The sequence below is a fragment of the Silurus meridionalis genome, chromosome 1, assembly GCF_014805685.1.
Source record: "Silurus meridionalis isolate SWU-2019-XX chromosome 1, ASM1480568v1, whole genome shotgun sequence".
NCBI lineage: Eukaryota > Metazoa > Chordata > Actinopteri > Siluriformes > Siluridae > Silurus > Silurus meridionalis.
In genome coordinates, this window is record NC_060884.1 from 10,525,829 (window position 1) to 10,814,186 (window position 288,358).

Below are 288,358 nucleotides of genomic sequence, written 5' to 3' on the forward strand. Positions count from 1 at the left end.
GAGTTAACAAGCTATGTTATTAATACATGCAAAAATGTTAAAATTATAATATGATGTGTAAATGTAATGCTGCTGTTGTTCTCAGGTCAACCTCTGTCAATTATTTATGCTAAATTGCCTAATATCACATAAAAGGCTAATTAAAGGCATATACGATATCACAGAATTGCTTGTCTCAGCACTATTAAAATTTTCTCAAAAGGTAAATTGCTGTATTAATTATATATGAGGTGGTATAAAAAGGTTTTGATTTATCTATGTTTGCACATTATCATCTTTAAAATAGTCCCCTACATAACAATACAGCGCTCCCAGGGCTTCTGGTTCTACTGGAATATGTCTGGGAAGTCTTCATTTTGAAGCGTGTCAAGCACCTTCTACCAATTCGCAATAGCTCTCCACAATGGTGTCAAAATAGCAACCTTTGGGCTGGATCTTCATCTTTAGGAGGAGGGCAAAGTCCACAGGAGCCAAATCTGGCAAGTAGGGTGGGTGCAGAAGGAAGAGGCCTACCTCTTCCTGAAATACCTAAATTAGCACTTTCCAAGTTTGTAGAATTCGAGTTATATTTATATTGAGTTTGTATTCTTGCGTACCAGTGTAGATTTATTCACTACTAGAGATTTAAAGCACGTTTGTACGTCGCTCTGGATAAGGGCGTCTGCTAAATGCCGCAAATGTAAATGTAAATGTAAGAGTGCTCAGAAAAGCAGACATGGTAATTCGAGTGGTTAGAATAGCACCAGTTGCACAGCTACCAATGTACATAGAATGATGTCTTTTGCCATACTGACTTATAAAGTTTGGTGCTCCCTGTGACTGTGCCTGCAGCCTTGTGCTTATATTTTTCAAGTATTTTTTCAAGTCACTTTTAAAGTCTTTCTACTTTTCTACTTTTCCAAAAGGACTATGTGCCGTAAAAGAGGTAGCGTAAACATGAATTTATTTATTTATGATTGAAAAAGAATACCAATTTCTGACGAAATAATGATAAAATTACTGGCTAAATAGCCTTTAATTAGATTTTGTTCATATTGTTTTTATTTGTTTGATTCTTTGTTAAAGATGTTTTTTGCCCATTTATATTTTAACATTTGAATGTTTTTTTTTTTTATATATTTTCAGCCTGTCCAAAAAGATTATGAACAAGTTCATACATTTATTTAATACAAATAAAGTATACCTTTTCTTATCCTAAGGAAAATGGATTTAAAAAAGGTCCACTTCTGGTGCAGTTACTCTTTAAATAGGAGGAGGTGATAAATGAAAGATTCAGCTTTAGCATGTTAAAAAAAAACCTCAAGACATTGTAATCACTTTAAATGAAGTCTTTCCTTGGACAAGATGTTTAGCAGAGCACCACAAAAAAGCTAGTACAATGCCTTGAAAGAGTTACAGAAATATTATGAATATAGTAATGTGGTTATAATTTGTTTAGCTTTTAGATTATATGACACTGGCTTCTTTAATTTATTACTATAAAATAAGCACAATACCTCTGATTAACGTTTTGGACATAATCCAACACCTGGGGAGTCAGTATTTTAAGGTAAGTTAATAACAGCATTTGCTTCGTTAGATTTAGACAGAGGCATTTGTTGAGAGACCGTTGAAAATGTTTGGTTGGGATCCAGACTGCTGGTCACACCGAAGATTCACTAGAAAATTGATTACCATACAGCTTCAATATTTGACCTCTGTTAAAAAAAAAATAAAAAAAAAAAAAAAAAAATATATATATATATATATATATATATATATATATATATATATATATATATATATATATATATGGGTGCAAGTGAATATCAACATTTGACTATATATGTATGTCTGTCATTATTATAATTGTATTGCAGACTTCTATTTAAATGTGAGCAGACTTAAAAATTCAAACATTACAGTATTTTTTGGCTATTTTGTTTACATATTTTAATTTTGAGAATTTTTTTAAAAACATTTTTTAAGTGTAACTTGTTTAAACGTATCTATTTAGCATGACACAAATAAATGTAATATATTCCTCATACTTTAATTTCTGTTGCACATCAAAATCATTCTTATGGTTTTGCAGCTGCTTTCAATGTCAGCACAGGCAGTTGCTTAATGGCTTGGGTATTGTATTGCAGATATCCCACCTAATATACCCCTCCAACACATCTCACAGCTCAAGTTACGGTAAGTTTATTCTGAAGGAAAACACATTAATGGTAATACAAGCTATGATCCTGGAACAATCTCACACTCTAGTGCATTTCTTTAGTCTCCTCACTCCTAGGTTGCTTGTTAGACTGCAGAAGGTATTTTCTTTGAAGGCTGATATTTTTCTGTTTAAAGAGCTTTTGGATTTGCATTTGGAATTTGATGCCATGTTCCCACAGTGCCTTTTTAGCTTCTTAATATTTCCTCTGTTTCTACAGCATGTCAGGGGTATAGTCATGATCAAAGAAAATCCCGTTGCCTTTCTATTCAATCACCTTCCTTTCCCAGGCTGTTTTCATAGCCAACTCTTTTGTCTTGAAGTTGAGAAACTTGGTAATTATCAAGTGTGGTTTGGCTGCAGTTGATGGATAAGGCACGAGTGCTTGTGGGCCCGTTTAATCTGGAGGTCCACTGCTGCATCTAGGGTCGATTTGAAAAAATCTTCCAGGAAAGAAATCATGTCCGAAGGTTTACGATATAAAACCTGATGTTTGACCATCTCGCTCGACCCTCCTGGTCATTTAGCCTGGCTTCAATTTGTTCAGTTAGCCAATGCATCTTTTCCAGCAATTCTTCTGTGTTTTCAATTCGGTTCTCCGCTTTATCTATTCTATTTTCAGCTTCTTCTATTCTTTTATTAGATTTGTTCAGTTCTTCTTTAATATCCTGAAGTAGTTTGTGACTGTCTTGTCGAAAGTCCCTAATCTTGTTGATCGTGTTTTCCGTCGCTGCTCGCGCTAATCTGTTCAAGAACGTTTGAGTTGTTTTTCGTCTTTCCTCTTCATCTTTTTTCTTGGTCTTCCCCTTTTCTCTATAGTTGCCCCTTCCATAACTCTGTCAACACTTAAAAGTTGTTAATATCTAGATCTGGGGCACTGATGCAAGTTGTCGGAGCTAATAGACTATGCGGCCATTCTCGAAAAGATGTAGACCAGAAGTCTTAGGTGTTAATTTAATTAGTCCATAATGTATCCATGTATCCTAAAAATAAATGTCCAGGCGTTCAGGCAGAAAAGCAGCCCCAAAACATGAAACACCACAATGTTTAACTGTATGCAAGAGGGTTTTTTTTCCATATGTCTACCTCTCTGTGTGTGCCAAATGCATTTATGATGTTTACTGCCAAAAAGCTAGATTTTGATTTAACATGACCATAGAACCTTAACCTGTTTTAAGTTGTGATGATGTAGGTAACATCTTATTGTAGTTCTGGAGACATTTTTTCTGACTCAAAGACATTATTAACTTCTGCAATTCTCCAGCTGTGATCCTTGAATATTTTTTGCCCACTTAAACCATCCTCTTCACAGTGTATAAAGGTGATATAGACACATGTTTGAGTCATAACATTTCCAGTTGACTGGAACTTTTTAATATTGCCCTGATGGTGGAAATTGGTATTTTCATCGCTTTTGCTACTTTCATCGCTTTCTCCTACAGCTGCTTTTTATTTTGTTAAAACAAAAATATCATTTTGTTGCATACCCCAGCTATATAAAATGGTGTAACAAATTGTCCTGAATGACTAACGGAATTCATCCTATGTGGTATCTCATTTTTATACCCCTGTGAAACGTCATAGTTGTACAAATTAATTTTCCTATTTACAACAAATTATTATTATTATTATTATTACTGCTCTAGAAAATCAGCATCTCCATAAAGCTGGTCAGCAGAGGGAAGCATGAAGTGCTCTAAAACGTCCTGGTAGACAGCTGTGCTGAAGTTGGACTTGATAAAACACAGTGGACCACTACCAGCAGATGACATGACTCCCCTAACCCCCACTGATTGTGCAAACTTTACACTGGCAACTTGGATTCGGTGCCTCTCCTCTCTTTTTCAACACTCTGGACCTTGATTTCCAAATGAAATGCAAAATGTTCTTTCCTTTCATCTGAAAAGATGACTTTGGCCCACTGAGCAACAGTCCAGTCCTTTTTGTACTTTGCCCAGGTAAGATAACCGATTACCTTGTGTCTTACCCTCCATGTGCAGGGTAAGATTGTCTTCTGGACAACTGTCAAGTCAGCAGTCTTCCCCCATGATTGTGTAGCATAAACCAGTCTGACACCATATAAAGGCTCAGGAAACCTTTGCAGGTGTTTGGATTTAATGAGCTGATTAGAGTGTGACACCACAAGTCTCCAATATTGAACTTTTTCACAATATTCTAATTTTCTGAGATACAGAATTTTGGGTTTTCATTAGCTGTTACGCATAATCATCAAAATTAAAAGAAATAAACACTTGAAATATATCAATATGTGTGTGATGAATCTATATAATATACGAGTTTTACTTTTTGTATTAATAACTAAAATAAATACATTTTTAATGATATTCTAATTTATTGGTATGCACCTGTATGATGCACTTTAAAGATTTGTGCAAGATAAGAGACTGGATAACATTCCTTCAAGACAGTCTCCTAAATACAGTACATGGATGCTAGTAAATCTCTTTCAACTAAATTATTGATTGTGCATTTCAAAAACCCTTTAAGTGCCCTTAAAAAAATTGCAATGCATTATGGGAACTTTGGCAATTTGGCCTTCAGCTATTTAGACAGATTAATTGTTTTCAAACTTTTGGAGAATTTAAAAATGAATTATTTTTTTTTATTAAAAAAATAAACTTTGCCTAAGCACCCTTTGTAGTAAAAGCAAAATAACATGCATGGGAACATATCAAAATACTATATAAATGCTGAAGTAATACTGTAGATATTGTCATCATATAATGTTCATTACCTTTTTTCCCCCTACCTGCATGTGAAAATCAGACTGCATGAACACAATACAGATCTATCCACTTAACAGCTTGGGACCAGATATCATGTCTTCCAAACCTGGAAATAAAATTCAATAATAATAATATGTTGATAATCTTGAGACAGATTTCCATTTTTAGCATTACTAGCTCTGCATTTAGATAGTCACTCAACTTCTAGGGAAATTTGATCTCTACAGTATCTAGGGAGTTGACAGCACACATTCTTCTCCAGTGCCAGTGGCTTCCCCCTGTGCTAAGTAGTTTTAATCTACCATACAATATTTAGCACACATTGTAATTTTTTCCTTATCAAATTGTTTCCCTGTTCACCAAATGCCATGGTGAATACTGATCCTGATCCTGATACTGATATCAGGTTTAACATGTTGCAAGTAACAGAGTACCATGTGCCTCTACATTAATGTGCATTTCTTTTAATCTTCTTTGGTTAGACTGAACCTATAGTTCAGGTTAAACCAAGTGGATAGAATTTCCGGGAAGCAGAGAATAAGCTCTTGATTTACACTTACATTTGAAAGAAGCTATGCAGTGCAACAATGTCAATTCGGTCCGAGTCCCTCAATCTATACTGCTATTGTAAAACATTGTGACCTTTTGTTGATGATGGAAAACTGAGCAAACTGTCCATAAACAGTCAACATTACTCTGAAACCGCTGTTCCAGGTACATACACCATTTTACTGTTATATTTTTTGCATCTTCTTTTATTTGCCCTGATCTGATTAGTGCATAGATGCTATATGAGCTGCATATGGAAGTTCTCCAGGCTGATTTCAATTCTAGCCTCTGCATTGTCTGGGGTGGGATCCAGCACTGACTGTCAGTTATCATAGGCTTATGGTAAGCGCGAAGCTATTTATCTGTCACTTAAGCCACTGAATACCAGTACAATGTACATTGAGAGACTCTCTGATAGTTTGTTGTGTCGACATTTGTGGCTGGCACAGTCTGCTCTGTCTGATGTGAGCAAATCAGGCATGTGGAACCTACCTTGTGTGTTAGAGTCATTATTTGAACCTGCTGCTCTGATAGCTCAAATAGGATAGTGCAGGTTTTAGAATGTCGAATCCAGCATGGTAAATGAGTTCAGATAAAGTTAACAGATTGTTCTCCATTAGGACACTGAACCCTAGTTCCCCATGACCTGCAGAAAAACTTGCTGCCCTTCAGCCTCTTGCTTGCACTACAGGTATTTTCAAGATATGTGGAGTTGGCATTGTCTTTTCTGATGGCCACTGGCGCACGGCCATATTAAATAAAAATATGCATTCTATGCTCATACTAAGGAGCAGGACATCTGGCACAAACACCCTCCTCTTTTACAGTGCGCCTATCAGAATCATAGTGAACTTACAAAAAATGTGATCAATTAAGAAGTGGGTTGACCATCTATGCCCCAAACGCCATCAGCTAAAATACTGTTCTTTTACCTTTTCTGAAAGAATCCCAAGCAATGGCTCATTGTTAATGCAAGTGATACTGGCGTTTTCCTAACAGGTATCTCTTAAAAAGTGGTGCAGCACTGAAGAGAAATAATGTTTATGGATGCCTAACTAGGGTCAGAACACATCAATTAGCTGGTAGAGGTCAGTCCATTTAAGCTATAAATGGGTTGCGTTTGAAAGGGCATCCAGCGTAAAACGTGCCAAATCAAATATGAGAATCACAAATCAGAAATTCATACTGGATCGGTCGAGGCCCGAGTTACCAACGACTGCCACAGGTATCGGTAACCAACAGGGTACCGGTGGAAATTGGGCTACTGTTGACCGAAGGAGGAGAAGGAGAGAAGGAAGACATCAACAGAGACAGCAGGAAAAGGAGAAGTGTAGGAGAGCGGAGGTTAGGGTTGGTACTTTAAATGTTGGTACTATGACTGGTAAAGGGAGAGAGGTTTTGTTATGATGGAGAGAAGAAAGGTAGATACATTATGTGTTCAGGAGACCAAGTGGAAAGGGAGTAAGGCGAGGAACATTGGAGGTGGGTTTAAACTGTTCTTTCATGGTGTGGATGGAAAGAGAAATTGTGTAGGGGTGATTTTAAAGGAAGAGTAAAGTAAGTGTAGTGGAGGTAAAGAGAGATTCTGATAGGGGGATGAACGTGAAACTGGAAGTTGAAGGGCTGATGATAAATGTTATCAGAGCCTATGCAGTGTTAGAATGTGTACCTAGGAATAAACGATTGGTGCTTAAGGCAGACTTTTTTAGGGGAGACTAAGTTGATGGCAGGGGATATTGTAGCTAGACTGAATCGGATGGTGGTCTGTAGGATGGTTTTGAAGGTAAAGAAGAAAAGGAGGAGGGTAAGGGCTGAAAGAAAAATCAGATGGTGAAAACCGGAGGAGGACGACTGTAGTGTGAGGTTCAGGGAAGAAGTCAGACAGGGGCTTGGTGGTGGTGAAGAGGTGCTGGATGATTGGGCAACTACTGCAGAAGCGATAAGAGAGACAGCTAGAAAGGTACTTGGTGTGACATCTGGAAATTGAAAGGAAGAAAAGGAGACATGGTGGAAGGAGGAAGTGCAGGAAAGCATAAGGAGACAGAGGTTGGAAAAACAAATTGGGATCGACAAGAGAAATTAGAAAATAGGCAGTTGTACAAGGAGATGCGGCAGCAGGTAAAGAGGGTTGTGCAAAAACCAAGGAAAAGGCATATAAGGAGCTGTATGAGAGGTTAGACACTAAGGAAGGAGAAAAGGATTTATACTGATTGGCCAGGCAGAGGGACTGAGATGGGAAGGATGTGCTGCAAGTTAGAGTAATATAGGATGGGGATAGAAATGTGTTCACTAGTGAGAAGCGTGTGTTGAGAAGATGGAAGGAAGAATTTTGAGCAGCTGATGAATGAGGACAATTAGACAGAAAGAGAGAGAGAGAATGTTGGATGGTGTGGAGTTAGTGAAGCAGGAAGTGGATAGGATTAGTAAGGAGGAAGTGAGAGCAGCAATTAAAAAGATATAGAGTGGAAAGTCGGTTGGACTGGAATAAAGGAGTGTGCTAGTACCGATCTTTAAGAATAAGGGAGATGTGCAGACCTGCAGTAACTAAAGGGGAATTTAGTTGATCAGTCACACCATAAAGTTATGGGAAAGAGTAGCAGAAGCCAGGCTGAGAGAAGAGGTGACCATCTGTGAGCAACAGAATGGTTCCATGCCGAGGAAGAGCACCACAGACGCCTTATTTGCTTTGAGAATGTTGATGGAGAAGTATAGAGAAGGTCAGAGAAGGTCTAGAGAAGTATAGAGAAGGTCAGTTGCACTGTGTGTTTGTGGATTTAGAGAAAGCGTACGACAGGGTGCTGAGAGAGGAGTTGTGGTATGAGGAAGTCAGGTGTGTCAGAGACGTATGTGAGGGTAATGCAGGGCATGTATGAGGACAGTGTGACAGCAGAGAATTGTGCAGTAGGAACGACAGACTGGTTCAAGGTGGAGATTAGACTGCATCAAGGATTGGGCTGAGCCCTTTCCTGTTTGCAGTGGTGATGGACAGGTTGATGGACGAGGTCAGACAGGAGTCTCCCTGGACTATGATGTTTGCAGATGATATTGTGATTTGTGGTGAGAGTAGGGAGCAGGTTGAGAGGAGCCCGGAGAACTGGAGGTGAGAAGGGGAATGAAAGTCAGTAGGAGTAATACAGAAATTTGAAATGAGTTTATTAGAGGGACTCTGCATGTAGGACGTTTTGGAGACAAAGTGAGGGAGGTAAGATTGAGATGGTTTGGACATGTGCAGAGGACATGGGGTATATCGGTAGGAGAATGTTGAGGATGGAGCCAGAAAGGAGGAAAAGAGTAAGGTCAAGGAGGAGGTTTATAGATGTGGTGAGGGAAGACATGCAGGTAGTTGTTTTAAAAGAGGCAGCTGTAGAGGACAGGGGGTATTGAAATGGATGATCTGCTCTGGCAACCCCTAATGGGAGAAGCTGAAAGAAGCAGAGAAGCATACTAATTCTTAATTTCATTAGGTATTTCTTTATCATGCATATTTAAAGCAAAATTTTAGAAGCAAGTCACTTATTAAAATTTATTTTTTCATGGATGTCTTTTTTTTTTTTCTCCTTTGTTTAGTTTCCTGTGTGCAATTTGCTAACACTGCCCACTAAAATGTTAACCAAAGATGCACCATGTCACAATTTTGTAGTAGCTAATGCAAGAGTGATAGTGTTCATCATACTAAATTAGGGTAATTTTAGAAAACAGTATTTTCGGGGCTTCGTTCATACAAAAGGATCAAATAAGATAAACCATTATAATTATAATGAATCCAGTTTATTATTCACACATAAAACAAACTAACATCCAAATTTTTAAACACTTGCAAATAGATTTTTCATAATTTAAGGCACAGACAAAATCATTGTTCAGGACCAGTGTAAGGACAGGTGTACTGATATGAGGTGTACTGACATTGGTTCTGTATTCACATTGTGCATTAAACAAAGAAAAGAAGCAGCTGGCATTAATATTCTATAGGGCTGATAACAAAACTCTCAGTCATGTAAGTACAAAGTGTAACAAGATCCAAAAAGAAGAACTACAAAGAAGAAGGCTTTTAAGCTAATCATCCAAAACCAAAAATGGGGAGGTTTTTCTGTGGGTAAATAAACAGTATACATGTCTTCCACAGTAGCTATGGATTGCTATACAAATATACCCTGAGTCGATTAAACCTGAACCTAATTTGCAGGGACAAATGTACAAATGTGCTACAAAAATACCAGGCTTGCAAAACTTTTAAAGTTAAAAATAATCTATTTTATAAAATTGGTTATTCTAGTCACCTTACCTTACTTCAATAGTGCCCGATATGATGACATTAACCATTAGAGATGTTAAAAATGTCAGTATGCAGCATTTGTGTTGTAAATTAAATTAAATCACATCAATCATTATATCAAATCTCATATTCTAACAGAGCTGACCAAAACAGGGGGGTGCCATACATTTTCCTCATGTCCTTGCAGAGAGTACATAGAGTGCAACATAAAGTATATGTTGAGTAAAGTTGTGGTCATTTGATAAAGAATATTGATGCTTAAACTACACAATGATCAAGTTTAAACTGAGCATTATGGTTTTAATGATATCTGGTTATCAAAAAGATTTCCCACTGAATTGATTATAGTAGTATCTGGTTGGGTGAGACCGATTTCATCACTTGGCAGGGGACTCTGATAGCATTCTGTTTGCCTGTGTTACAACTAGCTCATGTGGAAATATAAAATCTTTGTACAGTAGCATAAAGTGTTACTTTGTGAACACAACCCGGTTCAATGCCTAAGTGACCAAACACTGTTATATGCTGCTGCTCGAAGAATATGTCCAACAGGAATGTGAACATTGAGGTGTGGATAGTACAGCAGTTCAATACTCAATTGTAAAATATAGGTTTTCTTCTAGGTCACTTGAATAATTTTTTTTTTTTTATGCAGGCATGTTTTAATTTTAATGCATCTATTACTACTGAAGACAGTTAGATTTTTATGACTTTAACCTCGCATAATCATTCTTGGAGGTACCTATATTAAGCAAACATCATTTGCTAGTACAGCAGATGTGAAAGAGCTGGTGTTTAAAAAAAAAAAAAACTTCAAGTTAAATCTATACAATCTGCATATCAGCTAGAAGGCAAATGTTTGCCTGCTTTCGAAGATCCTATAAATATAAGAATATCCAATCTAATTTTGAGCTTTAGTTTTATGACTACTTACAGCTATTTGAATAAAACTATAATAATAAAAAAAACATACAACATACATGCCAAAGTAACAGGTCTTTAAAAAAAAAAAAAAAAAAGTGCAGTAAGTCAAACAGTGTATGACAAAATGTTGTTCCCTGCTTTTTGAGCCCATAGCAACAAAAAAAATCTAGTACCAACAGTGGTGTAGATACAGCAACAGATTTCAAAATAATAAAACAACAAATACAAAGAGAGATTTGTAAGTTAAACAAACAAACCAAAAAATAAAAGGGGGGGAGAAAGAACAAAACAAACAACAACAAAAAAAAAAAAAAAAAAAACACGTAGCTGGGACTGGCACAGGTACCTTTATAGGTAACTGACAGCATTGAACATTGCTGGGGAATCCTTAAGAGTTTCTTCAGCTGGATCAAAAGGACTGCTGACGTCGCTTTTTGGCCTCAATGGCATCAAGAATGGGCTGGCGTTTGGCCTGGTAGCGCTGGTGGATCTCTTCAATCTCCTGCTCCATTTGAGGGTCCAGGGAGGCCAGGCGTCTTCTTAGCTCCTCTACACTTAAGGACCGTATCTGGAAAGTGGGAACAGGAAGATTGCAATTTCAAATCAAATTCCATAAAACAGTTTAGATGATTAACAGTGTCCACTTTAGCACAATTCCTGGTCTGTTATGAATTAGTGTTCATCTCTAACAATGCAGATCTGGACTAATGTTTAGTGGATTAAACTTGAACATTTCTAAAAAGAAATTTTTTATTTGTTTATTTTTTTTGCTGATAATCCTTTATAACAGACAGTACTCTATTTTGGCAGGAATATGGAAACAATGTTGGGCTTACTAATTTTATAACAGATTTGTAATGAGGGTACACCTGCATGCAGATGATTTTTCTATTTTAAGGTCGGCATATAATTAAATGTTCAATGCGCTACAGTATTGATGCAAATCCAGTAATTTCAGAAAAAATTAAATTATATCCTACTTATGCGCCAGAGTGTATGCAAATTTAATAAAAACCTCTGCTCGAAATCAAGTTACTGCTGTTAAATGCAGATTACACTGTCAAGTTTATGTAGTTTATGTATTTTTAATTAAGCACACAAATTTATTAAAGCTTGTGGAACCACTGTAGAATTTTCCTTTAAGGCTGTGCACACACACACATGTCTAAGTTACCAATCTCAAGCTGCAAATTTTGTATACACAAGAGTGTGTGGTAGATCACTAGATTATTTCTGAAAAAAAAGAAAAGGAAAAAAAAAAAAAAAAAAAAATTCTGCTTTTCTTATGAGGCATCAGCAAGAACAAAAGTCACACACTATTATTTCGCTTAACTTCCTTAATTTCTCATGGCATTATTTCAAAACCCTTATGCATATCTAGGATACTAGTTAGTAGATACTATGAACTGATTATTTGCATGCAGAAATTTTGTATGGATGGGAGAGTTGTCCATGATATAGTCTTCTCCAACACATCTCAGACTTTAAATGGGGCTTAGGTCAGAAGACTGAGGTGGCTAATTCATGTGTGAAAAGTATCCTTTATGCTCACTGAACCATTCTCCAGTCTGAGCCTGATGAATCTTGGCATTGTCATCCTGAAACATACCTTACTATATACTTCGATTAACCACTTTTGGCAAGTACCAACTACTGCAGGAACAACAAGACAAACTTCAAGAACTGACTTTTCCCTTGCTGCCTAATATGTCCCACCCCTTAGAAGCTGATGATTTACCTCAAAGTTATTCAATTCACTGGTTAGTGTTTTTCTATGTTAGCAAGTGAAGTCAGTTTTCAAAGGTGATGTGTCCAAAGCACACCCTGACCTACAAAGGTCTTGGGGTGAGCATTAGGTGGCATAAAGATGATCTACACTGGATGTGTGTAGGTTTATAAAGACACAAGCCAAATTAACTGACTTCTGCATCTAACAGAACCTCTTTCAATTACATGCGCTTTGCCTTTCTGGAGCTTTGTGGGCGTCTAAATGCAAATACGCTGTGTTGTGCCTGATAATTATGAGTAAATGTCCTTCATCAAAAGGTACAAGTGAATACAAAGAAAATCTGCATTTCTGTTGAACATTTTCTAAAATATCTATAAATCAGCTCCATTATAAGTAAAGCAAACCATTACCTCATATTTAACAAAAATAAAAATGCTCAATGTATTATTTTTAAAGTAATATTTGTTCTATATTGTATAGTTACTGCAAAAAAAATTTCAGAACAAAGGTATTCTGGAAAAACTCTGTATATTTTGTTCTGCATTCCTTATTCCTTGTTGATAATCATATATGTAAAAAGCATATAACCCATATTGCACAGACATGTCTTAAAATGTGTTATCGTCACATATGGAACATACTGTTGAAAATGTAATTCATTTTTAGCAAAGTATTTAATCCATTTTTCAACTAATTAAAATTATAACTAATAAAATGAAAAACAAGACAAAACCATGGCTTTTTTGGCAAAAAAAAAAAAGGTAAGAAGTTGAGCACAAAGACAAAAGCACAAAGACATTCCTTCCGACTCCCAGATGACTTCTTTAGTGCCCTTTATGAGCATCCTGTAACTATATATTGCAAAATCAATAAGATAAAAATAACAAGACCATCTCCATTCTAAGAAAAGTCTCATCTCAGTGGCTGAGACTGAAGGACTGTCATAGTAAATGGACTAAAGGGGCAAATGGAGCTGTTGAGCTTTTTGTTCTAATTGGGAAAGGAGTTAAGTTAAAGAAGTCAAAGTCAACAGACTTCCCAAAACTCTACACTGGGAGCTTTGTTTTTATTTGTTGTGTCACAGAGCATATGGAAACAGTGTGCAGGATAGATAAATTTGTTCTACAATGCATTAAGGGAGTGGTATTAAAAGTAAGCCACTGACAGCCCTATAAACAAATTTCTTTGCTGACTGCTAATATTGTTAGCATAGATAAACTTCTAAAAATGTTTTAAAATTCCAGAGAACTCACTTTGCTTATCTCCCCCACCCCGAAAAGGAATTCAACCTTTGGATTTTTGAGAGAAGTATAAATAGCAAAGAACAAGGATCAATGTAGTAGTACCAAATGTAGTAAACTATATTGATCCTCGTTCTTTGCTAGTGGTTAAAAAAAAAAAAAAAAAAAAAAAGATTGAATACATAAATAATGGGGGGGGAAAAAATGCAGGTACAGTGGAACCCAGTTATGTCGCTGGCCTAGGGGACGCCAAAAAGCGTTGAGATAACGATGATCGAGATAAACGAAAACCAATATGGCGGCAATATATTAACGTACTTGAAATTTCTTTATGTACATGTACGTTATTAAATGAGAATGTGCATGCATGTGTTTTTGGAGATTTTTTTTACACAACAGCGTTGCCGCGATTTGATTGATTGGTCATGTGGATCGAGATAACCTGAAATGCGGATAAGGAGGCGGAAGCCAAAGTCAACACAAACAAAGTTTATTGAGAATACTCAGGAGATAATCCATCAATACTTGTAGCAAAGCAGTAATATCCAGTGGTGCGCTCCGGGAGCCTGACATAACGGACGTTTAACCCAACCCCCTTTGTGCTCGAGATATTAGGGTTCGGCGACATTATTAAAAAAAAAAAAAAAAAAAAAAAATTAACCGATTAAAAAATGCTAAGACAAAGCGAGAATTTGCCGGTTCCACTTCAAAAACGGCAACTTAATAGGGTTGGCGAGTTAACCAAGGTCGAGATAAGTGGGTTCGACTGTATTGATATTTGTGTTTACATTGTTCGGTCAAATAACAACAATCTGCCTGAGTATATGTACAGTTGCCTTTATCAGTTTACTTCCTTTTTAAATGCCTTATGATTTGCTTGACTTGAGCAGGTGAATTATATTTCCACCCTGATAAATATACTAGTGCTGTTTTCAAACTCCTGATTCAGACAGTCTGATTTTCTGTGACACTACAGACTAGAGGCAGTCGAATCAGTAACATGACTCTCATACTCTATACCTAATGACTGCTGATAGAAATCAAGTTATATTCCGACACAGAGAACAGGGTTTTTCCCCCCCAGGACTGGGACAGCAAACATGCACATTTCAAAATGTACAAGCAAATGTCCATGAAAAAAACAATCAAACAGCGGAGGCGGTTGGGGAGGATTCTTATGTGGATCAAAATAATGCAGTGCACAGCAAAAGTGCACAGTATTAGAAAAAGCTCCAGCTTAGTAAGGATAAAATTACATTGACTACTTAATTACTTTTTATTTTAATTCAATTACATGACATATGTCACTGTTTCTGACTGTAAATAAGTGAACAGTACTTACCACCTCCATGTCACCTTCTGTGGGCAGTTTGTGACAGTTGTTGTCACTGTTTTTGTTGTCCTCCTTCTCTTTTTGTTCAAAATACTGCAGAAATGATGGCTTCGCTGGCTGCATTGTTTCGTGATGATCTAGAATAAAAAAAATAAAGGGGAAAAAAAACAAGACAAAAGAATAGTGTTTTAATTTGTGTTAAGGATAAAATGACTAGAGATAATAATGAATCTAATACTAATGTTTGTGCAAAAAAAAAAAAAAATGTACACAAAGCATGCATGCTATTTAATTATATTAAAAAATGTAGGGAACAAGTCAAACTATTCCTCAGCCAACCAAGTGAAGATCCTTACCTTATCATTTATTTATGCTGTTCAATTATTCAGTTATTACCTTATTGTCTTACCTCTGATCTTCTGCAGAGGCATACAGAATATGCATGCATAACCAGAAGTGACTCCCTGTAAACATGAATTATCTGCCAAGTGCAACGCAGACGTGACAATTCATTCATTTCCTTTATGCAGAGATTATAATTTCTCTGACCTTTACTATGCATCTAATATGCCTGCATAATTTGTGGGATAAATAAAAGTGAGTCGGTCACAGTAGTTAAAAAACAAAATTTAATGCTAAAAATAAAATGAATACATTTCCAAGTTAAAAAATTTTTTTTCTTCTTCCCCAAGTTGATGCTTAATGCATCATTATTCTGCATGGCCAAAAATAAAAAATAAGAAGGATTGGACATACAGTAGAAGTTGTTTAAAAGCATCAATTAGCATACTAATAGCATTGCTTAGCATACATAATTAATATGCATACCTCAATTAAGTTTTGTTTTCCATGGGCATGAGAAGAGCATGGTGAAATTATGGCCCATCACCATATTCCTAGTTATCATTCTGAGTAAATGCATCTCATTTATTTAAAAAATAAAAAATAAAAACCACTGTGCTTTCCTGATTGCCTCCTTTGGTTTATTCATAAGGTTAAGTTTTAATTACGACACAACTTGAAATATTATAAAGCATGACATTATTTCAAATCAACTGGAATCATTTACAGCTAGTTCACAAGATTTCTTTGGAAATACAAGCATCATAGTATAAGGTAAATGATTGCCTTTCATCAACAAAATCTAATTAAATACTACAACCTTTAAATGGCATGGACAAATGTATTAGAATGTCTAACGTATAACTGGCACAATTTTTTTTAAGCATTCCCTAAACAATAGGGGTCAAACAATTAGACAATTTGGATTGATGCCTCGATTTAATATGTAAAATGTAACAAGGCAGCCTAATACATTAGATATTAATTATAATTATCAGCAAATCTAATCTGTTTGTGTGTAAAAAATGTTTTTTTAAACCAATCGTGTACATAAGCAGGGTGCAATATTACCTACGTGCAATATATTTGAAAGCTTAACTACTTTAGTGGTGGTCTCTTTTCTTTTACTTCTGTATTTATACACTGTGATGTATATACTAGTAATATGTCCCTAGGTTTTGTATGTTTGCACATTTCTTTTCTTTGCTGTTGTAAAACAGAAATTTCCCCTCTGGAGGACGAATAAAAGTATATCTTATGGTCATTTGACTCTGTCATCTTCAATCACAAAATACCAGGAGGCCAACCCTAGGTTCTTAAAGTTGGTCACATATTGATCTAAGGCCAGTTTATCCATTTGCATCAGGTACTGCCAAACATTTAATGGTTGTCCTAAGAATTACAAACTAATATGCTATGTGGAAGCCTTAGGTTTAAAACCATTACTAAACCATGTGCCAAATCAGCTAGCAATTTCCTCTACCAAAACAAGAAATCTTACAAAAACTATAAAAACTTTTTTATAGTGATGTTATCAATGAAGTGATTTTGATTAGCCCTAAATAAAGATCAGCTATTTCTGTGGGATTTTCTGGACCTTCTTCGTTTCACCCGAGTGCTGAAGCCATGGTCCACAAGAGCTTAAAAACCACGTATGGGATTACATTGTCGAAATGTACCAAATAGGACAGGGGTAGAAAATAATTTCAAAAACACCATCAAGGTCATCAGTAACTAGTGGAGAAAATGAGGCACCACAGTAACTAAGAATTGAGTGTTCCTCCAAAACCAACAAAAGGGATAAGATGAAATCTGTTCAGGAAAGGCTGCCCAAAAAAAACCTACATTAAAGACATTCTAACATTAAGAGCTGCAGGAACATGTATTGTTCAAGTCTTGGTTATGAAACAGTATGGCTAGACAGGCACACTCTCATAGGGAAAAAAATGTAAACCCACTTATATATTAACAAAAACAAACTTACAATCACTTCAAACAAGATAGCAAAAAGTGTCATTGTCTTATAAGATCAAAGCAGAACTTTTAGGGAACATATATTTGGTGCAATAACAAGACAGCTTTTAACCAAAAGGACACCATAGCACTCAGAAACATGTCTTATTTAGACAGCTAAAGACAAAACATAACCCAAAGCACAAATACAAGATTTAATGCAAATTCAGAATAGTGTATAGGAACAAAATAAGTAGAAATCAATAATTTATTAATTCAAAAAGAATTAAAAAACACAGCCTTCAAACACTGTGCTTTTAGATTACAACTCCTAACCGTTTGAGCGTCACACATTTGAGAGACTGGTACACGTTTAAATAAGTTGATGTGAAATATAATGCTGCAGAAAGTCCTAAGTGGTTATTCGCTGGTTGCCACTTTCAACCTCAGAACAGCAAAATGGGGAGAAAAAATAAAATAATGGATGCCCCATGCTGTTTAGGTTTTTTTTTTTTTTGGGAGAAAGAAGCTAGCCAGGTAACAAAGAAATACAGATTCTCACAAAAGTAGGTACACCCCTCACATTTCAGCAATCATTTTAGTATATCTTCTGAAGGGGCAATACTAAAGAAATGAAGCTTGGCTATATTTTAAAGTAGTCAATGTGCAGTCAATGAATCTGACTTTGCCAATTTGGAAAATATGTTGATACTAACTGATATTATAAATGGCTGTATTGTGAAAAGCTTGAATTCAGTTATTGAACTCAATTGCACCATAATTGTGTTCTCATTGTACTCTTAGTTTACTTGAACTAAAAACCTTTAAAAATAAAACTGCATAAGTTAAGAAATGTATAGATTAATGTTCACCATTTATTAATTTAAAAATTTATCATAAATTAGAAGAAGCATGGTGACAGTTTGATATAAAGCAGCATTTACATTTGACCCACATCTCTCAATCAAGTTTGATTTTGGCCCTTCATAGGAATATGTCTGGGCACCTCTGATTTAACAGATTTACTGTTTGTACCTTTTGCTATCATGGTGCTGCTTTTTTTTTTTTTGCACAGCCACAAAAAAAGTCATTTACAATTGCATTATATAAGAACAAAATAAAATAATTGAAACCGGAATAGAAAATATTAATTGAAGAAATACTAGTTCAGAAGACTACCCCCTAGTTGTCATGTAGGAATTTCATGGCTTTTTCTGGCTGGAAGCTGGTAATTACTAGAAGTTGAAAACTTCAGTTGTACTCAGCATTTGCTGAAACATTTTCTAGCACTGTTCCATAAGACAATAAGAGCCCACAGGGGAAAGAAATTATTGATGGCGTGGCATTTCATGCTGTGAAAGACATGGTGCCTATTTACTATTTTGAGAAAGCAGGATTCATTATGTTGAGAAAATATAATTAAAGCATTGTATTAACCCCCTCGCAGACAAAAAGGAAAACATTTTTTTGGATGCAATAGCCCAGTCCAAAGATTTAAACATAATTAGCAAACATTAACCACAACTGGAATTGCACTATATTGTTAACCGGCATCTTCAGCATTCTTCTATTGATCGTGTTACAGAAACAGTGATTTCATTCCTAATACAAACCTGGAAAACAAAGATAAAGTGCTTAAAGAAAAGTAATCTGCTGTAGATTAGATCAGAATTAGATCTGAATGCGTTATTTTCGATATAAAGGCTGATCTAGATTATGCATTCTTCCATGTGAGAGGTAAGGCTCTTGGTACAGATCTATACTAATCCAATATTTTTCCATTAGGAGGAAAGGGGGATTGGAGGTTTACTTCCATGGGCTGATTGATTGGGATCATTTTGCAGATGGTGAGGTGTCTGTATTGAAACTGGAGAAAGCAAGCCGTAAGAGCAGGATACGGCCCACTGGGATTTAAGTGCAGGCAGCACAGAATATGGCACTAAATGCCATAACACTGATAAGTATTAAATGATCTGATTTGTGAAATCTGAAATAGAAAATGTGCATATTGTAATAAAATTTGACTGTGTCTTTTGCCGTGTCCTTCTCCAACACACACAAACATGTCCCAAAATAGTCAGCATGAATTGATAACCATACTATGGCTCAATATAAAAACCTGCTAGAAGTGGAAGTTTTGGAAGTGGAACCTCTAGTGGACATACACAACACATACAGTCCTGTAAATACAAGCTGCAGATATTTGAACAAAATCGCTTACACTGCATTGTGTCTGCACGCACACACACACACACACACACACACATCTAAAAATATTTAGCTGAAAACATTATTTAAATGGTTATAGCACAGCAGTTATGGCATAATTATTTCTTTACCATGATCACAGTGGTGGTGGAGTATGAGGGAGAGCTGTACTTGTTCACTCACGTTTCATTGTGCTTGAATCCTCTTCCTCGTCCTCCGAGTTTATGACCATGGTGCCAAGCTGAGAATCCAAGGTGCTGTCATTGTGCTCAATCATTGTTCCTAATGAACTTCCGAGCGACCCAGCGGCACGTACAGTCCCGAGATCTGATGTACTGGCCCTCACCATTGTACCCTGATCAACTTCATCTTCATCCTAAATGCCCAAAGGGAAAAAAAACAAGAGTAAACTGCAAACAAATGATAGGAGGTTTCTAAACTTTATTTTTTCACATACAGTACACTACATTTTTATAATACTTCTTTTTAATCAACATTGTTATAATCAGTTAATATAATAGCAGCTATAAGTTCTGTTAGCAGACATTTGGGACTGGCAAAATCTTGAAAGAACAAAGCAGGCACAAAGATATTCTGAAGAAAAGAAAAAAAAAAATCTTACCGAGTTTTCTTCATCCTCTGCATCCTGTTCTCTTTGCTGCATCTCCTGTTTCTTGAGTTTGAGCTCCATAGACTCTGTGATTAGTGCCTTCAGCACACTGTTGGACTTAGCATTCTTTATGAATGGGTGCTACAAAAAAGTAAATAAATAAATAAATTTTTTTCTCTTTTAAATATGAAAAGTTTTGATGAACCTGCCCAAAGTAATGCTTTGAGCTGTTGCATATACAGCTGAATCTCAATGTTATGGTTATACACAAACATTTCTAGGTAGCTTGCTGGATGGGCTGCTGTGAAAAGGGAAGGCAAGTTAACTAGTTAGTATCAAAACAGTGAACACACCCAGCACTAGAGTTACTGGCATCTTGGTAAATGTGAGGAAATTGAATTATGAATAGAAGAGGTCTGCGGTTAATTAACTCAGTCTCTTTTTGGGTGGAGCGGAATAATTTACCTGATTAACAGATGATAAGACACCCATACACTTCCCTTGAAAATTTGCAAAACCAAGTTCTGGGAAACAGTCAAAGTCACAAGGATATATATATAGAGCGCAACTACCCCTGTCTGTTTCTGCAGCAAAACATTATTTTTAAACCTAAGAACAGTTTGAATTCAAAATACAGGCAGTTTATTTGTAAACAAGACTAATCTGATGACTTTTATGAGAAGTTTGTAAGGCACAAAAGGTGGCACTTTGCCAAGGCGTATTGACAAGTGCAAGTATATTTTGTCTCATTAAAATTGCATTTTAAATTATTAATCTGTTCCGAGAAATCAACACGCCCTGTTTCCAATTTGGCTGTGACATAAAGCAGGTGAGGGTCAAGGAGATGAAAGAGACAGACAGATATAGAAACAGCAATGGTCAAGAGAGAGAGAGAGAGAGAGAGAGAGAGAGAGAGAGAGAGAGAGATAGAAGGGGGGGTGGGGGGGGTTGCTGGAGGATACAGGAACAAACTAAACTTCTCCTTTCCTATAAATGCTTCAACATTAATTAGCCCATTAGTGTGGGTGCTAACCAGCAAACTACTCCAAAACTGTATAATTAAAAAATAAAGAAATAATTGACAATCTGAGCTACAATAACAGCACGGCATAAAGTGCATGTGACAAGTTTAAAGTATTAACATACTCTGATTTTCCATGCACATTCTAACTCCTGCATATGACCATGAGCAACCATCATAAACAAAAGACAGCAGTGATCTCCCCTAGCTTACCTGTAATAACTGTGTGGCTGTTGCTCTATCTTCAGGATTTTTTACCAGGCATTGCGACACAAAATCTCTAAATGGTTCTGACCACTGGTCAGGGTTCCGAAAAGTTGGTGGAGGATTTGTTGGTATCATGAAAATTGCCTGGTTCAACAAGAACAGATACACAACAATGAGACATGAATAAATTCAGCATTTAAAATTAGACAGTGTAACTCTGAAGGTCTTGCAACATAGCTAGTTATCAAAATAGCCATATTTGTATGTTGGCTATTTACTACTAAACCACTGTAAGTAAACCTGTAAGTGCTGTTGATTTAAATGACTAATAAACTACTATATAAAAAACTAAATACTACAACCAAATACTCTGACCAATTCTTTTATTCTGTAAACTGATTAAATCAGGTGGTAATCTTTTAAAGTGGAGGATTTACCCTCATAGGGTGTATATCTGCATATGGTGGCTTTCCTTCAGCCATCTCTATAGCGGTGATGCCCAGAGACCAAATATCTGCTACACAGTTATAGCCAATTTCCTGAATAACCTCTGGAGCCATCCAAAATGGTGTTCCAATCACTGTGTTACGTTTCGCCATTGTGTCCTAGCAAGAGACAAAATGCAGAAGGTAAACAAAATTTTATTTATTTTCTAGCAGTTATAAGAGTGTACTACAACCTCATGTACAATATGTTTCCTCACTAAATCTTATGCAAAATTGTTGCTCTCTCATCATTTGAGACATGCAACATGCATGAAAATAAAAAAACTATTTTAAATGCCCTCACAGTTAGCTGCCCTGCAACACCGAAATCAGCAAGTTTGGCCTGTCCTTCCGAGTTCAGCAGGATGTTTCCGGCTTTGATGTCTCTGTGGATCTTCCTCATGAAGTGCAGGTATTCCAGTCCCTTAAGAGTAGACTGTACAATGGCAGCTATTTCATCTTCTCCTAACTGTTACACACAAACATGGAAAATTATTAAAAATTATATTTCAGGCATTGCATTAAGACACTCATTTGTCCAGACTACCGTAATTTAAACGGCGCTATAAAGCGCACCGTTATATAAGCCGCACCCACTGAATTTTACAAATATTTTTATTTTTAACATAAATAAGCCGCACCTGTGCCGCACATGTGTATAAGCCCTGTGTCTACACTGAAACTAATTAACTTTACACAGGCTTTACCGAAAGAGTGTGTCTGTTAAACGGTGTAACGGGTGAAATATGTTGTGGCTCCTTTAAGAGCAGAGCGGCATTTTGGGAATAGCACGTCACTGCAATCTTCCGGTATTACTGCGTGTGCGACTGAGGATTATGTGCTCATTATTTTCTGATGCTCATTTCTGTTTCTTTGACTAACCCATAATGCTGTTGCCAAGAAAAATAAAAAAGCACGAGTTTTGGAAACCTCTCTGTGCTTATAAGATTTCATTTGCAACTGGAGTTAGCAAGCTCTCCCTTCACCCTGACTCAACACGCTACAACGGCTTGTATCCAAACAGTGGCCGACCAAGTAAGTCATTGTTCACTGTCTTCCTCCTTCCTTTCACAACTACTGTATTTCTCTCTGGAGTTTATCTTTTGGCATCGTCGTGCGTTTAAAAATCAACACTGGTGGAAGTTTTTCTCCCGATGCCGTGCAGCTCAGAACACAGGTGAGGTGCGTTTTTTCGTTTCCGTTCGGAAATTTCATTTGTCTAATGTTATGGGGTTCAGTTTTTTGGCTTGAAGTTTGTGAAATCGGGAAAAACCCAGGAAAAACCCATAAATTAGCCGCTTCGTTGTTTAAGCCGTGGGGTTCAAAGCGTGGGAAAAAAGTAGCGGCTTATAGTCCGAAAAATACGGTATCTATAAGGGTGGACTAATTAGGAGCACTTTTTAGGAGTTATTTAGTGAAAAGTAATCAATGTCTTTTTGTGTCTCCTAAACAAATTACACTGTATTGCCAAAAGTATTGGGTCACCTGGTCATAAGTATGGTATGTGATTTGTGAGCATCGCATTCCACATTTAGTCCCAATTTACTCTTATAATTTGCTCCACTCTTCTGGGATGATGTTTCACTAGATTTTGTAGTGTGCTTTTGGATAGCCACAAGGGTATTATGAAAGGCAGGCACTGATGTTGGTGAGGAGGGTTGAGGTTCAGTCTATGTTCCAATTCATCCCAAAGATGTTCATTATGGTTAAGATCAGAGCTCTATAGTCAAGTCAAGAGGCTTTTATTGTCATTTGCACTATACACGTTTGTACACAGTTGTACACGGTTGTACACGGTTGTACACGGTTCACAGTAAAAACGAGACAACGTTCCTCCGGAACCCTGGTGCTACACTAAACAACATGGAGCTACAACACAACACAAAGCTACATAAAGTGCATCGAGTGCAACCTAGTGCAAACAGTGCAGACAAAAAAAAAAAAAAACAGTGCAGACAGACAACACAACACAAGACAAGACAAGACAAGACAAGACAAAAAAGTAAAAAAAAAAAACTAAATATAGCGCCGACCAGTAAACCTAAAAACTATACCCAGGAGTGAGTATACCAGAACAATGTAGTGCAAAAACAGCAGAAACAGCAGCAGTCAAACAGGACACTATAGCAGGCCACTCAAGATCTTCCCCTTCAAAGCATGTAAACCAGATCTTCTAAGGGAGCTTACTTTGTGCACAGGGGCATTGCCATGCTGGAACAGGTTTGAGTTTCCAGGTTCAAGTAAATGCGACATTTTATTATAGCGCATCTAACGACATCCTATACAAATTAAGAGCCTCCAGCCTTGTGGTTACAGTTTGGAAAAGAACCACATATAGCAGGAAAGGTCAGGGAGCCAATACTTTTGGCAATATAGTGTATGTTGACTATTTGTATTTTTTCCTTTTTTCTTCCAAGAAAAGCAATGAGCAACAAATAAGTACAGTTGTTTCCATTTCATTAGACTCACAAGATTGTCAAGGAAATTTCACTCACGGTTTTGTTCCGTAGTCTGATAATGTCAGACACAGAGCCGGCCCCACAGTACTCCATGACAATCCACAGATCGCTGTTCTTAAAGTAACTGCCATAATATTTCACCACATGTGGACTGGAGCAAAAGACAACAAAATCATTAAAACAAAAACAATAAAATCCTAACTCTCCATTTTTTTTTTTTAAAAGATATGTTCTACTTCACTGTTCTACATATTTTAGCATACTTTAACAAATGTTTTCATTACTTCCATCCTTCATTCACAGCCTAGAGAGGCAGAATTGTCTGGATTTTCTCCTTTTAAGAGAAATTCTTGAAGCATACGCTTAAAAAAAAAACAAAAAAAAATCTATATCGCTAGAGTTGGCAGTGCCTTGATTTTGTGCATGACAAAACAAAATCTGAGTTTTACTAATGCACTAGAAATCGTATTTTTGCTCACTAAAAATTTTATTTCCGGTACAGAGTGAGTAGCCAAAGTGACACTGTGCTAATTCTAGTTTATTTTATATACCCCTGGCATTGTTGTGTATATATTCTATTTTAATAACAATACTTAATGAACAGGGAAAACTTTTTTTTGCAAAATAAAAACACAGTGAGACTACACAACAGTTCGAGGCGGAGAAACCACTGTACCAAAAACGTTGGGGAAGGAATACGTGTATGTATGGATAGGTGGACAGACAGACAGGCAGATTTACTGGAGATATAGGAGTAAAAAAATGTGTCTGTGTGAGCAAACCTGTTGCACTGCTGCATAATGGAGATCTCTTTGATGATTTCCTGGAGGTCTGACTCCACAGGAACCTGTTTAATTGCCACAATCTCCCCAGTCTCTTTGTAATGTGCCTTGAATACGCTGCCATAAGACCTGCAAAATGTTTGCATCAATATGTTTAGATCTTGTCTGTCAGAAACTGTGCAAGAGATAAAAAATAAAAAGCTGGAACAACCACTGTGAGTAAAACAATACTCATTTCATATTGTCTAGACAATCAAGCTGAGTTTCCATTATTTCACTTATCACTCTGTGTGGTACAAAGAGTTTAGAATTTTCATCATAGATGATTTACAAGTAATTTTTTACCAATTTCATACCCATGAAGTACGAGTACATGTTTTTAATAGATACAAGCACAAATGACTACTTATATTGTAATTACCATTATGCAAATTAGGTGCATCATTGAAAATAATTTTTTTTTAGCTCCGTCAGGTGTTAGTAAGGAACTTCATGTGCTGACTTATGTTTAGATGCTATGGCATTCAAAATCTGAGACTTCACACTAGATTTTGTAGTGTGATTATGAAGATGTGCTCATTCAGCCACAAGAGCATTAGTGGAGTCAGGCACTGATATTGGCTGAAGAGGACTGGGGTTCAAACAGTGTTCCTGTTCATCCCAAAGGTTTTATCTGTGGTTGAGGTCGTCTTCATCAAGCTTGCTTTGTGCACAGACGATTGGTAACTGGAACAGACTTAAGCCTCTTTAGTTCCAAAATAAAAATAAATATACAGGCTACAGCATACACCGACGGTCTATTCAATGTTGCACTTCCAACTTTGTGGCCCCAGGCCCACATATTAATGTGACATACTTTTAAACAAAGTAAAAAAGGGTGTACAATGGACTTGTTCACGTCCCCCTAGGCAGACAGTTATTCAGCAATTTTACATCAAGTGCATAAGTGTCTACAGGAAAAGCACCCAGAAGTTGATCTTTCACCACAACAAAACACCGGCCATTATAATGTCAACCTATGAGATATATACCAAATTGTTTCTGGTAAAAAATAAATAAATAAATAAAAAAAAAAATATATATATATATATATATATATATATATATATATATATATATATATATATATATATATTTTTTTTTTATTATTTTTTTTTACCAGAAACAATTTGGTTATCGCTTCACATCCACTGTTTTGACCACACCTTGTTAATTTTGACTTCTATTTGTTATATATAACGTACAAGTAGACCGGGAAAAGTGTAAATAAGTCGATTAATCGTAAGAAGAGTTAGACGTGTGTCTCGGGCCCCAAAATGCATGCCTGGTAGGCGTTGTTCTTCTTCCTCCTCTGTTTGTGGGGTTGTCCAATCTGAATAGCTCACACTAATTTTGAAAGTTTTCTTAAACACATTTGGATTTTCTTTTTCTTTTTTTGTGTGTGTGTGTGTGTGTGTGGTCGTGTTCGTATCTCCGAAGATTCACAGGCTGGACGTTCGTAGGTCGGGGGCCAACTGTATTCCATGTGCACATTTATCAAGGAATCCAAGAAAAGAAAATGCAGGCGACTCTACACATGACAAAACACAAACCCGATTCCAAAAAAGTCGGGACAATGTACAAATTGTGATTAAAAAAGGAATGCAATAATTTACAAATCTCAAACTTATATTTTATTCACAATAGAATATAGATAAAATATCAAAATTTTGAAAGTGAGACATTTTGAAATGTCATGCCAAATATTGGCTCATTTTGGATTTCATGAGAGCTACACATTCCAAGGAAGTTGGGACAGGTAGCAATAAGAGGCTGGAAAAGTTAAATGTACATATAAGGAACAGCTGGAGGACCCATTTGCAACTTATTAGCTCAATTGGCAACATGATTGGGTATAAAAACAGCCTCTCAGAGTTGCAGTGTCTCTCAGAAGTTAAGATGGGCAGAGGATCACCATCATATTTGACCTCTATAGGTCAAACAGTTGAACAACTAGAAACCTGTATTAGACAAGAATGGGACAACATTCCTATTCCTAAATTTGAGCAACTCGTCTCCTCAGTCCCCAGACGTTTGCAGACTGTTATAAAAAGAAGAGGGGATGCCACACAATGGTAAACATGGCCTTGTCCCAACTTTTTTGAGATGTGTTGATGCCATGAAATTTAAAATCAACTTATTTTTCCCCTTAAAATGATACATTTTCTCAGTTTAAACATTGTATATGTGATCTTTGTTGTATTCTGAATAAAATATCATTCTGAATAACACCACATCATTGCATTCTGTTTTTATTCACAACTGTACAGTGTCCCAACTTTTTTGGAACCTGATTTCTATGACTAAAGCAATTTTTTTTTTTTTGGTCCCCCACATGTATACAGCCTGTCAGATCACTTCATGCTAGAAAGTTACATTTATTACAAGTATAATCCTCTGCCATCGAACCCACAGTCACAAAAGTAAAAGCAACAATTTTGTCACTTTTCCAGAAAACTTTTTTAACTTGTAACGAAAATGTTGAAATGACTGCAGGGAAAAAAAAAGTGTTATGTACCCTACATGTAGACTGTGAACCAACATTTCATAACGGAAATTTCCAGGTCTGAAAAATTACTTTTACACTCACCCTTCTCCAAGTTTTTCCAATATATCAAACACTTCTTCGGGCTGCTTGGTCAGGCTGTCCTCGCTAAGCTTCTTCAGCTGCCTAAAGACATTGAGAAATGCAATAAATTTAAAGGTCATATTATGTCAGAGAAAGGATATGTATTAGGCAGGATTAGTCAGGACACTGTTAGGTTTCTGTGGGTAGTATCTTGACCCTGTATTTGACTGCTGTGGAGCATGGTAGTGAGAAATGGGAGGGGTGTGAGCCCCCTGCTGGCATTTAAACCTTTCCACAGTAACACTGGCACAAAGATCAAACATTTTTGTCAGTTAAGTTATTTGGCAGTTAAGCATTTTAATTAGACATTGGAAACTTATATTCTTTAGAATATAAATTTTCTTGAGATTGTATTACAGCAGTGTTCCACCAATGTAACTTTTACATTTCTAAATTATATTACAAATTTATTTGATTATGGACAAATGCATAATTAATATTAGATACAAAAATTTATTTGTATTTATTTGGGATGCCACTGAACATTTTCAGAGTAAAAATTACAAATGTTTTGATCAATCAACAATAAACAGGTGCACACAAATAGCAAATATGGGACTTTTCAATGAGACGTTTCAATGCTGTACCATTTTAGATCAATAATTACGTCAACCCAAGGGGTTTTTTTTTTTTGGTTTTTGGTTTTTATAAATACAGTGGCTGTCAAAAGCCTGCTTAATTTTCCCATGGCAGCCACAGTTTCAAACTAATCACGTGATGCACGGCAAGTCAATTACACAATACCACACAAATGCCACATACACATTAAGAAACTGTTTCAGTGGTGCAGTTAACTGAAATGTTCTAATGAACATTTTATATTGTAAAGAAAAAAATAATAATCCTAAATCGTACAATGTTAATCAAATATCGACTCACTTCCCCTCTAGAAACTCCAGCCAAACGTTGATACCATGTTATAAAATAATATGAAAAAATCTTTTTAAAGAGAATTCTAATGTATATTTGGATAAATTTGTGTGAAGGGTAATCAGAGAGACTAATTAATGATTTGTTGTACTGCATAGCAGAAGCAAAGCAATAAACAAAAAGTTTGCAAATATTTCAGCACCTTCTGTCAAATTAGCAAGAGAGAATACAACAAACAAACGTGCATTTTTTTAAATATATTTCCAATGCAGCAACTGCAACAAGTGCCAAATTAACATCTTGACAAGTGTTCTGAGATTCTCCCTACTTTATGCACACTAGATATGACATAGCGAAGGGTCAAATCGGAACTACAGCCTTGAATCTGTCCTCTGACCAATTGCATTGTACAATTTTATTTATTTTTTTTTTACCTCTCACAACGTTAGTTCCTACCTACAATGGGCTACTTGCACAAACACTTCCTCACTATAACCACAACAGCTCCTCTACTTCTGGTTCAGTCACTGTAGCAGCACTATATTCCAAATGGTGTTTGCAAGAGCTCCTGTATATAAACATCAATGGCGTTCATAAAATATGTAAGAATACCTGCAAAGATCCTTTTAGCAATTGGGCAAATTCCAAAAGTGCATGTTGCTTTCACACTGTACTGCTGAAAGCAAACAGTGCTACTGGAATTGCAAGAAACCAAGCTATTTCAAAATAGAAATACGCCAGAGATTTAGTGCTTGTTGCCAGTACGCACGACTCGTAACAATTAACAAAATAATTACTAAAACCTAAAGCCCTGTATTATAAACATTCATATTAATCTATCTATATATATATCTATATATCTATATATATATATATATATATATATATATATATATATATATATCTATATATATATATATATATATATATATATATATATATATATATATCTATATATATATATATATATATAAAAACCCAGTTATATGTTTTTCATTTTAGACCTCTAATTTATTGTGTATTAAGACATTAAGAGGAAAAATAAAGCTGGAATTAAGTAGCTGAGATCATTTGAATCTGTGGAAAGTTTGTAGTTAGCACACACAAGCTTAGTGACATATATAGCTGTATGACGCTCAGGATACATGAGTCAAGAAAGCACTGATCACCACCAACTGTCCACACCGTTTATAGGCTTATTATTATATTAGGCTTATTGACTGATCTCCATTCACAACTACTTACTATCAACTGCTGATTCTCTTATAAAAAGGTACAATATTTTGTACCTGCATTAATAGTTTAGTTTGTGCTGCAATGACCAAAGGCAACGTTTATTATAAAAAAAAGACAATTATAATTTTCTATTTTAATAAAGGTTTTATTTTATTATATACTAAGCAAAAATGTCCTTTATCTACCCCAATTTAAAAATTTATATTCAAGTAATCCTGGCATAGCATATTTGTGTGTGCACTTGAACAAATTTTCTCTGAAAAGTAGCGTAGCATTTTTCCTACTTTTCCCCCCTGGCTGTTCCAACTTTGTTTAACCCTACTGAAGCTATAAACAGCTCGGTCCTCACTTTCCAATATATTACATATATTGACAAGAAATATCATTGCAACAATAAACAAAAGAATGATTACGAATGATGAGAATGATCCGACTACAATATGTGTTCTGATTAACAGGCAACCCTGCATTTTCCCCATATTTCGGTTGCAATGACAGCAGCAAGTCAATAATCATCAGTGTGACAAGTGAGTAGAGAGATTTGTTTGAGAGATTTTGTAGAGAGAGATTTGTTTCATCTTCATACACACAATCTGTAAATTAAAGACCTCACCATACAGTCATAAATATTTACTAATATATTATAATGATGTAAATAATATTTACCTTTCAGGAAGTTTAAGAGGTTTAAAAATCAACCACTAAATGCAGTAGAAAAACCTAACACAACTAATAGAATGGTATATAAGTATATACATACGTATATAGGAATGTGATTTAAGACGATTTGTGTAGACAGCTGTGAAAACTGTCACACGATCCAACCATTACAAATTAAGAAAAAAATAAATAAAAAAGATCTGAAAGTAAATACATTAACAAAATGCAAACATACATTACACAAAATTACACACCTACATAAAGGTCTCTGCCTGCGCAAATATTTTTCACACATTTTTCCTGTAACGTTTACTCTGTCTCTCTATTACATAATTAATGCTTATGTACTTTGTCTGTGTGCGTTTGTGGTACATCCAAATATAACCAAATTGGTCTCTCAGCTATTTGAGAAATCCTAACCAAGCAGCTGGCAAATAGTAGAGATGAGGAGAACAATATAATCCCTATGCCATCTAATAGTGTTGCGCTGCACCTGCAAAAAAGTTTATATGAAACGACAAAGCCGAAACAAGAGCATCAATAAAGAAAGAATATCTTTCATTTGCTTCGATCGTTTTGTTATTCTAATATCGCACATTCTACACATAATCTGAAACATTTGCTCATTAGACTGGACTGATTTATTGAGCAATAATTGTTATCTATTTATCCTTGCAAAGTTGCTTAGGGACAATAGGTGCGTTTACATGGAGTATTGTAATCGGTTTCCAAATGAAAATGCACCATACAAACACCTCAAACAGAATAAAAATGCGCAAACCAAATGAAATTGTAATCAGTTTGAGAAGGGTGGGATAAACCTTTCTATAAACCGAACAAAATAAAAAATAAAAAATTCTGCCATGTAAACGTGTTAAACCGATTTACTGCAGTAATTAAGATCCATTACTTGAGGGACAAAACGAGCTTCCTCAAATCTCAGTGCGATTTCGGATGCCTCCTCTTCGCCCATCATCCGTATCAGATCCGGCATTGGCCCATTCATCGTTCACTTGCAGAAGATATACACTGACCTTTTTACTGCGCTCTGGTGAACACCGAATTAATTTGCAGCATGGTATTCCACACAGCTTCAGAGTTTGTATAAAACAACCACGACACGCATAATTAGGTGAATTGGATTTCTGACAGTCTCTTCTTCTGGAGCCATAAAGTCCAAACGTGTGAACGACCAGTGACTCATGCAAAAGTTCAGTTTCCATTCCGGGTCACAAAATTCCAGCAATACAACTCGCTCCCACCAGTCCTTAATAGGGACCTACAACCACACGCTTCTGCATTTTGGAGGAGGGAGGGGTAGTATGGAGATGCTCCTTAGAGATGCACAGCCACCAAAAAGCTTGTTATTTTCCTCATACCTTCCAGCAGTATTATGCCTTAATTAAAAGCAACACTTTCATCAAAATAGCGTGCACGAGAAATAATGAAACTATGTTAATGAATAAAAGGCAGCAAACAGGACAAAGGCTCATGTGCACATGTCACAAAGTCATTACGATTAAACACCATATCGGATTAGATAACGTCTCATGTAAACAGTCCATCAAATCTTTCGGTCAGAATGAATTTAATTGGAATGACAAAAAAGCGTACAGGTCAACGTGGCTAAAGTCCGTTGTTTAATGCATATAACAAATAAAACTAATTTGAACTTTAGCACTCTTTGATTTTACAAAGTATTGACACCCTACTCTCCTCCCTGAAGAGGTTCAAAGACAGGGTTGGTAGAAGGAACTTCCCCTAGATGTCCGACCAGCTGAGTCACTGGCTGCTTCAAAGCGGGGGTGAAGACCTCTCATTCTGAAACACTTAAACAAGTGCTTATTCTTCTTTTATTCTTCAGTTTTTATGAATAACAAGAAAAATATATATTTATATACAAATTGTGCTATAATTACTTCTAACAGAGTTTTAGGCTGATAGTATCCTAAATCTACATCCTAGTGAACCGGTATTGATGTATTCATTAATAGAGTCTTCAAAGGACGTTTGTACGTCGCTCTGGATAAAGGCCTCTGCTTAATACCCTAAATGTAAAATCATCCTTTTCCCTTTATTACATAACACACCATTCGAATACACTTAAGCTTTGATTATGTGGAGAGGTCCACCTGAAGATAGAAGGGTTCAACTTATAAGCACCAGCATATAAATTCATATTTTAGAACCCATTTATCAGCTGCTTTATAAGCTGCTTTGGGACAATGTCCATTATTAAAACGCTAATCCAAAAAAAGAAAAAGAAAAAAAAAAGAACTAAAAAAAGAACTAAAAGTTGCTGCTACTATGGAAACGATACGAGCGAATGAATATCAAACCTGTGATTAGGACTGCAGCCGGGACTACTGTCAGAGCCGCTCACACAATTCATGCAGTGCTGTCACACTGAGTACGTTATTAATATACGTTCGTATTTCATTTTCTAATTATATTTACGTCTTATATTTAATTCAGAAAACTCTCCGCTAGCTAACTAGCACATCAAGGTACCGATTTGTTAGCTAGCAAGCCAAAGTTCCTTCTTTATATTTTGTTCATTTAAAATATATCATCTGGAAATAAAAATAATAATAATCCCCATATTAATTCGCCATATATTCATGGAGTGTATTATCATGACCAGAGCAGCATGTTAGCTGTAATTTGTATCGCTTTAAATGAAGGATAGCACTTAGCTTGCTACCAAGCTAACGCTTGTATGCTTTACTGACTTTGTCGGCATGTTAGATTGTACCTTTATTAGAAGATTACACATGTATCATTATTACCTGCGAGGGTTGTTCCTTAGCTGTACCTGCTCTCTTCTTTCCGTCATGACTGCTGGGGGAAAGCCTATCTAAAGCCCGACATTTGAATTTCACTTTATGCTAGCTGGCTAACTTGCAGGTGGGCAAAGCTAATTAAAGCTGCACCTAAACAATGCAGTTTTCCAGTCTTCGCGCACTTTTTCCAGTTGAATACCTTTGGTAAAATTGCTTATTAACCCGTAAAGTGTGTATAATTAATATCTAACTAGCACTAATTAGCACCGTCCTGTTTTCTACTACAGGTATCCACCCGTGTTTGAGTTCCGCAGTGAGAAAGACCGGGTTGCCAGATGTTTCCTATTCAAATCCTTACTGAGGGATTTCAGTTTCGTTAGTACTAGATTTTTATAACAAGTTCCACAGCGCGGTTGAATGCTCGAATCTGATTGGTCAGAAGCAGCACAAATAGTTCCGTTTTTAATATAAAGTATGATAAGTAACTAATAATCGCGTGGGTAACACTGAATTCTTAAATTTATTTTGTTTAATGTTTATTTATACATTGTAGTATCTCAAGTAATACATAATTAATCAAAATGATCGAAATTGGCTGTCATTGTAATCTAAAAACATCTGACAACCAATCAGAATCAAGTATCAGTAACAGCATTATGGTATATAATAAAATTATCACACGTTCTCGTGTATTTTTTCAATAGTAACCACTCATACAAAGGGACATAAACAGACTATGCATAATCTATGTGTAAAAGACTAATATGTTGTTTAACAAATTCAAACATGAAATCATGAATGTGGACACTGATGTGTTTTGTTAAATAATTTCAACTTTATAGAAGGAGACTCGGGTGTGAGCTGTGTTTAGGATTTAAAAGTTTAGACTCGACTGGGCTTTTATTTTTTATTTTTTGTGGGTTTGTTGGGGGGGGGCAGAGAGAGAGAGAGAGAGAGAGAGAGAGAGAAATCAGAACCATTCCTCAAGTTCCTTACTTCGGCTTAAGTAAGTAAATGTAAGTAAAATTTTTAAGTTTCTGCGGTATAAGGAATTAACTCACTCCAGAACATGCAGTAATATAAAAACAATGCTTATATAATAACATTATTTTGCAGCAGCACATTTTGGTGTGTTTTTCCTTATTTAAGACATTAAGAATCACTTAACACATTTTATTCCTTTGCATTACCTGCATTGTGAATTTTTCTTTTGATTCATGAGGAAAAATCGTTTATTTTTGTGTAAGTGGTCCCAGCGTTGACAACTTTTTTAGTCATTTGCATATTAAACTATTAATCCTGACCGTTGGCATAATACAAATTACTTTTTATGGTACAAGTAAAAGGAAGATATTCAATTAGTATATGTTAAAATAGTGTAAGAGTTTCAACAGAAAGGAAATAAAGACATTAGAAATATTCAATTTCTATAATGGAATTCAATAAATATAATAGAATATTGAATAGAATATAATTAAATCGAAAAAATAGATTCAAATGTATTTTGTAAATAACATTTCTTATAGGATGAAGGCATCTTTGTTGAGAGCAACACAAACTAAACCTGTATGATCCCGATCCCGCTCCGCTGCCTACAACACGGGGCTCGCCACCGGGGACATGGATGAATACAAGGCTGCATCTTACAGTGTTCGCAGAGCGGTGAAGGATGCAAAGCGGCGCTACGGGAGTAAACTAGAGTCACAGTTCCAACAAGGTGGCTCTAGAAGCCTGTGGCAGGGACTAAGGACAATAACGGACTATAAAACACCATCTTCCAGAATGGTGAATGCGGACGCTTCTCTGGCAGATGAGCTAAACACCTTCTACGCTCGTTTGAGGCTGCAGCTAACCATGCTAGCGGCGCTAGCGGCACAACCAGCGTGCACGCCGAGAGAGCCGGAGAGGCAAACACATTCACCATCTCGGAGCATGACGTGAGGAGGGCATTCAAGAGAGTGAATACCAGGAAGGCAGCAGGACCAGATGGAATCACAGGTCGGGTTCTGAAAGCCTGCGCTGACCAGCTAGCACCGGTGTTCACTGAGATATTCAACCTCTCTCTGGAACAGGCTGTTGTCCCCTCATGCTTCAAACAGTCCACTATTGTCCCTGTCCCAAAGAAACCCCAGCCTGCCTGCCTCAATGACTACCGCCCTGTAGCTCTGACCTCAGTAGTGATGAAGTGCTTTGAGAGACTGGTCAGAGACTTCATCACTGCATCACTACCAGACACACTGGACCCATTACAGTTTGCGTACCGTCAGAACCGTTCGACTGAGGACGCAATTGCACATCTTCTCCACACTACAAACAGCCACCTGGACCAAAGAAATGGGAATTACACAAAGATGTTGTTCGTGGACTACAGTTCAGCATTCAACACCATAATTCCCTCCACACTCACCTCTAAGTTGGAGGTCCTGGGACTCAGCCTGCCGCTGTGTCAATGGATCTCGAACTTTCTGACGGACAGACCACAAGCTGTACGGGTGGGAAAACACACCTCATCCACCCTCACCCTCAGCACTGGAGCTCCCCAGGGTTGTGTTCTGAGCCCCCTGCTGTACTCACTGTACACACATGACTGTGTGGCCACTTCCAACTCCACAACCATCATCAAGTTTGCTGACGACACCGTTGTGGTGGGCCTGATCTCCAACAACGACGAGACGGCCTACCTACAGGAGGTTAAAAACCTGGAGAGATGGTGCCAGGAGAACAACCTTCTCCTGAACGTCAGCAAGACTAAGGAGTTGATCGTGGACTTCAGCACGAAGCAGGAGCGGTCATACCAACCGCTAAACATCTGCGGACTCCAGTGGAAAGAGTGGACAGTTTCCGGTACCTGGGTGTTCACATCACACAGGACCTGTCTTGGTCCTGTCACATCAACACCCTGGTGAAGAAGGCCCGGCAGCGTCTGTACCATCTGAGACGCTTAAGGGACTTTAAACTACCCTCTCAGGTGCTTAAGACTTTTTACACCTGCACCATCGAGAGCGTTCTGACGGGTAGCATCACTTCCTGGTTCGGGAACAGCACCATGCAGGACAGACGAGCCTCCAGAGGGTGGTGCGTTCAGCCGAACGTACCATCCACACCGAGCTCCCTGACCTGCAGGACATCTACAGCACACGGTGCAGGACCAGAGCCAGGAAAATTGTGAAGGACCTCAGCCATCCCAACAATGGACTCTTTTCTCTGTTGCGTTGGGAAACGCTTCCGCTCCCTGAAGGCGAACACAGAGAGAATGAGGAGGAGCTTCTTCCGCAGGCCATTCGGAGTTTAAACCAGGAAACACCCAGGATCTAAAACTGGCCCACTCTCCATCATCACCATTTTTCCCCTGCACAACCACACTTTTCGTGCTACGGCACATTATACACTGGACTTGCACAGCACAGTGCACTTTACATTCCATCTCTTTTCATATTTTCTTTTCATTTTCTTTTCATATTTATTTCATATTTTTTATATTCTCTTTTCTTATACCACACCATCCGCACAAGGACACTTTACACCACACCTCACTGCACACGGACACTCATGGTCAATCATAACTTGTTTACTGTTGTTTACTGGCTAACTGCACACTGCCATAAACATAAACATTTTCTGTGTACATTTTCAGTGTATGTGTATATATATGTATATGTATGTGTATATATGTGTATATGTATATGTACGTATATATACATATATATTTATATATCTCTACATCTTATTTATCTGCCTTCTTTCTTATTATATTTTTCTTTAAATTTTGTTATTATATTTATATTTTTTATATTTTCTATTCTCCTTTTTTACCCTATTTTATTCCCTCATGCCGGACCGTCGTCAAAAGCATTTCACTGCATGTCGTACCCTGTATGTATGTGTTTGTGACAAATAAAATTTGATTTGATTTGATTTGATTTGATTTGATATGCATTTACATTTAATGGCCTTTAATGGTAAGTAGGAATTAAGAGTTACTTGCTTTTACTTTTGGGTAGGGTGAAGTGTTAGGGTGTGACAAACAGTAGTGTCAGAAACCGTTACCAACACAATACAGTCAGGCATTAAACACTGATGACATTAAACTTTTAAATCAGCATTACACTGGAGAAGAAACTTTGCAAAGTGGTCCAAAAAGTTAAATCTACTTGGTTTCAAAGTTGACAACAGTTGGCACACTTTCCCAACCTTGGTCATACGAACCTTCATGTACTGCACATTTATCCTAAATACTCAACACTACTGATTCAACTAATCCACCTGAGTTCAAATGTCTATGTTAAACCTTGCACAATGCATGTGCAAGACTGGGAGTACACGAGTATCGGAGTCGGGAACCTGTGCTGTAAACAAGAACTGTTAGACAAAGGCAATCCCCAGTAAAAGTCACTACCACTATAGAGAACATGCATTCATTGTTTTTAAGCATGTCTTTTTTTTAATTTCTCCTCTTGTGACATATTTTCTTGTGGATATACTTTCTGTTTTTTCATTCCACGATGACTGACAGTGGGGGAGAAATTGAATTGGTCGCAAATATATTTACAAGGACATTTACAAGATGGACCTTTTAAGAAAAGTTAGACATTGTGATGGAAGATTAGCCAAAACCATTTAAAAGTTTTTCATAAACCATTTTTACTTTAGCATTTTCTTTACTGTAGGTCAATAAATGAGGTTAATACTGATGCTTCTGCTAGAATTGTGTTCACTTGGTTTCTTGCTTTAGTAATGGCATTCATGTATAATATATAGTACAGTGGTACCTTGACCTACGAGTTTAATTCGTTCCGTGGTCGAGCTCGTATCTCAATTCGCTCGCACATCAAATCAATTTTCCCCATTGAAAATACTTAAAATGACATTAATCCGTTCGAACCCTCAAAATGCCACCCCATTTTTATGTTTCATGTTATTAAATTAGGAAAATACATTTCTAAATAACAAATCTTTTATAAAAACATAATAAAAAGAGTATATAAAGATATAATAAGGTTTTATACAGTGTATTTAGCTTGGAAATGAGACGACGAGCTAACGAAAAGGCTGGCAGGGGTAGGGGGGTACAGGCGATAAGCGGTGGAGGGAAAACTCGTTTTTTCACTACTATCACTACTGTACACTATGTATCCCTAAACTTTTAATTTTTAACTTTTTCTTCTTTGCTTATCTTAGTTTTTGTCACAGTCTTCGCTTTCTGGCTTCGCTACGCCATCTAGCAGCGGCATCTCGAGCTCGTACCTCAATTTTTTGCTCGCGTAACAAAGCAAAAAATCGACCAAGTGACCGCTCGTACCTCGGAAAACTTGTACATCAATGCACTCATAGGTCAAGGTACCACTGTATATATAAAATATAATATATATGCTTTTTATAGCCGTATTAAGAGGAGGATTGATTCAGGTAGGACACTAATGAAGTCGCAAGTGTGAAATGGATGACCTGCCACTGAGTAGTGTATAGACATTGACAGTAACTTAAGGTTCAGTAAGTATTTGCTTACAATTGATAGTTGTATGATGTATAATGAACCAGGAACACAGAAGCCCAGGTTCCCATCGCCATTTCTGTGCATTTTATTCAGCTGAAAAAAAGAAGGGAAAACATTAAATACAACCTTATACCTACTTTTGGTTTAGTTTTAGACTACACAAAGACCAAAGAAAACAAAGACCAAGAGTGCAGTGTCAGGTGTCCAAAATGTGTCACATTAAAGGGCACAACACTGCTATCTAGTGGAGAGGTCTAGATATCAGTGTCGTCTTAAAGGGCACAATACTGCCATCTAGTGGAGAGGTCTAGATAGCAGTGTCTCCTTAAAGAGCACAACACTGCTATCTAGTGGAGCGGTCTAGATACATTGACCTATTGATAATAGCGCTTGCTGATACAGTATTGTTCAAAATAATAGCAGTACAATGTGACTGACCAGAATAATCCAGGTTTTTAGTATATTTTTTGTTGCTACGTGGCAAACAAGTTACCAGTTGGCGCAGTAGATTCTCAGAAAACAAACAAGACCCAGCATTCATGATATGCACGCTCCTAAGGCTATGCAATTGGGCAATTAGTTGAAAGGGGTGTGTTAAAAAAAATAGCAGTGTATGCCGTTGATTGTACAAACATTTTTGTTTCTAGGATTTAGCAATCCTGTAAATCACTAAACTAATATTTAGTTGTATGACCACAGTTTTTTAAAACTGCTTCACATCTGTGTGGCATGGAGCCAACCAACTTGTGGCACCTCTCAGCTGTTATTCCACTCTATGATTCTTTAACAACATTCCACAATTCATTTACATTTTTTGGTTTTGCTTCAGAAACAGCATTTTTGATATCACCCCACAAGTTCTCGATTGGATTAAGGTCCCGGGATTGGGCTGTCTGCTCCAAAACATTAATTTTGTTGGTTTGGAACCAAGACTTTGCTCGTTTACTAGTGTGTTTGAGGTCATTGTCTTGTTGAAACAACCATTTCAAGGGTCCTCTTCAGCATAAGGCAACATGACCTCTTCAAGTATTTTAACACCATAGTAGGAGAAACATGCCCATATCATGATGCTTGCACCACCATGCTTCACTGTCTTCTCTGTGTACTGTGGCTTGAATTCAGAGTTTGTCTGTGGCCCTTGGACCCAAAAAGAACAATTTTACTCTCATCAGTCCACAAAATGTTCCTCCATTTCTCTTTAGGCCAGTTGATGTGTTCTTTGGCAAATTTACATTTACATTTACATTTGCGGCATTTAGCAGACGCCCTTATCCAGAGCGACGTACAAAAGTGCTTCAAATCTCTAGTAATGACTAAATCTACACTGGTACGCAAGATTACAAACTTAATATAAATATAACTCGAATTCTACAGACTTGGAAAGTGCTAATTTAGGTATTTCAGGAAGAGGTAGGTCTTCAGTCGTCGCTTAAAGCTAATCAGGGACTCTGCTGTACGGACATCTAGGGGAAGTTCATTCCACCACCTCGGTGCCAGAACAGAGAAGAGAAGAGCCTTGAAGTGTACAAATTGTAACCTCTTCTGCACATGCCTTTTTTTTAACAGAGGGACTTTGCGGGGGATTCTTGAAAATAGATTAGCTTCACACAGACGTCTTTTAACTGTCACAGTACTTACAGGCAACTCCAGACTGTCTTTGTTCATCCTGGAGCTGATCATTGGCTGAGCCTTTGCCATTCTGGTTATTCTTCGTTCCATTTTGATGGTTGTCTTCCGTTTTCTTCCACGTCTCTCTGGTTTGCTCTCCATTTTAAGGCTTCGGAGATCATTTTGGCTGAACAGCCTATAATTTTTTGCACCTCTTTATAGGTTTTCCCCTCTCCAATTAACTTTTTAATCGAAGTACGCTGTTCTTCTGAACAATGTCTTGAATGACCCATTTTCCTCAGGCTTTCAAATGCATGTTCAACAAGTGCTGGCTTCATCCTTAAATAGGGGCCACCTGATTCACACCTGTTTTTTCACAAAATTGATGACCTCAGTGATTGAATGCCACACTGCTATTTTTTTTTTAACACACCCCTTTTAACTCATTGCCCAATTGCACAGCCTTACGAGCGTGCATATCATGAATGCTGGGTCTTGTTTGTTTTCTGAGAATCTACTGCGCCAACTGGTAACTTGTTTGCCACGTAGCAATAAAAAATATACTAAAACCTGGATTATTCTGGTTAGTCACATTGTACTGCTATTATTTTGAACAATACTGTATATGATAAAGTGGATTTTGTTTTTGTTTGTTTTAGTCCTGGTTTGGGCCGGGACAAGAATGCTAAAGTTTTATTGAACAAGGCTTGACACCCATGGGTACATAGGTGGGAGTTGACAGTCCCATAAGCTGTATAAACCAGCTGGCTAAATGAAACACACGTTTTAATGCTGCAAATTGCTTGAGTGAATTAGATGTTATTAACTGATATTTGAGGCATGTGGTTAAACATAATAATTTGGACTATTTGTTACCAGTACTGGTTTCTTTTTTGGTCCATACATGATGGTGCCATTAATTCCATAAATGGTGGCCTCTTTTCCTCCTTTTTCCATAACTTTTTTTGATTATAACTAAATATAAAAACTGAATGCAACTTTTTTATATATATATATATATATATATATATATATATATATATATATATATATATATATATATATATAAAAACTATGTATAATCTTGTCCATAAGACTGCACATAAACAGAACCAAAAATACAAAGCGTGGTCATTGGAGAAATAATACAGTATAGATGATTAGTTTCTTCAATGACAAGTGCTATGAAAAACAAACTGATTACAATAAGTGATTTCTGATGGCCCATCATATTTTACTTTACATGTACATTTTGAAGATACCGGTTTTACCCCTACAATTGTGAAATCCCATTTCTGATTTCCAACCTGAGTGTGCATATTTCCGCAATATGGCAACCCTGAAAAAAAAATGTCTGTCAGAGCACGGCAGACTTCCCCTAACAGCCATCGAAAGCGTTACCATCGAAATCTGGTCACAATAAAAGCCAGATGCGCACCTCTCTCTTTTATTCATATTCACACACACACGCACACATATACATATATATAAATAATTTTTTTATAATAATTTTGATGATTATGGCTTACAACTAATGAAAACCCAAAATTTTATATCTCAGAAAATGTGAATATTACTTAAGACCAATAAAAAAAAAAAAAAAAAAAGATTTTTTACACAGAAATGTTGGATTACTGAAAAGTATGAACATGTACAGAACTTATATAGAATACTCAGTCGGGGCTCCCTTTCCATGAACTGCTGCAGTGACATGTGAGGCAATCGGTCTGTGACGCTGCTGGCATGTTATGGAAGCCCAGGTTGCTCTGATAGCGGCCTTCAGCTCTTCTACGTTGTTGGGTCTGGTGTCTCAAATCTTCCTCTTTATAATTCCCCATAGATTCTCCATGGAGTTTAGGTCAGGCGAGTTAAGCCAATTAAGCACATGGATACCATGGTCCTTAAACCAGGTATTAGTACTTTTGGCCGTGTGGGCAGGTGCCAAGTGCTGTTAGAAATTAAAATCAGCATCTCCATAAAGCTGGTCAACAGAGGGAAGCATGAAGTGCTCTTAAACTTCCTGGTAAATGGCTGTGCTGACCTTGGACCTGATAAAACACAGTGGACCAACACCAGCAGATGACATGACTCCCCAAACCACCACTGACTGTGCAAACTTTACACTAGACCTCAAGCAACTTGGATTCTGGATTCTTGGAATCTTCTTCTTCCAGACTCTGGGACCTTGATTTCTAAACAAAATCCAATTTTTTTTTCCATTCGAAAATACAACTTTGGCCCACTGAGCGACAGTCCATTCCTTTTTGTCCTTTGCCCAGGTAGGACACCTCTGACATTATCTCTGGTTCAGGAGTGGCTTGACACAAGTAATGCATCAGATGTAGTCTGTGTGTGGTGGCTCTTGAAACACTGACTCCAGCTGCATTTTACTCTTTGAATCTCTCCCAAATTCTTGAATGGGTTTCCATTTCACCTTTTTCTACCACATTATTTATTTCCATTCAACTTTTCATTAATGTGCTTGGATACAGCACTCTGTAAACAGACAGCTTATTTACCAATTACCTTGTGTCTTACCCTCCCTGTGCAGGGTGTCAATGATCATCTTCTAGACAACTGTCAAGTCAGCAGTCTTCCCCCATGATTGTGTAACCTGAACCAGACTGAAACACAATTTAAAGGCTCAGAAAACCTTTGCAGGTGTTTGGATTTAATGAGCTGATTAGAGTGTGACACCACGAGTCTCCAATATTGAACTTTTTCACAATATTTAAATTTTATGAGATACTGAATTTCAGGTTTTCATTAGCTGTTACCCATAATCATCAAAATGAAAAGAAATAAACACTTAAAATATATCAGTCTGTGTGTGATGAATCTATATAATTATATATATCCCTCTGACCAACCAATCACAGGACGGAAAAATGCTGACGCTATTCTGGGCCAGCTAGCTAGATCTGTGAGGCGAATTTTAAATCTGATTGGTTAAAGAAACAGACCCATACATAAAATCCTCTATAGTAAAAAGGCCAGCAGTATAGACTTTGAGGGCCCTGGGCAGATTAGATTGACATGGCAGCACATAGAGGCTGAAATCTGATTTGACAAAAAAACATCCACATACACTTACTGGAAGCAGTGCAGCAAAGAGAAACAGTTTGAAATAAAGTGTGGGGAATAAATGAATACAATTTAATGGAACAAATATTAGAATTTATGTTGTAAATGTAGGTCAGTGCTTCTGATGGTTTTTAGGCCAGCAGAGAAGGATTTTCTGCCCCTGACCACCAGCCACTGAGATAAATATATATATATATATATATAGAGAGAGAGAGAGATAGATAGGTACATAGATATCTTATCTTGTCTATACATTACAGTCATTTTTTTTAGGTGCCTGTAAAAAGTTTCCGTTTATTTATTTATATAGTACAACAAACTAGCAAAAACACCAACTAACTGGACAGTGAAAGACTGGAAGGAAGTTTGATAATGTGGGTACTAGCAGAAGAACTTCTTAAACACATAACAGGAGAGAAAATAATACTAGCAAAGAACATCTTTGGTAGGTGTTACAAGAGGCATGGCGAAGTATTTCAGCTGAATGCTTGGATAAACTACCTGTCCAAATGCAAAGAGTGTGTAAAGCTGTTCATTAATGCTTAGAAAGAATTGTTAAAATCTCCATAACAAATTTTCAGACAAAGGAACCGGCTTATGAATAAAAAAAAAAAATAGGACTAGATGCTTCCAGACCTTTGACAGGCACGGTATATACTTGCATTTTTAGGCCAATGGTTTAATGAAAAAGCAAAAAAATGTGCAACTGAAATAAAACAATAGATCATAATATGATCACTTCTAACATACTACTTCTGCCTTCAATGTGTGGGCCACACCTCTTATCTGTATCTGCTGCTTGTGTGAAATAAAACAAACAAACCCTTGTTGTTAAGGAAGTGCTTCTTGGTCGATTTATTTTGTCAAACAATTTTGGATTGTGTGCGATTCATGAATCAACACTGAGTCTAAGTACACCAGACAGACAACATTTAAAGGAGTAAAGATTTTATTGGTATATACAAAATTGTTTACAGCAAGATTTTCTGAATTAAGTAGGACCTCCCCCACAGCAGAGAACTCAGAGGTTTAGGGCATATCATAAGAGGATTCCCCATAAATACAAACTTTAGGTGACAGAAAAAGAAGAAGAAAAAAAAAAAAACAACCCGAAAGAGCACCACAAACTTGAAGAACTTTTAATGTGTCTGGATATTTTTGTAATCTAATGGATGCTGGTGACTTTCTTCCCTCTAACAGTAATCTGAAGGCAACTACCTGCTTGTTTGTATGCCACCATGCTTTGTAATCACACAAATTCCAGAAATCACTAAAAGATGACCGATTTTAAATTAACCTCGTCAATGCACGTTTCTTTTTTAATCCCCATGAAGACATGCGTGCCTAAGACCATGCGACTGATGAAAGTTCATGCCTAGTGATGAGCACAGACCAAAGGTGTTGTAGTGGTAAAGGCACTTAACACAGCATTACACCTCTTTCGTAACCCCCCCAATCTGAAACAAAACTCCCGTTCAGCAACCCAAAAAGGTACACAAATAAAATAAAAAGTCAAATGTAAAGCAAAAGGCTCATCAAAGACAAAATATTTTAGTATTCACGATGTAAGAATTTCCACAACACTGAAAATTTCAAGTTAAATCAAACTGATCAAGCTTAAATCATCAACATTGAAACCAATCCAATTCCATCAGTCCAGTGAACACTGTGCTTTGTAGAACTACAAATGTGCTGAAGACTTTCTCAGACCACATACCTGAGACAGCATATAAAAATAATCATAGCCATACAGATATTTTACAATTTAAGAAAACAAAAATGCCAGGAAATGTCTATGGGAAATATGATACCAAACTTCGCTTCTGTTTATAACACTGGTATTTCAATATGAGATTGTTAATACAGTTCTTAATTACAAAGCACCTGTACCTTGAGTTGCCGATATTACATTTTTGGACAGCATTTCGTCTGAAAACGGATGTCACTCATCAGAAAGAGTTCGGATATCTTGGTGTTTAGTGATAAGTCTCTTCAATTCTCTGTGACTTGTTCCCTTTTTTTTTTTTTTTTTTGGAGAAAGTCAGAAAATGAGATGATGACAGATGATCTAGATAAATGAGTCATAAACAAGCAGTCAGACGACCCAGAACTTGTCACCTATAAAGACAGAATAGTTCAAAGACCAGCAGACCAGACTGAAAATATCTTTTTCCTACTACACAACCACAATATTTACTGCAAACTTCTTGTCTAACTTATTTTCCTGCTGTGTTGAACTAAATTTGTCCAAAACAAATTCAGTGTTCCTTAATAAAGAACTACATGTTCTGTTAGATCTCTATCACTAAATATTCATTTTAATGTCTGACATCGGATTCTATGTTAAATTTTAAAACTTCAGCAGGATCAGTTCAGGTGTAAAACTATTTTTATGTTTAGACTTTGCTTGATTTGAAACTTAATTATACAACTAAATTCAACTTCTAATATCTCCTACAGCATCCCATAAAACCTGATTCATCATTTTATCTCAAAAGCAAAAAAAAAAAAAAAACTACATTATTCTCGGGGCGTAAAAGTCAAAGTGTTAATTTAAAAGCCGTTTTCATGATGACCGCTGGCTTTGGTATATATTGTCAAGGCAAGTTTTGCCTTTCTATGAACTTTTGTGCACCACACAGAACTACATTTCTTACAAATCCTACACACAGTTGCTGCAGCATGAACCAGAGCTTTACAAGACAAATCGGCAAACACAATAAAAAAAAAAAAAAAACAAACAAAAAAACCCTCTAATTAGATCTAGAGACAAATAATAAAAATACAAGGGTGAATAAAAATTCTAATTTAACCTACAAAAAAAAAAAATTAATAAAAATAAGGAAATAAAAAACAGGAAGAGAGAGGGAGACAAAATGTGCACTTGCTTCAGGCCTCAATATATATTGTGGCAACTATATAATACCTGCCCACTCATGCCAAAAAACACATCGGGCACATGGCTCGGCACAATTAATCATGGATGGATGAAAAAGATTTAGAAGTCATGGTTCACTCATTCCTGCTATGTTGAAGGCATTTTATTCAGCAGGAGCTGACCAGGTCATAGTTCATTCAAATCCCTATGCCACAGGGGTTATGAAATGTGTGTTATAGGGCCATAACATTGTAACAAAAGTTAGAATTTAAGAAATGCAATTAAAACACTAGAGGCTTTTCCACTTTAAATGTTTAAGTATCGTTGACTGAAAAAATAAACAGTAGTGTAATTGAGTCTACAGATATTTGTCTTCCTTTTGGGGATATATATATTTGAATTGTTTTTTTTCCTGGGACAGCTTACCATTCTTCGTGCTTTTCGGAATTTCATATAAATGGGTACATAAAGCTTCCCGTCTGCTGTGAGGAGTGGAGAGTTTAAGAACGGCAGTCCCACCACCACCGCCACGCCGTGTCCGCGCTGACTGATGATGATGTCACTTGTAACTTTGGCCAGGCAGCTTGCTGTGTGTTTGCTGAAAGATAGCAGCAGCTACATCACGCAACATTTCTTCTCCTCGGACGGGGCGTTTCCGTCTGCTTTCTCCATCTCCAAAATGATCCGCTTAAAAACGTCAACAGCCGTCTGTAGGCACAAAAAAAGAAGAAGAAGAAAAAAAGAAGTGTAATTGTACATGTGTGTGACATTCAGTGTGTCAAGTAGTCTGAATAATTAAATGTGCTTTCAATAATTATACCATTACCTGGTTTTCTTTAGCAGATGATTCCATAAAAGCAGCTCCCCAAGAGTCGGCTAACTTCTTGCCTTCTTCTGGTTTAATAACTCTGAGAGAGAGCGAGAGCGAGAGCGAGAGAGAGAGAGAGAGAGAGAGAGAGAAATCAGAACCATTCCTCAAGTTCCTTACTTCAGCGTCTTCTACTCTGCTCTGCTCTACTTACCTTTCCATGTGAAGGTCTTTTTTATTTCCAACCAGAACAGTAGGCACCCTGGAAAAACAAAGATTTTTTTTAACCCGCACAATTATATTCCCTTTCACACGCATTTAATCCCACGCATGTGCACAAACACAAACGTGCACTTACTGTATTTTTCCAACCATGTCAAGCAGTTTGTCATGTAGAACTTGAACCACTTCGAAACTGACATTGAAAATAAATGTTTCAGGACACAGAAAAGAAAACAGAGAGGAATTATGAGCTATGCTGAGAAGTAGAACGTTCAAAATTTATTAAGCAAGAAAACAACACACAAAGCCCAACCTCTTCATTGAGGTGACGGAGTACACCAGAACATAACCGTGAATGTCCATTGAGTGAGACTGTGGGAAAATGGAGTACTCGTCCTGAAAAAGATGAAAAATACACAAATGATAAACATCAGATACAAATCAGGCAGCTTTATAGCTGCTACACTATCATGCCCATATCATGTATGTAGAAAGGGATGTTCAATATTTGAAACTTGATCTACATCATCATAATCCCAGCTAGCTCTTTGCAATTACAAAAGCTTTAGAAAATAGGGTCACGACCCAGTACAGTGCTGTGGAAGAGTTGTTACTAGGATGTTATGGAGAAAATGTTTCCACGACAAGACGCTGATGATGCGTTTTGCTCTTTAAGAGAATCAATCCAAATTTACATACAGGACAATCTAATACATACATAAATATATATGTATGTATACAACACACACACACCGCACCAGTTGACCTGCAAGAATAATTTTAACAAAATTGTTCTGTACAAATTGATGTATAGACAAAATTAACATTGATAGACTTAATTAATATTAAAAAAAAACTGCTCTTTGAATGCTACCAATGATTTTTTTTTTCTTACCTGTCCAGCAGTATCAACCAGCTGAAGATTAAAGTCTTGTCCATTCACAGACACCATTTTATTAAATGCTATAACAAAGGGACAGGGGAAAAAACTTGTTAACAAAACAATATAAAAAAAATAAATACCAGAAAAAAACATTTCTGTGCTGCATATGAAATTCTACTGCAAAAAGCAAAAAGGTTTCAAACACATTGTACTAAACTGAAATGGAGCTCGGCATATCGTGACTTAGAAACATGCCAGGAGAGGAAAATGTATTTGAAAAGTTAAACTGCTTGCTCTAAGAATTTGCTCCTATTTTTCCTCTGCAGTGGCAGCAGTGTTCTTGCTCTGGCATGTCACTAGATAAGAACTTATTGGGGTTTCCGAGTAGTGCAACAGAAAGCGTGCGAGCTCAAATCATGTTGATGCCACAGTGGCTCAGCAGTACGAACAAATGAGAGGGCTCAAATGTTAGCCATCACCCTCCCTAATTTGTAGCTGTTATGTGATTAAATAGAACTGGTTAGTAATTGGGAAATAATGCAAGAAATTTGCTGGGGGGAAATCTGATTGATTAATTAAGCTCTGCTTTCACACTAGTCATTAGAAATAATAATGTTTAGCCAAAAACATTTAACTTTGTAACCAAAACCAGCCATTTTGTTTTAGTAGAGACTTCAGTGTGTATTAAAGCAGTTAGGACCCCTAACCAAAAGATGTTCCAATTAATAATCATTTAATGTTAATCAGTTTACTTCACTTGAATCTAGTACTGCAGCCATAATCAAACTTTTGCACTGTATATATTGTGCACATTGTAGACTTCATGTGTTTATTACATTTAAAATTATTACGAGACAGTTACATACACATAATGGGAGTCCTGCAGCCAAGTGGAGAAGCCTAAACATATCCACATTCTAATGGAAAGTAGAAAAACTGTGCTTTTACAGCATGTTATCCATCTATTGTAGCTGTAATGTGAGTCTACGTAGGTACAGATTGACTGGCAGAAGATGATATGATGCCTTCGTACTGAATCTACAAAATTGTGAAATAAATAACTAAAAACAATTAAAGATTTGTTAGTTTTGTGAACAAACCAGTATTTTATACAGTAATATATCATCAAAGGTAGAAAAATCCTTGGAGGATCATGTGTGGTGGTTTTGTCATGCCGTCCACCCCCTACTCCTGAGCTGAGTCTGTGTAACGAGGTAATCTTGAATCGATGATAATAATTTAACTTGATAAGTGTGTTTTACTCCATATTCCCCCTTAAAGACATGACCTTGTCCTGTTCTTGTGTTTTAGCATGCAACCATGCAACGCTGGGATTTGAACTCACGACCTTCTGATCACAAGTCGAAAAGTTAAAATAGTGAGCTACTCTTTATGGCGTGTGATTCCTTTATCTCCTAACAGATGGAAGAATACAAACACCTACATAGCTTGAGAAAGTAGGAAGTCTCACTGGGATACTCACTGTTTTCGATTGTAGGATCGTATGCATCTACAAACTGCCCTTCCACGAACTGAATGGTGAGAGAGGACTTTCCTGTTGCAAAAAAAAAATAAAAATACATGAAATAAAATCAATCAAGTCATTATTATTAAAATGATATAACATAAAAACCTCAAGGATGCTCAGCATCATTCAAGATCACGTTAATACCCCGAGAGAAAAAAAACGGAGGGATTTCTACAGAGCACAACTCTTGGCGTGTGCGCAAGGTGATAAGCAGGTCCTGTTAGCCAGCTAGCTACTATGGAAGTACACAAAAGTAGTAAAGGTTGAAACTTTCAGAACTTTTTGCTGTGCATATTTGCGATTACTTAGGAGTGTTCCGTTTCCGTAGTTAGAACAATGAACTGGGCAGGATTTCATCACTATGACTGCATTTATACGTTTCATGCCTAAGGACAACCTGGCTAAGTCACCATGACCGGCTAGCTTGCTAATTTCCTAGTTAGCAAACGTAGGCTAATACTTATCCTAAATCAACACTTACCAACTGACCGGTATCCCAAAACAGCGATCTTTCTATATTTTGGTTGAGGCATGCTCTGAAACTAGGACTTGTACGCTGGAATCAAAGAACTGTATGTAAATAGTCCGAGAGATTCGCCACACTTTATCGCCACATGCGCATCCCGTCACATGACAATAACAAAACTTTTTTTCTCCTTTCGAGCTGCTCCGTCCTCCGCTGGGCCTCGAGGTTCAACTTTACTAACGGCCGAATAGTACGGATTAAAAAAATATATGTACGTTAATACACCTCATATACACGCGTGCGGACTATTTTCTATATAACCACCTCCTGCTGTTCGACTATAAAATGCGTTTTCGAAACGAATGTCGACACTCGAAAACAGCTTATTCACCGCTCAGGTACTTTCAAGTCACTGTCGGAAAGCAAGTTTTGCGAGAACTAGCGAATGTCGTAAAGCATACATAGCGCGCGCGACAGTTGCTTGGCCCAAGCTGGATCACTCAGACACAAGGCGGTCTTTGTACATATAAAATACATGTCACTCCACGGGATATAGTTCTTTATAGTTCACCCTTTTGAAATTAGAATCTGTTTTTATCAGGTAATCTAATTCTTCACATTTTTTTGGATGTTGCATAACATTAAACACAAGGGTGAGCTTTTGAAATGTTTGTGAATGTTGACAAACCACTGTGGTACAAGGTATCTTTAACATTCACGCTTCTAAAAAAATAAATAAATAAATAAAATAAATTTAAGATTGGTTAGCCTATTTAACTTTGTCCTCTTAATATCACAAGAAAAGTAAAGCAACTCAGTCTTAAAGACTTAAAAATAGAAAAAAAATGTATCTGTTTAGTTTCACCTAAGAAGCTAAACACCACAAAGTACCATGAGTGTGTGTAGAAACAAAAATATGAAAAATACAAAAATGTTGAGGTTGCAATCATTACATCCTTCAGGAATGATCAGTTAACTCTCAGGGATAATAAACTTTGGTCTGCAAGGGTCTAGTTAACCCCAGGACAATGAGAAAGGAACTGGTGGAACAGTTGGAAGCACCAAATTGTGTACATCCATCACCAATTGTTTACACACCAACTTTGATAAACACAAAACACTGCAATTTCATGAGTTAAAACAAACTTAAAACACAATCACTGAAACCTGAATCTCATCTACCAAATCCAAAAACAGTTTTCAGTTGTGTATCACCATATATAGTAGAAAGCAACACCAATCAAAATTAAAATCTCCTTAGTCCATGTAGAAAGCAACACCAATCAAAATACAAAATACGCTAATTAGCCACGCCCACTAGTCAAAGTTGTGAACCTTTGTTGCTGAAATGTTCACTTTGAAATCAGAGCTTTATCACTATAAATCGCCACTCAAAAGTTCTGTTTTGGAGGAAAATGGAAGTGATGAAGCAAGACCTGTGTTAGTTTGCACAATGCTACTGTGTGCACTTCTGTTGGATTTTACACTGCATTTTGTTGTTGAGTGCCTGTACTATGCAGTGACAATAAATATGTATCTACATCTGTATGTCTGTCAGATCTCTGTATATATAAAGATATAAATCTATATATATATATATAAAAAAGACTAAATTTCTAAGTGAGACTAGATTTGTAACACTCCAACAGTCACAGGGAGCACTGATCTTCATAAGTCAGTGTGCCAAAAGACATTGTCCTGTGCTGTGTACATCAGGTGTAATTCTGACTATGTGCATTACCATGTCTGCGCTCTTTTCATGGACAGCCAGTTAAAACAAAGAGCAAATGTAAAATTCTGTGTGAAACTGGGCAGATTTGCCACAGAGATGTTTGACATGATTCAGAAAGTTTATGGCAATGCTGCAATGAGTGGAAGAACATCAAGTCAAGTCAAGTCAAGAGGCTTTTATTGTCATTTCTACTATACACAGTGGTACACAGTAAAAACGAGACAACGTTCCTCCGGAACCCTGGTGCTACACTAAACAATAACATAAAGCTACAACACAACACAAGCTACATAAAGTGCATCGAGTGCAACCTGGTGCAAACAGTGCAGACAAAAAACAGTACAGACAGACAACACAAGACAAGACACAAAACCAAGATAGCGCCGACCAGTAAACCTACTGTATACTTGGTTATACGGTACTGTGAACTGTAAAAACTATACCCGGGAGTGAATACAAAAACACAATGTAGTGCAAAAATACAGCAGCAGTCAAGATGTGCAGAAGACAGCATGTAAACAGTGTAGTATAACATCACTGGAAGACGGCGAGACATTAAAAAGACGTTTAACGAGCTCAACCCCGGAAATGTTAAACATTTGGCAACTTGTGCATGATGATCGTCCCACAATCCACAACATTGCTGGTGTGTTATGCGGAACAGTTGAGGCAATCCTCACGTGTGATTTGTACATTTGCCATGGTACTGCCAAGTTCATCCCCAGGCTGCTGACCCAAGAGCAGAAGGAATACCACGTTGAAGTCTGCCAAGAACTTAGTCAGCGTGTAGTGGATGACCCCTCCTTCATGTCGAGAATCATTACAGTGACAAAACTTGGGTGTACGGGTACAACCCTGAAATGAAGCAACAATCTTCACAGTTTAAGAGCCTATCATTTCAAAGACTGAAAAAAGGAGAGGCAGGTCTACAGTTTGACCAAGTGCATGTGTGACAGATTGAAATATAATTGAGTGGGATGTATTTGGGGAAGAGTTATGAATCTGTAACATTGAAGATGATCGCAATTTTTTTTTAATTGTTGAAAAACATGTTTGTATTGTATGGTTTTGGGTTAATCTGTGATCAATTAGTTTGGCACAATGAGATGAGCAATCGATTTGTTGTGTCTAGCGGGAGAACTCATGGTGTTTCTCCATTGTGCGTAAAGTTTGCTATTGGGAAACATTGTTGAGTGTGACTGCACTTAATCCTCTCCCCCTTGTCAGGTATTCATTCTAATTCTTTGTTTAAATAGAGTGAGTTGATGTAAATGATGGATAACAATGTGCAAATGTCATTAGGTAAAATGTTTAAAATGTCATTAGTTTGGAAATGAGTTTGGAAATGCATTTTGAGTATTAAGGGCACATGGGCACAGGATGGTGCAAAGCTATAGGTTGAGCAATTAGCATTACATATTTAGTATGCATGTTTGTTATTAATGATTTTTTATTTAAAACTAAGTTTTGATTTGCTAAAAAAAAGGAATATATATTAAAAAATGTAACAGAGTTGGAGACTATGCACTTCAACACAAAACAATTACTTAATGGGGGGTATTAACATGTGGTTGAGAATATTTTTATATCTAGTTTTATATAATTTATATCTAGGTCTAGGTACACTAGTTAGATGTGTCTAGGTACACATCTAGGTACACTCAACTAATAAGTGTACATTGTCGCTTGTCACTCATGTTGAATGGTTGTGCAATTAAACAAAAGGTCAATGTTGCTGTTTGAAAACTTGTCAACTGCACAAAAAGATTGCAAATAAAGTTTGCACTTGGGAATCATTGTTGAGTGTGATTGGGCTAAATCTTTGTAAGGTAGAGTGTCTAGATATAAGCCCCTTCTCACAAATATACATAATTGCCATTGGTGGGCTTTGCATTTCACATCTAGGCCTTTAGTGGTGTCCTACCTAAACCAATCTACTTCTTAACACATCATTATAATGCCACAGCTATAGAAAGCATCAATAATTTACAGAAATGAAGTACAAGGGAGCACTGCATCACAAATAGATATCTCATGGAAATAAAATGTCTTGCTAAAGCAAGAAGCCCAATGAACACTGCAGCCACAGCTGCACAACATGCATCATTTCTAGCAGAAGCATCAATATTAAACTCATAAAATGAGACTGGGATTTCAGTGCATTTTTTACTTCCTTTTGAGTTCTTTGAACATGGAAATCCTGGGAATTTGAAATTAGGGCATGTAGTTTTGGGAAAACTCTACAGGAACGAAAATGCTAAAGTATAAATATATTTAAGGATATATAAATATATCCTGAAAAAGTCTTTCTTCTGCCATTCTGTATTTAACTGTTTTGGCTAAATGTTCCTCACAATGTCCAGCTTAAAGTCCGTCTTAAATTTAGCCTTGTCTATTTATATACGACTAAATCATATTCTTCTCATGGTTTAGCTATTGCGGAATAAAAAAGAAACCGCTATTAAGGTAAAACATATATATATATATTAACATATATATCATATACATATATATTAGCTTGTGTAGTTTGATACAGATGCAGTTTGTGAGCTCCGAATAGTGCGCTCTATGACTCTTATCAAAGGGAGTGATTAATGTAGATGTTAATGCATGCCTGTTAGATGGCCTCAGTGTGGCCAACTCAAAATCTGATTGAAAAAAATCTCATGGAAAATATATATTAAATATGTTAGTGCTTCTGATATTATTTAGGCCAGCAGAGAAGGCCTTTGCTGGCCATGCCGGCCCACTACTGATATTTGCAACTGGCATGTAACTAAGCAAAAATTAAATAGTATTGAATAAACCTGAATGGAACAGCTAACAATTGTTTGCACATGATTAACTGTGTGGGTGTAGAGCTGCGTAATTAAACACTTCGTTTGGAAGTTTTGGTAAACATCAGCAAATTCAAAACTCTAATTTCTGTGCAAGCTTGAAGAAGCACCAAGTACCCTGTCACTCTCTGTGATTAATGGACTTTCTGGTCCTCTTAAAATGGGTTCAAATGTAAATGGAGAACACCTCCAAAACACATTAAAAATATTTTACCTAATACCTTTACCTTACCTTAATTCTGTTATATTTAGCAGAATACTTTGAATATTTCCTTTACTAGAGAAAATGGTTTGGCCATGTTAAAGAGCCAACATTATGAACTTGGTTGGAATTAGACAGATTTGAATTTTGTCTCTAGGAGATTTTCATGCATCAATTAGCTATGTTTAGCATTCTAGTTTGCATGAGCAAATTATTAACAGTGGTGTATGCGGAATAGTGGTGCACAAGTGGGCGTTAATGAAGTATATTTTCTTTGTCTCCGTGTTTGTCTCAAATACTTCCCACCTCTGATCTTTTAGTATCAGATTTAGTGTTGAAGCCTCTTTTCCCAATAACACCTTGCTATATGTTCAGAATATTCTTGCAAAACATGACTTTTTACGCATTTAATAAGGGCATTACATTACAAATATACTCTGCCTATTTAAATATTGTACATTGTTTTACACTGAAATGTACACATTTAACTCTTACAACCCTACCATCTGAAGCAGTACATTAGAGTGCATCTTGTGATGCTTACTGTCAGATCCCACTGCATCAGCAGCTCCCTATGTGAGTACTTACTCTCAGTTGAAATCTGAAACTTTGTTATAGGGAAGTGTGTTATTTCCATCCACATATGAGTAAGATACATGGATCGTGACCCTGCTCTCTGACTGGTAAGGATAGCATTTCTCTGTCCCCTGAGCAATCCTTGCTAATTGATCATGTGTATGAAAGAGGACACCTAGTGTAATCCCAAACCTTGTTTGGCTGTTCTGTCTATGGATTAGCCATAGTTTTTATACATTTTGAAACCACAAAATCAAGTTTTCTATTTTTGCAGCAGACTAAACTCAAATAGAAATATGTGGGGGAAAGAATCTGCTGAACTTATATAACTCGGTCTTTCAAGCTATCAGTTTGTAGAGCAAATAAATAAAATATCCTCCAACCTAATGAAAAAATTATTATTCAAATAATTATGCTAATACAAATAAATTGCCAAATACAGAAATATTTTTTGAAGTAACCAACGTTCTGATCTAAAGTTGTGTATGTATTTGTGCAAAAAATAAACATTCTTTATTATTTTTATTTTGATAAGTGCATGAAGGATCAGAGCATGTTTCCTAAAACATGTATGCCTAATTGATATGCAACAGCAACTATGAAGAAGCTCAATCTCCTGAATGTTCCTGACATAGAGAAAGAAAGACTCATCATCCAAAGGTAACATCTCACTTACACCATCAGAAGGGGCACGTAACCTTTTAAATATATCTTCCAGCACCATATACGTGCATAAAGTGAAGTGTCAATGAAAAGAATGCCCTTTGCAGTTTTATACTGGCTCATTCTAAAACAGTTTCCTGACTTTGTGCTATGATAATTGTAATATAATATAGGAAATTTATGACAACAGAATAGTAATACATTTTTCTTAGGAGGAAAAATAGGAACATTGATATGGTAGGTTATGTAATCAATCAGTAGTATTTATAAATATGGGATGCACTGTTGAGCTTGTTTTGATCATGAGTTTATTTAATATTTAACATAAATTAATATTTATAATAAATAAATAAAATTAACGTTCTGCCACATTGTATATTTGCATCCGTAATTTGGTGTGAACACAAGAATGAACACCGTTATCTAAATACAAATATACAAAAATAAACAAAACAAAACAAAATAATGCCACTGCTTCCCAGCTATTTTGTGACAAAAAGTGGCCCAGAAAAAAAGACTGGCAAGTTGGTCTTACACAGTAAAGCAAATGTGGAGCGAGAACATTAATGGTACAATTTAGATGGTGATTGCATTGTGTTTAGTTATTTGCAAATGTACACTTAATTTAGTTCTGTGTATAGGCCTGCTTATGTCTTAGTTAGTTCTGTTTTGTATGCTGTTAATAGAAGGTTATGGGCTAATGATAATTTATTAGATATTAATTAGTGTTTAACTCCTTTGGAACAATATTATTATGGATGTCATTCCTAATGAATACATATTTTGCATGTCACACTTTTTTATGAATACCTTTTTCAAGATTAAGGACCCCTATTTAAAAATCATTGGACGTTTCTTATTCTCCTTTGTATTACAGGGGTTTCCTAACCCAGTGTAAGAATACTGTTTTTGTTAATTTGCTTATATACTTGCTTATTTATGTATTTTTTCATAATCTTTTTTTTTGTTTGGTCTTTCTTTTTTTTCTTTTTACCCATGTTCACAAACAGTGATATGCTGCTGAATTTTCAAGTTCCCACAAAGTACGGAAATATCTGTAGTTTTCATCATAGGAACACTTCAGCTGTGAGAGACAGAATCTAAAACAAATCCAGAAAAATGCATTGTTTGATTTATAAATAATTCATTTAAATTTTATTGCATGAAATAAGTATTTGATTATGTCAGGGTCTGAGTGAAACAGGAGGCGGAAGCCGGAGTACAGCTCGCTCAGGTATTATTAACAAGAGTGAGGGAGAGATATATATACACACACACACACACACACACACACACACACGCACACGCACGCACGCACACACACGCACACGTGGAAAACCCTGACAGATTACCTACCAGTAATTCTGTCTCACAGACGTGTTAGTTTGTCTTTATTAAGCCCTCCTATCCTCCACTCCTTACCTTTATTATCTGCACCTGTTTGAACTCATTACCTGTATAAAAGACACCTGTCTACACACTCAATCAATCAGACTCCAACCTCTCCACTATGGGCAAGACCAAAGAGCTGTCTAAGGACACTGGGGATAAAATTGTAGGCCTGCAATGGGATGGGCGTCAGGACAATAGACAAACAGCTTGTTAAAAAAAGGCAACAACTGCTGGCGCATTTATTAGAAAATGGAAGAAATTTAAGATGACTGTCAATCTCCCTCGGACTGGGGCTCTATGCAAGATCTCACCTACTGGAGTATCAATGATCCTTAGAAAGTGGAAGGATCAGCCTAGAGCTACACGGGAGGACTTGGTCAATGATCTGAAGAGAGCTGGGATGTCAGTGATCTCATGGGATACGGTGCATGGACAGATTATTCTGTCAGAGAGCTTGCGAATGTGACTAGGTGAGTGAGGAACCAAATGCTGGATGCCACAGGAGTAATGTGAAAAGGGTCAGGGTCAAAACTCAGGCAAACAGGGTGATGCAGGGAAGACAAAAACCAGTCCAAAAAAACCCCCAAAAACTGGCAAACAGAATAAGAGGGGCATTGCGACAAAACCAAATCCAAAAAAAGTACAGATTTCAAACCAGAGAAGAGGCAGTGCAAGTCTTGGGTGTCCTTAAATACCGGGAGGTGCGGGAAAAACGGCAAGATGTCCACCGACCCAGAAGTGCGCACTGCGGAACCGGACGTGCATGCCGGGAAACCGGAAGTCTACGCAGTGTGCCCGGAAGATCCGCTGCGGAGGTCTGGACCACATCGTCAGCAAAACCCAGGGGCCAGGCAAACACTTTGGAGAAACCCGGGGGTGGAGCAACGTAATCAGCAAGTATTTGCTGCTTGGTTGGGACTCTGGAATGAAGCAGCGCCCTTGGCGGGACTCTGGAGCAGAGCGCCACCCTCGGCGAGACTCTGGAGCGGAGTGCCGCCCTCGGCGGAGGTCGGGATAGGCTTGGGGGCATGCTTGGCAGGGCAGACAGGCATAGCGGTGTTCTCAGCAGGTCGGAAGAGCGGGGCGGCTTCCCCAGTCAGGCAGGAAGGCTGAGGTTGGGCAGCCCCCCAGCATAGCTCTGGGGCTGGAGGGACAGCCGTTTTAGTAGGTTATTTAAAACCATTTGGTTAAACACATCCGGTGGATCCATCTTTTGTCCAGAATATTCTGTCAGAAAGCTATTTCAGGAAACTACGGGTGTAAAAATATTACTTTTTGGTATAAACTCCACTCGCCGTGTTTGGAGGAAATAGAAGGATGAGAACAATCCCAAGAACACCATCAGAACTGTGAAGCATGGGGGTGGAAACATCATGCTTTGGGGGTGCTTTTCTGCAAAGGGGACAGTACGACTGCACCATTTTGAGGGGAGGATGGATGGGGCCATGTATTGCGAGATTTTGGGCAACAACCTTCTTCCCTCATATAGAGCATTGAAGATGGGTCATGGCTGGGTCTTCCAGCATGACAATGACCCCAAACACACAGCTAGGGCAACTAAGGTGTGGCTCCTTGAGAATCATTTCAAGGTCCTGGAGTGGCCTAGCCAGTCTCCAGACCTGAACCCAATAGAAAATCTATGGAGGGAGCTGAAACTCCGTGTTGCCCAGCAACAGCCCCAAAACCTGAAAGATCTAGAGAAGACCTGTATAGAGGAGTTGGCCAAAATCCCTGCTGCATTGTGTGCAAATGTGGTGTAAGAAAAAATGATTAGGACAACAAAGATCGTAATGAAGAAGTTTATAACAGCGTAGCAGTGACAAAATACATGAATCATGAATAATACATGAATAATCACCGGTATTCACACCTTTGCTGGCGCCGACCCCCTAGCAGGTCAGGATGGAGTATTGTTTAAATGATAATCATGGTCTCAGATACCTTTTGGTTAGAGAGGGCTTGTTGCTTCTCCCAGACTGATTAAATTAAGTCTATGCTTCTGATTGATACAACTGAAATTCTTCATCAGACTACGTAACTACTTTTTATAAATTTTGAGCCGTTTTGCGGATGAGATGAATTTGATATAGCATGGGGTGGAATCTGGATTGAGGCAGTCTGTAATTCTTACAGTGGTCAAGATCTACAGGAAACTTGACCTGACCTTTTTGTAATTGTAAACAAAGGTTTCAGGACCAAATATTAAGTTCTATTTTTCTATTGTATCAAATACTTATTTTATGCAATAAAATGAAACAGAATTATTTAAAAATTATACAATGTGATTTTCTGTATTTCTTTTTTCCGATTCTGTCTCTGTACCTATGATGCAAATTACATATCTTTTCATTCTTTGTAAATGGGAAAACTTGAAAAATCGGCAGTGTATCAAATACTTATTTGCCCCACTGCTGAGCTATTGTGTTTTGTATTTTTGGTTTGTAAAAAATTAACCTAAGTAATTTGTTGTATTTGCTGAATAATCTGTCTGACTGTTTTAAAACACTAGTACTGATTCTATTATCTTACATCTTGGGTGTTCATTTGGCATAGGTCTTAGCCAACACTATACTATTAAAAAAAGAAAAAGCATAATTAATTTTGTATTTTAATTAGCTTCCTTTTTTTCAGGGTTAAAAATGTATTTATTTAGTCTATAATGGTGATCAAAAATAACTGTCGCAGAAATGAACATTATTCAAAAGAAGTGCAGTTGCCATGAATCTTGTTCTGTAATTTGAGGATATGTCTAGTTATTTCAAATATAACTAAATTCAAATATAAAAAAACGATATTCACACACTAAATGCAAGGAAAAAAATCCTATCAAAAAGGAAAGTTGATGCTTAAGGGCTACTTCTCCAGATACCCTTGTGAAGATTGATGATATCATAAACTCTGCTAGGTACCAGGACATTGTAATCCAAACCAGGTTGCCTTTGCCACCAGGTTAAAACTCAATTACAGATGGATTTTTAAACAAGATTAATACCCCAACATTCACACCACTGGTGGACAGTAACAAAGTAAATGTATTTTGTTACTGCACTTCAGTAGTATTTTTTAGCATATCTGTACTTTACTCAAGGTTTTCCGTTTGTGGAGACTTTAACTTCACTACATTTCAATGTCAATTATCTTTTACTCAACTACTTTCTTTATGTTGTTGAAAAGAAGGTTTTGGACTTGTGTTATTTTATTAGATATCAATCAGTGTTTAACTCATTAATATTATTCTATTAATAGATTTGTGTGCTAAAAGTAACATTAGAGTCTTTTCACATAAACTGAGTTGATTAAGCAACAGTCTTGTGATTAAGAATTATAATAGGAACATTATAGCCATAATAAATCATAGCATTTGGATACTTGGCAAATACTTTTGTACTTTTACTCAAGTGATAGTTAAAGTTTTTCCTGGAGTAATATTTTACCTACTGTATCTCTTTTTCTACTCAAGTACATGCTTTGTGTACTTCATCCACTACTGGTGAACACTGACCATCACACATGTGGATGTTCCCCAAAATGTTGCTAGAAAGCGAATGTCTATATTAGCATTATGAATTCCCCTTTACTGGAGGTATGAAAAATCCTGTCATTAAATGTGAGCATACAAATATCCTGAAAATAACACGTTTTAAAATGTAAAAAATGTGTTGTGTTGTGTATGAATACCATATTTAAGCACATGGTATAGATATTTTTACACATGTTTTTTATTCATCATAGAAAATGTGTTTTGACTATATTTTCAATTATAAACCAGTATGGATTTCCAAATACATCTATGTATTAAGGTACATCTATGTACTTAGGTTTTTGTATGACATCATATTTTCTGCATTGTACGTTTTTCCCCACTATTACAGGCTGTACCCTGTGCATCACAGCAACATATTATTTAAGAATTTGCTTGTGATTGTATGATATGAGGCAAAATGCCTTGGTTGTAAAATAATGTTTAAAGTCTGCTGGCAGCACTATTAGAGATAAACAATTTTCTCTAGTTTTATTAACTTACATTTATGGCATTTGGCAGACGCCTTTATCCAGAGCATCTTACAACTGAGCAGGGGAGGGTTTTAGGGCCTTGCTCAAGGGCCCAGCAATGGCAGCTTGGTGGTGGTGGGATTTGAACCTGTGACCTTCCAAACCAAAGCCTTAACCACTGAGCAACTACCTCCATATATAATAACTTGGTCTCTATATAAATAACCCTATGTGTAAATGCTTCCCAATGATGTACTAGTATCTAAATCAAAGCGTTTTCCCATCCATCAATGTTCCCTGGATTCACACACATCTTCCCTAAGTTTAGCAAGTTGCTCTTCACCGAGCAGGGCAGCCTAGTGTTAAACATTACTTGTTTCCACATGGTTTAGTTTATAATCTGCATGAATTATATGCATATGTTCAATTAATTTAATAATCCACTTTCCATTTATTCGGTTAATATAACACATAACATGGGGCATATATTTTTATGCTCTAATTTAGGCAAAAAAGTACTTTAGTGCTAACCACACTGTCAGCAGCTCCAGATAATTTATGTGGAAGTTCCTTACCCAACGCTGATGACTTCCACTACTGAAGTGTCCAGATTAATAACAAACTGGTAAGAGAGTTTGCTTCCAAATCCAGACATGACAGTTTCTGACAGGGATCTTCTTGAGATTTAGAGATTTATAGAAACCCTGTATAAATTCATGGCAGCATGGCTGCCTCTCACATATCTGCCTGCCCCTGAGAAATTTAAACTAAAAAAAGCAGTTTTGACATATCATGTTAATATTTGAGGAGATAGGGAAGCCAGAGTGAGAAGGAAAGCAGGCACTGTTGAATGACATTTAATGGAAGAAGGTACCTCTTGTTGCTATTTAGTTTGCCTATTCAATTACTTCCTCATCCAGTGGACTAACATGTCATTGGGCACAGAAGATCCAAATGGTGTTCTCACAAGTCTCTGAACACAGACAGGTGACAAATGAAAGCAAATGCATACTTTGCGCCATTTTACTGATGGTATGGATCCACTTGTTGCTTAGAGAGAAGAATCAGTGTGAATTAATAGTCATTCTGAGTGATCAATTTTATCCGATGATAAAACATAGGTGTAGTCATGGGTGTAGTCCCTGGGTGTAGTCATGGGTGTAGTCCAACAGCAGGAGACATCTACCAGTCAACATCAATGGAACCGAGGTAGAGCGAGTCTCCAGCTTCAAGTTCCTGGGAGTTCACATCTCTGAGGATCTGTCCTGGCAGCAGAACACGTCAGCTCTGGTAAAAAAAGCACAACAACGCCTGTACTTCTTGAGAAGTCTCAAGAAATCTCACCTGTCCCCGGGGATTTTAACGAGCTTCTACCGCTGCATCATTGAGAGCATCCTGACCAACTCCATCACTGTATGGTACGGAGGCTCCACTGTGTGTGAACGTAAAGCACTGCAAAGGGTGGTCAAAACCGCCCAACGCATCACTGGCACCCAACTACCTGCCATTGAACACCTTCACCACAGCAGATGTCTGCGCAGAGCTCACAGCATCATCAAGGACTCTTCACATCCCAGTCATAAACTGTTTAACCTCCTTCCATCACGAAGGAGATACAGGAACTTACGCACCAGAACCAGCAGGTTCAGGGACAGCTTTTTTCCATCCACCATCACACTACTGAACTCAACACTACACCGCTAAATCACTACAATACATGTACATACTACATATTATATCTTTTCACTCCTCATTACATCTGCACTTTTTATATCTGTATGTATATTTATCATTACTGTACATTCTGCCCAACATTTCACATTAATCTGTGTATATAATGTATGTGTATATATTTATATATATATATTTTTTATATATAGTAGACTGTTTATTCAGCTTGCTACTCCTTAATGCCATAATCTTGTGATCTGTAACCTTTCATTTCTGCACATTTTTCTTAATTACTGTACGTCTTCATATTTATTCACTGTACTTCTGAATGTCCACACATCTCTGCACTGAAATAGCCTTTATATTTATTCACTGTATATACTTCATATATATACCACTGCTGTACATATGCCAGATAGTTATCTGCACTGTAAATATGCTAGATATTTATCTGCACTTTTGCACGACTGCTACATTTTGCACTTCTGGTAGATGCCAAACTGCATTTCGTTGCTGTGTACCTGTACAATGCAATGACAATAAAGTTCTATCTATCTATCTATCTATCTATCTATCTATCTATCTATCTATCTATCTATCTATCTATCTATCTATCTATCTATCTATCTATCTATCTATCTATCTATCTATCTATCTATCTATCTATCTATCTATCTATCTATCTATCTATCTATCTATTGAAGATGACAATGTCTCCATCCACATGGCACAATGGCTTACTTAATGGATGAGCATGAACTTTATTTAAATAATATCCAATGGGTTACTAGTGCTCAACCTATTTATGCATATGATGGAGACTATCATCTATCACTATCATCAAAACATGAACCAAAGAAAATTTTTGGAAGAGTCATACCTCCAATAAGTCTCCTTAAAGGTATACAGAAGGTAAATCGTTTTAATATAACATTATACTAAGATGCTTTATGTTAAATTTTCCATCGGGGTGTAGTTAGTCATTTGAATCCCTTAGGGGACACAGGGATGAACAGGTACATTCTCATCCTCAAAAGCAGATAAATTGCTAAGTTTATTAATATCCTCCGGTGCCAGTATCTTTAGCAGGAATGCTGGGTTCAGCTACAATGTGACAGATGTTGGATCTGTGCCCCAGGATATTCCATGCTGAACAATTGTAATTGACCTAGCTACAGTAATTACCAGCAGAAAAGCTGTCTTAAGTGAAATCCACACCATATTTGCATCTTTTAATAGCTCCACAAAAAAGTTTCACACTAAGCACCAAGTCCAAACCCCACTAAACGACCATAGTTTTTGTCTGGGATGTTCTGTGCCCTTGTGAAATACATTAAAAGTCTGTTTGCAGACAATGCTGTCACATAAGCCTTTAGGGTAAATCCACAGTTAAAGAGTTCTAGTTTGTGCAGTTCATGCCCTGTGTTTCATACCATAGTCCGAAAACTTTCAACTTGCTTGTATGCAGTCAGTGAGCAGATGGAGCATGCACATTCTTCTGACCCGTTTCAAACATGTCAGGATGCTGGGATCTCTGCCAGGGGCCAGACCCATGGTTTCCATGTCTGTGGTCTGTTTTGCCACAGTAACCCATTTATCTGGGACAGCAGGTCCAGCCTGATAGGTAGCGAGCAAAAATAGCCTGTGAATGACATTAACAAAAGACAGAACCATGGTCTGTTCAGCCAGAAAGAACTTATGAGTAAAACAGGCTGCCGTCTTGCTGTACTGCATTGCTGTATATACTGAACAACTGTAGATTTGGTCAATTATGTTCTATATCCCGGCCCAATGCAATAATTTAAACTTTTTAACATTATATGGTAGTAAAAAGTCTGGAGGAGATCTAAGGTTTTTGTTTTTCTTTAGAAGAATATTAGAAGGAAAAATGTCCCTACATAACGCATTTATTTAGTCACCTCCTGCTTTATGACAGGTGGTTCTGTGCTTGTCACATGTACTTTACAGCACAATGAAAGTCTTTCTTTGAATGTCCCAGTGATATTTGGAAGCTGGGGTCAGAGCACAAGGTCAGTTGTGTTGCACAGAGGGTTAAGGGACTTACTCAAGAGCCCCAAGGGTTGCAGCTTGGTGATACCATGTCTTAAACCCCTTACCTTGCGATCAGTAACCGAGAGCCTTAACCACTGAGCCAGCACCTCCCCATGTCATAGTGAATCGGAAGCCTAACCGTGGAATACAGTATATGAGGCAGGAATTTGTATGGATATCTGTACTTATGTACTTTACCCTTTCAAAATTTAAATGGTCAAATATTAAATTGATTAACTAAAACATTTTTTTTTAACTTAAATAAACCAATAATTCACATGTCTTTGCAATAGTATATATGTCAAATAAAATAATTACTTAATAATTAGGCATAACGTAAACTGTTATATATACTAACTATATAATATACAGTATATCTGTATTTGTCTTCATTTAAGTTGTATAATTTTGTTCAGCAAAAAGATGCATTGCCCTCCAGATATCATGTGCCATAAATTTAATTTCATTTTCATACATTATGGTATTTTTAGACAATAATGCATTAACAACACAACGGAGAATGTACAAAATGCTGATCTTCACCTATCACTTTTGAGAAGAACTATAATGCGGGCTGCACACAATGAATTCTTGTCCAACATCTGGCAGGATTTTGGAATTTTTAGACTCTTTTCTGTTTTGGCCAATGGAGGCCCTCATTGTTCCCCAATGTTGTGTTTTCTTATTTACTAGTATCATTATTGCTGCCTGTGCTTTGTCTCCTCTTGTGTGTTTATAAGTGGCCCTGTTCCCCAGTTTCTTTGCTCAGTGTTTAGTTGTGCCAAGGCCAGCCACCTTGTCTTATGCCTTCTACAGACAATACAGACAGTGCAATTTCAGCAGTTTTATAAGATCAATACAAATCACACTGTGAGACATGAATTTAATAAACTTGGGTACAGCATGTATGTAGACTTTCCACTAATGGCACCTATTAAATCATAAGTTATAAAGCTAATTAGTATAGAAAAATAAAACATCATCAGCATGCACTAGAGCAAAATGGATCACATTTTGGCAATTGTGTATTTTATGTGTAGTAAGAAAAAGAAGAGGAGGCAGCAGAGGCAGGAGAATATAAACCCAGTCTTGACTAGGGAAATAGGCCAACTTAGGATGCTAATTTTGCAAAAAGAGCTTGAGGTAAGCATATATAAATGTAAAGTTTAACCTTGCCTACAGGTACAGTCAAACTCAATATTCTTGATAACTATAGCATTGTTACAGTATCTAACAAAATTAGGTACACCTCTTTCATTTCAGTAACCATTTTAGTATATCTTCTCAAGAAACAATACTATAGAAATGAAACTTGGATATATTTTAAAGAAGTCAATGTGCAGCTTGTATGGCAGTATAGATTTACTGTATTCTGAAAATAACTCAACATACAGCCATTATTGTCTAAATAGCTGGCAATAAATGTGAGTACACCATAAGTGATAACAGCTGTATGTTGTTTAACCATGCAAAGCCACATTTCCTATTCATCATATTCGTGTTTTTGTCTGTTTGACTCGACCAGAGAAATTTGTGTATCTTGTATTAGAGCAGTTAAAATTTGGTGCTTTGAGTACAATTCTCTCATACTCACCACTGGATTTTCAAAATGGCACTTAATGGCAAAGAATGAGAATTAAGAATTAGAACTGTTGCTCTCCACAAAGATGGCCTAGGCTATAAGAAGATCGGTAACGCATTAAAACTGAGTTACAGCACAGTGGCCAGGGTTATACAGAGGATTTCCAAGAGGGGTTTCACTTGGAACAGGCTTCATAAGGGTTGAATAAGGATGTCGAGTCCCCGTCCTGTTAGTCAGGTGAAGCAGCTAATTTTTAAAAAACAGATGCATGAGTGCTGCCAGCATTGGTATTGAGGTTGCAGATGTGGAAGGTTCGCTTGTCAGCACACGCCGCACACTGCAACAAGAGGAGGTGGTAGCTCAGTGGTTAAGGCATTGGGATTTGGATCAGAAGATCACAGGTTCAAATCCCACCACCACCAAGCTGCCACTGCTGGGCCCTTGAGCAAAGCCCTAAAAACCCTCCCCTGCTCAGTTGTAAGTCGCTCTGGATAAGGGCGTCTGCCAAATGCCGCAAATGTAAATGTAAGTCGATTTGCATGCCCGTTTTTCCAGAAGGAAGCCTCTTCTGAAACTGGTTTACAAGAAAGCCTGCAAACAGTTTGCTGAAGACAACCAGTCTAAGAGCATGAATTACTGAAACCATGTCCTGTGGTCTGATGAGACTAAGATAAACTTGTTTGGCTCGAATGGTGTTCAGCATGTGTGGCAATGCCCTCGTGAGATGTACCAAGAAAATTGTGTCTTGCCTACAGTCAAGCATAGTGGTGTTGGTGGTAGCATCATGGTCTGGGGCTGCATGAGTGCTGCTGGTACTGTGGAGCTGCAGTTCACTGAGCGAAACATGTTTTCCAGCAGGTACAGGACTGTGACATTCTGAAGCAGAACATGGTGCCCTCCCTTCAGAAACTGGGCTGAATGGCAGATTTCCAACATAATAATGACCCCAAACACACCGCCAAGATGACAACTGCCTTATTGAGAAAGGTGAAGGTGATTGAGTGGCCAAGTATGTCTTCAGACCTGTACCCTATTAAACACATGGGGCCTCATTAAGCAGACGGTGGAAAAGTACCATGTATCTAAAATTCAGCAGCTCCATGATATCATTATCGAGGAGTAGAAGAGGATCCCAGCCACAACCTGTGCAGCTCTGGTGAATTCTGTTCTCAGGAAGAATGTTGACACTTTGGACACAGTTTTGACATGTTCACTTAGGGTGTACTCACTTTAGTACTGTAAGTTCAGCAATGTATTCCCAGAGATATTATTTAAGTTTTGTTTTCATGTTGTGTTGATGATTACAGAATTTTATTTTGCATTTTTTTGAATAGACAGTAGACAATACACATTGAACATAGCAGCAAACCCACTGAAGGTCAGCCTAAATTTTTGACACTTGTCAGAATTATTTTTAGGGAGGACAGTGACAACAAATATTGATTAACCTCTCTCACAGTAGGATATAAGACCACTGCTCACTGTTTTTTTTTTATTTCCTTTGCACAGAAGATTTATTTGTTGTATTGCTTCTTAGATGTGATACTTTTTCTGTGATTCCTGATGTCTTATTTATTTTGCATGTTTGTCACACTTTAATGTTTGGAATCTAACACTTTAAAACATTAAAGTGTGACAAACATGCAAAAAAATAGATCTTTCTATTTTCTATAAAAAAAATTTAGATAATCAAACTAATTTAAATATTAGTAAAAGATAACACAAGTGAACACAACATGCACTTTTTAAATGTAGGTTTTTATTACTAAGGTAAAACAAAATCCAAAACTACATGGCTCTGTGTGAAAAAGTGTTTGCCCCTCTGTTAAAACTGTGGTTTATCACACCTGAGTTCAATTTCTCTAGCCACACCCAGGCCTGATTACTGCCACACCTGTTTGCAATCAAGAAATCTCTTAAATAGGACCTGCCTGACAAAGTGAAGTAGACCAAAAAATCCTCAAAATATAGACATCATGCAGAGATCCAAAGAAATTCAGAAACAAATGAAAAAGAAAGTAATTGAGATCTATCAGCCTGGAAAAGGTTATAAAGCCTTTGGGACTTCAGGGAACCACAGTGAGAGGCATTATTTACAAATGGCAAAAGCATGGAACAGTGGAGAGCCTTCCCAGGAGTGGCCGGCCGACCAAAATTACCGCAAGAGCACAGCGACGACTCATCCAAGAGGTCACAAAAGACCCCACAACAACATCCAATGAACTGCAGGCCTCCCTTGCCTCAGTTAAGGTCAGTGTTTATGACTCCACCATAAGAAAGAAACTGGGCAAAAATGGTCTGCATGGCAGAGTTCCAAGATAAAAACCGCTGCTGAGCAAAAAGGCCATAAAGGGTCGTCTCAGTTTTGCCAGAAAACATCTTGATTATACCCAAGACTTTTGGAAAAATTACGCTGTCGACTGATTAGTAACTAGAAAGTTGAACTTTTTGGAAGTTATGGGCCCCATTACGTCTGCCGTAAATGTAACACCACATTTCAGAAAAAGAACATCATACCAACAGTAAAATATGGTGATGGTAGTGTGATGGTCTGGGGCTGTTTTGCTGCTTCAGGACCTGAAAGACTTGCTGTGATAAATGGAAACATGAATTCTGCTGTTTACCAAAAAATCCTGAAGGAGAACGTCCGGCCATCTGTTTGTGACCTCAAGCTGAAGCAAACTTGGGTACTGCAGCAGGACCAAAACACTCTGGATGGCTGAAGAAAAACAAAATGAAGACTTTGGAGTGGCCTAGTCAAAGTCCTGACCTGAATCCTATTGAGATGCTGTAGTATGACCTTAAAAAGGCGGTTGATGCTTGAAAACCCTACAATTACAACAATTCTGCATAGATGAGTGGACCAAAATTCCTCCAACAGACTCATTGCAAGTTATCGCAAACGCTTGATTGCAGTTGTTGGTGCTAAAGGTGGCCTAAAATTAGGTTTAGGGGGCAAACACTTTTGCCCACAGGGCCATGTAGTTTCGGATTTTGTTTTTTACTTAATAATAAAAACCTTAATTTAAAAACTGCATTTTGTGTTCACTTGTGTTATCTTTTACTAATATTAAAATTAGTTGATCTGAAAGATTAAAGTGTGACAAAGATGCAAAGAAAATAAGAAACCAGGAATCACAAAAATTACTTTTTCCCACCACTGTATGCTTGTTTTTTTACTTTTCCCTGTCTACATTTCATAAAATTGTATAAATCTTTTTTGAATGTTCACAATGTTTGAATTTGAGTCTTAATAAAATCAATGTCTGCCCTTACTAATGCTCTTGTGACTCAATGAGTGCAAATCCTCAGCTATGCTTCAAAATTAAAAACCTTTGTAGAAGACTGGAGATTACACCATATTTGGTTACATCTCTAGATCTCAGGTAATAATATACCTGATTTTTTTTGCTACTAAAAGAAATTCTATTAAAAATTATATAGAGAAATTACGTAATATCATAACTGTACAGTGTTAAAGTAAAAATTATTGATTATTGTTTTTGGTGTGTTAGCCATACATGGGGGTTTAACCTAGCTATATAACCTTTCACATAAAACCTAGATGTAAACTTTATAGACATTTCTGAAATGTTGGAGGATTATTTGTCCATTTATTTGATTATAAGAACTGCTGGTAAAAGTTCTAAACACTATTAGACAATACCTAAACTGTCATTGGGAAGGGAGAAATGAAAGATATACTAAACTATGCAGCAAGGCAAAAGTCTAATCTAAATTCAAACTCTGGGCTGCTCAATATACCAGTGTAAGGTAAAGTAAGAATTCCTGACACCTGCTGTGCACCCTAAATGACAGACAGAATTGTTTGCATATTCTCCATTTTCTTTTCAGACAAGCTGTGCTCATTAATGCCTTCAAACTCTTTGTGCTTTTCACTTTTATGCAAATATATATAAAAAAATTAAGGTTCTTATTTTTGTGATGTTGGACAGAAGTGAACATTTGTTTTCTGTTAGTTTAATGGTTTTTAAAATCTTGCTTTTGAATCAGCACAAAAGCACATATAAATGAAATAAACTGAAGAAACAAATCAACTGTTAAAAACAACCCCTTTATTCTGTGACCCAGTATAAACAAACAGCAGCAAATAAAATAATCTATGGTTTTTATAATTCTAATAGTAAGTACTTTGTTGGAAAGCACCGTAGAGAGAAAGAAAGACAATGAGACGGACGGACGGAGAGCGAGGCAGAAAGATGGCTACGGAACACATACATATATACACAAATCCCTGGTGACAATAATTCTTATTTCTGCACTCATGATTGCATGATCATAAGCCATTCAATCAATACCAAAGGAACAGAGATGGAGAAGAATACACCAACATGCAAAGCGACACTTATCCACAATAATAAACAGTTCTTATCTTTTTCATTATGTAAAAAACAAGAACAACTCTTAGGAAACTTTAGTTTTTGCTGTTGTTTCCTTAAATATAAACAATCTGAAGTATACAAAAAGCATGTTATACATTTTTTTTTGTTCATCTTTGTCTCAGAACCATTTTAAAGTAGCCTACATTTTACTAACCTCCACCTCACAAAGATTACGAGCTAGATATTATAAGGAATTGATCCCAAGTGGCACTGAAAAAAATGAGAACTGAAATATCAGCAGCAGATTAAGTATAATATATCTAAATGTGGTCCATGGCCCTTCTACATGATACGTTGTATTGCCCGTAAGCCATGGATAACTGGTACAAGATAGAAAAATAGAAGTGATAGACTAGTAATAATGGCCCCAACACCCAAAATGAAAATCCAAAATCCAAGTTGACTAAGCTCCAGCTTTCTACCAAATGCAATCCTGTGCAATCTCTCACCGCATTAGCATAGCCTGCTGGGAGACAGCAAATATAAGTTAAGGCTTTTTGAGGACCTGAGGAGTTTAAAAACATGTGACGAGGCACACAAAAGGCAAACAACAGACAAAACATAGAGACAGAAAATGATATAATAGGAAAGACAGAAATGTCTGCTTGTACAATGTTAGCAACAGGCCAAAGTATGCCGATCAAATGGGAAATAACAGAAGTCAATGGAAAAACAATGGCCTTTAAAAATGGCTGCCTTTATCAGCAGCACGGTCAGCATTCTTTCATACTTCTATTTATTGACTCCTTTTCCTCTTTCTTTTCCTTCAGAAGCAAATTCAGTGCAAAAACTCCAGTGTAGTGAATGTTTAGACATCCTGGGCATCTGGGGCCACTTCAACAAAACCTCAGTGGACTGTGTCATATCATAGGTTCTTTGTAGCCCTCACCAAAGGCTAACACCTCTTTCTTTCAATAATCAGCGAAGTCTATTTGATTTGTTCCAAAATAAAAGCAAAGAAAATAAAATAAAAAGCCTGTTATGGCATACAAAATATGCATACCTATATATATATATATATATATATATATATATATATATATATATATATATATATATATATATATATTCAGTTTTTGAGTACTATCAGCTTTGGTAACAACAAATTCAAGACCAGCCAGCCTATTCTTAACAGCATTGCAAACTGCAAACCCATTTTAGGGTTTTTTTCTCTCAGAGTCTCCTTTTTTAAACAAGAACATATCGTTTCAAGCATGTGGACTGCGCTGCGTCATAAGGACGTCCGGGCTGTGAGTGACAGCGCTATTGTGCTGAGGGCTGAGAGAGTAGATACACTGGATGCAGATCCAATTGCGTTGGGACCTAGAGATGTAAAAAGAAAAGGAATTTTAGCAAAAACTTTGTCACCTTAACCTAACTGCAACTATTAATTCATTATAACGTGTGTGTGTGTGTGGTTGTGTTTAGGTGATAGTATCATACATATGTTATAAACTGAAAAATGTTTGAACAAAACTGAAAAAAGTCACGTTTCACATTTACATAAGCCCAGCGAGGATAATCTTGTCAAAACACTAGGCATAGTTATTGTAATATTGGTGGAAACCGCAATTTAAGGAATATCCAAACATAGGGCATTATATTTTGAATAGGGTTGTATTTCGACTCCCAAATCAGCCAGCAATATAGCCTGAGAATAAATCGCACTGTTCAGGTAATTAATCAAGTGTGGATAGTGTTGGCTGCATGGTATTTAATATTCCACTAATATATTGTTGTATAATAATAGCTATAGAATAAAAAACCCAAAAATCAGTGACAAACTATTGTGGTACAAGATGAAGAAAACAGTACTGTACATGGAAAATAATTAACTGTGCAGTAATAATGTCCATCTGTTTTATGTTGTGCTGAATCACACTACTTTTATTTTCCTACAAAAATGTCGACTACTGAATTTAATTTGTTACTTGTGATTAATTTTGTAATTGAGCAGTTCTACTTTTCATAAGAAATATGAAGCATGTTCAGCAAGAAATTAGACAGATAGAGGATTAGATAGAAGTGTTTCAATAATTTTCTCCTAAAAAGATTTTTCTAAAAACGTGAAAATTTATACCAGATATTCTGGGGATTATGATTTGTTTGCTGCTGCTGCCCTCTCCTCCTTCTCCAAAGGGCTTGATCTGAATGATGTATTCTTCATCTGGAGGCAGAGACAATTCCACTGATGTGGTGTTGGTCTCCATCACTCTAGGACGACTGTGTCTGTTTTGCTTGTACAAAACCTAAAACAAATTTCAGGGAATTTCAATTAAAACCAGAATACTTTGGAAACAAAAGTAAAATAAAGGAAAGCCCCAAATAAAATATATTTTCTAAATAAAAAAATCAGCATGAAAGTGTTAATATTTTTATTTGTATTTTTATTAATATATAAAAAATATTTTTCCCAATTATATAATTAACATTCTATTTAAATCAGACTGATCTGAGAACAATAAAGAAAATAAAAATGTTCTAAATGAAAGAAAGACCAGTCTTTCTAAATATATTTACATATTATCACACATCATGCAACCTCATTTATGCACACACCTGACAGCAGGATGCCCCAGCATAAGCATATGAATGGATTCTATATTTATTTCCATACATACTGCTGAAAAATTAGATACCTTATATCCCATGACCTCGGATTCATTCTCCAAAGCCTTTACTTGCTCCCAATTCAGTATGATCTTGGAGTTGGATGAGTTCCACATTACCTTTACAGGAGGTTGACTGGGAGCTAGAAATGCAGAAAAAAAGGGCATTTAGAACTTTATGAATGAAACGAACCATTGCTAATTGCCCAATAAAGAATCAATATGTGTGAAATTTCTGTCCTTACGAGGTTTCTTAGTGGTCACATTCACTACTGTACTTGGTGGTCCAGCTCCAGCTGTATTGTAGGCGCGCACTGTAATATAATATGTGCTGCTCCCTTTCAACCCTTGAATAATAGCTGATGTCCGATTTCCCACCGTCCTTAACACACTAGCCATGTCCTCTTTCTCCTTCTTCTCCCAGTATCTTAACTAGAGAGAGAGAAAGAGATGGAAAGCCAAAATTAATCTTACACCTACCCATACATTTGTATTTGGTTTGCATAAATAACACAAAATCATTTTAGAGATCTTGCTTACAGTGTCCCAAAATAGTTTTATCATCTTATCCTAGAGGTATACTAAACATACATGGTCTCTATACTTTATACATCTTAATGTTACATTTGCAAACAAATGTCATGAACATTTCACCTTTAAAACCTCTATTTCACCATTTTACTCCTGCAGTACAGAATAGATACTGCACCTGGTCCCTTGTTAATGCTATTACACTGTTGTAAATAAGAGTGAAGAAATCTTGCTGAAATAGATTATATTGTGCATGTTCTAGTGCGGTCTGGTACTGAAAGAATTCTAGAGTTCAGAACACATGCTCTATTTTCTCAAAACATTTCATGAACATTCTCTATATATTTTTTTCAGTTCATTTTGGAAGATTTACTGTGCTCTCTTTAATATGCATTACCTTTGCAGCCTTGTGTCAAATAAAGAATGCAGTCAGCAAACTGAGGCAGAGGCCAGTACTCTCTGGTCAAATGTATGGTTTAAAAAAAAAAATCAATATTTCATTACATTTTTTATTACACTGAATAGCATCACTAAAAGTCTTAGATTCAGCAATAGCCTGAATCAAGCTAATGGTGGAGAAAAAATGTGAAAAAGACTAGCAAGAAAGAGACTAGATGAGTCCACATGCAGCATGTTATTAGACAGACTATCTGCTGAACTAACATGTGTATAGAACTTGACAGCCATCAATACCTGAACACAGTGAAGATTTAAAGCCTTATTAGTCACTCGGTGTAGCACAAAATACTGCAGACTAGTCACAAACATAAACATGGATTTTTTTTCTGATGTGTAGGCAGCAGGGAAAGTGAAAATGAGTAACTCTCTGGTTGGAAGCAAAACACAGTTGCACCACTGTTTGTTATGTCCAATGTACAGGCACATAAGCAGTATGGTATGTGGTTCGAGATATAAAACGTAATATACCTTACATAAAGAATTAATATTTTTTTATTAAATGTATTTGAATAATTTATTTTTTATTACGCCAAGGTTATTAAATACATCTACCTTGTAGATGTACACTTCTAGACAAGAGAGCATCTTTTACAGGACCCACAATTTAAGGCTCCTATAACTGAGTCAGTTTTATAGCTACAGCACCACTGCTAGATGAATAGTTTTGATTGACTGTTTTAACCCAGCAATGGCACAGGGGTGCTTAAAAACCCCTGCAAATCTTCTGCGCATGATACACAGTAGAGCTTTCACTGCTGTACTGGGAATGGTCCTCCACCCAAATAATATCTGGGCAGGGATAGTACATAGGAAGGAGAAAAATGATGGACATTTTGTGCACTATAATAGATGATCTATGGTCAGTTAATATACGGTATACAGTATTGTTCAAAATAATAGCAGTACAATGTGACTAACCAGAATAATCCAGGTTTTTAGTATATTTTTTATTGCTACGTGGCAAACAAGTTACCAGTTGGTGCAGTAGATTCTCAGAAAACAAACAAGACCCAGCATTCATGATATGCACGCTCTTAAGGCTGTGCAATTGGGCAATTAGTTGAAAGGGGTGTGTTCAAAAGAATTGCAGTGTATGCCGTTGACTGTACAAACTCAAAACTATTTTGTACAAACATTTTTGTTTCTAGGATTTAGCCATCCTGTGAATCAACTAATCAAACTAATATTTAGTTGTATGACCACAGTTTTTTAAAACTGCTTCACATCTCTGTGGCATGGAGTCAACCAACTTGTGGCACCTCTCAGCTGTTATTCCACTCCATGATTCTTTAACAACATTCCACAATTCATTTACATTTCTTGGTTTTGCTTCAGAAACAGCATTTTTGATATCACCCCACAAGTTCTCGATTGGATTAAGGTCCGGGGATTGGGCTGGCCGCTCCAAAACATTAATTTTGTTGGTTTGGAACCAAGACTTTGCTCGTTTACTAGTGTGTTTGAGGTCATTGTCTTGTTGAAACAACCATGTCAAGGGCATGTCCTCTTCAGCATAAGGCAACATGACCTCTTCAAGTATTTTGACATATGCAAACTGATCCATGATCCCTGGTATGCGATAGATAGGCCCAACACCATAGTAGGAGAAACATGCCCATATCATGATGCTTGCACCACCATGCTTCACTGTCTTCACTGTGTACTGTGGCTTGAATTCAGTTGAGTTTGGGGGTCGTCTCACAAACTGTCTGTGGCCCTTGGACCCAAAAAGAAACATTTTACTCCCATCAGTCCACAAAATGTTCCTCCATTTCTCTTTAGGCCAGTTAATGTGTTCTTTGGCAAATTGTAACCTCTTCTGCACATGCCTTTTTTTTAACAGAGGGACTTTGCGGGGATTCTTGAAAATAGATTAGCTTCACACAGACGTCTTCTAACTGTCACAGTACTTACAGGTAACTCCAGACTGTCTTTGATCATCCTGGAGCTGATCATTGGCTGAGCCTTTGCCATTCTGGTTATTCTTCGATCCATTTTGATGGTTGTCTTCCGTTTTCTTCCACGTCTCTCTGGTTTTGCTCTCCATTTTAAGGCATTGGAGATCATTTTAGCTGAACAGCCTATCATTTTTTGCACCTCTTTATAGGTTTTCCCCTCTCCAATCAACTTTTTAATCAAAGTACGCTGTTCTTCTGAACAATGTCTTGAACGACCCATTTTCCTCAGGCTTTCAAATGCATGTTCAACAAGTGCTGGCTTCATCCTTAAATAGGGGCCACCTGATTCACACCTGTTTTTTCACAAAATTGATGACCTCAGTGATTGAATGCCACACTGCTATTTTTTTGAACACACCCCTTTCAACTCATTGCCCAATTGCACAGCCTTACGAGCGTGCATATCATGAATGCTGGGTCTTGTTTGTTTACTGAGAATCTACTGCGCCAACTGGTAACTTGTTTTCCACATAGCAATAAAAAATATACTAAAAACCTGCATTATTCTGGTTAGTCACATTGTACTGCTATTATTTTAAACAATACTGTACATACTTAAAAATAACAAAATACAAATACATTATTAAAATTGTAATAAGTTTTTGAATATAATTTTACAGGTTTTCCAGAAATTTTACTTGAGTCGAAACTAAAGGAATATATCAGGATTAGGGAAAAATTCCAAATTAGTGGAGAATCTCTACTGCACCTTGCATGAGCAAGAAGTCAGATATGAAGCTTGAAGGAAAAATGATGCTACATTTCCAAAATCACTAGGTGGTGCTGCATTATGCATTAAGAGCATCCTTAGTAACTGTATGGTCAGGGTCATTGTGTTGTAATTAAGTATGTTTATATATTGGGAATAGTACAAACTGCATTTGCTGGAAAATATTGTGGGCAGGTACAAAAAACAAACCTGCAGATGTGAAATATAAAATATGTATTTTAGAGAGGCTGAGTCACTCAGATATAAAGATGAATAGAGGTTCACCAACCTGAAAAGACTGTCTACAATTTTTTGACCAATTTCAGAATAATGTTCCTCAACACACAATTGCAAAGACTCTGAATATCTCATCATCCACAGTACACAATTTCTTCAAATGATTTAGAGAATCTAGAGAAATCTCTGTGCAAGGGAATAGGGTGAAGATGAATAATGGTTGCTTATGATCTTTAAGCCTCAGGAGGTACTGAATTAAAAACGGGCATGATTTTCTAATGGATATCACTGCATGGACTCAAAAACACCTCCAAAAATTATTGTCTGTAAGCACAGTTCTGTGTGTCATACACAAATGCAGCTTAAAGCTCAATCTTTCAACAAAGAATTCATATGTGAACATGATCCAGAAACGTTGCAGTCCTCTCTGCGCCAAACCTTATATAAAATGGACTGGGGCACAGTGGAAAACTGTTTTGTCGTCAGACAAATTGAAATTAGAAAAATTTATTTGAAAACCATGAATGCAGACTATCCGGGTTGTTATCAAACAGTTGTTTGTACTTCTGCGAATATGTCATAATGTCAACAATAGGTTTTTCAAATTAACTTCTTTTTTATTTCCAATACCTCATAGCCAAGAACACGCCTTCTGCTGGTACTCCATGGTAGGGTTTTCCATGTCACTTCCACCTCTGATGCTGAAAGGCTCTGAACTCGTATGCGTGTAGGTGCTCTGGCAGGTTCTGAGATCAAATAAGAAAACATTACAGTTTCATTACAAAGAAACACCAACAATCTTTATATACAGTTAACGGTCCCCTATCCCATGATATCTACCAACCAGGAAAGGGTGATGGACATGCTTTCTTTAAAACATATAAAGCCAAACTCTGCATCTTTTCAAATTGCTGCTAATGCAGACAGGTAGTGTAACTGTGATTGACAGAGGACAGAAAGGATGCCATCCTTCCACCCTAGAAACGTGTGATGGATGGATGTGGAATCATCTGGGTTTAGACTTTCAATCTCCTAACAATATGACAGTCTCTTGGGAGGCAAAATTACAAAATTTACTTTGGCTCCCGTGTTACAGGTGAAAAAAGTGATCAAGTGCTTGGCTTTAAACAAGGCCACTAAGCTGTTATACATATGGATCATTGACATTTCCTATTAAAGGTGAAATTGTTTTTTTCAATGAAATTGGCTCAGTTTAAATTAATTGAAAAATATATAATATATAGATAGTATTCAGTTTTTTTTTTTCATCCAAGAGTAAAATAATTAAACAGTGCTACATTTGTATTTTTTATATTACCTGTCCTGTTCAAAATTGGCCTGTGTAAAACAGATGGCCAGTATAAAACAGCCTGAGTAATGCATACATCATAAAGGTTAGAATAATTTGGAATTTGCGCAAAAAATTGTGTACCTTCTTCAGCTGAGTAGATTGTGACAACTGGCCCAAAAGGCCCTTCACCCTTGTTGTTGTAGACCCCAACTTTGACCTGGAACTTGGAGAATGGTTGGATGCTTTCATTCTTGAACACATATTTGGAGGCCTCTGGAGATGGTACAGCAGCCTGCATCCACCCTGTGGCACCATATGGCCGAAAAGCCACCACATAGCCGAAACCTGGGCCGTTCTGAAGTTCTTCAGGAACAGGCTGCAGCACACAAGAGTACATATTAGTAAATAGAGAGAGTTACATAACATTCTCTTGCCTTAAATATTGTAGTTTTGTACATTTTGTAGTGTTTACATCCTGAAAACAACTGAAATGTTATTATATCATGGAATCATTATGAATCCAAATAATAGCCCACACTAGTGATTTAGGAGAGAAGAAGTGTGATTGCATAAGTATTTAACTTATAAAACCCAAAATATGTGTTCGTGCACCCAGTTGTCACATCAATTTGACACTTGATATTAATCAAAAGTCAGTCAAGATGTAAGGGGGCATTAGGCAGGAAAGCAATGACCTGCAGAGACCCACAGCTCAAATGGGAAAATCTGAAGCGTGAGCTGTAAACAAATGCCTCAGTTGATAGCACTCACTCATTATCATTAATATTATCTATAATTAAATGTTTTAGTGCTATCGAAATGAGTCCAAATACCAAACAGTTCAATATTTTAGCCTTTACTCTGATCATTTATTTTGTGTATCATATCAGTGCTGGAATAGTGATCAAGCTTAGGATTTGAGGAAAAATAAAAGCCACTGCCACCCTGTTTTGTAGAAATCCACCCCAGAACCCATGCAACTCGTCCAAATCATACCATCCCCTGTGGAATGCCAATGGCATCAGAAGGAGAAATTGTGCCATTACTGTAGCAGCCTAACACAATGTCAAGTTAAGTTTGTCATTTTAGCAGCTGCTACAGTACACAGTAAAAAAAAAGTGTGTAGAGAGTGTAGCCAAACAAGCCAAAGTTCTAGTGTAAAGTACAGAAATACTACAATGTAATATTAAATGCTGTAGATGAAAACATTGGCTAATAGAATCCTGATTCGTGTTTTTAGCAGCATTTTAAAAAACAGTATGCAAAAGTTACACTGATGGATTGGTGGAAGAAATAACTATTTAATTTGACTGTCAGGCCCCAAGCTTTGATACTTTTTACAAGAAGAGTGATTTTGTGTGAGGGGTGCAGGGTGACATCCACAATGCTGGTGGCTTTGTGGCTGGAGTGTGTGCTGTGAATGACTGTAATAGACAGAATAGAGACCCTGGTTATCTTCACAGCTGACTTCACTATCCATTGCAGAGTTTTCAAAATAGTGCGTTTTTCAAACAAGGCAGTTGCTAGTTTGAAAAACCAGGGAGTCTGAACATGGGGAGATAGGGAATGAGCTTTTCTCAATAAATATAAATACTTCTGTGCATTCTTGGCTAAAGAACTGGGGTTGAGGAAACAGGTAATGTTAAACAGGTGACCATCAAGGAATTTGGGGCTCATAAAACCTCCATGGAATGTGGTCACTTTGTGCTCTCCTGAACTTGCTTTGCTGACTTGTTCTTGCTAATGAGATGTACCCACCATTATCACGTCATCGGGAAAACATGACGTCTGAGGCAGCAGAGTGAACAGCTGTGGAATGAACACACAGCCCTGGCTCAGTGAGGTGGTTTTGGAAATGATGTTTCTGATCTGAACTGACTTAGGTCAGGAAGTGCTTCTATATCACCCATCGTGTCCAGTGGGATACTAAAGTACCTAAACATCTGATTGAAGGTTAGCCATGCCATTTAAATTGCATGGAAAGCCAAGTAGGGGAAGCAGATTGGGGCAGTCTATTTGAATAGTTCAGGTGGTGGTAGCAAGTGTGGCCCGCTAACAACTTACAAGCCCATTAACAATTTGAACACACTATACTGGCTTATTCAAGTTTTAACAAAGAATTAATAAAGTAAAATTCACATTGAAAATGCTACATCAAATCCTTTTTTCACAAACGAAGCCAGTAACACCAGGTCTCATCACCGAGAGCCCCAAGTTTTCTTATGTCAAGATTTCCATGCATCCCACTTGGACTACCTATGACCATGGAGAAGGAGGAAGCCCAAAAAGAATTCTAACCCAGATGCTGTTCTTCTGGGCTGTTCTGTCATGTCAATACTGAAATCAATATCCTAACCTCACCTAATACAAAACACGGAAAATTAAACCTGGCCACCACTTCAGCTCCCACCTCACACACCAATTGCAATGTTCAGTGAATAATAGGACTCTCAATACATTCGCCAATCACAATGTTCTCTATTTTTTTGTACCATTTGTTGCTGTATCATTTGTTAGTGTGTCATAGTCTGCTTGTTTTTTTTTTTTTTTGCAAACTTGACCAATAAAGCAGTTTCTCATCTGCATTTGTGTCTGTATTTGTCACCTGACAAGTGCATCCAGCTGCATGTGCACTTTTATGGAGTTTTGTTGTAGAAATTTTTTTTTTGGTTTTCGCTTACACAAAATTTAAATACAGCTTAACTAAAAGATTAATAAATAAACCCAATGTTCCTAATCTGCACTGAAAATAAGAAATTGAATGCTCTAGAATGATTCAGTTAAAGCTCAAACCTCAATCCAATTGAAAATCCATGACAAGACTTAAAAATTGCTGTTCACCAGCAATCTCCATCCAATCTGCAATTGTGCCAAGAATAATGGCCAGAAAATTGTCAGGATCCAGATATGCAAAGCTGACAGAGACATATTGCAGGAGACTTGCAGCAACTGATTTAATGTCTAAGTCTTTGTTTATTTAAGCTTTGTGTGACAAAAATATTTTGAACCTTGGAAATGTAATACATATTCAATAAATCAAATTGCAAAGGTCTGAATTAAGTCCATTTCTATTTCAGGTTGCAAGTAATTAAATGTTTGCAGGAAAAAGGTCTATGCAGAAAATGAATAGGAAATGTATGTGTGGAAGTAAGGCCACTTGGCGGGCGCTAAGACTCAATAAGTGGTCAGCAATATTTGGTAGTACAATTATTATTATATCAAAATTTTCATACCCTTTTAAAGATACAACGTATTCATAAATAAATTACCTTTTTCACTACAGATAAGAAAAAGGCAAAGAGTGTTTCAAAAAGTAATTGAAGCTGAGTTCAAAACATAGATAGGAATAAGCCAAACAGTGTTTATAGATCTACGAATATTTGTATACAGTAGGCTGAAAATGCAAGTAATATTGTACACAAACAGGCTCTGAGGTGATTCTCATTAACTAAATTATGAAATGTAAATGTAATGAAGCACTGTGAATATGTTCTGCTGACAAAACAGGCTACTTTATAAAACAGTTCACATAAACATGTACATACATAAATCTTAATACGTCAAACAAAAAAATGCTGCTGGAAAATGACAATTTTATCAAACTTGTTAGTAATGGATACCATTTTCCATGATTAGCACTTTAAAAACAGAACAGTTTAATATTCCTTACAAAGACAGTAACCAGAAGAGACTAAAATTTTATTACCCAATCCCAAAAGCTTTTCTTTACTTGTCACTAATATTGTTTTCCATGTAAAAAAAAAATGTATGTCAAGGCCTACTTATTTTAATACATGAACACATACTGATGTTAGAATGGTGTTTTACCTCCCAAGTGATAACTAATTCTGATCGAGTTCCACCTCCTCCACTCACATTAGCTGGAGTGACCTTGGGAACTGAAGGAAACAGAAAAAACAAAAGCACACTTAATAAAGCTTGTCAGTTTAACTATTGTAATAACTTCTGGTAACCTATTAAACTGTAGTTATTAAACATTAATACAACCTTCACTGCTAATGGGAAACAACTTCTGGGTTATACCTCCTTATTTATAAACGACACACAAATTAGCAGTGTGTGTAGGTAAATGTTGGCTATTAATTAAATGTCTGTGCTGCAGTGGAATTCTTGTGCTTCATTTATGTTTGATATAGTTGACAATCTCAATATTGTTTGAGTAGACCAACAAATGACAATGTTTCAGAACAGGTTTGAAGCAAGAAGGGCTTGGACTCAATGAGAAAAGGATAAGTTTCACGAAATGCGGCCACTACAATTCAGTCATATGCTGATAACCCATTTGTAAAAAGGCTATAGCTGCAGAAAGCCTAAGGGGATTAATGCAGTAAACATGGCCATCATCGGTTTTAGCATGCTAAAAAAATGCCAGGACTGCACACGGCTGCTACACTTTTATATGCCAATTTTGGCTTTCACGCTCAGAAAATCTAGCCGCATGCTGATGAATTGCATTGACTGCTTTTATATTAGGCAGTCAATGCAATAGGGTAGTGCTATTCCCGAACTTAGGTGGGAACACATAGGAGCAAGTCATCCAAATATGGCAGTTTTCTGAGGCCACTGACCATGTTCAATTATTTGCATCAAAAAAACACCTTTGGCAGTCCAAAGTTTTTGATTTAGGATGAGGATGGCAATGCTTAAAAAGAAATCTGTGTTTTGGGTTAATGGATGAATTCAATCCACAGAGGGCTTTACCTTTTTGACTCTATCCAAGATAAACCTATACAAAAGAAAATGAAATTCCTGTGGTAGAAAATAAATTTTACTATAGTTTGATACAAACAAAGCATTAAGCCTGAATAAGCTTGGGGGCCAGTTGCAGAACTGCAGTTTGTATCCTTGTGACAGTCACTGGATATAATCACTGTCCAATGAGCAATGTTTATGGCTTTAAATTGTCCTCTCGGTAGCCTGTTTAAGGGCATGCTCTGCAAGACAATTTAGTGAAGACAGGAATTCAAACTAGAGTGTAACCTATAAGGGGAATGAGAGCCCCTTAAACACAATGACTCTCCCTGTGGAAGAATTGTATTTTTTGGATACAGAAGTAAGGATCTGGTTTGCAGTAAACTAGCAATGCCACTAAAAAGCAGGCACAGACTGTCATCCCACTATGCAAGTAGCTTTCATAGTAGAAATTGGATGTATTGCTCCACTGTTAGTTCTGTAAAACTGTCAGAACGCTGTCTGCATTCAGCTTTTTACCATAAGTAAGCTTAGCTTTTAGTAGATGCAAATGATAAGAAAATATTTGCTCTGTGACTTTATTGTTAACTATTCACATATTACAAGCATACAATCGACAAACAATATTTCGCCAAGACTTATCTCTATTTTTTGTGTTGCAGTAAAATAAATGTCTACGAAATAAATTAAAACAGGTGCATATCACCTTATCATCTGTATCACTGTAGTCACTATATGTGGGATGTTTACAAAAAGCTAGCGTGCATGTTTAAATTACTTACGTGCCTCCTTGGTCCTTACTTGCTTGGAGGGTTTGCTGGGCTCACCTGTACCCAGTGCATTGATTGCCACCACTCGAAACTCATACTCCACCCAAGGGCTGAGCTCAATTACTGTAGCTGTCAGACGGCGACCCCCGACTTCTTCTGGAACTGAAAACAAAATAAACATGCATTGATCGAAAAAAAGCCAACAACAAAAGAACTTGAGTGATAGTCAGTGAATAAAATTCCTTATGATACACACTAAAATCTATTTATAATTGACACCAAAAATTGTAAGTATACATGGTATGTGTGAAATTGAGAATGCTAAACACATGAATAAATTTACAGTTTTAATTAATGTAATTAATGTAAATAAATCTTTGTAGCTTTTGTTTCATGCACTCTTTTCTTTATTCTTTTCTGTGCATAAGTTGTTGAGCAGGGAGCAGGTACAACAAATAAATATAAAGGCTCTGGGCAGTGTAGTGTAAAAATGTGCGCATATATATATATATATATATATATATATATATATATATATATATATATATATATATATATGAGAGAGAGAAAGAGAGAGAGAGAGAGAGAGAGAGAGAGAGAGAGAGAGAGAGAGAGAGAGAGAGACATTTCTTTTCATTTATACATTCAGTAACTACTGTACATTATTTACTGTTATGGATTTCTCAATTTGTTAGGCAATGCGGGCTGCCATTATTTTATGCTATTGCTAACAGAATGTTACTATGATGGTTAAAGCAGCAGCATACTAATGATAAACTCTTGCCATAATTCACACCATCAAGCTTAAAATAAATTCGAAAAATACCATGTACATCAATATCCTGTACTTAATAATCATGTACCATTTGACAGGGAGCAAATAACAAACAGCATTCTTCCCTGATTGTAGGGGACTCAGAGGATGGAAGAACATGTGCTGATTTTATCAGATGTAGTCTGATTAGGGACCCTACCTGTGGTGACAGCTTGCCATCCCAGTGAGAAGGGGGTTCTAGCCTGGATAGTGTAGGCGTTAATTGGACTGTGATTATCAGGACCAGGCTTCCAAGAGAGAGAGACTGTTGAATCTGTGAGCTCTTCGACATGAATACTGGTAGGGGGGCCAGGGGGACCTGAAGAAAAACAAGACAAATACACAATCATGCCTACACTTTAATGGTGTGCTATGACTTTATATAAAAACCTAAAACAAAAGAGTCTAACTAAAAAACTCCATAAAGCATTTAGCTGTATTTAATTACAATTTAATTAATTTCCTCTCCTCATTAGACTTTGTATGTGCTGCTTTGTTCTTTTATGCACAAGCAGTGTTCAAATAGTCATAGTACATGTGGTAAATAGTCATAAAACATGTGGTTTTATTTATCTCAGCAGTGTGTCAGATTTTATGAGTTGTGTGATAAAAAAAGTTATTAAATTTAGAAGAAAAAAACATATTTAATAAAAAAAATTATAATAAAACAGGCTATTTCCTAGTATTTACCATTAAACAAATATTTACCTCTAAAATACTTTATATTTATCACATTTATCCACTTGAATTGTTATATTTACTTAATCTTAACATGAAAATTGTATAAGAAAATGTATGTCTGCCCTGACGAGGGTTGTTCCAGGCTTAATCTCATCTTGTGATTATCAAATACTTATGTCTAAATACATGCTAAATTACTGGACCAGCTATCCTCAACTAGAAGTGGAACTTAACTCTCTGTAGGAACAAAACTGGTCCTCTGTGGTATAATCATATAGCACAAGTTTGAATGGTACCTCTGACAATCAGGTCTGTGGCAATAGAGCTGCTGTCCACCTTGGTCTGCACTGCACAGGTGTACTTCCCTGCATGTTTCATCTGAATATTCCGTATCATGATGTCTCCAGAAGAATGCTGAGAAAAGACAGTGAAACCAATTGTGTAGTAAGTAAAGGCAACTAGACTGTAACACTGTAAGATAAGATGTTATAGATGTTTTATTTGGGCCAACTGCTTGAATGAATATTTTTCCATTTTACAATGTATTTGCAATGGCTTACTTTTACTAGGCATTTGAAACCTGGTATATGAGCCTGGTATACTGGATCCAGCAACAAATATGCTTTTATTATGATCTGACTGTAAACCAGACTGTAAAACTGACTTTAAAAAGACTTTTTCTGAATTTAAAAACAGAGTAATTGCCATTTGTACCCACAGGTCACTTTAACAGGAACACATGTACACATACTAATTTCTTAAGATATCTAATTGGTTAAACACGTGGCAGCAGTACAGTGCATAAAGCCATGCAGATACAGGTACAGGATACAGGAGTTTCAGTTAATGTTCATATCGGACATAAGCATTCTGTGTAAACCATAATGACTGTTGTGTGGGAAAATCCTAGGAGAGCAATATTTATGAAATACTCGAAACAGTCTATCTGGCACCAGCAACCATTCCATAGTTGAAGTTATACAGATAACATTTCTCTTTATGCTAATGTTTGTTGTTAACCTTAACTGTAGCTCTTGGTGTTTATCTGCATTGTTTTGAGCATTGTACTGCTGTTACTTGATTGGCTGATTAGATAATTGCATGAATAAAATATTCCTAATAAAATGGATGGTGAATATAAAGTGGTGTCAATTGTCCAACTGCTCTTTAAATAGTTATTATAGTTGTCATGTCATTGGTGTCCATGCCAAAGTCTGCTTGGGCTTTCACAAGGATAAGGACCACAATGATGAATCACATAAGACAAAGCTGGTCACACAAGGAAAATGGATTTATGAAAATTTAATGAAATATGAATAAAAGCATGTGGCTTAATCATACTCTTTATTAACACATTTGAGCTTGTCAGTGCTTGGGCATAATGAGGAAACTCTCGGATAAGTGATTCTATTAGAGTTGCCTTAATCTGGTTTGGCTTTGTTTTAGAAGAATAATGCTCGTCAGACCTGGTGCTATACAAAGTAAAACATACATAATACAATACAAAATATAATTTCTATATCAAGGCAGATATGGTAGTGGATAATTGCAGGAAGATCAACAGGATAACAGTGCTCAAAATAGCACCCAGAAAACATCACCCAGTCCCACCTAACAGGATGATCTGAGTCCTCTTTGTGAAAACCAAAAACATGTTGAGTGTTCCTATAAAATGAGTTCCTCTTCCTTATCCAAGTAGTAAATAAATCTTATCCATACAAAAACCTACACTTGCAATCTAGCAAAGTATAATAACCAATGATAAGGAGCGTATGCCTCAGTTCCAAGACATTACTTATAAAGTTTTAGCTGTGATAGTGTGGAATGGAGAATAATCATTAACTGTGAGCTGAAATTGATGCTTGTTCAAAATTCTGTGGAGACAAGTCATTTACTTTAGTGTTAGTCTAGGTGTCGAGTCTGTAGTAAGGCCTGGAAAGGGTCTCATATACCAGGAGTACTGATTACAAGGCCATACAGATGTCCACATTCTTACAACTTTAAACAATTAACAGTATTCAGTACATCAACTGGCATGATATTAAAGGTGGGAAATCACGCTGAAAGTACTTCACACAGACAATATCTCAAGAACTGTGGACAATGAAGTTATAAGGTGGCAATGCTACTGGGAAGTTTCAGCATTAAGATTTCTCTGAAAAAAAGAATATTCTGCTCACTCCAATATCACAATACCTCTCTCGCTGCTTGAAGCTCTCAATTTCCAACATCATAATTTATATCTGTGGTACTTTTGTGAGTAAAAAGGGCCACAAATGAAGCTTGGCTGCTAACAGTAGTAAAGCGCTTCTTTAGAGCATGAAAACCCCCTAATGCGACATCATCGAAATTCTATAACTTTCAATTTTTTTCTTTCATTTTATGACCTCCTATTCCACTCATATCATCCAATGATAATGATATTTTACCATCACTGAATTTAAACATCTATATAAACTGCAGTAACAGAATCCTCGATAGGTCATTTCCATATAGAAGAAACTATATGCAGTGCAATAAAGTGGGTAATTCTAGGTACTTTGGTTCAGTAGGTTCTATAAAACTTGACAGTGTACTGTTGGTGTTGATAAAGTTGTTGTTATCAAGAGTGAGGAACTTTGGATATAAAGTACAAGCAAGGTTTAATTTATACAATGTATTTCATAACTATTTACCCCCTTGCAAATCCCAGCTTAAGCAGGAGGGACATCCAGCTGTAAATGATAAACCAAATGAATAGACCCAAAGGGCAGAATACAAATGGAAGCAAAATATGTTTGGGTTTTTTTTGCAAAAAACAACAAAACACCCCAAAACATAACGAAACACAGATACTTACACAATGGGGTAAGCATATGTCACAGAGGAACCAATTTGCACAGCTCCAAAATTTCTAAGATGTACACTATGCACTGCTGTAGTGCTGTGTGTCAACCTGATTTGCTAAGCAGTGAGGACAATGGCAATACCCAAGCAATGCAGAGCAGTTGGCAATGGATATGTGATATTATTTAACACTGTACCAAAATTTACTAAAATATTAAATATTTAGAAATATTACAAAAATGTGCATGGTCTAAAAAAGAAACACTCATATAGGACAAATGCTAGTCATGGCCTTTACCTTTATTGATAATATATATATATATATATATATATATATATATATATATATATATATATATATATATATATATATATATTATCCGTAGAGAGACTTTTAGACCATGCACATTTTTGTAATATTTGTAAATATTTAATATTTTAGTAAATTTTGGTACAGTCTATCTATAAAGAGAATCATCAATGGGTCTGTTTCTTTAACCAATAAGATTTCATTTTCGCCTCACACTGGCCCAGAATAGCGTCAGCATTTTTGCGTCCTCTGATTAGTTGGTCAAACTGTTACAGCCAAGTTTGACTGGCAAACACTTGTGTAGCGTGCTGCACACATTAATACATCTGACTTATACTTTTTTTACGCTTACCAAGGAAGAGAAATTGATTTGGTCTCGGACATACTTAAAAATTCATTTTGGAGAAAAGCTAGACATCGTGAGGAGAGGTTGGCCAACCCCGGAGCTAGCTAGCTTGTCTCAGCCTGGGAAATGGTTTGTTCGCCAAATACAGTGACTACGAGCGGTACCACTGGATTACAGCCTCTGAGGAGTGGTGCAAATGATGAGTATGCATCTCTGGTGAGTAGGTTGTGTTTTATTTACATTTTTTATGTTTTTGTCATGTTATTAGAGAAACGTTGATTCTGAACTGCTCCAGATGATGTAGGTGGCATAGTTGCAGTTAGTGTAGAGGTGTAGAGGAGTCTTAACTGGGTTTCTTGCCTAAGTAAAATGGTATTTACCCTCCATACGCAAAATGCCTCTCTCTGGAATCCCACGCGTTGTTATATTGCGTTTGTGTCCAAACTACAGATAAGAGTAAGGAATATTAATTGTCCATACAAAACTCTTCTAATTAGGAGAAATACTATTAGACCTTAGGAAAGGAACCTCCTAATTTGATGGCTAAGATGTGAAATGCATGACAATGCCCATGTGCAAAACCCAAAATATTTGGGCAGTACTCTCAAGAACTTTTTTTTATAATACTTACACTGGGTCATCCACTGTGCTTGCTTGCACAGTGCTTCACAATGTATGTAGTTGATGGGCATCTAAAAGTCTACTCTGGATAAAGTTCACTATTCAAAGCTTGAGTAGTCATCTGTAACATGGTATACTTGCCATGTTGGTGCAATCCATTTATATACATTTTAAAGGGAGGTAAAAACAGAGATACACAGATCCAAAGCGATACACAACCCAAAAATAACCTTTCTGTATTCCTTGAAAAATCCTTCCAAAAAATGTTAAGCAATTATTTTCCCCAATGGTCACTGCAGGCAGACAGATAAGCACAAGAAAACAAATGCTCAGACATGCAGAACATTCAGAAGGATTTATCTTAGCCAGTGGTGTATAAATAGGCACAGATGTAATGACCTTCATGTGAATCTAATTAGTAACATTGATACGCTGATAAACTCCTGTACTCTGAGGACTGAGTCTGTTGGTCAACTAGTGAGTTACTGGGGTGTGCTGTTATTAACTGCAGTCTTTGACTGTGTAGTACATTTACAACTTTATTGTTTTACAATAAAGGTGTGGGTGAAGCTTCTGTCGCTTACCTGGTACTTACAAACTACTTACACTTTTTATTGTTACAATAGCAAACAACGCATCAGATATGCTATATTGCCCGAAGGTTGAAGACATCCTACTATCACACCTACATGTGCTTTTTCGACATTACATTCCAGATTTAGTCCCTCTATACTTCTCACTTTTCTTTGAATGTCAGGGCTCTATGTTTGTCACTTGAATTCATGGCACTCACTTTGTAAGTTGTAAAATACAAGAAAATACAAAGACATTCCAAAAATAGGCATGATGGTCAGGTGTCCTTCACTAAAGGGTTACATTACAAGTACATTATTTTGAGTGCATCTTTTATAGCTTTAAATAGGAGGAATAAAAGATATAGTATATTATGCAAATGATCTGTACCAGCTTGTCAAGTATATCAGGTTACGGATGACTACTCAAGCTTCAAGCAGTGTTTTTAGAAGCCCATGTATGACAGTATGCGCAATAGCATATAATCACAGACTATAAGTAAGATGCGATGTTTATAAGGTACCTAAAAAAAACTGGAACTCCAACTTGAATAAGGTAAAGAAAGAGAAATTAATTTCTAGTTGAAGGCGTTAGAGCTGTTAACAGTATATTGCCTACTAACATCAATTGAAAATATAAATTCTAATCATCATGTGATTTACTGTATAGTGTGTCAATACTTACACTACCAACTTTCTCAAAGTATCCTCCATGACTGCCAAAATGGATGAGCTGCTCATTGAAGAACCATGTAAACTTGACCTCCAGTGAATGGTCGTGGGTCACCTGACAGGGCAAAACAATGCTCTCACCCACTGTAACATCCAGCGTTGAGGGAGCCGTAGTGATGATCGTGGCCTCTGTAACATTCAAGCAAAGTTCAGAATTCTGTTTAGTGGTCAGTATAATCTCAATATAGAGTTGCAATTGATTAACATTGAACAAGTTAGTAAAAGGTACACTGTAAAACATTTGTGAAGTTCTTATTCTGTTTTTTTTTTCTGTTGAAATTTAAAAAATACAATAACTATTAATTTTTTTTTTTTAAATTACAGTTTAGGTTGTAGGTGCAAAAAGAATGAAATCCAAGACAAATGGGAAATAACTTTTGAGTTACTCTGCACAACAGCATTATTCAAAAGGGCCAATTACTCAGTGTCGAGCATAACAAAGACGGTGCTAATGAGCCTATTGAAAAGTAATCCGTGAGAGACAATGGACAGAAGCAGCATGTGTTAGAGTCATAGCGTCCCAGAAAAGTACCACTTCAAAAATTATGAAAACCACCAACCCCTTGTAGGGCTAGTTTTGCGAAGAAGAAAGAATGTGAATGTGAATTAAGATTTAATAAATAAATAAATTCATTACAGCTTGTAGTCTGTAGCAGAAAATGTTTCTACCTCATGAGGGTGCTGTATGCATGTTTGAACAGAATTTCACCTGGCAAAAAATTATGCATGGCAGACAATGCCCCAAGACAAGGATAAATTTGCACAGCCAGAATCAGGCTTTCAATCTAGGGTTGAAGATTCGTCTTCCCCGACATAATGAAACAATCTCACTCGTCTCTTTTTTTCTGATATTAGACATTATCAGGAACAGGCTATCAGGGTTTTGTGACCAACACAATAAGGAGGCATCACTGCCTTTATTTTGAGGACGAAAGCTCACTCCAAATGTCTGTCACAACAGCATAATAGGTGACATTGGAGTGCAGCCCATTGTTCTAATGTCACTTCCTAAAGATGGATGTGTAGCCATTGCCCAGGAATAGAAGAAAACGCATCAAATAGGACCATGAAGACTATTGCTGGAGCTTGCCAGTAGGTGATTCCTCTTTTCCTGTCCCAGATACCTTTCATCTCTACTTTATAAACCCTACTCTGCTGAAGATATTTGTTACTAGTCTATAACTATAGGAGGAATTGGGTTCTCTTGAGCATTTTATGCATTTCTGTTTCAGGGACAACACAGTTTGTGTTCAATGTGAATGACTTCTTCATTCCAGTCTGAGCTGCCAAGCTAACTAAGGGTTTAACTCCGGCTTTTTAATGCTGACCTCTCCGCCAGTTCTCTGTATAATAATTTGACTGATAGCCATCAGTGTAATGCTGCTCACTGTGGGCAGCTCAAATCAGAGGAACAGAGTGGGATCTCTTTGTTTCTTTGTCAGATCCCATTATTTTATCAGGAGGCAAATGATCACTGTAAGTGTCAGCAGAAAAAATACCCCCACAGTAATCTTGTTCAATTGAAAGGTTGAAAGGAACATGTTGACAAGCCATAAAACACTGACTACTTACTAGCAATTATTATTGTAGCTATCTTGACTTATGTCTCAAGTCATAATAACATGTTGCTAGGGTGCATTTCATGGTCCAAAAATCGCTATGGCTACCTTTATTTATTTAACCGAAAAATAGGTGAATTGTTGTGTTATTGTGTATAAACGTGTTCTAAATACCTTAATGAAATCCTGATGATTTAAGTTTTAGGAATCAAAACCTTGACCACTTCTGAACACATTCATCTGAATTATAATTAAAACTATATGTATCAGTTGATTTCCATTAAATAAATGTCTAGCTTACTTACCGTAATTTCCGGACTATAAAGGCCACCCATATATAAGCCGAATTATTTTCTGATGCTCAGTTCTAAGTTTCTTTGATTAACCCGTAACGCTGTTGCCAAGAAAAAGTTTTATTGGTTCACATGAACCCGTTCCGCAATTTCATTGGTCTAATGTTATGGGTCTCAGTTTTTGGCTTTGAAGTGAACCGGGAAAAACCCAGAAAAAATCCATAAATTAGCTGCTTCGTTGTTTAAGATGCAGGGTTCAAAGCGTGGGAAAAAAGTAGCGGCTTAAAGTCCTGAAAATACGGTATTTTTTTGGTAAACCTCATACAGAATAGTTATTATTACAACAATATTCAATAAATAGTTTTTTATAAATAATTGATGGTTTCTAGAATAATCAGTGGAAATAACAACATAAGACAATAATAAATCTAATGTGAATAACAATGCAACCTGAAAAGAGGTGTCTTTAAATAAAATATTTATAATAACTAAGAAATGTGAATTATAATGTTATCAAATGATATTCAATTATAATAATGATATCCAATAACATGACTGATATTTTGTTATTCACTTGTAAAAGTCTAAATCCTTTCTAAAAGAATAGACATGCAATGTTCTGTCACAACGTTCCCCTGGTTCCACCACTGCTACAAGAAGCTGATAATTCAAAAGCACAGGTTTGAGTGCTCAATTTAAAGCTCACCAGACATCACACAGCTTGAGCTGTGATCACACAAATCGAATGTAGAAAAAAAGGATAAAAGTCAACCAACCCCAAGTATCCCCTATAAGCAGCAATCATCTTTGTCATGGCTTTTCTTTTAGCTTGGTTATTACTATTATAACAAGTGAGTCCTAAAGGGCACAGAACAGTGAAGCATCACCAGAAAATGAGTACAAAGCGATGTATATATAAATCACCTTGGCTTATAGTTACCTGGAAGACATTTATAGAATTGTTCACTTCTTTCAGTCATTTCATAAAAGCAAAAAATATAAAATATGATGGATTAAAAGGCAGTTGACTGAATTACAATTGGATTACAATGTGAAATTTGTACTTGCTTGGAAATTATATACAAATGACAGAGAGACAATTAATAAAGAGCTAATATATTAAATAAAAATCTTTTACCTAATAATAGATATATTATCATTGTAACCAGTGATGGATGGTAACAAAGCATTTTTACTTTTTGTTTTCTTTAAGTATCCATAAGTATCAGAGTATTTTATTGTCTTAAAATTTTATTTTTTCTTTATTTTTAAACAAAGTTACCTCACTTTTTGCTGAATATACTTGACATTTTAGGTATAACATATGGTCTCTACCTTATAGGTTATATGTGAGTTTTGGCTTCTGAATTGTCATCTGTCCTTATGCTCATAATCAGTTGATAGATGTCTCTGACTTCACTTTTTGATCCTTATTTTCTGCCAAACCCTTTTTTTTTTTAATATTCATTATGTCGCCCGCGTAGGGGGGTGCCAAAAAGCGTTGAGATAACCGAAAACCAATATGGCGGCAATATATTAACGTGCTTGAAATTTCTTTATGTACATGATGTGCGTTAATAAATGAGAATGTACATGCACGTTTTTTTTTGTTTTTTTTACACAACAGCGTTGCCGTGATTTTTTTGATGAAAGCATGCTATAAAAATGTACATACATGCTTGTTTACACCAAAAGACATATGTGCACCAACTAACAGCAGAGATTTACCAGTATACAATACAAACCACCGTTGATTCTCAAAACAAACCTTTATTATATTCTCCAACATTGCAAACACAAAGATCGCTCACAAAATCACAAAAAACATGCGGGGTGAAGTTCGTTTTTACAAAAAGCTCAAAAGTGTCAAAATTAAATTCTCGAGTCATTTCACTCTGACACACAGCTCTGTAAATGATCCTACCCCTGTAGCATCTGGAAGGCTTGATTTTTCTGCCACTTCCGTGAGTTTTTCTGCGGCTGCACAGTGCCGTCTCACTACTGTATTTTCACGTACTGTATATAAGATGCACCCTGGGTATGTAAAACTTTCTATAAGACGCGTCTTATATACGCGAAAATACGGTAGTGATTGGTGACGTGGCAAAAGCCGGTGATTGGTCATGCGGATCGAGATAACCGTCGTTAAGAAAGAATCGACATAACCGATTAAAAAATGCTAAGACAAAGCAAGAATTTGGCGGTTCCACTTAAAAAACGTCGACTTAATAGAGTTGGCAAGTTAACCGAGGTCGAGATAAGTGGGTTTGACTGTAATTCCTTTCTTCTACTGGTTGTTACAATACTACTGGGTGTTATAATACATCATGACAAAAATGCTCTCTCTATGCATTTTCTAAATGTGCGATTCAGACCGTGGAATTCAGCATCTGATTAATTATGCATGTAATGCAGTTGCACAGATATAAAGAGCAAGCTGGTCACATGCTCACATCTTTTAAGGAGAACCTGCAAGATCTGCACTTGTGAAGCCTGATAACAGATAACTCCAACATGCATTATATGTTATCTGGTTGCATGACCACATTACAGCAGTTCTTTGTTAGCTTTCAAACAACTCTGAAGGACACAGAAATTGAGAATTTTGACTTTGGAGCACTAGTTCTGCTAAAGAGCTCATTTTGTTTTAGTTGCTTGCTTTCCCCAAGTAAGTATTTAGTACATTTTCAGGGGGAGAAAATCCTAAAGTTTTAGACCTAATTTCTTTATTGTAGTGAACATCAATTTTTACTATATTGGTAATGTAGAAAGCATTCTTTTTCTTGTTTAAATTTTTCTGAAATCAAACTGAAATTAAACAAATGTTACTTGATGGTACTGTTAGACCCCTGTTAGACTTTGAGAAAAGTTCTAAATGTAAAAAAAAAGTCTTCTTCTCACTTGCGTGGTAACACCAAGGATACATCTATATTTCACCTAAAATAATTTATAACATGTTGGAAATTGAACCTTACACACTACTATTCAAAATACTAATTAAAGCTACACAACGTGAATGTGCACTCTTGATGTAAAGAAAAAGGAAAAGCACAGTTTGGTCCTTTTATTTCTGAATGTGTCAAAGGTCTTGCTGCATTTCATAAATGAGATCTATTCAAAAAGCTGACTTCACTACAGGCTTTGTAGCACTCAGACAGAGGCTGAGGATAGAACTGCTCTCAAAGGTAGTACTTTTCATCCACTGAAATGTCAGAATTTGAATATAATCTGAGAGGAAATTATGGCTAATGATATAAGTCTTTCTTGATTTTCACATCTAAAAAATGTCTGATTTAAAACTGAATGCCCACACCAGATAATGTATCTGTAAAATATTCTTGACATATATATAGATACAACGCGTTAATAACACGCTAACACAAATTCATTTTAACGTCACAAATTTTATTAACGTGCGATTGATGCAGCGTGCATTTCTGTTTGACCATTTTTATAAAAAAATATAAATAAATAAACATAAAATAGGCAAAATTTAAACCTTCAACATAACACACATTTATTCGCGACATCCTTTCCTTACTTAGATATAAAAAAATTATAAACTGTAACAAAAAAATTAATTTTAATCACTAAATATCGTCTTCCCAGACAATTTCAGCATTGACCTCTCCTTAGCATAGCTTAATTTTGAATTTTTATAAGAAGCCATGTAACATATTTAACAATTAAAACAACCACTAAAAATGTAACATATTAACTATAAAAACATGACATCTAAAAAAAAAAATCATTTTAAAAGAATAATTTTCAGTGTGTAAAATAATTAAATAAATATTAAATAATTAATAACAAGGGGAGAAATTTTAAGTAAAATGAATATACAAATCGGTCACAATTAAAGATTTGTCAAATATTGGATCTAGTTTGAGAAGATGTCATTGATCATTATGTTAAAAACATATGTTATGTTGATCATTATGTTTGTTGAATCATTTCTGAGCATGTCAATCATCATCCTAAAATACTGTTAACTATTTTTCCATCAGCTCTAGCAAGTGACATTTTCTAAAAACAAAATATGTATAATGCCTTCTACAAAAAAACAAGAAAGGCTTGCTATAAAGCCAGGAGTTCCATGATTGTAAAGAAAATTGTTTAATGTAAGTTAGAGCAATAGGTCTGTAGTTACTAGTCTTTTAAGTGCAAGTATCTTTAACTGGTTTCTAAATTTGCACTATTACCCATTGTTTCCATGTGTACGGGAGTCCTACTCATATTTTATAGAATGAGTAAAGTACATGCCAGAAATCCTTTTCTCAAATGTTTAATCATACGGTCATAAATATCATCCCTAAAATGGAAGGCTTGTTTTATCTGTGTAAAAGAACATTTTAATCGAACTTTTACATTTTCAATAAACTGAACTACATGCAATTAGATAATTAGATTTATAGAGTATAATACCTGTGGTTAATAATGAGTTTGTATTGATTTTCTTCTTCTGCTTAGTCCTATACTGTAAATATCCTCTCTTTTGTCAAATTGCTATCACTATTTGCTCAGTGAATACTTCCACTAACCCTACAGCTTTTATTTCCCAATTACTATTTATATCAAGAGTATAACTCATTCTAATGCATGCCATCTTCCTAATTTTTGTCTATACTCTACTACCTGCCAATTGCAAAGCACAGCTGTCTCCAAAATGTTTTTTTTTTTTCTGCACGACTGGCTCTCCTTACTACTGCTTGAGCTTATTTATAGTTTATAAAACACCAGCGATGATAAAAGCCATTGGGATCTTTTTAATTGTTTTACTTCATACCAACTATAATGCTTTCTTTCTTTTAATCAACTACATATTACTTCAGATGTTGCACAGAGTATTTTGCACAACTTATCACCTTTTTTATACCTTCCATTGTTATATGTATCTCCATTCTCTCCTCACACAATGCTTTGGAGTGCTCCCAATTTGCTGCTTTTATTGTGCTTCTTGAAGGCTGGCCTTTCTCCTGAACAATATCTATACTTATTCTACTTTGTATAGAAAAATTATTGCTACCCACAGTTTTGTACTGCATTTTTCTGCACCACTTATACATAAAAAAAATCCCAGCCAATAATGCTAACAAAATACATTAAAGAAAAAACCTTTTGCTGACATTATTATTTTAACACTTTCAGTATTACTACCTGTTTTTGCTGAACAGTTCACATTTGGCTGATGCAATGGCACAGTGGGTAGCATGCCAGCTAACATTGTTGACTTAGAGCTCCTCAGTGGCACAACTTTATACCTGAGTTTGAGTTTCACATTTTCTCTCTGTTTTCATTTCCTCTTGTTTCTCCCACATGTCCTAAAAACATGCCAGCAGGTGAACTGTAATACTGCCCCTAGACGTGAATAAATTTTTTGTGTCTGTGCAAGGTACTCTGTGATCAACTAGCAACCATACCAAGATTTATTACTGCCTCATGTCCGGTGTTCCTGTGGTAGGATCATACCTGACTAGAGCAGAGCAAAACATAAATAAATGTATAAATGAATGACAACTGCCAAAAAAAATGCAAGACATGTGACTTTTTGGCTGTATTTCTAGTGCCCAAGCTGACTTCTCAGTTTCTGCATCTTTTGATCAGCTTTTCTTACTACGTCTATATAGAAATCTTGATCTGCAACTCTGCAATATATTTTGTACTATACCTGCTCATGACATCCACCATACTCAGCACTCTGATGTACTCCAACTTTGCAACACTATTCCTTTTCACATTTGGCATATTCATGATCAACTTCGTATCCATTACGGCAGAATTTGACTTTCCATAAAGCTTTTAAAGGATACGTTTGGCATTTATATATATGCCCTAAATGGGAAAACATACTTTCAAATTGCTTCTTTTCTTGAAAATAAGCAACACTGAAATGCAATTTTCTCAATTGCCCTAAAACATTTGAACCTTCTTATTTTAGCCCCCATGATGCTGTCCCTAATCAGTTAAACTGACATATTTAATGGGATTTCACTAACAACTGCCATTTTTTATCTGCAAATACAATGCCTGAAACATACGGCCATAGCACTGTTTTAGGTTTAGTGGCTTTAGTCTGCTTGGGGAATTCAGGAATACATTTTAATATTACTTGTGAGCTCTTCTTTTTGTCCTAGAGCAATCTGAGTCTGTCATTGTCAGAACTATGATCTCTAGATTTTTCTTCTTTTGGCTTGACCTTGATCATATTTTAACTTGACCCCTTTTGACATTGCCAACTCAAGACCACTTCCTGAATAACCGTCATTTTGTTCTATTAATGCACCAGACCAGTTCACTCACCAACCTCTCCATTGCCATGGCCCAATGACCCACTATTCCACAATCATAGACCTCACAAGGATCACGAGAAAGCACTTGAATTTAATAGCCTCCTTGATTTGCTAAGAACCAGCTGCAGGTAGTGTAATGGCAAGATAGAACATTTAGTGCATTCTGCTAAAGGCGGGTCTGTTTGCACAGCATGCTGGGACATGGAGCTCATTATAATCACTAGAATTTATCTCACCCTAATAAATTTCCCTTATCTCACTTATAAATATTGATCTTTACAAATAATGACTTTAGTTTCCTTTCAACACTAAAGTTACCCCAGTGTAAAAGTGACAAAAGGACCTACCTCAGCTAATGGTTCTTGGAGGATCTTTGGGGATAAGTGAACTGAATTAAAATAGAGCAAGACATAAATTCTTAAATTTCTCTATTGAAAATACAACATTCACAAACATAATCCAATTTAATTGCCCAGGTTTTGCTGTTTAGAAGAAAAACCTAGAAATTAACTTGAGTAAATGATTTTTGAATAGAGTATTTGAAGAGGCTTTTACTACACAGAGTAATTTACCATTAAGTTGTTTCAGACTGAATGTGGTCATTTGACAAGAGACTAAAGGTTGAGAAATCAAAACAGATTTCGACAGGCTTTTACTTAAAAGGGCAGAATACCAGTCATGTGATTTGCCCCTTGTTAATCTCTGTCTATGAAAAAAAATCTCATTTTAATTAAGACTAATGAATCTGGTTAATATCCTCTTAGCAATGGGATAATTGGGATATTACTTGAACTGATACGTTGTATCATTTGTTGTCACTGCTATGGCATGTGTTCTCCTACAGTATATGCATATCTGTGTGGTGAGTTTACACAGACATATCTAGGAAGAATCTGATGTGACAGGTATTTCAGCCCTTGTACAGCAACAGTCAATTTAAATATATGCTGTCATGTCCCATAAGGGCCACCAATTGCTTTGATATACACACACGCCATGGTTGCAGATCCTAAATGAAATTGCATATGTAAATTAGCCCATCGTGTTGCCTCTGCATTATTGATACTGACACAGAGGAAGTAGATAATATGAGCAAGTATTTGTACATCAGCCAAGGATGCAGTAACACTCAAATAGGATGATGGAAAAAAAGCTAATGGCTAGAGCTAGACTGTCCCATGTAATTGTCTAGCAAGTCTAGCTCCAAAGATTATTGTGCTAATTCAGGGAAAGAAGCACATCCATCTTCGTGTGTAGATAGATTACCAGCAACACTTTATCTTTTTTTGTTTCAAATGCATTACAAGTTCTCTGCATGAGAGTCATTTAGGGATGTATTTTAGGTATAAACTGATGAAGTGATGTCAAAAGAAGGAAAATTGAGATGAATGGAGCAAAGAAAAACAAGTGTCTTTCAGGGTGTTGTTATTGCAGTATTCAGTACAAAAGTGATTGAATAGTACATTTATTTTCTATCATGTACCTTGAAAAATACACATTCAATATATATTTTAGAGCACAGGCTTAAAAGCAAAATTCATCATTTCAGCTAAATTCCTAAGAGAGAAAATATAAAAAATATTAATACTAGTACTACTACTACTAAGAATAATAATAATGCTAATAATAATAATCATATTATAATAATTATTATAATATAATATAATATAATATAATATAATATAATATAATATAATATAATATAATATAATATAATATAGTCATTTTGAATCAGATCTTCCTGTCTTACTTCTGTTTTTGATCAAGGTGACCCATGTTTGGCTATGACATATCTATAGTCATAACAGAATGTGATCTGTGTGTCTGTAGTGTCTATAATTATTGCAAACAATAATCCAGACTTACATGTTATAATGAATATTCTAGTTGAAACATAGACAGTAAATATTCTTGAGGTGAACAGCACTGTACACCAACCAGACATAATATAAATAACACTGATTATCTCTTTCATCATGGCACCTGTTAGTGGGTGGTATATAGTAGGCAACAGGTGAACTTTTTATCCTAAAAGTTGCTGTGTTAGAAGCAAAAATAGCCAATGAAAAGATTTGAGCGAGTTTGACAAGGGCCAATTGTTATGGCTGGACGACTGGGTCAGAGCATCTCCAAAACTGCAGCTCTTGTGGGTTGTTCCTTGTCTGCAGTTTTCAGTCAGTATCTCTTTTAAAAGTGGTTCAAGGAAAACACAGTAGTGAACCGGCAACAGGGTCATTGGCAGCCAAGGCTCGTCGATGTACAAGGGGAGCAATGGCCGATCCAACAGACAAGCTACTGTAGTTCAAAATGCTGAAGAAGTTAATGCTGTTAATGCTTGATGGGTCAGGGCTGTTTTGGCAGCAAAAGGGGGACCAACACAATATTAGGCAGGTGGACATATTGTTATGCCTGACCAGCGACAATAAAGTTATGCCTGGTTGGTGTATATGGAGTAAAGTTATTCAGGCTGGGCTGTTAAGGTATATTTTTTTATACCACAACCATTTGCTATCAGTAATAATGTTTTTGTTAGGCAAGTTTAAGTTTATGTTCCAAATGTTTATGTTCAATGTTGTGGTACACCATAAAACATGTTAATATTCACATATATGTTATAGCAGCTATAAACAATAAGTCTCTTATTGTTGCCTTGGCAGACAGGCAGACAGACAGACAGACAGACAGCCAGACAGCCAGAAAAGAGAGAGAGAGAGAGAGAGAGAGAGAGAGAGAGAGAGAGAGAGAGAGAGAGATAGATAGATAGATAGATAGATAGATAGATAGATAGATAGATAGATAGATAGATAGATAGATAGATAGATAGATAGATAGATATAACTGGATGGATGATTGGGTGGAAGAAGGTAGATGAATGTACTTTATTTATCCCAAGAAGAAACTCTGGTACATATAATTCCTTTTAACAAAAATAGAATATAGTTAGGGTGCAATTAATAAAACAGCCCTGTTGTACAGTGAATATAGCTAATTATTTAAATTTTGGGTAACAGTGAAGTGCATAAACCTTTGTTATGTACTATTTACTAAGCTATTTTAAGCTTTACTAACTATTTACTAAGCTGTTTTGATGGTCTTTTACATATTTAAAACTAAAATAACACTCAGCAATTTATAACTATGATAAGTGCTATATAAAGACATTTCTCTTCAACTGACATCTACAGTATTGTTGAGAGAAAAATAAAGTGAGCTAATTAAAGCAGTCACTAAAAACATAAAAAACTACAAGCAACTAAACCCCTAAGTAAACAGATTCTGATGATTCTTTTTGCATTCTGGTGTACTGAACTTGCACTTGCATTTAGAAAGTATAGAATTTAGTGTCCTTAATTAAACATGCTTCTTTATTCTTGCTCTCTTTATTGACTAAATCTATCTTCCTGAATCAGTGCTCACCAATTACTTTTCACTGAGACTAAGAGCTGTGACATATTGCTGCCAAAATGACATCACTTACACTGACATGTATGCCAAGGTAATCATTTCACTTTGTGTTTTAGTCAATATTGGTCACACTCTCCATTTTTCCTCTTGTCATACATGAAATTAATAACTCCATGACTACATGTTTACTGATAGTGCAAAATTGATTTTCGAGCTTTAATAGCACTTGGTTTGACATGAATTAATATGTAGTTGTGAAAAATATTTGACTTTTGAAATTGAGTTTATATCTGAAGTGCTTTTGTTTAACGGAATATTTAAGTACAGTGAAGGCATGAGGAATGAGTAATGCAGGAAGGCATCTGTCTCTGATAGCATAAAACTTAAGATTATGAGATATAATTATCTTGCATTAACGTTCTTTCAACCGGTGCGATGGTTACTTCCTGAAACTCCTTTTCCCCTCCTCTGATTCACAACACACACGGTGCCGAGCACTTTCATTCATATTTAATGCTGCATAATAAATCTCCAAAGCAGAGACAAGACAGGAATCAGATCCGGGGTCCCCGAGGCTCCCACATGCTGCGGTTGTGACAGTATACGCCGATGTTATCTCATTAGGAATTAAAACACTTGCCTTATTTTCTAAAATTTGCTAGCCATGCCGCATTTGCTCCTAACAAACTCCTTAAAATCAGTCGGAATGGTTGCGGTTTCATATAATGAGATCATAGTGTGGAAGTATTCTATTTTGCAATTTATATTGAACAGAATGAGGAGAAGAAGGCAGGGGTGGTAGCATGCAAAACGGCTTCAAATAATGAGAACTGGGATAGAAATCTTATAAGTGCCAATTGTAATCATTTGTATGCATCAAACCAAACCTTTCACCAGCAGCGTCCCTGAGCTGCTTGCTACGCCGAACTGGTTGCGCGCCACGCATGTGTAGAGGCCGGCATCTGATTTCATGGCATTGGATATTCGCAGACTTCCGCTCTCCAGAACAGTCATTCTGCAAAATAAGATATCATTCATCAAAATTGTAAATACACAACCACAAAAGAAAGAGTTCTGTTTAATTTTTCATGTTATCTCTCTTCACTAATGGAAGTTAAAAAAAAAGAAAGCAAAAATAATGATAGCTCATAACTTTACAGTAGAGGGCAGTACTGTATAATATAGTGCTTGACTCATTAGCAGATGCAACTCATCAACAGTTGACAGTTTAAATGAAATATATGGACTCACAATTGTATTAAAGTAATGAAGCAAATGTGTAAGCTTCAGCTATATTTTATTGACATGCACAATTTAATCAGTTGAAAGTGGACGTGCCTTATTTTGAATAACGCAAGGGAAGACTAGGGACATTTATTTATAGTGTCAGGTGGAAAATGGAAACTCCATTTCCTATCAGACATAAAAGCTTTCAAACATGGCTGCCCTGGACTCCAACTCCCAACACACACTCAGACTAATCAGTCACACCCTAACCCTAACCCTAACCCTCATAACAGCAACCGTTTAAAAGAACTATGATTCATTCATTTCACAGTAAAGTTATACATTAAGTTGGTCCTGTTCTCAGCTGTTTAACAAGCCTTTGTTCTGGGCTTTGTTTTCCCAGTTTTTGACCTCGTTTTGGTTTTGTGATCTTGTTGTTTTTGCCCAGTTTAAGTTGTTTATTGATTGACCCACAATTGTTTTATGTTTATGATATTTGGATTATCATTTGGTTTGTTTTCATGCTTTAAATCCAACTTTAAATAAATGCTGTACAAACATATGACCTTGACACTCAATAAGACCTTGATAGTTCACGACTTTTCATTTAGAGCCTGACTAAGAGTAACTTGCGGAAAATCTGATATTTCGCAAGAAGCCGCGAGTGACTCGGAAGTTCAGAGTATTATTTCAAAACAGAGTTTGTACTAACAGATTACATAGAAATAATAAAACTATTTTATTATTGTATTATCTATTTCAATTAGTAAATAAAACATTTATAAAAAGTAATTCAAAATTTTGTTTGAGTTTACAGCGCAGTACATGTACAATTCCCTTCGAAACAGGATCCATAAAATGGAGAGATTTTTTGTTATTCGCGAGGGGTCATAAAACGTATCTCCTGTGAGTATCGAGGTTGCACTGTATATATGTATGTATATATACATTATGTATAAACACTTAGCATATTGGAATTTGAAAGTTTTCAATCAAATAATATATCAATGTAAAATATTGTAGTATGTGATCAAATAAAAGTTTCTGTTGATTGACTGTATTTTAGGCATTAATTAATAACTTGATTGATTGCTGTTTAGTATAGACCATGACCACTTCCTGTTTTAGCTGCAAGCTGATAGGAATATTGTATTGTAAGCACTAATTTTGTCTCTGCATTACACCCTCCTTACTGCACAGACATTAGGTTGCCCCCTTAGTGTGCATCAGTATCATCTCTAACTATGACAGAATGCTAGAAAAATATTAAAGATACTCTGCTAGGTTTGGAGCTTTCTTGTCCCTAATAAACTCTGAACCCGGATCCTTATAACAAAACTCAATAACATTGTGGCACAGTGAAAGAAAAAAGATATAGCTGTCTCGATATATAAAGTGTTCCTGCAATCCAATGAGACTTTGCTAGAATGCTTACCATTTGTCACACACAGACACAAAGGTGCAAAACCGGATTAAGGCCCTTCTCCTCAGTGAACAGTGAACCGTTTTCAAAATTAGTTTAATGACAAATTTTATGATCTTGTAATGTGAGAAATGGTGTGGAATGAAACAAGGTTCATTAGCTCTATGTAAAATAACTTGTCTTCAATACCTACAGAAGTCATCCAACTGTCAATCAAACCTTTTTGCACATTCCTTATAAATATATTCATGATCTTATCAATATGTCCTACTTTAAATGTTTGGAAAATAAACCGTCACTCAAGTTTACATTTATATTTTTTAGCTTTTAAATTACATTACAATGCATATACTGACATTTTTCCCAAATCCATGAAGTAACTGGAAATCGTCTATTAATCACATTGTCTATTTTACATGAAGTTTTATGTTCATCACTATTTAAATAATAGTTTAAATACTGTTATTTAGAGCAACTGTAAGGTTATGTTTAAATGGAAGCTGGTAAAAAAAAAAAAAAGAAAACTGTACTCTGCGATTTAGTGATTTATGTGCATAAGTACAATACCATATGTGGATCTTACACAAATCCAAACAAATGTCTGTACTTTAAATATGTAAACAATGTGTAACTATTTATGTTGTAGCGTGACATACAATAATTTATTCATCTTCAGTATTCACTGGATTTTGGTTAGCGCACTGAGTAAGAGAATTCACTCCAAAGTCCATCTAACTGCAGCATTTACAAACAAATTATGGTCTATTAACCATTGCCAATATGTTCTCCTGCCTGTTTTTGGACAGGGGGAATATACTGGAGGATCCAGATAAAACCCAGGAAAAACCCAGGAAAGTCCACACAAACAGAAACCTAAGCCTGAGCTCATGATTTAACAGAACTCTGGAATTCTGAAGCAGCAATTCTACCCACTGTGAAACCATGCCACCTACTCAAAACCAGCGACTATTTGTACTACTGTCAAAATATTTTGAAACAACTGTACTATACAAAATATCAGTGACTATAGTATTTTTATAACCTGACATCAATGTTATAGCACAAGTATATATTTTTGATTTAGATTACAAGCAATTCTGTAAGTCATGCTGAATAAGGCCATCTGCCAAATGCTGTAAATGTACACATAAATGTAATAATTTAAGATGCTGAATCTGAATGCATCTTACTGTGGGACCCGTAAAAAAATACAAAGTAAAAATAAATAAATAAAGAGCAATAGCATTGCTGTTTGTAGATCATTTGATGGCCGTTTTTCACTCCACTCTCTCCTTCTTTCACACCTGCTAGGAATAAATTTAAGCTATAAACCTGTGTTCCTTCTCACCTTTGTTCATATGACCACTGTCTTCCCCCATCAGATATTTTCCACTTGCTTTAATAGCAATTAAGGCTCCATGTGACCTTGGATTTTCTAAACACAAGAGGTTTTAGGTGTAGGAGAAAGCTAAGTGATCTATTTGCATTAAGATTTGCAATCCTTACATCAATGGCCTAGACTTAATTATTCAACAATTCATCAAAATGAAATGCAACTATATTATATTAATCTTGATTATTAGCAATATAAACAATATTCATGAGCCACACCATAATCATGCTTCCCATGCTAACAGATATTCCTGACAGTAGGTGAAAGTGGGAATAAAATACAGATTAAAGATTCAGGTCATGTAACACGAAATATTTTTTCCCATAATTACACAGACCAAATATATGCATTTATTTGAACTAATACAACCCTGTGGAAAGCTCTGTTCTAAATGGTTGAAATGTTATTTATTTACCATAACAGTACAGTGTAGGCAGTAATCTAAGGTTTATATTAATATGTACTTTCTGTACTTAATGTTACAGCTCATTCACAGGGATTTGTCTGGTGGACGCTTATCATAATCTAAATGTGTACTGTGATTTTACTGAATGTCCATAGAATATTTAGTATAATCACACAATTGGGAGTGTTGTGCTTTCATACAACAGCTCTATAAAGAACTAATTAATATCAAGCAAGTGAAATTTTAGCCACAGTATGGCCAAATGTTCTGTTGAATTGTAAACCTTTTAGCAAAAATAGATCCAGGAAAAGACACATTTTATAACACATTTCTATCTTTTCCAACTTCAACTGGCATAATTCCATATTTTAAGCCAAAATTATCGCTTGCCATATATCCATGATGATGATGTGTCTAACACTACTGTAGTAACTGTAGGAAGTGGAGTTTTACATGCCGAACATGTAAATTTGCAACGATACACACAGTTGAACATCCCTTTATGGCTCGAAAAAATAAAATAAAAAAAATACACCTAGTCTTTTATAGTTTCTGAGGCAGATGCATGTCCCTTTCATTTATGCAACAAAAACACATTTAAGAATTGGATATTGAATGACAAAACGAATTCTGTGGACAGATGAGTCCAGTTTTTACATTTTTGGCTCTAACAGTATGTAAGAACAGGAGAGAAGATGTGATCAGACTGCCTCACAACCACAGTTAAACATTGAGGTGGAAGCTTAATGATTTGGAGCAGGGACGGTTTGAGACTTATTCCAGATGACAGGAGTACTGAACCATAACTATTATTATAATAAATATAAATATAAACAACACATGACAAAATACATTTTCTCTTTTTTTTGTTTTTTATATCAAAAGATTAAGCTGACATGCATAAACCATGCATGCAAAACTAAATACACCTTATGACTCAATAGCTTGTAGAACCACCTTTAGCAGCAATATCTTGAAATAATCTTATTAGCATAACATCATTGTGAAGTAATTTTGGCTTTGTTTACAGTATTTCTTGCAGGTCTGCAGGGCATTTGTATATGCGCAGGTTATAGCTCACAGCATTTCAGTCTGGTTGAGGTTTGGATATTGACTGGGCCGTTGTAACACTTGGATTTTGTTCTTTTCAGTCATTCTGTTATAGATTGGCTGGTGCGTGTGGGATAATTGTTCTGTTACATGACCCAATTCCGGCCAAGCATTAGCGATTGGACAGATGGCCTCAGATCTGACTTCAGAATAGTTTGGTATACAAAGGAGTTTGTGGCAAACTCAATGACTGCAAGTTACCAAGGTCCTGTGGCTGCGAAACAAACCGAAATCATCTTGCCTTCAACACTGTGCTTGACAGGTGGAATGAAGTATTTGTGCTGATTTGCCGCTTTTGGCTTTCACCAATGTCTAGCTGTGCATTATCGCCAAACATATCCAAACAATGTTTATTCTTTAAATATATATATATGTAAAGAGGCATTTGTTACATGTCTTTCCTCAGAAATTAAGCCTCAAACTTGCAAGGAACCTCCAATAAGCTTCACTGTTTCCTGAAAACATTCATTAATGTACTACTCTCCAGCCCTTCAACAAACTTGCTTTCTGCTTCAGCCAAAAATAAAAAATTTTGACTCGTCAGGCCAGAGCACCTGCTGCCATTTTTCTGGACCCCAGTTCCTATGTTTTCATGCATACTTGATATGCATATCCTTGTTTCCATGGCTAGACTTCTCCGAACAGTAGATGGGTGTACCTATGTCCACCTGGTTTCTGCCAGATTTCTGCTAGTTTACTGATAGCACTGCTGGACAAATTCCTATGTTGAAAGCAAGTAAGCATCATGTGAAATACATCTGCTGCACAATGTTTTCTTGGCTGACCACTGCTCAAAAGTACACAACATTGCACATTTCTTTGTGTTTCTTCAAAATAGCTTGGACTGCATATCCTAACAGCAGTCTGCTTCGAAATCTTTGTCTGGGAGAGTCCCTACATGAAGATCTTCAAGAGCACCAAATTCCTTGGTGTTCATCTGGCGAAGAACTTCACATGGTCACTCAAACAAGGGTTCCATCAGAGTCTCTACTTCCAGAGAAGGCTGAAGGAAGCCCATCTCCCTCCCCCCATCCTGACCATGTTCTACAGAAGGATCATCGAGAGCATCTTGAGCAGCTGCATCACTGTCTTTGTTTGGCAACTGCACCTCTCGGATCACAAGACCCTACAGAGGATAGTGAGGACGGCTAAAAAAATTATTGGAGTCTCTATCACGGACATTTACACAACACGCTGCATCCGCAAAGCCAACAGCATTGTGGACGACCCCACACACCCTTCAAACACACTTTTTACTCTCCTACCACCAGGGAAGAGGTTCCAAAGCATTTGGGCCTCACATCCAGACTATGCAACAGTTTTTCCCCTCAAGCCATCAGGCTCCTCAACACACAGAACTGATCTAAAACTCACACGCACACATTCACTCAACTGTGTGTTACTAAGCTGCAACAACTCTAAACTCAAACACACACTCAATACTCATTTCACACATCCGTGTCTTCAGCACCACCCATATTATATTATTTTATTATTACATAACTGTTTATATGCTGTTTTTTTTGCACATCCATTTGACTGCTGCTATTGCTGTTTTGCACAGCCTTTTGTGTTTACATTTTGTGTTTATTTACAAGTACACTCCTGTATACAGTTCTGTTTTGCACACTGTACTGTGTAACATACAGTAGGTTCACTGGTGGCATTATTTTGTGTCTTGTGTTGTATGTTTGCACCAGGTTGCACACGATGCACTTTATGTGTATGGGACAATGCCCAGTACTGCGTCAGCTATATATAGCTGAAATGATAATAAAAACCTCTTGAATTGACTTGACATATGAAATTAATGATCATGTACACCTGCTTGATGTAATTGGTTAATCATACATGTGACACTGATACTACAAAATCCCTGTTTTTTTTAGTGTACAAAGTGTGCAAATGTAGTCATAAGAAATATTGATTTGATATAGATCTTTTTCTTCTGTTTGCTAACTTCGCATTTTGAAAATGTATTTAAAAAAAAGCATTCCTACTTTGCAGCATTTCTTCACACCTGCCTAGATCTTTTGCACAATACTCTATGTCATGTGTTGTTTATCTGAGGTTGACCTGCTAAGGACCAGATTATATTAATTATGTCCCCTTATATGTCAATAATAGAAATACATAGTAATTCATTAAATCATACAATTCAGAGATGTACTGTTTTATTTATATAAAACAGCATGCTTCATCATGTTCTTGTTACCTTTCCGTAAATAAAAAAAAATACAGAATGTGAAATATGAAATGTGTAATATGAAATATATAAATTATTAATTAAAAAAATCTACTTCACAAAATGTTTCATGGTAGAATCAGTAATTGTTAAAAAAGAAGCAAAGCCTCTAAGCATTCTGCTCCAAAATAGACTATAGAAGGACATACTATGGAGTAAGATTTTCCCATTCACCAGAACAAGGTCTAGAATGCAGTACTGTTTTAGAGAGGCACACACACACACACAGCCAAGTCTATATTGAATTGATGAATTATTAATGCATCTTCCTCCACAGTAACACAATGACCCCAAGTACCATTTTCTGGATTATGCTGGCTTACGGGCACATGTATAACATATTTTAGTAGATCCCTACACATGGCCCGAACATGTTGTGTAGTGTGAAACACACACACATACACACACACACACACACACACACACACACACACACACACACACACACACACACACACACGCACACACTTTTGGTGACCCAAAAATAAGTGTGGTGTCAGAAGAAACTTCCCCACTGTGAAGTGAAATTGCAGAAGCTTAAGGGGCTATTCCTGTAATTGCCCCTTCAGTTTTCTGACTAAATTTTGAAAAAACTAAATCTTATCCCATGCAAAAAAAAAAAGAAGAAAAAAAAGAAATCCCATTTACTTTCATTGATCCAAAACAACTTTTAAGTGAGGATTCTCCTGGAGGGAACTCTGGCAGAGAACCTTAACTGCTGAGCTATTATGGCCCCTGATATGAAATGAGTAAATGGTAATTTGTTTCTGATGGCTAGCTTCCTAAAATTAGATTGCAAGTGAAATAATAAAACTATCATCAGCCCTACATCTTTGAAAAGGGGCTTGCCCTGAGGGGTTGTATCGTTTAGAAACTTTCGAAAGCTCTTATGCCTGCCACTCACTTGCAATATCTATTCCACTTAATATAACCTATAAAAGCAAATCCAATTCAGAAGTGACATACATCTTCAATATGATTTGAGTCTAAAACACCAGTTCAGAGTGTGAATCTACATGCTAATTTAATTATAATTTCATCAGCTATGATGAGATCATTGGAAAACATGACAGCCTATATCATAATTAGCAGAACTTGCACGCTACTTATATTATGTACCTGCTAGTAAGATTTTTGCTGCTAAAGTCTTTTTTAGTGGAGCAAACAACACACCATCATGGAAATCACACCTACATTTTGGATCAAGGTCAATATGTGCTGCACCTTAATTGTACAGAAATAATTAAGAAGGTGCTCTGCGGTGTTAAATTTGTTGCCTCTATGCTGCAGCTAACTGCACATGGTCTCTGGTTTTACTTCATTCTATAAGCACCTGAGGCTGTTATACATGTGAATATGCACAGACATACATGGTTTATCTGAATCCATAGTCTTAGTCCTTGAGTGCACAATGTACATATGCATGTGCTATTTTAGAATATGAATTCTTATGTTACAAAATGTCTGTTTTCGGTGTACCTGCAGGTAATTTAAACAACTTTAAACAACCTGAATTGATATAGTACAATTTTGTTAATTCTGATTTTTTTTGTGTCAAAAGCAGGCTGGAAATAAACATATGTAGAGAAATGTTCATAACTAAATTGTTTACATCATTTTTTGGGGCTCTGATGTAACTAGAAAATTATACACAATCACACGACAGTTGTGAGATAACTGCACATGTATGAAAAGGTTTGCTACATACAATATGAGTTGAAGCAAATAATGCTAAGTTCACTGCCATAGTCTGATACATTATAATCACATTTTGAGATACTGTAGTAAACACATATTTGGCAAAGTAATTGCAAAAAAAAAGTGTTAAATGGCATCAGACATTCTACTTGGTCTTTTTCCAATCTTAAACTGTTTAGTTGCGAGTCTGTGACTACTGTCGCCTCAGATTTTTGTTCTTGGCTGAAAAGACTGGAACCCAATGTGGTCTTCTGATGTAGTAGCCCATCTGCTGTGTTATGCATGCTTTTCTGCTCACCATAGAGTAGTTATCTGAGTTGCTGTGCATTTTCTGTCAGCTCAATCCTGGCTGGCCAATATTCTTTTACCTCTCTTATCATTTCTCTGTCATTTTTTTCTTCTACTTCTTTTTTGGGCACCATTTTGTGTAAACACTACAAATAGACGTGCACGAAAATCAGAGGAGACTAGCAGGTGTACAGGTGTTCCTTTTAAAGTGTCTGGTAACTGTACATACAGTATGACTACAAATTAATAATTCATATGAGTCATTTCTGTAGTGGTTATATTTTTTTTTGCACATGATGGCGATCGGAGGTGACAGCACTCATCTTGAGAGATACAGTACTACAGAGTCATAGGTACTATGGTGTAACATGGTAGATAAGGTGTATAAATCAGTACTCTGATTAAATGGAATCAGCATGGACTCGGCAATACGTTCATTGTTTTTTTTTTAATCATTTTTATTTGCATGATATCCTGCACTGGGATGTCATTCTTTTTCTTTTTCTTTTTTTTTTTACTACACAGACCACTACCACATCAAGAAAACACCGCCAACACTGATTCACTATATATGCACACAGGCTTAGAAAATGGGTCAATCCTGTCCTTTCTCTTACTCTTAAATCAGTAAATAGTAGTTACTGTTATAGTCCCTTTTGAAAGTATTGGAATAGCAGGCCAATTCTATTATTTGCTTTATATTTTGCTATACACTTCATCCATCTGAGTTTGAGATCCAAACCTGCATATGAACCAATAGAGCAGAATGTCAGCTTCCTGATATGTAACTCCAGATGTGTTAAACAACTTAAACATTTGTTTGAACCCTATTTTTTTTATTTTGAATGTAATGTGACTCACAGGTGTGACTTGTTGCCCAGGTATTCTGTGAGACTGACTGTTTTAAACACTTAAAAGCTCCAAATGTCTACTCTTGATTTCAGCCCTGGGTTTCACCTGTGAAGAGTTGTTTGTTGTTAAATATATTAAATCAACATGAAGACCAGAAAACTGTCTACACAAGAAAAGCAAACCATTCTGAAACTGAGCGAGAGAAAAAAATCAATCATTGAACATACAGCAATTTGGAATGTCTTGAAAAAGAAAATAACCACTGGTATAGTAACAAACAGACATTTAAAAGGTCAGCTAAGAAGAATAACACTAGCTGAGGATGGAACAAAAGAATGGTCTTTGTCATTCTAATGCATTTGGAGGAGACTGTAGCAGTTTCATGAATAGATTTTAAGGAGACTGGAGTAGCCAGGTCGGCTATTTTCTAGGACGGACACAAAAGAAAAGTAAGAAAGGGAAGCACAGCAGCTACCCATCAACACATTCCTAACCAATATGAAGGTCAGGGAAGCATGTACAAGTTTTTCTGTCATGTTTTTTAAACAATGATCCACCATATTGCATATAGATTTTAAACTGAATATCTTTGTTTTTGTATTTCTATAGTTTAGAACAAGTTTCTATTCGGCAAGGCTTTAGGATCTTTGATGTTTTTTTCTTTGTAGCTACGCTGCTGAATAGTGCAGAACTGATAATTATAATTGTGTATCATCAGCTTACATGAGAAAGACTATTATTAAGCTTGCAAATTACCAATGGGGCTTTGAGGAAGCTCCATTGATGCGGCAGTGTTAAATAAGAATCCAGTATTACTCTTGAGTTAGCTGAAACAAGAGCATGATGATACTTAATGGAACTAGTTATATATTCAAAAACAAATGTATCTGTCATCTTTGTGCATACTATGAAGACACTTATTTGTAAGTTAACTACAGGACATTCCAAGAATTTTAATAGTTGTTTGTTACGTGTCTGCTGTTGTTTTTCTACTGGTTCCCCCTCCCCCCTTTTGTTGGCTCTGTCTTTAGCTCTTTACTATCTATAGGTGGAGCCACCTGGTAATTATAATGGAGGCTTGGAAAAAAGGACAAATGATAAACAAGAGCCCGACCAGAGGAGGCAGAGCCTTCCGTTCACCCACTGTACTTTCTGGTAGCATAGCCTAGAGGAGTCAGCTAGTCTGTTGCTGTTTGTTAGTTAGGTTAAGCTTCCAAAATACAGCCTAGAGTAGACCTTTTTCTTATGTTTATTTCTTTGGCACTGTCCATGTTCTTTTGCCGGTGTGAGTCTAGTCTTCTTGACTCTGTGAAACACTCTGGGAAACTGTTTGTTACCTTACTGCACTTGACTATTAAAACAATAACTACTCTAAACTCTGGTCCTGCTTTTTGTCCAAACAACCCATAACAACTAAATGGTTATTGTTCCCAAACTCCTCTAGGCCTAGCCAAGGTGGGAACATAACATTGTTTTTTCTATGAAATATTGGAATGCTGTTTAAGATTTTAGAGCTCTGTTTACCCCTTCAAACATTTGATCAAGCTGGGCTCAAGTTACACTGCATAGTTCTTTCAGGTCTAGAAGGTTATCTATGAGTGCTTTAACTGCAAGAGGTGTGAACACACACTTCCGACATAGGTAGGATTGGTGCCGAAGTTCATACTTATCTGAAATTCAAAACAGATCAAACAGCTATCAGATTCAGGTGAGCTCAAGGGGACACCAAGTCCCTCGCTAACATCGATGCCAAAAAGCAAGATAAGATTGAGGCCAAGATTATATTTGTAAATTGGTCTAGGAGTAACAGTAAAATTTTGTTGCTAAGATAGAGCAAATCCATGTTTTAGAAACAAGAATTTTAATGTTCCACGTGGTTATATTTACATTTGCTCTTTTTTCTATTCCTGTCTTGTTATTGGTTAATATCCCAATTGGATTATGACACAAATACTGCCATGTTACTCTACTACTGTGTTTCTGCTTCATTTTCTATATTTGCTGTTATTTTTTTGTCAGTGTCTTTAAAGTGAACATTAATGATGCTTAAATGAATATAGGGAAAAAAATAGAGAAACCTGAAGGACAAATCGCCATCTCGCTGCACTAGCAAATGCAAACAGTGCTGCCAGAAACACCATATTATTACAAAATAGAAATTAACCACAGTAGTGAATGCAAGTGGCACATTGCATCTCATTCATGTTCAGGTGTTTTTTCTTCCACTCTAGATTGATTTGTTGTTATATGTACCCCCTTGTGTCTCTGTTGGTGAAGTGTTTAATAAATATATCTAGACTGCAACTCTGCTCGCTCTTAGTCTTCTTTTGTATCTAGCTTATTGTTTTGCTTAACTTTTGGGGTTCTGGAAGAGGAATCAGGTGTTTCTTGTTTTTGGCCTGCAGCCACATCAACTCTTTGGTGTATAAAAATGGAAACCCTAACTTTAAGACTAAAACATCAAACACCACTAACACCAAACATTGCCAACACAGGTGACATGTCTAATTGTAACATATCTACACCGATCAGGCAAAAAGTTATGACCACCTGCCTAGTATTGACTGGTCTGTAGCTATGCAGCCCCTTATAAAACAAACTGCAAAGCAAACAAACTCACCTGTTGAATCAGACCACACAAGTCAGCCTTTACTCCCCATGTGCACCAATGGGGCTTGGCTGCCCATGACCCTGTTGCTGGTTCACCAATGGTTCTTACTTTTGATAGATATCGACCACTGCAAAAGCGGCACTTTTGGCTATGCTCTGACCCAGTTGTCCAGCCATCACAATATATCCCTTGTCAAACTTGCTTAAATCCTTACGCTTGCCCATTTTTCTTGTTTCAAACACATCAATTTTGGGGGCAATATGTTCACTTGCTGTCTAATATAACCCACCCACCAACAGCTGCCATAATGAACAGATAATCAGTGCTATTTACTTCACCTGTCATTATGTTATAATGTCATAATGTTATGTCTGATCAGTGTAGACATAAATATCAGTAAATTACAATTGATTGTCCGATATGCATGTATGATTTCATGTTTTGAATTAATGACCTATGAATGAAGGATAGAATGACCTATGACCTATGATTGAAGGATAGAAGGAACAAAGAGATTTGTTAAATGATGCTGAAATAAGTAGAACAGTTAAATAGAGCATATTTTTAGAAAATGAAATATTAAATGTAAAACACACACTTGCATACATACAGTATCTGTACTACCCAAATAAGGTCTAACAAATGTAAACTATTTAATAATTTTAATAAAATGTAATTGTATCAATACATTTTTTTGCCAACTTAATTCTTACTTAATTTAATACATTTTATATTTTGCATTTCTTCCTCCTAGCCGTACTGAAATTCAACCAAACTGTGACTATGTGTATATATATATATATATATATATATATATATATATATATATATATATATATATATATATATATATATATATATTCATTTATTCTCATACACAAACACATTCACACAAATTAAAAGTTTTTTGCCTCAATGTGGCTAGTTAAGTGAAGGTTACCAAAATTCCATTTAATAATGAAAGTCTAAAAGTAAAAGATTAGTGAAAAATAAATAGATTTATGCTGCTAAAAAGTACAGTGAATGCCTCATAAGGCTTTTGTTTGCAGGATAGTTTTGAGAAAATCATTTAACCAGGTAACGAAAATCCTAAGGATTTGAGCCATTACACAGATGGCTATGTTTTGTGTACCTGCTTTACTTTTGCCTATCTGTAACCTCAAGGTTAACTCCCCAATTATAGTCACATAAGATTATTTAGTTTCTTATAACACACAAAAAAAAACCCCAACAACCAAATCACTTGGTTGTAAAACTAAAGAAGGAAAGAACTGTTCCCCTCTTGACAGTTCTCCAATAGCCAGGTAATTGATATTGATTTTTTTAGTCTTTATCAGGCTGTCTCAGTGCCTCGTACACCCTAACATTCATTACATAACATATCTGACAAGCACATAACAATATGTCAGAGTCTGCTTTTCAATAGACTTAATTGGTTAAAAGAATCCATCTATGCTTATTTGGGAGCCTGTGGAAGTATTATAGGTAACTTCTTCAAAAACATCCTCTAAATTAAATTCAGCAGCATATATCAGATTTAACCTCAGCACAGCAACAAACATTGTTTAGGAATTCAATAACAACACCATTTGACAAAAGCACAAATGACAAAATGTCTCTGCCTTACTTGCTAAATTATATATATTTTTTCAGGTTGTTTGCAGGTCAGGATACATTTCTCAGCCAAAGCTTGTTCACTTTACATTTGAGACAAAATCAAATATATATATATATATATATATATATATATATATATATATATATATATATATATATATATATATATAAAATTTGGAATGAACTGATATTGCATTTTATACCGAAGTTTTTGCCAGGCTTTTTTAGTCACATTGTCTGGGAATGATGCAGTTTACTGGACAGATAAGTATCATTCTGGTCATATGTAAATAGGTCCTGCTGTGAATAAAACAACTATGCTAATTACTAATTAGTAAATACTATGTTAATGAATAATTGTTAAGTAGTGTTTGTATGAAATTAAAATTCAAATAAAAAATGATCCAAAAGCTTTTGGACACAACAAATACACGATAAAACATTACTTTATTATAAGATTATATAATAGAAGATTTATAAGAAAGTTTATGAAATAATAATAAATGTATGACACGTTTGTAAATAACATTTAAAATATTTTCATTTTAACTAGACTAGCAAATGTTATTTGTGCATTCATATTTTCAAATCTATGACATTTATTATTTTCCAGCTAGACCATGATCATGTGTCTTCATGACCTCAACGAGGAATTGATTGTTTTGCCATTGTCTGGACAATTGCTGTATTGTAAACTCTATAACTGAATACTGTATCTAGTATTTTTTTTGTGCATGTCAGCAGAAATTAGTATGTAGCAATTCCAGTTTGTACTTTAAAAGTATTAATTTACTTTATTTACTTTGAAATTTGTATGACCTTTAAGTGAACATCTTAACGAGACATTGCATCTGGCAGGATCTGAATTTGGGCAAATGCTAATAAAAACCATGTCCTAAACATGTCTAAATATAGCTACAAAATAGAAGCTGCACTATTTGCTTGGCAGAAAGGTACACAGGGGATATTTCAAAGCTTGTGTAAGTGAGAGTTCATTCAAACATAACCAAGTAACTGCCTGATCAGGACTGAGATTAGCCTTAATTAGATTAAATTGTGCTACTGGTATATTTTAGGAAATAAAACCAACAGAATTTGTTGACAATCTCCACTCTTGCGATGTAGGTGAGCTAAGGATCAGAAACTGTACATTATCAGCATCAGAACTTACAGCCCGTGCTGAATGTAATGGCAATGGTATCCAAGCTGAAATATTATATTTAATCATATTTAATAAAAGAAAATAGATTTATTAAAAAAGAAAAAAAGATATTTGAGTGCTAAACAGACATAGAAACATAATGTTATTGAGCCGTGCCCCTTTTTCACAGACATCTAAAGAGCCTTAAGGTCTTTGAAATGATTGGAAATCTTGATAAATACCAGGACACTTAGAATACACACCACTTAGAATAATATACATATATTTTTTTATGTACAAATCCATTTATTACACTGAAAAATGATGTTATTATTACCAGTGACCCTTCATATAATATTAACAATTTATAATTTTATAAAATTAATAGAAAAGGTCCTAACAGGTTTATAAACCATTTTTTGGTGCATGTGTGTCTGTGTCTATGTGTGTTTGCCAAAGCTTTATGGGACAAAATTAAAATGACATTTATGACATTTCATACACTCTGTATCGACCCATGGCTCAAAGCTTTTCTTTGGTGTTATGAGTTTCCATGGTTATACAGAAATCAGACTAAGCAGAGCAGTAATAAAAAGCTGAGGGCAACGAGCCAGACCTGGGAGCCTGAATTGCATCCAGTATTACTGCTTTTTAAAACAAATTTGTGCTTCCACCAAACACTTATTGTAAAATGAGACGGTTAGCTGTGTCAAAGTGAAAAATAAATGAATTTAGTAACATGAATGTAACATTTTGCGTTTCATGTTTTACACCTCCTGCCCCTTGGAAGGAAGTGCATACTGACCTGATGCTTTCCCACAGCTAATTTTCTTAACACATTCTGTGCTGTTCAATTATTCAGTGCGCAAATTTAGCATGTGAACTCCTGACTCAGACCACTCCACTCCTGTTCAAGTCTTGACTTGATAAATTCCAAAAAGTCGTCAGGACAGAATAATGTGAAGAACACAGCATTAATACAGGTCTGACATGCTAAGGTAATTTATTATGCTTTCGTTCATTTTTTTTCTTCATATTGGAAAAAACAGCCTTGTTGTTAATAATGCATAAAGGCAAAAGAAAAAAATAAGAAATAATTGTACAGATGATGTCTTCAAATAGAGAGTGCATGCAGTTCATTACAGGTGGCAATCTCAATTAAGCCTTCTCATTTCGCTTACGTCTTTTCCCAGTTTCAGAAAGCAGAGGAAGAGTGCTTGTAATTAAAAGAGAGGAAAAGAGAGAGGGAGAAAGAGAGAGAGAGAGAGAGAGAGAGAGAGAGAGAGAGAGAGAGAGAGAGAGAGAGAGAAAGAGAAGACTCTGATATCTCCCACTGATAATGATCTCTTTCTTTTCTCTCACTTCCTCTACACAGGAATTCTTCTAGGAATTAGAAACAACACATATGTGCTGCCTGAAATGTACACAGGGACCAAGATGGATTACCAGTGCTGCGCTGGATGGTTCTAACTTTGAAAAATGATATCAACCCCAGGCTCCCCAAAGATAAATCTAATCCCACTACTTTTGTATCGTTACTAAGTTTCACATTTACCTAATCTGAGGAAACATTTTTTTTCCTCTCTTATACATTGAATTAATTTTTAACCAGGTTATGTTTTTTTTATTTTTATTTTTTATTATATAGTTTACAAAGCGTTGGCAAAAATGCTCCTGGTTAACACATATATTTACATTTTCAGAAAGCAATTTTCCTGGTTCTAAAAACTGGCCTAACAAATGAGGTGCTCTTCCTTGCCCTTAATTAACGGCGGATATCAATCGTGTAAGTCAGTAAACATAACATTAGTAGTGGTCAATGTGCTGTCCACCGTTGTGATTGACCAATTGACTCCAGAAAAAAATCTATATGTATGGATCTTCTGTAGCACAGCCTTGCAACATGCCATATCAAATTACAACCTGCTGGTCAAAGAGCCTTTTCAGGATTATTTTGTGCAATGCAGCAGGCTGTTTTAGAAACAGAAGGTATGTTAGAAGAAAACTGGTAGCTTCAGGGCATGCTTCAGCCTTTCCCTTAACAGAAACTGCTCTCTTTCAAATGACATTCCAAAGACTAAACAGTCCAAATGTCCCTGGTGGAAGAGGACGGTAGAAAAAAAAACCCTAACAACAAAGAAAATCAAGAAGGCCACATAAACATCTGTGCGTGTAAACGAATCCTCTCAAGGTGAGAATGTTTGGATGGCAATGAAGGTATGTGTATGCGCTTGCATTTGGGCAGCAGGTTGTCCCTCATTTTCTAATCTGACATGATGTTCTTTCATGAGTACACAAGAGATTCGGTCACCAGTTACAAGCAGATGTTCAATTACAAACTGTGCAAGGAATTTAAATGACTTGATGAAAAAATTTAATATGGCATTTAGAGCATGATGTATGGTGGATGCTGATATAATATGAGGCTAAAAATAACATATTTTCATTGTGTTTTAACAAAGAAAAATTGGTATGAATATGCAGCAGCTTTCTGTGAGGACGATATATTTATTTACCTTTAATGGAAGGAAACTATGAAGAAAAAAAAAGAAGCCTTTAAGTGAAAGATCTTTAGGACAGGAGAAGGGGCATATTTTTTGTGTTATTAGTCTCAAATGAGAGAAACAAAAGAGTCTGGAGAAGAAATTACTTTTTTTTAGTACATTTTTATCATATGTATATAATATATAACATATGTGGAGTATTCACTAATACTACACATATACTATGACATTTTTCTTTAACATTAACCACCATCCTAGGGTTCATTATTTATCTAGAACAGCACACTGTGTCATTTTATTCCTTACGTTTTACAAATATAGGACAAAGGTCCAGTGTTTGTGAGACTGATGAAGTAGTGCAGTGCTGTTGGTCTGAATGGTTCCAAAATTCTTAAGAGAACAGGGAGCATAGTCTAGGCAGGTCAGGGAGCAACTATGATCGATTCTCTTGTGCAATCTCATGCAATACACACAGTCGCTTTGCTTAGCCCCACACAATTATGCTGTCTGGCTGTCTTTATCCTGATGCCGATTCTGATTGTGTACTTGTCATGCTTGCACCTATATACAAAATCCTTATACTGTTTTACTACTGTGTGCTATTCGTAGATTTTAATAACAGGCATTCCAGAATTTAGATCCCTAAGGAAACAAATAAGTGCTGACATCGTCAAGAATTGTCCTAAAGACATCTTAAGCAGATAAAAAAAAAAGAATTGTCAGAAGGTGTTAATAAATTATTTTGTTTTTATATTGTGATGTAGTTTTAGAGACTCTGCCTTTCACCCATATGCCTGCACACAGAGATAGCCACCACAAAGAACGTACCAGCTCCTAGCATAGTACCTGTCTCACCACGGTGTGGTTTTGGTCATGTGATTTGTGTATATATTTTTCATTCATGTCATGTCTCCACCCCTTGTCCTGTCACTGTCTTTGTGTTTATGTGTAATCCCGTTCACAGCTGGTCTCACTTTCGTGCTGATTTATGCGTATAGATAAACCACCGTTTATGTGTCTTGAGTTTTAGTAACTTGTCCTGTTCACTGCCAATTACTGAGACAATTTTGTTTCTCAATTCAGTTTTACTCCCTCCAATTTCTTAATATTGTATTGCTTCTCATTCACATACTTGCCTAGCCCTGTTCATGTTTTTTGCTAATCTCAAGCCTGTTTAACATTTACGTGTATGCCTTTTGTTTTTTTGTTTCCATGTTTACTATAATAAACGCTCTTAACTGCACTTGTATCCTCTTCAGCGCTCGTGCATTCTATAAATTATATAACAATCAAATTCTTATTCTAATACATTTTCTTTTAATAGTAACAGCTCATTCACAGGGAAGTGTATGGCAAAAGCAGATAAAAAATACAAAGCAACCTATTGTTAATTAGCTGCAGAAATGCAGAGACAGTGAGATGTTGAACACCAATAAAAAAAAATTCAGCCATTATTTTAAAGCAAAGCTGTTCCTTCGTATTTCCCTACAGGGGAGAATCTATAGAACAGGTAAATTTGTGCTTTGTACTTTTTTTAATTATGTAACAAGCTGTAATCATTTTTTTCTTATTATAAGCTGAGAGAGAGGAAGAGATAGAGAGAGAGAGATACAGAGAGAGATAGAGAGAGAGACAAAGAGAGAGAAATGAATATAGGAACAAGTGAATGTTTAGAGTTCCATGTTAGTGATAACACTCCACAACGTGCTTTACTCCTTACACAAGTCATATAAATAAAATAACATAATGCATAAGAAAGTTGTTATGATGAAGGACGCAGATTTTAGAAACTGCTAGACTTAATTGTATCCTGGTGGAATGAGACATTTGTCTTTGGCTTGTATTTACTTAGCACAAAATAGGAAACTCACAATGATGGAAAATTTCCAATATCCTTACGACAGCAAGATAAGAAGCGAACGAGGGATATGACATTATCTCCAAGCCACTCTGGATAAGAGTTAATAAGCCCTTAATCAAGGAACAGGCAATAGTGAATAAGAAGTTACAGGAGGAAGCCTGATGCTGAGATCGAAGGCAAGGACTCTTCTAGAATTAGCCAACTCCCCCTACCAAACTGTTATTAAACATTACACGTTAATATTTTTTTTGATAGATGTGCAATACTTACCAGCTACATCCAAGAAATGCTGCTACTTCTTATTCTCCAAAAATCAACATACAAATAAATTGTGATGATAAATACTACAAGGACATTCAAATTAATATTTAAGGCCCAATTCTGATTTAAGAAGATAGCGTTAAGAAGCCTATAATTAGATATGATAATTGGCTGTCGAATGTGTCATATGAATTCATAGTGACTGCGGAGCTGTTAATCCGCTTGTCCGTCTGATGCCTCTGCTATTTGAGCCTTGATTCCCATGGTGTGACAGCATTCACTTCCCCTCCCACCCTCTTGTGCATTGTTTCTTGTATTACTCTTGTTGTTTTTGTGTATTCACTTATTTATGCGCTCACTCAGGCTTGAAATTGTCCTTTTGGACTTAACTAAACCTCAAAGAAGCATTAGCTCCTAATTTTACAAGCTATAAATCTTTTACTGATACACTAAATACGTTGAATTGCTGCATATTCAGCTGTTTTCAGCTTTAACAAGGCACTCTGGATACAAGTGTTCGTAAAATGATGAAATGCACAAGTGCCTCTACCTCATACCTTTGACTCCCTATTAAAAACATTTGTCTTTTGTAAAATTAGAGTTCATATTGTCTTGGTTGCTGCAATTGCAAAACTACTAGGTCCATCAGCCACTGCATCTCACCTGATCATATTGCCCACATCACATGACTGTTTTCAAATGATTTTTATGTAATATTTGTTCACCACTGTCTCTCCACTGTCTGTTGTGAGTAGTAATGTTATGCTGTGATAATGTTATGCTCATGTATATTTTATGCTTGTCTAGTTTGTGTTATATAATCCTATTCTTTGTTCATGTGTGCATTACTTATAACAATATACTCCTTATAGAATACAATTGTTATAGGCCTACACCTTATTGTAATTGATTAATCTTAGATTCTTTGAATAATGATTGCAAAATCACTCAACATTAATGTATGCTGTTTATTTAGAAAATAAACCCGGGAAAGTCATGTTATTTCAATGCATGGTGTTCGACGAAACGGTACATATGAAGCAGAAGCTAAAACTGCAGTGCACAATTGACCAGTGTAATGCTTAATCCCCTGGGCTCTACAGTGCATGGAGTCGTTGCGTCAGATGAGCTCATTACACTGCACTGCTCATTTTACATTTATGCATTAAAAAGTGCATGAATAAAATGAGCTCCTTTTTCAGGCACAAGTGACACGCCACCAACTCTCAAACAGTCCTCACTGATAACTAGGAAAATCACAAAAAACATTCTCGACTTTGCAACAAAGCGGATGGTTGTATGACTGCAGACAGCTTACTACTTTTATAAGGCTTAATATTAATTCATTTCCCAAAACTATCAGCATATCATGCTTAAGCTATTTGTTCAGTTCTGGTTAGAACCAGCTATTTTCAACAAAAAACACACAGGATGTCCAGAATATACACAGCTCAATTCTTTCATCAATGCATCAGTGCATCAGAGCCTTTTCCCAAGGAACACTTAGTGCATGCCAAGGATAAATACCCTGGCTTGAATGCCAGTCCATCATATGGAACCACACAAGGTAACAAAATCAAAAACTAAATCAAAAAGATTACATTGATATTACAGAGATTATGCATTATGCATTTTATTTTTACCTGAGTCTAAAACTGTAAAAGAGTTTAAATAACCAATATTAATATTACACAAAAAGTTTCTTTTATTTATGCACATAATTAATAATTGGCAACTGTTTTAATATAAACTATTTATATTCTATATATATATATATATTATATAGAATTATAAAGTATATATTTATATAACCAAATGATTCATTATTAGGAGTGAAAGATCTTATGTACTACTTAAAAAAAAAAAAAGGATCAGTGAAAGAGAAAGTACAAATGACAAACTGTAAAACGAGCAGAAATGCTGAATACTCATGAAAGCACTGATCTTCAGACATTCTCTACCATCTCAACCTCTTCTTTGAGCTGATGTCATCTAAGGCTTCTCAAAAAAAAAAAAAAAAAAAGAAAGAAAGAAAGAAAATTGGTGCAAATACCTCTACCACTTAGCTCTCTTCCCTTACTGGCTCCATCCTTTCTTTCCAGCAGCGGAAAAAGGAGGGGCTGCCGCTATGAAGATGGATTACCCTGCCATTGACACTGACTTCCCTTCATCCAGCTCCACTGAGTAGAGCTCAATGCAATTAAGGCAATTAATCTTACACAAGGAGTTCACACACACGTTGCTTTGATTAGTCTTGGCTTCCAGACAGGTGTGTACACTCAACTTGCACCAAAATGCATTAAAAAGCATAGCCAACTACTTATTAGCCTTCAGTGTCAATAGCGGTGGCAGTATTTTTTTGACTGCGGTGTAATGGATGTTCATAGGATAAACAGGATCAATGACTATGTACAAAGGCATTAAATAAAATATTTAACTTAATATATTAAATGATATAACTTAATGTGAAACCATTCATTTACATGATGCAAAAAATGAGGTTTAAATCTTGACATAGCATTACTTATTACCTATAGCCATGAAAATATCTGTGTGTGTGTGTGCATTTTTGTGTTGGTTGTTAGGTGTGTGTTTATGTGTTTGTGGGTCAGTGGAGAGGCGGTTGAGTGACTGTGTTTGTGGGCCGTTGGGTATTTGGTTGTATGTGTGTGTACATGGATACGTGGGTGGGTGATTGCGTATATGTGTGTGTTTTTGGGTGAGTGGTTGGTTGTGTGTGCGTGTGTTCGTAGTTAGTGTTTGTGTAGATGGGTGCATGCAACAGACAATGTCAGCATTTTCTAGAAATATACTTAGATCTGCAAAAAGTTCCTTGGCTTCGTTCCAGGTATTGACAATGCAATCCAGCATTCTGACAAAGCTTAATCCACCACAATACAACCTGGGATACAAGCATTCTTTTTTAATTACCTACAAGCAAAGGGCTTGGTCTTCTGAACCTAACAATGAGTCTGTAAAAACACCCTTTTCACCTTTTGTTAAATGGTAAAACACATCTAAGAATGTACAATACACATGAAAGCTCATTATAAATCAGTGAAATCTCATAATTCCTGTAAATACAAAGTAAATGCAAAACATTTTGTGCAATTGGAGCTAGCCCATAACCTACATTTCGATCCATTTCTTCATTTTTAATAGGAGGCTAATTTCTTGCACAATATAAATACATATCTTTAAAGGGTAGTGGTAGCTCAGGAGTTAAGGCTCTTGGTTACAGGTCGGGGTTCAAGCCTCAGTATTGCCGAGCTGCCGCTCTTGGCCCCTTGAGCAAGGGCCTTTAACCCTCTGTGCTTCGAGAAAACTTTATCATGGCTGACCCTGCACTCTGAGCCCAGCTTCCTAATATCACCGGGATAGGTGAAGAAAGAATTTCACTGTACTGTAAAGTAAAAAGCAACTTTACCCTTAACTGAATTCAAAAGAATAAATTAGTGTCAACAAACTGCTTTTCAGCATGTGATATCAGGTTGTACTACAAAGAAAAATGAACTTTGAAAGCATTGTGCAAACTTATTCACCTGATCCATCAAATTATCTGGATTACCTCAGAGAGTAAAAAGCATGGCACTAAATTCTATCAAATTGTTGAATAACTTAATTTATTCACATGCCAATCTGCACACTGTCCTTTCTTTTTACTAAGAAACTGCAATCACATCAAAATGAAGAATGGAGAAGCACATTTGTTTTTATTTATTATCAAATAACACATAGACTGTTTTAAAGGTATGAGCCAAATCGCTTTAAACAGACAACTGAAAGTAGAATAGGAGACATTCAAATGTGTAGACGTCTCAACCTTAATTATGTAAATTTGATGAAAATGAGATAAGTATTTGAACAGTGTAATTCATTCTTTACCCCAATCTGTCTTACAGTAAGGTCACTAGTGTAGTGCAAATACATACAGTATTTTTGATATATATTTTTACACTTTGATATATATTTTTACACTTTTACACTGTACTTTAGATTGAACATTGTCTACATGCGCTATGTGTATTCTTACAAAGCTAGCCAGATGAATACACAAACAATTGAGAACAAATGAAATACCAAAAAAAAACTATGCTTTACCAGGCATATGACAGCATCACACCTAGGACACACACACTGCAACATAAAATAAAGTTCATTCATGGTAATTTTCCGATTCCCACAATTTCAGTAGTAAAGTATTTTACTAAATCAAGTGGGTGGTTATGTAAGGAGTTCATAATTTGTCTGCAACATGTGCCCACACTAGTCAAAAACTATATGCATGCGTCGAGTGTTTTTGAAACACATCGTTCCTCTTGGGTGCGCACACAGAACAGCTGAAGGACGGCAACAGAAAAACCTCCATGCAAACACCCAGCCACTTTGTTTGACAAGCACCAACACCAACTTTGGATATGTAAACGATGGGCAGCTGTGTGGCCTCCTTTCTCTCTCTCTCTCTCTCTCTCTCTCTTCTCTCTCTCTCTCTCTCTCTCTCTCATTCACACATACACACATGCACATACACGCCCATACACACACACACACACACACACACACACACACACAAACATAGCCCTGCTGATCTGAGACGCTCTACCTGCCACTGTAATTCACACTGGGAGGAGAGCGTGTTGATAAGGTCAGCGTGTTGGGGGTCATGAGGCTGCATTAACACCCACACGGCTGTGAAAAATTAGCAAGGCCGATGACGCCTGAAGAGCACACGAGAGAGAGAGAGAGAGAGAGAGAGAGAGAGAGAGAGAGAGAGAGAGAGAGAGTAAAAGAAAAAAATCTGAACCTAAATCATTACACTGCAAAAAAAAAAACAAAAAAAACAATATCTTTAGTATAGTCAAATGCCTAAAGTACTCTTGAAATTAGTATAAAATATCTATAAATAATTGTTGTAGGCTTAGATTTTATTGTAAAAATTCTAAAATTTTAATAACTTCAAAATGTTTTCACTAGCTACGATTAACTTTTTTTTTTTGTAGTGCAGCTCAATGGGGTTTAAGACAAAGAAATAAAACACTGAAAAATCCTGTATAGGTACAGCAAAAAAAGCTGGAACTACACAGCTGTCTGATAGTATAAAGTCCACTAAAGGCCTGAATCTTGAGTATATCATGGAGATGCTTAGAGTGCTTATTCTGCACTTGCTTGAGAATGTGTCCTGCATGGCTGCAGCTGAAGACAAATTCTACAATTCAGCATCAGTACTTCTGGTGCCATAAAAATAAATAAATAAATAAATAAATAAATAAATAAATAAATAAATAAATTAGAATCTGAAACTGGACTCTTTACACTCAGTATGGTACTAGCATTCCACTCCAGCTGCGTTTAGAACAATATAGTCTTAGAATAATACATTACAAAATATGAACCAAGCCCAAATTTCCTCGGTGTATAAGGGAAAAATTTCCTTCAAACTAAATATGACGCAAATATGAATTATTTGGGATGGAAATATCCACATGTAACTTACAGGTTAAAACTGCAAATTGGTGGAACCATCAATGGTATCAGCAATGTTCCTATACGGATGGAAAAGGGATAAAAAAAGATCTATGTTGAAATACCTGCTATTCTCTCGGAGTGTCTCGCTGCCTTTTTTCCAGGTGATCAGGCCTCGGGGAGACATCTTAGGCCTGCAATCAATCAGCACGTCACCCCCTTCCTTCACAAGAATATGGCTCTTCAGGAGGTTTGCTCCAAAATCTGGAGCCACGGCTAAAAGTACACCAGAGGTACAGGTTAAATTTGAGCAGTCTATAGTAAAAATGAACAATTCAAAAGGTTTTTTTTTTTTTTTATAGGATTAATGAAATCATTGCTTAATCGTTTTCAAAATATCAGCTTTTCTCTGCCTTGCACAGTATGAAATATGTATGTGTGTGTGAAATGAGATGGTGCAGCAGAGGTTGAGCTAAATATACACACCTTAATTACCACCCATTCATTTTCTTCAGTAGGAAAAACAAAGGAAAATGTCATGTTAATTTTTTTTCCTTTCCCCTTTTCACTTGCTTGCTCTGAGCTTTTATTATTATCATTTCCACCACTCCTTCTGCTTTTCAAAAACCCTTTGATTTACTGTAGCTTAGTGAGGAACTCATGTCAAATAATCCCTGTCTCCTTTACTTTACCTTTAACCCCAGTGCCACATTAACCTCTGAGTGACAGGGGGCTTTTTGTGAGCAGAATGATCACAAAACAGTAATCAGAGGGGGCAGAGACAGATGAGGAGAATGGGGAAAATATATGCATTGTCACATTCATGCATCTGGGTACATTAACAATATCCATAATTAGTTTTCTAATAGACATAACAAACTCACACACACACACACACACACACACACACACACACACACACACACACACACACGCACACTTTTCTCATCCCACAAAGCAAGAACATAAGCACCACCTTGGGAGGAAACTCAGCCATATTCTACACTACGGATAAGACAAACTTATAGTATGTTTACAGTTTGTACACCATATTTGTTGACTTTTCAATGAGTCTTATGTTTAAAAAAATGAAAATACTTACCAATCACTCTGAGCTCGGCATTTGAGTACACCTCTCCATATTTGTTTCCAGCCACGCATTGGTAGATTCCAGCATCGGACATTACCAAGTGACTAATAGACAGAGCGCCATTAACCACCTGCACCCTTTCCTGTCAAGTAATAAAGAAATACTGCCTTTAAAAGACTTTTAGCGAGATTGCTAATCTGCATAAAAGCACTGGGTCTCCAGTGTGTTATATTTTTCACTTGATGCTGTGTGTTGGTAATGTAGGGAGAGAGTAAAGAGAAAGGTCTGTTAAGAAAGGACTAAAATACCTGCACTTTTAATATGACATCTGTGTCGTGTCTTGAGACCTTACAGCTGATCTACCCACACGTGACTTGATTACACCAGATTCACATGAAGATCAGAAAATATATTTACCTTTCCCTACTGAATGACTACATGTACCGGCAACTGCTCAAGTTGATTCTTCTAAAATCTAAACTCATCCCAAAAGCAAACACAAACTGTCAGATCGAGTTCCAGATTACTGACACCCTCACTCTCACTCTCTCTCTCAGTCTCTCTCTCTCTCTCTTTCTCTCTCTGCCCTTGACCTCATCTTTTATTTGCAGACTCTAATGCCTTTAATGGCAATTTGTGAAAGGATGTTTTTTTAGATAGCTAAGCCTGCTGTCAGGAGCATTAGAAGAGGGGCATGTGGAATGGGTAAGCCTGCCATCATACTCTTTCTAACAAGAGGGCCACACACCTACCCACACCCACACGCCACCATCACAATACTACTACTACTAATGATAATAATAATAGTAATAGTATTAAAATCACCTTCAAATCTGTTGTGTTTGTTTGTGGCAGAGCATTAATAAGTTTAATTAAGCTATTCTGGTGTGTTTGTTTGTGTTTGCACCACTGGTTAAGAGAAAGTCCAACAGCATGGAAAGCATATGGCGGTGTACATCAGTCCAGCAAAGCTTGGCACATTCTATTAATTAAGTGTAACGGTCCCCTTAAATCAGCAGTTTCTGAGTGGGGGAGGACCTGAGGCGGACCATCTGCGGCACCGGGTCACTTCAATGTACATGCATGATGTCACTGTCTAATAATTCTGTCTCTATGAGAACACTCATTTCATAAGGAATCTCTGAGACAAAAGGAACAAGTTTTTAGCAGGTCACCTTAGCAATGTTCCATTCAGATATACATAGCAGAAAAAAGAAAAGGGGGGCCGTGTTAATTAAGCATAATGAACACCAGTGAGTGGCATAACTCGATGCTTCCTATTTCTGCAGTGTCTATGACCTTTAGTTATCAGAAGGATTACTGATGCAGACAATGCCATTTGAAGATTGTGATTGCAAACTGGACTGGACAGATAATACTAAAGCAATTTATAAGAAAGGACAGAGCAGACTCTTTATGCTGAGGAGACTAAGGTCTTTTGGAGTGCAGGGAGAGCTACTGAAGATCTTTTTTTTTTTACTCTGAGGTGGCCTCAGCCATCTACTATGGTGTGGTATGCTGGCGCAGCACTCTACTTCAGACAGGAAGAGACTGGACAAGCTGATCAGGAAGGCCAGCTCAGTCCTGGGGATTCCTGACATTGTACAGGAGGTGAGAGAAAGGAGTATGGTAGCGAAACTATTACCACTGCTGGAGAAGGACTTTTACCCCTGTATGGAACAGTTTCGTCCATGAGCAGCTCCTTCAGTGACAGACTGTGACATCCTAAGTGTCTGAAGATACCGAAGATCTTTTTTCTGATGCTATTAGACTGTATAATCAGAGCTGCTCCCAGTGTACCAGTCACCATAATACACACTGTTATTGTATTTTTTAACTTTGCAATAACAATTATTTTAAAGTTTTGTACAATAACAACTGTGTAATAACACCATTTTTAAATGTGCAATATTATCTCATCTTATCTTATCTTATCTTATGTTATCTTATCTTATCTTATCTTATCTACTCTCTATTGATTATTTTATCTATTTGAATGATGTCCTTAGCATGTGTATGAGGAATTGTTAAATTAAATTAAGTATTATTTGAAAACAGAACAAGTATTATAAGGCAGTAGTAGCTCTGACATTATGGATTAAAAACCGATGGCAGGTTATGAGTTTGAACACTATAGTTTCTATGCTATGCCATATTATATACACTCAACCTAATCTCAGTTTATTTGCTTTAATTTCGGATTGTAGTCTTTTGTACTTTCCTAAGATTAAAATGTCTGTCAAATCGCACTGTTACTGTCACTGTTATACTACATTGTGAAGAGTCCTATAAAATGCAAAGTTTTTCATAAGCAAAGTCAGTGATAATCATCAGAATAATGCAGGCCTACATCATCCTTATCTGCATATACACTCAACAGCCATAGTAACAGCAACCACAAGGCTTGTACCCTTGCAATTATCCAATCAGCTAAACATGTTGCAGGAAAACAATGCATATAATTATGCAGATAAAGAGCCTTGGTTAATGTTCACTTCAAAATTAGAACTGGGAAAATGCAATCCCCCCACCCATTTTGACAATGAGCATGGTTGTTTCTGCCAGATGAGCTTGTTTAGTATTTAAGATAATAATAATCTTCAGGGATTTACAAAACAAAACACACACAAAGCCCATCAAAACATCCAGAGTAGTAGTTTAGCAAGCCTTGGTGATGCTACTTTGGTGATGTTGATGCTACAAATGAATAGCAGGAGTGGAACCTATGGTGGGTTTTTTTTCTTGCTGTTGAAGCCTATTTACTATTCCATGTATTACTTTCCTGTTAACTATTCCACTATTCCAAAGGCTCTAATAAGTGTTAAAAAAAGTCAGGAGATCAGCAGTTCATAATAATTACCTGAATGTGCCGAGTGTACAGGTGTTCCTAATAGTCTTTTAATTAAGGGGATTTTGAATAGTTTTTAGTCCCTTATTTAATGTGTGTGTATATATCATTTTGTGAGAATGTGACTTTAATGTGACTTTAGTTCCAAGATTTTTCCTGAGGGAAATGTTGTAGGGACGGACGGACTTGTGATCTTTTTTTTTCTTTTCCTCATGTGGCTAAGCTTCACCCGGGGGAAAGCTTAGCCAAAATTTGCCTTGCTGTTTAACTGCTAAATAAAGAAGTTCAGTGCAAGCTATTGTAACCCTTTTTCTTTCTCTGCATCATGAGAATCTGGGGATATTCTTCATCATCAGCTCAGCAAATAATAAAGGTCCTCTGTATAAAATTCTGGGAAAATTAATCTTTTGGAAATCCATCAACTTAATGGCCAATAACTCATCCAAACAGTCAACAAATAGATGATGAATATTACAAAAGGCTTAGGTTACATGCAAGTAGATAAAAAGTGAATCTTATTTATTGTGTGTCAGTGGATTGTTGTTCAAAAGAGTACAAAAAGCAACGACAGCATGTTGGGTAAACAGTAAAGTTTTATAAGCGTTCTTCTCCTGGCCTGTGGGCAAAAATATATTAAATTCTCCTGTCTGTGTTCAGGGATTTAATAGAAAATTACAGTGTATTTGTTGGCACAGTGGTCTAAAATCAGTGAACCATTTAGTAGTTTGTTTGGGACTGACACATTTACAAAAGCTCCCTCAATAGATAGATGAAAGATAAAGGATAATAGAAATTAAAATGGCTAGAATTACATAAACAGTCTGTGAAGTTTCTGTCTATAAGCGCATAATGTTATTTGTATAACATACATTTACACACACACACACACACACACACACACACACACACACACACACACACACACACACACACACACACGCACACGCACACACATGCTGAGATCTTTCAACAAGATCACATTTAGCAGTGATGTGTGATGCAGTATTTGATATAAATACCTTCATCTTATATAAGCCATTCTCTACAACCTTTTTGTTTGGCTGACAGAGGTAATCCAGGGTTCATAGAACCAGCATTATCTCTATAACTAGCCTTTTATTTCAGCCTAACAGCCTGGGGCAATCCTGGATTGAGACACAAGGTCATTCCAGAATCATCTGGCAACCAATACATGTAAGCTGAGCTTATCACCAGAGCATGCAACTCCTCTTTTAGGTAAAGAATATGTAATAAAAAAACAACAACAACAAACAAAAATATTCCTAGACACAGACTAAAGTCAAAGCACAGTTTTATATGAAGGGTTTTTAAAGGTCTCCGATACAAAAGGGAGATCACACACTGGGATCTCACAAGACTTTTGTGTGAAGGCTATACCCACATGGGGGTTACATGCACAGATACAAGCAACCTGTCATGCTGCTCATCTGAGAGAGAGCAGACCTGCTCATGTGGATGCCACCAGGGTGTACCAACGACTAGTAGGAGCAGCAGCAGGAACCAAAGTCTTGCTTGATATCTTTGTAAAATAGGACTCTCATAAATAGGGCTTTAACAAATCATACTCTGTTGCCTATTTGCCAAATCCTGCACAGTGTGAAGAAAATCAGTAAATAGTTGCAGAAAATCCAGTAGTGGGCAACTGCTGGTCAGGGTATCCAGTCAAATACTTAACAGAAGCATACGGGTATAAACGTCACAGCAGAATAGCCAAAATCATTTGTATGCATGACACACATGCATGGATGCAATATTATACAACATCATAAGTTGTCACCAAAGAGTTATCTGTGTGCCTGCATTGAATGCAGAACACACCTGGGCGCAGTGCTTCTTCTGGAAGCACATGAATCAACAGCACACACATGGCCCAAACTGACCTGCTTTTGATTATTAATTTCAACCTGAGCAGGTTCCATTGAGACTGAGAACATGTGAGCTGGAGCATGCCCAATTCCCCAATGAAAATATTTCTATTGTTATAGCAAACTTTGCTGTTACAAGTGGTATTGCAAAAGAGTGCCTTAAATGTGTACTTGAGTCACAGTTATCTTCTTTCACAGTTAGCTTAAAGCCTGCCATAGGTGATGAGGGGCAAAACCAGACCAGTCTTCAGACACTGCTGGTAAGGCACACGAAAAATGACTGGTAACTGAAATATATGGAAGGCTGTAGAAAAGTGCAAACCTCCTGGTGTCATAATCTGGATCACTGATTTCCCCTGGGCCATGTCTGTTTCTATTGCCACTAGTCTTGAGCCTTGGCAACTAGCAAGCTGTTTAGATGGACAGACTTTGACCATACTCATCTCTGAGCCAGAATCCAATGTTGACAATATTGTCCCTCCATATCTTGGATTGTCCCACTCAGAAACAAATTTTGCAATATAGCAGTGGACATTTAGTCAGTGGTCTGACTTCATCATCTGAGATTCCAACATGAGTGCATGTCCAGCAGCATGGATATTAGTGGCTTGCCACACAGTGTAGCATAACCTGTGGTGGCATTTCGGTCCAGATATGAAGGAAAATAGACATCCACTTTTAAAATAAAGAGCTGCTAATAAATGGATATCCAGTTCAGTCATCAGGTTTAGCAATTAACAGTGCATGGAATGTTCAAGCATGTTTACTAAATGCAGGACATTAATACTCGTGAGGAAAAAACGAATAGTAGGTATTATAAATAATGCTACCAACGTAGAAGTAAAAAACACTCACCAAGGTTCAGCTAATTGGGAGGGGTCTAACCATTACTTTTGTCATGGTTACAAGTTACTTAGTGGATATATGCTTAGCAGAATCATGTCATTATATGTACACAGGTAAAAAGACGAAAGAGTGACTTATGTATAATGTTATGGCAAATAATTTATGGACAAAGCTGGTTTATATAACACCATTTGATTTTGGAGGATTTTGGTACGCATTTGCACAAGATGTTATTTAAGAGTTACACAGAACCCCCGCCATGACCCAGAATTCTTGCCATTGGTGTTGTGGGGCTTGTGTTTAAAATGTTCAGAACTATAATATTCAAAACTTATGACTGAATCTTGACTAATAACGCATTTATTAGATATAGGAACATGCATAGAAGTATAACAAACCTCTGTAGGTTCCAAATTTTCTCCATTCTTCATCCACCTATAAGAGGGTTTGGGCCTGCCTATGGCCATACACTCCCACACTAGAGAGTCATCAATGGCCTTCTGCATGTCCTGTGGTTTTTCAATCATCTGTGGAGGAGCTTTACAACAGAATAAAAAACAAGGGGAGACAAAAGGCAGATTGGTTTCAGGCGTAAAATATTCAAAACAGCAAGACCAAGCCAACCACTCTGTACTGTAGGAAATAGTACATAATAAAGTGGCTGACTGATGCATATTCAACATGGTGGACTAAGACAGAGATAGTCTGCTCATATGATGTGTTGTTACAGATACAGTATCACGCTGATGAAAAGCAAAGTTGTTTCATATATTATTTCATATATTTTTTATTGCACATCAATAGCAAGGAAAGCTTGGTGCACTACTCGACTGCATAGAATTTATTATTCACTTGTTCATGGCCCATACCATAAACTCCTTCACAAAATCCCATTAAACTAGATCATGCTTTAATTATACATGAGCCATATTGATTCCAATCTTTTAAATGCATGTAACTCAAACCTGGTTAATTATTGAGCAAATGCCCAAGAGCATACTCGGAACAACCTTAATGGGAATTCCTTGTGACAAGGAATGAATGAATTAATGGATAAATTTTGGATGACCAAACAAACAAAAATAAAAAAATAAAAACAACCATGTTATGTACTTTACTACATTATTCTACACAAAACTCTCTATATGCACAATATATTTTTGCTTCTCTTATTTTTGTTCTCTGCACAGCAAAGGGCAGAGTGACAACGGGTCTGAAAAATAGCCCAGCTAGATAATAATATATATATATTTTACTCTTAAGCACATACCTACTCGCCTATTAAGCATGCCTTAGCTGCAAAACTTAATCTATTTAAAATTTTCTAACCATTATGATGCTGTTTTTTCCACATCTTCTAGAGTCTATCTTTTACCTGCTGAAAGGGTATTGACTTTTAGCCCCCACCGTGTAAATCAAGGTCCTAAGTAAGCTACACAGCACACTGCCTAAACACAAAGAAACTGTAGGTAACTAAGAAAAAAAAATGCAATGAAATCCATAATTAACAGTCTATTTCTATAGCAGGCAAAACAGTAAACAATAAAGTCTTTCACTAAATATTTTAATACCTGCACTCAACAGAGCTTGCCGAGAATATCAAAGATATGCTAAAAACCTCCCCCAATTAATAGCTTTCTTTTAAGATGTCCTTCGAATAACATTAAAAGCTTGTTGACACTCCTTGCTTTTGAACTAAATAGGAGAACGGTGCAAAAACCATCTGCACCGGATTGCTAATCAAGTCGACATGAGCTGAGGGGAGGCCAGCGCAAAGGGAGGGTGGCTGTGTCTCCCTCAACTGCCGGTGGAAGCGATAAACATGAGATAGGCTTATCGATCGGCACGTTCCCTGGCTCTGCTGACGAATGTCTTACAGGCCTAATTCCACGAGACTTCAAAATAAGATTACAGATTTTTATCACCTGCCCGAGAAAAAAAAGAAAGGGAAAAGAGGGGGAAAAAAGAGACAAAAATGGACAGATAGGAAAAAAGACAGTAGCAAATTATTTAATGCACAGAAATGAGTTATACCCAACTGGACGACTAGTGGCTGACTTATAGACCATAGCAGAAAAGAAAAGAAGGAATTGAAACAGCAGTGGGTGTTGATGGAAAATCAAGAAGAACTACCATAAATTATTAAGCCACCTCAAACCAGATTGAGGCTGTTGCTGGTGGATTCAGTATTGCACACAGACACACAAACATATATATATATATATACAGTATAGACTAAGATATGCTGATAAAAAAAATTCCTCAGAAATAATGATATTAAAATATCTACATAAATGAATAAATAAAAAGCTATTATATGAAGTGCAGTAAGTAAAAACAATTTTTTTTCACTAAAAAGTGATATAAAATTAACAGGATGCCTTTTTTTATCCGCCATACAATTGTTTTTAATTAAAATAATATGTATTTTTCTAGGGTGTCTAACAATTTGAATGATACTGCATATACAGTATACAGCCAGGTTTACACAAATTTTATGTGCTGCCAAATTTATCTTTTTTTGTCCCTGCGCATCCCTTGTCAAAGAGGATATAAACAATGAGATAGAAAAAATAAAAATAAAAAATAAAAACATTCAGCACTGTCAAGGCTATTCCTGTAAATAGGCCATTGGGCATCAGCAGTAATGCAAACGCGAGCTAATGTGAATACTAGCACTAGCGAGCACTCCCATAAGGGGAGGATAAATCCCAGCGCTCTGTTGCCTACAGTTACTTACTTAATAGGGAGCGGTCTCGTGTGAGCAATTCGGCCTTGCCAGTGTGGTGGTGCAGGGAAAAGGTCACGAGCCCTTCATTTGAAAGTCTATATTAAATATGCTTTTATACATATGCCATGTGCCTGCTGGCCACTTATTCTCAAAGAGAAGCATGTGAGCTTGATTTGTTAATATTTTACGTATAAGTCTTATAAATCTAAACAGACACTTAATGTGTTTTTATTTATTTTTTTTTCTATGCTTCAAATGACTAACCGAGGACTAACTAAGGATTTAAACAGTTTGCCCTGCAATTAAAGGATACAATTTAACTTTTATATTATACAGCATCCATTACTAAAGCACATCATCAAAATGAATAATAACAGGTGCTGTGCTTTATCCAGATGGTGACACATTGAGTGAGTTCCTGAATGACACATGTGACTATATGCTCTAAGTAAAGTACACTTAACCTGTCAGTCATGGTGCCATCTGGTAAAGTCTCTCTTTCTCACACACACTCACACACACACACACACACAGATAAGATAAAATACAAGGTCGTCTCTTCATCCTTTTTAATCTGGATGAAAATATTAGTAGCTTCATGGCTCGGGAGCTTTAATCATTTTCATGCACTGTTGAAAATCCACCCCCTTATAATCTAGCTAGTGGCGCATGCACTATCATTATGTCATACCTTCACCACAGAATAAATGTGTCTTAAATATGGCTTATAATCACGTGACCTGTAAAAACCCACCATAGAAAGAGAGCTTGCCCTGCACTGAGTTCCTCCCTTTAGAGTTCTCAGCGACACACTCGTATGTACCAGCATCATCCTGCTCGAAGTATGGGATCTCGAGGACACCACTGGCCTTCCTCATGTCCACCTTGCGGGAGAATGGGACACCATCTACACGCCTCCATATTATGGAAGGTACAGGACTAAGTTGAGGACGAGATAAAAGAAACAGAAATTGAGACATAGAAGTGGATGAAATTATCAATCAATCAATCAATCAATCATTAATCAATCTGATTAACATGAATTGTGTTCAATACTTTTTATTTTCTGTGTTTAATGTATTGATGCTAATTCAAGTTAAAATTGACATCACCCATAATGTGAATGTTTTCGATTTGTGATGCATGTGTCAATAGAATGCATAAATCCTGCTTAATATTTTATAAATTACATATAGGACACTCACTTGCCCAAAGCAAAGCATTCAAGCTTCACAGTTGCACCTTGAGCCACCTGGACCACCTCTGGAAATTGCACTTCAATCTTTGGTTCATATTCTCCCATAACACCTGGTGAAAGACGGTTTTATTGCTTATGCAAATTTTGCTGGGGTGACATGTTGATAAAAAAATACCATCACACCGTAGTTTTGTTTATGCTTTTTATGTTTGTCATCCATATTACTTTTGAATTTTTGAAAGGTCACTTTATTTAGATATTCTGTGATCAGAAGACATGTTTAGTGATTGTATAAGGCTTATGTTATCTCTGATAGCTGCTGGGCTGTGAGAGAGGGAGTTTAAAGAGATCCTTATCGCTAGTGTGTAACACAGCATGCTCGTGTCAGTGCATGCACACTGGTCAAGCTGTGGAGATCTAGTGATATTTTTTCTCTTCTTATATTTAGATGAAAAAAATGTGATGTTTAATGACTTTTGATTAAATATCTATATCTATAATCTATCAATTATATATTTCAAGGTTTTCTTATTAACTACACCAACAAAAAAGTTACAATTAAAAATGCTTTTACAGCAATAATAATTATGAACTGAAAATCCATTGTTTAATAAATTACATTTTAAAAACAATAATCATTATTATTTTATATCCTGCAGTAAACGCAAAAATAAACATAAGGGGAGGTCAACCTTATTTATTTTTCAGTGCAGTTCTGAATATGTTCATGAATGACATTACACCAGAAATTGTGATTTCTTTAATTATTCATGTTTGTTTGTTTATTAGACTTCCCAGTAAATACAACTAATCTCTGTTGTAAATCTTGATTCAGACAACCAACAATTAGACGGGTGTAGGACAAATGACCTTTCTGTTTGAAGACCAGTTGATAATGCCAGCCTACAAGCCAGAAAGCATGTGCTGGTAAGTCTCTTAAAATTTGTAAGAAAGCTGCTAATTAAAATTTGGATTTCAAATGAAATAAAATAAAAAAAATCTGTGGGAGGTTTTTTCCTTTTTGATATATTTAAATATTATTGTTAATCAGACAACAAGATCTAACTCAATAAACAATAAAACCGAACTTGACCTCAACCAATTCGATTTGATTTATCATGTCAGACTCTACACACGTAAAATATATAACACTATTTATTAGTGACTCACCATCAGTGCGCAGTATCAGAGGAGTGGGCGGACCGTGGACATGCGTTTTTGTGACTGTATTGGTGACGACACATGTGTAGTTGCCCACATCAGATGGCTCCACCTTGGCGATGTACAGGTTCCCTGTCTCCTGAGACACGAACCTTCGTGAATCCTGCTTTACGAAGGATGGATATTCATTAAAAATCCAGCTGAACGTCAAGGCTGTTCAGGGGAGGAAAAAAAAAAGAAGTACAAAAATGTCACTTGACATGAATCATAAAAAAAGAAAGAGGTCGTTTTACAGCTTGAAAACTTTGCATGAACATAACTAGAGGATGTCGTGACATTTTTGCTCTCCGCTGAATTGAAATGGCAGGAGTCAGCGCTGCTCATGAATCTTGTGCCTCCCCAGTGTTGCTTAATTAGCATTTGGGCTACATGCTAGGGTGAAAATTAATCAGGCCGAGGAGGGTTGTGGGGCTTGGAGGGTGAAAATTAATGATGGAAAAGGATAACCAGTGTCCTGCAATTCGTTGGCATCCAGTCAAAGGGGTAGTAGAACTACTGAAGCAGGCCATAATTTTAATATAAAATATAATCAACAGAATGTACAGAATGTCAATTTAACATTATATACAATCAGTAAAAAAGCTATTACCTTTTAATTGTACATATACAAGGAAAAACGTATTTCCATTACTTGACAAAAATTTATGCAGTAACCAAATATAAGCGAACATTGTTGTAGCCACAAAAGGGAACACATATTTAAAAAGCTACTATTTATATTTAAATTGTTATTATATATATATATATATATATATATATATATATATATATATATATATATATATATATATATATATATATATATATAAATTACATCTGTGGTGTATATTATTTTACACTGTGCAGTGTAAGCATTGTTTCTCCATAATATATTATCATCTGGCATTCATATTCGCTTCAGATTACGACATTAATAAAACGAAACTTCCTTAATAAAACGAAAAAAAAAAAGGCAATAAGAATAACATTTATTTAGTAGCAATTGTACGTTTGAGGTGTGCTGGAACTTGTACCAACTTCAATCACAAGGGATGACTGTTTTCCACTCTTATCTTTAGTTAGACCAGGTGTGGGGAAAAAAAAACTGCAGGGAAGCTAAATGCTAACAATTAGTGTCTTACACCAGGTCGGACCAATTATATGAGACCTGGTGCATGCTGCTTGCTGTGCGCAGTGAGAGGCCACTGTGGCTGTTTGCAGTGCTAGACGGACTTCAGACCTGTTTCCTTTACACAGACATTCACCTGAGCTCATGATCAAGCTGGCAACGCTACCTGCTGTGCCGCCCTGCTGATCAACATTTGAAAACATACAAACAACAAAAAAAATCTTGTAATCGTGTCAACTTCCTAAGCACTTTTTACGTAACAGATCTTCTAGTGCAATATAAAAATATATGAATATAAATAATACATTCTCAACTGTTGCTTGTCAAAAAGTGTGCATTATTGTTTTATAACCTCATGAACAATAGGTTTATATGAAGTTTCTACAATAACAGGTCACACACGTGGACTTGTTAAGAGAATGTTTCATGTAGTCGAAAATGAATAATAAAAAGGTATTAGAAATTGCATTGTTTAATAAAGAAAAATATTTCATCATGGTTATGACGTTTTTTTAAAAGGAGAGATTAAGCTACCATTTATTGAACAAGCAAAAGAGACTGATGTGCTGTCTGCTGTTTTCACAGCTAGGTAAATGAAAGATTTGTCATATTAAAGGCCAACAGAATGTCATGGCTGATGCTCTCTCATGCTTTATCTCTGAAGAGTTTCCACTGTTTGTCTATCTTCTTTCTCTCTCCCTCTACCTACCAGCCTGTGTCATGTCCCACCCATGAAGACTGATTTGTTTGTATTTTAGGGAAAACAACAAAGGGGCTTGGCCAGTTCATGCTTCTAGGCTTCATTTTTCTTCCTGGGGTGAGTGGTTTCTGATGCTGATTCCTTGTTAGTTTATTCTTCCAAATATCTTCATCAATCTACTTCCCTAGATCCTACATTTGCATTATAAACTGATCATTGCCTTTTTAAACTGTTTAAAATCTGAGAATTGTTATTATATATAAAATATAAACTTACTTAAACTTCTTTGGAACAGAGTAGTTTATGCTTCCTGGCTTTTCAGCAAAGGTGATTTTCAGATTCCAATAAAATAATCTTTATTCAATGTGATGAGCATATAATTCAAGTTATATTAATATATACACAGCACACATCTTACCACTGCCTGTAACATGTATATAACTGAATGGACCACCTACAGTGCTAAATAATAAAATCTGCAATTCAGCTTTATGTGTTTAAGCCTGATCCTGAAGCTGAAAGAAAACATACCAGCTTTACAACAGCATAATAAGAAGGATAAGCCCTCGTTTTATGCATTTGGTATTTTGTATTAAGGGTGCAGTGACCTTTCTCTAACATAAAGGGTCTTTCTTTAGACTTTCTTTTGCTTTGTAATGGATGGAAAAAAATACCATTGATTTTAACTCCAGCTGTCAATGGTTTATCAGAAGGAACGCTGCAGGGATTGCCAACAACATCAAAAGATCTTAAGGTGTTCTTTTCAACAGGCCAGCAGCCATAGTCACAAATAATCTGGCATTTTAAATATGCAGTTGCTAATACATGAAATGTACCATAGGATAGCTAACTATGGTTATATGAGTGTCAGTACACTACATATAATCAATTGTGCATATTAATAAGTGTAAATTGAAGTAAAATAAGGCATGAAGAAATCGGTGTGAAGTAAAAGCCGACCCAATAACAGGCATGTTGTTCAGGGGATGAAGGAAACCACAAAACCCACAAACATACAACTCCACAAGGATAACATAAGCTCAGGTTCACTATACAATCTGCTTATCTTAACCCATAAAGGCATGGATAAAATATCAACCTCAGCCAACACCTTAGTAAACCTTAATGAGTCTATGTTTGCTTTATACAAACAATCAAAATATTAGCAGTAATGTTTATATAGTGTTCATACAATATATAGGAAAAAGTACTGAAAGTTTTCCAATCATATGCGCCTGTTCCCCAAACTGTTACCAGAAAGTTGTACACAACTATATAGGATGTCTCTGGATGTAAAAGCATAATTTTTTAAGAATCTTGAAATCATTCATACAAAAGGGTATAAGTAAAGTCAGGTATAAATTTTGTCAGCATTCCAATTCACCCCAAAGGTGTTAAGTAGGGTCAGAGCTTTATAGCATGCCACTCAAAGTCTTCCACTCTAACCCATGTAAACAATATTTTTATTGAACTTGCTTTATGCACAAGGTTGCTGTCCTGCTGAAACAGGTTTCTGTCTCCTAGTTCAAGTGAAAGGAAAATTTAATGATAACACATGCGGAGACATTCTGAGTATGTAACCTGTGAATGAGCACAAATCTCAAAACACACTCTAAAATCTAGTGGAAAATCTTCCCAGAAGTGTGGTGGTTTTTATTACAGCGAATAGGGACTAAATGTGGAATGGGCTTTTCAAAATGCACATACAAATCTTATATTCAAGAGTCCACAAACATTTGTGCATTTAGTGTCTGTTTATGTAGCTGTATGCGCTTCTATATAGAAGATGTAATCATTGATAACGTTTAAGTCTACATACTCATGCTGTCTTGTACGAGTGACACAGTTGTCGAGTCAGTAAAAACCAAAACAGACAAATTGAAAGATGTGAGCATATAATGAGTAGAAATAACTTTACATATCAAGGCAAAAGTGTAAAAATGCAAAGAAAAATTACAACTAAGTATCCAAGATATTGCCTAAAGAGGTATGTAGGTCTCTATATGTTTTTAAAATAAAGGCAGTAGAATGTCTGGAACGAAGTTTCTAGCTTATCTCACCAGCACTAGTCAAGTCATGTCAAGTGAAATTTTACTGTCATTCTTCTATATACAGCAAAACACGTATACACTGGAATAGAATGCTGTTTACTCAGAAGCAAGAATGCAGCACAATATAGAAAACTTGACAGTACATGTTAACTAGACAGGACAACATAAGAAGATTGGATGGGAGGAACCAATGCAAAAAATTGTCTGTAAACTATTGACTATGAAGCGTAGTAGCAATATAAAGTTAAATGTAGCAAAAAGCAAAAAAGTGTCAGATAGGAACTACAGTAAAATATCCCCCAGCAGCATTACATAGTGCAGGTGTGCAATGAAGAATGTATGAGGTGGATGTTGGAAAGGGTAAGGCTAATTCAGGTAGATGTTTGGAGCAACAGTGTAAGAATTTGATCTGAATCAAGGTCGATGCTGTTTTGGAATCTGGTGGTGGTACAAAGGCTCTGGTACCTCCTGCAAGATTGAATATAAAAGGATAGGAGGGGTCATCCACAATGCTAGTGGCCTTGCTGCATTTGTAGTAGGACATGTTGATGTGAACATTAAATTTATATCTCATATCTCTGAGAGGGGACTGCCAGGCGCCCTGAAGATGTAGACAGCTGTAGAGTTGGGCAAGCAAGTGTGCAGTTAGAAGGCTGGCTGCATAATGTTGTACACAGCCCAATTATGACTGCATTATGAGGACAAGAAGTTCAATATTAAGTTTCCATCACAACAATATGTCTGTGAATTAACCTCAGGTGGAGAGTAAAAAGACAACTTTCAGAAATTATGAAACAGACAAGCATTAGAAATGACCCAGACAGGAGATGTATCATTTGAATGCATACAGCATGTTTTTTTCACTAGACATGTTTGAGAAACATGAAAGCTTGCATAAGGATGTGAATAGATTCAATAACTAGAAAACTTATTTGTTGTTTAAAAAAAAAATGATTGAAGAAATTACAGAAAGAATTTTACCCCCAGATGGATTGTCAGTGTGGTGATTTCAAGATTTAGTTCAGAAGGTAGTCAATTCTGTTTGTTAAGGTTGAGTTTCAGAACATGTACTACAATAGCAAAAATATGTGGACACCTAACCATGAGATACAGTCGAATCCACTTAACTCGCCAACCCTATTAAGTCGACGTTTTTGAAGTGGAACCGGCAAATTCTCGCTTTGTCTTAGCATTTTTTAATCGGTTATGGTGATTTTTTTTTTTATTTCGCCGAACCCTAATGTCTTGAGCACAAGGGGGGGCAAATTTGCCACTTAATGTTGGTTATGTCAGGAATCCTCCCGCCACGCCCCCTTTGGCGGCGGCATTCCCCGAAGCACCCTGCTTCTTCTCCACGGAGCTCGTCGCAGTCATGCTGATCACACACACCTGACTCTCATTCACTCACTCATCCCATCTCCTATTTAAGCCCCTCAGCTCCACACACTCGCAGTCCGTTATTGTTTGTGCATGATCGTGTGTGTTGGTTCATGTTGGTCTGTGTAATCGCATATACGTATCCCGCTACGTACCCTTCTTCTCGGACTCCACATTCTCTCAACAGCACCCCGAATTACCCCGATCCTGCTGTTTTCCATGTTCACGCTGTCTGCACCACGTTTATCCGTTGCTGCGCAGCGCTGCGCTTTCCATAGCGCGGATCCGTGGATTTATACACAAACTGTCTCTGCTTTCACAGAACTTCGTGGACTGCGCTCCCGAAGCGCACCACTGGATATTACTGCTTCGCTACAAATATTGGTGGATTATCTCCTGAGTATTCTCAATAAACTTTGTTTGCGTTTATTTCGGCTTCCGCCTCCTTATCCGCATTACAGGTTATCTCGATCCGCATGACCAATCAATCAAATCGCAGCAACGCTGTTGTGTAAAAAACCTCCAAAAACACGTGCATGCACATTTTAATTTAATAACGCACATTATGTACATAAAGAAATTTCAAGCACGTTAATATATTGCCGCCATATTGGTTTTCGTTTATCTCGATCATCGGTTATCTCTATGCTTTTTGGCGTCCCCTAGGCCGGCGACATAACCGGGTTCCCCTGTAATTGCAAGTTGCTCTGGACACAGAAACATGTAAACTAAGTGAAGTCTCTGAAGACATGGTTGGCAAAGGTTGAAGAGAAAGACCTTGAGTAGTCTGCACAGAGCCTTGAAATTAACCCCACCTTCAACATTGTCTCCTCGTATTACATTTACATTTACAGCATTTAGCAGACGCCCTTATCCAGAGAAGCATACAAAAATGCTTTGAAGTCTCAATCAATGAATAAATCAACACTGATTTACTAGGTTTTAAATATTACAGTTGTATATCAGTGCCTGACCACACAACTGCTCTTTAAATGAATAAGCACAAATCCTCAAAACCACACACAAAGAGACACTAAATCTGGAATGTTAAAACAGCACACACAGGTTTGATTGTCAGGTGTTTCTGATCTCTTGACCATATAGTAAAGGTCTTTATCCATGATGAAATGTTCAAAATTTAATCTGATATCCTTTCGCCCACAATGGAGGCAAACAAAAGAAAATCAATGAGAAGTGTGTCATCATCACATCAGTGATAACAGAAACCCTGAAAACTGATTTTTAGTTATATTCAGAGAACAAGGATGGACCAAGAACTAATCTTTGGGGAATTTTTGTAGTGAGGATGTGAGATGATACTGAACCTCACCTACAACTTGGTAGAAATGATATCAATAACAAACAGGTCACAGTGTAGCCCCCAGTGCCCGTGTCAGCAAGAATGGCAAGGATGATCTGTGAGTCATAGGATGTTAGACCTTGCTCTGACTTGCAATACCATCTGTCTTGGATGATTCAATCTCAGGTGGACAGCAAAATAGTATCAAATGTGACTTGAGATCCAATCACTCAGACCATTTGATGGTATTTGGGACCAAGGTGTTTGGGATGGAGGTCACCACATTACATTAGTAGCATGAACACTAATTTTCTATGTGTCATGGACAAAAGACTGGATAATTACAGAGTTGCCAGGATTACACAAGGAAATATCCAACAGGGAAACTTTATGACAATATGTACACTAATACAAGATCAGATCAGCAAAAAATAAAAAATAAAAATAAATAAATAAAATACATGTTTACACAATAATTACAACATAGTGAATAATGCTGCTTTTGAATATTGCAATAATTTTAGAAATAATCTTCTGATGCAAAATGGTGTACTGCTTTTGGTATGAGTGTGGCACTGCTTGTAAATGCAGGTTCGAGCTGGAGGAAATGAGTCTTATGAATCATATACCTGTGCATGGTTGTACTAACAAGTGTTCTTTGTTGCAAAAAGAAAAAAAAAAGAAATACAGAGACAGACAGACAGACAGACAGATAGACAGAGAGCTGTAAGTGGGAGTGTGAGCATTAAAAAAAAAAGACACATAATTGAAATGTGTTAAATAAAGCCAAGTCTGGTTTGAACCTGTCACCTGCCTTCTATTCTTCATTCCTTAGTCAAAAAGCTCTTCACACTCCTTTTCTCGCAGCTGGGCAAGCTTCTCCAGGTTTTAGCAGCCCTTTAGCAGACTCAACATCAGGCAATCTTCAAGCTACAGAGGAGAAGGAGCAGAGCTTCCAAGCTTGCTCCCAGTCCAGGTAGAGGACCTGAAATTGCTAAGTGTGTCATTTTTGAGGGGTTGGCTGAAGTGTGGTATTGGCCAAACATTGGGGCTGGCCCTATCACTGCCTCTGCTGTCTGGAGATGTTCAACTCGCAGCCCAAAAACGTCAAAAGTATGCTAAAATAACCTGACCTGGAGCATGTGATCCTGCAGTAAGTCGACAACACACCAGAACAGCACCAATAGCAATGGGGTCCTTGACACTGATATGGAAGCAGTTCATTGTTTCATTCCCCGAGAGGGCGACAGAGTGGGTCCAGTGCCAGTGTCCTGCGTCGCTAGACAAGGTGGTCCAGCTGTCTAAGGACCATTTGGTGGTGTATATCGGGGCAGGTGAGCCCTTCTCTTCTCTCTCTTAATCACTCTCTCCCCTCCTTACCTTTCTCCTCTCCTTGCCTTCCTCTCATTCTTATTCACTCCTTGGAAATAGTGGCCAAGTCCCTGAGACCAGTCACTCGAACCTGGCTGCTCCTCCCTTGACCTCCACTTTCATTAACCACTGTGTCTGGGTTCTCTCTCTGACAGGTGGGTGATCCTCACATTACAGGTGCAGTTTGGGACGAAGTAAAATTTGGGCTGGTGTGCTGGCTCTGTCAACACAGTGGTTTGTCCCCACCTCACGAACCCACTAATTCTAAAAACAAATTGTCCTGCATTGCAGCTGCTATTGCTATTGTGTATGTGAATGGGTCCTACACTATTATTAAGCGATAAGAGATGTGCACAGCATTGGCTGGGGACGTGATGCTAGGGTCGTCAACCTCACGTCTGCAGCAGGATGACACAAAGTGGAAGGGTGGGCCCTTGAGCAGACATGCAACATAACTCTCTGGCACCCCTTTGACAAAGTTAAAATAAGTGATGGTCAATGAATATAGCCTGACTTTGTGCCACCTATATTTTTTTATTATTAAAGATATCCTACCCATATTTTTTAATTTAAAAGGCTATATCAACAAGACACTTAAACAACAGAAAAAGATGAAAAGATGATCCAATCGCTGGTCCTCAAGTGCCTACGTGGCTCATCATAACCTGATGGCCGGACATTTGGGGCAGCAAAAGACACTAAACAATGAATGTTGAATCTGCTGGCCACTGAAAGTGCCATTGAGCCTTTAACCCCTAATCAAGGTCCTCTTCAAAAGACCTTGTTGATCCATTAGAGAGGACTGCATAAGGAAAAATCCAAAAATTTGTTCAATTGGGAGCGAGGAAGTATCGTCCTGTGTCTGGGTTTCTACTTGGGTCATGAGCAGGTTTATCCTCAAATTAACAAGATTGCAGCAATTGTAGTCTGCCTAAGACCCAAGACTAAAAAGGTGGGGCTGGCTGGGCATTATTGCAAGTTTGTGCCTAATTTTATTAGGAACAATATTTATTATTCTGACAGACTGACTAAAAAGAGAGCCCAAGATCCGGTCCAATAGATGAAGTAATGCCATTGGGCTTTCACTCAGGTAAACACTGCACTCACAATCATTTTAAATAGGTGCATAGAATGAAGGGCTGGGGGCCATCTAGTCCCAGGTGTTGGAGAAGGGGAAGCACTCCATGCTGTGCAGGAGAGCAGATAGAGTGCAAGAGTGTAGAAGAGCAGGTAAAGAAAGATCGTGAAGGAGTGCTGGACGTTCAAATAGGTCCCAAACCCTTTGATACTCATGGAATTGGCCTTTAATCCGTGCTCAGACCACATTCCCCTCTAGAGGCTCCATCACTTTAAAAATGCTAAAAGATGCTTGGATCACTTGTTAGTATCTGGCACTATTTGCCATTTATGTTTAAAATGCCCCACAGACTGTGGTGCAGAGACGGGCGGTAAGGGTAAAAGGTAGTGGGGCATGGTCAAGCGCCGGGTTTGGAGGGCAAAGCCAGATAGGAGAAAACGAGTGGCCATTGTGATGGTGCATGGTGATGCTTACGAGTGTTCTTTGTTAGAGTGGATAAAAAGCAGAGAGAGAAGCCTTGAGAAAAATAGAGAAAGAGAGAGAGAGAGAGAGAGAGAGAGAGAGAGAGAGAGAGAGAGAGAGACAAGGTGCTGTGCGGGTATACATGTGTGTTTAAAAAAAAAAAAGACACTGAAAAGTGAAATTTAATTGACAGTGGCAAATAAAGGCAGGTTTTCTCCCTGAGCCAAAAAGCTCTCCACATTACTATCTGCTAAATGTTAAAGAAATACAAAATGTATAGCTACTATGCAGGGACACTTTTAGGATTATATAGTATGTGAACCATATTAAACATGACTCTGTAGGCCACTTTTAGACTGCATGAAATGTGAAATGTTCTCAACGGCTTATTAAGACGTGTTTCTGCAATAATTTTAAAGATTCATACAAAACTAATTAAATGGAGAATAAATGAATATGTCAAGGACAGAACTAAATTGATTTTTTTTTTCTTGCACTTAGAAGTTTGCACTAGATTGTGACTAAGTTTACTTTTACCATTGCTCTATTTCTATAAAGAACTGCTTTTTGATGTTTGTGGTTGTTGAATGCACATAAAGAGTATTCAGCTTAACAAAAGCTGCACAGAATAGCAAATCAAATAGTCTGCTTTTGGCAGAACTGGCAAACTAGTCATGAACAGCAATCACAAGTGGTTAGTGAAAAATTTTATATACCATGTATATTCAGGCATGAGAAAAAAAAAAACAGTAACTGTAGTTACCATAGTTGCAAATAATTATAGAACTATTCATTTTTTTATATAAGTATTATTTGGGTATATGCATATTTAAGCAAATTGGTTTTATTGAAATAGATTTTTTGTACCTAATTATATCTTAAAGAAGAAGAAAAAAGTGCACATTCACTTTAAATTTATATGTAGACCATTAAAATACTGATTACAAATGTTTTATCTTCACTCATTCACTCAATGAATGTATAATACACATCAATCAATGAAGCTCAGTTTAGCATTTTATTTGAGCATCCAATTAGTTAGCATTATGTTAAAGAAGTCAAATCAATCCAGTCAAATAGGCTTTGTTGTCATTTCAACCATATAGAGTGTTTCCACAACAACGTTTCCACAGGACCAAGGTGCAACACCAAACAAACATTAATGCAGAAAACCAAACAAATAGTGCTAATATGTTAGCACTACAGCTATCTATGTTCATTTGAATATAGATAAGCCACCAGACATCAGTACTTGAAGAAGCACTGAAGAATTCCTGGACCTACCTAAAGCTTCTATATTCAAAAATGAACTTGGCTAGGCAGTGAGTCAAATTTTTGCTTTTAGACAATAAATAATATTTTTTAATAATAAATATTTTTTAAATACCGTAATTTCTGGACTATAAAGCATATATAAGCCGCACCCACTGAATTTTACAAATATTTTTATTTTTAACATAAATAAGCCGCACCTGTCTATAATCTGCAGGTGTCTACACTAATGTACTTTACACAGGCTTTAACGAAAGACACGTTACACATGGTAAAATTTGTTGCGCTTCCTTTAGGAGCATACCAGTATTTTAGGAAAAGACTGGCACAGCATTTTTCCGGTATTACTGCGTGTGTTCAAGACGAGGATTATGTGCTTATTATTTTCTTATGCTCATTTCTAAGTTTCTTTGACTAACCCTTAATGCTGTTGCCAAGAAAACTAAAAAGCACGAGTTTTGGAAACCTGTCTGTGCTTATATGATTTCTGTTGCAACTGGAGGTACAACTCGAGCTCTCCCTTAACCCAGACTCAACGCGTTACAACGGCTTGTATCTAAACAGTAGCCTACCAAGAAAGTCATTGTTCACTGTCTTCTTCCTTCCTTTCACAAATATTTCTCTCAGGAGTTTATCTTTTGGCATTGTTGTGCGTTTAAAAAAAAAGTTTTTTCTCCCGATGCCGTGCAGCTCAGAACACAGGTGAGGTGCGTTTTTTTCGTTTCCATTCGGAAATTTCATTGGTTTAATGTTATGTCGCTCAGTTTTTTGGCTTGAAGTTTGTAAAACCGGGAAAAACCCATAAAAAAATCCATAAATTAGCCGCTTTGTTGTTTAAGCCGCGGGGTTCAAAACGTAGGAAAAATGTAGCGGCTTATAGTCTGAAAAATACGGTATATATTTTTATATGATATTTAACTAATGTATTAGTTAGTTTTCTAAGGCTGTGAAGTATGCTAACAGAAAATGAATAATTGCTTGCTGCAATTTTATATAGGTAATAAAAGCTTTTACATGAAAATATATTAATTTTTTCTTTACTCTAATACTTGTGTACTTGATTCAGGGTTAAATCTATTCCACTTTTACTTTTTCTTTCAGCTTATCCCATTAGTACTTAATATATTATTAGATCAATACTTTAACTTTAAATTGTAAGAACGTTGTACACTTTTGTAGGTAAATTGTACACTTTAAATTGTAAGTAAGATTTTCTATACGAGTTGTTCTTTTCATCTATATGTTCCTACACCTTGACCATAATACCAAATCGGAGCAGAAGAGAAGACCAAGGACACAGAGCATTCTGCAGCATTGTGTAGAATTTTAGTCACCGCAAGGAGGGTATTTTTGTAAAATGCATGGCCTTGTATTCAGGTCAGATGGTGTCACATTGTTGGAAAGATGAAGATAGCAAAATCCAGGTTTCTTGGAGTCTTATTTTTAAAACCTTGCATGTATTCCAGAGAAAAAATGTGTGCACACAAAAATGAATCAGATTTATAAAACTGTGTACACACACCTGCATGCCATTTTTCTCTTTGAAAATCACATTCATCTTGAAAAGGTATGTACCTTGAATGAGCCTCAAATTCCGTTTGGTTACCACCCAGAACTATTTATAAATAGTGAATGCAAATGAGTTCATGAATACATAAATACAGTATGTCCCAATCATTGCTGAGTGCAAGAAAGTGGCAACAATAAAGAGCAGAAAGTAAAAAAAAAATACATTTGTGTGAAGTGTGAAGTTAAGGTTTTTATGTTAAAGAAAAAAAAAATGTTATTTGTTGGCCAGAATAGTGGCCAAAATAACTGTATATGCATTAAATTGATAATGTTATTGCCACAAACTGCATTGTTGATAAAGCATCAAAATAACTTATAATTCTAGGCAACAAGAAACAACAAAGTGTAACTGTCTATAGTGAGGAAAAACTTGCAATTTTGTCCTCACTCACTGATATCATAATGTCCTTAGTACTTGCTCTTGGCACAAAATGGTTTTTCCAATTACTTTAAGGTTTTGGAGTCAAATATGCAAAACACACAAAATTCTAGTCTGTGTTAATTCATTTACTATTAGCAAACTGTAATTTTTAATGAGAATGATCTCAAGCAGCCCTAACATCATCTCTATGTGCTATGAGGCCTGAGTACCTTTAATTTTGGGTGTGTGCTCATAGTTGCTATGTTACAAACACAGAAACACAATGGTAACAATTGAAAACAATTGAAATGCATGAAAATGACAAAAATAGCATTGTCAGAAACAGCAAATGCGTTTAGATCAAGCTTTGCCGATTTAGAGTGGGTGCATCTATGTCTTATAGCATTTGTGAATCTGAGTCTGGGACAGGCCATAGGTGAAAAAATAAGAAGAGATGAAAACCACTCTGCTGTGCAATTCAGCACATACCCTTACTTTACAATGCAGCTGTCATTTTCTGGATGGTAAAGTTTCCCGGTCTCCTATTTTATGTATCTAAAGCATGGCATCTACCTTTCTGCATATAGCCCTACACAAAGTGTGCTGCACAGTCACTGCAACATTTACTAAGAGTCACCACTTGAAAAATACATAGCAATGATCCAGTGTTTTGCTGCAAATTGAGCTTTGATGCTGGTCGATAAAAACACCTGATGAAATGGCACAACCGTTTAATTATCTAAGACAGCCAGCATGATTAAGCTTAAGAATAGCTGGGATATTACTGACCTGTCAGCTAATCCCCTCTGGAAGGAACTGCTTCTAAGGGTCATTATGACCTGTGTGTGGACAGGTATGACTCGTTTCACAAGGATGGCCTTCTTAAAAAATTGAGCCAAATTCAGCACACAGATCGTGCAAAGATTAACGGTCCCCTAAAAATAATTCTGTCTATATTCCTGCTATCAGCATAGGCTTTCTATGAAAGGAATTCTATTCTAGCCTATTAATAGAGCTGTGAATTTGCACTATTGATTTACAGCAGTGTTAATAGGCTACCCACTAACAATTGTTAACTAATAGTCTAACCACACTTATCACCAATGCATTTTTCAAATTAGGAAGGGGACTGAACTCCTATAGCTTGCGATATTACAAAATAAGATGAATGACTGAATGACACAAATAAATAAACAATTTGCATAGCCAACTAGTTCATTTGACCATTGTATGTTAGGCTAATTTGAAATTAGGTCGCATCACAACAGTCATTTGTGCATAATGCTGCAATTCTAGCAGCTGATTGCTGAATTCATAAAATATAGTTTTTGTTTGTTTTTTAAGACAGTGGTTTTATGAGAAATGGCGTCATCCGTAGCAATTACTGAACTGTTAACATCAGTCAAGGGGGCATTTATTGTCCACGATGCGTGGATAATATTCAAAGCTCATCTCCCCTGCAATTCTCATATGACCTAACAGCAGGGAGTTGTGTAAACTTTGATCCCTGGCATCACTGATTAAGACCTGATGGACAATAAACAGCAGATGAGTTTTTCAGTGTTTTGCAACTGCATTTACTTGTATGACTAAGCAGTGGAGAGTCATAACCTAGATCTGCTTAAGTGTTGCATTATTTCTTATAATGAATAATAGCATCCCATAATAACTTATTAACCCACACAAATCAAGATAATACCTTCTTAAAAGCTCATAAAACATTTCAGATGCATTAAGCCGGTTGTGTTAACTCATTAATAACAGCCATTTAGAATTGTTAATGATTTAATCATTGTGACTATTTAAAGCTTTAGCTTAATACAATAGGAGCTACTTTTAGCCATATTCTTCATGAATATCACACTAGAGAACTAAAATATAGTAACGATTAAATAATATTTGTGCCATAGGTAGAGATGTGTCACTAGTTGAATTTGTTCATTCTGTGATTCTCCGCTCCAACTGAGCCATTACTTGGATACGTTAATCCTGTAAGTATAACATCTCCATCATACTGTGGTCACTAGGATCATTACTTTATATTCCTAATTCACATTGCATCATGCTTTTTGACTCTAGAGATCAAATGAGCAGAGCCAGTTGAATGCGGTGCATCGGAAATGATTATGCCTCAATCAGCCAGAATTGCATTGTAATTGATCAGTAATTAAATCTGGGTTAAAAAGGATAACTTTGTCATCGACCTTTGCCATATCATTTGCAAGACAATATTCCAAGCAAGAAAGATTTTTTTGTTTTTTTTGGTCAGTGATGCCAACATTTGCTATTCAGTATTAGTAACTTTTAAACAACTTAAATAATTTTTTAAAGAGAATACACTTTTGTTCTTTGTTCTTATTCTCAAATTTACAAAATCTTTTAAACCCACCAATCACAAAGCAGGAATTGAGAAGACAAAAAAAATCAGTCCTAGAAAGTTTTACTTTTAATGTTGCTTAATTAATTAGGTATTACTTAATAATTAATCTTTAAATAGTATACTAGAAGTCTGCACAGTAGTCTAGTGTGCATTACATTATATTTTACTTTTTAGTTAAAAGCTAGAAGTAAAAATGTGTTCGTCAAGCAAATCTTAGCCTGGAGTATGAGTTAATCCTTAGAGTTAATCATAAGCATGAAGCATGACAGTGGTATTGCCAAATTGATCATCCACACTCCACATTTTTGTATAAGGAGCGGTAGGCTGGTGTGAGCAGTAGGCAGGTCTGATATGCTGGTCTATATCAGCTCACACCTCAGCTGCAGGAACCTGGGCCAGTACAAAGGAGGATTAAAACTGTTTGGAAAAAAAAAGTTTGTATGTATGTCAGTGTATTACCTTGAGATGTTTAGTGCAATTTAAAGATATATTTCATGGTAAACATAGTGAGTTATATAAGAATATACAAGTACAAGTCTTTTTTAGAAAAGAGTATTTACAGAACATGTTATTTTACTCTACTGTTTGTGTTGTGGGCCCAGGGGTAAGACACACACACACACACACACACACACACACACACACACACACACACACACACTCACAACACTGGATGATTTGTGGTCTCCCTCTAGAGATGAGACTCCTGTGATCATGCTGCCTTTTTTCAGTGTCCCCTTCAACTTTTTATCACATTTGGATTGCTCCAGCTTCCTATCATGAATAGATAAAACAATACCAACCCGGCTCTGTTTGGTTATGCTGGTCAATAAAAACAGAATCTTCAAACATATTAAAATATCACAACTGGGAGTTACTGGGAATCTCCAGCATACTGCCTTTTCTACCATTCAGTCTAAGTGGAGAATCTATTTCTGTCTTTTTCTCAAGACACCCTATGTACATGCTACACTTTAATAATAAGAATAAAAATAATGAATAACTGCTACATTCTAAAAGCATAACTGTTTTATAATCCTAACTAGGCTGGAACCACATGCACTCTTTATGTACATTTCTTTTTGCCATTCAGATATAAAGTGTTTGTAGTGTTTCAGTGGAGCCATTTTTTTCTAGAAGTGGACCCTAACCCTAACCCTAACCATAGGCTACATGTCATCAACAGACTAAATCTGAAACTAGATGTCATCACTGGAATTACTGTTAAATTAGTTATTTGTGACACATCAGTGTTTTAAATAAAGTTAAATATAAACATCTTATTTCACATTAATACAGCAACATGACTGGTTTGGCTACCATTCTGATAATTGGACTAGCAATAGTTTGTCATCACTTTAATTGACAGGAGAGAGAGAGCATGCAAATTCATTCCTTAGACTTCAAACCACGGATGCCAGTTTTGGAGTTTAAACTGATGATCTTTGCAGCTTTAATGTTGCACCACCTGCGATTTCTTTTGCCTTTACTGTATATTTAGGTGGATAATTTTTTTCTGTACACGGGTCAAAATCAAATGCCGGTCCTCTCTTAAGCTTTTCTAACAAATAATCTTTACATCATCTATATACTGTATATATTTTCACATGAACATAGTTTATGCTTAATTTAATATAGATTGATTCATGGTTATTTTTTGCTCATTGCTGGAAAATACTGAATTTGATGTTCTACAGTATGTTTTTTCTCCTTTCATTTGTCATCTTTCTCTGTAGCAGTGTATCCCCAAAGTGTTCTACAAAAATAGAAACCTCATGCTTTAAATACTAAATAATTTCCCTCAATTAAGGTCCAGGCATTGTAATAAGGCTGCAATGCTCATGATATGAATACAACACTTACTTTATTTTATTTCATGTTATTTATCGCTAAATCCTCTAAGACTAAAATGCTTCATCAACAGTTCCATGCATCAGGATCTATATAGAATTGCCAAGATTTTTACTGATATACTAAAGAATAATTTTTCCAGAAGCAGAGGTCTTTCCTTTGAGGACTGCCTAGAGTGGGCCGTCCGTCGCTGACAAAATACGATTCGCATTATAGGCTGGACTGCTGGGGTTGCAAAAAAGGCTTCGGGGAAGTCAACAAGGAATGAAAAGAAAAGTGGATCTTAAATGATTTGTGCAAATTCATAGGCAGTGTGTGGGTAGAACATGCACTAATATATATATATATATATATATATATATATATATATATATATATATATATATATATATATATGAATAAACATGACAATGAACTGAGAAAAAAATTATTGACTTGAAAAATTTAACTGTTTCATAAATACGAGACTATAGCTACTGGTAAGGTCTGTTGATTGGTCACAGTGTGTAGACTGCACATGCCATGCTTGGCATTCACTGAGAGAATTAATAAAAACAGGCAAAAACACCTGGCTAGTAAAGAATCTTTACTGCAATTTAGTGAATAACCAGAAACCACTGACTGTTAACATACTCACTCACTCCACAAATGACAAGACAATGCAAGTATTAGTATACTCAAAGCATGCACTTGAAGTACCGTAATTTCCGGACTATAAAGCGCACAAACTTCAAGCCAAAAAACTGTACCCCATAACATTAGACCAATGAAATTTCCGAAAGGAAATGAAAAAACGCACCTCACCTGTGTTCTGAGCTGCATGGCATCGGGAGAAAAAACTTCTTAATTTTTAAACGCACGACGATGCCAAAAGAAAAACTCCCGAGAGAAATAGTTGTTAAAGGAAGGAGGAAGACAGTAAACAATGACTTTCTTGGTCGGCTACTGTTTAAATACAAGCCATTGTAAGGTGTTGAGTCTGGGTGAAGGGAGAGCTCGCTAACTCCAGTTGCAACAGAAATCATATAAGCACAGAGAGGTTTTCAAAACTCGTGCTTTTTTCTTGGCAACAGCGTTACGAGTTAGTCAAAGAAACTTATAAAAATGAGCATCAGAAAATAATAAGGACATATTCCTCGGTCTTGCACACATGCAGTAATACCGGAGAAACGCAGCGGCAGGCTATTCCCAAAATGCCGCTCTGCTCTTAAAGGAGCCACAACAAATTTCACCTGTTACACCGTGTAACAGACACTGTCTTTCGTTAAAGCCTGTGTAAAGTTCATTAGTTTCAGTGTGGACACCTGCGGCTTATAAACAGGTGTGGCTTATTTATGTTCAAAATAAAAATCTTTGTATAATTCAGTGGGTGCGGCTTATATATGGGTGCACTTTATAGTCCGGAAATTACGGTAGATGTCAGTGGAAGTTTTTACAATGAAATGCTTAAGTGAGGCAAACAGGCAAACTATAGAAATCTACAGCAAATATTAGACATTCAACAATATTAAACAGTAAAGAGAAGAAGAAATAAAGGGGTCAGAAGAGAAATTCCCTGAGGGCCCTCGCAACACCTTGTAAAGGTGGGACACTCCTCGGTAGAGTGGCAGGAAGTCCTTCACCCCTACGCTACCAATGGAGATTCGGGTAGAGCCAGCCCACCTGTCTGGACCTAAGGTAATGGAGCGCGGCGAGAACCCCCCACTCCTTCTCACATCCCAGCCACTATTCATTCCCTTTCCTGGACAACACTTCAACACTACAACACTTCCCCCTCTTACTATAAGTAAGTGTTTTATATATACATACACACACACACACACATATACACACATATGTATATATTACTTTAGCTGAAGATATTACTCTATTACTGATATTTTTCTTTTAGCCTTGTAACTTTCCTCACAAAATGTCCTCTACATGATTGCCATTTCTCTGTAAACACAGAGCGTCGTCTCTCCCACTCATTTTAGCTCATCTGGTGTTATGCATGCAATTGCACATTAAACATGTTCCTTTGTGATATATTTTTTCCTGGTTCATGGCCTTTTTTGTCATAGGCATTTATAAAAAATGGCTAAGAAGTCTTTATTTCTCCAATGTATGGACATTTTTCAAATACACTCTATTTTCTACATGTTTTACCAAGGTAAGGTCCCTTTTCATTCCTCTTTAGATTTTAATCTGCATACAATTACAGACATGGATATTTGGAGCACTAAGCACATAAAAATACATACAGTATAGTCGAAATGCATTGCATTACACCCCCAATTGAGACACATGTTGAACTGTGTTGCTAGAGAGAGACCACTCAGTTTAAAGAACAGTTGAAGACTTGCTGCTGTTAAATTTTAGATTGTTTATGAAGTCATGTTCAGGCCCTGGCAAATGCATGTGTATCTGATAAAAGTGGTTGACAAAGTAAATGCAAATGCTTAGGTTTAAAGAAACAGTTTACCGGACAAGTTAAGATATCTTATAAAAAGGAATCAGAAAAGAGCAAATTTAAAAGGCTAAGTAACCCAAACAATATTCATTCTACCATTCATTAGCCACATCGGAATTTTGGGAAGAAGTATTTAAATATGCAGCATCCTTCCATCTAATTCCACAGCAAGTATAGTACACAATACAAGACTGAGGTTCCAGATTAATAAATGCAATTTCGATAATACAGAGAGACTGAGAATCAAACGAAACATTGTACACAGCTTTGCTCAAGGCTTATTTCTTTTCTTTCATATCTTTCTCCTGAAAAACTACAGTCATGTGCTCTTTTTTGGCCCCCAGGTCTGCTGCATATGAATAGACTGACTCTTCTGTCCTATTTATTTGAAAGAAAAAGAAGCAAAAATGTCTACACCTAAAAGCCCTTTACTCTCTAGGAAATAGGAATTGGATACATTAGATGGCCACATGAAGGATGGTAATTGAAGAATACAAAAAAATAAAAATAGCTGGGTTATAAGTATGCTTGTCTGGGTTTTTTGTGTGTGTCTTTGTGGACAACCCATGGATTTAAAAGAATTTAAAGAACAATTATTTTTAAGAAAAAGTGGCATAAAGGATTCCTGCACACATTACTCTCATGCATATACACTCACCAAACACTTTATTAGGTACATTATACTAATGCAAGGCAAGGACTCATTTTGTTCTCAAAATTTGTCAAAAAAATTGCCTAATTTCTTCAGGTCATGACCCTACCATCTGTGTGCATCAGCAGAAATTTAAAACAAGATTCATTAGATCAGTCTTCCATTGTCCGGTTTTGGAGAGCCTTAGCCCACTGTAGCCTCAGCTTTCTTGGCTGCTGTTGAACTCATTCATCTCAAAGTTCGATGTGTTGTGCATTCTGAGGGGCTTTGCTGCTCATCACAATTGTACAAAGTGATTATCTGAGTTACTGTAGCCTTTCTGTGATGCTGAAGCAGTGTTGCCATTTTCCACATACCTCTCTTATCAATAAGGCATTTCTGTCCCCAGATCTCATAGCTCTCCACTAGCATCAGTAAGAGTTGGGTGTCCATGAAACTGCAGCAGCTTGACGGGCTATGAAATAGCACTAGCATTTATATTTTAAGATAAACCTGGTGTGTAGTTAAACACAAGTACTCTTATACCATACAATTATTAATATTTTAGAAAATGTGTATTTTTGGGGAAGTTTTTTTATTACAGTAAAAAATAAAACTTAGCCATGCAGTATCTCAAGATAGTGCAAAAAGAATGCATTTAAGTGTAGATTTATTCAAAAAACCTTAAAAAAAGGTTGATTAATGCCAAATTAACTTAGTTCCTGTTGCGAAACCGTAATCATAATCAGTTGTTTTTGTACGTGAGTATTCCTGAATTCGCTCCAACTGGCACCAACAAACACACACACACACACACACACACACACACACACACACACACACATGCATACAGGCACACTGCTTAGCTTTCAATAGAATTTGCACTTAATTATTTTTTTTCATTACATTTGCTCACATTATCTTTTTCTATGAAGTTAAAAGAATATATTTCTATGTTCAAAACACTTAATTATGTCCATAACACTCTATAATTACGTGTCAAAATAGTGTACTGAGTGCAAGTCCAGCAATTAGTTTTTTCACAAATCAAAAAATCTACAGTTGTGACATTTGCTTTCAAAAATTGGAAATGTCAATATGTCTCTTTTTAGCACCACCTAATCAGCTCATATACACCACTCATTCGAAGCCTATTGTGATCAAATCCTTTTACTAATGAATTTTTTGTACAAATAAAATGCCTTTTTTTTCTTCTTGAAGAGGTGAAAGAAGTCATGTGACATTACTATCTTGTTTTCTTGTGTCGTAGCATCTCTTTGTTCATTGACCAAGTTGCTTATCCTAGTTAAGGATTAGGTCAAATATAAACAAACCGCAAGTATTCTATATGATTAATACATATTTAATAACCAGAAGCCAGACATTACAAGTTCCTTTCCTTTTTTTTTTCCCCACTGGAATCCATTCACTAATTTGGACACCACCATTATCACACCAATATGTGCTTGTTGAATTCCATGTCCCATTCCACATTTATCCCAGTTTTTCCCGTCATAATATCTTTCTCGGAAGGATTTTTACTAGATTTTGGCGAATGGCGGTGGGGATTTGCTCATTCAGCCACAAGAACATTAGTGAGGTCAGGAATTAGTACGGGTGAGTAGGTCTGGTGTGCAGTCGGTGTTCTAATTCATCCCAAAGGTGTTCAAAGGAGTTGAGTTCAGTGCTCTGTAAACTGTGTATTCACAGATCCCTCTTTGTGCACAGGGGCACTGTCATGCCAGAAAATGTAGGAGTCTCTGAGATTCAAAGGGAAATCTCAATGCTCCAACACACAGACATTCTAGACAACTGTATGTCGTGTCTGTTTTTTTAACAAAACATTACATCCTAGCAGAATTAAAGCCTTCACCAGTAACAATGAACAGGTGCCAACTGTGTTGTTTTTTTTTGTTTTTTTTTTCAAGCAAACATAACAACATGACAAAACTCAACATCTAAAAGCATCTCATTTTTGCAAGCCCAGGCACATCCAGTGAATCAAGAAGGCCCTGATCACAGCCCCTGCAGGCAGTTTTACATACTCTACACATTATATTTATTACCCCACGAGAAAAAATAAACCTCTCAGCCTCCAAATGTATTTTCATCTAATCTACAAGGACAGCTCATGGAAATGTGAACACAAAAAAGGCGACAACAAACAATGAGAGGACAAATTGGATATCTCAGTAAATGCAATACATGAAAAGTCCTAGGCACATCTTGACAAGCACGTTAAATTTACAAGTGAAAATTGCAACTGGTGCAGAAAAATCAAGCTATTATCTTTGAAGAGCATGTTTTACTTGCTTCGTACTTATTTTTGCCACCAAAAAAAAAAAAACATTTGCCATTGGTTCTTTTTATACTTCAATTTATAATGCAAAAAAAATTCTTCTCATTCTCATTCTCAACTTTCCAAGCAAAAGCAGTGTAAAGACCACACTACAAATAGTGTGACCAAACCAAGAATTGGTTAAGACTACAAGATCAACAGGAGAAATCTGCCTGTTGAAAAATTTGACAAAATTGTGATTTTGCCACAACTTGGTCAGTTATATGAACAAAGAAATGTAAATTATGCATAATCTAATTATGTGTATAATATTAACTAAATGGGAATCTTTGTGCATATAATATTGCTCAAATTCCACTTTGACAAGGACTCAAACCTTTATAATACTTGAGCATGGTATATTGATGTGCTTATGTGCTACACTGTTCAGTTGCCAAATGACTTTCTTGTATATTACATTTTATAATAAATCATGAATTTAGACACATTCAATTTCCTAACTAAGGACGAAGTCAAATATAAACAAACCGCAAGTATTCTATATGATTAATACATATTTAATAACCAGAAGCCAGACATTACAAGTTCCTTTCCTTTTTTTTTTCCCCACTGGAATCCATTCACTAATTTGGACACCACCATTATCACACCAATATGTGCTTGTTGAATTCCATGTCCCATTCCACATTTATCCCAGTTTTTCCCGTCATAATATCTTTCTCGGAAGGATTTTTACTAGATTTTGGCGAATGGCGGTGGGGATTTGCTCATTCAGCCACAAGAACATTAGTGAGGTCAGGAATTAGTACGGGTGAGTAGGTCTGGTGTGCAGTCGGTGTTCTAATTCATCCCAAAGGTGTTCAAAGGAGTTGAGTTCAGTGCTCTGTAAACTGTGTATTCACAGATCCCTCTTTGTGCACAGGGGCACTGTCATGCCAGAAAATGTAGGAGTCTCTGAGATTCAAAGGGAAATCTCAATGCTCCAACACACAGACATTCTAGACAACTGTATGTCGTGTCTGTTTTTTTTTAACAAAACATTACATCCTAGCAGAATTAAAGCCTTCACCAGTAACAATGAACAGGTGCCAACTGTGTTGTTTTTTTGTTTTTTCAAGCAAACATAACAACATGACAAAACTCAACATCTAAAAGCATCTCATTTTTGCAAGCCCAGGCACATCCAGTGAATCAAGAAGGCCCTGATCACAGCCCCTGCAGGCAGTTTTACATACTCTACACATTATATTTATTACCCCACGAGAAAAAATAAACCTCTCAGCCTCCAAATGTATTTTCATCTAATCTACAAGGACAGCTCATGGAAATGTGAACACAAAAAAGGCGACAACAAACAATGAGAGGACAAATTGGATATCTCAGTAAATGCAATACATGAAAAGTCCTAGGCACATCTTGACAAGCACGTTAAATTTACAAGTGAAAATTGCAACTGGTGCAGAAAAATCAAGCTATTATCTTTGAAGAGCATGTTTTACTTGCTTGTACTTATTTTTGCCACCAAAAAAAAAAACATTTGCCATTGGTTCTTTTTATACTTCAATTTATAATGCAAAAAAAATTCTTCTCATTCTCATTCTCAACTTTCCAAGCAAAAGCAGTGTAAAGACCACACTACAAATAGTGTGACCAAACCAAGAATTGGTTAAGACTACAAGATCAACAGGAGAAATCTGCCTGTTGAAAAATTTGACAAAATTGTGATTTTGCCACAACTTGGTCAGTTATATGAACAAAGAAATGTAAATTATGCATAATCTAATTATGTGTATAATATTAACTAAATGGGAATCTTTGTGCATATAATATTGCTCAAATTCCACTTTGACAAGGACTCAAACCTTTATAATACTTGAGCATGGTATATTGATGTGCTTATGTGCTACACTGTTCAGTTGCCAAATGACTTTCTTGTATATTACATTTTATAATAAATCATGAATTTAGACACATTCAATTTCCTAACTAAGGACGAAGTCACCATGTATTTGTATTCATTCATAGGTCAACCAAAGCAAAAGTTAATTTTCTTTAGAAAACTCATTAAAAAACGTAAAAGAGGACCATTTAACTATATAATAACTCATTTAAATGATTCTGCTTGTTTATGATTCCACATATTGCCTTAGCTTCAAATCACAAAAAAGTCTGTATGTTCATCCTTTGCTATTACCCTCGCCACCCTCTTACCTCCTCAGCCCCATGCCACCTCAGGCATTTTTATTCTAAATGGGTTTTTGAAAATACTTTCTGTTTTAGCTAAAGCTTTGGTGTTGTCCCATAATGGTAATGTGTTCTAACTTTTAGAAAATGTCATTTTTTTTCTTCTCTGTGCCATTGCTGGTAATGTTTCATTTTCACCTACAGTATTTGTACTGTGAATTGATGTTGTAGACAGAATAAAGACAGAGCAAGAAAAGACATTGAACTGAATGAGAGGGAAAGCCAGAATAAATAGAATAAAGCAACCTCTGTGGCTTTTCATGACTGCAGAGACCTAAACTTGAAAAGGTGCAAGTTGCAATAGCTTTGCTTATGCTGTACATTCAGGGCTGGCTAGTATACACACATATATATGACTACAGGGACTAATATCTCTTTTAAGTTGTATGAATTATAAATATTTAGATAGATAGATAGATAGATAGATAGATAGATAGATAGATAGATAGATAGATAGATAGATAGATAGATAGATAGATAGATAGATAGATAGATAGATAGATAGATTATTCTATGACTTTAAAGAGATATTAAAAGTAAATAGTGAACCATAAATTTAAGGCTCCTTTTTTTGAATGATAGAGATGGCTGAAATTGATTGTAATACACTATTACATAGTTTTTTTATATACCGTATTTTTCGGACTATAAGCCTCTACTTTTTTCCCACGTTTTGAACCCCGCGGCTTAAACAACGAAGTGGCTAATTTATGGATTTTTCCTGGGTTTTTCCCGGTTTCACAAACTTCAAGCCAAAAAACTGAACCCCATAACATTAGACCAATGAAATTTTCGAACGGAAACGAAAAAACGCACCTCACCTGTGTTCTGAGCTGCACGGCATCGGGAGAAAAACTTCCACCGGTGTTGATTTTTAAACGCACGACGATGCCAAAAGATAAACTCCCGAGAGAAATACAGTAGTTGTGAAAGGAAGGAGGAAGACAGTGAACAATGACTTTCTTGGTCGGCTACTGTTTATATAACAAGCCGTTGTAGCGCGTTGAATCTGGGTGAAGGGAGAGCTCGCTAACTCCAGTTGCAACAGAAATAATTTAAGCACAGACAGGTTTTCAAAACTCGTGCTTTTTTATTTTTCTTGGCAACAACGTAACGGTTTAGTCAAATAAACTTAGAAATGAGCATCAGTTTCATAGTTTCAGTGTATAACTGCGGCTTATTTATGTTAAAAATAAAAATATTTGTAAAATTCAGTGGGCTTATACAAGGGTTATTCAAGGGTGCGCTTTATAGTCCGGAAATTACGGTACTTATAATATTTGTTTATGTATATATATATATATATATATATATATATATATATATATATATATATATAAATGTCCACACATGTCAACACAAATTTCTTCATTTCATTTCTTCATTTTACTCATATATATATATATATATATATATATATATATATATATATATATATATATATATATATATGGATGTGGCCCTTTGTATACGTACAACGGGCCGGGTGAGGCCAATCATAAATTACAGGGATGCACCGTCTGTAGAGGATGTTTTTGAAAAGGCAGGAAAGTTTTCCAGTGATCGTGCAAAGGCAAAAGGTATAACTCAAAAATTTTTGGAATGGTCACCAGTGGCTCGACGGGGTGATCTTTAAGGATCCCGAAAATAATAATCATTATAATATAATTTTATTTATTACACGGCTCTTCTTAATACTGTAGATTAGAACGTTCCATTCACTTAAATGGGCTTCCAAACGTTCGGCGGTCAATTATTTTCGTTTAACAGACCGTTGCTAATAATAATTGACTGCTGTCTGTCTGTCAATACTATGAATGGTAACAAATAAATAACAACATTTATAATAATAAATAAAACACTTTTGTAATTGATTTATTCTTTGAATTGCGATGCATTGATTTTAGTGAGGTTAGTACTCACTCATAGCCATAAATGCAATGGTTCTAATAATTGACATAATCTTTTCTTTCGGTGTTTCGGTTTTGGCCTTGATTTCCTCATTTTTGATTTTTAGTTTCGGCCAAGAATTTTCATTTCGGTGCATCCCTAAAATATTATCGTTGGTGTGGCCCTCTGACACAATTCAGGTTTCTCATGTGGCCCCTTGTAAAAATTAATTGCCCACCCTCGATTTAGTGTACCAAAACTAAATCTTTTTCTCTTTTTTCCTACTCAGTGTCTCTAGCGGCAGCATGAAGAATTACAGAACACACAACACATAATTACTTAACATTTACAAGAGTATTTTTACGAGCTGCCCTGTCATCTAAAAATGTAAACAGTCTTGTCTGTTTGAACAACTGGCTCAGTGCAAAGATAGAGAAGTAATGTGAACCTGTGGTTTTTCTATGTTCTTTTTATAAACTTTATATACAGTTTTATATATAACTACGAAAGCTATGTTTTTTAAGTTCACTTTGTAATCAAAGGATTCAAGGATATCTTCATTAGCAATGTGACCTTTCTTAAAGTTTGCATTAGAATTTACTTTTTAATAATAAGAATAATAATTGCTGAAGTATGGCTTTATGTTGACATGTAATTCTTCGATTTCGGAACTAAATTGCATAATATAGTATGAACACTGCATTTTGTACTGTTTCTAGCCACAAACACTCTTTGTGCAGAATGTGGCAAAAATTATTTGAGTTAAAAAACAAGCTGTGTGTGAGCCCTTAGAATGAAAATTGCACAGTAAAATTTATAAGCAAAGTTAGACTAAATTTTTACAAAATAATAAAACAAAAGAAGCAACTAAACTGAAAACATATGACAGACAGACTTACAATTGGCAATGATACTTTTACACCTATGTTCCTCAGAGCAATAGACAATGATTCATTGCAATATAACACCTGATAATTTCTGCCATATGCAAAACAATTAGACAACATAAAAAAACTATTTAAATGTTTTTTTGTCTTTCATTGTAGATGCTGTTCCCATTATTGCTGACACACTAAATAAATTTAACTCCTTAAATGTAGATCGGAAAACATTACAGAGGCATAAACTAGGTAGAACCAAACAGCCACGCCTAAAAAGAATGCCTTTTTATGCAGCAGAAGTGCTTTTTTATGTGCATCACTGCCAACATGAATGAGCTCCTAATATGCATGCTGCCATGCTGCTGGATTAATTAACTACAGGCTATTAAATTGATATGACTGTGTTAATGATGACTTGGAAGGTGGAGGGAAATGGAGCGATGAGGCAAGGGTTATAGAAGGATTGTAGATTCTTCCTTCTTTTTCTGCTACGGACAAATTGGCAAAATGCACTACTGAATATGAAGTAATTAGATGCCTGTTACAGAAAGACTGGAAGAATATGCCCATACACAAAATTTCCAGACAGCTGCAGGACTCGCTTGTACTAACATTATACACGGACATAAAACTGCATTTCTAAAGTACAACCACTGTTTCAAAACACAATGTCCAACAGTTAAAGAAAAAAAAAATTACAGAAGTACATTGTTACTGTAAACAGAGCCATCTCTCTCGAAGACTACAGCTCTGCAAGACTAAAATACACATTTTACTCTCTGTGAGTTCACTCTCATTATAACAGCATGAGAAAAAAACTTTTCTCGCACTCTGCAATGTGCTTTACGTCTGTGCACAAATTTTATAACAAACTATCATGACATATTTTAGGAATAGTAAAGCATAAAACGCATGAACGAGCACTGACCTTAAGGGGAACAAACACTAAAGAGCTTGTCTCTAGTTGTGTAGCAGAACACCACAGGAGAAAAAAGAACAGAAATTCTTAAAAAAAAACAACAACCATAGAATGACAAATCGACAACCACAAATGGAATGAGAACAGTGTCTAAAATGCCTTAGAAATGTTTAAATGTCTTTTTTTTAAATAGTGGATATAAAGCAAACGAGCTGAAAGTCACCGAAGTGTATAAAGATGTATGAGGCTCTCATTTTTACTGCCACACTATAATTTTAGTATATGACAACACAGATTCAGTTAAAGTGCCTTCTAATACTACTATTGGCCATAATTAAGACATGTTTTTGTTAACTCATGAACCACAAATAGGGTGTAAACAATTAAGACATAACTAAAGACAGCATTAATAGATTGAAGGTAGAACAGAATGTGGACGAGTAGGAAGATGGATGTACTAACTTTTCCCAACAGGGTTTTAAGATTGATGCTATCCTTATCTAGTTGCTTTATCTAGTGAACCAGCATAAGGACATGTTATTGATAGCAAGTTTAAGGCAGATCTGCAAGTCATTCTGGATAAGGGCATCTGCCAAATGCCATTAATGTAAATGTAAGTAGGCTATACACAAGGAGGAGACTTCAGGATAACACCATGCCATTATCCATGATTTATACACACGAGAATGCTTTTTCCATTACTGTTTTGCTACAAAAATTGATACATCACATTGCATGTGATGTATTATTTCTTTCATGCCTATGCAATTTTCTTGTCAGTGTACACAACCTTTTTTTTTTTTCTTGTTTTGCCCTCAATAGCAAAAAAATATATTAAGTAGAGACACTTTGAAAAAAATCTTAATAGCATAATGAAAAGAAAATTATTTTGCCTATTTACTTAGCTAGCCTAGTAAAATGTTTATGGGAATTTGGTCATATATTTATTTATGGCTATATGGTTCTGCTTCATTCAAATTGTAGAACATTTTACTACACTATATAAGTCTTAAAAGTAATCACTTTTTTTTTTTTTTTCTTTTTTTTTTTGCTGTGTAATGTTTTCAGTATTGTTTAAAAGATTTGTAATGTTTTTTAACATTTTAAAGGTCTTAAGTGGATAAACATTTATTTTTTTTGGTTTAGTGATTTAAAATGTATCTGAAAAATATTATACACTCTACCCTTATTTATTACAATTCAGAAGGAGGCTAATGAGCAAGCTGGTTTTATAAGAGAAAGCATCAACCATGACAGATCATAACATCTTAAGGTCAGCTACAGCTTCTGACCTTCACTCTAAGCTAACGCCCACTATTTATCAAGTTAGCTATGTATCATTGTAGTTATCAAGCTAATATTTCAGTGCATGCTGTGGCATAGATTAAAATAAATGTATTGTCCAAGTTAAAAATCAATAAAAGCCAGTGGTTGATGAAGTGTCTCACTGATTGTGAGACGATAAAAGGTTAAAGGCAAAAACACCTAAGAATTAGAGAACAATAATCCAGAATAAGACTGGAAGACAGTTCTGTGGACAGATGAGTTGGCGACCTATTCCAGGGATACTGAACCAACATGGCTACCACTCTGTAGTTCAACGCCATGCAATTACATCTGGACTGTGGCTAATTGGAACCAATTTAACCATACAACAAGACAATGACCCAAAGCAAACGTTCAAGCTGTGTAGCTCTGTATTTAGATAGCAAAAAGCCAGCTGAAATCTTATCTATCCTGGAATGGCCTGCCCACTTACTGCACCTAATTCCTATTGAACTGCTCTGGGATGAACTGGATTGCAAGGTCAGAAAGAAATATCCAACTAGCAAAGATATACAGTATATATAATATTTAGAAAAAAAAAACTGTTTGGATGCCAAGACTGTGTAAAGATTTGTTTGCTCAAAGTAAATCTCCAACCTAGTTTCTTGCATAGAAACAAAAAGAAACATGCATCTGCATCTCAAAACTAATAAAAACAAACTAGGTGATCCCAAACCTTTGACTGGCACTGTAAGAAGTAAAAGTAAACTATTTCTAAAATAAAAAATATTCCAATAAAGTACAAAAAACACAGAAAAAAATATACTGATTGATTAAAGTTCATAGTCAACTACAACTATGACAGTACTAATATCATCTAATCGCAGTGTAAATGGCTATGGACAAAGCTTTTAGCTTAAAGAGATGAGAGCAAATGAAAAAATTTTATTGGATATTAGAAATCAAGGTACTAACCTCCAGAGTGAGGAGGCGGGCCACACAGAAGCACCACCCCCTGTCCTTCCCTCACAGATACCGCACTTCTTCGATGAGTCCTGAAGTTTTCCAAATCTAAAAAAGAGATGGAAATTCATGAATAATTCACACATTTTAAAACTAGAGTCAAAAGAAAGTGACATTTTAAAGGGCATATAAAAATATTAAACTTGACAAGTAAGTCATTAAACTTGAAAGTAGGAAGGAAAAAGACAATAAAGTCTGACTGATTCAAAAATGCTGATATTAAATTAGTAACCCACTTTTTACTTGGTGGTTTTAGGTGATGATCTGGGAAAAAAACTGTGAATAGAACTCACTAGAGACTAGTTGAGTATTTCAAATTTGTGTTGTTTTTCAGAATTTGGGCTTTGGTGTAGTGCACACAAATACAGAGTAAACAGCCTTTTCCCTGACTGAGGGATATATCACCACCTATGGTGTGGGTTTATTAAGAAATTCTGCCAGCGCAGCCTCTTGCCAAGTTAAAATGGATATAAATGGTTAAAAGACTACCATTGGGCCATCAGTGTCTATTGAGTTTTTTCCATATTATATCCGTATGCAGAATATTATGTGCATCAGTCAGGGTGCTCATTATGAGAACTGTACAAACAAAACAAAGCGAAAAGTCTAATGTCTGCGCACCTGACACCTGACACAAAAATGCTAGTAGTAAATAAAAACCTGAAAAGAGCAGCACCATTTCAGAAATTCTGCAAGACAACCCTTTTAGGCAAAAAAAGTGTTATTTCTTATGACAGTGTATTAATCTGATGTCAGTGGTAAAGCTGAGCACTTCTTTTAAATCATCTCATGCAATATTGTTTTTGATTTATTTTGTTTGTGAAATGATTATTACAAAATCATCAATAATAAAAACGAGCAGAGATGGCAAAATTACACACATACTTCACTCAAGCAGAAGTACAGACAATCATGTTTTAAAAGACTCTGGTAAAAGTTGAGGTTGACTTTTTCTCTCAAGTTAAAGTCAAAAAGTTTGGGCTCCGACATGTACTTAAGTTAAAAACTAGCCATTGCTACTACCTGTTTTAGTGTCACGCAGGTCACTGAACTCACATCATATTAATACAACATAATTTCAACTTTCAATTTTTACGTAATAAATGTATACAGGCTAAACAGCCACCATATAGAACACAAGCAGACAAACAATGATGATGATCAGGTGATCAGGAATCTCTCTGTTTTTATTATGAGCGTTATAGGCTAGCCTACATCTGTGGTGTGTGATAGCAAGGAAATGATACACCAGTGGTAGGTTTGAAAAAGCCACGCAATGACAAGTAATAGGTTGTTGGGATGAAAACGGTGCGCAGTCAGAAGAAAAATAATGTTAATTTCACCTAATAGATCAAAACGCAGTAACGTAATTAAATAGTAAAGTAAAGCACTGATACCAGAAAAATCTACTTAAGTACAGTAACAAAGTACATTACTTTCCGCCTCTGAAACTGAGCTACTATAAACTAAACTGCAGCTTGTTATTAGATTCTAAAATATGATAAAATCAGAAAAAGTATTTTTTTCTTTTTTGATTTATAGTGAATGGGTAACATATGAAAGTAACATATAGCAACATGTTTAAAAAGATAGAGCAAAATAATTAAATACATGAGAAAAGCTCTGGTATTATTCATGAAAGCTGTAGTGCGGATTAAACTTCTTACCATAAACACACACCAGACTAAACACATTTGAAAGAAAAAAAAAATATATTAACATTATCTCAGGTCTTGTAAATGATGCATAAACCAAGGCGACAACAGTTTTATAAGATAAACATATTTCAGACTGTTCTATACTGTTTGTCAATAGGCTATTAAAGACTTCCTGGTCTGGGCACACCTTCTTTGGCTGTTCCCTTCAAACGTCAGTAACTAGCTGTTTAGTTAGTTTGTTGCACCATGCCAGTCTCTATTCAGGTCCTCAGGGCAAGGACTAAATCACTGCTGTAAAGAAAAGTGCAGAAGTTGCAAAAGAGCCTCAAGCTTTTGCATGATCTATGACATTCCCAACTCTCAAACATAAAAATGAAACTCTTTGTCATCTACCATATAGTTTTATGGCATTCAACAGACTGATTAGATGAAGGTGAAATCAATAACAGCCCCCAAGCAAGCAGGCACGCTTGGAATCCACTGTACCTTCATGACAGCGGTATTTTGCCAAGCATAAGTCACACATCAATGGGTTTAATGGCTCCCCTATTTATCAGCTCCCTTATGTGCTTTATTCATCGCGGGTTTGCTGTCAACCATTACGAAGCCATTTCAAAAGGACTTTAGAAACTGAAATTACCTTTACCTCTGGAACTCATTTATTTTTTTTACCCCCAACTTCTCATGGAAAAAAAAGAAACCTAGGTGATGATATTTCCCATGTTATTTTTGTCCTTCAAATCTTTGATGAAGCTAATTCACAGAGGTAGACAGCTGCAAGGATGGATGCCCTCTGATATCGCAGTTGGGGTGTTTAATTTCAAAACCTCTCACTGTTCTTTAGGAAGCAGAGAAAGTTATTAGAAGCATGCTACAGTGCAATTATGAAATAAAATGGATGAGAACAGCACGTGAAGATGAGGTTTGATGTAACATCACTTAAGCACATCATACTGTTCTGGACCAGGAAAAGCAAAGAGCAAAATTCTTGTGCTCTGTTCACTCTTTCATAAGTAAAAAAAAAAAGCTTACAAACATGCGGCTCATTTAAGGTACTTGAATGCAATGGTTTTATGTATGAAGCAGAAAATTTGGAATATACTGAGAATCAGAGGTATTGAACATTACCCAAGAGCCTGGAGCAGCCCAGTTAAAGTACTTAAAAAGTACAGTAGACTCATGGTCCTGCTGCTGGAATTTGGAACATAATGTGCTCTCATAATGTTGTAACTGACCTGCCTAAACATATGCTTTGTGTTTTGGGATAACATTTATTTATTTATTTATTTATTTATTTATTTATTTATTTATTTATTTATTTATTTTCAATTCATGTTGATTAATGAACATAGTTAAGAGCAGTTGTTCATGTGTTATTGGTCTGCAAATTTTTCCTTGCACATCTGTTTCTTAAGACTGCAGAAACTTATACATAAAATGTTATATATATATATATATATATATATATATATATATATATATATATATATATATATATATATATATATATATATATATATTAGATGCCACAAGAAAAACAAGTTGTTCTTGTTATTAATATAATCATTAGGCTACATATACATAGTAAAACACCAAAAACTCTATTAGTCTAAGGTTAATAATTTTGATGCAATGTCAAAGAACACATATTGAATAAAACAGGTCCATCTGTCAAATTATGATTATTATTATTATTATTATTATTATTATTATTATTATTATTATTATTATTATTATAGACAAGCTGCCACCAGGTGTAACAGACAGGGAATACAAAATAAGCACTTTTATAAAGACTGATTTTCCTGTCAGCTCAAACATGGATGTTTCTGCCAACAGATGTCCTTTGGTCAAAGTCACTGAGATCATATTTTTTTTCCTCGTTCCATTGTATGATCTTGACATTATCTGAATCTCTTGACCTGGAAGTGTATTGCATAATGCATAACACTGCTTCAATGATGGCTGATTATTTGCATGAGTAAAAAAAATCAATGGGATTGTAAAGAGATTCAGTAAATGGTCAAAGGGTCTCAAAATGTTTGTGTGTGTATAAGCTGGCCTGGACAGTCTCCTGGCCTGAATTTCTGTCCCAGTCTAGTAGCTATTAACAGCTTTAAAATGGCTTGGCATACTTTCTACTAGTGAACCTGTACTAGAAGGACAAAACACTATTCATCCACAAGATAATCCCTCAAGTAATGTTTGGATGATAGTGGTGAGGAGCACTGTCTAACACTTTTCAGCTGCTTCATACTACTCTGTCCTCTACATCAGCCTCTTTCACACCAACTTTCTGCATGTCTTCCTTCACCACATCCACGAACCTCCTTTTTGGCCTTCCTTTTTTTTTCCTCCTTCCTGGTGGCTCCATCCTTTGCATTCTCCAACCAATATACCCCATGTCCCCATCAATATAGCCTCCCTCACCTTGTCCCAAAAACGTCCTACATGCGCTGTCCCTCTAATAAACTCATTTCTAATCCTGTCCATCCTCGTTACACCCAATGAAAATCTCTTCAGCTCTGCTACCTCCAGCTCCACCTCCTGTTTTTTAGTCAATGCCACTGTCTCTAAACCATACAACATAGCAGGTCTCACCACAGTCCTATAAACTTTCCCTTTCACTCTTTTAGATACCCTTCTATCACAAATCACTCCTGCCACACTTCTACACCCACGTCACCCTTCCTGCACGCCTAACCTAAACTCCTTCACCTTCTCCACCTCTTCTCCCTGCAACCGCACCAGTCCACTGCCCTCCCCCTCATTCACAAGCGAGTGGTAGCTCAGTGGTTAAGGTGCTGGGTTACTGATCAGAAGGTCTGCCAAGCTGCCACTCTTGGGCCTTTAAGCTTAACCCTCATCGTATCATCTCTGAACCCTTCTGAGCAAGCTGGTATATGCGAAGAACAAATTTCACTGTGCTGTAATGTATATGTGACAAATAAAGGCTACTCTAATTCTTCTTCTAATTCACACACTGTCTTACTTCTACTGACTTTCATTCCCCCTCTCTCCAACGTGTACCTCCAGCTTTCCAGGCTCTTCTTAACCTGCTCCCTACTCTCACCACAAATCACAATATCATCCGCAAACATCATAGTCCATAGAGACTCTAGTCCGCCAACCTGTCCATCACCTCTGCAAACAGAAAAGGATTCAAAACCAATCCTTGATGCAGTCCCACCTGCACCTTGAACCAGTCTGTTGTTCCTACTGCACACTTCACTGCTGTTACACTGTCCTCCTGCATGTCCTGCAGCACCCTCACATACTTCTCTGACACACCTGACTTCCTCATACAATGCCTCACAGATACTGTTGCTCACAGATGGTCACCTCTTCTCTCAGCCTGGCTTCTTTCCCATAACATCTCCCTTATTCTTAAAAATCATTACCAGCACACTCCTCCTCCATTCCTCAGGCATCCTCTCACCTTTCAAAATTTTGTTGAACAAAATTCCACACTTCCATCTCTCCTAAACATCTCCATGCTTCTACTGGTACGTCATCTGGGCCAAACGACTTTCGACTCTTCATCCTCTTAATCGCTGCTCACGCTTCCTCCTTCCTTATATATATATATATATATATATATATATATATATATATATATATATATATATATATATATATATATATATGCCTTATCCTTTGCTTTTTTTCTTCATCTCTCTGTCTATCCCAATTCTGTATTGTACCAAGTGTCACACAAGTACCTTCCTAGCTGTCTCCGTTATCACTTCACAGTAGTTGCCCAATCATCCAGCACCTCTTCACCATATTGTTATTTTTTAGTCCTCACTTTCCTCCTCTTCTTCTTCACCTTCAAAGCCATCCTACAGAACACCAGTCAATACTGTTTAGCTACACTATCCCCTGCCAACACCTTACAGTCTCCTGCAGGTTGCATCTCCGAAATATAATATAGTCCACCCGTGTGCACCTTCCTCCGCTCTTATTCAACATGCTATGCTCCTCCTTCTTATTAAAATACATATTCACCACTGCCATTTCCATTCTTTAAGCAAGCTCTACCACCATCTGCCCTTTCACATTCCTATCTTTAATGCCATACCTTCCCATCACCACCTCATCACCTCTGTTCCCTTCACCAACATTGCCCATTAAAGTCTGCCCCGATCACTAATCTTTCCTAGGAACACTCTCCACCACTTCATCTAACTCACGCCAGAATTGTTCTTTCTCCTCCATCTCACAACCCACTTGCATAAACACTGATGACATTTATCCTCACCCCTTCAACATTCAGCATTCACTCTATCAGAAACTCTCTTCTTCTCCAATACACTGTACTCTTCCTTCAGTATCACCCCTGCACCATTTTTTTCCCATCCACACCATGATAGAACAGTTTAAACCCCCCTCCAATGTTCCTGGCCTTACTCTCTTCCCACTTGGTCTCCGGAACACACATGTCTAACTTTCTCCGCTCCATCATATCAGCTACCTCTCTCCCTTTACCAGTCACCAGTACCAACATTTAAAGAGCCCACCCCAAATCTGCCCACTCTCCTACACGTCTCCTTTCCACGCTCTTTCTGTAGACATCTTTCTCCTCTCCTTCTCCTCCTCTGGCGAACAGTAGCCCAATTGCCACCGGTACCCTGTTGGCTAACAATACCTGTTGCAGTTGCTGGTAACCTGGACCTCGATCAATCAGGCATGAAATTTAGGTTTGTTATCCGCATATTTGATTTGGCACATGTTTACGCTGGATGCCCTTTCTAACGGACCCCTCCCCACTTATCTGGGCTTGGGACCGGCACTAAAAGTGCACTGGCTTGTGCAACGCTAATGGCTGGTTTGAGCAGAGTCTAATATGTTGGTCGAAAATTTTCCATAGGTGTTCAATTGGTTTTAGATCTGGTCACTGTGATCAGATTTTATGGTTTAGAAAACTACTCCTATGAGGTACAAATGTTTCTTTAAGGATACAAGTGCTTAGTCAAAATAACTATATTAGAAGAAAGATCAAGTATTTTATTTTAATTTGTCACAGGCTGTATTCTGCTGGTGGCTTGGTTCTGCTTCAGGGCTAGATTTAAAAGCAAAATTACAGAGATCACTGATTTATGAAAAGTTATTTATAAAGGTCTGCTAATGTGTGTTTTATATTGGCCACAGGAAGTCTACTAAGTAGCTTTGTCTTAATTATTTCATAAAATATACCCCCCTACCCCCCACACACACACACACACACCTTTAACCCTGGAGCCACTCTGATTCAACAACAATTTCAGACACTGCTTTCCGATTAAGAAAAGGCATTTTTTTCCCCATTATTAACATGGGAGTAGGCATTAATGCCACCTTACCCTGCATTAAGTGCTTTCTATTTAAAACTTCAACCACTGTTCTTTAAAACGCATATAAATGATCTAGATTGATTAAACTCCATTGAACTTAATTACATACTGTCACACTTCTTTAACCCCTCGACATGTGATGAGCTTCTCAGTCTCGATGCTTGCATATGCTTGAAATTCTATAAAAGTCTTTCTAGAATGTGATTGATCTTAGCCACTGTTTTACGGCTTTCACGCATCAACTGACTATGTGCAAAGTCGTGTCCAATCAGTAGATAATAAGCAGACCATGAAGTGCCACTTTTCTTTTCTAAGCGCAGTCTGAGGTGTATAATACAGAAGTGAAGCTAAACTGAAATGGCAAACTTGTTCTTTTGCTCTTATTGACTTTTTTTTCCAACCGGTTTGAACTAGTGGCAACTCTTTTCTATCATATTGCATATGCTTCAAAAAGTTATGGATATTATTATATGGAAACTATTAGAGACATTCTGTTGTGGTCATTATAATAAGGAACTGTGAGACTTAATGTTTAATTTAGTAGATTCATTTCAACAATGTTGCTAGTCTAAAAGTTTGCTTGGCTAGGTGTAATAAATTAAATAAGCTTACTTTCACTTAGGTGAAATTTTTATTTATTTCAGTGGTAGAACACACATTTCTTAAACAATAATGCTGAATCAATAAGATGTCCTACTGTAATGAAATATACATAAGGCTAAGTTCAATGTTATTGTGTACTAGTATAGTGGCAGTTGGCATCCTATCAGTGTTGAATTTAGCAGAAACAAAAGGTTATGGTTGAATACTCCTATGAGGTACAAATGTAAGACAATTCTGTATAGGTAAACAGAATGATACATACCAGTAATGCTAATGACAAATTAAATGAATAAAAATAAATAGAAAATGTTCAGTTCAGTTAGTTGAAATAGAATTATTCATTCAATACGATGCAATTAAACCTAAACAATTAACATAATAAATGCAAATTTCTAATATTTTATAAATAATGTGTATTTGCACACATTATTATATACAACTTCACAAACCATCAGGACATGGTGTACATTCTATATTAACACTGATAGAGTAAAATAAGATTTTCCTGAGTTGAAATTTATGGTGTGGTCACATTTCTTACAACCCAGTTTGTTGGATGTTCACTTATAATGTCACCTCAACTTCAATACCATAAAGATTATGTTCTGTTATTGAACACCACAAAAGTGCAAAGGTAGACAAAATGCATAAAAAATCACATTTAAAATTTTTTTTACACTACTAACATATTGATGAAAATACTTCTCTGGATATTGGCTAACCTCAAATTTTTTGTCCATTCTAATCCAGTCCAAATTTACAGGCCATATACTCCTTAAAAAATACCAATGCTAGAGCTGTCACAGTTATACATATCCAACTGTATACCTTATATTGTGCTAGTGTTATGTCAAACAAAAGTAGGACCCAGTGTGTGTCAAAACTTTCACGTTTTGCTTAGTCTTGCCTGGGTATAAACAATACAGATTTTAAGCAATGATGACAGCAGGGATAGTTACAGAGGCCAGCAGTAAAACTGAGCTGTTGTGCAAATTTGACACCCTGCTATCTGCAAATATACATGTTTATCGCATTCACCAAAAACTTGAGATTTATTTCACATTTCTAATGTCTGTTGAATTCTTTATGAATAACTCTAGATAATGACACAATTACTTCAGTGAACTCACTATTTATGGTTTTAAATACTTATTTTAAATCTTCATTATTAATATTATTAATATTTATTTAATACTTCTTCTTGCTCAAACTTATCATAAAAAAATAGGCTCAAGTTCAAAATTGTAACGACACCTCACTCGCAAAAATCTTGTGTAACTTCTCAATCATTTTTTAAAAGTCTAAGGTTATATCACAGGTGTAAATACCATGTGTTTACTTTCAGTATTAAATCCTTACTGCAGCTTTTATTGACCGAAATTTGAATAATTATAAAAAAAAACGATAAAGAAAAAGCTTTGGGTGTGCTCTTTTCTCGTTCAACAGAAACATAACTCATTTGTTTGGGTGAGTGCAAAACTCATAGTCTCGCAATTGTAAGTCTATTGGTTCCAATCTGGCTGATGATAGCGCAGCAACAAAGGCCTGGAGTGGCACTTTCATGTGTAGTTGAGGACAGGATGTTAGATAAAAGCCTGACAGAAGTCAGAAAATTGAGAGCCCATGAGAACAAAGTGGACAAACGCAATCAACATCTAAGGTACTGAATTAATTTACTACACAAAAGGTGGAAAGTATCTTTTTTTGGGGAGATATTTTGGAAAGAGATAAAAAGGAGATTTATGATTCCAAAAAAGTGGACACATGAAGCCATCTTGAGATGGACAGGCAGACACTCACCATCACCCGCTACATGAGAGGTTTTTTTTTTCTCTTTTTTTGGCTAAGTACATCAAGGTTGCTGCTTGTAATTCCCAAAAAGAGCAAAGGCACCATTGTTGTATGAGTTGCCCTGAGAGCTGTCCTCAATAGGGCACCTAGGGCTAGGATGCAGCTGAGGCTTTTCAAAAGTGAGTGAGAGAGAGGAAGGAAAGGGAAAGAAAAACGAGCCTATACACATTTCAGTCCTCCTGTACATTGGGAGGGTTGGGAAAAGAAAAAGCACACTGTGTCAACAACTGGTTCAATAGACATCCGAGTAAAGAGGAAGAAATATCCATTAGTGATCAGTATATGTGAAGCTTTGTAATATTTTCATGGATTAGCTTCAAGGCTATTTCCTAATAGTCTTAAAACAGAAAAAGATATACTACCATTTATTCACAGCTATGTGGATAATTAATAATACAATCTTGTAAAGAACTAATAAAATCTATAATTTTGTAATCCTTTTTTGTCTTAAAATCAGTGTGAATTCACTTCAGAATTGTCTTAAAACAGATATTTCCAAAGCATTTCTCATACTCAGTTCTGACATCAACTGCTGCAAAACTAATAGCAACACACAAAGTAAAAAACATTAACCTGTATAACCCTACTGTCACAAGTCAGATCTCTAGTTGCACAACAGGGTCTGATATGTCTTCAAAACTTTTTTTTAATACAAACAGCCAATTTGGGCCCGATTTTAAATTTTCAGTATTGGACAATTTTTATTAAATGAAATGAAAGTCTAAGCTTATCCTGCACTGAAAATCCTTATAATCCAGAATCTATTGCCGTTTTAATTCTTAGCCATGGGGATCAGTGTAATCCAAGAAGATTCATAATTTTACACATTTATACTAAACCGGAACATGGAACCAAAGTACATTACTGCACATCTATTTGTGCATCTTCATCCCTAGAAGATTGGCTGGGTTTAAAACATAACACAACCCTCTTTTTAACATAGCATGATCAGCCCTACCCCTCACAATATTTCTTCATGAAAACATTTTCTTTGCAAAATATATGGATGTGTGTAAGTACTTTATGATTCATACTTTTGAAGAAGAGACTGCAGATGCTTTTTCCTTCCTCCCCTTAATTTATCCGGGACTGAAACCCTTGGCGCTTTGACTGCGGCACTTGATTGTGCATCTCTTTTATTGGCATTGCATGAAAATGCCTTACAGAAGAAAACCGCAAGATGGCATTAAAAAATATGTAAATGTGAATGATACACTCAAAATTTACTAAGTGAACATCTCACGTTTAAAAAGAACACTCTGCCATTTACCTATTTAGTTCTTACATATAACCAAAGAGAATACACTCTCATTCACAGCTCTCATTAGTTCAATCTTTTTACATTCAGTGATAGAGGAAGTGTAACCATTCCTGTACTTGAGTAAAAATACAAATCACTTATTTCAATAAAAGTAACCCTTTTTACATTTTAACTAAGTAAAATACAATAGAAGTACTACTTTTGAAAACTTAAGCATCAAATGTAAAAGTACTGATGTATGATATTCTGAAGTATGATATTCTGATCCTTCAATTCAATATTTCAATATGCATTAATGTTTGAATAAGGTTTTGATTGTTACAGACACACAGTGTAGCAAGTACTTCATAGTAGCTTTTAGTAGCTTAGTAGTTTTTCTAAAAGAGTACAAATGAAGATATTCCACATTACAGTTTAGTTAAATAAATTAAATCAAATGTTCTCATAAAGTACAAATACTTGTAAAAAAGTACTAAAGTAAAATACTTTTCAAAACATGAAAATAAATCTGCAATATTTGTGGACATAATGTAATAAGATTATAATAAGCCAATCCAGAAGAAAAATAAAAATGTTACACAAATGATTTAATTGATTACTTCCTCACACATGTTTCTGCTAGTTATTCTGGTGTGAACAACCATGGTGTCACCTCGACTGCTTTAATCCTCAACACTGCAACACATACAAGTGCGAATTAATAGAGCAGAGGACTGGATGATAGTGAAAACAAAACAAACAATTAAAAAAGGAACAGGCCAAAGAGATTTAAGATTAAAATTAAAAACAAATGTCTCTGAAAGTATTGACCCTGAAAATATACTAAAGCTAAAAATATTTATGTACATTTTAATTATTTTTTCTCTGCTGGAAATCTTTAAATGTTTGGAGTCTCAAACATTTATTTAATCTTAATGTCTTTCATGTTTTATTTCCTAAAGTGAAAATTAATTTTAAAAGTATCCTGGGCAAATAAATAAATAAATAAACTAATAGCATTGATAGATATTTATTTATTATTTCTTTCTCTTTCTGCTATAAATGTGAGTTACTACAGTATTTGTTTTAACATATTGAGCTTGATTTAAACAGTTTAATTGTCATTCAGGTGTATTATGTACCTCTTAAATCTCCATCTTGTGAGGAGAATTTTACTGCACTGTGTCTGCAATCTTTAAAGGTGATTAAACTGATTAAATATAATAAAGCACAAATTATCCAGCATGGCAAAGTCATGATAATTGGAGCAAATAATGAGATAATTATGGCTTGCATATTTTCCACAAATTTGCCTTCATGAATAGATATGTGTATATAAAAGAATCTTGTAAAGGTGGAATACAAATGACTCAAGCAGAGCTGAAAATCATTATTAGAAGTAAACCTGTATGATATCCCATATTATCTTTAATATATAAAATCCATTATCTATTAGTGGGTTTAATAACCGTGGACTTGTTAATATGCAGCAAAGCAGAACCTGATAGCTGAACCATGGGAAATATAATAACTTAAATCAAGGTCCTCTGAAGGTAATGACACTTAAGAAACATGATAAAGATACTGCGCACTGTTCTCTATCATTAACGCTTTAATTAAAACACCTTACTGAATCCCAGAACTCAATTACCGTGTTCAGAAACACTGCGCTCATTGACAATTACAATTCAATGCAAGTTTTTCAATATTTGTGCTGCTGAAATAACCCCACTGAGAGAAAAGGGGAAAAAAACCTGACTCATTTATTGTCAGCAAGAGAAAATGTCTGTTTAATTATAACCTTTTCTGCTGGTACTTCTGTAGCACACATGGGCATGGGAGAGTTATTATAAAGACCGTCTTCAATAAATGTCCTTGGTGATATAGATTTAACTATTCAGTACAAAAAAAGTAATAGGAATAAGGAGGTAATTAAAACTGTATGCTTGTGTAAGAAAAGAAATTGTAGTGTGAATACATTACCACCCACCCCCCCCCAAAAAAAAAGAAAAAAGCATAATACATGTCTGTTTTTCTCTGCTCAAAAATATGCTGTAACAAGAGCAAAAAGTATATAAAGTGTTCCTAGTCAGCCAGCTAACAAATTCCTAAGTTGAGAAATGAATTTGCACCATGCTTCATGAGTCTCTCAACTCCCACACCCATCTCCCAACTCCCTCTAAATTCTCCTGCATTAAGTGACCGAATTATAAAATAGCCTGTCTCATAACATCAGCTGCCCTTTAAATTACTCTCCTGATCCATCACGCATTGGAGTTAATTAAGTTAAAGTATGAGTAATAAAGAAGATGGATGGTAGGCAGGCCAAGATGTTCATGACAACAATCTGCGCCCATGTAAGGTCAGGAGTCTGGGTAATTGATGGATTTGTCAGCCAGTTTTCTTTGTGTGATAGAAGATCCTATTGTGATCCATCACCACTGCAGCAAACAATAGGCTTCCAACATGAATAAGTTAATACATATAAAAGGAACATAAGCAATTTTAAATACCGCTAAGGACAATCAGGTAAACATTTTAAATGTCTGGAACAATAAAAACAATACAGAATGTATGCATAAAGCAAGGAAAATAGTGAGGAAGCCAACGACCACAATTTTAGAAATGCATTTCCAGCTACCCACACAGTGCAGTGTCTGAGCTTCACCAAGCATCACTGACACTACAATTGAAGTTGCGTGTTGGGTGTATGTGTGTGTTTTTTTTTAGCCAGGCACATTATCAGTATATTCAGCTCTATACAAAAAAATTTAAAAAAGCATATGATGCACACTGTAAAATACAATTGTTGATGAGTGATGCTTCGGGGTTTTAGTGATTAAGAAGCTCTAGAAAAGACTGAAGGCATTGAAAAATTCCACGAAACGTATTTTACCCCAAACCTGCTTGAGGTTAAGACTTTGCCATAGATTGATTTTTTCTCATAATAATGACCCACAAAATACAATCAAGCCAACACAGAACTAAAAATCTGTATATTGCAACATCATTTTATATTTGACTGAACAACCATGTGGTGAGGTTTGTACATTTTCAGAAACATAAGCATACTTTACAGTTTTCAGCATGGACAAATGCTCCAAGATTTTACTACAAGTGTTTTTCAAACACTATTAGACATTATCAGAAGGGACACCATTATCCTTTTTAGAGAAGATGTCAACATTGTTTACTGTACATAAGCATATCCTGTTACTGTACATAAGCATAACCTGTTTCCATAAACATTCCCTGTATATACAATTTTTCCTATATATGTCTTTATCTTTATATATTTTTAATATTTTACATAGTTTATTGTTTTTATTTATCTGCCTTCTTTTTTTCCCTTGTTTTATTTTTTCCCCCCGTCCTATTCCCTCATGCCGGACAATCGTACAAAGCATTTCACTGCATGTCGTACTCTGTATGTATGTGTATGTGATGAATAAAATTTGATTTGATTTGAACAAATATAATTCTTATTTTTTAAACACACACATATACATATATAATGTTAAATTAAGGCCCAGCATTCCCATTTGTTTTAGCTGAAAATATCACTGCATGTGTTATTCATCTCATATATTCATTTCTTCCCATTTTCACAAAGTCTGCCAGTAATTCTAGAGCTGGCTGTGAATGAGTAGGATGTGGATGCAGGAATGCACAGTAAAATCTGAGGGGGCTACCAGTCATTCACTGTCAGCACTGTCAGCGCTGTCAAGTAAGACTGCAGGGCCAATTAGGGAACAAAAAGTGAGTCACTCCCTAAAAATCTTACTAAAAAGTAGAAGATTTATTTATTTTATTTTATTTTTAAATTTACATTATAATGTATTATTATTTGTTTATATGCAGGTACAATATTTATATATTTTATTACCTATATATTTTTGAAAAGAATCAAAAACACCCAGATTTGATTGACAAATGCACTTCACTAACACCATAGATGGCAGAACATCTGACAGAACAATGCTGTCACTGTATTTGTTTTCTGAACATTTCTTGACTGTGTCACAAATTCCTGCTCCTAGTTTTGATTTGTTAGTTTATTTTTACCCTCTCTCTGTAAATCAGTTTCGTCTCATCCACGCTATGGAGCGGTACAAATCCTGGATTTCCATACATTTATCTTCTCTATGTCTAATTTTTTACTCCCTGGTTTTGGATAATGCTTGATTTCTTTTAAATTGATTATGGATTATCTGTGTATGTTTTTGCCTGGCTGATTTCTGACCACTGCCTGGAATAATGATGATAAATAACAATTTACCTCAATAAAATACAGTTCACTTTTAAAATTGTTTCCTGCTGCCTCCACTATATACTAATTGTTTGACTGATTTAACTGGTGGGAAAATTCAGATTCCCACCTTTAATAGAAAAGAGGAACATTTCCATTTGAACATTTAATGCTGTTATCAGCAGACACATGTATTGTCACACCCGGTGAGACCACAAAACCCCTCGATAGGACAAGACTGAAAGAGTTATAAAGAGGGATAAAGCATGAGACCTACATGCAAAGGTAAGACTGGCCTTGCGGCTTACGATGGTCCCAAATGAGTTGGAGGCAAAACATTGGTAGATCCCAGAGTCCTGGTCTTTGTTGAGCTGGGTGATGCGGAGGTTTCCACCAAAGAGAGTGTATCGCGAATCAAACGTTGGATCAATGCTGGTGCCATTGAGCTTCCACCTAAAAGAGAAAGACCAAATAACAGTATGAGGTCATATGTATGCATTGGTGCAGGTTTCATGAAAATACTGATCATAACAGAAGATTAAACACATGCTTATTGACATTTATTTTAATCCACATTGGCAATTTCAGTTGCTTCTATTTATCATGACATGATCACATCTAGCATTATTCTACAAATTATACAGTAACGACAATGCACTGAAATATTTTGTGTGTGAATATAATATCAAATCTTAACCATCCAACCACTGAGCCAGAATTTGACTGGGCCACAATAAAGTGCACAACTTCTACTCATCCATCTTGCTTGAAACCCAGTCAAACCGCATCAAAAAGGGACTTAATCACAGTGGAGGAGCAATTAAAACTAATAGGTGCAGTGAGCATTTGGCAGGCCTGAGCTCTATAGAGGGCTAGGTGATCATTGCACAAATTTGCCTGATCACTGAAGGATGTAATTTAGTCATGATGGCAGCCGATTCTTCTCTTCCCTTATTAAAGCAAATGAAACGCAAAAATCAATATCGCTAAATTCCATGCTGCTCTTGCTCGGGATCTAAGTCATCATTCATGTGCAAAGCATCGCTTTCAAAATATGATTAACTCTTGTTGGATTGACAGTGTCCACAAAAGGTTAACCGAAAACAGTGTCGAGGAAAATGGAAAATTTTATAACGCATAAATGGATAAATTTCCCCTGTTTTGGTTTGTTGTCTGTAATTTCTATATACCTCATTGGCTATGTGATATCTGTGAAAACAACTCAGTGTTTGCTTTTGGCTGTTTGTTGTACACAGATGCATTTCATTTTCCTAAACAAAAACAACATCCCTCTAATGCCGGAAATAGGCAGGCCATTTGCGCGTATACAAAATTGTACATGCAAAATTGGGTTCCTCTGGCCATGCTGTATCCTATCAGGATATCTTTGTTCTAAGGAGTGTTATTAAAATAACATCACATCACAGTCATCATTACTCTGGCACAAAAAAGAATGCATAATACCAAAATGTGCATTTCAGCTCATAATATTAAAAAAACAGATTGAACCACCAAGCACTCAATAATGCTCTCTTTTTTTTATAAAGTTCAGTAAACAGACAGTGGTTGTTTTTACCTGTGTTATGTAGATGTTATTATCATGCTTCGCCTTAGGACACTTTGGATATTATCTGTTATTTGATATGGTATGGTAAACATACTACACAGTTAAATATAAGTAAATGATAGGTTTCTCCTTAAAGATCGTAATTATTTATGATAGTATTCATATTTTTGAAATAATGGAATATTTGTAGGTAGTTTTTAAGAGATCTTAGAATTAATTGTTTTTCTTATAATCTTTGTGACTTAACAAAAAAACTAAACTTTAAAAATCTTACTATTCACCATTAAATTCATTATTAAACTCAAACATGGATGTGGTGCTTAATGAAAGTGTACTGGAGAAAAAACAAACAAACTTGAATTTGCTGTAATCCCATTTAGAGTTTGCCAAAAGGCATGTTGAGAGTCAAGAAATGTGGAAAGAATTGTTTAAATTAATGCCCTAATTACAAGGAAGGCATAGACAATTTATACAATTATCTATCTATCTATCTATCTATCTATCTATCTATCTATCTATCTATCTATCTATCTATCTGTCTATCTGTCTATCTGTCTGTCTGTCTGTCTGTCTGTCTGTCTGTCTGTTCCTATACTTTTGCTCACTTACACATTTAGTGCCATATCCAAAATTGTTTACCACATCGAAATCTAAACATCTGAAAACCAAAGATTAATCTATGTCATATTATCATATTATGGTCATAATATAATGTTACATTTGAACAATATATTCATATTCTTTCAATCTAAAAAACTAAATGTCTTCAGTATATAACAAAAACAATAATTGGGTTTTGAACTGCATCTCTATAATAAAGGATCCATAATTCTCATATAATGTGTTGAATGTGTAATAAATAAAATTCTAATTATTATGCTAGGCTCAGTTTGAATACACGGTTAAGTGACTTATTGCACCGTGGTGATCCACCAAAGGGTGAAAGTAGACCCAGTATTAAGAATAACGACATCAAAATGGAGCATTACTTCTAATATTACAATCCATTCTAACTAGTAATGGAGCCCTGCTCCTGGTGGACTTGCCTCCTGGGGAGTTTAATTCCAATTGTAATGTAACACAACTAATCAGGCTGTGAGGTCTTGAGAGGAATCTGAACAGTGAAGCAAATGTGTTAGATTAGGGTTGAAACGAAAGTCTGCTAGAGGGAATAGACAATGCACACTTTAGTGATTTCCTAGCTCCTACACCTTTGGTTCTGCTATCCAAAATGAGTGTTAATGCAGAGAAATGCCAAAATGCAGTGGGGAAAAAAATATTGGACATGGTCATAGACACCACCAACAACAACAACAAAAAAGCTATTGTCTTATAATTACATAAAAAAAAATGTCCTATCAGACATCTGTGGGCTGCGAATGAGCAAGTGACACTACACAATGTGTACTTGTGAATTTAACCCAAGTCTGTGTTTAGACAGAACTGACCACCTGGTGCTAAACACGATGCTTGATGACAGGACGTCCAGCGTTTCCTTTCTTCAAATTATTTCAATAACAAGTTTTCACACCACAAATTTCACTGAAAGCAATTTGGCATGAACAACTTTTCATTACAGATACATTGTCAGACATTGTTACTGAAAAGAAATGGAGGGCAACAATGGAAGAGAGATAGAGTGAGAGAGAGAAAGAAAGAGAGAGCGAGAGAAAAAGAGAGAGAGAGAAAGAGAGAGAGAGAGAGAGAGAGAGAGAGAGAGAGAGCGAGAGAGAGAAAGAGAGAAAGAGAGAGAGAAAGAAAACAAAGCCAAACAAAAGACATACATGATTCCAATCTAAAAACATTTCATTATTCATGTGGTTTATTTATAATTTGAATATATTTCTTGATATAATTAATTTCACTTTATGTGATAAGCTATAGCTTTTTTGGAAGTTAATAATAATGATAATAATAGCACTACTTATTATGCTAAGAACCTTAACATACACTTAATGTTAGGGTAAAAGAAGATTAACTTATTTCTTAATATGACTAGTTTATAAAAATATTATATTATATATTACATTATTAAAACAATTATTATTTGTTTATAATTTTAAAAATAATTACATTCGCATTTATAAAACATGCTGTATTTTCGACAATTCTTTCATGTAAGGCTACATAAATACAGTGATCTCAATCTAGAAAATTTAATAAAAAATACAGTGATCTCAATCTTAAACTGGCAACTAATAATTATAACTGAGGATTTTTCTTTTTTTGTTTATATAAAGACAAAGCCACATAAAACCTCTAAAGGAATAGGTTCTGAAAAATATGACAGGTTAATAAAAATAAAAAAAGGAAAAAAAACCTTTTTGAATTACTGATATACCAGAAACAACGTAAGGCTACAGCATGACTTTCCCATAGCAGAAAACTTACTTGTGATTACTTTCTAATTATCTTTATCTTTCAAATACTTAATTCAATGCAGCAGGCTAATTAAACATTTCAGCTGATGTTTGGACTTTTGTCACCATTAATAAAACAATTAACTGATAGATATATATTTGATTATTGTATATTAAGATTTTTAGATTTCTAAACTCTTTTAAACGCTTTACATTTACCTTGACAGAAAAACATACATTGTGTGGACACATCTGCAGTGGGAAAGAGAAAGACAAGAAATTACAAATATAAGATGAAAAGAAGGGGTGTGGCTTCCAGAGTTTTAGTTCAAACACAACACATCTAGTAAGTTCATTCTAGCTGTTTTTTTTTGCCGCACTGAATATTTTTATTGGAAAATAAAATAACTATGACCACCTGCCTAGTATAATACTGTCTGTCCCTCTTTCCCATGTCGATGCTAATGCACCAAACACTTTTCACCCAGAAATTTATTATTTATTTTTATTGTTATTAGTTATTAGTTAGCAGTTTTTAGCATAACTTGTGCAATATTTCCTTATTCTGACAATCCTGTTTGCACTGTTTTGCCCTAAAATCCGATTTCCACTGCACATATATTTCATTGTACATATTTTCACATTATTATATTTAAGTGCAATTATCTTTTGTTTATTCTTAAGTTTATTCTTACATCATTTTATTACTGCTGGTCTCTGAGAGCTTCCAAACAAATTTCATTGTATCACTACAATGACAATAAACTCTCTAAAGTCTAATATTTTGTCAGTTCTCCTTTTGAGCCCTAAAGGTGTGCTGTGGTATCTGGAACGAAAATGTTATCAGCAGATCCTGTAAGTCCTGAAAGTTGCGGGGAGGGGCCTCCATGGATCGGACTTGTTTGTCCAGCACATCCCACAGATGCTTGATTGGATTGAGATCTGGGGAATTTGGAGGCCAAGCCAACTAATCAAACTCCTTGTTTTGCTCCTCAAACCGTTCCTGAACCATTTTTGCTTTGTGTCAGGGTGCATTATCCTGCTGAAAGAGGCCACAACCATCAGGGAATACAATTTCCATTAAAGGGTATACATGGTCTGCAACAGTGCTTAGGTAGGTGGTATGTGTAAAGTAACATTCATATGGATAGCCAGACCCAGGGTTTCCTAGCAGAGCATTGACCAAAGCATCTCCCTGCCTCTACTGGCATGCCTTGTGCTCATAGTGCATCCTGGTGCCCTGTGTTCCGCAGGTAAGCGATGCAAACGCCCCCGGCCATCTACATGATTTAAAAGAAAACGTGATTAATCAAACCAGACCAGTTCTAATGCTCACATGTTCATTGCTGGAGCTTTCGGCAGTGGACAGGGGTCAGCGCGGGTACCCTGTATATTCTGTGCTATGCAGCTCCATATGCAACAAACTGCGATGCATTGTGTATTCTGACACCTTCTATCCGAACCAACATTTACTTTCTTTAGCAATTTGACTTCTGATACTGACTACTGCAGACCATGAACACCCCACAAGAGCTGCAGTTTTGAAGATGCTTTGACCCAGTCGTCTAGCCATCACAATTTGGCCCTTGTCAACTTTAAGGACAAAATGTTCACTTCCTCCCTAAAGAATCCCACCAACTAACAGGTGCCATGATGAAGAGATAATCAGTGTTATTCACTTTACCTGTCAGTGGTCATAATGTTATGCCTGATCGGTCTGTATATATATACACACACACACATACATATCTGCAGTGTCAACAGTGCTATTAGATGGAGACACTGTTTTAGTAATAAGAGAAGAGGCCCCAAAGGCCTCATCAGCATTGTTGTACAATAACAATGGTGCATGCTTTACTGATGTCCTGTGTTTGGAGGCAATATGCAAAACTGTATAAGTAAAGGCAATCAAAAGCACCCTGATCTAATCCGTTTACCCATCTAGTTACTTTTACGCAGACATTATGTCAATATTATGATGAAAACATCTGGCTTTGGGGACAGTAAGACATTTTATCTTAAAACTCCTTTGTTTACCATCTGAAGGTAAACTGAAAAACTGACGAGACAAACATGAGCCAGCTGTCTTTGCAGAAACGCTAGGAAACACAGGTTTCATTTATCTCCAGGGCTCTATGAGCGTAAATTGACTGAGGAATGAAATGACTTTTGCGAGAGGGAGGGCAGGTTAGCTTCTCAGGCTAAAATGGCTAACAGCACGATAATGAGTGCGGCAGGTTTAGCGCGACGGCTTGCAGTTTAATGACTTTTGAAAGTGATGGACCTGGGAGCTGCCAGGAGGAAGACGTTCACCTTGAGGCCAGGTGATTTGGCCAAGCTGACAGGATACGGGAAGCGGCTTATTAGATCGTCCATTAGGCTACCTCAATCCTGGGGGAGCAAAATAGACCTGTCTGTACACAGAAACCTCAGCTGCTGAAGTAAAGAAAACCGCATTGATCCGTACAAGACACTTCGCTGGACAGACCATACATGGCTTTTACTTAATTAATCAACTATTTGTTTGAGAAGCTGCACTGTGCAAGAATCATGCAAGAATCTACATTAACTCGTACCCATACCGGATTTTAAGCAAAAGGAAACATCATTCTTCCAATACCATTACTTTTTTCTCAAATTTTCCATTTTACTTCTTCTTAATTTTCTAATTAGGCAAGTGGCCATTTTATGGGGTACAGCAATACCATAGTGTATACAGTAATATTTGATTGTATAATTATTTCGTTATAAAGTATAATGTGATTATATTCAAACCTGACATTATTATTTTGCATCTAGACGTTTTACTGGAATAATTGGGAATGACAGAAAAGGCACTGACCTCATTTGTACACAATTAAAATGCTTAAAAAAGTAATAAACTTTCCTGTATTACTTTAGTAAATATTCCAGTTTTTTTTTTTTGATTGGGTTTGAAATTGCAAGTTAATGATTTATTATGAGTAGAACAAACACACACATACACATACGCACACGCACACACACACACACACATACTGGTTTTTATGTATTAGGTGGACTTTGCCTGGTAAACAAGTTGTACCATGGTTTAAAGGTACCCACCCTTCCCCTTGTGCTACAGTGATGCTACAAATGTCAAAAAATCTAATCAGCTCTGAGGAAAACAAATTTCACTTCAGAATTACTTTACACAAATTTAAACAATTTATATAAAGACCTGACATTATGGTTGTATATGAGGACCTGCTCGGAATGTCCCGCCTTCTGACAAAAATAGTGTTTGTAAGGACATACGGGCTTTATCAGGACATTGGTTTTAACAATACACAAACAAGACATCACACAGTATTGAAGGGACAGGCATGTTTTATTGGCCCTCTGACACACACAAACACAGACTTGACAGCATGGTGCACTATCAAGACATCAGTGACTTAAAAGAACAAGTCCTTTCCTTGTAGTTTTCGGGACTTCTTTTAGAGTTTTTAGTCTCTGCAAAATATTCATAAACAAACTAACCAAAAAACCCATTATAAATGAAATTTGATAACCAAGATGTTTAGATATTTGAATGTTTAGTGCATAGTGAAATCTCCAAAATGCTCAGTGTTATATAAAGCTTGCAGAGAGCTAGATATACAAATGAATTACATAAAGACACTTAAACCAATTTAAAATGAGGAAAATTGTAAAGCTAATTACAATCCTAATAAATCCCACCCACGATCAGCTGCCATAATAAAGAGCTAGTGTTATTCAATCACTAGTCATAACGTTATAAGATCATAACGTTATGCCTGGTGTGTACATTTCTTGATGGGAACTCCAAAGCTTTTTCTACGTCGCTCTGGGAATGGGAGTTTGCTATTGCCATAAATGTAGATGGGACATCGAAGAACTCAATTGTATCAATGAGTGTATGCAAACATAACCACAGACAGTAAGTGAAAGAGGTATGATGGCAGAGGTTTGTTTAGGACTATAAATAGCAAATAAATGTGAATAATGTTACCTTTTGTAATATAAATTCTTATTGCTAATTAATATATTGAAAAAAGTGTCCTGAAAAATCCTGAAAAATCATAACCTAAAAAAATGCAACGCAAACCATTTTCCTCTTCTGGTGTCCGATTGCTTCACATCCCTGTAAAAAAGAAATCATCATTGAGTACATTAGCAGTGTGGACTGACATATTATGGCGCATATTAAACATGGTTAGAACAGGTTAGAAAACCTACTGATCTGTGCTGGTGTCTTCAGGAAGCATCCAAATTCGCAGCATCAGCCCCACTCTCAGAGTCACTTCCATCACTAGCATCAATGTTGAGTTTATCTTAAAAGCAGATGCAAAAATTAATACTACTGTATGTTTCGTTTGTAACTAAAAGCTCATCGATTTGAATAATCATAACATTAAAGATTTTCACCAATTTATCTTGATGCCTTAATACTAGCCTAATTCTACACAGGACATATCAAGGACTCAATTTTACAATTTAAATGCATACCTTTAATTTCAAAGCTGAGGTGATAAAATAACAAGGTTTTTGTATATTCTACTGAACAGTAATATGATATACAAATTATCAATATAAACCTTTGTCATATTTTCTTTTGTTCAAGAACTGTTTTTGTTATTGTAAGATACTGTTCAGTACATATTTAAAAACATAACCAAAACAAATACTCAGTTTATAATTATTTAACAGAATTTCTTATGACAAAAATAATGTCTATCAGGCAACCTTACTTTTTTGTCTTTTCACAAAGTTCTTTTGAATCCTGTTTCTTAGGCTTAGATTGGCCCTTTACAATGGTAATCTAAAATAGACAAAACTAAATGCTTTTATATGGACCTGTCCAGGGATATTTTAATGGCTATTACCTCCCTTTAGGCTGGACACAAACCAATTAGATTCTCAAAGCATTTTTGATTTTAAACATACATTTAGCTTCACTAACGTTTCAAATTTACGCTCGCATTCCACTGACTATCTGATGTACAGACAGCAGTAAAATATTGGAGTTATTCCAAAAATCAGACAATGTAAGCCTGGCTGTAGCATCTTCTTAACCAGGTTAACACATTTGGACTATCATTTGGACATAATTAACAATATATAAATATTTTTTTACTTTTCATAATCTTTTGGCTCTCTATTAATTTGCACCCATATAATTGACACCCAGCAATATAATAATACGCATGATGCATTAACTATAATCTATTTGGGTCACTTTTGTTCTCATGATATACAATCACCCAGGTCACATCTGCTATGTGGTGCTTCTGTAACAAACCCTTACCTCTGAGGGATAAGGAAGTACAATAGTCAGTAAGTCTACATCTATAAGATGCAAATTTGAAAGAAATTAATTTAATAAAGTTTATGGTGCTCATACAATAACTTTATAAAGTGAAGTCCCTCGAGACCAGGTTTCTGTCAGACACTATACACACAGCTGATGATGTACATTGACTATCACATTACTACAAGGTACAACAAATCTGCTATGTGGCGCTTCTGTAACAAACCCTTACCTCTGAGGGATAAGGAAGTACAATAGTCAGTAAGTCTACATCTATAAGATGCAAATTTAAGAGAAATTAATTTAATAAAGTTAATGGTGCTCATAAAATAACTTTATAAAGTGAAGTCCCTCGAGACCAGGTTTCTGTCAGACACTATACACACAGCTGCTTATGTACATTGACAACGTCCCCATATACCCAGTGTACTGCTAAACCATGTCTGTTCCATATACACTCAGATAAACACTAAACATGTACATCACTAAAGCCCTGATATACCATGTATTTGTCAAACACACGGACACACTAATACTCCTTTGGTAGAGGACTCTTACATGATGGTCTATGCATGTCCTTATTAGACACAGTGTTCTCATAAAACAGGTCTCAGCCATACACACTACATACACACAGACTAACTCAATCCTAACCCCAGCACCTAAAACTGCACACAAAATCTCAGTCATTTTGATCTCAAGACATGGTTCACAGATAGTGTTCACCCATCCAGTCAATCTCTCCCAGTGACTAAGAGAGACAATACGTACTGATAAAAACATACTAAAACAATGCAAAGTACCTGCAACATTTTGGGAATAAATAATCAGAATATGATTTTTATAAATTACCTTTTCTCACTCTTCTCCTGGATCAGCAGCCTCCAACTCATCTACTGCAGTAACCTCTAATGTTTTCAGCTACATTCTAAAAACAGAAACAAGAAATCTTTCTCACATTTGTTATAAACATTAAGTAGCCCTAGAATGTATTTGATACTTAAGTCACATTTTAATGCAATTAATTTTACTGCATTAGCAACCATATCAAACCAAGACATTAATTTCAAACAGATTGGTATGTTTAGAAATATTTAAAAAAAAAAGCATTTGGATCACCAGCAATTGTATTATTAACAATCGCAAACAAGGTCTTAGTATTTAGTCCGACATACTAGGTTTTGCAGAACTGCTAGTTCTACAAATGACTATGCATAAAACTGTTTCTGTGAAAATTCCAGTAGTTTCCACCAAGATTGAATCAACAAATATTCCTTTTATTTTTATTAGAGCAACAACAATCTGCCACTTCCTTTACTATTGCATTTACAGATACTCTATAAGGTCTATGTCAGGCTTTTGGGGTGATTTTAAGTGCACTGTATATACAGTACATTAGCAAAGCACACTGTATATATGGTATATTATTTACACCCAGCAAGAACATTGCTGCCTTAACTATACTATAATATTTGGGTCACTTTTGTTCTCATGATATACAATCACCCAGGTCACATCTGCTATTTGGTGCTTCTGTAACAAACCCTTACCTCTGAGGGATAAGGAAGTACAATAGTCAGTAAGTCTACATCTATAAGATGCAAATTTAAGAGAAATTAATTTAATAAAGTTAATGGTGCTCATACAATAACTTTATAAAGTGAAGTCCCTCGAGACCAGGTTTCTGTCAGACACTATACACACAGCTGCTTATGTACATTGACTATCACATTACAACAACGTCCCCATATACCCAGTGTACTGCTAAACCATGTCTGTTACATACACACGCCAATAAACACAAAACACATGTAAATCACTAAAGCCCTGATATACAATGAAACAGGTCTCAGGCATACACAGTACATACAGATTTATAAGATATAATAAGAGCTCAATATAATTTCACAACTGTAAAAAAATATATATTACCTGTTTACTGTGTTCGATGATTGCCAGAGTGTCTGCTGTTGCGAGGTTAAAGAGGTCTCCCTCATCAAAAGGGACTGAACTGAATACTCCACACCCTGAATAAGAAAAAATGAAATATTAATCCAGTCGTGAACTTCACACCAGTTTTATCCTAATGCCCTGTCTGTTAATGAAAGCAGTCTAGGTCAAAAGGAACATAGGATGGCATGTGTGAATGGACCCTTACCTTTATCTGAATTTATATATTTCCAGGTTTGTCTTTCCCAGCAGATGTGTAATACTCCGTCTCCTGCTTTGATGTTCTTTTCTTCTTCTGCGCTTCATCTCAGCCATGTTAAAATGATGCTGTTCTTCCCCACAGAAATGAGTGTTTATTTAAACTAAAACCTTAAATTGTTAATATAAGTGGTGTTTATGTAAAACATGTCCAGTGATAGAGCATGGGACAATGCTGAGGAGAGCTGGGATTTAAACTCTCCATCACACTGACACTCAAAGATATCAGACTTCTGATGTGTTCATTCTGCTTTACTTCTGACTACAGTATTACTGAGTTATGAGTGAAGAGTATCAGGGGTTATTTACACCCTCACAGTGATACAGCAGTGTTTACACACTGTACCATCATCTCTATCTCACACTCAGACCCTCACCACCGCTCCAAACTCAGCCATGTAACTCCCGCGCCGCACGCACTCAGCTGTTTCCGGTCGCACGCGCTAACCGGAAGTGATGTTCTAGTGACATTAAATAGCATACAGCCTTATAATAAACAAAATAATAACAATTAAAAGCAGTTCTGAGTAGTTTGTAAGCAGTCCGGTGCTGTGTGTACAACAGCTCACCTTACAACACTGCACGCGCTAACCGGAAGTGATGTTCTAGCGACATTAAATAGCATACAGCCTTATAATAAATAAAATAATTAAAAGCAGTTCTCAGTAGTTTATAAGCAGTCCGGGTGCTGTATGCCCAGCAGCTCACCTTACAACACTGCACGCGCTCTGTGGCCGGAGCGAACGCGTTTAAAGAGCCGCGAGGATGCGCGCGGCTATCAGCTAGCGGCTATCAGCACTGACTATTATTAGCTAGCATCCATGCTAACATACAGACATTTCCCCTTCATTTTAATTCGGCCAAACGCACTAAACCCAAATTTATACAGTGCGCATTCGGTACAAGATTTATCAGTAATTAGTTATTCAACTCAGGTTTTAAAACTAACCATTGATAATGTTGCTAACTAGCCAGCTTTAATTTATGCATTAAGGCTAAATTCACCCCAATCTCCAGATTCCAATGAAATATTTCTTACAACATTAATTTACAACAAGGAACCGAGCTCTTGGAATATATCAATAGTCTACTCATTAAGTTTATGAACTTTATAATCATACCTGGCTTTTAAAGGGCTGGATAATGGCTGTTCAATGTGTTGGCAAACCGAGTCTAATGAAACTCCGCCCTTAAAAGGAACACGTAGGATAATTGACGTAGGTCTCAGCCAATCACAGAACGAAAAAATGGCAATCAGCGCTAGCCAATCAGAAGGCTCAAATTTTCACACATGTGTGAACGGATTGCAGTACCGGCTCCGGGCTACAGGGGCGCACTACGAAATTCCAAAGTTACACTGTGTTAAGTCAGTTTCGGTGTTTGTGGTATAATGGACATGGACTGAAATTTTGAATTTCAGCTCCTCTAGTATAGATATATATAGCCACAGTGCGGGAATTATGAGGACACCTGTCCTGTCCCCATAATCCCAAATGTCCCCATAATGTCGGTACGTAATCAGGTCAAATGTCCACATAAACCACAAAAACCAACACACACACACACACACACACACACACACACACACAATCACCTGTAAAATGGTGGAGGCTGTCCTTGAGCTTCACAACTAAACACAACCTCTTGGCTTTTCTCCAAGGAGTCCACTGGGAATACAATGCTGCCAGGCTGCTTGGTGATAATGGGAGACTGCAAGACATTGTCCACTGTTAGAGAAAGAGAAATAAGAGAAATGATAAGCAAATTTCATTCGCATACTGCCAGCCTGCTTGCAAAACAAGGAGTCAGGAATTGACTTAGCTTAGAAGACCATTAGAGAGAGAAAACCACAAGAAGATAAAAACGTATCAATTGACGTTGCTTGACACCACTGCCTAGGCAACGGCGTAAGGGAAGGTTTTTTTTTTTAATGTCAATTTGCATTACACTTTAGCTAACACTGGAGTAGTGGTAGTGTTACTGCCAATAAGTGAGAGAGAGACAAATAGAGTTGTGGTTTTTTGTTCTGTCTAAAATGTCAAAATGATGAGATTCCTCTAGTCCAGCAAGTCTTTTACTGTGCTGTGTCGCACTCAATAGCGATGCTATTGGAAGAAAAGGAGAAGAAGAAAAAGAAGAAGAACCACTATAATTTTTATTTAATTTTTATCTTTCTTTAATAATGGAAATTCACCATACACACAAAAACACTTTTACAGGTTTGGGGAGACTTCCAATAGCAAGTTTCTAAGCATGCATTCACACTAAAGGCAGATAAAGGTTACTAGTTCAGTTGCCATAGCGATAAATTGTTTCTAATTGCACTAGAATTCTTTTGTGTCTCTTTATATTTTTAGATTTCCTTATTTGTTTGCTAAGTGTCTGTTGTGTGTTTAGTACCATGTTCTCCTTTCTCTTTTTTGCTTTATGTAAAATTCTTGTTTTGTCTTTGTCTGTTGTATTTGTTTGATTTGTTTAATTAAAAGCCTGCACTTGTATCCATGTCCACAATCAGGCATACCTGCTTTTCAGTTTAAGTTTTTCAATTGTGTATTTCCAGGACAGTTGTCTTAGTGAAGCTCATAAGAAGGCTTTCTACTATGATGGAGGTGTGGTTACCTTCAAGCCCAAGTGTTCACACATTACATCAAATTATAGGAGTACTTCCCCCACAAGTGGGTGGTTAAATTATTGATATGCTTAATAATGCTATTACCTTATTACCATTATAAATTAGGCAACAAAAAAGGGGAAAAAGCAAAAATAACTGTCAAGCATTAGTTACACCATCCATATTAAATATTTTTATTTTTTTTGTGGCAAGGCCTTTTAGGAAAAACCAAGTGTCTTTACAGTATGGGTTGAATTTATCTAGTGCAAAGTACAGCATGCAAAACAAGTGCACACAGACTCTTAAGCTAGTTTAAGTAGTGTGAAATGTTCCAAAGGTCAGGTGGCTTACAATCAAGCAGCAGGAGCTCTGCGTTTCCACTCCAAACCCCTGAACTAGCACTGCTCATTTGAGTTCCATGCACAAAAGTGTAAAAGCTTTTTAGCAGCAGGGGTTCTCCATGCAATACTCTACAATAAATTAATGATAGAACTTCTAAAAAACAAAAAACAAAAAAAAAGCCAAGTTTTGTCATATGCTGCTTGTGCATTCTTTTAATATAGAATGTTAATTTTGTATTCTCGATTTGCCGTGGTGGCATAAAATGTGACCTCAGATCTCAGTTCTTTAATGTCCTGGAGTGTTGGCAAATCCTCTCTGGTGTCCTGATTATGAGTTAGTAGGAATGAATCACACTGTCATTAAGAAGGTAAGGACTGATTCAGTGATTGAAGCATATAACTGGCTTTTGACTGTGTGTGTACATTTATATATTTATTTAATCTGGCTCTGAAATCCATGGCTTTTAATTTATCTTATATCAAATTACAATCATACTTAAATGTCTAATACTCATAGCTCACAGTGCCAGCAGTCACATTATCAATCTTTTTTTTTTTTTTTTTGCACTTTTGCATTTAGTGCATTTAATTGCCATATTACATCAAAATGCAAATACAAATATAAAAATAAAAAAATCTTAAATCAAAATGCAACGATCAGTTTCGATATTACTTCAAAACAGGTAAACACACTGTATAGTGTTTTCTTTATTTGTTTAGTTCGAAAAAAGGTTGCCTAATTATGATAAATTTTTTTCTCGCAATTCCGACTTTATTACACACAATTCCGACTTTAGTTCTCATAAACCTCCAACATTTCTGGTGCCCTAAAGTTTATAAATTGCATATTAGTGAAGTGAGATGAACATGAATGTCTTTCTTTCTTTCTTTCTTTCTTTCTTTCTTTCTTTCTTTCTTTCTTTCTTTCTTTCTTTTTTCCTGTATAACTGACAAAATTTTTTAAAAGGATTATAGCAGGAAAACAGACGTATTCTCAACAGGTCTGGTGTTTAAATATTCTTGTGGTTTGAATATTCAGCAGAACAGGATCTGTTGCTGTTGAAAACATCAGCATATTTTTTTTACAAATCACCTCTGCCTTTGCATCTGTCTGTATAATACAAAAATAGAGCCATGCAGGGTTTACACTTTTTTGTTTGTTTTGTTATAAGATAACCCATCTCTTTTCTTTTTTGAAAGCCAATTATACTATTTAAGTAACCTTGAAAGATAGGAGGGGGCAGGCCCGTATCATTTATCAAACAGAAAAACGCAGGTGGTTTAACCAAGCCTTGATAGTTTATCAGTTTATCATATGTATTATTTTTTATTTTTAAAACAGGACAGACAATTAGTGTTTAAAAAATGCACACTGATCAGCCACACAATTCAACTAAGTTTCTTTCGGCTTCTCCCGTTAGGGGTCGCCACAGCGGATCCTCCGCATGTTTGATTTGGCACATGTTTTACGCTGGATGCCCTTCCTAACGCAACCCTCCCCAATTTATCCGGGCTTGGGACCGGCACTGAAAGTGGCTGGGGATGGTTCCCTGACCGGGAATCGAACCCGGGTCGCAGCAGTGAGAGCGCTGCATCTTAGACCACTAGACCACCAGGGGACCTAGCCACACAATTCAACTACCAACCTAAAACTGTCCAAATGTTTATTGTGCTGCCAAAGCAGTTCTGCCTAAACTCACATATGTATTCCACAAGACCTCTTGACTTCAAGGTGTGCTGTGGTCTCTAGCAACAAGACATTAGCAGCAGATCCTTTAAGACCTGTTAGTTGGGAGGTGGAGCATGCATGGATTACACGTTTGTCTAGCAATCAACACCCTGAACTCTCATTTTCCTCAAACCATTTCTGAAAATCGTTTTGTATTGTGGCAGGGTGCATTATTCTGTTTAACGAAGTCACTGGCATTAAGGAACAAAGATACCATGAAAAGGTATAACTTGTTCTGCAACAGTGTTTAAGCAGGTGGTATTTGTCAAGGTGAGAGCCACATTAATTCCAGCCCCTAATTTATCCAGCATAACAAAGTATCACATTGTTTCTGTTGGCTTGCTATATAGTGCATCCTGATGCCATCTCTGTCCCAGATAAGCGATACACCCACCCCGCCATCAAGATGATGTAAAATAAAATGTGATTCATCAGACCAGGCCACCTTTTTCCATCGCCTCATGTTCCATATCTGATGCTCCTGTGTCCATTGTACTGTGTTTTTTTTTCAGAAGAAATGTGTATATTATCTAATGTGTAAATAATTAAAATTTTGATTAGATAGGATTCCAAAATGATTACATGGTGTGCAGACACATTTATAATCAATAATAAACAAATACACCACGTAAGTCACATTACATCTCATAAGAATGTGAGATGCATGAATTGACTAGTATATACCTAAGAGTGTTAGTTTCTGTGCTTTATTCTGTACCATCCTTTCAGAGGTTAGTGTTAGCAAAGACATTAGGAAGCTATTTTTCCCAGTGAGGTTGTTTGCAATGGTGTAGGCAAAAGAAAGTGCTTAGAAACCTGGTGAGTTGAACTACACAGTAACTTCAGAGAGCTTTGTATGCTGTAATTGGCCTTGTTTGGTCTCTCCAAAAAGACACGTGTCATCCCAGCCTGTGCTACTTGGACTAATTCCCCCAGTAATATGACAGCCTGTCCAATGTGTAGAATCTCTCTACTCTCTAGGACAACTGGGATCTGACATAAACTAAAATGTTCTTTTGCTAATACATTGTTTACACTGTAAGTAGTGTATTGTAGAACAAGTATGTTGCAATTGCAAAAATATACTGTCATAATTAATGTGGGGAAATCATTTTGAGGAAAATGGACTACTAAGCATGGTAGACAATTGTTGGCATCCCTCAAGAGACAAAAAAACAAATGAATGAAATAATTTTTACAGACTGTCCATTCTTATTAGATTTTTCAGATTTATTTTATTTCTAATGTTGATTGCAACAGTGTAAAAATATGATAAATATTTGATGTTTATGAAACATCAAATTGGAATGTAGATTCCTTTCCTTTTACTGAAACACCAAAAGCAAACAACAATAACTCTACTATTATTTATTTATTTATTTATTTATTTATTTATTATATTATTATTATAAGTAGTAGTAGTATTTTATTGTTAACTAAATATACAGATGATTTGTTGATTCACTGTAGATATGAGATCGCAAAAAAAGCTCTTTCTAATTTTTTATATTTGGATGGGGAAGCATTCAACATAAAAGAGACAGATTGTTGGTGGCCTGTACAAGGCTACAACTGGATAATGGATGCAAAAATATAATCAAGCAGTTTCACAGTTATCAGGAATTACTACCCGTCTCTGTGCAAAGATGGAAATTGCACAAAAATAGCCTTTTCTGAGCACAACCTGCTAAATGCGCCTGAAAATGGAATGAATGAATAAATAAATAAATACATATATAAATAAATAAAAAAATAAACAGTGACTGCAGTTTTGACCTTAAATATCAACTTGGGGCTTGTGAGGAGACTGACAGTAATAATAATATATATATATATATATATATATATATATATATATATATATATATATATATATATATATATATATATATATATATATATATATATATATATATATATATATATATATATATATATATATATATATATATATATATATATATATATATATATATATATATATATATATATATATATATATATATATATATATATATATATATATATATATTATTATTATTATTATTATTACTGTCAGTCTCCTCACAAGCCCCAAGTTGATATTATATACAGTGCCCTCCACAATTATTGGCACCCCTGTTTAAGATGTGGTCGTGGACTTCTAAAAATTCTCCTTTTTTAAAACAACATAGAACCCAAATGCAAAAAGAGAAAATCCAACCTTTTATTTAAGTACATTACTTTGTGGTAAAAAATCACACATTTAGAAAAAAAAAAAACTTGAAATCATGTGTGCCACAATTATTGGCACCCTGATGTTAATACTTTGTACAACCTCCTTTTGCCAACAAGACAGCACTTAATCTCCTCCTATAACATTTCACAAGATTGGAGAACACAGAGAGAGGATTTTGACCATTCTTCTTTGCACAATCTTTCTAGATCATCCAGTGTCCTAGGTCCTCTCTTATGCACTCTTCTCTTTAGCTCGCCCCACAGGTTTTCGATTGGGTTGAGGTCTGGGGACTGAGATGGCCATGGGAGGACCTTGAGTTTGTGACTGCTGAACCACTTTTGTGTAGATTTTGCCACATGTTTTGGATCATTATCCTGCTGAAAGACCCAATGACGACCCATCTTCAGCTTTCTGGCAGAGGCCATCAGGTTTTTATTTAAAATATCCTGGTACTTCAAAGCGTTCATAATGCCATGCACCCTAACAAGGTTCCCAGGGCCTTTGGAAGAGAAACAGGCCCACAGCATCACAGATCCTCCACCATACTTCACGGTGGGCATGAGGTGCTTTTCGGCATACTCATCTTTTGTTTTACGCCAGACCCACTTAGAGTGTTTGTTGCCAAAAAGCTCAATCTTAGTCTCATCTGACCAAAGCACACGATCCCAGTTGAAGTCCCAGTACCGCTTAGCAAACTCCAGACGTTTACGTTTGTGAGTGTTAGTGAGAAAAGGCTTTTTCCTTGCATGCCTCCCAAACAGCTTGTTGGCATGTAGAGAGCGTCTGATGGTTGTTTTGGAGACTCTGTGACCCCAAGATGCCACTCTTTGATGCAATTCTGTGACGGTAAGCTTGGGAAATTTTTTTACTTCTTTACCATCCTCCTCACTGTGCGTTGTGGCAAGATAAACTTGGGACCTCTTCCAGCCTTGTTTGTCACTGTTCCAGTTGTTTTAAACTTCTTAATGATTCCTCTGACTGTAGATACCGGCAAGTTAAGGCGAGTGGCTATTTTCTTGTAGCCATTGCCTGACTTATGAAGGTCGACACACATCTGCCTTACTTGAATGGTCTGTTCTCTTGTCTTTGCCATGTTGACAAATGGGTAAGAGAATTAGGCCTCTGTGTCATGTCATATTTATACCCCAGGAAACAGGAAATCATGAATTACTAATTAAAAGTCCCTAGATACCCTGACCAACCTTAGCAACTACAGAAAAATATATAAAAAAAAAAACAATTAAATTTTTCAGAGGAATTGTTAGGGGTGCCAATAATTGTGGGACACATGATTTCAAGTTTTTTTTTTTTTCTAAATGTATGATTTTTTTACCACCAAAGTTATGTACTTAAATGAAAGGTTGGATTTTTCTCTTTTTTTGCATTTGGGTTCTATGTTGTTTTAAAAAAAAGGAGAATTTTTAGAAGTCAACGACCACATCTTAAACAGGGGTGCCAATAATTGTGGAGGGCACTGTATATATATATAGACAGACTGTACCACTAAAATAGCCCATAAGCTGGCTACCTTTGCCTGGATATAAAGGTGTGATCATAAATGAAAGTTTCTTGACCCAATTCCTCCAAATGTACAAAGAAGTGGCTGATTTACCACCACAAGTCAGTGTTTGGCAATTGCTGTCTGAGTCTGGAATCGAAGCCAATGGTCAGACATTACAGGGAGCTGCTCAGTTCTGTTCTTCCCTACATGAAGGCTTCACCAAACATCGACACACTTGTGGGAATGCCAAAAACTAGTAAATGGGAAAATCTGAACATTTTTCTGATCTGAATCTTTGAATCTCATTCAGCAAAATGAACACATCTAAATTCAAGTAATTTGAGCAGAATAAAGTTGAAAAAAAAAATTTTCAAAAGCCAGATTCCCCAAACATGAATACCATACAAATATTCTTGATCATATTAAGAAGTAGAAAAAATAATGCAGCCACATACAACTATAAAAAATAGAAAAGAAAGATTCACTCCTCAAATGATTCAGGTGTGTTTTGGCCTTACATATGTAACATCCTTTATTTCTAATGTAATAGCTCCATACAGGAGTTGTTTATCTTTCGAGGCTTCTAGTCCGAATCGTTCATTTTTGTTTTCTGTACAGAGGCTGGGCGTTTGTCACGTGACAGATGAATGAAAGATTCGAACCAGAAGACATGGGAGGTGAACTAATTATTTCTATTTCCAGTACAGAGCAGTTTTCATGTTACAAACAAATGATGTGCATGTGCAGGCAACACAAAATAAGCAAATCTTTTAGAAACCATTTGTTTGTCCCCAGTCATTTCAAAGATTCATTAAAAATGAACAAATCGGTGATAAACAATCCATCACTACCAAAAACATTATTACATTATAAAGGCTATATTTCTCCTATACAGTGTCATTTACAGTTTTTCTCAGTTTTCTCAGGTTTTTTTCAAATCGTCCATAATATTTGCAAACCAGTAACTGCATTCTCAAACAATGTGCACAAACAACACATTGTATTTCATGCAAAAGCCTGTACCTTTCTCAAAATAGTTAGTTCATCTCTCAAAAGTAAATAAGTATCCAATATCAGAAATTGTAATTCGTGTTTTGCTCTGTTGCCAAATAAAAGTTCACAAGATACAGCTTTGACCTGCTTTAGAGAACTAGTTGATTATTGGTTGATCTGATGTGGTGCACTCCCCTTCATTAGTTACATTCAAAATTCATCTGCCTAACTGATCAATTTAAGTCAAATGAAAAAAAAAAATTTGTATAGAAATTTTAGATGACAGATGATAACAACTGGTTTAACCATTTTTAATTCAATGACTTATGCAATGAAGTGACGTTGAGATGTTTTGGGGGTTAAAACTATTTAGGTGAAACCAGAATAATATATTTTGATCATGACATAAACAACTGATAATGTAGGAAACATCAGACAATTGTACACAATCAAGTAAATGAATGTGCAAAGCATTCCCAATTTTATCAAAGCAACAAGAAATGTTCTTATAATGAGCACAAATGACTAAATGATGTGGACGTTGAACACGTAGTTTTGAGAATTTATTTCTGATCCAAAGCAACTGAGAAAAACTTTAAGACACACTTAAGTTCCTTAAATGTGCAACTGAAAAAAATCAATTGAAACCTAAATGTGGAAAAAATACGTTTTCTTTAATTATAAACTATTACTAGTGCTCTGAATAGGGGGTGTTTTTAGTGTTAAGTAAATGTATTCAAATATTTAGTAATTAACGGTAGAATTTAATATTTTAGATTTAATATGTATTAAATGTATAAATGATTTAAATTCTCAGTGGATAAAATGGCAATTAGGATGTTATAAAGATTTAATTTTGGAATATGTCTTCTCTGGAGTTTACAAAAATGCATCGATCCACCCCTACGTATAATCAAATTACAGCATACACACACACACACACACACACACACACATACACATACACACACAAACACATATAAGCTGAAATATTTGACAATGTTTGCATCATGTCATGCTGCTTAGCAACCCCTGAGCACTAATTGCAAACACACCAGTTATTCAGTAGAGTCAAGGGTGCTCTATGGAAACTTCCACAGCACAAATTTGGCATGTTATTTAGGGCTGCAGAGAGATAGACAGCCCACTGAAGTTTTAATTAAAGCTGAGATCTTTGGAGGGAAGTTAAATGACACAGCCAGTACAATTATTCTAGAGCAGGTGCAGCACACCCTTTGGGACTAAGTGTCTATTCGCTGTTGCAACAGAACACTACCCGTTTCTCTGCATCTCTCATTTATTCCTGTCTTGATCAGCTTAATGTCCTGGGCCCAAAATTAATAATACACTCATACCACTCATTAAATAAATAAATAAATAAATAAATAAATAAACTCGGCAGTAAATGAGGATGCATGTCTAGATTTTTCAAAAAGAGTGTATTATATTTCTGACAATAGCCCCTTACCACAGCTTGTGAATTGCAATAGTTTATGAATTGTACCTGAAGAAAACGAAACCCAATTTATTTAAGCTAGGGCTTGCTGCAAAACGCAACCAAGGGAGGGGAGGGAAGAGAAAACAAGTGAGCAAGAGAGCAGTGAAGACTGATTTGTCCTGATTGCATGAATAAAACATTTACTGATATTCATGTGCTCCCGGACGAAGGAATATGTGTCGAGCAAGCACAAACAAAACAATAAAATGAACCTGGTGCTGCACTTGGTCAAAAAAAGGAAAAACAGTATGAGGGAGGTGGTGTAGAGGTAGTGGAAAGAAGAGAATGCTGACATCATTGGTTAGCAGGGGGCTCACCAGCACCAGCATCTGGGGACAAGTTTGTGTTCATGCAACCTACAAGAAGAGTAATTGCGTCCCTCAAGACAGGGCAGGTGGGTCCACCTAGAGCCTGATAATGCTTTCTGTTACTCAGATACACTCTTGCCTTTCATCAACAAGAAACCTGGCTTACACTAATACTGCCATCAACAAGATATCTGCACTAATGAAGGCCTTAATGGAGTCAATAATGCAATAGTGAAAAGAGACCTGTCCAAGAAGGATGCCATATTTGTCAAACTATTCATTTTTTTATATCATAAGTTTCTTGAGGGAGAAAAAACATCTAACAAAAACAATAATTTGCTATTTTGAAGTATTATGAAGTAGAAAAGTAATAACAAGACTGAATAGATTTCCTCAATAGGCTCTTAGAACGTTACAGTGTTTGTTGAATTATTCTGAATATTATATTCTGAAATCTAAATGTATGCATTCAGTACAGCCGATTGGACGAATATAAACCACCAGGGAAGAGTACACTCTTGGCTTCTTTATTATACAGTCTACACAGGAAGAAAACTTGGTGAGTCAGCGCAAGAACATGCATGCAACATCTTTCAGCATATGATCAATACTTAATCAATACTAAATAACTAAACAAATACACAGTGCAACTTAACAGGACCTATCACATAACACATTATAATACAATCAGCTTATTTTGTGTATGTATAAAAAAGAACAATTAAGATAAACGGTACAAAGAAAGCAGAAGTTAACAGGCGATAGATAGATAGATAGATAGATAGATAGATAGATAGATAGATAGATAGATAGATAGATAGATAGATAGATAGATAGATAGATAGATAGATAGATAGATAGATTCTTTTAAAGGGTTATAATTTAGATGTGCTTTATGTTGCGTAAACATAAATATGATTTCCACATGGTGGAACTAGATATTTGTTTTTTAAAAATGCTAAACCAGGGGTGGCCAACCAGTCAGAGACCGAGAGCCACATTTTTTACTGTGTTATCGCAAAGAGCCACATCATACACATGGGCACATCACCCATCCCTTCCTCTTACACACACACACACACACACACACACACACACACACACACACCTCTGCTCAGCCAGATTTATTGTAAATGTCACACACCAACATAATGACAAAAATTGACTGCTACAGTTCTAAGACCACAGGACAGTAATTTTCGACAATGAACATTGTGTGCACTGCCTCACACACACATACTCTTAGTTTAACCAAGTCTACAAACAACAATATAATAATTTACAATAGCATTTTTCTTTTACTATGCATGTTACTTAGTGGGAATTTTGGCATTCCTTGCCTTGAACAATCCCCTTCAAATCTGCCTCGTATTCCGTTGTTGCCACTCCAAGCAATTCTTTCACGTGTGTCAGTCAGAACAGATCGATGCTTTGATTTCACGTGTTTCAGGGTAGAAAACACACTTTGTTTGTGTGTGTTTTTTTTTTTTTATGTGCGTGTTCACTTTGCTTGAGTTCAATACGGTATTTTCGTCAAATGCGCATGTGCATGAGATAAATATACCGCAGGGGTGGGCAATTAATTTTTACAAGGGGCCACATGAGAAACCTGAATTGTGTCAGAGGGCCACACCAACGATAATATTTTAGGGACGCACCAAAATGAAAATTCAATTCAAAAGGCAATGAAATCCATCATTTTTTGTGTTATGCCTTTTGCCTTGGCACCATCACTGGAAAACGTTCCTGCCTTTTCAAAAACGTCCGCTACAGACGGAGTGCGCATGCTCGGATTGACTTTACTTTTCTGCGCCGCGTTCTTCTCATATTTAGAATGGCAATCGGGATGTTTGGATTCCAGGTGATAAATTAAACCCGACTTGGAGAAACTCTTTGCAGATACACCCCCTCTTGAAATTTCAGCATTGCATGTTTTGCAAATTGCTCTCCGCACACCGCAGACATGTTGCTCTTATCCAGATAACCGTGTGCTAGCAGCGCTTTTTTATTGCGTCATTACAATTGTGTTTCGTCTGATATACCGCAAAGTTTCCCAGTAGGGGCAAGCTCATTTAAGTCTTAAAATACCGTATTGAACTCAAGCGAAGCGAACACGCACATTAAAAAAACAAACAAACACAAACTTCGATATTAACGTAAGAGCCGCATGAAACCAGCCAAAGAGCCGCATGCGGCTCGCGAGCCGCGGGTTGGCCACCCCTGTGCTAAACTATAACTTAATACAGAAAAATAAAACCACACTATTCACACTACTCAGGTCAAACATGTACAGAAGACTGAATTTAATAACTGAATTAGTCTTAATGCAAAGCATAGTTATATTTTATTGTTAGCAAATGACTGTAATTACTATAACTTTTTATTGTTTTTTTCTTTATTCTTTTATTCCTTCTTCTTTTATCTTCTTGCTAGGTTTTATAAAAGCCCACTGAATCATTTGGTAAAAGGTTTTACACATTTATAAAATATTTGACAAACTAATGGGGAAGGTTTTAAAGTACATCCTAGCTGCATTTGCTGCTAACACTCCATGGCCACCCTTAAATTCAAGCCTAGTTTGTAAGCACATTTATGTTCACCAACAGTGTGTCCAAAATCCATATCAAGGTCATACCAACCTGTAATGTCAATTTCCGCCTAATTATATATTTTGTTTGTTATTTTTAACTGTTATTTTTAGTCTGTCTTTCATCCACATTTTGTCCAAGAGTTAACAAAATAATTGTATATACACCAAGCAGTTTGCCCATAAAGGCCTATCAAATCGGATAGCAAAGCTATCAAATAAAATGTGAGGCTGCACCTCAGTATCAACTTTGCACAATTAACACAAAACATCAGGACCATACCCTGACGCTTGCAAGATCACTAACAATAATAAACACAGAACAAAGTAGCAAATTTGTTTATCCATAACATTCCTCCTCCTAAGTTATTTTAATTAGCAATATAATGTTTAAAGGAAAGATTCACATGGAGAACAAAAACCCTAACCCTAACCCTAACCCTATTTAAATAAACTTTCACTGTTTTTGAAGGAGCTTAGCAGGTAGGGTGTTCCAACCATCTTGGAGAATAACTAACCATAGATATTCTGTGGATGTAGGTTGCTTTAAATCCTTCTTTCTCTTCATGTAAACCCAGACAGACACGATGATGATGAGATCAGGGCTCTTTGCTGGTCAAACCATCACTTCGAGGGCTCCTTGTTCTTCTCTATGCTTTAAGATAGTTCTTTATGGCAGCCAACGCCCGTGTGGTATTTCCTCCAAAAAATGGTAGCAAGTGTAGCTGTATTAGATTATGTTTAAAAAAATCGTAATAGCAAAATTCCTTATAAAACTGTATGAACTGCACCTGAGACCATGCATGGATATATGTGTATATTAGCAACGCATGATAATCTTGTTTAGGAAATCCAATGTATTACATTTATATTAGTCAGAATTATGACAGCATTATTGCATGGCTTCTCTGCTTATGAAACTGAACAAATGTTTTTAATTATTGTTAATTTATCACCTAGCCATAGTGGGAATTAAAGAAATCAAGTAAATTAATTATACAATTGATCTCTAGCTTTTAATGCATTATACATATTAGAAAATAAATCATTTATTTCAATATTTTCAATGTTGTGTGCCTGGGACCTTATATAAACTCTATTCATTGTGGATTCCATCATACTTCGCAAACTGCACCAGCCAATGATTATGTGATGTATTTCACAGGGACTGAATAACCTTTATTTACACAATGTGAGTGCATCTCTTCCACCGACCTCCCCTCCTTCCCTCCATCTCTCCCTCCCTCCCCCTCTCTATCTCTCTTCCACTCTCTTTCTCTTTCAGCTCTTTCTGTCTGTATTTGAAGATAGAAGGCTTTCAAAACTAGCCCAGTAGATGAAATCTACATAGTTTGAAGAAAATTTTAATTCTAGTTTCCAATGCTCTCTTAAGGTGATCAAGGATGTAAGAAATTAAAATATCCACTTTGTGCAATCTCATCTACAAAGAAAAAAGCAACGTGATGCTATAGCTTGATGTAATGGAAGTATACCGAAGTAATCCTTGTGTGATTGAAAATACCAGTAAACATGGTGGTCAGCAAAGCTTCTGGTCTTTCCTTGTAAAAAAACAACAACAAAAATAAATAAATAAATAAATAAATAAATAAATAAATAAATAAATAAATAAATAGATGAATGAATGAATGAATGAATAAATATATGAATGAATATATGAATGAATGAATAAGTATACTCTAAACATGAATGTATTAAAGCAGACTACTGCATAACATTGTGCTGTTAATCATCCTTCAATTTTAGCCCAAAGATAAATAAAAAAAAATGCAACTGATACTCATCAATTCACCATTTGCTTTACTAAAGTTTTTACTAAAACTTTTTCACCTTTTTTTAGATAATTTGCAAATTAAAATGCAGCAATACTGTATCAACAAAGATGTTTTCTCTGCACAAGCTATTCAAAGTCATACAGTATGTGAAGCAAGGAGATAAGAAGAATGCTTGGTGTAAAGAAGAAATATCTTTATACGATCAGGCCAACAAATTCTTCGCAAATACAAGGCGGTTCTGCCTAAATGTGTCAGTGATTCCTGTATAAGAATATTGACACTGCAAATTACTTACACGTTCCCTTTCCAGCAAAGCCTCCAACTTTATTCAGAGTTTTAGAATCGGCTCCCAAATAGTTTGACATTTGATATTACTGTGTTTGGTAAGTGTAAATCGGTTTGAGTGCACAGCTGTGTCTGACATGAGACAATCTATTCATGTCAAGCCCTGAAAAAAGATTGAAAGGGATTATGGTTTTAGTTGTATAGAGAATGATACAAAAAAAATCCACTGTCAGGGTTTTCCACTCAGTGTTCTCCCACATAGTTGGAAAGCAATAAATGCCCAAGGCAAATTCTATCGGCCTTCCCGTGAGAGAGGGAGAAAGCGAGAGAGATGCAAGTCCAGAGAAAGCAGCCCTCTGATCAGCATGAAAGAGACGTTTTACAGCCAGAGGCCCTGAGTAACACCAACAAATCTTTTTAAATAAATCAGCTAACAAAACAGATAGACAGGGGCCAAAACCTGCATTTTTAACCATCCCAACATGGCTTTTTAATGCAACCCTTGAACGTAGCTAAATAACTAGAGGGTTTAGGGCAAGTTTGAAGGTGCCTTATATAAATTGGAACAAAAGCAAATCTTCTGCAACATTCAAATTTTTTAAACATATATTTGTTTACAAGAAAAAAAAAGATTGCAAAATGGTAAAATGTAGTATGTAGCAATGCATAAAACCAATTTTAATATTATATGTGTGAAAATTGACTCCAAGCTTTAACAGTTCAAATGTTACATCAATATTTACACAGTGATAGTTATCTGTATTCAGAGTCAGCTTATGCAGGTGCTCAAGTTGATTTTCTGGGCGGCCTGCTCAGATTATTAAAATTGCTTGTGTGTAGCTTGCACCTCCAAGGTTGGCAGACTTTCTTGAGAAACAATGTCAGAGATGTTGTTTCTCACTGCATCTATACCACTGTCTTTAACAAAAGAGCTTGCTTGGAAAATAAAAGAAATTTAGACTGAATAAGCCATTTGTTTCTATATTGTCACATCTTAAATTTACTAATGCAACACAAACACAGAAGGCAAAAAACCCCATGAATTCCAAAAATAATCTAATACGATTTTAGTATACTGACAACATTAACAATGCGTTGTCTTCTTCCTCTGCTGTACTCCATGGGAATAAAATGGGGATTATGAAGTTAATGTTAGCCACAAATATTATTCCATTTTTTTTTTCCAGTGTATTTTTGATATCTGAAATATAGATGTCCTGTGCTTGCTCCTTTACATATCTTGCTGATGATAAAATGTGCTCACTGGTAACTAAGATGTACTTATTTTTAAATAAAAATTCACCATACGTGAACTTTTGAAACATTGCTAGTGATTCCAAAGTCTGAATAATGATCTCTGATTTCACAATTAAATCTTAATAAAACTGTAAATACATTAAGCCCCACTGTGACGCAATGGTGCAGCTACAAACAACAAAGTGGAGGTAGTGCTTAAAAAAGCTTACTTATCATCCCGAATATCCTTATCATTCCTATAAGTTGATATAGTGATGTAATGGTCTAATGGTAATGGCATTTCTATGATGCCATAAATGATGCAATGACCTGTCTGATGCTATGTCATCACTCCATGTCTGATCTTAAAGCGGGTTCATTTTCTTGAACTCTGCTCTCTCAAAATTGGTAGCAAGGCTTCAGAATCTGCAGCAGACTGCTGAAGATCTGACACAAAATTAGATGAAAGGAATGAAAAATAATTATAACGATGATAATGCCTTTATATTTTTTTTTTTTAATTGTTAAAAAAATAGGTCTAAGGATAATACACCAATTTTCAAGTTCATGGTAAAGGGTGGAACTCTTACACCATCTCATAGCCCATTCCCAATACTTAAGAATCCACCACCTCTATATTCAGACCAAAATATGAATCTATAAACATGACTCCAGCAGTGCTGCACAGGTACTGGTATCTCAGTTCAGTATTAGAGATTGCTCCTCATCTTTGCTGTCAGAGAAGGTGAATATGTGGGCCATTTGGCTCTAAAACTGCAATATAGAGGAAGACTGAGGGGTGTAAATAGGGCTGGGTGCAGGAGAGTGCAGGAGAGGGATTTATGTAGATTGCTCCACAACCAACAAACATTAAGTCAGAAATATCCAGTTCCAGGGTCCAAATAAAATGTATTGTTGTGTCATTGGTGGAATTGTTAGCCTGCATTTAACATGAAATAACATAAATCTGACACTTGTGACAAATCTGACACTGAAACCTTTATAGATATTTCAAAGAGAGCCATGTCACTGATTTTCATTTAAAAAGTCACAATAAAAGCTACAACCAATATCCCTGCCCTAACATCAAACATTTATACCATCTCATGACTAGTGTTAATGTTATGCAAAGAATTATATAACCATGGATCCTCAAGCGACACTGAAGCTCCACTTGTGAGAGGTTACTCCAGATGAGACAGTGGATTATAACCTGCAAAAACAAGTTTCGCTTAAAAGCCAAGGATTTGTCAGAGCAGATAACATTTAATACCCTATCTCTATTTCAATCATTACTGCCCCTTCCCACAACTTAATCTCTTCCCCCCAGAGGACCAAGGTTCTGGTTCTTTTTACCTTTATTTGTCAGATATTGTCTTTCATCTAAGATACAACCGGGCTGCTTTTGCTTGGTCTGTGGTGTCTGAAAGTCTGCCATATTGTGCACTGATACAATCGATATCTGTCTGCGTGGAGATTTATTAAGAATATATTTATGGTATGCATTTGTAACAGTCACTGCAGCTGATAAGAGTGGCAGATATGATGCTATGACAATACTTTAATTGTCAGAGCAACTGTCAGAGTTAATGATAATACCTTCTCGATAGAGAGAGACAGAATAAATACAGGACTGCAAACAAAAATGTAAGTAACACTAATTTAAAGTATATTAGTAAAATATTCTATAGACTATATTGGATAGTTTACTAGTATATTAATTAAGTATTGCTTCAATGGCTATATATATAAATGTAAATATAAGTAAATACATTAATCAATTTGAAAACAAATATTTGAAAAAGTTTCAATATTTGAAAGATATTGAACTTCAGTACACTGCTTTAAAAAGATTTAGTCATTTTCCCCTTTTCTAAAACCCATTGAAACTGTGCAGCAAGTTTAGTTCAGTAACTGTGCTTGAGGTCTGAAAAGTAATTAAAAAAAAAGAAAAGAAAATAGAAAACATTATTTTACTTTATTAGAAAAAGTGCATGTATTTAAACTATGACTGTTAATTAATTAATCTTAGTTATTACTACATTATTACTAAGTAAAAAATTGCATCAAATAATATTAATCACCTATACACTTTAATACTATCAAGAGTAAACAGTTTCACAAAAAGATCCCCAGATGAAGGATGAGATGATATCAGCTCAGAGGAAAGCCCACAGCAGCACTAATCAGTGTCCAGAATGATATGGCAGGTCTTCACCAATAGAGGCTTCCAGCTATTTGTCTCATACCATCTGACACACTTACATTACTGGCTGAGAGCATCTTATATTGAGCTGTCTCTCTCTGCCCTGTTGAACCATCAGACCGTGCTCCATGTGTTTGGATACTACTGGCTCATCCTTATTGCCTTCTGTGTGGAAGCAGTCCCTGTCATAGTAATCCTGCTGCTGCAGGCCTGACCACTACTGCCTGACTCTGTCCATCACTCCAAGCATAGCTTTAATCCATTCTGTTTTCACTCTCCTCATCTTAAAGATTATTCTGTAAAACCTGCAAAAGTAAAAATACAGATCTTTACTCTTACCACTGTGCTGGGATCAATGCTATTTTCATTAACATGTATTAAACATGTTAATAACCTATATTTAAAAATATGACATTTACAAGGACATGAAATGATTGATCAGTATGGGTGCCTTCCACAGGATTATTTCTGCCACTACAGATACAGCCCCTATAAACCAGAATGACTGATTGTTCCACCAGGATAGGCTGAGATTGTGGCAGAACAAACTGAAAAACTGAATTTGTCAACGTTGTCACTGTGGTCAAAAAGCAAAGAATATACTCTGTGTGACCTTTTAAGAACTTGATTGATGAAAATTGCTTTACCTTTCACATGCACTGAACATTACCCCCTGCAATTATAATGTCGCCACTAGGGCTGAAACAATTCTTCGAGTAATAACTCCAGTAATTTGAATACAAAATAGCATCTAGGGAAATTATTTGCCTTTCTTCGTTTAGTCCATTTAACTACACATGGTACATTGTGTCAAATGTAAATGTAACTAACACTTTCCAAGATTGCTTCGTTCATAAAAAAAAAAAACCTCTTAACAGAGTTGTAGGCTGATTTATCTTAAGTTTATAATCTAGTATACCAGTGTAGATTTATTCATTGATAGAGACTCAAAGCACTTTTGTACGTCGCTGTGGACAAGGGCGTCTGCTAAATGGCACTAATGTAAATGTAAATCTAAATGTGTTTTCTCACGGACCATAATTACTGGCATATTCTTGTATGGAAATCTTTTTTAAAAAAGAAACATATTACTTCTTCATTTTAAGAGACTTTTTTCTCGTGTATGTTTAGTATTGCTCTTTAATAAAGAAAAAGTACTTTTTCTGCTCGATTAATTAAAGGAATAATCGGTAGAATACTCGATCGCTAACATAATAGATAGCTGCATCCCTAGTTCACAATTCAGTCACCTCCATTTCCCAAAATCCAACAAGGTCAGTCACTTGATTTCTCACATATTTTATTTGTATTTACAATCCTCTGATTATCAGTCAAGCACATCTGTTCACAAACAGCACTCTAAATAACTTTCAAGACATAACATTCAAATATTCATCAGGAAGACAAAATAATTTTTTTCAGCCAGTGTCAGGTCTAAGCCATCAGCCATCAGCTTTTATGGTAAATGTGAAATATAAGATTGGCATTGGTTCTTCAATAAAATGTAGTGTGCAACAGTAGTATGTTTTATTATATTAAGTTAATATATTAAAGTTAATATAATACTGTAATATCCAAACAATTATTTTTATTATTACAAATTCCCAACATTCAAAAGTGGTACATGCACTCAAAGTTGTAGTTATAGTAGTAGTATCTTTTTTGTATGTGAGATTTTGCTCAGTATAACCGCTGATGAAGCAGTGAGTATGCTAATGCTACTTTTCAAAACCACCTGGCATGTACCGAAAAAAAAAAAAAAAAAAGGATGTCTTCCTGTCGATGAGTCTGCTTATGTCAAAAATCGTGATCATAATTTTCTTGATGTATGAATTGACCTGACGTGCTTTTTTGGTTTTGGAAACGCATCAGGATGTGGTGGTCATGAAAAGCACAAGTCACTGCTGCAGCAGTTTTATCGAGCAAAAAATAAATTTTAAACAAATTCTTTGTTCTTTAACTTTGACCTTGGGGGTTGATGACCAGAAATTGCAAAATGCATTTGCACAGCCTTGGAAAAAAAAATCTCAAATAACAAATGCACCCACACTAAATTATCCAGACTTGCAGTCAGATACAGCAACATAGAAGCAAATTCAGGTATAAACCATGTCAAGCACAGTTATGTTATATGCTTCATAATAAACTTTAAATATGTAAAATATCCTTGTTTGACATAAACAATTTTTATTCTTTCATATTAAGTAACTGCTTTAACCTGGTCTGAATCACAACCATTTACATCTAGGAGTAATTTAGCATAGTTAATAGAGCTAACAGCATATATTGGGGAGGAAGAGGAAAACTGGAGAGCCTGGAGTAATCTATGAAGATATATAGACATTGCAAGAAATGATGATCAGAATTAAACCAGCAGCTCTGAAGCTCTAAGACAGCTATGCTTAACAGTAAAGTGTATTGCTTTTTTTAATCAGTGTATTGAGCTTGTTAGCACGTTAGACTGATTTAACAACACCAGTCAAACAGAAAAATTAATGACTAAAAGCTCAGTGAAATCACTACTCTTTTTGAACAGTGAGTAAATATGGATTCAATGTCAACTATTGACCTATCAGCTATTCACACGTGAGCTCAGGTGACAACCACCACTTCAAAACAAATCCATTTCACATGGGAGTACTTGGATGAAAGAAAACAAAAATGCTGTCTATACAGTATACTTACAGGTGATACACTAATTCTTATAACATTATGCTTCCATTAAATATTAATTATTCAATATTCGTTGTTAGATATAATGATATTCAATAGTCTAACAAAATAACATTTGCATACATATTTATTTCTTCCTGTAAACTGGTAGACAATGGCAAAATATCAATGTTACCGGTAAAAATTGTTTTACAACCTACTGTGTCTGGAATATATCATTACACATTTTTTAATATTCGGAATATTTGCAAGAAAAACAATAGGTGTAAGCTGTGTTTGCTCAAATTCTTGTAAATACATCAGCTAATGAACACATATCCTTGGAATTTGCGTTATTTTTACATTTGTTTGTAATAAAATCCACAGCATTACTGAGCACAAATACAGACATATCTACTAGAAACACATAGCAAATTCAGAAAAACAGTGCCCTTAGGTCTCCACAGTGCAGCCCAGCTACAACAATGAGGAGTTGTTCAGCTTTACATAATAAGGTCATGTAACAAGGCCTTGCCCTTTCTATGAGGCACTAACATCAATATGAGGTCAAAAAAGGGCCGCAGGGAATCGATTGGATCTCCTTTTAAACTAGATCACTTGTGGAAGAAATACCAAATGCCAAACTGAGCATTACCTCAGTTAGATTTTTTGTTGCACTTGTTCTACACATTAATACACTTTACAGTTTAAAGTACGTATGTATACAAGTTGAAAGAGCAACTGTGAAATAATAGTTCCAATATGGTCAAAGCAAAAGCATCCAAGTTAAGAAAACAGCATAGGGGAAACAGCACTTAATTACTTATTTCTCATGACATCTGAGAACAGCATTTATTAATCAACTATGAAGAAACCACCACATAACAAGCTACCAGCACTGCAAAACAAACCAATTACAGGAAATACTTAAATGACATTGCAATAATTTCAACAAGCTTGCAGCTTTGTTTGGATAAATCAGCAAATTTATTGAGTGGGCTATCTTCTGTGAAGTGGGTATTTCTCAGTAATTCAAAATTCTGAGACCTCTTGCTTTTTCTTTTTCCCAAATACTCAATATCTTCAACATCTCCAATATTAATTATTCAAGATTTTGCACTTTTTATTATTTCTAGGTTCTTATTTAATAGTATGTAAATTTGTGTTATTTACCATGAAATCTTTTAGAAGTGTTCAGCAGTTCCACTTGAATATCATGCTTAAATACTTTAAAGATTTTACTTTTTTATATAATTTGTAATGATTCTTTTAACCTAAATACTGTATAAAATGAATGCAACATAGAAGCAAACCAAATGCTACAAAAAGTCTAAATTTCATGTATATATTTCAAATATATTAGTCAAGTGGTCACCAATAACACAATTTATAAAACATAATTACAACTGTTGTATAATTTTAGAAAAGTATGTAAAATAGAACCATTTTGATTAGTAAACTTTTGGACCCCACTTGTTCTTTCTTAAATGTGTTGGAGGTAATTGGTTAGAGTCAGCACTTGAATGCAACAGAAGCAATAACATTTTGTGGTTTGTAGCTTAAACTATTGTATACTACTATAAACAGACAGCAGACTATTAAAAAAATTATAATAAATAAATAAATAAATAAATAAATAAATAAATAAATAAATAAATAAATAAAAAAATCAAGGACAGGAAATACTCAAAACTCAAACTTAAAGAAATTTGGGATGCTGTTATTTATGCTGTATATGAACTGAGGAGACCAGTTGCTGGAGTTTTGGGAGAGGACTATTGTCCCAATTTGTGTTTGATAAAGGATTCTTCATGCTCTGCAGTAACCCTAGGCCTTCTTTGTCATATATCTTTTGTTTCATTATGTGTCAAATGTTTTCAATTCATGAATGGTCAGGACTGCAAGGAAGTTAATTCAGCACTAAGCTCAGCAACAAATAGTATGTTTTAGACAAAATATGTTAGAATGTCAGCTAAAAATATGCTTCAGATGAATATATTATGCATTAGAAAAATCTGACCTTTTGTACAAAGCATTTAGCGTTGTCAGTATAAAGAAAAATTGCATACATTTAAATTAGGACCTAAAAATAGTTAAAAGAAAACACAAAAATTATAACCTTTTTTCTCCTTTCTAAAAAAGTATCCCATATATTTGGGTTGCATGGTCAGGTGTGTACAAATGTATTTGTATTTATACAAATAATGTATTTCCGAATTTCTTGTTTCTGTTCTGTGGCTGAGGCACTAACTTTAACAGCATTTTAGTAGTTAACCATAGCAAAAGATGGCTGTAAACCACATTTGAATGTTTTAAAATGACAGTATAATATACCATGCATGGTAAATGTTTAAAATAATGTAATGCATACCACCTTGACAATGTGTATATATATATATATATATATATATATATATATATATATATATATATATATGTGTGTGTGTGTGTGTGTGTGTGTGTGTGTGTGTGTGTGTGTGTGTGTGTGTGTTCGATTACATTTTGCAATATCAGTGGAAAGAGCTCACTATGCTGGCTCATAAAAAAATGGCCTCCATTTTATGTCTTCCATTACAGAACCTATATTTCTAAGAGCTATACATGTCCAATGATTATGTACTATCCACATGAAAAGGTCAAGAATTATACACAAGAATAATAGGTGTAAATGCACATGGTAGCTTTTATTCACAGAAAACACTGCACCTTCTAGAGTATATAACTTTTAAGGGGAGATATAATTTAAGTCTCTGTTTAAACTGTCACTATGTGCAGCCTCTTTTAGTAGTTTCTAAACTCCTAAATATTCCAATTTAAGATTAAATTAAGCAACCAGAAAATCTATTTTCAACCAGTGTGTCCAGACATTTGCACTCTATTTAGTTCATTTTGCAATTCCACACACATAAATCTATAGTTTTCAATATCTCAATGTCAATGTCAATGTTGGTCAGTTGGTTCTTTTAGGTAATATTTGTCCTTCTCACTACTTGTTTTATTATCCTTAGGTTTTGCCTGGTCATGTTTGGACCTATGTCTGCTCTTTCATTTTGGATCTAGGGCTATGTTTTGGTATTGCCAATAAATTATTTTAATAAATTCTTTTACCAAATGGATCCTAAAACCGTTCCCTTTTTCCAGCATGTAACACAGAGCATGGAGCACTGCGAATGTCCTTGCTAGAAAGTTCATGTGAAATGTCATGTAAACACTGAGAGTGGGAATAGGGTGTGTTGTCCTATTGCACTAGGGATAACAGGTACTTTCTTTCAGGGGTTTGTTGATGTGGGGGGGAACTGGCACGAGAGAATGGAAGGTTAAGGGTCAGACAGTCTGAAGACAGATGTGGGGAGGAAGTTGTTCTTAGTCTAATTATGCATGTAAGAAGGTACAGGTAGTGATATCTTGAATGTACAATAACGGTAATGATGCTAAGAAAGTTCAGATAGCAGGGTCTGGGGTAGATTTACTCTAGGTCTGGGAGTTTAAATTTAACAATATGTTTGGTCTTTTTTTATCATAAAATGAATCTCTCTCTCTGTTGATCAGCATCAAAACATACTATCACACATTATATTCACAAGTTTTTTAAATAGATACTGTAGAATTTGACCAGGAGCTGCTGTTGTAGGCTGCCCTGGTAGTGTTATCTGTAAAATACAGTAGCACAGCCAGAATAGAGTTAGTGGACTTAAATCTGGACTTACTTGGTTGTTGGTAAAAAAATTTATGATCCGAATACAGATATGAATGGTGAAGTTAGGGCTGAGTGTGGAGACCTGTTTGGCATGTACTGCAGTAAATAACATCTGTGCATACAGTATGTGTTCTCTTTTGCCAGAAAGGTAAAGAATGTGTGGCTAGCTATAGAGACTGCAGTTGTCTTGGGTACTGCCACAATGGTGGTGTATTTAAATCATGTTGGCAACAATGACATAAAGAGCGTTTTGATATATATGTTGAAAACAATTCCCAGATCATGAGCAAAGAACCTGAGTACTCATCCAATGTCTGCTGACAGGATTATGTGCAGTGTGCACCTTACTTAAGATGGAGGGCCATTGCCTTCTTGCTGACTGACAGTGAGACATGTCTTGTGTAAAGGGGAGGAAAGCAGTTGCTTTTGTAGTAAAGTATCTAATAGACTTGGTGGCTTGCCACATGGAGCAGGGGGTTTTGTTGCTGAGGTGAACCTTATGTATTGTTGATATATTTTTGCTTTGCAGTTATGATTAATTTCTTTAAGTTTGTCCTTGCTACATTATGGCATGGTACATCTCAATGTCAAAAAAAAAGTCTCCCATTTTTGAGTAATTTCTACACCTCATTGTTGAGCCTTGTTTATAATTTTAAACTGTTTAATACCCTTATTTCAAGTGACACCAGCCATGTGAACGTATATAGAACACAGAACGTGTTCCATCCTTCTAGCATCTGTGCAGTTCAAACAGTCCATGACAACTGAATCAGATTTATCAATCCACATTTCACTGTTGTGATAGGATCTGCAGATCACTCAATGGTCAGAAACAAGGAGACATGGTCTGAATGTCCCAAGTGGGGATATCATGTTGCTTTGTAAGCTTGTGGATATTAGTAAATTGATCCAGTGTGTTATTCCCCCTAATCGGAAGTTCCCACTTATATATTATTGTTCCCACAGTAATAAAGTCAGCGTCAGGATGGGCAGCCTTTAGGGCTCTGATAGTGACATGTAGTATGTTCATAGCTTAACATTATCTCGAGGAAGTAACAGCTGCTGTAATAATATCTGCACTGAATCCTGTCAGCAGGATGAAGGGTCTTTTTCATAATTCAAGGTTAGGAAAATATTGTCTTTTATTTTTGTCTGCAACTGCACATCTATTGTTATTTATGCATGATGTGCACAATTGGCTTGCAGCATCTGGGATGGTTTCCTTTAATCATGTCTCCATCACAATTATTTCCCAGCTGTTCATTTGGTATGGAATCATTCAGAGTCTGTTTGACTAACCGCAAGTTGACAAAGAAGGGTTGACTTTCCTCACAATTCTATTGACGAGTCAAACAGGCTGATAGTAATCCTTCTGGCTCTTTGACTTTTAAGTAGGAGGCATCAGAAAAGCTACCAAAAGGGATTACTTGTTAATGGCAGCCAAGCATTCCCTGCATCATCACTTTCTGATCCTTCAATGTCAGATCTTCTCATCACTGTCAAGTAGAATTCATAACATAAACGTAACAATGTTGATAATTGTATAATGTGATTGTAGGTCCCTAAACCCCAATTCAAGAACCATGGCTTTACATGGATTACAGGTAGAGGCACATGATTCAAAGCCTAAATGACTACAGCAGTATGAGGTTGTACCAAGACCAAGATCTCCAATATCATGGTCAATAATAGCATTTTGAACGTATCTACTCATGTTGAAATTCTTTTTCTTAAACAAAGATTTGGTATATTTGGCATATAATATTCACTTTACATTATTTAAAACCGTAATTACAAAAAATACCTGTAGTAAAGTCTAAAGTAAGGGATGGAGAGGCTCTGAAGATAACTAGCAGAAAAATAGTCACAATGCACTTTACCTGACCTACTTCTATAATACGGTAGTGTAAGATATATAAAATATGGTGTAATCATATACATTATTAATCGCTTTAGCATGAATTTAGATGTAATTAAGGAACTGCATAAATCTCTAGATTCTAAAAATCTAAAAATAGGAAGAAACAAAATAGAGAAAAAGGAATTTATAGAAAGCTGGTGTTGCTAATAATAAATGAAGCCTAGCAGGAGTCATTATGCAGTTTGAGTAACTGCTCCTTTTCTTTGACAATATTCCATGTTGGATGAGCCATTTCTTTGAATCCCTGCAGAATTATCCACAAAATGTCACAGCTGGTTCACTTAAAAGCATTCTTTCTTCTTGTGAGAGAGCTTCAATAAGAGTTCCTGACTTGTTCAAGAGAGTGACTGCCCTTTTGCCTATGCTAATGCAGCACACCAGTTTCCTTTGCACCATTGTTCCTTGTTAGCTTTGTTGTAAGACCTTTTGAAACCCACAGTGTTTGATTTAACCAAGCAATCTAGGAGACCTCCATTAAACAAATAATTTTTGTTACAGTGTATCAAACAAGGTTCAGCTCTCTGACTCTAATTTTATAGAGTAAATATTATTGGATAATGTGAAGGCTCTTTCTAACACTGGTACATCTGCAATGTCCTCTGGCTTTGTAATTGTACAGGACCTATAAAAGGTCACACTCTTTATATAGAACTAGCAATTTGGAACTTTTTGTACAGCAAGACCACATCTTATGCTCATCCAACAAATGTCTATTATTTGGACCTCCATGCCCATTGTTAAATTAAATGTCAGTTTAATTTACTAAATATTTATTTCCACAGTACACATGAGGCATCAGTGTCGATATGCCAGTTCTTTCAAGTCACTTTAGAGTATTACCAGTCAAATAAGGCCTGTAATATATATCCAGACAAATAACAAATATCAAACTCTTTCTGAAGTCTATGAGTGCTCAAATTTGTCATATGATTAAACACCCCATTAGAACAGTGTGTCTCACAAATTTTCACTCTTCTCGTCATTTAATCTTAAGACTGATGAAAAGTGTTTAGTTCAGATTTCCTAACTCTGGTGTGAATACAGGCCTAGGGCATGCACTTAGTGTTTCCTTGCTAGCACATCATAGCATGGACCACTTTCCTCAGGCTATGTAGATTTATAAAAACTCAGTCCAACATAATTTAACAATTTCTAACATTTTAAAATTCAGAGACTGAACATGACCAAACCCTGCTCACACATTTTTGGGGGAAATTATTATTTTGTGATGTGCCTTGGGCATTCAGAGTATGTTATTTTAGAGTAATGCAGACCAAATCATCATCTGTGTAATGATAAGGGTGTAGAAGACTTTTGATCCTCTTGAAAATTTCATATTGGCTCGCTCAAGAGGCCTCGGTATTCACTGAAGATCTTCAGCTTTTGGAAACAGGCAATGAAGGGCTTTCTAGTGCACTTGACAAGCAAAAACACAGAAAAGATGGCAATCTAATTCTAGCACATGCACACCCAGTTTCTGATGCTTCTCAAATCATTGTCTCTTACAGGATTAAAAAAGACAGCAGCAGCCAATATTATCCATCTTAAATACATTACAGTAAAATAGTTTTCTTTGCATGCCCTGGCGATCAAGCATAGGGTTAATTGGTTTGCACAAGGGCCCAACAATGCTGAGGCTTGAACTCGCAAAGTTCTAATCAGCAGCCTGAAGCCTTTATGCTTTAAGACAATACTGCAATGTATGTTTGCTATGATTATCTTAATTTACTACTCATATATTTGTTTATTTATTGATAATTGTCTGTCTGTCTTTCTGTCTTTCTGTCTATCTATCTATCTATCTATCTATCTATCTATCTATCTATCTATCTATCTATCTATCTATCTATCTAGTATTCTTCCTCTGCATGTAGCTTTTACAAAAAAGAGAGAAAATGCATGATGAGGTCTTGAAAGACGCTGTATGCATTACATGCCTATTGATTAACTAGAATTGAACAACTAGTCCCTTGACCCTTAACTATGCTGTTGAGTGAACTATGGCATTTCAAATACCACATTTTAACTTAATGAAACGCCATGGCAATCAAAACTCTAATCTAATATCTCCTAAAGGCAAAGTTTCAGAATGAATCTCATTAACAGACCTTCTCTGACACGTCAAGCAAATTCCCTTCATTGGCAAAACATTTATTTAGGTACTTCACCAACACTTTAAACAACACTTAACTTGGCAACCTACACTGAAAACTTACATAGAGCCAAACACAGCTTTAATTGGATGTGGTTAAATAAAATTTAACACAATTTTGTGATCACAGAATACACTTCCTGCTCTGGTTTTGGGTTTGGTGAGCAGGCCTGTACCAGGACTTTAAACAGCATACAAACTGCATATAGGATGAAGTATGTTCAAAACAATATTGCATTGTAAATTAAGTAATTTTTACAATTTGTATATATATATATATATATATATATATATATATAGAGAGAGAGAGAGAGAGAGAGAGAGATTTGCTTCTCACAGTGCTTTTTAAAATAAATAAGGTATATATAATTACACCAATAAACAGTTCTTGTTTGCATAAGTAATCACCCCCTTAGGTCAATGTTGGAAAAATATTGCTCAAGATCTGTCAGATGAAATAGACAATGTCTTTGAAAAGCAATTTTCAAGTCTTCCCACAGGTTTTTTTAACTAGATTGAATCTGGGATTTGAATGGGTCATTCTAACATATTCAGGTTCTTGGCTTTGAACAATTGTAATGAAGCACTGACAGTATAATTAGGGCTGTTGTCCCACTGGAAGGTTTGGTCTCTAACAAACCGCTGGGTTTCTTTGTACAGATGCATTTATCATGTATTTATCCATTAAACTAATTATATGCCTACTGATAGCAAGTGGTTACACCACAACTAAATTTGGGATTTCACGGCAATGAGGTGAATATTTATGCATTTTAGTTTCATTTCAGTCCCATGTTGTAACACTACAATACATGGAAAGGTTCAAGGTTTTTAAGGTGGATGAATAATTAAATACTGACATTATCACATTTTGAGCAACTTTTCTTTGTGAAGGAGAAGAAATTTACACATTTTCAAAAGAGCACTGCTTAGGGGCACCTTTAACATATCAACATTTACACCTTCAACATATCTGGTCAGATATCAGTAGCAAATCTGAAATTGCTAGGCAGGTTAACCCATAACAGGTTATTCCAATGGAGAAAAAGATATCAGGAAGAACATTAACGGGTAACAATAAAACAGTCCCTCTGCTCTGAGTGATCCACAAGTGGATTGTCAAGCTGCGCTGCTGTTATTAAGCCCACAATTAGACACATCCCCAAAGGTGGAAGCATGTTGCACCAGGATTGCATAAGCAATTCACAAGGATGACAGACAATAGTTAAGAAGAAACGGTTAAAGGGAGCAACATGCTCTGTCCTCTCTATAGTAAAACTTAACCTTATTAAAATGTATGAGGCATTGCACTAGTTTTGTATAGTGCTTTTTTTCCTTTCATCTGAAGAAATATTCTCAGACAAGATTCACAAAAAACATTACTGGAATACACTTTAACTGTCTATGTGATTCAAAAGTGTCCACAGCGGGTCAAGAGCTTAATCGAAAGGGAAGAAAAAAGTCAGATTTATTTAGAATAAATAACATTTACAGTAATAATTACAATTATCATTATTATTAATAATAATGACTATTATTATTATTATTATTATTATTATTATTATTATTATTATTATGCGTATAAATAGAATGTTGGTGCTATTTGTTCTCTCCCAATTGATGTAAGTCAGTTAAACAATAAAACACAGGTTCTCATAAAAATGATGCTGACCTGCAAACAAAAAAGAATTACTTTCATGGGAATGGAAGCTTAACACCAAATAAAGTGTATCTGTTTACTACAGCATGTAGAGATTTTTGGTGCCCACGCCCTGTAACAGATACTAAAGGGCAAATGCCGCTCTGATTTACTTTACTGTTTTCAAACAAGCTTGCTTTTCATGGATTTTCACAGATGTAGGGCATGAAATTCATTAAATAATCCTCATGACCTTTGAGGAGGTATTAATTTGCCATTTTTCGTTTGTTTATGCTCCGTTCACTCAATGAAAATCCTTAACTGACAATGAAAAATCATTGAGAGACAGACATGAGAAATAGGTTTTTATATGCTTTGTGTAACTTTCTTGGGATTTTTGCTTAACAAATACCATGCAGCCTTACACAGGTTAGCAATCGCTTCAACACTTATGTCTGTTTTTATCAATGTGGACAGTTACACTGTAAAACAGGATTGCTATTGACCTAGACTGGCTGAAATTTGTGGTTAAACACACTCAAAATTTTTATTAATTCATCTGACTGATGCAAATTATCCATATCAAATTAACCAGACGCTGACCAGCAGAGATTTCTGGGAAAAACTAGCACAGTTTCTTAAGTGCTGCTATACAGTGTCAATATAAACTGTTCATACCACACTTTTGTGGTTCTCAACATGGCCACTGGCCCTTATTAGGGGTCTGCTTTATTTTATTTTTTTTATACATTGGAAATCACAACCAACCAACATCAAACCACATTATATGTGTTACTGTGACCCTTACAAGCTATGTGTCCTTAGTAATTAAAAGGAAAAAAGTAAGGATATAATAATGCCAACTCTGAACTTCTGTGAGTAAAATGTATAGGAACCGATGGCTCCAATAAATTGAAGCAATATTTTTGTAAACAAGTAAATAATGTCAATAAAATAAATCAGTTTACGGGTTATAGGAAATAATTTTACAGTTAAAGGGTGTCCTGGCAACAAAGAATCCCTCGTCTAATGATTCACTAATTTGTACAAGCCAAGGAGTGAAAAAAGGCGAGAAGTTAAAATTGGCACAACGTATGAATTAACTGCCATAGCTTTTCCAAATGCTCTTCACAGATCAAATCAGACCAGTTTGCATTTTGAATTCTTACACATTTTAATTTGTGATCCAATTGTTTAAAGTGCCTTTGTACCTCAATCTGCAATTCTGTCCTTTACTGTCACCACATCTACTGCCCATAAATACACCTTTGATATCCCACTGGCCACAAGTCTTTTCCTGGCATCGGATTTGACATCAGGTTTAGTTATTATAGACATTATTATCGATTCTCAGATGAAACCACATGGCTTCACAATTACAAACTCAAAACTGCATGACTCAGCCTTTAGGAAAAGATACCAATACTAAAGATCAGGATGGGGGAAAGGGTTTATATGCATTTATTATAGTACATGTTGAACATATGCCCATTGCAATTCCTTAAGGGTTTGTATCTTGAAATATAATCTTGACTGCATAATAGCAGTCTCTCAATTCATTTTCCATGAAGTCATATTTAAAAAAAAAGCCATTATCATTTTATCTTAACTATATTTTTTTTCTGGTTTGACGAACCACATTCCACTTGTTGGACACAGTATATCCATTTTAACCCCTTTAAAGTAGGATATTTTAAATAACATTTCAGGGAAAAATAAAAATAAAATAGCAAATAGCATTAATTTTTCAATAGATAATGTTGTCTAAATGCTGTAACAAAGGAAAATATTTTAAGCACCCATCATATCTGGTTACTTAGCTCCCACTCACTCCTGTCCTTTTCTTGCAATAAATAATGAAACACCACACAAGAGATTTCACAAGTTGCTTCACCAAATGCCAATGCCCTGTCCTCTGTATCAATTGTGTATCACGTCTTAACTCTCTTTTTCAAAACCTGAGTGGATATTAAGAGAAACATTTCAAATACCCTGTTTCAGACACACTCTCTTCGAGCCCAAGTCAAAGCACAAACCTGGCACATCCTATCCAACACGTTTACATTTTATTTTTTTGGCAAATGCTTTAAGTGAGCCTGACCTTAAAATGAGGGAGAACGTAACACAATGAGATACTGTTCTTGATACACTGAGGATTAAATGGCCTGCTTAAAAGCTCACCAGTGAGTATCTGACACATTCGGGATTTGAACTCACAACCTACTAGTCATGAGCTCAAAAGCTTAACTGCTGAGATCCTATTTAATCAAGGGATTAAGCATGATGCAATAAAAGTGATTATATCCACTGGTAAAACAATGAGGTAGTGAAATTTACAAGTTACGTAGTCAGCCCGCTCCGTACCTCCCAAGAATAAACAACTACAAAAAGACTGTTTTTTTTTTTTTTTTTAAGATTATGATTTCTTAAATATTGAGGTTGTGTTTAACAGTCATAGCATTTTTACAACTTTATTCATAAAAGGAAATTCTTTTTTGTTTTTAATATTAATCATTCACCCCGTTATCTTCTGTAAAAATTTCTCCTAGTCAGGGTCAATATTCATTCAAACTCGCTTTGCTTGTGATCAAAGGTTGACAAATAAGCATTCATAACACATGAAGCATTTCTTTCTTTAACTCAGACATAACACTATTATACACTCAGAGCACTATTGATATCCCATTGCCTACTAATCTTATGTTGGCATCAGTGGTGTGTTGCTACCCTGTATTCAATGCACCATTTATCAAAATTGTCACAATGCATTAACATAATTAGACATATATAACTGAATTGTTTTCTGTTAGTTTTGTTTGTCTATTGTTTTTTTTTATGGCTAGGGCTTGTATCTGCAGTCCTGTCATTATATATTTTTGTCTTTGATCAATTTCACTTGGACCCTATTCAGCTTAACATCAACCATGAGCATGGGTCTGTCGGAGATTAACGTCAAAGCCATGTTGATATGACATTACCCACTCACTGTATTTTGGTAAGCAGCACACATAGAAAAGGGAAAACATTTTACAGTGGGTAGTGACCAAAAAAGTGACTAGATCACCATAAGCTTAGTTTTCATGTACATATTAATGCCATAAAAAATAAGACTCTGCTGTGCTTACTTTTCATTTTCAAAATGAGAGTGCAGCAAAATAAGGGGTGTGACACTGAGCATTTGTCTTATTGTGGTTTCGGTCTGCCATACTGTACAGTCTAATAGACTTCAGAAAATGCTGGGAGAAATAACATTTCTGATAAGCACCCAGCCGAGCCTATTCTATATGTAAATGTACTTGTACGCAGAGTAAGTACCATGTTTCTCGATACTTAAGCTGTCCAGGAGATTTACACTTTGCACACGCAAGAAGTTGTGCTAGTAGCAACAAGATCCTGAGAAGCTCAGCATTTCCCTAAAGGAGCAAGTCTGCACAGTGAAAACCACAATAAAATGAGTGCAGAAATACACACAGTCATCAAACATAAGCTCTGCTGAAGATAGGAAGAGCATATCACAGTTTGCAAAATGGTGCAAAATGATTTAAATTTATATTTTTCCCCCAAACTTTTTTTTTTCTATATTTATTTGTGAAATAGTTTGTGCCAGTTTACCAGACTTGCACATTTCCCAAATATTGTTGGAAGTTTATCCAGGGAGGACAGGTGTGTTATCTAGCTGACCACAAGTGAGACTACAAATATTCTTTTGGCTGCAAACTGCATCTAATATGGGACAGTTGTACTTGTGTGTCTGCTTACAGGAGATAAGACAGTAAAAAAATTAATTGGCTGTCCTGATTATATAAAACAGTTTGTTGTGGCATATCTTAACAAACAGAAATCTAAGTGTGCTGTGATATCTTTTGCAGAACTTGTAATAGAAAAAAAACCACACAAAAAACAAATATTCACATAAAATGGAAATGCCACCAATGACACTCTCCCAGCCAGTGAACATGCTATGAAATTTTTATGACATGTCTCTAAATGTAACTACTGTGGAATCTTTTTAATGTCACTTTTGCACTACATCACTTCTGACAGGCAGCCAGGTTGCAGCATGCTCACCCTGAAAAGTGCTGTCCTCTCATTCCCCTATGTAACAACAGACTACAGTCATTAAACACAATTCTCATATTTTTCTTTTTAGGACACTTCATCACAAGATTAAACAAAACAATTGTTACTCAAATTAAAAATGCTAAAACAACAGTGGAGTCTTCTTTATAATACAAACCAATTGTTGGAATCTTTCTCATTGTAAAGTAAGAGCAGAATACATGATGAACATAAGTGCTCCAAACAAAAGTAAAACATATAAAACAGATGTTCTTTACACTGACAGTTGTTCTGGACTGACAGTGAGTGACATTAGAAAATGATCCATTGAAAGCCAACCCTGGCAGCCAAGGACAGAAAAAAGCACAAGCAAAAACGAAATACACGATACATACACCTACAGAAAGAAAGAATAGTGCGATTTCCATTCATAGATACTAGGATTAGTTTTCATATCCCACTGCTATAATGACTTCTGCTGCTGAAGACAACAGGGCTATTTTCCCCTAATATCCTCTTTTGGCATGTGAACTCAGCGTTCGCTGTAGTATTCATTATTTACTACAGCCTGTAATACAATGGCTCCTAACAACTTTCAGATTTACGTCTAGACTTTTATGTCATGTCTAGACTAATCTGATGTACGACAGGAGTCAGCAGACAGCTATAATCACAGGAAATCTTGAATTGAGACTGTATTATATACCATGTTGCCAGATTGGTTGCTTTCCTGTCCAGTTAGGATGTTTTAACAACAGTAAGATAAGAAAGGCCTTAGGCAGGTTAGATTGGAGGCGAAGTTATATCTGGTTTATGGTCAACTGTGTGACATTGTGAAGTATGGGCGGAGTGTAAAAACAATTATTAATAATAATAATAATAATAATAATAATAATAATAATAATAATAATACAACTCTTTTATATAGGCACAGAATAAGAATAATCATAGCAATAGCATTTCCAGGACTTATCTAGTATTTTAAATGGAAGAAGTCTGTTATAATAATACAGTAATAATAATGATAATGATAATAACAATAATAATAATAATAATAATAATAATAATAATAATAAGCCCACGCTATCCTGTAAACTCAGTCTGTCTGGTTGTCCTGATTCAAATAAAGATGAAAATATTCCATTGAAAAGGAAGAAAGGACATGGGGGAAAATGAGATGATCAAGGCTCGCTCCCTCTTGCATTCCGCGTGTCCAGCCCTGCGTTCGAGCCTGACCCCGTGCGTCTTTACCGCTCCTCTCTTTAAAACTACTAAGCAATCCACAACTACCAAGTGCACTTACTGTGGTGCATGAGCTCTCGCGATCTCGCCTCCTCCAAGCAAAGCTTCGCGCAATCCAAGCTGGAACCGAACTCGTCCTTCTCGTCTAAATATATAGGACAGCGAAAAGCGCTCGCGCTCTCAACGCCACTGTTCTGCGCGCTGCTGGATGTAATTTCTCTGCATAGTAGCGCGCGTGAGAACGCTAGCGCCGAGCAGGAGGTGTCGCGTGCATCACACCAGTCCAGCGCAGTTTCGGCGCGTCGGAGAGGCGCGCGCCTCGCCCCGCCCACTCTCTGCGCTCAAGGGCTCGGGAGGAGTGATGGAGCGAGCTTCAGGCGACGCCAGAAGTCCAAGTGGCCGATATTGGCATACAGCTAGCACAGTTAAGCACAGGTCCTTTTAAATAGCAGTTAACCCCATGGTGGACTGCACAGTTAGACCAGTTTTTTTTTTAATTTTCATCAAAGCAGGATCTAGGACAAGCTATGTTCACTTTTGTGCCACGGTAACATGATCCTTCAGAAAAAACCCCAATGATGTACCACATAAAATATTCATTCTCACTTAATGAGAACATATATTGTGGGAAGTGTACAGCCTCCTTTTGTGTGTAGGGAGTGTGTTTTATATCTCGATGTCCACTCAAGCATTTTAATTTAAAACAGTTTTTGAACTTTTATAAATATAAAATGTTTTGCTTATTGTGTTTAAGGACAGGGTCAGGTTTTAAGTGTATACTTTGAAATAATAATTGCCAATGAAGGTGTGTGTGTGTGTGTGTGTGTGTGTGTGTCTGTCTGTCTGTCTGTCTGTCTTGTCTGTCTGTGTCTATAAATAAACTAGAACTTCTCAATATCCATGATGAGAGTGCTGATAAATATCATACACTTCCTGACATCCACAATCCGTCTTCAGTATGTCCTGGCAAACACTTCAGAACAGTAACTATGGAGCTTTGACACTTCTTAGATAGCATGCATATGTGCGGGTGTGCACCTTGCTCTGAGAAAGCCTACTTTGCTAATGTAAACAACAGGGGAAAAGCAGAGTAAATACATTAATATATAACCTACATATACATACATACATACATACATACATACACGCATACATACATACATGCATGCATGTGTGTGTGCATGAATGCATATACATACATACATACATACATACAAACATACATATATACATACATACATACATACACACAAAAGTCATGCATTCTGGCAAAACAGAAGTAAAGTTCATGACAAAACAATCACAATCGTGTGCAACTTCCTTACCAGTAGATACCAAATTATCCACCCAAAAAGAATCTAAATAAATGTGTTACACCTACGATTAAGCACTAAGCGTGTAATTTGTATGATTTGCATATCATGAATCAGAGGCACGGGTCGGTTCAGAATTTCTGCAATCAACAGTTAGTGAAGATGTAGCATCACAAGCAATAAGTCGAAGTTAATCCACTAGGTGGCACAAGCTAACAAGTCTAATCTAAAAAGAGGACTAAATGCTGCACAAATGTTGCGACAGATCACACTTGCCGTCTGGAAGTGAGCTTGCTTTTGCTGGTGTTATTTACATAATTATGTCAGCTCTTTGTGACATGGTCCAATCTAGTGAATGCACAGCTCTTTTGGCTCCTTTCTTGAAATGAATTCAACCTTTGATCCACTTCGGTTCTCTGTTATCCACACATAAGCCCTAATTATAGCGAGTGGGATTTAAGGAAATCTTCTCCTTTTAAAACAGTCAATGAGAAAGCTGATAATTGAAGGGGGAGTAAATTGAATTCCTGATGGGATTAACCAAAAAGGAAAGCAGCAAGGAAGGGAAAGAGCTGGGCAGACAGCAAATATGGGGATGTCTTTACTGAAAGCTCAGACAGCCAGACTGAATTCAGTTAACTCTCCTTCCTTGAAATGCATGTTCACAATGATTTGAGGTGTTATGAGGTCCGTGATTATGTTGGAAGTAATTGTGGTCTAAATGACTTAGTTGAGCTCAACTGGCACACAAGCACTGATACTTGGCGATCGTAAGCAGAACCAGATAGACGTATGTCTGCTTGTTCTCACATTGCATCTGCTAATGACTTGGGCAAAGACATTTAACCTCAGGCCACCTGTCTTTAAGCTAAGCATATCAGTGTCTTTGAAGCATGAAATGTTCTAGCGTAGTTGAACTTGATTAAGTATTGCGTTATCTCACAGTGGACATCAATAAATCAATGCTCTAAATTTTATTTGTTAGGCAGGTGTGCGAGCATACACGCATTATATTGATATTCTGGTGGCATGTGCTGTGCTGATTCATTACTGCTATAAATTATTTTCCTCTACAAAGTGCAGGATAAGGAAGCATACAAACATTTAGAATTAAAAATATTTAACTGTTTTATATTTTACAGCCATGGGGGGAAGAATGTACACCCTCCAGCAGTTATATATTTTTATTTATCAGGCCCTAAAACAATTTTAATATGTACTATTTTCCACCTAAAAGTAACAAAAAATAAATAAATCTAACAACAAGTGAGAAAAAACAAATATAGCCTTTTATGGATAACAGAAATACACTACCCATCAACCCCAGCACATCACATGCTTTACTAATCACTCTCACCTTGTTAGCATCCCACCTCGCCTTGTTAGCATTATTCAAATTCTAGTTTTCAGTGCCTCATTAACAAGCTTTTGTTGTCATGTTCAATTCAGTTTTTTTTGTATAGCGCATTTAATTATTGGACATTGTCCCAAAGCAGCTTTACAGTAAAAAAAAAAAAGATAAAAGATATTTAAATATAATTTTCAAATGTATAAATCAATCCATATATGTTTATCTTTTATAATGTGTGCCACATTATAGCTTATTGTTTCTATTTCTTGCCTTGCATCCTTATTTAATGTTTATGTTCTTGTTTTCAGGGTTTTGGTTGTTTCGTTCGCACTTTTACATAATAAAAAATCTGCAATTGCTTGACTGACAGATGGATGCAGTAGATTTTTTAAAGTTTGGCAGAGACTCTTGGAGAACAACCTGATGTGGGAGCAAAAGAGAAAGGAAGATTGGATCAGTACCATGCTAGAATTGCTTGAAGCTACATTATGTTTTTGAGTAGAGGGGCTCCCAACCAGGCTAGAACACTTGTCTAAACAATTCATACCTCAGCTGGGAATGTCCCTCTATCCCTACAATGCCCTACAATGGACACATTATGGATAAAGGCCTCACCACGGGTGTCACTCCACCTTCCTGATCAACCTCAGACGTCATTATGCTAATTTTCTCTGCCCCGGATGTTGCTCCACCTCCTTGATCAGATGAGGATGTTGCTCTGCCTTCTTGGTTGGCTGAGAATAGCTGTGACATCCTTCTCAATGTTTCATGTTCGCTTAAGTGCCCATAACTGTTAAGAAACATCTCACCTGGCTCTCTAGACTGTAGTTCACACATCAGGAATCATAGTTGGAGCATTGTGGGATGGGTGTGTGTGTGTGTGTGTGTGTGTGTGTGTGTGTGTGTGTGTGTGTGTGTGTGTGTGTGTGTGTGGCCTTTGTTGAATTTTTTGTTTGTTGTCTTGTGTGCCACATTATTGCATATAGTCTTCTCATCTCTTTTCCTCATATCTGTAGTTCATGGCTTCATTCTGTGATGAAATCTTCCTACTTCCACAGTCATTAATAGAGTAATTAGCAACCAGGTGTTACTAATGTAATGCACAAGATTAGTATTTCATCAAGAACTGTGACTGTGCCATGCTTCATAAAAGCTGACATTTTTTGGAAGGAAAAAAAAAGCTTATAATTCAAGTACATTGAACCAGTCAATAACAAATATATATTTCTGTAGGAATTTCTTAATCATTTTTAAGGAATTTTGGTCACTCTTGTTTAAAACATTGCTTCAATTATTTTGTGTTTTGGGAAATTCATTTATGCATACTGTAGCTCTTTCCAGAACTCTTCCTAGATTCCACCACAGCTGAGTGGGACTAAGACTTGTCTTGACTTAGACTTAGCGCTTTTCAAGAGTGTGATTATAAATCTTAGAACAATACAAAACACTGGAGAATGAGAACTACCATCAGTACCGGAGTGTGTGATTATGACTAATGTCCTTTCTATGGTCTTATTCAGTCAGTTGGCGTTGTGGAACTAAGAGCTACTGAGCAACTTATAAAATAGCTCAACATTTGAGATCATCATATTGTAGATTAAAAAAACACCAGCTTCTTCATGCCAGAGCCTTGAAGAGGTCCAATGTCCAAACTCTAAATTAAGTGGGGATCCAAATGGCGCTGGTACATCTCCAGATGGTTCGGGATGTTTGCGGGCTCAGCATCTATTTCTTTGAAGGTCCATAATCTTCATGAGGTGGGACACAACAGGAGCTGGTGGAACCTCGAGATGCCTTAGGATGGGTAGAGAAAGAAAAACAGTAGAGAGGAATTAGCGTAGCTGCGGTTCATAATATTAACAAGCACAAGTTGATAATGTGCATTTGATCAGATGTACTGGAGCACAAGGATATGATATGTGATATGTGTTATATGTAGGCCTTGTTAAAAAAATATGTCTTTAATCTGTGCTTCAACTGTGTGTCTTAGCCCCGAACACTGTCAGGAAGACTATTCCAATGTTTAGAAACTACATGTAAGAATGCTCTACCACCTTTAGTCAACTTTGCTATTCTAGGAATTACTAGAAGTCCAGAGTTTTGAGATCTCAAAGAGCATGACGGATTGTAGTGTGTTGAAAGACTGGATAGATACATAGGAGCCAAAACTATTTAGGGCTTTGTAGGTAACTTAATCAATAATCAATTACAATTTCTTTACCTTGATTTTTTTATTGGATATTCAGATTTAAATTTGCATGTGGAGAACAGAAAGAAGCAAACAGGAGCAACTAAACAACCAGCAATAGCCATCTGAAAAGTCTAAAATAAGGCCATCAGGGGAGCTGCTTGCTGATCCAATCAAAAACACAGTCCAGGAGTTTATGGTCATTCTGTTAGGCTGATAGAAAACATCTGGTGTGCCTATTCTTCAGAATTTGAGATTGTGCTGAGCAATTAATTTGGGTAAACTGGTAACTTTGGCATCCTGGATTTCTGCAAAATACTTCACCAAGAAATAATAATTTTAAAAGATTATGTGAGTACAGCCTTGTTTAACATTTTCTTTTTAAACAACATTTATGTAATGCTAGACACCATTGTAGACAACATTTATTTTCTGAACACACCACTACCTTAATTTTCAAATTTAATTCATGGATGTGTCTCATATAATAAACTTTCTATATACTTGATTTGATACTTATAATATAAACTTTAGTGCTTTCTATGCCAGAACAAACAACCCAGCTATAATGGCATTAGTGACAGATTTGTTGTGTGGACATTGTTTCTACAATATATGTTTCTGTAAAAAAAGTAATATTAGATCTTATTAACAAATGACAACTCACACTGTAATTCTATGTTTCAAAAATTGCTAGACACCTGTAGAGAATATAACAAAATCTTAGAGAAATTTCTCTAGAAATCCTAGTTATTTTGTCTATAAATGCTAATATTTATTGTTACTTACCTTATCGAACAGGAGTAACATATTAAGTGGCACAGACCTGTAAACATCATCAAAATAATTTGCATTTCATATGCACCTTCTCAATCATGGATAACAATGTCATTTTGCAAGACAGATTACAATAAATTATCTAATTAACAACAAATAAAGGAGAGGTGTTACTCTGTTTAATAATTTAAATGGCTTCTAATGAGAGACATATATAGTCTTGGCTGGAATAAAATAAGGCTTTCTCCATGTCATTCTGCACATTTATTTTTAAAACCACTGGTGGGCAATTGTTCCTAGTTTCAAAATTTTTAAATTCTTCTTCTTCTTCTTCTTCTTCTTCTTCTTCTTATTATTATTATTATTATTATTATTATTATTATTATACATAAAAAATAACAAGTCATTTGCTAACAGCAAATAATATAATAGCTGTATAACATGGATCTGCAGAATTGCAAGATGCTGAGGATACCAATGTGCTTATACATAAACGTTAAAAACATACGTTAATATATAATTTTTATTTTTTCAAAGGCCATTATGCAATAGCAACAAGAGACTTGTATTTAATTGGTCCATTATTTTAATTTGGGGGCATTTTCCTTATAAGACTTATAAGTTGTTTATTCAGTTGAGCTTTGTCTTCAAACGACTTTGAAGTTCTTATTGCAGGACAAGAACCATCTTTTTGTTCTGAAAAATAAAATAGTTATTACGAAATGTTTAAACACAGGAAAAGGTCGATGCAATTATTTTTCTCCAACCATGCTAAGAGTTGAGAAACAATAACAAGAAGAGTGTTCATCTCAAATGTGGGCAGGTTAGAGGGGGACCTATTGTCCAACAAGTTTTATATACTGTGCATGTGGTGGGTCCACTAGCTCTATTAAATAGACTCAGACTATGCACAAGATGGCCACTCCTATTTTAACAAAAAATTACTTCCAAACCACACAATAAGCCTCATTTATCATGCTGAAAACAAACAGATTATGCATAAAGCTTTTGCCTAAGCATTTACACAACAAATTTATGAGAATCCCATGAATTTTAAAAATGTTTGTATTCTACTTTATGCTCTAGACTGTGTGTAAATTTGCACAAAAAAACCCTAATTAATGTAAACCTGTTGAAAGCATGCACTCTTGTAGGTGGAATATACTATTACATTTTAATTGCTTATTTTATAATTACTTTTACAGCATTTAGTAGAAGACTATATCCAGCATGACTAATAGAAGTACATTGGAGTCTCCGACAAAACACACCGTCATGCTTGTTCATTAGGTCGGGGACAAGGAACTTTTTACGAAAACCAGTATATTAATATTCTTGACATTATTGATAATGTAAAATAAAGAAATTAGAAATGCAAACAAATACAACCTTTAAGTGAAGACCAAATAAATCCTAATATCATTATCATGTAAACGGAGGATGGGCTGGTCTGTCTGCACATAGCCTTAGGCCATAAACTAATGTCTCAACTGATGGAATATTGAACAATTTCTTAATATTTTTATATTATATATTCAATATTTGAATATTATTGCCGTTATGCTGATCATTGTTGTCAGCTGTATGAACACATTTTAGGGAAGTTTGTAGGTGTCACTATATAAAAATAAGTTGTGTCATTAACCTGCAACTGAAAATTCTTTTTAAAAGATTGATAAATGAGGCTCCGTGAGTGTTAAAAAGGTATCCTGTTTTTCATGTATATCCAGTCAGTGGTTAAACCCTTAATTGCCACAGAGACATTATTTGGGGATATAACAATCAAATTACTTAATCAATATACTGTACATATCAGTATACAGTATCATAAACCAAGTTAATTTGTACTGCGACGATTTAGGAAGCAATTAAAAAAATGCAATTGCAGCTTTCATTCAATTATTTATTTAGTATTTTAAAATTTAACAATTATAGGGAGACTAAAAAAAAAGAGATAAAAACTTCGAGAGGGACTCAAATGGGAACCATTCTCTACTGGTTTACATTGAATAGTTATATTATGAGTCATTACCATTCCACAGCTATATACTGTAGCATAATGGACTTTTTCGATTTCATTAGCATTATTATTGTTTATTGTTGTATAATATTATATTATTCATTTTAAATGTGTAATATATAGGCTAAATTGTCCACTAGATGATGGATTAAGCATGTGTGTCCTCAGGGTAGTAGTCCTCAGTGTATCTGTGTAGAACAATCCATGACAATCTCAAAACAATATGTAAGATATTCTTCAGCAGGCAGCAATAGCAATTGATTCTCAGGAACATCATAGGTCGTTGAGTCACAGTAAATATGTCAGACCTTCATGGAACAAGCATAACTATGTGAGCAACAGTCTTTGAGCATGTTGTCATTAACCATCTTAATTTCTAATGGTCAAAAACTAGAATAGTCAGTTCAAATGGTTTAAAAACCTTACAAGGATGCCTTTTATTGACTTTCTGTAGAGTGAATCGAGACCATGGGGTTGATCTCACACTTGGCAATGGAAATTATGGGAAATGTTACTGTACCGTACTATCTTGTTCTTTTTACAGTACTTTATTTCATTGGCTCTGTATTTGTTCTCTGCACAATGACAATAAATTTAAATAATCGAATCGAATCATCTAAAATAATCAAACCTATCACTGTATAAATCTTTTTCTCTCTGTTTGGTTGTCTTTTTCTTTTGTTAAAATTTCCTCTCCAATCCAAAGCTTTTTGGTGGCTTTATTCCCGACCTTTTCCACCACTTTACTGCAGCTTTTAAACCCCAATTTGAGCTCCTAGCAGTGTGCATGTAGCAGTTGGTCCCCAGTGCAGTTTGCAAGATGAGCTAAAGCCTTAGTATTTTCAGACACAGGCATATTTAAGGCTATATCAAGCTGTGCTTATTTCTGTGCCTCCTTCTTTACATACTTATGAAACACATGATGAATATGATTGTTGTATAGTTACATAAAATACAATTATATACAGTAATGATATAAAATAATAAAACTGATAGGGAGAAAAATAGTCACATTAAAAAGTGGTAGAACATGCCTCAGCATTCCGAGAATAACCTGCTCTTATAAACACAGGTTAGTGCTGGATTAAATGATCCTTATATTCTAGACAACATGCATATTGCACTGTCAACTTTTTAATGTCACACAACTGTTCCTGTCAATCGGCTTTCTACTACATTCCATTTTTCTGATTCAAACTATTTTTTGAGAGCCACTATGTGAAGGGGCAATATAAATCACAATGCTAGTATCACAGAAATGTGCATCCTGTGTACAATTTATAAAAATTCTGCAGTAGAAAACAATAAACAGAGAAGGCAGTTAAATCTCTATCTATCCCTGGATGGATGAAATAACCTCCTTTTATGGGCTGTGCCTCAATGCAGAAAATTAGCTCCTGAAAAAGTCATTAGCAAGTTGCTTGCTTTATAAGGTGACACAACCCCCTGTGCCTCATATCTTTTAAAATTTTTTTACAAGAAATCTATTGGCAAAGGACCAAAGCTAGCATGGATTATTTATCAATGTAAACTGCCTAACCTGTCTTTGTATACCAGGAGTTTTGTGAGGTATTTATATATAATGTTTATAATTATTTCCAGTCATATTTAGTAAAGAGAGAATGAACTAGCAGACATCTGAAATTTAAAATAGCATTAAGTATTTGGACTCATTCAAATATCACTCATATTCAATAAATTTCAGTTTAGTTTTATTTGTGTAGCTTTTTTTTTAACAATGTCTAAAGCAACTTTAAAAAAAATAAATGGATTAGAATATAAAGCTTTTATTCATAAATTAGTCTCTAAGTTTATATCTGAACAAGCCAGTCTGACAGTGGCAAGGAAAAACTCTCTAGGATGGTTTCAGGGAAATGAACAAGATTCAAATAGTAAGCTCTCCTCATCTGGGTGACACCGAATGTCTATTCTTTAGAGTTGAGATAATTAACTGTTCACTCACTGGTGGACACTTAAGTGGAATCATGAATGTTGTCTCCTGCAAACTAGCACTGTATTTTAAATTAGAACTTTATTAAATATCCTAAATTCCTGATAATATCTAGTCTAATTTTTATAGAGAACCCTGCAATGTCTTATAAACTCATGTTCTGCATTATAATCAGAGTTATGGATGGTATCATGTGTCTGCGACGGCACAAAAATAAGCTTCCGCCATCAAAGTTTCCGTGACTTGACATCCTCTTCCTGAGAGTCATATGATCACAGCCTAGATAATGCCTTGCAAACTTAGCCTTGGATGCTTGCATCATCCTCACTTGAGAATGTGTTAAAATCTTAATGAGCACTTTAGTTATCTGTCATCTCTGATGATCATTTCCCATTTCCTTCTAGAATAGGCACATTTCAATAGGAAACGTTAGCTGACTCTCTCATGGCCTGATCCCTTACAAATGTGTGACAGCCCAATCATCACACTATTTACATCCCTTGGATATGCTCAATGAATGAAAAATTATTTCTTTTTTTTTCAATCACAGGTCTCTAAGGCACTCTAGTCTTCAAATAGTGATATCGTGCAAAATGATAGAAGGGCAAATGCAGCCAAGTTTTTATTAAAGGTTGTTTATTTTGTGAAAAAACATGAACACGCTGAGCTTCACAGATTAAAGTCAGAAGGCTGAGAAAAAAGAAGCAAAGGCAGTAGAGTTGATGGTGAATAAGTCCATGTCGCTCCACCGAATACAGTGATGACTTTTCCGATTGGGGTAGATTATAAAGAGGTTTTGGGGAGGGGAAGCAGGGAAAAAGAAAGCGTGGTGAGTGAGAAATGAGCACCATCCTCCCCACCTCTCCTCCGCAGTGATCTTCATTTCCCTGCTCACTGTAGCACATCTCATCACGTCAGGCCGTTCCATGCACTGCCTCCAAAGCCAAATCCCCCTGGCACGTACGGTCTAGCAAAGGACGTACTAACAAGGCCGAAAGCATGCATGGTAAAGCAACTGGTATGGTCTAAAAATTCAGTAGGAAGCGGAATCTCTTTTTTATCCCATAGGAAACTTTTTTTTACCCATACAAAACAGAAGGCACCTTGAGTTCCATTAACAAGAGTTCATATACCTTCTATAAAAGAGTTAACCTCTTTTATGTGTTAACTTGAAAAACTTGTACTGATATTACAGTAGACTCCTGACATTCAGCTAGAATGCAATAATTTCTGGATCTTTCGCTTATTGAGATTCCAATACTCTATTGTGATGGTGGAAAAACAAGCATAATGTTTGGACCAGGCTCATTAAAAAGCCATTGTGCATATGTAGCACAGCCCAGTGAACCTGTTTAATTGTTCATCAGGGAACATTTTCCCAGGGATCATCACAGATTAAACTGCCTGTCAATTATTGTAAATGATACACAGTAATCACTGTTCATTTCTCTATGATCATCAAAGTTCAAGGCCGGACCTAACATATTTGGATTAAAGCAACCTTCACTTCAAACCTCAATGTTGTTCTGAGCTACAACCTTCAAATCTGTACTTCTAAGAACACATTGTGAGGAAAGTTCAGCCATAAACCATAAACCAATTATAGTTTTGCATTTACATAGGTTAATTGGCAACAGGTCAGTAACATGATTGGGTATAAAAAGAGCATCTTAGAGAGGCAGAATTACTCAGAAGTAAAGATAGGTTCACATGCATAATTGTGGACCAATATTTTTTTTCTTAGCATAAAATTTTGTGGCTTCATTTAATTTATGCTGTATTGCCAAGAACTGGCCCTATTTTTTTCCATTAAGTGAAAATCCAGTAAGAGAGTAATTTTCTTGATTTAAATACTTCTTACATCAGCAGTAGATCTATATTATTCATTAAAAAAGAAAGAAAGGGGCTGCATACAATGTACATTGAAGCCATTTGTTAGAGCTCCTCTGACTAATGAAGTGTTTTGTTTTGGAAGCAATCAGATGTGTGTTTACAGTTCACACAAAAATACCCATTAGGCCTGCTCCCTAAAGCCACATTCAGGCTTTAAACAATAGTCTTTTCTCTCTATACTCATGTTTCATGTTCCCTACTAGTGTCCTTACATTGGAATGAGGGGACACTGTCTTTGTGTGTGACGGTTAAAGATGGCCCTAATGAGCCGAGATCATGTTCCTTCACCGCCACACCATTAAGTGCTAAATGTTCAGAATTGCATTACTGCACAGTCTCTAAGATGAAGAGCGATAAGGTGAAGTACTTCTTTCACCATCTCCTCCCTGGCTACTTTCTAAAAGGATGAATTATTCATCCATTCAAATCATCAACTGCCAAAGATGAAGGAGCTCTAACCAGCTCTCAAGTGTATTGATTTCTGGAGCATTCACTTCACATGACGGGGGCGAGTAATGGTAACAGTGCAACAGAGGTTGAAACATGAGAGGCCCAGATAAGGCAAAAGTAGTTTTATCTCCACACACCTATGTCTGCCTGTCAAGGATAGAAATATAAAAATAAAGTAAAAAAAAAGAGCAAGAAAAAGAGAACAAAATACAGGTGAAGACAATTCTCTGTTTAATGTTTTAGAGGGGCTTTTAGTGTCTGATGTAAAGACAAAGTTATTTATGATGTAGCATCAAAATTGTAGTGCACGTGTAATGTATTTCACATATATTTGGAGTCACATGACAGTACTTTCTTGGTACAATTTGCCATCATATTATGGAGCAAAGGAGGAAAATATTACAATTCCATATAAAACAAGCTACCGACCCCCTTTAGACCCCCTTCATTTTTTTCCAGTTTTGTCATGTTGCAGGCTGCTACTATGATCATTAAAAAATTTTTTTCATTAATCTACTCTCATTACTCCATAATGACAAAGTGATAATAATTCTAGAACTGATTTGTAAATTTATTGAAAATTAAAAACTACAGCCAATTACATCTTTTTGGGTATGATGCACCCAGCTTTGCACACCTGGATTGGGGGATTTTCTGGTTTGGGGGCTGTCGGTGGACAGCTATTCACAGGTCTCTCCAGAGATGTTCAGTAGAATTCAAGTCAGGTCTCTGGCATGGCAACACTAGGATACTCACAGAGATGTCCTAAGCCATCCCTTTGTTGTCTTGGCTGTGTGCTTAGGGTTGTTGTCATGTTGGAAGGTGAACCTTTGGCCCAGACTGAGGTCCTTAGTGCTACGGAGCAGATTTTATTAAGGATATTGCTGTACTTTGCTCTGTACATGATGCTGCCACTAATATGCTTCACTGTTTGGATGGTGCCTAGTTTCCTCCAGATATAACATTTAGATTTTTGGCAAACCTTTCAATCTTGGGGTTCTCAGACCAGAGAATCTTATTCCTTGCAGTTTCCAAGCAGGCTTTTATGTGTTTTGCACGGAGGAGAGGCTTCTGTCCAGCCATTTTGCCATAAAACACAGATCAGTGGAGGGCTTGCAGTGATGGTTGTGCTTCTGGGACTTTGGCTCATCTTCACACAAGATTTCTAGAGCTAAGTCAGAGTGACCATCAGGTTCATGGTCACCTCTCTTGCAAAGGCCCTTTCCCCACGATTGTTCAGTTTGACCAATATGGACTTATGCCATTTGAGAATTGGAGGCCACTGTGTTTATGGGAATCTTGAGTGCAACAGAAATGTTTTCGCAGCATTCTCCAGATATGTGCCTTGCAACAATCCTGTCTCTGAGCTTAGCAGGCAGTTCTTTGACCTTATTTTATAAATTTTGCTCTGATATGCATTGAAAACTGTGAGGCCTTCTGTAGAGAGTCATGAGCCTTTCCTAATCATTTACAATCAATTGAATTTACCATAGGTAAACTCCAATCAAGGTGTAGAAACATCTCAGCAACGATCAAGAGAAATCAGGCACCTGAGCTAATCTTGTGTTGTGGTGTTTTGTAAAATTGGCACCTGAGCTAATAGTGTTGTTGCAAAGGGTCTGAATACTTATGTACATGTGATATTTCAATTCTTTATTTTTATATATTTGCAAACATTCTGTTTTCACTTTGTGATTATGGGGTACTAAGTATAGATTATAAAGAAAAGTAAATTAATTTGAATGATAGTATCAGGCTGCAACATAAAATAAAATAAAGTGAAAGGTGTCTGAATATATTCTGAATGCCCTGTATATGATCAATTATTCTGAGAGAATGCTGGGTAATCATTATAACATATATTATAAATATTAATTTAAATAGTTAATATTCATTTCTAAATATGAATTTAATGCACTAATATAAAACAAATTGGAGAAAAAAATAGTATAAACTTTATTATAGTGTGTAAATATTTAAATTTTATTTTCATAAATATTTTAAAAGCTTCTATTTGTCAAGCAAAATGTTTACTTCATCTTTTTAGTACATTTTTATTTTGTTAACCATATTTCTTTTAATATATTAATGTGTAATTAGACACCTTGGTCTTATGAATGCTTAATAATAGTTTGTTACAGTGAGTCTGGCTTTATTAGCAATAACAAAAACAAACATAATAAAAATGTATGCAGTGATACATTTAAAACAATATAAATTTATGACATCTACATTTAGATGTTATTATTATTATTATTATTATTATTATTATTATTATTATTATAACTTAAACCAAGATGCCCTGAGCCCTTATGCTGAGAATGAATTCAGAACTATAAAAATTTTAAAACACCTGCAATACACAAATGCATTTTCTTTTTTGTTCATTATGAAAGTTATAGTGAGTGAGAAATTGAAGTAAAAAGTGGGAAAGAGAAGGTGGGGTGTTCTTAAATAAGAAGAGCAGTATAACAAGTGCTTCCACAAAGAACTAAAGATAATGCGATTTACTGTTTTTTTGTACTCCTGCAATTAAAGTTCAATAAAAATAATTCACATTATTTATATCGTTGAACAGTATGTATGTTTTCTACTATGAACCTAGAAAAAAATCTATTTCAGCAAAATCCCACACTTGCAATGGCACTGCATGTAATTAATTTGTTCCCCCTTTTCCTTAACAATTCTTAGCACATTTTCTTCTTTCAATGTGACTAGGACAAGGATGTGGAGAGGCAAGTAAACTGCCACAGGGGCACTGAAAAGCCAAGATAAATGAAGAAGACAGTGAAGAATTGTGGCAAGCAATATTAATTGTTCATTGTATATTATAGTACTATATTGTCTCTACCTGGAACACTTTTTGTGTCTGATAGCCATAGAATGATGAACTGAAACAAAGTGTGCCTAAGAAAGTTTTTAAGGAGACGTTTTTTGCGAAAACCCACAATTTCTGACATTGCTGTATTGATACTGTTTGATACTGTTCTAGTCTATGAAGTTGATAACCTTGCTGTTCCTAATTCCTGTACAATGGTGCTATTTAGGCCAGATGCTGGTCATTTTATTAGCATTTTAATTGTCAATCTCACAAAATAGAAGATAAACTGGTGTTTGGTGTCTAGGCAGAGACTGGCACACTGGATGGCTGACATCATCATTGTCCATAAAATGTCTGTGCAGAACATTAGCAAGAATTAATAAAATGCACTTATGTGACCTTGTGTGCCCATATTTACTCATTTAACTTTGCTGCAGTGATCTGTTTGAAGAAATTGCTAGAAATAAGGAAATCTTCTAAACATAAGAAGAACATTATGTTCTTCTTTGACATAAAGGTAAAATAATGATAGCAATTACATGTTTTATGTAAAATTAACATATAATATATTAACTTGTCATAGTGTCCAGAATTTCCCAAAAATATCTTCTAGGTGTTCTGTTTTCTTAGAAGATTTATAATTAATTATCACTGATTACCTGCCACACCTGGTGCAACCTATCACGGGTCTCTTTATCAACAAAGCATAAAGAGAGCTACATTTTTTGTTTAATTCTTGCAAATGTCCAGTCCAGTCCAGTCAATTAAAGTAAGCTTTTTATTCAATTCAATTCAGTTCAATTCAGTTCAATTCAATTCAATTTAATTCAATTCAATTCAATTCAATTTATTTTTATTTGTATAGCGATTTTAACAATGAACATTGTCTCAAAGCAGCTTTACAAAGATAACGTGGTGATAAAAAATTAATATGTTCTTTATAAGTATAAGTAACAGCCATTATTGTCAAAACAGCTGGCAACAAGTGAGTACACCCTGATAACAGCTGTATATTGTTTAACCATGCAAAGCCACATGTCCGATTCATAATGTTCATGTGTTTGTTTGCTTGATAGGACCATACAAAGTTGTGTATACATTCAAATGTGTGTTATTATACCAGTTAAAATTTGGTGCTTTTCAGTACAATTCTCTCATACTGACCACTGGATTTTTAACATGTCACCTCATGGCAAAGAACTCTCTGAGGATTTAAGAATTAGATTTGTTGCTCTCCAGAAAGATGGCCTAGGCTATAAGAAGATCGGTAACACCCTGAAACTGAGTTACAGTACAGTGACCAGGGTCACACAGAGGGTTTTTAAGACGGGTTCCACTAGGAACAGGTCTCGCAAGGCTCGATCAAAGATTGTGCTTTGAGTCAGGTGCAGAAGCTGGCTTAAAAAACAAACAAACAAATGAGTCTTGTCAGAGTTGCTTTAGAGGCTGCAGAAGCAGAAGGTCCACTTGTTAGTGCTCAGACCGTACAGCAGTTTGGCTACTCTAAAGTATATGCAATTTTCATTTCTATAGTATTGTCCCCTGAGAACCTATAATAAAATGGTTGCTGCAATGTGATATTTGTACTTGTTTTTTTGTTAGACACTATTTATATGCTAGTTTCTATAAGGGTAGGTAATTGTTTCTAAATACCTTTTCTGGTTAGTCCACATTTTTCCTTTTCCTTTAGTAGTTAGAAAAGTAGAAATATAATGGTAACTGCCTGTATAGCATGATCTATGCATGATCTAAATAATTTTTTTGGAAAGAATAGCCTGACAGATGAGCCTGCTGTACCATTCCATGTGTTCTATGAGGGAAGGAAACACAAAGTTCACAAAGAACTCCAACTCAAGGTCAACATAAAAACCTTTGCTGTCAAGCTCACTGAAGCAGGGGACATAGCCATCATCCAAAATGAACCTTTTCCTGAGGTCAACATTGTGACCTCAGTTGCAGAGCTTACCCTGTGGTCAACCTGGTAACCCCAGCAGCTAAGCTCACTGAAGGAGCTGATGTGGCAAACACCCAATAAATGCACCAGCAGAAGGCTGACAAGAGGATCTCCCAAACCTTGCTCATGCCAGGGGCTCATGAGGAGGCCCTCTCAACCCAGCTCCATGCAAGAGATTGACATGGTAATCTCTCTGTTATATTCATGAAAGGGCCTCCCAAGGTCTTCCAAGACCTGTCTGAGCCTAAAGTCAACAAAGCAACCTCCTAAGACCTGTCTTTGCCCAGTGAGACCAATGAGGCAGCCTCCAAACCCAAGCTCTGGCCAGAGATTGGCAGGGAAGCCTCTCAAGTCAAGTTCCAAACAGAGGTGAATGGGGCATTCAGAGCTCACAAGGAGCTTTTCAGCTCAATTCAGCTCACGGAAACAGTGGACATAGCCATTATCTACAGTGAGCTCCATCCTGAAGTCAACATGGTGACCTCAGTTGCCAAGTTTTCCAAAGTGGCAGTTGTAGCCACCATCCACAATAAGCTCCACCCTGAGGTAAACCTCCCAAGACCTGTCTGTTCTAATGAGACCAATGAGGTAGACTCCCAACCCAAGCTCCAGCCAGAGGTTGTCAATAAAGCCTCTTAAGTCAAGCTTTAAACAGATCTTAACAGGGTAGCCTCCCAGGTAAAGCCCCAGTCTGAGATGGGGAAGTCACCCTCCCTCCACCAGATTACCACAACTGTGGACTTTGCAACCTTCCTTTACAACCTGCTTATGCCATAGACTAAAATAGAGTGACCGACCAAGCCTATTCCAAAACCTGACCCCAGCAAGCTCTTTCTTGTTTCATGAAATAGACAACACGTACTTCCAAATGCAGGGACAGTGGGGACATATTGTCCACAGTGGCTGGAATAATGTAAAGGGACTATGTTGTTAGGGACTCGGAGAGTAGTGCCTTTTGAGGGGTTATTTCAGGGATTTACTCTGTTTGCATGTTCCATCGCATAGCACACTTTTGTGCTTCTATGTTTATCTCTGGTGTGTTTTTGTTTTATATTTTGTTATATATATATATATATATATATATATATATATATATATATATATATATATATATATATATATATATAGAGGAGAGAGAGAGAGAGAGAGAGAGAGAGAGGACCTGTTGCTGTCCTTTTATTTCTTGTTGCTTATTCTTGTTTTGAACTCATACTGTTTTCTGCACATTGACCATTGACTGTTTTTTTTACTACCTTTTTGCCTTCTATTTTGGATCTGTTTGCTGCTAAAAAATATTGCTGCTATACCAAGGATAGAATATAAAATCGAATAAAGGCTAGAATGCTTTTTGTTAAACTAATACAGTGATTCATCTGTCTTTAGAAATAAGATGCATATGTTAAATTATATATTCACACCCAGGAGGCAAATTATAGCTACTAGCTATAATTTGGTGGAAACAGGAAACCCAGAGAAAGGCCATGGGGACATAGAGAGCTCGGGAGCTATGATGTGGCAACATTGCATATTGTGCCAGCATGACACTCCAAGTGAATGAAGTATTTAAATAATTTGTAATAGGTTAATCTTTTGGCAAGTGAATTTTTCACAAAATAGTCTAAAAATGCAATACTACCATGTTCCAGGGACATCTTTATCTTGAAAACCGAAGGTAAAGTATAAATAGACAAACATTTAAACATTATAAAACAAACTCTTTAAACATTTTCTTATGTAGTTTGACCAGCTATGCTGGGACATTGGCATTACTAAGCCCCACATGATTCATCTCACTTTAAAATCCCTATGCCTTATCAAGTTAAGCACCCACTCTAGCAACTGACAGGGCAGCAGCTTGACTCACAATGCCCAGTTGATTTCAGTGTAAAACACTATAAAGACCTAAGGGTTCTTAAGCAGAAAATCACTCCATGCTGTTTTTACATAAGGGGCAAGTCAATTCCTTAATCACAAGGCTTTGACTTTGGAAAAGTCTGAAAGACATACACAAAGAATAAAAGAAGCCTGCATTAGAAGAATGTTGTTTAAAAGTTTGAATAGAACATTTCTCTGAAATATGGGAAATATGAAAACTTCCTGCCACCTTGACCATCCAACAATGTACTAATGATAAGCCATTAAACTGCATTTGGTTCTCTGCTTACCTCATCAAACAAGTTTGTAAGCAAATAATTTCCAAACGGTAAGCAATGTGTAAAGGTTTCATGCAAAAAAAAAAAAAAAAAAAAGTAAAGCAAAGATGCTTTAAAAAATGAAGTAAAATGTGTTAAAAAAAACCACATAAAAAGTCATTTTGAAAATAGGTGAATTACAATATGTAAAAAATAATTCAATATACTTATTTGCAAAATTCAGTTTGCTCTGTTTTCTCTTTCAGTCACTATTTTTACCTAAAGTTTGGTCACTGTATAATAAAATAGATCTACTAAGACTGAATACTCAAAAAGAAATGTGGACGGGCTACATGATTTTAACTAAAGTAACATAACAACATTCCAATTTGGCTGATCATCTGGACAAGCTTGTTTGTTTGCACACAAACAGAATCTCATCATCCAGGATGGTGTATGTTAACAGTTTTAAGGCACAATGATTTAAATCATTAATAGTTACTGTTCTGCAAATGTGGAATATTTACTGATCATTTGACATCATTATTTCTTGCCAAAAATGTTGACAGTAATTACTCTCTCTCTCTCTCTCTCTCTCTCTCTCTCTCTCTCTCTCTCTCTCTCTCTCTCTCTCTCTCTCTCTCCACATGAATGTGAATGTGGGTGAATGGCAGAGAAGGACCCAAATGCAGGATGCAAGCAGGTGTATGATGAAAACAGTTTTTAATGAAGAGCAATAAGATCAAAACTAGCCGACAGGCAGAGCAATGGGAGCAAGGCAAAAACACAGTCTTATAACAAGTCCAAAATCCGAAGCCATAACAGAGGCCTAAAAAAAAATAAGTCCTTAAACAGAACAGGCAGACAGAGCAAAGCAGGGAGAACCAAAACCAAAATCCCAAACAGTCCAAAAAATCCATAAGCTGGCAAACTGAGCAATAAAGTGCAGAGCAAAACACAGACCAAAAACAGTCCAGAGTTCAAAACCAGAACCAGAGCAGAACAGCGGTAAGGAACAGGATCAGGAACAGGAAACCAAAGCAGACAAAGTGGCAAGAATAATCTCAGGGGCTAGGGAGACAGTAAAATAATCTGGCCCAGAGTTAACATCTTGGGTGTCCTTAAATACAGGGAGGCGCAGGAAAAAAGGTCAATATGGCCGCCCACCCGGAAGTGTGCACCGTGTGCTTGGAAGATCCTGACATATATATATATATATATATATATATATATATATATATATATATATATATATACACATGTTTTTTGCTTCTATGTATATTAAGTATAACCTTAAAGGACAAATTCTGAGTTACGTCACTAGCTGCTCACCGTTGTCACTGTGCAGGGTTTTTCATTATTTTTGCCAATATTTACTTATTATTTCATTATTTTGGGGGATTTTGTTATTACTTGCCTAAAAGTTGACAGTAATCAATGTTGCAGCTATATATGTTAAGTCTATTGCTACTATGTTTAATAAGCATTAGCTGCACACTGTGTTTCTGTGAAGAGTTTTTTCATTATTTCTGGAGATATCAATCAAGTGAATCTCAAAAACATGCAAGCAATGTTTTACTAGTTTTTAACTGTGCCTACAAAGGGGGAGAGCACACTGGACTATGTTTACACTAAAAAGCCTACAAAGCTGTTCCCTGTCCACACTTTAGCCATTCAGATCACATCAATGTGTTGCTAATCCCCTTATACTAATCAGTGCAAAAATAGGATCCAACCACAAAGCACAAAGCATCAAAGTTTTACCAGCGGTGGCAAGCTCAGCTCAAGAATGCTTTGATTGGTAAAAGGAGGGTGGTACATGCTAAACTCAAGCATTAAGTGTTTGGATAATGTTGTACTTGGCCAACCACTACAGTATTTGTCCTGACAGGGGCTCTGGCTAAATGGTCAAATCCATTCACTGCTTGAAGACTGTGATGAAGCATCCAGATTGTAAGACAGAGTGCTATAGTTGACAAATCTCTACCAGACACAATTAATTAATTCTATGAATGCTTTAAAGCAACCAATTCCAGAATTATTGTCAAGTTTACTGCTACACCAAGTGACAAATTGTTCAAGTTAAGTCAAGAGGTCGTGAAGATTTTATGGTCATTTCAACCATATATAGCTGACGCAGTACACAGTGAAATAAAACAACGTTCCTCCTGAACCCTGGTGCTACATACAACAACAATCACAGAAAACAGAAAACACAGGGCTAAGGACTAGTAAGTGTCCTCGCCACGTAAAGTGCATTGTGTACAACCTGGTGCAAACAATGCAAAGACAACACAAGAAAGTGCAAGACAAAACAGGACAGTGCAAGACAAATACACAAAATACAAAATAGCTCTGCCAGTAAACTTGTTGTATATTACACACTGTGGTGTGTAAGAGACATAAAGTGAACAGTAACAAAAATGTAAACAAAACGTTATGCAAAAGAGCAATAGCAGCAGTTCAGAAAAGATGTGCAAAAATGGCATGTACAGTTTATGATAAAGAATTAATATAATGTGGGTGGTACTGAAAACCACTCACATTATATGTCTGTTTCTAAACGTGATGAAGACCTTCCTTGAGGTTTTCCTTAATCCCACAAACCTAGTGGAACAGATGGAAGCCCAAGCCCAAACTCAAGGAATGTGCCCATCAAAATTTTTTCATCTAAGAAAATCTACAGTGTCGTGCCTCAATGACTACCACCCGGTTGTACTCACTCATGTGATCATAGCTCAACTCAGAGCACTCCTCCCACTCCCACTGGACCCTAAACACTATGCATCAGTCCACAATTATTGCAATCACATTCATAATTTACCCAGCCCTCTTGCACTTGGAAAATAAAACTCATATGTTAGAATGATGTTTGGTGACTTTAGCTAAGCATGAAGTACACACAACCCACAGATAGTAATTGAGAAAATGTCAGCACTTGGACTAAAACAAAGGGTTTTCGGAATCAAAAACCTCTTTCTACATCTAGTTTATAAATCTCCTATAAAGGAAGAGGGTTAGAAGTATTCAGACTAAAATTTGCAGACTTCTTCCAAGCATTTAGATACCTGAACAGCCATATCTAATATTGAATGGCATAATATTGGCATAATGGCAAATAGAATGAAGCACATTTTTAAATGTATAAATTAGATTCTGTTTGGGTTTTTCTAAAGTTGCCACAAATGTAATAAATAAACAAATTAATTACTATTGATTATAGATTAAATTATGCACAGAAATATTTATTTCAGTGATTACAAAATGGTTTATTAAATGGGTTATCAGACTGGTTTATTAAATTTGACAGTAATAGGGGAGTTTAAAAAATTACAATTGTAATTATAATAAAATTATAAAAAATGTATTACATATATTTATTAAAATTTTCACATTATAATAAAAAAACTTGTCAAATAGTTACACACATTAGTTAATAAAAACACATTAATGGTAGGGAAATGCTGCATTAGGTGCTTATTTTATTTTGACCCAGAGAGTACTTTTAGTGTGTTGCTAAGTAGCAGAACAAATAAAAACATGCCTCATGAACAGTTCCTTGTTACAAAGAAAATATTTTCAAATGGGAAAATTTGTTTAACAATTTGTCTTGCAGAACTGTAGAATTGCTGCTTTACATATACAGGGCTCCAGATTTAATCCTAAATCCAGGTTACTGTCTGTTTGGTGCTTCTGTGCATGTTCTTCCACTGAGCATGTAGGTTTCATCTGGGTTCTTTGTTTTTCTCCTACTGTTTTAAAACATTCGTGTAGGAGGACTGGCTGCACTAAATGGCCTGGGATAATTTCCAGATCCACTGTGACACTGATCAGGTTAATGGTGGTTCTGGAGATGAATGAGTTAATTTGCAATTACTGTTGAAAAGCCAGTAAAAAATGTATGAAACCAAGAAACAATACAGTGCCCTCCACAATTATTGGCACCCCTGTTTAAGATGTGGTCGTGGACTTCTAAAAATTCTCCTTTTTTTTAAAACAACATAGAACCCAAATGCAAAAAAAGAGAAAAATCCAACCTTTCATTTAAGTACATAACTTTGGTGGTAAAAAAAATCATACATCTAGAAAAAAAAAAAAACTTGAAATCATGTGTCCCACAATTATTGGCACCCCTAACAATTCCTCTGAAAAATTTAATTGTTTATTTTTTTTTTTATATTTTTCTGTAGTTGCTAAGGTTGGTCAGGGTATCTAGGGACTTTTAATTAGTAATTCATGATTTCCTGTTTCCCTGGGGTATAAATATGACGTGACACAGAGGCCTAATTCTCTTACCCATTTGTCAACATGGCAAAGACAAGAGAACACACCATTCAAGTAAGGCAGATGTGTGTCGACCTTCATAAGTCAGGCAATGGCTACAAGAAAATAGCCATCTGCCTTAACTTGCCGGTATCTACAGTCAGAGGAATCATTAAGAAGTTTAAAACAACTGGAACAGTGACAAACAAGGCTGGAAGAGGTCCCAAGTTTATTTTGCCACAACGCACAGTGAGGAGGATGGTAAGAGAAGTAAAAAAATTTCCCAAGCTCACCGTCACAGAATTGCATCAAAGAGTGGCATCTTGGGGTCACAGAGTCTCCAAAACAACCATCAGACGCTCTCTACATGCCAACAAGCTGTCTGGGAGGCACTAACACTCACAAACGTAAACGTCTGGAGTTTGCTAAGCAACAAACACTCTAAGTGGGTCTGGCGTAAAACAAAAGATGAGTATGCCGAAAAGCACCTCATGCCCACCGTGAAGTATGGTGGAGGATCTGTGATGCTGTGGGCCTGTTTCTCTTCAAAGGCCCTGGGAACCTTGTTGGGGTGCATGGCATTATGAACGCTTTGAAGTACCAGGATATTTTAAATAAAAACCTGATGGCCTCTGCCAGAAAGCTGAAGATGGGTCGTCATTGGGTCTTTCAGCAGGATAATGATCCAAAACATGTGGCAAAATCTACACAAAAGTGGTTCAGCAGTCACAAACTCAAGGTCCTCCCATGGCCATCTCAGTCCCCAGACCTCAACCCAATCGAAAACCTGTGGGGCGAGCTAAAGAGAAGAGTGCATAAGAGAGGACCCAGGACACTGGATGATCTAGAAAGATTGTGCAAAGAAGAATGGTCAAAAATCCCTCTCTCTGTGTTCTCCAATCTTGTGAAATGTTATAGGAGGAGATTAAGTGCTGTCTTGTTGGCAAAAAGAGGTTGTACAAAGTATTAACATCAGGGGTGCCAATAATTGTGGCACACATGATTTCAAGTTTTGTAAAAAAAATTGTTCATTGTTATAAATTATCAGATAAATATGATACAACCATTGCAAACCATTCCTTTGGTGTTCCTGGAAATACTTCTTTGTTAATTTGAAAGTATGAAATCACTGTCTTGTTCAAATATGCTTCTACAGTCGTTTCCGTCTCCTATCAATGATTACTATGGTTTGGGATAAAATTCATAGGCCCTGGATAAGTGCCTAAGCATCAAATATCTATCATCATATACATTTTATTAAGTATTAGAGTTTTTTCTCTGTATTAAATGCGCATCAACATGACTGACATTCCTAAGTTCTATGTAAAAGCACAAAACAAGAACTAACAAGTACTTTATCTAGGGCTAGCTGGATAGCTTGCTCTGTCACCTCTGTCTCTAATCTTGTATGGGTCTGTCCATGCATCACCGACCTGATCCCTTATACAACAGTGTAACTGTGCTCGTTCAACAGAATCAGAGCATAGCAGAGGACCTAAAAGGTGAGGCAAATACTTAATGTTAGCTTGCAAAATAACTACCATGGGCCTAATGTAGACAAAATTTGTAAGGCTAAAGTATAAAGATGTTTTAATTTCTTAAGATGTCATATTGTATTTGGCAGCGGTTTGCGAGTGTGGGTCGGAGACAGACAAAACGAGCGCCTACACCTGTAGCTGATGATTAGCAGTGGTGCACAGTAAAGAAGTAAATATAATTCACCACTGTACTTAAGTAGTTTTTTTCACGTATCTGTACTTTACTCAAGTGTTTTCGTTTTGGGGAGACTTTATCGTTAACTTCACTACATTTTAAAGTAAAATATCTTATTTTGCACTTAACTACATTTTGCAAAATCAGCCATTCCTTTTTATTTATGATCAGATACAAATTTAACTGGTCAATCACACAGCAAGCAGGGTAGAGCACGCTCTGTTGTAAACTTGTTTTGATTGATGCTTGGCAGTGTGGCAGTTTTTTTTTTACTGCTCTTTAGCATGGCTACTTCCCAACAGCTTCTGCCTTTGGTGCTTTTGGTCAGCTCTGGCCGGACAATTTACTGGCCTGAGTCAGGCATTGGTGATATGTGGCAGAGCTGAATGAAACAAGTGGTAAGACTACACCTGTAGCAGATTAGACTAATCAGTGTGCTCTGTTTCAGTCTGGTGATGCCAATAAAAAACGAGAAAGACACCGGCTTTAGGGGGAGAGAGACACACCAAGCAGAGGAAAGCGGAAGGGTCTCTGAACACTGACTGAGCATAGGCAGAAGCTGAGAGAAAGGTGTGGCGGTCCACAAATGTATTTGGGCGAACATCAAAAAGAAGGCATGCCGGTCCACGAAGAAGCAGGGCGGGTGCCAAGGAAATGGTTAGAGTTAGAGATCCGCGAGTGGGTTCGGGCAGATGCTGAGGAAAGGTGTTTGGAAAGAGTGTGGGAGCCCCGGCGTAAGTACTGGAAGGGAAAGCGCCGGGGCAAAGGGGAAAGTAAAATAAAGAAAGCTCTACTTGGTGAACTGTCTTTCTTCCAGCACGGAACCAGTGATCTTGTTACACGGTACAAAAAAGGCTCAAAATCTGACACAGCTCTGACTGTGAATTATTATTATTATTATTACAGGCACTCTGGAACACCATGCTTTAGAATAATATTGTTTTTTGCCTGCCACTGATGTAGAGGGTTAGGGGGAAAAATGTAAGCATCTTAGATTTTAATCATAAGGTGCATAAAGGTACTATAGAATCAAATGTTATTATAATATTCTATACAGTTGAGTGAAATTAAAAGTTGAATCCTATGCTTTTATCTAATAGGACATAATAAAAACTAATCTGATGTATTACACAATGCCATTATTAGAATTTTTTTTTACAAGATTCAAGCTGAAATGGAAAAAAATTAAAGTGTGGAAAAAAAAGTACACCTTATGATTCAATACATTTACATTTGCGGCATTTAGCAGACTCCCTTGTCCAGAGTGACATACTGACTTTATGACTTTATCAGTCTCTCAGATCATTGTCCAGGAATTGTCTCACTCTTCTTTACACTGTAGCTTTAGTTCACTGAGGTTTGTGAGCATTTGTTTAGCTCTCTTAAGGTCCTGCCACAGCATTTTAGTTGGGTTGAGGTCTGGATTTTGACTGGGCCATTACCTTGATTCTATTCTTTTTCAGCCATTCTGTTGTAGATTTTTTCTTGTGCTTGAGATCATTGTCCTGTTGCATGACCCAGTTTTGGCTAAGCTTTAGCTGCCAGACAGATGGCCTCATATTTGACTTTAGAATACTTTGGTATACAAAGCAATTCATGACCAACTAAATGACTGCAAGTTGCCCAGGTCCTGTGGCTGCAAAACAAGCCCAAATCATTACCTCTCCACCACTGTGCATGACAGTTGTTATGAGATGTATGTGCTAATATGCTCGGTTTGGTTTTCTCCAAACATGGCAATGTGCATTATAGTCAAACATCTCCACTTTTGTCTCATTTGACCAGAGATGGCAATAGTACACTCAACCTTTACTCATGTAGAAGTATGCATACTCTTGTTTTAAAAGACTCTGGTAAAAGTTGAAGTACTGACTCTAGTTTTTCTCTCAAGTTAAAGTAACGAAGTATAGGCTCTGCAGTTTACTAAAGTAAAAAGTAGCCATTACTACTAACTGTTTAGTGTCAGCCTGGTTACTGGACCTCACATTATATTAATATATAATTATAAAAGAATAAAAAATATTGTTATCTAATTAATGTATTGAGACTGAACAACCACCCAATTCTCAGTCATGTTTTTATCACTGTGTCATTCACATAAGCCATACTTCTTGTTGCTTTCTGCCTTTGTTTTAAGATTCTCAGGCTAGCCTATATCTGTGGTGTGTGATAGTAAGAAAATAATACACCAGTCGGTTGAAAAAGCCGTGCATTGACAGGAAATAGGTTGATGGGCTAAAAAAGCCAAGCAATGAGAAATAGATTAAAACTAAAGTAACAAACCTGGTTTAAGTATGTAAAAAATAGTATGGTATTTGTGTAAAAAATGTAATTAGTAAAAGTAAAAAGCTGTCCGAAAAAACAAATAATGACGTAAAGTGCCGATACCAGAAAAAATCTACTTAAGTACAGTACAGAAGTATTTGTACTTCTTTACTTCCCATCTCTGCATCTGTTCAAAGGACTTTGTTCCAGTAGCCCAGAAGTGATTTGTTCAGATGCAACTCTGCAAACCGAAGCTGTGCTCCAAATGTTCTATTTTTAGAGTGAGTCTTTGTCTAATTTTTCTGTCATAAACTTTAACATCTAACATACTAACTGTGGCCTGCAGAGAGTCTCAGATGTAACTCTTGGGGTTTTTGCAATTTCTCTGAGTTGCTCAGTCTGACCTTGGGGTGAAATTGCTGATGTCCACTCCTGGGAAGATTGGCAACTGTCTCAAATGTTTTCCACTTGTCAATAATGTTCCTCACTGTAAAATGTTGGACTTTAAACTCTTTGAAAATAGCCCTATGCCCTTTCTCTTGTTGATGGACAGCAACAATTGTTTCTATAAGATCATTGCTGATGTTTTTCTACCTTGCCGTTATGTTAACAAACACCTAAATGCTCCAGACCAGCAAACTGCTAAAACTTGGGATTATATAGAAAGATGGTCACACTTGCTGACGGTTAAATACGTCAAGGGCATTTAATTAGCAGTACGTGGCAGCTACCTTTTAAATCCTAAGGAAGCACTAGAGGTGTATTTAGTTTTTCACATTTGGCTTTTCATTTTTTCTTTATTTTTGTAAAATGAACAATAACATGATGTGATACACCATGTTTGGCTGTTTAGCAGAGGTTGCATTTATCCAAGACTTGATAAGGACAATATGTATTTTATGTCTTGATACATAAAAACCATAGAATAAAAAAAAAGGTGCACTTTTATTTTCACACGACACGATATTTAGAGTTGATTGAGTTAAGTAGAGATGTGCACATCTCTGTTTAGAAATTGTGTTAGAATCAGCTTTAAACAGAAAGTAAATTTCCTTTACAGGATTGTCCATTAAATTAGCCAGACCTATAAATTATATTTATTATACTTATACAAAATTTTTTTTGAGTATATAAAATATTATACATATGTTCTATTTTTATTTACATATTTACATGTTGGAAAGTTATAACAAGCATTTCACTACGTCGTACTCTATAAATGTGTACGTGACAAATACAATTTAATTTGATTTCGTTTGAGATTTTGGAATGTGGGTAGTGTAAGTTTACTTTGATATACTCTAGTGATTTATGAGAAGTAAGAAATGAAAATGGAATAGTTACAAATCTTCATGGCTACATTTTAAATGGTGTCATAAAGATATATAATTTTTATTATATATGCATGAATTTATATATGCTGACCCTCATATCTTTAAAATAAATATAAACTAAATACAGATACTGTTAATGTAAATTTCAGCTTTTTGCCATGGTTGAATGTGGCTCATAAGGTTTTGCAACTATTGACAAAAAATGCAGAGAAATGCGATGTTGAGTAATCAAACTAAATAATACTAAAGTACTCAATTATGTCAACCAAAATAATGCTTGACCTAAAAACATTGACAATGGAAAACCCCATTGTGTAATTTCTATGGCCAAAGTGTGTATAGGAGTAGTGTATTTCAGTGCAATAGTTTTAGCAAGAGCTAAAGTGGTTAGTGCTCCAATGATGCACCAATGCACCAGTGATGTGGAGACACACTTCAGCCATGAGATGAGCCACTCTGCTGGATACTAGACACAGCCCACCTCAGCCCACCTCTCAATAACAGATAAGAGCCTATCTCTACAAACCAGATACACAAGTAATTTAAGATACACAGCAGTAGGGCAATAGAAAAAAATAAGTTTAATGTTTTTTTGGACACTTTCCATCCCTTTTCATCAAAAGACTGCTCATAATATTACAGGTTGACAAAGAAGAGGGGGCTAATCTTAAAACAATAAATTACAGATTTGAAGCAATACATGTGCTTAAAACACGTGGTTTAAAATGCTATAATTTCTAAATCAGTGAAACTGAATCAGTGCTTTGGACAGGTCAACCTAATAAAATGACTCATAATCCTACATTTTCTCTCACGAGCCAGGCCACACCATACCTGTGCTGAATTTGTTTTTACCCAGCCCAAGAGCTGAACAAGGACATATCAAAGATGACAACCTGATTAATGCCATTGGCTGAAATTCCTTCGCTACAATAGCTCAGTGGTTAAGGCATTGGGCTTTGGATCAGAAGATCACAGGTTCAAATCCCACCACCACCAAGCTGCCACTGCTGGGCCCTTAAGCAAAGCCCTAAAACCCTCCCCTGCTCAGTTGTAAGTCGCTCTGGATAAGGGCGTCTGCCAAATGCCGCAAATGTAAATGCAATTGTACCCAGTGGTGGGCCGTGCATTTGGTACCTGGGCCTTCATTGAGGACTTACCTGAATTAATCCACGTCTTTATACCACCAATATCATGTATATATATAAAAAAACGCAATTGTCAGGGATCCACCAGCCTCGCCTGTCTTCAACACCCCGCACGCACGGAGTGAGTCTCCCTCATACTAAATAACGGCATCTGGCGCTCATCAGCCCAGGTCCTACCTAAGGCCCCTCTCCCTTTCTTCCATTCCGTTCTCTCAGATTATGCTGGCAGAACACCCAAGGACTCATCTCGCCTTTCCCGAGGATCTCACCTTTTCCCTGGCACCTTACGGATCCCGCGTCTCTAGCCTTCCCATAGGACTTTCTGGTTTCTAATGACATTCCCGGTTTGGAATGTAACTCCTGCCTTCCTGATCAACATACGGATATCATTCCCAAACTTTACCCTGGTTTGGTTTTGTGCTGTTCTACTTCATTAAACTCGTAAAACAGACTTTGGTTTCCGCCTGTGTTTGTCAACCTGACAGAATAACGGACCTATACAGTCGGAGTAGTAAACAGGAATACCTGCTATGGATCCGCAGCCAAGCGTGTGTTCAGACACGGTCAAGGAGCTCACCGCTGCCCTCCGTGAAGCCTTCGCCCCGGCCGTAACAAATCAAACTCTGGCCTCGTCCTCCGGCAGCCCAATGGCTCTTCCATCCACCTTTTCCAGCGAAGTGGCTGAGTGTCATGGCTTCCTTCTCCAGGTGACGCTGTATATAGAAATGCAGCCGCATAAATTCCCGTCGGCCAGAGAGAATGTGGTTCTCATCTCTCTTCTCTCGGGGAGAGCGCTAGCATGGGCGAGAGCTCTCTGGAGCTCGGAGAGTACGGCCATGACATCCTACACATTATTCACAAACCACTTTGCGGAGGTTTTCAGCACCACCACCGGCATGCACTCCACCGCTGACCAACTCCTGAGTTTACGGCAAGGCAAGGACAACAACGCAGATTTCAGCCTCCGGTTTCGCACACTAGCGGCCACTAGCGGCTGGAATGAGGTGGCGCTCCTAGGAGCAAATCGGTTGGGGTTAAATCAGGACATACGACAGGCCATGGCTATATACGATGATACGTTTGGCCTGGAGGCCTTCATTCAACGTTCTATACGGCTCTCACAAAGCCTCCCTGCTTGCCAGTCCAGAGACTATCTAAGAGAGAGAGAGAACATCGCCTTGCAGCAGAGGTTTGTCTCTACTGCGGGAATCGTAATCATCTCATCACTTAATGTCCCACTCGACCTTGACGCCCCGCGGTGAGTACCGTAGAGCCCCCTAATGACATTTCCTGTTTGTCCAAGCTCACAGTCACCCTATTAAGCCCTGCTCTTTCCATCTCGTTTCTTGCCCTAGTCGACTCCGGCTCCGCGGGAAATTTCATCTCCCAGATCTGCTTGGACCAGCTCCAGCTTCACCGGGAGAGAGGGACACGAGAACTAGCCAGCCAAACTCTTTTACTGGGAGGAGAACTGTTTCTTGGTCCTGGAGAATTAGACAACGAGCGTGATCGTAGGCCGGCCCTGGCTAACTAAACACGCCCCCAGGTGCTCGTGGGACCCCTGTGGCATCCTGGTGTGGAGCCCCAAATGTAAGGAACACTGTCTCACCCGCCTTCTTTCTCCTCCTCAAATATCCTGTCAGCCACACACGTGGAGGAGGCTCCCAAACCCATTTAGGTGAAGATTCCATTGAAATATCAGGCCTTTGCAGATGTGTTCAGTGAGCAACCCGCCACCCAGCTGCCCCCTTACCGGCCTTGGGACTGCGCCATTGACCTCGTTCCGGATGCGAAGTTACAAAGAGGTAGGGTGTACCCCCCTTCCACTCCGGAGCGAACAGCCATGGAGGAGTACATCCAGCAAGCTATACACCAGGGGTTCATAGTCCCATATAACTCCCCTGCAGCCTCCAGCTTTTTCTTCGTGGGGAAGAAGGATGGGGGTCTTTGACCATGCATAGATTACCGGAACCTCAACGCTCAGATCGTCCCTCTGCCATATCCACTCCCATTGGTACCCGCCGCACTGGACGTTCTACGTGAAGCCCGGGTCTTCACCAAACTGGACCTACGGAGCGTCTATAACCTCATACAGATCCGTGAAGGGGACGAGTGGAAGAACGCCTTCATAACTCCCGCCGGTCAGTACGAATAGAGGGTCATGCCGTATGGTCTGTCCATCTCCCCAGCCGTCTTCCAAGGATTCATGAACGAGGTGTTCTGGCCCTTGCTCGAGAAGTCTGCCATAATCGACCTCGATGACATCCTAATCTTCTCCCAGACAACTCAGGAACATCTTGACCACGTGATCCAGGTCTTAAGTCTGCTAAGAAAACACCATCTGTACCTAAACCTTCCCAAATGCGAGTTCAACCGTGAGGAGGTACAATTCTTGGGGTACGTCATTAATGTGGCAGGGATCTGGATGGATGAGAAGAAGGTCAAGGCAGTCCGAGAGTGGCCACCTCCCACGTCGTTGAAGGAACTCCAACGCTCCCTGGGGTTTACTAACTTCTATTGGTGGTTCATACGGGGTTTCAGCCTAGTTACAGCCCCTCTCACCTCACTCCTCCGAGTGAAAGCCAAGACACCCACCTGGACCCCGGAAGCAAAGGAAGCCTTTGACGCGCAGAAGGTTCTGCATGGCTCCTCTGCTACACCACCCTAACCCCCAACTCCCATTTGTTGTTGAGGTGGATGCTTCCTCCACCGGTGTTGGAGCTGCCCTGTCACAGCGGGATCCTGCACGCCTGCACCCCTGCACCCTTGCACCTATTTCTCCAGGAAGCTATCTGCCGCAGAACAGAACTACGACATCGGCAATAGGGAGCTTCTAGCCATCAAACTGGCCTTGGAGGAGTGGAGACACTGACTGGAGGGGGCCTTGCATCCATTTACTGTGATCACAGCAGAGGTGGCAAAAGTACACACATCCATTACTTAAGTAGAAGTAGAGATACTCATGTTTAATAATACTCGGGTAAAAGTTGAAGCACTGATTATACCTTTTTACTTAAGTGAAAGTAAAGAAGTCTTGACTCTGACATGTACTTAAGTAAAAAGTAATTATTACTTCTACCTGTTTTATCTGTTAACTGGACCTCACATCATATTAATATTTGACAGACAGACAGACAGACAGACAGACAGACAGACAGACAGACAGACAGACAGACAGACAGATAGATAGATAGATAGATAGATAGATAGATAGATAGATAGATAGATAGATAGATAGATAGAACGAACATTGTCATTGCATAGTACAGGTACACAGCAACAAAATGCAGTTTGGCATCTACCAGAAGTGCAAAAAGTAGCAATCGTGCAAATAGTGCAGATAAACATGTAATATTTATAATAATATTATTATACACATAATATTTACAACATGGGATTATATATGTGAGCATATGTACAGTGATTAAATATAAAGGCTATAACAGTGCAGAGATGTGTGGACATCATTAAGAGCCTTTGCTATGTTTCCACACGGACAGTATTAATGTTTGTATCGCCATTATGAGGGAAAAACCCACAAAACGCCACCCAGAGGATTAATTGTGTAAAACATGGCGGATTTGGTGTTTGATTTGAAACTTGGCGCATAAATAAAACAAAAGTTTATTGATTAAAAATATCGGTGGAGTTTATTTATTTTTTGTATATCTAAGTAAAGAAGGGATGTCATGAATAAGTGTATGTTTTGCTGGAGGTTTTAATTTCGCCTTTTTTATATTTAGTTATTTATTTATGTATTTTTACTTTTTATAAAAATGGTAAAAACAGAAATGCGCGCTGAATTGATAGCGTGTTAATAACATCTAGTGCTGTTTACAATAATTTTGACAGCCAAATATTTATATATATTAATACAAAATGAATTAAAAATGTTGTTACCTAATGAATGTATCCAGGCTAAAGATCCACATATAGAACACAAGCAGAGAAAAGATGATGATGATCATGAATGTGTCTGTTCTCAGTCATGTTTACATGACTGACTCCCTCTGTCTCATCCACGTTAAGCCCAAACTTCTTACTGCCTTCTGCCTGCTGATTCTTATCTTCGTAAAGAGTGAGATTTAGGACTTTATACACCAGCGGATTGAAAAAGACGTGCAGTAACAGGAAATTGGTTGTTTGGATGAAAACGGCACGCAGTGAAAATAAAAAATATATATTTCACCAAATCAATGGATTAAAACTAAAGTAACGAGACGGTTTTGAAAATGTAAGAAGTAAAAAGTACAGATATTTGTGTAAAAATGTAATTAGTAAAAGTAAAAAGAAAAATAAATAGTGGAGTAAAGTACTGATACCAAAAAAATCTACTTAAGTACAGTAACGAAGTATTTGTACTCCGTTACTTCCCACCTCTGGATCACAGACTACAAAAACCTCCAATATTTCCGTGAGGCTAAGAGGTTGAACCCTCGGCAGGCGCATGGGCTTTGTTCTTCACCCGGTTCCAATAACAGATCAAGTACCGACCCGGCTCGAAAAACGGTAAAGTGGTCGCCCTCTCCCGCCTCTATGGCCCGGAAGAACCCAAGGAACCGGAGCCCATCATACCTATCAAGTTGATTCTCAGCGGTCATAGGTCATAGGTGGAAACCAAAGAACAGCCCCTTAGGGGAATAAGGCGGCAGGATGCAGGTGTGACCCTCCGACCATGGTGAGTCCGTGGTCGGAGGGTCACACCTGCATCCTAGTAGTGGTGGACCGGTTCTCCACCTATGATTGTCGTCCTGACAGCAATATAACAATGCGTGGCATTACAGAGAGACGCATTTCGCATATAGAGGATGAATACCTTTTTTACTAAAGCAAGAAACCCAGTTAAGACAACTCCAAAACTCTACACTACAACCACAACTGTGCCACGTACATCATCTGGAGCAGTTCAGAATCAATATTTGTCTAGCATGACAAAACATAAAAATTTTAATGTAAATAAAATACAACCTATTTACCAGAGGCTGTAAGCCAGTGGTACTGCTCGTAGGCACTGGTCTGGAAGTGGCGAACAAACCTTTTTCCAGGCTGAGACAAGCTAGCGACCTCTTCTCATGATGTCTAGCTTTTTTTGCTAGTCAAACTTGCCTGTAACAGTTTCCCTCTGATCAACCAATCAGTGGACAAAAAAAATGCTGATGTTATTCTGTTATTCTATTAAAATCTGCGTGGTTAAAGAAACAGATCGATTGCTAATACAAGCCTTTGGGCAGATTAGATTGACATGGCAGCACATAGAGGCTGAAATCTGATTGGACAAAAAATCTAACATCCACATCCACATACTGGAAGCAATGCAGCTAAGAGAAACACTTAAATTAAAAGACTAGACTGTTGGGAATAAATTAATCACATTTCATGAAACAAATATTAAAATTTAGGTTATAAATGTAGGTCAGTGCTTCTGATAGTGTTTAGGCTAGAAGAGAAGGCTTTGCTGGCCCAGACTGCCCACCACTGACAATTCCATATGTAATTGTGGTTGTTTCTGACAACCCAGCCATTAGGGTTGCACAAGCCAGTGCACTTTTAGTGCCGGTCCCAAGCCAAGATAAATGGAGAAGGTTGCATTAGGAAGGGCATTCAGCGAAAAATGTGCCAAATCATAAATGTGAATAACAAACCTAAATTCTATACCGGATCGGTTGAGGCCGTGACCACCACAGGTATTGCTATGGTAGAGCAGAGAAAGGTAGATGGTGTGTGTTCAGTAGACCAAGTAGAAGGGAAGTAAGGCCAGGAACATTAGAGGTGGGTTTAAACTGTTTGGTGTGGATGGAAAGAGAAATGGTGTGGGGTAGTCCTGAAAAAAGAGTACGTTATGAGTGATGAAATAGGGTGATGAACATGAAGCTGAAAGTTCAAAGGAGTGAAGAAGGAGAGGAAGAGAGTGAGGACTGAAAAAAGAATAAGATGGAAACTGAAAGAGGAAGACTGTAGTGTGAGATTCAGAGGTCAGCCAGGGGCTCGGTGGTGGTAAAGAGGTGATGGATGATTGGACAACTACTGCAGAAGTAATAAGCGAGCAGCTAGGAAAGTACTTCGTGTGGCATCTGGAAAGAGAAAGAAAGACAAAGAGACGTGGTGGTGAAATAAGGAAGTGCAGGAAATTAGGATCAGCAGAGAAATGAGCAAAGTAGGCAGGAGTACAAGAAGATGCAGCAGCAGGTGAAGTAAAATGTGGCAAAAGCAAAGGAAATGGCATACAAGAAGCTGTATCAGACACTAAGGACGGAGAAAAGGATTTGTACCGATTGCTGAGACAGAGGGGCTGAGCAGGGAAGGATATGCTGCAAGTTGGAGCAATAAGGGATGCAGATGGAAATGTATTTACTAGTGAGGAGAGTGTGTTGAGAAGGTAGAGGGAGTATTGTGAGCAGCTGATGCAAAAATAATGAGAGAGGAAATGAGAGAGAGAAAAGGTTGGATGAGATAGTGAAGCAGAAAGTGGATAGGATTAGTAAGAAAAAAAGTAAAAGCACCTATTAAGAGGATGGAAAGTGGAAAGTCGGTTGGCCCAGATGATGTACCAGTAGAAGAGTGGAGATGTTTAGGAGACATGGCAGTAGAGTTTTTAACAATAATGTTTAACAAAATTATGGAAGGTGAGAGGATGCCTGAGGAATGAAGAAGGTTTGCTGGTTCCAATTTTTAAGAATAATGGAGATGTGCAGACCTGCAGTAACTACAGGGAAATAAAGTTGATTAGTCACACCATAAAAGTTATAGGAAAGAGTAGTGGAAGCCAGGTTGAGCATTCAAGCATTAGTATGGTTTCATGCCAAAGAAGAGCATTACAGACACAATATTTGTTTGGAGAATGTTGATGGAGAAGTATTGAGAAGGTCAGAAAGACTTGCATTGTATGCTTGTGGATCTAATGAACGTGTGTGGCCAAGAGAGAAGTTGTGGTATTGTATGTAGAAGTCAGGTGTGGCAGAGAAGTATGTAAGGGTGGTGCAGGACATGTAGGAGGACAGTGTGACAGCAGTGAAGTGTGCAGTAGTAACGACAGACTGGTTCAAGGTGGAGGTGAAATTGCATAAAGGATCGGCTCTGAGCCCTTTTCTGTTTCCAGTGGTGGTAGACAGGTTGATGGATGGGGGGACAGAAATCTTCATGAACTATGATGTTTGCGGGTGATATTGTGATTTGTGTTGAGAGTAGGGGGCAGGATGAGAAGAGCCTGGAGAGGAAAAAGTATGTGCTGGAGAGAAGGAGAATGAAAAGCAGGCCAGTTGAGTGGGGTGCTGTTGCAGGAAGAAGATGTGATGAAGTTGGAGAAGTTTAAGTAGCTGGGGTTTGCAGTGCAAAATAATAGAGAGTTTGTTAGAGAAGTGAAGAAAAGATTGCAGGCAGGGTGGGGTGGGTGGAGAGAAGTGGCAGGAATGATTTGTGATAGAGTATCAGCAAGAGTGAAGAGAAAAGTTTATAATACTGTGGTATTTGGAGACAGGGTGAGTAAGGTGCAATTGAGATGGTTTGGACATGTGAAGAGAAGGGACATGGGGTATATAGGTTTAATGTTGAGGATGGAGGCACCAGGAAGGAGGAAAAGAGGAAGGCCAAGAAGGAAGTTTATGGAAGTGGTGAGGGAAGACATGCATGTACTGTAGTTAGTTTGAAAAAGGCAGATGTAAAGGACATGGTAGTTTATTTTAATTTAAGTGTAATTAAATCATTTGTCAATATGCAACATAGTAATGTTAGTGTAAAGACGGTTCTAACACTGGTTCACACACATTCCTTTGTCTGTTCAGTGTCTATAGAATATTTACGATGTTAATAGGTAAGGAATACAGGAAGTACGTGTATATATATGTATTACGATTGGAGTGGTAATGATGAAGAATTATATGCATGTAGATACAAAATGAAATGAAATCTGTTGTTTTTGTGTTGTCTTTATCTTTTCATTTGCAGTTTAAATCACTGATTCCTTTGTCTGTTTAGTGTCTATAGAATATTTACGATGTTAATACGTAAGGTATACAGGAAGTCTTTATCTGGGCTCACACATCTCAGGCTAGTATAACTTCATATCCAAATAGGAAACAGCTTTAGGTCAGGCTTTCTTTCCAATGCGTATATATACTTGTCTGTTACCTGCATTAAAGCAAAGAAGATCATTTGTTTAATTTCTGTGTGCTGGGTATTTCTCCCTAATCAGAAAAGGCACCACGAGCATTGTAGATTGCATGGGAAACCTCTCTAAGAATTATGTTTTTTTGAGCATGCTAAAAATCTAACAGTGAATAAAATAGTAAAGCCTATATTCCTATCCAAATAGTGTAAAATAGTGTACACATACAGTACATATATTAAAAAAATTACATACATATGTTAGGCATGTAGCATCTAGTTTAGATCATTTGTTGATTAGCTGAAGCTCATGTCCCAGACACCCCTTTTAACCTTTAACATCTGCATATCAATCACGGACTGGGCCTCCCAGTCTACAGATATATTGTGGGGTCTTACATCCAAGTATCTTCACAAAGGCAATAAACAGTCTCTGGTCTCTCCAGGCAACTTCAAAGGGACATTCAAATGATAAGGCAGTTCACACTCTAAACTCGGCTCCAGTATGTCTAAGTGTGACATACCCCCCCCATACAAGCACACACACCTAAAGACATTTTCTTTATTTAGGAAATAGTAAAGTGTTCCAAACTCTGTATGATATATGCATGTGTTGTATGTTTTCCCCCTTATCATATCATATCAACCTAGCATATAACTCTGTATTACCTTAGTCCAGTTTAAAGGCTTATGTCCAGGTGTTTTAATGTATCTTTGCCTTAATGCTGTCTTTTCCTTTCTTACTTGATATAAAAATTATCTGCTCTCTATTTCTCAAATAATGGGACATGTTATATGATCATTAAGTGTACGGTACTGTCTTTGATACAATTTGGATAAAACTTCATCAGTTCTTCAGACCAGCCATAAACATGTAAATGGGCCACAAACGGAGACAAAGAAGGTTTCTCCCTCTAAAATGTTCATGCCTAGTATTGGCCATTCCACCAAAGATAGGTGTGGCTAGAGGACCTTTAAATGTCTTGAACACCCACAAATTGTGACTCAAACCCTCCTTTAAGACAGATCTTCCGGCAGCTTTACCTACATAGGAAGTATGTAGGTAACTGCCCAAGAACTTCCTCCTAACGGACTCAACAAAAACCTTCTTTGTCTAATGCTTTCAGACTCTTGTGCAGCAACAAGGCCAATGCAAGTAACCATTTACCAAATATCTTTTGTGTCGCTTGCTTGGGAGCAGGGGGCTGCCAAGTCGGTTCTCGAGGGAGCCGACTGTGTTCATTGTGCTCTCATGTCTATGCGCTCGCTCTCCTCCCGCTGGGCACTTTTCGACCTTGCAGAGGGTTTCGAGGCGGGCTTATCCCTATCTCCAACCTCACCTGCTTGGTCCAGCGCTCGCTCGCAGTCTTTGGAAGCATGCCTTTCGGCGGATTCTTCCCTCTGCGACAAGCGCATGCAGCTCCAACTCTCTTCCTCCGAGGATCTGGCACTCAGAGCCACTAAAGAGACCATTAGGGCCATTGTCCGGTCTATAGCTGCCCTGGTGTCCACAGAAAGGCAACTGTTACCCACTCTGTCAGAGATGTCTAATAGAGACAGGGCCATACTGCTGGACGCCCAACTAACCTCTTGTGGCCTCTTCGGTGACTCTGTAAGCTCAGTGGTTGAAAGGTTCCAGGAGAATAAGAAACAGGTGGCGGCGTTCCAGTGGTACCTCCCACGCCGCACAGCTCCGACCGCAACCCTCCACCTGCCACCGACTCCCTCTCCCCCTGTGAGGGATCCTGCTCGGCGTTAAAACCTCCGAGGACCGTCATTTTTAACAGGAAGGCTTTGACAAAAGGGTTTTGACACGGGACTTTCTGGGGATCCTGCCATGAAGGGGCATGCTGCACCTCTCTATCCGGTGCCTGCCCGGTCCCGGCCCCCTCAGGGACCTGGTCCGTTAACCGTGCCACCCTCAGTGCTTCAGTGCCCCTGCCCGCATTGTGGCCATCCTAATGGCTGTCAGGAAGGTCAAAAAAGGACATCCTCTCACTGTCACTGACTGCATCTCTTCAACCGGCAGCATCGCTCCAATACCGTAGAAAAGAGCTGAAGGGGCTTCGCCCATCACCATGACACCTCAGTGTGCAGGTCTGGAAAGAACAGGAGACCCCGACATGGAGGTTGCGACCCGGTGTCAGAGAGCTCGTCCAGCTTACTGGATGGAGAGCCTATGATCTGATCGTGAGCCGGCCAAGTTATGTACTGGCTTATTATTATTAATTTTCTATTTATTTTATAATTAATTTTTTTTTTTTTACAATGAGGAGTAGGAGCACCCCCCTCGAGGAGTGCTGTCCAGGAGTGAAGCGATCGCAGTGCCCTGAAATACAATTTGTGGCAGGGCCAACCTCCTGGGTCACCGAGGAGGGATGGGCACTGTATACTGAGGTGCACGCCTTAGCCCTCTTATTGAAGAGGATGGTCCTCAGATCCATCAGCTCCTTGGGCTTTGGCCTAGAGCACAACCCAGGGTCCTTGGCAGGGGGAGTACGAGTGGCAATGCTCTGTCTTTGGGCTTCACGGTGCCAACTTGTTCTGGACTGGGGCTATACCCGCAGAGCAACCCCATGGGGAGCGACAAGGGAGGTAGTATTGGAATACGGACTATTGCTTTTTCGCATCCTGAAACGTTGTCCTTCGGCGTTTATATCATGTTTCGCAGGAGATGGAAACATGTCAGAGGTCACAGCTGTGAGCGTAGGGAGATGACCATATTAATGGCCAGTTTGTACTACGGGCCGTCCAGTAGGAATGCTCTGTTCTTGTCAGGATGATCTGACAGGGTGAGCCAGAGATGCCTCTCTGTGTCCACCAGGGCTGACATAGACCAGCCAATGGCCCTAGGTAGTCTCTTTAGAAGCCCTGAGTAGCCTTCAGGGTGCAGGTCTGGAAAAAAAGGTAGACATGGAGGCAGTAACGTAGATTGCAAAAAGCACTTGTCCAGCTTGTTCGCAGACACTGTTTCTGTTTTTTGTTCTGCCAAGCAATACCTAACTTGGCAACAGCACGAGTCACCACCTCCAAAAGCTCCTCGAACAGGACTGGGGCATCTAAGGTTTTGCTAGCGTCCATTTTCTCGCGGCTCAGCGGAAATGGGTGCAGAACAGCAAGGAGCAAAAGCACCCATCTCTCAGAGAAGATGCTCCATGGACCTCTCCATGGACATGCGGCCACAATTACAGCACTTTTGTACATCGCTCTGGATAAGGGCGTCTGCTAAATGCCGCAAATATAAATGTAAATGTAAATTAGAGCTGTCGACTCCCTCGAGAGCCGACTGAGCATGCTCCTCTCCCAGGCAAGCTACACATAAACGGTGTTGTGCATTTTTGTTGGACCGATACACACGTGATTCAAATCGTGGCCACGCAGAACTGTTTACCAAAGCGCTGTTGACGCAGCTTAAGTTCCTGAAAGGGAACCAGACAGTGAGTAGTTGTGTTCTACTTCAAACGGCGCTATGCTGCCAATTAGTGTATGACATGATATTTAAAATGCACCCAAACTGCTCCAGCACCGCAGATGTTATTCTCTAATCAGTCTGCCCTTAAGTGGGAGCAGAGCATATTTTTAGATTTGTATATGTATGTATATGTAACTAATATATAAATTATTTATCATTCTATATTTTATTAACACCTTTGATGCATTATCTATTACATTGATAAAGTATAATTCACAGCCTAATAAAGCTAAATAGATCACAAATGCAAATATTATAATGCTATTGGTGAGGGCAGCTGGAACTTGCATCCTGGTGACATTTTACATTCACAAAGCCAGATTTCATTAAAAAAGTATACACTTTCTCAAACTCATTTATATTTTTGCCACCCTGACTGGCATGGTATCTGATCCCAAATCAGCACCTCACAATTTGTAATCACACAAGATTTGCCCATGAATGGCTATTTGGGTGACCACTTCACCAATGCACACCACTCTTAGGCCTGGCACCAGAGATTGGTGTCTGTAACCTTAATCTAGGCATTGTACACATTTTAGGGTTTGAATTTGTCTGACTTCACCTCTTAAGTCTGTAAAAAAAAAACTATTATATTTGCATATTTAACTCTAGGTAAAATGTACTTCAAATTAAGTAGGCTAAAATGATGTTGTATAGTGGTATATACTAAGGGTTATATTCCAGACTGTGCAGTCTACTCTGCATGCCTATACTGACTTGTTTGTTTGCACAGACTCTGTGGCTGCCGACAGAAGTCAAAATATTATCTATGTTATTATATTGTATCTCAGCCTACCCACTGCATTTTAACTTAGCAACCAGGCACCCTTTATTTTGTTGCATTTTTTTGTATAAGCTTCTGTAAAAAATATACTATGGTGATGTGTTACAGCAGCTAATGTTGACAGGATTATGGGTCAGTGTAATCAGAACTATGAGTATGAGAAAGAAAGTATGAGACCGTATAGTTAGCGAGTGGTTTTACGTTTGAAAACAACACTGAATATGATCAGCTGAAATATGTAAATTAAGTTTCACTGGGATTAATTAATGACCTACAGGCCATTATGGACTTGATGATTCAGACACTCACTGTATACAATGGCAATGACTGGCTTCTACATCTCCAACTTTTTATTTCTTCAATGAAGGTGCACTATCATACTATATATGTGTCTGGGTGTTCTGCACAGCTTATAATGACAACAATTATCATATAGTTAAACCACAATGTTCAACATTTAGCCTGCTAACTTGTAAGAACCTAAACCCTTCTAATCTAGCTTTGACAGTCCTTCTTGTTACTGCTGCAAAGTTCTTTAAATAATAGAATTCACATACAAGCATTTTTATCACAGATCCTTAACATTTAAAAAGGATTAGGACAGACATCTCAATTACAATTGACCTCAATAGCAAGAATTCTATATAATATGATGAACATGAGCAGGGCAACACCTGTTTTGACTTGATGCCTGAAATGTGTTGTGCTGGTGGTCACCAGTGCTGTTGAAAATCTATAGTGTCATGTGTGGGACACCCAGCTATCAATGGAAGTAATACGCAATCGCTTGTCTCTGCATAGCTTTAAGTGTGGTTAACATAATCCACTCTGCCAGATGTGTACAATTTACCCCTTCAAAAACTACCCAGGAAAACCAGTCATCATTTGGGCCTGCTGCCAATGAAGTGCTGGATTAGATAATGCATTCATGTTATTTTAGGCCTATACTCGCAAAGTATCAGCCTTCCTTACTCAAGAATTAAATAGGTAAAGTGATGACCTCAAGCCCCACCCACTATAGCATCTTGTGAAGCAAAACATTGCTAATTACAAAACAAATACATTGGGTAATTGGTTTCTAATGACATTGTCTTAGAGATCCCATGACACTTGTTCACAGAGAGATTGACAAGGCAGAGATAACAAATTAAAACATAGAGGTCAACTAAACACATTTCTTTACACAGAAGGATGACAGATTCTATTTTATTCTAAATAATATTTGGCTAGTTATAAGGATCTTTAATTTATGTATGCTGAGGTTACAACCTAAAATAAAAAAAAAAAAACTAAATGAGTGCGTTCAAACAAAAAGTGTCTCTGTAGGCTTTATAAACATATTAACTATTTGAAACTGCAAGGCACCTCCATCTGCCACATTTCCCTGAGAGCCAGTTGCAGGGTGTCTCTTGTGCTGGAATCAAATTCCTCTTCATTGAGCGAGTGCCTTACTTAACTAATTTTCTTGTTGCTGAAGTAGCAAATCTATGTTTAAAAAAACAGTAGAAAGCATTCCCAAAAGAATGGAAGACATAACATCAATGCTGAGAATAAACCTGGAATGTGATATTAATACTTGTTAGTAATTGTTAACTGTTCACAGAATTCAGTTACATAGTTGTCATATTCACACACAATAAAATGTATTTGCAAGAAGCGAACAGTTGCACATTCAGGCATTTTTCTATTTTGCCAATCATTTGGCAGCAGCAAAACACAAGAATGAAATGTGATCTCTGTTACTTAGATATTGATACTAGATGGCTGGTTTGGGTATTTTAAAACCTGCTGAACTCCTGGGATTTTCATCCCTGTTAGTCTTTAGAGTTTACACTGAATTTGGGAAAAAAATTAACAGTGAGTGGGTGACAGTTCTGTGGGAAAAAAAAAGGTCAGACTGTTAACAGACCAGACTTAGTTTAGCTGCCAGGAAGGAAATAGTAACTAATTTAAGCACTTGCCATGCTCTAGCCATTACTATTTGAATGTTGTCAATCCGTCTACTCCTTACACTTACCTATTTTACTGCTTCCGACACATCAACTGACATAAATTGTAATATTATACATTAATTTATTTATTTATTGATTAACAAAATAGTTTTCCTAACAGGGAGGGTTAATGCGACATAGTTTAGCTGTAGTTTAGATGTTGATTAATATGGCACATCTGTACTCTATGTCTGATTTCCTACTTATTTTTATTCTTTAATCTGAAAGCTAAGTACTAAGGTCTTAAGTCTAATGTCTATGGTCAAAAAAAGACTGCAATATCTTAATTCTGACATTTCTTATCAGCAGTCTGTGTTTTACATCCAGCTCATAATTTCTCACTTCGTCATTTGTGTGCATGGAGAGGATGGCCATGAGTTCATGTGAAGGGAGAAGGGCAGAAAGAGACAAGTGGGGCTGGGATATCCAAAGTCCTTTCAATGTATATCTAATATTGACAAGCTTCTGCATAGGCTGGGTATAGCTCAGGTTTATATAAGCATTGTATGAATTTCTCTTTTGGATGAATAAAGTGATATCTATACTGAACAAAATTATAAACACAACACTTTTGTTTTTACCCCCATTTTTCATGAGCTGTTGTGACTTTTTCTATGTACACAAAAGGCCAATTTATCTCAAATATTGTTCACAAATCTGTCTAAATCCGTGTTAGGTATCTCTTCTCCTTTCACCTCACAGGTGTGACATATCAAGATGCTGATTAGACAGCATAATTATTGCACAGGTGTGCTTTAGGCTGGCCACAATAAAAGGCCACTCTAACATGCATTTTTACTGTATTGGGGGGTACAGTATCTGGTGTGGCCACTATTTGCCTCGTCATTTTGCTCTGTATAGTGAAAACCGGGATTCATCCGTAAAGATAACATCTCTTTAAAGTGCCAGACGCCATCGAATGTGAGCATTTGCCCATGCGAATTGGTTACGACGAGGAACTGCAGTCAGGTCAAGACCCCGATGAGAACTACGAGCATGGAGATGAGCTTTCCTGAGACAGTTTCTGACAATTTGAGCATAAATTATTTCGTTATGCAAACCCATTGTTGCGGCAGCTGTCCGGGATGCTGGTCTCAGACAATCTTGGCGGTGAAGATGCTGGATGTGGAGGTCCTGCGCTGGTGTGGTTACACGTGGTCTGTGGTTGTAAGGCCGGTTGGATGTACTGCCAAATTCTCTGAAACGTCTTCAAAGATGGCTTATGGTAAAAAAAAATTAACATTCAATTCACGGGCAACAGCTCTGGTGCACATTTTAGAGTGGCTTTTTATTGTTTCCAGCCTAAGGCACACCTGTGCAAAAATTATGCTGTCTAATCAGCATCTTGATATGCCACATCTGTGAGGTGGATGGATTATCTCAGCAAAGGAAAAGTGTTCACTAAAACAGATTTAGACAGATATATAAAACATTTTTGAGAGAAATTGGCCTTTTGTGTACATAGAAAAAGTCTTAGACCGTTAAGATCAGCTCATTAAAAATGGTGGCAGAAACAAAAGTGTTTATAATTTTGTTCAGTATATTCCCCCCCCCAAAAAAAAAAAAAAAAAAAACCAATGCAATAATTAGCAAATCTTATAAACCTATATTTTATTCACAATAGGTCATAGAATATATTTTTTATTTGGTGCATCATGAAACAAAAAACAGACAAGACCCATGTCTGTTGAGCAGCTAGCATTCTGTATCAGACATGAATAGGCCAACATTCCTCACCAAAACCCCAGCAATAGGTCTACTTAATTCCCAGATGTATACAGACTGTTGTTAAAAAAAAGATGATGTTACTCCATAGTAAATATACCCCTGTCCTGACTTTTTTGAGACATGTTGCAGCCATTAAATTTGTAATTATGCAATTTTTTTCCTTAAAATGGTACATATTCTCAGTTTAATATTTTATATGCTTTATTTGATCTATTGTTCTGTTGATTTGTGAGATTTGCTAAATAATTTTATGTTTTTTATTTACATTTGATCTTTTTTTACGATTTAACCAAGGATTTAATTAAGGACCACTAGCAAATATACTTGTTTAACAGAAAGATTATTTTCTTTCTCTTGTTTCTATTCCATGCAGGTTTTTCTAAATGTTCTATTGTGTTTGACTGTTTATATTCTTTTATCTATTATCTACTTATTTATAGTAATAATTGGCTGCAGCATATGTGATTGGTCCTAAAGTCCTTTAGAGAGGCCGACCCCAAAGCAAACTTGGCGAAGTGTGAAATTGGATAGTTATGGCACAGTTTCTGGGCTTTCATTTAGGCCATGGGAAGGTTCATTCCCAAATTAATAACAGAAGGAATTGTAGTCTGTTTGCAGACAAATAACAACTAGGTGGTAAGTCAATTCATGTGGTGGGATATTATCATAGGTTTGTGCCTAATTATTTGGACCTCACCATCCTGCTGACTGGTCTCATTAAAAATCGAGATTCATATCTGGTCCAGTGTTTAGAGCAGTGCTTCACTTCCCTAAGTTCTCTCCCTCCTTTGTGTTGTAGATGGACAGCTGGGTGTTGTTTTGTCACAGGATGTGGAAAGGGAGATTGTTAGGTGCTATACAGCAGGAACTATCTGTTTAAGTTAAAATTACTAAACTCTGCAGTACTACATAGTGAAAATGCCTTGTACTCCACTGCATGAAGGATGACACTGTTCTGTTAACTGCTGGGTATCTGGCATTGCATTATTTTAAACTGACCTGGCTCCACATGCTGGTGGTTAACTTCCAATTCTATCAGAAGCAAGAAAGTCCCTTGCCAGACAGATCACCAATCTGCGTTATGGTTTGGTTATGATGGGATGGGACATTGTTTAGCAGGAATCCTGTGTGGCTTCAGTGTCTGTGTCTTCAGTGTCAGTGACCATGAAATGAGTGAAGCTGAAGCTGAGCAGCAGGAAAGCTGAAAATCTGCACATATGTTTGTCTTAAGTTTTAGGTTTTTACCCCCTGACCATGCCAATGGACATTGGTCTACAATTAAAAACGTATTTTACTGGCGCTGTTGTTTTGCTGCCAATATTTTTTTTATTTTGGAATCCAAGGGAAAAAAAGCACTAGAAATCTTCCAGCTGCCAGTTTATGTTAATGCTTCAGCATACTGTTCCAGATCCTTAGGGTAGTCAAAATGCAAGTGGTTTGCAGCTATGCAATACACGGTCAACAGATTTGTACTGTAAAATTTTTAGAGTTTCAGTTTAAAATAAAGCAAAGCCTTCTATCTAACAAACCAGCTAAAAATCCCCAAGGATATTTCATGCAATATGATGTACATACTTGGAGCACTGTTCATAGTGGAATTGGACTTGACTGAAATTAAGACCCATCTGTTCTTAAAGCTAGAGAATGAAGTATAACCATCAATGACAGGCTAAGCAATTAGGGTGCAGATGGCAGATTGAGTGCCCTATACCTGTTCAGGGAGCATAGCATATGGACAGTATAGTAATAGCCTCTGAATTCATAACATTTCCATACCTGTGAAAATTTAACTGCTTACTTGTGAATATGGCAAATGACTAAAGTTATAGCAAAAATAGATGTTTTAATCAGGATTATGCATTAAAATATGCTAGGCTATAAAAGTTTATATGCAACAACAAACAAATACTAGTTATATGTGCAACTAATTATACAGTATATCTGTGAACTTATTACACTATGAGAGCCCTTGAGACAAATGACACATTGACACAAGTTTGGTTTGGTGTAATAAACTAAACCACCTTACTATACCAATCTTCTGTACTGCTGAATACCTATTCAACAACACTTACACACTTACAAAATAATAAACAATTACAAAAAATATACATTCACATATTAAATATGTACATCTACAGATTGAGAATGTCTGGATGTAATTGGTTTGGACTGATTAACAACATGTATACACTGCTTGTCAAACATGACCCACTTTTACTAAACCTTTTAAATTAGTAAATACATTTTGTAACACCTAATCTGCTTTTTGTAATGAAGAAGCAACTTGCTATTCATCACAAACTTTATATATAATTTTTTTGCAAGGGTTTTTTATGTCAAGTAAAATTAAAGTAAATAAGCTTTTTATTGTCATTTCAACCATATATAGCTGAGGCAGTACACAGTAAAATTGAAATTAACATTCCTCCAGAACCCTGGTGCTACATTAAACAACATAAAGCTACATAACAGAAAACATAGAGCTAAGAAGTAGTAGGTATCCTCGCCACATAAAGTGCATCATGTGCAACCTGTGCAAACAGTGCAAGACGGACAGTGCAAGACAACACAAGACAGTGTAGGACAAATACACAAAACACAAAATAGCGCCGCCAGTAAACTTACTGTATATTACACAGTGCGGTGTGTAAAAGAGAACTGAGTACAGGAGTGTACCTTGTAATTTAACAAAATTTAAACAAAAGGATTTGTGCGAAACAGCAATAGCAGCAGTCAAAAAGATGCAGTAGCATGAAAAAACACAGCATGTAAACAGTTTGTAGTAATGAAGTGATATAATATGGGTGGTGCTAAAGACGTGAATACAATTGTGTGTTGAGTCCGGGTTGTACAGATCAGTCACACAGTTAAGTGTGTGTGTGTGCACACGTGAGTTTTAGTTCAGTTTAGTGTTGAGGAACCTGATGGCTTGTTGCACAGTCTGACTGTGAGAGACTCCGATGATCTTCTCAGCTGTCCTCACTATCCTCTGTAGGGTCTTGTGGTCCGAGACGGTGCAGTTTCCAAACCAGGCAGTAATGCAGCTGCTCAAGATGCTCTCAATGGTCTCTCTGTAAAACGTGGTTAGGATGAGGGGAGGGAGATGGGCTTTCCTCAGCCTTCTCAGGAAGTAGAGACGCTGCTGTGCTTTCTTGGTGATGGAGCTGGTGTTAAGTGACCAAGTGAAGTTCTCTGCCAGATAAACATCAGGGAATTTGATGCTCTTGACGATCTCCACAGAGAACCTATCGATGATTAGTGGAGAATAGTCGCTCTGTGCTCTCCTGGAGTCAACAACAATCTCTTTCGTTTTGTCAACATTCAGAGAAAGGTTACTCGCTCCACAGCAGGCTGTTAACCGTTGCACCTTCTCTCTGTATGCTTAGTCATCGTTCTTGCTGTTGAGACCCACCACGGTTGTGTCATTGGCGAACTTTATGATGGGATTCGAACTGTGCATTGCTACACAGTAGTAAGTAAGCAGAGTGAACAGCAGTGGACTGAGCACACAGCCCCAAGGTGCCCCAGTGCACAGTGTGGTTTTGCTGGAGATGCTGTTTTCGATCCAGACTGACTGAGGTCTCTCAGTCAGGAAGTCCAGCATCCAGTTACAGAGGGAAGTGTTCAGGCCCAGCTTGTCAATCAGGTGCTGAGGGATGATTGTGTTGAATGCTGAGCTGAAGTCTATGAACAGCATTCGTACATATGAGTCCTTGTTGTCCAGGTGGGTAAGGGCCAGATGAAGGGTCGTGGAGATGGCATCGTCCGTGGAGTGGTTTGGACGATACGCTAACTGCATGGGGTCCAGTGAGGGTGGAAGCTGGGTCTTGACGTGCCTCATGACGAGTCTGTCTGTCTATTTTATTCTTTTGTAGCATTATTGGGTCATTTACCATGTTGTTTTAAAAATGGAAGTAGCTTACGTGATCATTTTGCCTACAGTGCTCAAAGCACAGAAAGAGCAGAAGATATTAATTTTCTTTGCTGTTTCCTGCTCTATATGGCAGTCAATTACATTAAATGCCAAAAGAGCGAGGTAACTTTTCTACATAGGCCCTGTTGCAGTTGTAGAATAAATATGATTTTATATATATATATATATATATATATATATATATATATATATATATATATATATATATATATATATATGTGATATATATATATGACTGTGGTGAGACCTGCAATGTTGTATGGATTAGAGACAGTGGCGTTAAGCAAAAGGTAGGAGGCGAAGCTGGAGGCAGCAGAGCTGAAGTTATTAAGATTTTCGTTAGGAGTGATGAGGATGGACAAGATTAGGAATGAGTTGATTAGAGGGACAGCCCATGTAGGACATTTTGGTGACAAGATGAGGGAGGTGAGATTGAACTGGTTTGGACATGTGCAGAGAAGGGACATGAGTTATATTAGTAGAAGAATGCTGAGGATAGAGCCACCAGGAAGGAGGAAAAGACGAAGACCAAGGAGGAGGTTCATGGATGTGGTAAGGGAAGACATGCAGGTAGTTGGTGTGAAAGAGGCAGATGTAGAGGACAGGGTGGTATGGAGACGGATGATCTGCTGTGGCGACCCCTAATGGGAGCAGCCAAAAGAAGAAGAAGATATATATATATATATATATATATATATATATATATATATATATATATACACAATAACAAGAAACAAACAAACAAATATATATATAAATTTGTTAAGGTATAGCAAAGGATTTAAAATAATGCTTATAAAAAACAAAGATATATTTGCAATAGAATCTTTAATAAAGAATACAGAGAAGAAAGGCAAACATCTTTACAGGCTAAAGGTGCAGTCTTTAAAGTAAAAACTAAGAACAAGACAGTGTTAGAAGGTTTGTTAGGCATATAGAAGATATACTGTCTGACTGTATGTATGTATATCCTGTAGGTCTAATTGGATTTAATATAGGAAACAATGTAATCTTGGAATAGAATTAGTTTAAACCTTTGAATCTGGCATGAATTCATTCATGCATATCACAGCCAAATGGCATACAATCCTGTAAAACAGATGGTGTAACGAAGAAAAAAAAATAGAATGAATTCAGTTTTTGAGTCTGAAATAATAATACAGCAAATCATAGGAGAAATTAATTTAAGTAAAACTGCTTGTTATATAATATATTAGCAAAAGTATTGGTACACCTGACTTTTTTGAGGCATATTTGATTCTTTCCTAGACACTGCGTCACAACGCTTTGGGAAGGCTTCCGTGTTGTTCACGCTCTGAATCACGTGTGTAATCCGGCCAATGGCTTCGTGACCAGGAAGCTACAAAATGCGAATGCAGTGGAGCTGATGCTAGCTTCTGCAAATGAGAAGGGCAAAGCGGCAGGGATGCAGGGAGTGTGGCTCGGGGAAGCAGCGTCTTGTTTCCTCAGGGAACTAAGGTTACATACGTAACCTAGAGATGTTCCCTTTCAGGAACTCGAGCTGCGCTTTGTGTCTGAGCCACCGCTGGAGGTGTCTCATGTGCAGGAGGCCAGGTGGAATCACACTGGACGCTGCTGCCATGAGTCCCAGCAGCCTCTGCAACTGCTTCACAGTGAGTGACTGACCTTCTCTCACTCTCTTGACTGTCGTGAAAATAGCTTCGATCCAAGCAGGAGACAGCTGTATCCGCATAACGGTCAAGTTCCACACCACATCTAAGGAGGTTGTTCTCTGTACTGGAGAAAGCACACTTTTCTTGGTGTTAATCTTAACCCCAGTTCCTTCATACAGGCATGAATGACATTTGAATGCCAGACTGCCAGAAGCTCTGATCAAGCGGATGCCCCGAAGCCTTAGCGTGGTCAAATCTGCATCCATACATTTTGTAAAGGTGCAGGGTGAGAGCGCCAGGCTGAACGGGAGGACCCGATATTGGTAAGCTTCGCCCCTGAAAGCAACCTGGACCTGATCTGAGATACAACCCGCTTGAGAGTGAGCATCCTGAACCTGAGCCTCACAAGCGAGTGGTTCAAGGACCATAATCTAGAATCGGATGCAACCCCCCCATCATTTTTCAGAACCACAAAGTACTGGCTGTAGAAGCCGGACTTAAAGGAGGGACCACCTCGATGGCCTTATTATTGTTTTGGATTTTTTACACTTTTTTTTTTACATTATTAATAAACATGTGAATCCATGTCTTGGTTACGGTGGCCGAGAAGTGCAAAACACATTAACAAATCAGAAAACAAACTAACAAATTAGAAAACACGAACAAATTTGGTGTGAAAGAGGCAGATGTAGAGGACAGGGTGGTATGGAGACGGATGATCCGCTGTGGCGACCCCTAATGGGAGCAGCCGAAAGAAGAAGAAGAAGAAGAAGAAGAAAACACGAACAAATTCGAAAACAAAATAAAAAATCTGAAAGCAAAATAACAAATCCGAAAACAAAATAACAAATCCGAAGACACAATGACAATTCAGACAAATTGGAAAAGGTAGGTATAGTTTGTGAATGGAAAACTTCAATGGAACCGATTATTGGGCAAGACATCCAGATGTCCAGATATCCAGATAACAGTTTCTCCTTGCTTGCCAATGTTTATTTCTGTTATTTTCTTATATTCAAAGGTGCACTAATCGAAATAAATTTTTTTTTTAAGTAAACCTAGAACTTTACACATGTACAAGAAACACATAGGTTATAAGATTTCATACCTTCTGTATATCTTGAATGACAGGTGTCTCGTCCAATGATCAGTAAGTGTTCCATTCACAAACTATACCTACCTTTTCCAGTTTGCCTGTATTGTCGTTGTGTTTTCGGATTTGTTAATGTGTTTTCGGGTTTGTTATTTTGTTTTTGGATTTGTTAATTTGTTTTTGCATTTGTTATTTTGTTTTTGGATTTGTTAGTGTTTTCTAATTTGTTAAATTGTTTTCTGATCTGTTAATGTGCTTTGCACTTCTTGGCCTTGTACTTGGTCTAAAGTGCAAGCCACAGCATTTTTCTCATTGTTTCATGTGAATACACTGAGGTGTCACTGGCAGTTTTGGAGTCCATACAGCAGCAATTGGACAGTAGAAAGTGATGCCTCTAATTAAGGGGTGTTTTTTAGAATGTCACCTGGCCAGGAGGAAAGCCATGGGCGACAGACCCTGAGGCCCTGCACCCCCAGACATAGTAAGAAAAAGTAGAAGCAAAGGTGGGAGGATAGAATATCCTGTCAGGCCCACTTGAGTACTGATGCTGCTGACAACACATTACCTGCCATTCAATGAACGGCAAGAAAGTGTATAAGAGAGAGAGAGAGAGAGAGAGAGAGAGAGAGAGAGAGAGAGAGAGAGAGAGAGGGATTGTTTTTTTTTTGCTAAACTCAATAAAATGATAAATTACCAATGATGATTTTTCATAATTGTAAGAAGTTTTTTTTTTGTGCAAAAAAACAACAAAAATGAAGTACAACCTGCTGTTTTATATTATTTTAACACATATTTAAAATTGATATTTATATTCAGACATTGTGTAGTAGTTAAACACACTAGATGTCAGGCATATATATAATCCCATCAAAGAAAGTTTCATAGTTTAGGAAGTTCTTAATTATAGTAATATGACAACTCCATAATAATGCCATCTACAATATTATGACTATGTATTTGCCATACAGTGAAAGTAAGCTGCCGGTAATGACATTCACTTATAAGTACTGTACATATGAAGCAGAAAATTACAACCAATGAGCTGGACAATTATTACCTCACAATACAGATGTCAACTACTGAAGCTGATTCTGAAGCTGAGGAAAGACACCACTGCTAGATCCATGATTTATTTCTCTATCTTACAGATTCTGTTCAATCAGACTGTTCTGTTCAATCAGACCTATGGGAGGAAGTGTTTAATTCAGCAAATGTCATTAAGACCCTTCCCATTGACATTTAACTATTGTGTTGTATTTCATTGTGTGGAAAAACTATGGAAATTGCTAAACATTCACTGATTTAGTAGAATGCACATGTTTTGAAATTGAATCTGAATCACACACTGTTGGGTCAACCTTTAGAGGAATTTTGTAGCTTTGTGATTAACCCACTTAGTGATTACACACATGCTTTAAAACATTAATTTTTGTTAACAGACGTCAAATTGACAACATACCATATATTTGAGCTAGATGTTTGAAAGCAAACATTAAAGTTGATTACAATATACTGTATGTAACAT

At 36.5% G+C, this 288,358-nt stretch overlaps 3 protein-coding genes across 3 annotated transcripts; all 3 read right to left on the minus strand.

Annotated features, from left to right (window-relative positions):
* Positions 1–9,248: 9,248 nt before the first annotated feature.
* LOC124390762 (serine/threonine-protein kinase 4-like) lies at positions 9,249–33,631 on the minus strand. The gene is made up of 11 exons (XM_046856758.1): positions 33,290–33,631; positions 27,696–27,776; positions 25,067–25,195; positions 24,321–24,435; positions 22,130–22,294; positions 21,778–21,945; positions 21,347–21,484; positions 20,125–20,253; positions 19,686–19,878; positions 15,009–15,136; positions 9,249–11,264 (listed from the first exon to the last, which is right to left on the minus strand). Exons 1-11 carry the CDS (start codon positions 33,334–33,336, stop codon positions 11,106–11,108), a joined length of 1,452 nt encoding a protein of 483 aa, XP_046712714.1. The 5' UTR covers positions 33,337–33,631; the 3' UTR covers positions 9,249–11,105.
* A 13,093-nt stretch (positions 33,632–46,724) lies between these two features.
* On the minus strand, positions 46,725–50,814 carry rhebl1 (Ras homolog, mTORC1 binding like 1). Its single transcript, XM_046857753.1, has 8 exons — positions 50,270–50,814; positions 49,744–49,815; positions 48,273–48,340; positions 47,691–47,773; positions 47,514–47,570; positions 47,370–47,417; positions 47,174–47,255; positions 46,725–47,055 (listed from the first exon to the last, which is right to left on the minus strand). Exons 1-8 carry the CDS (start codon positions 50,319–50,321, stop codon positions 46,963–46,965), a joined length of 555 nt encoding a protein of 184 aa, XP_046713709.1. The 5' UTR covers positions 50,322–50,814; the 3' UTR covers positions 46,725–46,962.
* Positions 50,815–72,431: 21,617 nt separating this feature from the next.
* On the minus strand, positions 72,432–199,611 carry cntn4 (contactin 4; the record flags this gene model as incomplete). The annotated part of the gene is made up of 21 exons (XM_046846325.1): positions 72,432–72,680; positions 73,438–73,606; positions 73,997–74,109; positions 74,212–74,398; positions 78,491–78,606; positions 79,293–79,527; positions 82,980–83,050; positions 84,647–84,796; positions 85,609–85,767; positions 86,426–86,543; positions 91,490–91,665; positions 103,971–104,098; positions 129,309–129,459; positions 130,286–130,415; positions 136,252–136,391; positions 139,339–139,523; positions 139,790–139,892; positions 140,953–141,156; positions 171,441–171,536; positions 186,700–186,875; positions 199,445–199,611. Coding segments are annotated over 21 exons (3,066 nt in total), but the record flags the coding sequence as incomplete, so codon positions are not given.
* Positions 199,612–288,358: the final 88,747 nt, after the last annotated feature.

What these genes read in the sequence shown, in the direction of transcription:
- rhebl1 (XM_046857753.1), bottom strand. Translation starts at nt 50,321, where the DNA reads ATGCCTCAACCAAAATATAGAAAGATCGCTGTTTTGGGATACCGGTCA. An exon ending in TTTGGGATACCGGTCAGTTG is followed by an intron (nt 49,816 to 50,269) that starts GTAAGTGTTGAT and finishes TTTTTGCAACAG; the next exon opens with GAAAGTCCTCTCTCACCATT. An exon ending in AAAGACCTTCACATGGAAAG is followed by an intron (nt 47,256 to 47,369) that starts GTAAGTAGAGCA and finishes GCTCTCTCTCAG; the next exon opens with AGTTATTAAACCAGAAGAAG.
- LOC124390762 (XM_046856758.1), bottom strand. Translation starts at nt 33,336, where the DNA reads ATGACGGAAAGAAGAGAGCAGGTACAGCTAAGGAACAACCCTCGCAG. An exon ending in TTGGAAAAACTTGGAGAAGG is followed by an intron (nt 25,196 to 27,695) that starts GTGAGTGTAAAA and finishes AACATTTTGCAG; the next exon opens with GTCTTATGGCAGCGTATTCA. An exon ending in ATTATGCAGCAGTGCAACAG is followed by an intron (nt 24,436 to 25,066) that starts GTTTGCTCACAC and finishes CTTTTGCTCCAG; the next exon opens with TCCACATGTGGTGAAATATT.